This window comes from Alternaria infectoria (assembly GCF_024043175.1).
Source record: "Alternaria infectoria strain BMP 0036 chromosome Unknown scaffold_14, whole genome shotgun sequence".
NCBI classification, from domain to species: Eukaryota; Fungi; Ascomycota; class Dothideomycetes; order Pleosporales; family Pleosporaceae; genus Alternaria; species Alternaria infectoria.
In genome coordinates this window covers 1-247,068 of record NW_026250703.1, presented here as the reverse complement: position 1 = coordinate 247,068, position 247,068 = coordinate 1, and the positions used below count along the sequence as shown (strand labels likewise).

Sequence of the window (247,068 nt, the reverse complement as noted above, 5' to 3'; positions counted from 1 at the left end):
CCTTACGCTATTACCTAAGTAAATTATATACTATTATTAAGCTGCTTAAATATAAACTAAGCTGCCTTTACTCTAAGCTTATAAAGTATTTACTAGCTCTTCTATATATACATAGCTACTACTAATAGCTTCTTAGTAAATAAAGCTCTATAGTAAATTATATTAAGTTTAAGATCTAGAGTAAAGACTAAAAAAGTAAAATAAGCTACCTAGTTATTAGTAAAAATAAGAGAATAGTATTTAAAAGAATTTTAGAAGTTTAGAGCGTTTATAATTATAATAAAAAGATAAAAATAGTAGTAAACGCACTTTTATAAATGCGTTATTAAGCTTTAACTCTAGTTTTATATAAGCTATCTCTACCTTATAAGCTATTATAATAACTTATTACGTATTTATTACAAAGTTATTCTTAGCTACTATAGGTGTATATAAAGACAACTACTTTAGATAAATAGCCTAGCAAACTACTATTACTAAATATCTTCTCTTTTAATGTATATAACTAAAGTACGCGGAAAGACCTCTTAGGCTTAAGCGCGAAAGACAGAGAAGAGGGCTATGCAGCCCGCGTACTCGGGGGTGGAGCAGGCGTCGCGTGTGGGGAATGTCGGAACACGACCAGAGATAACGCTGCGTTCCGGGAGGTCACGGGTGCGTCAATGCGGCTATGCGTAGGGTGAGTGTCGTCGTGGTCCAATTAATCGTGTCGCAGTAACGTGTATAGCAGATGTGCAGTCGTGAAAGAGCAATGCTGGCATTCAGCTTCCAGCGCATGCGAGGTTGGTGTCCGGTTGCACCAAGCCTTCGTGATTGGGCCGAGGTCCATTGCCCTTTCGGGATAGGAAGCCCTGGCCGCTTTCCCCCCAGAATGTTGTCATCACCAAACCGCTTTCAGTAATCCGAGTCCCACACATGCTGCAACAGTTAAGCTGTGCTTCATCATAGGAATTTCCTAATGAATCAATATTTAGCCACTCAGGTCAAGTGTCCAAGAAATAGTTGCATTTCATATTGAATAAATACAGTAGCGATGCATTCCTCTTCTGCCATGGCTCATTGTAGCCTGTGTTTCGTCCACATTCGCAAGCTCCAGCGTCCGCAGCGAATGTATTGACTTGAAAATTCAAAAAAGAAGCAACATGATACATCAAATCGTAAGTCGTGTCGTATAATCGTTATCGTTAAAACGTATGATGTGTTTATCAAGCGAGCGTTGTCGCTGTTGGTGTCGTTACTGTTGTCTCGGGAGTATCAGGAGAAGAAGTCGTGCTCGTGATTGGAGACGATGCCTCTGAGCTGGATGGCGTGGCTGATGCTAGTGTTCTGTAAAGACCGTCAGAAATTGTGCGCAGTATGAGGTGTTGTTTCATTTGCTTGGCCGTGAGAAAGAAGAAGCCGGTCTGGACGTTTGCTAGGTATATCCAGCGACATGACAAAGGAGACCGTGGGCGGACGTGGGGTAACATCCTACCAAAATGAAGACAAGGCGGATTCCACAGCGAGCATGCGACCCGTATACTAGTAGTACTAAGCCTACTAGTCACGACGGCAACACGACGCTGGACCAAAGCCTAAAGGAGAAGCCGGCTGGCCATACATCATTTGAGAGGAGAGATGGTGAACGGAAAGGGAATGGACGGAGATCGACCGATGCAAGCATCTTCGTTGTCGCGTTAGCTGCTTACTTTTAGTGCATGAACGTACCCGTGTGAAACGAGAATACGAAATCCTCTGCATGGCAGCATTTCCCCCTCTCCCCCTCAGTTTTTGGCAACTAAGGCGGGAGTAGTAACCCTTGGTCAGGCTAATACAATCTCCGCTAGCCGCTCCTGTCCCTTCAGGGGAACGATGGAGCTGGATATGCTGGTCGTCGAGATTCTGTCCGTGGGTTGAGAGCCAGGGAGTCGATCTTGCAGTAGATATAACAAACAAAGGAAGCTTCTTGTATGACAAGAAGCATGCGCAAGATGAAAAGCTGTGTAGAGCACATGCTCTATACGAAATCCGGCTCCACGGCTCGGTTAAGTACAGCCCTAGAGTATTTGGATCTTTTGGTGGCCACAAGTTCCCAGGTTATTGGATGAGTTATCGAGAGCCTTTGAGGCGTGGTGATAAGTAGGGTCGATCGTCATCATGGCTTGATGAATGGCAGGAGACTCTAGATACTCGTAGAAGGTCACCTGGGGTTAGCCTCACCAGATAAGTAGTCCATGGATTGGTTCCACGACGGATCAAACATATTCGGTGGATACTGTACCTCTCTTGGAGAGAGGCCTGGAAAGGTTGAGAACGAAGATGGGGCCCCATTCTGATCCAGTGGATTGTTGTAGCCACAATGATTGGCCTGAAATGTCTGTGGCTCAACGAATGAGGTTTGGTTGCTCCATTGATCGTCCTGGCTGGTTTGTGGAGCCTCTGTGTACGGTCCAGTCATGTGGGAAGTTACGTACCCCGACATCCCTGATTGACTGTCCTCCTGCATCCCGTGTACCTCCTGAGTCCATTGCGGGCTGCCGGGTACTGTGTTCGACTGTGTTGTTGGTGTTGTTCGAAGAGGCGTGCGTTGCTGCTGCGAAAGCTCTTGTGTCTGCTGGTGAGTGCGAGCAGGTTCTTCAGCGTTGAAGGCGGTCATCGACTCCGGGAGTGTTGCGTCAAGTCTTGCAACAATGTCTTAGTATCCTGCCCGCGAACGCTGACTCCCATCACAATCTCTTACCTCTGCGAAACGGCCTTTTCCTCCTGCAAGGGTTTTGCCATCGATACTAGCTTTCCGATGACATGGGTACACTACATCTTGTTAAATATGCCCTATTATCGCATCAACTCGTCTCATACCTTGCCCTTTTGTCGCTTGCACTTATCACAAGCACCGACCTTTCTCGTAGTCTTGTAAGCAGATCGTTCGGCAGGCGTCATCTTGCGCTTCTTTTTCGGCTGCGTTGCAAATCCATCCACAATACTGAATACGTGTTGTTGGCCAACTCCGATCTGTGGTATGTGGTCATCTAAGTGTACAGGAGAGCGATACGAGCTGCTCCGTGACAGCGAAGGTGAGACGCTTCTTCGATGCGTAAGCGCCGCCAGTTCTTCGACACCTGGCCTAGAAGCATCAAGTGCTGATAGTGCCTGGGTCTCACATGACGTTCCTGTTGTCGACTCTGTTGGTTCATGTTGCATCGACTGCAGTTCGAGCCTCAGGAAATCTATGGCGGCCATATGTTTGCGCTGCCGCAAAGTCTTGCACTGTGGGTACTGTTCTTTCAGGAGCTCGTGCAGGGCATCTGAGTCAACTGGTTGAGTAAATTGCATGCCTGCCCATGGCGGACTCGCGTCGCTCGTAGGCTGTGATCGCTTGATGGGTCTCATTCTTGTTCTCAGCTACGTTCAGTATTAGCGGCATGTAGGCATAAGGATCTTTGTGTGACCATACTTGGAAAGGGTGATCATGATTTGAAGGTCGGGGTTATGATTATGGTGGGTTTCAAGAGGAAACCGGGTGTGTAAGTAGCAGGCCGGTGTGGCCAGGGTGTGTAGAGTCCAGATCCTCAGGCCACGACAAGGTATATAGAGGAGATTCGAATAGTCGCACGGTGTCTAAACACACTCAATTGGTTGTTGGCCGGCCATGACGGCGTCCTGAATAGGCCAAAAGAGCCTACTTGCCGGTACCCGTCCGGGTGTATGTATCGCACTGCCTACAGCAGGCTTGCTCATAATTCGTGCGGGAATCGGCATCGCAAGACACCCTGACCGTGTAACTCTCGTGGCGCCGAGTAGCGGGCGCAGTAAGATGGAGGACTCTCGCTTCCAGAATGAGGCGCGGTCTATTGGTCACAAGAGCTTCAGCCTGCTGTCATCTTGGGCACTCCAACTTCGATATTGGGCAGCGATGCAGACTCTGTGATCAATAGAGATGATGCCCGCTTCTCAATGGTAGTTGCAGTGCTCGTATACATATAGCGTGATTGATGCGTCGTGATGCGTGCGAATCCCGCGGGAACGCCTTGAAAGTCGGGGACGCGTCATGGCCCCGTGAGCTCTAGTCAGCCTTCCAGAGCAATATGGCAATGTAACGTGAGAGCACTGAAAGGATGCGATTGTCGATATCAAGAGTGAGGCATGTAGCTAGTGGCTGGTAGCTGGTGACACGGAGCATGGAACCATCGGAGGCGCTGCAGCCATGGAAGGGACGAAAGGGAAAGATGCACTAGTTCAAAATCGGCTAGCCTCAAATCGAGCAGCAACACACATGACCCCAGGAAGCCTCTTGCCATTTCTTATCCACCACAAGCGTTTGTGGCTTGTTCTTATTCGAATCTGATCAAGCCTCGCATCCCTCATCCAAAGCAACGGCCTACTGTTTCCTGATCATCAGCTCAGCCCATAAAGGTGCGTTAATTCCCGAATGCTCAGGAACACCGAACCAACTTCCTCCATCTACCTTCACCACTGCACACTTCTCCCTGTACTCGCTCTCCGCCGCTGATCCTCGAACGTACCGCAGAGGCAGAGGTCCCTCTTGCCACTTTCCATTCCATTTCTCTTCAACATTCTCAATGCCAGGAAGAACCAGCATGCCTGCAGGTCCAGCAGGCCCAGCGATCTGTATTGCTGGCTCGAGGATAACAGCCTTAGAGTTGAGATGGATGATGAATGAGTGATCGTTGACGAGATTGAAGCCCTGCGCAACGGTGGAATTAGCGGTGTTGATGAGTGGCTCAAGATCTGTCAGTAGAGTCTTGCAAGCCGGTGTGTATCGTATGTCTTGAATAAAGAGGGTGACATTGTTTCCCTGTATCTGCGCTAGGGTTCGGGTAACATCCATAGCTGCGAGGTGTTGGATGAACCCCCGCTCATACGTCGGTCCAGGAAAGAGAGGACCGAGATCGAAGCAAATGACACGGGTCACTGGCTTGATGTTGTGCGCGTTCTGGCGCAGGGTGTGAAGAAGATCGATACGAACGGCGCTTCCTTCCCACTCGTTAGTCCTGCTTTCAAGAAGGGGGCGCATGAATTTCAGCGCCTTGTCGAGAGGAATGGTTTGGACCGCGCTACCCCAGTGGATGTCGAAAAAGAATGGACAGTTTCGTTGCATCTCTTTCATTGACCGGAACTGCAGTGGGCGGAGATGTGGTAGATCCGCACGTCCCTCTGGCATCGCGACAGGATCTTGACAGGCGAGGTCCATGGCGGTATGGGCATTGATCTGTAGAAGGTCTCCGGATCTGAGCTCGAGCTCTGCTGTCGTGCCATTCTGCTCGAGAGTAAGGATTCCTCTGCCGACGTACGAGACTAATGTGAAAGAGATCTTGATGCCATACAAGTCAGTAAGATGTGCTGAACCGTTTAGGCGAAGAGAAGAGTACTGTTGGCGAGCTTCAATCAGTCGCTGTGGTGTATGGATTGGCCTGCCAGCCCCTCCACTGGTCGCGTAGACCCGCGCGAAGTCGAAAGGTTGGCGGTAGGGAAATTCGGGAGAAGCCATTTCTGTCTTCCAATGTTAGCGATGGAGCGGAAAGAGTAGTTAACAAGCAGCGATGCAGCAAAAGAGCTATTTATATTAGTGGTGATCAACAACCTACTCTTGCGAGGCTCCTTCACGTCGAGTAAGTTGAACATTCGGTATCGCTATTGTGTACAATAGCTTTGCGACAATACCTACAGATCGGGTTGCACGACGTACTCACGGTCACAGCCAGTTGTGCACAGACCAGACCACGCTAGGCGCCTTTGTAGAAGTGCGCGTTGTCGGCGCCAGTTTACGGAAGGCTCCGCTGGGCTCAGGCTTAGGTAACTACAGTTCTCAGCACTTGCGAGGCGTGCTTTCTGCTGCATACAGGAGATCGTGTATGTATAATCGAGGCAACGTTGTTGAATCGGTAGATTAGGAAAGAGACTGGGAGGCAACGCCCGAAGACACGATATAGCCTGTCGTACGATCAGTTTCATATTCGCTTTTCAACGGCCGCAGCATCGCCAACCCTATAGCCAAACTTGAGCAAGTCTTGCTCTTCGATTTGGGCTTTCTTCTCCAGTAACTCGTCAACATCCCACGTCGCACCCAGTAACCGGCCATTCAACCACATCCGCTTCTCACCGCTTAGCCACACGCAAAACACGCCACCAAGACCAACATCATCTGTGAGATCTACAAAGTCAGCAAAAAAAATCACGATCATACAGGGATGCACTTACAAGATCGGAAGCTGTCAGGCGTAGTCTTATCCGCCATCTCAGTTTTCACAGCCCCAGGATGCACAGCAACCGCTAGTATACCATCCGCACCGTACTGTTCCGACAAGAATTCGACAAGACGTGCCTGCGCAAATTTCGAGATGCAATACGCAGTATTCGCAATGTGTCCGTTCGTGATGCATGCTGCAAAGGAATTGATGGCTATGAAAGTCTTCGCGCCATCACTCTCCTTCAGTATCGGAATGAAGTAATGCGCAACCAGGTATGTGCCTTGCACATTTACGTCGAACACATCTTGGAAATCTTGCGGATCTCCTTCCTCGACTTTCAGCACGACCGGACCTGAGTACCCCGAGTTGACGATCACAACGTCCAGCCTTTCCACCTCTTCTTTCACATTCCTCGCAAGTTGCGCAACGCTTTCATTGGATGTTATATCGACTTCCAAGCTCTTGATAGATGTCGCAGGGTTGAGATCTTTAGCTTGCTGTGCGACTGCTGCTAGCTCCTGGGCTGAAGACGACCTCGCTGCTAGGATGAGAGACGCGGCACCTGCTTGTGCATATGCGTATGCGATTCCGGCTCCAATGCCGCGAGATGCACCGATGATGAGGACGTTGAGCGGCTTTGGTAACTTGTTGGAGGCTGGGTCTAAGGCGGCGGTCGGTTTCTTGTGTATCGTCTTCGTGAAACCGCTGGCGAGCGTGGTATCTCTTATTCGTTGCGACATGGTCTGTTGCTGAATGAATCGTGGAAAGGACTTGGGTGAAACGTATCGCGACGCGTTCTACATATAAAGGTACGCCTTATCTGGCCTATAGAGGCTGGCTCGAAATGAGTCATTCTGAGCCGACATAATACGTGCCAACTTCTTCTTCTCGTTTTCGCCCGCTTTCGGATATCACATTATGATATGGCGATGAAGTAGAGAAATGGGATACAGTACAACACAAGATGAGATCTTGGGACGGTCGTAGATCTGGCAGCGACCCCGCAGGCGTCGCATCTTACTCAGCACAGAAAGCTTCCAAGGTTCCCAAAGCTTGACTGTGCCTAAGCAACGCGCACTCTCACCCTAACAACATGATGCTGTCAGCGCTTCAGCCTCCAGGATCACCAATAACGTCGATGAGGCCTTCGAACGCGTAGATGGGCATATGACGCGAGGCGCCAACGTACCTAGCGCGACGGGCATGTGGGTCCAGCCTGACGCGTCTGTCACCATGATGAACATTCCTCTTTCGAGCAGACCAGAACACCAACACTCCTTCCCACCACTCTGCAAGCTCAGGTAATACCATACACCAGCATGCGCTGCAGTAGTAAGCTTCAATTCATAAGTCCGGGTCCGCCCTGTAGACGACATCGGGACAAAAGACATCCATAACCATTATTCGGATGCAGCTAGGCAATCGGTGTAGTAAGATACGCGAGCTAGACCTTTGACGACATCGTGATTGAAAATGTGGGTTGTAGGAGCCGCGAGATATAAAGACGCAGCTGCAAGCTGCATTGGCAAGATCGCTCCTCGCATACCACATCGACGGCATCACACCCTGAGATGACACGCACCCTGATTGTCTTCGGCGCCGGACCGGGAATCGGCAACCACGCTGCTGCTGAGTTTGCGTCCAATGGCATTGAACATGTTATTCTTCTGTCGCGCAACGCAGAACGCCTCGAGAAAGAAGATGCACCTTTCGTCCGCAGAGGCAACTCCTCCGTCAGAGTCGACACCTTGCGCATCGATCTTGCGGATACAAAGTCCATCTCAGGTGTACTCAACCAGCTCGACAGCATGACCAAAGGCGAAGATGTGGAAGTCGTGTTCTTCAACGCCGCCCGTATAAAGCCGAACGATGTCCTAGGTGTCAGCGTGCAGGAAATTGAGGAAGACTTCAAAGTAACAACTCCCTCTTCGACAACATTATGTCGGAATAGACGCTGACAGAGATATGTAGACCACGAACCTCGCCCTCTACGTCATAGCACAGCACTATACAACCAGACTCCAGACCCTGGCCAAGTCAAACTCGTTGCTCAATCCCGCTCTTCTCGTTACGAACAGCCACCTGCCATGGGATCCTGTACCGCAACTCCTCTCGCTGAGTTTGGTCAAGGCTTCGCAGAAGAATATGGTGGAGAGCTTCAGTCGTGCGTTCAGTGATAGTGGTGTGCACATAGGGCTTATCTATGTCGAGGGAGTCGTAGCGCCAGAGAATAAGGTGCTGAACCCAAAGACGATTGCGGAGAGGACTGTGAAGTTCTGGGAAGATGGAGAGGGAGTTGGCGTTCACATCAAGGAAGAGTAATGGTAACATGAAAAGCTAGCATGATTGAAGAAATACTGCCATGCCCACTCAGGCGGCTCGCAAAATCTCCTTCAATCCCTCACTCCACCATCATCACATCCTCATCACGCTTACTTTCCTCCGCCCACCCCTCCAATCCTTCCGGAAACATCCGCACCAACACCACAGTCTCTTCCATGAACCTGTTCTTCCGTCAGTCTCTCCTTGCTCCATCAACTCAAACCACCAAGTTTATCAACTAACCTCCGTCTATTCCCAGAATCCTTGGGAAAAAGCGCACAATCATGCAGACAACTCCTCCTACAGACATCAGCACCAAAGCCTCCAGCACACGCGAACCATCAAGCAAGGAAGCGGGGGGGAAAGAACGCACAAATGGTACAGCATAATCCTCGACTCAAAATCCTCTTCCGGGTAGGTAGCAGGTACATGCCGTAGATACTCGTCCCGCTGTTCCTTGCTGAGAGTCCTGAGATCATCTGTAATTTGAATATCAGCTTCTTCCCCTAGTATACCGCCTTGCAACAAACATCTTACATTCCGCATGCCCCCAAAAACAGCCCGGATCAAAAACCACTACCTCCCCTCCCTCTCCAACGCCTACATTGCCCTCCCACACATCCCCGTGGCAGAGTGACGGACTGATCTTCCTTCCGTCCATCTCCATAGGACGTAAAAGCCTGGGCATGACTTTGTCGAATAAAGCGTCGAGTAAGTATTCTGCTTCGACCGCGCGCTTGCCGCCTTCTTTCTCATCGTAATCCAGCATCCTTCTCATGTTGCGCGTGAAGTATTCTTCCCAGGTAGTCGTCCACGTATTATCCTGTGCGAGTTTGCCGTTGTGCGTCGTGGTGTGGTACCCGAAGAACCTTCCTTGCGGCCGACCGCGGTAATTGAGAACGTCGCATTTCTCCGCGCTTTTGGCGTGGAAGAGGGCGAGTTGGTGGGCTAGGAGTTGCATGTCGGAGGGGGTTGGCGGGCGCATGGCTACGAAGTCTGAGACGTAGTAATGGTGCGCCTTGTCTTTTCTCGTATTCTTATCCCCGTATTTGTAAGAGTCGTCGAGAGCTTCTTCTTCTTTCTCAGAGAAAGGGCCGCAGCTGACCCATCTAGTACAGAACCGCGGTGATACGTTTTGCATGTCGGCGGCGGACATGAATTCTCCTTCCAACATACTCCTCCCGTTCTCGCCCTGCGCTATCTTGACGAAGTAACTCTTTCCTGGTCTTTCTGTGTCTTGTTCATCTTCAAATCTTTTCTCATTCTTCTCATTTGGATTTCTACTACTCTCATGCTGAGCCGTAGCATTGTCATGCCGGGTGCCATGGCTAGAAAGGTATCCTAGTCCTGTCAACCCTCTTACGGTGCGAGGAACGGTACTTGGTCGAAGGGGTGTAGAAACGGTGTCGACGCGGAAACAAGTCGTCCAGTGACTAGTTCCGTGAGGAGTAATTTTCGTTATTATTGTGTTTGGGGGAAGGGCAAGAACTGGGTTGCCGGGTTAGACTGAAGTAACTGTGTTATAACTGCTATTGGAAATGTCTCAAGGCTCGCAAGTTAGGTAATGACTGTGTAATGACCGTGTAATGACCGTGTAACGACTGTGGTAACGAAAACGACTAACGCACAATCTTCATGTCTCGTGGATTCTCTTAGGACATCTAGTAGCTTAGATGGCTTGGATTCCGTTCTGTCAAGGGATGCGGACATCTTGGCGGGAGGGGGAATTACAAGCACAAGGAGACTAGGCGGTCACTAGTAGAAAAAAGTATGTTCATGTAGAGGAAGGAAGGAGCGAGGCGACTGCTGTCAAACCTGAATTCTGAATTATGCCGTTCCGTTGACTCAGGTCCTGTTCTGTTCGCAATGGAGCTTGCTGTTCGCCATGCGAACAAAGCAGAGAGACCGTGTCACGAGGCACAGTAAACACCCCACTCTGTCCAAGTCAGCAAACGGCATCATCATTCCCATACCTATGTCAGCAGCGAATTCGACATGCCATTTACCAAGGAACCAAGTTCCGGGTACAAACTTAACATCCATACTCCCCGCTGCATAATCCACCAGCACAGCCAAGGCCCAAGTACCACATGACTTGTAGCTGCAGATGAGACCAGCGCGCTTTGATCCGAGTATATCTTCCTAGCATACTCCTAATACACTCTCCTTTCCATCATCGTGAGCACACACCTCACTCCTTCTCCTCGGAAGAAACATGATCCCAAACACACAGGCAAAAGTTTCAACCCAGAATAGCAACCCCCGAAACAAGCGGGTACGTCACAAAACTTCCCGGGATGTCGAAGCGGAAAGAGGGGAGGGGGCGCGGGAAGAAGCAAGTAGGTACCAGGTGGATATGAATAGCCGAGTCATGGTTGCAGACGGGAAGAAGCAAATATGCCCCAAGTGGGTTGATGTCAGATGGCTAGTCGAGCGAGTTGAGTTTGGAAGAAGCGGGCAGCGGGGGCCAAGCGTAAAACACCGAAAGAAGCATGGAAAGGTATTTAGGTGTGAGGAAAAAGGAAATATGGTAAACAGATAGACATCATCATCGTTGTTACAGAAACCTCATGAAGCGAGTTGTTACAGAAACCGCATGCGAATATAGCTAGGAGGAGTGAATGACGGTGTTCGTTGCGTAGGAAGAAATCGGATGACATTGTTGTTGTTGTTGTTACATATCCATATCCACATCATCGCTAGATAAGCATTCAAACGGCAAAAAATTGTACATTCAGAAAGAACGCAAAAAAGAAGAAGGAAGCTTAAAATTTGCATTGTTGTTCAATCAATCAGTCGGATGGGTGGGTAGGTGGAAGCGAAATGGAGAAGAAACCGCATCTTGACTTGTCAAGAAACACGAAAGGATGGGGTGGGGGGAAATGCTCATCAATACGCCTTGCCTGCCTGTCTGCCTGCCTTTGCACACACATAAACCACCTTTGAACCGAATCTTCTCTCCAGGCTGTCAGAATGATTAATTTCCCCAATGCTACAACCCCGAATTCCCATCCACACCCGAAATATTTCCTACGCCGTTGCTTACTCCTTGAAAACGTGTATATTGGTAGGTATCCAGCCGTTTCTTTCTGTCTCGCTCGCTCTCTTTCTAAAAAAGTAGTAGATTCATCAATGGTGGGAAGAAGCGTTGTTATTGTGATGGTGATGGTGGTGGTAGAAGGGCAAATGATTACGCCTCGATTCCTATATCTCGACGGTCTTGAGGTCTTCCGCCTCGGTGGCAGTGACGGGGCTCTTCAGCGACGAGCGCGCGGGAGCGGCAGCGGCGGGGGCAGCTGGTTTCGTGTCCTTGTTCTCCTTGTCATCTTTGACCTCCTTGTTCTCCTTGTCGCTGCTGAGGCTATCACGCGGTGTGGGGAGGCGGGCAGCAGGGAACTCGTCGCTTGGTCGCGGGGTATCCATGGAGATGAGGTTCTCCTGGGGAGTCGCGGTCTTGGAGTCGAGGTTGGTGTGCACGCGGATGGGCGCTGGGTTCTCTTCTGCGACCCGGGCTAGCGGGCTGGAGAGCTTGCCTCGTGGGCTGACGCCCTTGGGCGGTTTGGATAGGCGGTGGGGGCTTCGGCCGCGGTCTTCGGGGCCCATTACAGGGCTGTGGTAGGGGCTGCTCGCAGTGCTACTGGGGACGACCATACCCGGCGCATTGGGGTTGACGCGCAGACCGCTGTTCGGGCGTCTCTTGGGTGGCCGGCGGCCGTGCTTCTGGTCACACCGCCAGCGGAGGACTTCTAGGTATGGCGGCTCTACGTTCTGGCGCTTGAAAGCTAGCAGCTTCAGTTCGCCCGTCTCCTCGTCCATGGATACGTCTTTCGAGGCGAAGTCATCTGCGACCATGGCCAACAGAGCGCCCCATGAGCGCGCGACAACGTATTTGGTGTCGTAGTCGCGACCGAAAATGATGATCTGGCCCCATTGCCCGTTAGGACCAGGGGCAAGATCAACAGCGAGGTAGTTGCCTCCCCAGTCGCGAGCGAGAGGGATCCATGCGGGGTGGGCGTATGCCTTTTGTACGGCGCCCTGGGGCTGTGAGTCCTGGCGCGCGAGGAGGTCCTGTCGCCAGAGCGGGTTGCCTGTGCTCTGGACCGTGGCAACGGGGGGAGCGGTCGAGGAGCCAGCAAAGGCTTTTACTGGGATCTGCGGTGTGCGGTAGTCGACCTTTGTGGTGAGGTACTCCTCGGCGACCTTCCGCCAGTTCTTCCACTCCATGACAATCTCCTCGCAGTCGAGCAGCATGAGACCGAAGAGGACACCGGTCGGCAGTCCGCCACGCTCCTGGCCGTCGTGAACCTGCAGCGACTCGCGAATGTCCATGGGCAGCGTCGCGTCGAGCTCGTGCTCCAGCTCGTTGACGTCGTTGGATGTGCAGCCCTCACACATGTTGTCGAAGAGCTCCTGGTAGTGGTCCTCGACCCAGCGGTCGATGCGCCGCCACGAGTGGCTGACAGGCGGCGGCGGGGGCAGGCCCTCGTTGAAGTCCTGCATGGGGATCTGGCCGTTGGCGCCCTGGGGGAACGAGTCCGAGTCCATGGTGGCCTGGCGGCTGAGGGAGCCGCGCATGCCGGGCGAGTAGGGGGAGCTGGGGGACATGGGGCCCTTGGGGGAGCCGATGAAGCCATTGCTCGTCGCAAGCTCGTCGTGCTGGTAGGGCGAGTGCAGGTCGGTGCGGGACTCGGCGCCGCTGGCCGTGATGGAGGTGAGGGCGGCGTGGCGGCTCTGGGGGATGGGGATGTGCCGGCCGGTGCGGTAGGGCGAGTCGTGCGAGGCGTGGCGGTCGTACGACGTCATCGTGTGCCAGAAGTCCTTCAAGGACGCCGTGATTCTGCGCTGCTGTTAGCCATCATGTCCAGGTGCGGCGCGGGGGAGCGGCGCCAGTAAGTCCGGGGGCTCGTACTGTTGTGCCATGGCGGTGGTGGTGGGCGAGGGAGCGCGGAACAGCGAAAAGAGCGTGAGGGTGCGCTCTGCGCTGGCGGGCTGTGAGTGTTCCGGGGCTCAGCGAGTGTCGGGCGGCTTGGAGCGCTGGGGGATTGAAGTAACTTGAGCTGCGTCGGCGTGGCAGGAGCTTGGATTGGAATCGAGAAAACGGATTGCAGGTGACGTTAAGGGGTGCCGACACGCCAAGACAAAGCTCGACCGGGATGGCCCTGGACCGATTGACGAGCGTTGAATGCGCACACTGGCCCACTGCTTCAGGACAGGAGCACGCCAAACCGTAGGGTGAATGATTACAAGTCTACAACAGTAGTGTCGTGGTGCGGTCGTGAGGACGCTGGTTGTGTTGTTGTTATGGTTCGTCGCCTGCATAACAAAGCCCTGCAACCACTCAACGCCGCCGCTCCCTCCTCTCCTCACCCTCTCCACCCTCCCCTCTCCGTAGCCAACTTGAACTACCCCCGGCTTTGCGGTCATTAAGTTATTAATAGCGCTTAACACCCCTAGGTATCGCCGTTGCCACCCAGTATCACCACCACCAGACATCACTTCCTTTTACACAACCAACAGCTTGCCGTGGCCAATTCACTCCCTCCCCTAACCCCCATGCGGCCCATTTTGGCCGCCTCACGTCGGCGCCGTTCGTCCAACCGTGGGCCTGTTTCAGACTTGGGCGGCGTCGTGCGCGCCAACTAGAGGCTTTGCCGGGTGGCTTCGCTTGCTTAGCTTGTTATCGCTCCCTTCCCCGTTAGGAGGTGCAGCTGCATCTCTGGCGTCGTCCAGGCGGTGTAAAACGAAACAGAGCCACTTTTATGCTCTCGCCGTGTCTTGGGAAAAACAATCCCACCTCCGACACTCTGCTCCGACACTATGCTCAAACGCGCCAGCTCGGTCAAACGCTTCGGCCACGTACAACAAGCAATTTCTAGCAAGTTCCATAGCTGTAGATAAGGCTGACCGGCGTGGCTTGATGCGCGCCTTGCTATTGCGTCTTCACTCACCAGCTACCGCATCCTTCGACGCAGATAATGCGCTCCCCCCGCTAAGATCTCCAATTTCCGCCATAATCTCCCAAAGGGTCCAGCTAATGTCGGTCCATGATGCGGTCAGCAGAGTTCATGACGTAGACCGATAGTCGGCAAGCACGTATTGCACATGTAAGATTGACGGCCATGCACTGTGTCGAGCGAATGCGAGTGATCAAGTGTAGCCTTGGATTGCGTTTCAGATTAACATGCCGGCGAATTCCGCTACACTGTGATATGTAGCCCTGATTGCGTCGCAGCCTTAGCATCCGTCATGTACTACCAGAGCCCGTCCTTGAACTTTGTACCCCGCCAAGTACCATCTCCTCCACTAGTAAAGCTTCGTATGACACCCCTTCGAATCACATTCTTGCCGCGCAACCGGGAACATGCGTTTGTGCGAAATTCGCCGTGAGCAGCAGCGGGGTGCGGGGGTCTTGTGAGGCTGTTTGCTCATACTCCTATTTTTAGGCCCCGCCCTCTCTCGCCACATCGCATGGTAATCGATGTGGCTATTGTGGATACACTGTTCTTCCTCCATCGCAACCTCTGACCTCGCTGCTCGACCTGCGACGTTCAGTTTGGCTTCGGGGATTTGCCGCACTAGTTGGCCTGATCTACCCCAGAGTCGTATTGCCCGCCGCGTGGGTCGGATACGAGCTGATGCGCGTTGGGTAAGCGACCTTCGTCCCGACCCGGCATGTAGTTGGGAGGCGCGGCTCCGGCTGCTTCTGGCGCCTTTTCGCATCGCTTTGCTCAATTCTAGAAATGCGTTATGCTGATATTTGGGTGAGTGCCGGCATCATGGATAAGATCCTTGATGTCGATGCTGTGTGGAACCGCTCTGCTCGTATAGTCAGACCGTTGCGCTAACCCAATGTCTTGCCCAAAAACTGATTGAGCTCCTCCTGCAGCGGTAGCACAATATTCTCAACTGCAGCTTGAAGGCAGTCGGCATTCTGTAAGCTAGCCATGGGACTGCTGCAATAAGCGATAGCACTCTGGAATGCAGCAGACATTTCCTCAGCCTCTTTGCGCGACCAAGTGTGCACTAACGTAAGCAGTTTCCACTCTTCTGGCACTGGTGAGTTGACGACTCCGTCATCGATCTCAGATTTCTGGTATTTCTCAGCGGTAATGCCGAAATAAAGCTCGAGCAATGCTACAGCTAAAGCAAGTAGTATGTTGTTCTCGAAAGTCATTGGCTTTGGTTTCTTCTCTCCGTCTTTTGGAGTATCGAACAGGCTTGGGGCGAGATATGGACGGGTGACATCGATAGGGCGAGTAGGATCTGACGTTTGGTGAAAGAAAATGTCTTTGGCCGTCCATTTGCTGGCAAGCCATGGTGTTGAGTTGAGATAGAGTATGCTAGACGCCAAGGTCAAGGCTAAGCTATGCCTCTGCCTCTTGCTCAGCTTAGACTTCCTTCCGTTTACTATTGGCGGGCGCTCCAGGAGGGTCTCGAGCGATATCAGTTCTGTACTGGGAATGTATGCGTCTGCGCTGTCAACTGAGTAGGCGCCTCGTAGTTTGCTCTTGCTGTTCAATGAGAAGCCGATAGTCGAAGACGTCTTGTGTAGTTGCTGGATCGATGCACATAAGTCGCTGACTTCTTCGTAAGAGGGTAAGGAACCTGTTGCGGGATCTAAGACTGCGTATGGAGGAAGCGAGCCGAAGCTGACGCTCTTTGTTACCCTGGGTTTGGGAGAAGGCATCGGTGTGAGACAGCCTTCCTCTTCTTCGTCGTCCACATGGAATTCAGCAGCTTGGAACGACCAGGGCGATCCATGACTATCGGACGAGATGGTCGAGAAAGAAACGTTGAAACTTGTTTTCGCCAAATTGTACATTTTGTGATGTCTTGACGCGAATACGCTCTCGCGGGGCTCAAGCTGCAGGCTCGCCGTATGAGAAGACTTGCAGGCGCAAGACCAGCACAAGTTGAGCGACTCATGTAGGATCTTGGCATATCGTTGTAACTTCTGTAAGCGCGTGGCATACGACGGCTTGGTAGCTTTGTGAAACGTCTCGATCTTTTCGCTCTTTTCCGTGAATCTTTCTAGCTGTCGATTGCACTCGTCAAGCTCATCGAGAAGCCCTTTGACGCTCTTTTTGTTCATGGCGAACTTTACGCGCTTGCCGAATTCGAATGTGTCATCAGCCTTCTTAGGATGTGCGGCAAGAATGGCCTCCAGATCATTCCGGGTAAGCTCAGCCGCTTTGTCCAGATCCAATTTGTTTGCAATCTTAGTCATAATCCTCTCGATCTCCGCCATGGTGTTCTGGTAGGATTTGTACGTGTTTTGGAGCTTCTCCTGAAGCGCCGTTTCCTTGCTCTTCCATAGCTCCAGCGAAGCCCTGGGATCAGCTGTCATCTTCAGCCATTCGGCGTCCGTCGTAATGGATCCGAAGAGGATCTGGATGGTTTGATTGAATTGGTCATGCTGAGCTCCAAGCTTTCTGATGAGTTTGGGCAGTTCCTTATCCCATTTCCAGAAGCCCTTGACAGGATCGAGTCCTTCTTTGTAGGACGTTATCGCTAGCACGCGGTCAGCCCGTTGTTGCTACGCATTACTCGCTTCAAGGACGAAATTCACCCTGTATAATTAACGGCAAAGCGCCAAGTACGAGGCCAGCAACCTCAATGCCGCTCATTGTCGCGATTGCCTATTCTTCGAATCAATGGCGATGTCGCGCGTCATTGGTTGGCGAGGGAAGGAGCGAGGGCCGAGCGGGGTTCGGGGCTGTCAGGCAATCACGCGAAGAACACGGCTCCCAGCTAAAGCATAATGACTGCGTTGCGAGCGATAAGGCAGAGGAGACATGAGTTACTCATTTCGCGAGCAACAGGAGTTTACGACAGCAGAAGGTAACACTGCCCGCGAGGCGCCTGAACTGCGCCCCCACTATCCTGAAAGATCCTAGCATCGCAGCCTTCAGGCTGCACGCTGACAACACGAGTGCTGACTAACCGCCTATCATCCCATTGCAGTCGAGGTTATAGTAACAAGAGCATCTGCCTGCTGTCATTTCGTCGGCATCAACGACTCAGTTGGTTTGGGCTACCAGTAGCTCAGCGCATCAACAACCACTCCAGCGTTGGGGTCGTGCGATCGCCGCCGCACTTCAAGGCTCCCCTCGCTTGCGCCTGCTCCGACATGCCGAGCGCCCATAATGTCGACTCTCAGGCTTGCGACAGCTTCCAATGTACGCGCTTTCCAGATACTGACCGAAGCTCTTGACGCAAGCAACGGGAAGTGGTCACAATGGATTGAAAGCGAAACACTCGACGATGAGGTCGGAAGATTCAGAGTGTGGGCTGGCAATCTGGGAGCGTTGCAGAAAGGCCACAGCTCGCTCGACTACAGGCTGCGCGGCTCCCCGGTCTTATTCAGTAGTGCCCTCAGACTACTGAATGAGCTTGAGCAGAATCTGAATGAAACATATGCTATCGTTTCTGAGGCGCGCCTGCCTTATGAACAGCAAACGCCATCGGAGGGTTCTGACGATGATAGCGACCGTGGCTCGTCCAGCGAGGAAGAGGAACACGACTCTGACAGCGACGAACCTAGAAGCGAGTTGCGGATGAGATATGAAGAAATCGTGGATATCATCGACAACCTCTACAAGCTCAGCGTCCGCATCAGGACACCGACAGTACGCTCAAGATCGCTCAAAGCCTCTGCCTACACGCCAGTGGATCCAGAGACTGGTGTGGATATCCTCGGTGTGTACGCTGAACTGGATCGAAAGCATGTTCGAGAGCTACTCTCGCAGCTACGGAAGACGCATCCTGCACAGAATGAGGAAGATGAGGACTTCTTGACTGAGCGGTTGAGCTCTTCTATTACACTGCGTAGGCGGCATTTCAAGTATTGGAAGCGTCGTAAGTTCGACAAGGAATATTGCTGCATCTTGCACAGTCTGACTATGATAGATCGTGATAAGTTGGGCGCTTCCGCAGATTCCGAAGACATAGCAGATGCTGGCAAACCTACAGCGAATGAAGCGCCAGCTCCGATGCGTCATGACACTCTTGAAGCTCACCCAGTACGTACTGTTCCATTAGCTGTCTCCTAACGCACTATTTCGAACCTGATCTAACTTCGGTCTAAGCCTATGCCAACAATCAATACCCCAAAGCCGACCCCGAGTCAAAAGACTGGGAAAACCTTGCTGTCTGGTACGGAGGCGACGCATCATCATCAATCTCTAGACGATATCGTGGACACCAAATCCGTGACGAGCTACGCAGTCACCGTGAAAGATTTAGATGGAAAAGGGATCGATCTACCACCCCCTCCAAAGGCTGCTACCTGCGACAAGGACTTCGAGTGCCCATACTGTTGGATCGTCTGCCCTGCACGATATGGCAAAGGCCGAGCTTGGAAGACTCATCTGCTACAAGACCTACAGCCGTATATTTGTACACACCGGGACTGCGAGAGTTCCGAACTGCTCTTCCGTAGTCGTCGAGAGTGGGCGGAACACGAAGCGACTCATCGCAAGCTATGGCGCTGCCCAGAACATGTGAACGCCTTATACAACACCCAAGCTGGTCTTGAGAATCACCTTCGGCAGGACCATATCGGCAGCTTCCCCGACGACCAGATAGCTATCATGGCCAAGATCGGAGAGACTATAGCCGTGGACTCGCGGGAGAAGTGCCCGATATGTTTTGTGCCTACGGTCACTGAAGGTTTGGGCGACTTGCAGAGCCACATTGCTAACCATTTGGAGCGCCTTGCTACTTTTGCACTGCCTCATGGTAGAGAAGACGACGAAGACGGTGCAAGCAGTGTGGCAAGCCGTGGGAGCTCCAATTCTCAATCCTTACCCGAGTCGATAAGTACCGGTTCAAGCAACGAGATGGTCGCACTCAGCCGAGATCTGGAAACTGAGCAGTCTGTTGAGACGGAGCTCGATGAGGAAGACCGCCTACTGATGCAGTTCAGGGATGAGAACATGCCATGGAAGGAGATCGCAGCGCGCTTCCAGGAAGCCTTCAGCAGGCAGTACGATATACCAACAATGCAGAGGCGCCGTAAGCAATTGGTGGATCGGGCAAACAAGCAATCTCTTGAGTTTGAGTTCAGTGAGAAAGACCGACTGCTGCTACAACTCAAAGATAAAGAGCACATGCCGTGGAAGGACATCGCAGTGCGCTTCTCAGAAGTCTTTGGCACTGATTACCGAAACCGAATACCCGCACTCCAGATGCGTATAAAGCGAGTAAAGGAACAGATTCTTGAGCAGTATCTTGCGTCTGGAATCAGTGGGGAAGACCGCCTGCTACTGCAACTCAGTGCCAAAGATCGCATGCCTTGGGAGGAGATTCAAGCGCTGTTCCGGAAAGCCTTTGGCAAAGAGTACAAAATCACCGCACTCGAGTCTCGGGTGCAGCAACTTTGTGAAGAGATGTCTAAGCAGTCACTCCAACTAACCGAGACCAGCCGAGGTCTGCTGTCCGCAGAGATGCTGCAGCAACTTCCCGACGAGAGCAACAACCGGATGGCGAGGATCTCGAACCAAGTGGACGACCTAGACAACCTGGACGACCTGGACGACTTGGAAGATGAGCAAACCGACAATGAACAGCCTGATGAAAACATATTGCCCGAGCACCAGAAACATCTGGAAGAACGGGAGGCGTTTAGACAACACGTCTCATCGTTACCAGGAGTTCTATCGGTACGATTTTATCGCGGCTACGGCTCATGGACTGGCCTTGTCACGTTCGCCGATGATGTGGTGGGCGAACAAGCAACTGCGCTGTTTGACGCTCAGCGATTTCCCAACGTTGTGTTCAAGAGTAAAAAGAACAAAAGCAAGTGGACATTCACCAGAACTGCTGGCACGAGCAGTAAGTCAATGTCTAGATGAGATTCACGAAAGCTTGCAATGTAAACGGCATACTGACAAACTTTCGCTGTAGAGAAGGACGGCTCCTTCGTCCGCCAGCCAACAGTGGATACACAGACCACGGAAGAAGCCGAGATTCTTCCATTCGGGTCTGACACGTATGACGAAGAAGTTGAAGAATCAAGCAAACAACCAATCATCACGACTGTCGAAATCCCTACGTTACGCTCGCTTTATCAGTCCAGGCGGCTGTTGCAGCGCGATCAGAGCTTTGCGCCAAACGATGCTTACAATCAGATGATCTCGTTCTGTCATTACGACCTAACGAGATTGAGGGTAGATGCCATCGTCAGCAATGCTTCAGGTAACTTCCAAGCCAATCCTGATCCAGATTCTCTGCATCACGCTATCTACAAAGCCGGCGGTTCAGGTCTCAGAGAAGAGGCGAGATCAAAAGCCAAGGTCAAAGTGGGCCAGGTCGAGCTCACACACGGCCACAATCTTCCAAGCTCATGGGTGATTCATGCAGCTGCACCAGGATATACAGGCCGCAAAGGAGTAGGCCAATTCAACGTTCTTTCCGAGTGCTATCGGAGTGCCATGATAATGGCGGCTAACTACGAGTTCAAAACAATCGCTTTTCCTTGCCTGGGTACTGGGGGTTGCATGTTTCCTGCACGTGTCGCTGCACGTATAGCGCTGCAAGAGATCAGGGAATACTTGGATTCACATCCTACACATCGACCTGAGCGAATCATCTTCTGCGTACGGGCAGCAGTCGATGAGAAGGCGTATACCGACTTCTTACCGGTATTCTTCCCACCCACGCATGGAGATCTGGACAGAGCGAGAAGTTCAGACTGGTCCGCGAATCGTGCTGCGCTGGCAGCTCAGGTACTAGAGGCCCGTACGCAACTTCAAAATGCATTGACTGCAATCACCGTTACCTACGACTTTGGCACGCAAAGTACGGTCTGTGCTCACGACATGCGTAGGATCGACTCTACGCTAAGTTCGATCCGCAAACACCTCTTAGGGCCGAAGGAGCTCAAGCGCAGTCTGGGCGACCTCAACTTACTATGCTCCGTCATTCTTACGGCATGTGCTGACATTATGGATATGGCCGAGCGAGCACGTAAACAGGGCCGCGCTGGGAATACGCAGTCTATCTGGACCGAAGCCAACACCGATATACGAGCCAAGCATGGATTCGAGCTTACGAGTGTCTTTGACTACAGCTGGATCTTCGCCAATAGCTTAGAGGAGGTCCTGATACTTGGCAAAGCAGAACCAGATGCGATGGGACGAGCACGTCAGATCCTGGAGACCTATGGTGTCAAGCAGAAGGGCCAAGATGCCGAAGGTATCCGCGATCATCTGGATGAGGTACTGTACGTGCGTGAGGCTGAACGGCCTACCCCCAAAATTCGCGGACTCATCCAAATCCATCAAATACCCCCCGTAGCGAGGCTCTACATACTGGGCCAACTGGAAGAGAAGCCTACAATGGCGAAACCCTCCACTCTATTCAACCACACTGTGTGCCTACTGAGAGAGGACATCACGAGACTGGAGGTCGATATCGTGGTAAACTCAACCGACCCAAGCTTCTCCGGCATGGGTACTCTAGATCGTAGCATCTTCAAGAAAGGAGGAGATGATTTGCGCTCGGAAGTCTCAACCTTTGGCAAATGTGAAGAAGGCGACGTCAAAGCGACTGCCGGATACCTTCTCCCAGCCAAACACATTCTCCACGTCGTTCCGCCTGGAGTGTTTAGGAGCGATACCAAGAACATCTTGAGGTACATCTACCGGGCAATCCTGCACGATGCTGTGCTCATGAGGGCGACTTCCATTGCGATACCGAGTATTGGAACCGGCATGCGGAACTACCCGCGGCGCGACTGCGCGTCGTTGGCGATGGAGGAAGTGAAACGCTTTCTGGAATCTGCTGAGCCTGGTAATGGGCTTGATAAGATCATATTCGTTGTCTTTTCTTCCAATGACGAGTTCGTCTACAAGAGCCTTTTGCCGGTCTACTTTCCGCCAACGAAGGGCAATACGTCGCCTACTATCTTGGCGGAACAGCCTGCGCAGGTCGAGGGAAGCTCTTCTTCGTTGTTTCCTGATACCACAGATGAGCCTTCTTCATCTATCGCTGGAGAAGATACCTCCCACCGTGTCCGATTTGGCAAGCAACCAGTAAAGTCGCGGGCTTGGAAGGACGACGAGGCCAAAGCTTTGATGGACTTCGAACTACATGTCGAAATTTGCGAAGTGTGCAAAGACGGTGTCTTTGAAGATGTTCACAAACTCTGCGAACCCGGCTTCCATTTCGCCAAAGCAGTTCTACAAAGAATGGAGATGTCTGAAAATGCGCTTGTGTATAGCAAAGCGCACGAGCAGGGTTCAAGAGAACATTTGGAGATGCCGGTCGAAAAATTGCCTAGCTCCTGGCTGTTACTTTCCACCGTTGCGAAAGGCGGACGTTATATGTCGGAGAATGCATCTGCTCCAGCCGAAAAGCCCGACACGGCGGACCCTGTCACACCTGTATGGGAACGCCCTTCGGTACCGAACGACCCAGACAATATTGTGCAGGCTACAGAGCAGCCCGCGGTAGTCCGAGTGGAAATTGTGTCCCCACGCACCGATACTGGAGACTGGTTCTACTCATGGGTTCGAGTCTTCAGGAGCAAGATCGAGATGTACTCTGGGGATTATGATCCTGAGCCATACGGAGAATCTACTGGACATACGCCGTATGCGTCCATAGATCTCACCGATACCATCACAAACGTGGACGGCGGCAAAGGCAACATTGTGTCCTTGTGGACAGTACCGCGAGGACCAGACCAGGGAGAAACATGGCATTTCCGTAGCTCTGACGTTGTTGATTCTAATGCGCTTCTCGAACTTTTCAAACGAGCTATCGATCGCGGTAGCCAGGAGCGGGAGAAGAAGATGACAGCGGAGGTTGAGCAGACAACGGACCCGAAAGCGACGATTGCCTCGAAAAGCGGACGAGATGTCCTTGAAGACCCATCTGCTGACGCCAACAAGCCCAGTGCTGCGAAGCTCGACGACCAAGTTCAGAAAGATGACAAGGCGGCCCCCTTTTCGGAAGCAGAAGATGCGAATGTTGTCGCACCAGATGCGGGGCCGCGTGCTGTCATTCGTGTCAAGGTTCTCGAACCACCCAACACTCCAAACTGGACGGATTCCATCCTATATGTCTACAAGAGCAAACTCATCGTGGAGTTTGAGAAGAATGGTCGTTTAGACCAACCATTCGCCACGATAGATCTCAAACATACTAGTTCGGACTTGACACGTGGCACTGATCGCGGCATATTCGACTACTCGAACACAACATGCTTGCGCGTGTGGCATTATGGAACTAACGAAGAGGAAGGATACGAAGGGAGGGGCCCGTGGTACTTTCACAGCAACGAAAGGTCTGATGCGGATGCAGTTTTTGATATGCTTCAACAGGCTATCGATCGTAATAGCATCTTTGGCGGTTGGGGAAGTACAGATCGTAACAGCCGGTCTGGCGATTGGGGGAGTACAGTGCTCAGAGGCTTGGAGAGACGCTTTCCGACACCGCTCATTGCACCAGTTGCACAACCTGAGGACACTGGAGAAGCTCTCGATGCGTTGTATTATCCTGAATGGAACCAAAGGCTGCGCGACATCAAAGATCAGGTAGATGACAAACACCGCACCGGCGAAGACACAGATCCAAAGCACGTCGCGCACGCAGACCCTACATTCAATTCGGGCAGTGCTTCAACCGATTTGGAGCCAGAGTCAGGGGAGCTTCCTCTAGACACACAGATCCTTGCTTACCTTGATGATGATTTTAAGAACCGACCTGGCTCGTACATAGGCCAGAACATCGAGAAGATCGTTTCTGACCTCTGGTCCTGGCGCCCTAGTTCCATCGTTTCTGCTTTGCGAAGGCTAGCTGCCGAAGGAAAAGTTCACAACACTGCTGATGATGAGACATGGGTTATCTCAGAACCTATATCCTGGGATCTTCGGTCTAGCCCAGAAGAACGACCGAAGAAGCCAAAAGATGATCTAACAGATCGGATTTTGCTATGCATGGATCGTGTGGGCGGCAAACACCAGTTTCTTACCATGATCGGTGAGCTTCTGACTACCGCTGATGAATTGTGGCCTGCGCTCCGTGATCTAGCAGCCAACGGACTCGTCTATAGTGAGGCTAGCGGACAGATCTGGGGTCTCACCGGTATGGGCAGGAGTAGGATGAGAGCACACTATTTACAGCAGCAAGCAGCAAGCGCAGAACAAGACATCGCGCTACTTGCTACTGGATCGACTCCTGGCGAGACGTTCCATTCATCTAGCTATTGGCGTGCCTCCGAGGTAGAGGACTTCGAAATCAATGTTGCACATTTTGGTACGGACTGGGCAGCATTGGCGAGCCACATAGGCACAAAGACACCTACTATGGTTAAGAACCATTACCTACTTCTTGTCAAAAATGGCAACCTAGCCTTGGAGCAGTCAGCAAAAGAGGCAGATGCACGAAACGCTCTCGCTTCTCAACAACTTGCTACGGAGTCCCTCAAGTCCATGGAGCAGCCCACGTCAGATGAGGCCAACGCTATTGCTGAAAATCGTGGTGATTCCAACCGGAATGAGGACACATCAAACAACCTAGCCGACCGTGCTTTATCTTACCTGAGAAGCTTGTCTGGAGTGAGCGAAAACATTTCGGATCTCGCATCCAAGTTCGATACCCCAGTCGCTGAGCTTCAACCAATACTCAAACAGTTGAGATCCGATGGGTTGGTGCATAATACGGGGGATAATTCGACTTGGGCTGCGGCAATCTCAACTCGACATTTTCGTCCACGATCGACTCGCATGGATCCCCCACCCCACTCTCCCATCGCAAAGTCAGATGGCTTGCCGCGTTCTGGTGGTGGTGGCTACAACAAGTATCCATGCCCGAACTGGCAAAAGAAAGGTCATCCTTCAATTTACGACTTTGTCAATAAGAAGGATGAGCTGTGCGCTCATTGCATGGACAGTTGGAGAGACGGCAGAGGCGCAAAAGAGAGGAGACAGACCAAGTCCAACAAAGCACTAGCGGATGACATCAGAGAAGACATGGAATCAGGCACAGCGAATAGGTTGAGACGAATGAAGAGTGCAAGGGAAAGGAGACACAAGGAGCCGAGCAAGGCAAAGAAGAACGACATTGACGACGAACTGGAGGACTACGATGGACAGGAAGAGGACTTTGTGGACGAAGAGGTAGCTCGGACGTGATTGGACGTCAGGGGAAACGATGGAATGGCTACTCCGTTTGATAGAGGCATATCTAGGAAAGAATTGGAATCCTAGAGGATGAAGACCTTCCGCTCGCGTGAACCGTGCGCACGCTATGCTTCCGCCTTTTCGCTTTTCTCACGGGAAGTAAGAGCGATCATCGACGATGTACCGATACGCTGTGCAACCCGATGCGCCCAGGATTTTGTGTCACTGCACCTTGACATAGGCCAAGGCAATGGTGATTTACGCAGCGCAGCTACGCAGTGGCTCAATCGCTGGAGCTTTTCCGGCAACGTAAGCGCGATTGACCACTGTCCGGGCTATGCATCTGCTGGTATACTGAATCAGCTATCGGAGGCCATCAAGATGATGCTGCGCTGACCGGGACGCAGTTGCAGAGGAAGGCTGAGTGTGATCCTGGTGACTTTGGCGTGTCGTGATTTGGTTGAGCAGCAGCCACTTTGCCATAGCCTCCGCCCTCGTGCTACCATGAAAGCTGAAGCTGCCAGCGCATAGGTGATCAACAGCCTGCGCACTATGAGGTCACAGAATAGTTGTACTCTCATGGAAATATACCAAAAGGATCCTTGAACGCCCTCTCGCAATGGTCAACTGCGCTACAAGAACAGTCACCTTACTCTGGTATGGACGATGTCATAGGCTTTCTACGGCCCGACGAAATTAGGCTGCTTCTCAATCGCTGCCGTATTTTGAAAACATCAAGGTGATGCAACATTTTTAAGTTTCGAATGACCGGGGTCTCAAAAGAGCTTATCCGTCATAGCCTTGCTGGCAGGCTGCCTTGACCGCAGCATCAGACGCATCAGCGCGAGCGCAGCAGGTAGCATAGCCACCATGTCAAGGAATTACTTAATAGCCTTGTTGCTTCATGAACGTCATTTGTAAGACATATGTGCCGCTGCGCGTGCAAACGAACGATCATCGAACTTTCATCTCTCTATATACACAAACTTCAGGTTCTCCAAAATCCTTCACGTGCTTCTCAGCCTCGTTGAGCCAACTCCAGAGCCTCTTCGCCCTCATCCAAAGCCTAGAACAAGATGGCTGAGGTCGGTGTCATTGCCAGTGCTCTGACTATTGTTGGAGCTGGTCTTACTATCGCCAAGTGGCTCAACACACTCGCCGATGGTCTTGGCTCAGCGGGACAAGCAGTGCGCATGTACGCAGACGACATTCGTCTCTTCTCGGGATTAGTGGATACAGTTCAAGAGATACTAAAAAGAAATGCCAGCCACTCCTGGACCAAAGCGGAGCATCTGACAATGGATATTCTGGACGTGGCCGAGCGTGTGCTGGACCCTACCAAAAAGCTGATAACGAAGATGAACCCATTGTTAGTATCATACAGCGATAGTCCAGCAAAATTGGTACACATTTCCCATCGGCTCCAATGGTTTTTGTCTGGACAAGGCAAATTAATACGCTATCATGGATCGTTACAAACCCTCATGAGCACGCTCAATGGAGCTCTTACGACAATCAAATTGAAGGACAGACCCAACAATGACCCTTAGTGAGTAATCAAATCCAAGTCCGGTTGGCATACTAATTGAGTATTTAGTATCAAAGAACAAGTTGTCCAGTGTATGCAGGAATTGCTCAGATCACTCCATGATCCGAAGCGACTGGAACTTGGCGGTTCCCCACAACCAAGAGTGCATTCACTCCAAACATCAGATATAAGAGCAGCCATCGTGGACGGTCCTTCAGCGGACTGTATGGATCTTCCACCACAAGATCATGTCCCTCGACAAACTACCATGCAGCCCGAATTCACTCCTCCAATCTCCGATCTCGATGAAGAACCTCATCGGAAACACGATGATCCAATTAGCACCGCACGCGTTACTGGAACATCTCAAGCGCTGATAAAAGTCAACTTGGAAGAAGAGGAGTCAGCCAAAGCTTTTGCACATCAAAATACACACGACACTGTCGATTTGGACCAGAAAATCGATGAGGCAATCAATCAGACGTTGAATCAAGAGTCTTACGACACAGAGCAAGACGTGTTGAGGGAACTGAGAGTCGTAACGTGCAAGGTACTCCAGTATGCAGAAGATGAGCTTCGAATGGCCTCTGATACGACATCGCCCGACCCGTCGCCAAACTCCATCTCACATGTTGAACCACTTCCGAATACTACTGCAGAAGACTCTACTGTGTTTCGTTTGAAGACTCCGCATGGGGAAGTGAGTTTCCCCAGCCATATGACTGCAGCTTTCGTTATCAAATCTACACCAGAATCTTTCGAGATTTCACGTGACACTGAAGCTCGCAAAGCAGCATCGTTTGATCCTGGAGCAGCATCGATTGTTCCTGGCGCCAAAAAACGAGTGACTTTCAAAAACTTCGACGGCAAGACCTACACAGCTTCCTATGATGCGGTTCAAGAATGGAATGTAAGTTTGATCATGATACTGCTCGTAATCTTTGCTCACAAAATCAGGACGCAAGATCGTTTTTGCTATCGTTGAACTCTTCCAAGCTCGTCATATATCGCGCTGACGGCGAGCCCATGTCTCTGCCTGAAGTGTTCAGCGAAGGGGAGTTCCAGCTGAAGGGTTCCGACGGACACTACATCGTACCAAGGTATTGGTCGGAGAATGTGCAGCCTGGTTCGACGGTTCAGCTACTGCTCAGCGATAGCGTTTCATGGAAGCCTCAGGTCGTTAAAGGAACTCTGAGACCACATATGTCTTCGAAGGCGGGAGAATCGTCGAGAACTGGAGCACGACAGAACAGCGAAGCGCTATCAGCAGCACGAACGACACCAGCATCGCGTACGTCACCAACACCACGAACGTCACCAGCAATACGGGCCTCATCAATCGTGCGTGCGTCATCAGTAGTAGGGACGTCACCGGCAATGGAGACGCCGCCCGCAGTTGATACGCGATCAACAGCCGAAGTGCCGTCCATGACCCAACAGCTACCCGCAGTCAAAGAGCCATCGATAGCGAATGAGCCAGCAGTGCCCAAAGGCAGTCCCAAGCCTGGAGAGCCCCCAAACGAACTGCTGCTAGGGGTATCCGCAAGTTCACCAGGGTTATCGCCAGCGGAATCGTTGGAAAAGCCCAAGCAGTCGCGGTCATCGAGAGTGCGCAGCTATGTTAGGCGAAAGCGACTGAGTTTGGGTTTTTGAGCAGTCTGGTAAGGGTGAGGTGGTCACCAAACTGCATTTTCATTGTAAGCACAAATCGGGTTTGTAGGCAGCAATGAAATCTTTCTCCCTTCGAGTATTTCTTATCATGTCTCGCATGCTAGCTCTGCGCATCACTCCCCACAAACAGCAACACCCGCCTCCCCCTCCGCAATAGCCCCCATAAAATCGCCCACATCCTCCCCCCTCTCCCCGAGCACAAACTCCAACGTCGCAACCCACGTCTCCCCATTATTCGTGAACCAATCATATTCGGGACACAAGCTCCTCACGTACCCCTCCACCATGCCCTTCAGCGGCGCATGTTCCTTCAAGTAAAGTATCTGAGCCGGATCAAGCTTCATATAGTCCTCGATAACGTAGTAATGTGGGATATCATCGCCCCAGCCTTCCGCGCCTACTTCGTGGGACGGATGGAGCGAGTATTTGGACGCGGCGTAGCGGGAGGTGTATGTGGGTGTGTTGTTGAAGTGGGTGGAGAGGGGGTTTGGCGTGAAAGGGTTGAAGGCTTGCGGGGCGGTGGGTGGGTAGTTGAGGTGGATGTTGAAGAGGAGGGAGTGCTCGTTGCCCGGGTGTCGCTTTTTGAACTTTCGGGCGATGGTGCCGTTGGAGGGGCAGACGTTGCTTTGGACGACTTCGCGGATGACGGCGTGGACGTCGGCGATCTCGGCGAGTTCCCAGGTGCTCCAGTTGTGGAGGAGGGCTGCGCGCTTGAGTAGGACGAGGCGGGATGCGCGGGCTTCGCGTGGGTGGTCGCTGTTGTGGAAGGCGCGGGAGTAGAGCCATATTCTATAGATGGCTCGTCTCACGAGATACCGCTCATCCGTTGTCAGGAGACGCCGGCTTTCGAAGTTGTGCTTCCACTTCTTGAACGGGTAGATGTCGCACCACTTCTCAGCTGTGCGCCCATGCTGCACAATCTGCTTGAGCAGCGCGAGAGAGAAGGGAACGGAGCGGACGATATGTGCAGGCTGGCTTTTGTTGTGGGTCAGGAGTTGAGTGAGGTCTTCTAGCGGACCGAATTGCGTTTCGGCGGCTTTCTCGAGTATGGGTAGTTTCTGGGAGGAAGAATATATGTTGCGGAATCGACGGCAGGTCGCAGATAGAGCTGTCACGTCGTTGACTGAACGGCATGATAGGAAGACCTGCACAACAAGCTCCGTCGCGAGATCTTCGAACAGCATCTTGAAGGTGGTTGTAGGGTAGGGGAGCGATTTGGTGGCTCAATCTCCAGTCAGCAATGAATCCACGTGATGGAAAACACACAGCACAATGTGTACGAATAGCACTCACCTATGATCTTTCAATTTTACGCGTGTCTTAATCCCGCGTTAGGTGCTGAGTTGTCTCTTGTGATAGTGATGCGGATTTCGAATCAATCTCCTCCTCTCTTCACTATCCGTAGACCTCAGTCTCGTATATCGATCTATCGATCTAATCGGTGCGTAGCTATCTCGCCTCTACACCGACACGTATCGCGTGGTTCAAACAAATCGGACCCCTCCGTTGGGGCTATAGGTAGAAAACGCGACGACATTCTGGAAAGACATGGTGCAAGTCAATGCAAGCTCTGGCGAGCTGTCTCTGGAATGGAAGGTCATCGTTAGTGGTTGAGGAGAGGGAAAGGAGTCATCAGTCGTGACGACGGTGGACGTGATGGATGCCGCCAAGGGGGCTAACCCGGATTGTGGGGCCAATCGGCGTGGAGACGGGAGAGCACCGATGGCGTCAATGAGCAGCGCCAGGCATGCCACGCGAAGATACGCATGGCTACACAACATGTCATTGCAAGTCCAATGCCACAGGATAACGAGCGCAAAATGCAGCACTCCACAGAAACCGCATCCTCCCAGCTATCCCCGCTCCTCCGCCTCCCAATCGAGCTCCGCCGCCTAATCTACAGCCACGTCCTCCCCCACACCACCACCTTCGAAGTGCGTTTCCAGCACCCTCCCGACCCACCCCCAAAGTCCGAATACAATCTGACCTTTGTGCGGCAGAAGAACGGCGACGGGGGCTGGCGCATGCAACGCACACTACCACGCACAGAGCGCGAGACAGGCAACGACACAGTCTGGCGGCGCGGGCACACGAGTCTCCTCGCCGTGTCGCGACACGTCCACGAAGAAGCTGCAGACATGCTATATGGAGACAACACCTTTGTGATTGACGTGACGTTCGACGCGATCAACTTTCGGTATCGATGGCGCACGGCGAATAATCTTACGCCGAACCGGACGTATCCGTTCTTGGATCACTTCTCGCAGAGGAACTTGTTGCGGATTAGGAATTATGTTGTTAATGTTGAGTCTGTGGACGATTACACTGGGATGATAAAGTATAATTGCGGGGGCAGAGGTTTGCCGGCTGGCATAAAGAGCAAAGTACGGGAACTGGTTGATCTGTTGGCTGTGGCGCCACAGTTATATCGGCTGCAGGTGCATCTTATAGATGGCGCGATTAGTAGAGTGAGGTTTCCCAGTGGACGGGTACATCGTGTGCAGGACGAGAGTAACTATGCGCAGACACAGCTAGTGCTTGATCCTTTTAGGGCTTTATATGGAGTCAGACAGGCAGTTGTTAGTGGTGTTGATGATGAGTATAAAGAAGCCCTGGAGAAGAGCATGACTGCCGACAGGACACACTGATATCACCAGAGGATAAGGAGTACTTGGGTTAACGGTCGCTCGCAATGAGCTACCCATTAAACGATAGCTTTTGGGTATATCGCTATACATACATACGGGCCTGTGCCCATCCCAGAATCGACGCCAATCTAAATAAGACGATGCATTCCATAAACGCCATTTTTCCTTCCCTCGAAACATGGCAAACATTTTTACGCGAACAGCACGTTGTCGCTGAGCGGGTCCTTCTCTTTCCTGACACCGCCGTGCGATGTCAATCCCAGGTCCTGGTGCTTGAGCAGAGTATCCCTCTGCGCGTCGGTCCTCTTGTTGAACCTGCCGGCCTTTGATTTCCTCAAGTCGGAACGGATCTGGTTGGGCGAAACGAACTCCTTGTTTTCGTAGATGATTGGACCTCCGAAGCTGGACTCCTGGATAACAATGGGAGTGAGGACGAAACGGGGACCGATTTCGACTAGGTTGACATCGAATTCGCTTCCCTTCTTCTTCTTAGGCGCCTCATCGACGTCCATCTCCTCGCCATCGGCAGGCTTCTTCTTGCTAGTCTCGCTCTCGTTGATTTGGAACACGCGGATCCAGATCTTGCCGTCTGCGACTGTGAAACCCATCACGTGGTCTACGAAAGGCTTGACCTTTCGGCTCGTCTTGGGGACGCCGAAAATCTGGGTGAAGAGCTCCTTGATCACGCGGAGATGAGCCTGCTTGTCGAAGGCGGCGTCGAAAGAGAGAACTGGTCGTGATCCTTTCAAGCAATTGCCAATGAAGTTGAGCTCTTCCATGGTGTGCAAGTTTTGCAGATGCATCTTTACAGTAGGACCGTTTGGTGGCTTGGACATCCAGCAGTAAAGATCCTTGCCCTTACGAGCTTCGAAGAAGAGGACATTGTTGCAGTTGTAGAGTTCTGCTAGTTCGTTGAGTTGGTAAAGCTTGGTCTTGGTGTCAAGTTTGGCTTCTTTCCGGCTATGGGGCCTTTCAAGATATTAGTAAACGAAGTTGTCTGATCGCGCAAACCACTCACATCAACGAGTACAAGTCCTGTAGCAAATGTCGGTGACGGAAAGTAACACCTCTTGAACTCTGACAATCATCAGCATGGGTCTCGGTTTGCGCCGCGCGTGGAATCGTACCAGAATAAGGACACGCTGCTTGTTTCTCTGCACTCCCGTTTCCTTCTCCTCTTTCTCCGCGCCTGACAGGGTCTTGTATACGGAAGCCATGGTGATTGCAGGCGGTTGTTGCTGCGCTCGTCGGGGTGGATGCGCCTCTGCAAAAAAGTTCGAGAATTGATGCCGCCCAGAGTTTTAGCGCGATCTACGCTCGGGCCGCGCTACGACCGAAGGGGCTAGAGCGGATGGAGTCTTCGCGGCATGGTCGCGCCTTCCGTCACCGTCGTGGTGAGGCTTCATCCAATGGGCGTTTGCAGCCCCAACATTCTGCCCTGCTCGCTTTTGTGCCTGCGTGTTGGCATTGTCGCGTGCACGAGAGACTCGATGGAGATGGCAATGTATACAGAGTCAGCCATCGGATGGCGAGGAAATGAGATGCGCACGTCCGCCGTGGTCCAGAGGCTCGTGGTAGATTAGCCGAAGCTGGCAACGCCTCAACCCGGCACGCGGAGCAGCGACGAGTTGTAGGTGCTGAGAAGGGAAATAAGAAATGCTCAGGCGGCGGCAGCGAGTAGCAGCAGAGTGCCGGAATCGAGGACACTCAGGCAGACCGGCACAGACGAGAAGCGGCTGCACGCTGCATGGCGCCGTTTGCATGCACGCAATTATTGGTCGATGCACCCATCTGGGCGTGTATGCTCCTACGAGAGATGGGGTTCAGGTGCTTTGTTAAGAGGCACGCCCAGCAGCGTCGCAGCATCGCAATGAAGGTCCCCACGCGTAATGCGGTCATGCCAGACATTCTCGTCGCAGTCCGCGGCCCGCCGTGTCACATATTGCGTGTCTGTAGGGCGTCGCAGGCTCTCCATCAAACCTCATCGCGGCTCTGCATCACGCCCGGAGCTGCTCCAGGACAGAGTTGCCGCAGCCGCACTAAGCAGAAGCTGACTTGCCAACCGTTCGTGTGTGATCTAGACGGCGCTCAAGCAGCTCCACACCAGCCCCCATCCCATCTTCCCTCTTCCATCTCGTCGTCGTCGCATCCACATCGCCAACTGCCCGACGACCATCGCCGGCAGCCCTCGCCCACGGCGCATTCCCTCTGCTGTCGTCGCCGCGCTCCCTGCGCGCCCCACCGCCAGTGCCTGCTGCGTGCGGCCCATGGAGCAGCCTCTCCGCCGTTAACAAGCCCCTACGCGCTGCCGTCATGTTTCGCGATCCGGTCCTGCGGCGGTCCGTCGATGATGGGGAGGAGCATTCGCGAGGAGAAAGAAAGCCGCCAGGGCACCAAGGGGAACCTACGCCAGTGCCAGCAGCTTACCACAGATCGCCGACACAGGCAGGCCAACCATACCAACACCATTCGCCAAACACTCCAGCGCCCTTGCCTCTCCACCACGCCAGCCTTCACCACCCCCCATCCCATCAACACCCTCGCCCTCCGCCGTCGCCCAGCACCACCGAGCTGCCGCCCATCAGCACGGCCCTCTATTCGCGCGACACGTCCAGATACTACGACCCGACTTCAGACAATGGAGACCGCGGCGTAGCACGGGACCCGGCGCGTTACGACATCAATACCCAGTATCCTCCTGCACAGGTGCGTCTTCCATCATATGTTTCATCTACCTCATGCCTCAGACATCACACTTCTCGCCATCGCCATCCTCAACATTCAGGGACACGCGGCTAACCCACACCCCAGACGCAGACTCGGGCGGCACACAGCCCCTACGACAAGGTCTATCAATCACCCGTCACGACCTCGTACGCGCATCACTCGCCGCTGCAGCGCCCCCATTCGCAGCACCAGCACACCGGCGCCATGGAGGCCATGTCTCACTCGCCCGTGTCGCCATCGGTTTATCAGTCGATGAACCGAGGCGCCGTGCAGCCGCCCATCGACTACCCTAGGAGGCCATCTTACAAGGAAGAGGTAAGTGAACTCGCGACTTCCACCCTCACTCTGCTCACCACTGCAACAGGCGCCGCCACCAACGCGTGCCGATCCCATGTCGCTCTCCAGTATAATGTCCTCCGGAGCCGACAACGAGCCTCCGCCAAAGCCTCAGCCACTGCCGAACCTCGCCGCCGAACCTTACCAAACCTCAAAACCTCTGCACAATTCTCACTTCGTGAAGCAAGAAGCAATGGCGTCTCCGGCGCCCGCTGACCTACCTCACCAGGAAAACGGCTATGCCCCACGCGTGTACGATGCTATGCCGCCGGTCGGCAGCCTCCAGGCCCCTTCACAGTCTGCGACTCGCGAGTTGCCTGCGCCAGACGAAGCAGAGATCGAGGCTGCTCTCGCACACATTGAAACCAAGCAGATGAGCGACATTGACGAGTCGGCCACCCCGCACGATCTTGAAGACTATAAGCAAAGGAGCCAGAAGCGCGTCCTAGAAGTTGGAGCCGCCGAGGCGAACAAGCGCAAGAAGCGGCGGACTGCTTTCCTTACACGTTACCAGGACGTGTCCGCTGCCAACCGCGACTACGCGAAGCACTCATACAACGTTGAGCACGAGGGCGACGCATGGCAGCAGGTTCAGAGCCAGGAGATCGCCGAAGAGAAAGAGCGCAAGAAGGACATGCAGCGCAAGCGAAGGCGTGAAAAGACTATCCAGAACGAGGAGGCTAAACGCGCCGAGGCCCTCGCAAAGGCAGGTCAAGCCGAGAACGAGGAAGAAAAGGAGCGTCATTTGCTGGCTGCACAGAAAGCCGAGCGTAAAGCGAAGACTACTACTCAGCTTCTGCAAGGTAATGCCCCTAGCAAGGACATCCGCGAAGTCACTCCACACGGACCGAACATGGAGGGAGGTACTATGAGCTCCTTCCAGGCCTCCGATGACCTCGCTGGCGGAAAGCGCAAGGGCAACCGCGGCACCGGGCGTCTTAAGAAGAGCAAGGAGCAAAAGCAGGCTGAGAAAGACGCTGCCGCCGCCGGTCAGGCTGCTATCGACCGCGGAGACGATCTCCCCATGATCGCGCCACGCGAGGAGGCACGCCTTGACTCCTTACGCGGCCGTAGCTACACAGAGGATTTGGGCCCCGTTGTCCTGACTTCCTACGACTCGTCCGTATACCGAAACCTATATCAGCAGATTGTCAAGGATCTCGCTCGCAAGGATGTTCCTAAGGTTGTCCGCATCAAGGAGAACTCGCTCTCGACAAAGCAGTCCAACCTTCGCAAGACTGCCCAACTGGCTGCCAAGGAGGCCCGTCGATGGCAGATGCGCACCAACAAGAACCAAAAGGACACACAAGCTAGGGCCAAGCGTGGTATGCGAGAGATGCTTGCATTCTGGAAGAGGAACGAACGCGATGAGCGCGAGTCCCGAAAGAACGCTGAGCGTCAGGAGTTGGAAAATGCGAAGAAAGCTGAAGCTGATCGGGAAGCAAACCGACAGAAGCGCAAGCTCAACTTCCTTATTTCCCAGACTGAGCTCTACTCGCATTTCATCGGCAAGAAGGCTAGGACAGATGAGATCGAGCGTTCCACCGACGACGCCGACGCCGCCGCAGCTGACCCTCAGGCAGCAGCTAAGCCTAGTATCGACGTTGGGGAGATGTCGGCGGAAGGAGGCGCCAAGGTCACCAACTTCGAGGATCTTGACTTCGACAACGAAGACGAAAGTGCGCTCAACGCGGCCGCCATGGCGAACGCCCAGCATGCTATCCAGCAGGCTCAAGACCGTGCCCGTGCCTTCAACAAGTCTGGTGATGACGAAGAGGATGGCGAGATGAACTTCCAGAACCCCTCTGGTCTGCAGAACAAAGAAGACTGGATTCCTCAACCTGGCCTTCTCAACTGTACGCTCAAGGAGTACCAACTGAAGGGTCTCAACTGGTTGGTCAACTTGTACGAGCAGGGTATCAACGGTATTCTTGCTGACGAGATGGGTCTCGGTAAAACGGTCCAATCGATATCGGTCATGGCTTACCTGGCCGAGAGGTACAACATCTGGGGACCTTTCCTTGTCATTGCCCCCGCATCAACACTGCACAACTGGCAACAGGAAATCACCAGGTTCGTCCCGGATCTTAACGTCATTCCATACTGGGGTACGGCCAAGGACCGAAAGATCCTCCGTAAGCTCTGGGATAGGAAGCACGTTACGTACACCCGCGATTCGCCCTTCCACGTTGTGGTCTCTTCGTACCAACTGGTCGTTCAGGATGCCCAATACTTCCAGAAAATGCGTTGGCAGTACATGATTCTCGACGAAGCGCAAGCCATCAAGTCGTCTCAGAGTTCTCGATGGAAGAGTCTTCTCGGCTTCCACTCTCGTAACCGGCTGCTCCTCACGGGTACGCCCATCCAAAACAACATGCAGGAACTTTGGGCTCTGCTTCATTTCATTATGCCTAGCTTGTTCGACTCTCACGACGAGTTCAGCGAATGGTTTTCCAAGGATATTGAGAGTCACGCACAGAGTAACACGAAGCTTAACGAGGATCAACTGCGACGCCTGCATATGATTTTGAAGCCGTTCATGTTGCGTCGTGTGAAGAAGCATGTCCAGAAGGAGCTTGGAGACAAGATCGAGCTGGACGTCTATTGCGACTTGACGTACCGACAACGGGCTTACTACGCCAACCTCCGAGCAAAGATCAACATTATGGATTTGGTCGAAAAGGCTGTTGGTGACGAACAGGACAGCGCAACCCTCATGAACTTGGTAATGCAATTCAGGAAGGTCTGCAACCACCCTGATCTATTCGAGCGAGCCGACACTTGGTCACCATTCTCTTTCGCCTCCTTCGCTGAGACCGCCTCATTCCTACGCGAGGGCCAAAATGTCAGGGTCGGATATTCTACACGCAACTTGATTGAATACCCTCTACCAAGACTTGTCGGTCGTGAGGGTGGTCGACTGGAGCTTGCTGGTCCAGACAACCAGAAGGCTGGCTTCAGGGGACGCTATCTTGACAACCTGATGAATGTGTGGAGCCCAGACAACATTGCGCAGTCGGCCAGAGAGGCTGGAGCATTTTCATGGCTCCGCTTTTCTGATCTGTCGGCCACCGAGGCCTCCAGAATCGCCAAGAGCGGTCTCTTCCAGCGAGCTCTCGCTGCAGAGCAAAAGCCGAACAAGGTTGGCCGTTTCAACGTGTTCTACGACAACGACAACGGCGAATGGGAGCCGAAGCACTCCATATTCAACATTGTTGATCGCCGGGACCGTGCACCTTTGGCCGAGATCACTGCCGATGGACACATGCGCAACCTCTTCAATGTTGCCCGAACAGCTTTCGAAAAGACGGGCTTGAACGTCATCGAGCCCTGTGCAAAGCCAAAAGCATCTGCGCCTCCAGTCGAGCTGTACTGCGCTAGTCAGGGTGTCATTGCAGAGACACAGAGCCTCTTCTTCAACGCTCCTATCCGTTCCGCGCTCTATGGTGTATCAGAGGCTACTGAGCAAGCTCTTCTGGAAACCAAGAAGGAGTCGACTGCTTTGACTGTTAGCAACAGGCTCCCGCCACCCACCAACGAGCGCACACGATTTACTCACATTGAGGCACCGTCAATGTCGCGCTTCGTTACTGATTCTGGCAAGCTGGCTCAGTTGGATGCTCTGCTCAAGGAACTGAAAGCAAACGATCATCGCGTGCTGCTGTACTTCCAGATGACGAGGATGATGGACCTGATGGAAGAATACCTCACTTACAGGAACTACAAGTACTGCCGTCTTGATGGTTCGACCAAGCTCGAAGATCGTCGTGATACAGTCGCCGACTTCCAGAGCGACCGGTCCATCTTCGTCTTCCTCCTGTCAACTCGTGCAGGTGGTCTCGGTATCAACCTTACATCCGCTGACACGGTCATCTTCTACGACTCGGATTGGAATCCCACCATCGATTCGCAAGCTATGGACCGTGCCCATCGTCTCGGACAAACACGACAGGTCACTGTTTACAGGCTTATCACGCGCGGTACTATCGAAGAACGTATCCGCAAGCGTGCGCTTCAGAAGGAAGAAGTGCAGCGTGTCGTCATTTCCGGAGGTGGCGGCGCTGGAGTCGACTTCAACACCCGATCCAGGGAGAACAGGACCAAAGACATGGCCATGTGGCTTGTCGATGATGACCAGGCCGCGGAGATCGAAAAGAAGGAGGCGGAGCTGGCGGAGCAAGAGAAGAATGCTCCACCGGGCAAGAAGCGTGGCAAGAAGAAGCAACGGGCGGAGGCCAACCTCGACGACATGTACCACGAGGGTGAGTGGATCGCTTCATGCTGAACAATGTTTGTACTGACCATTCCCAGGCGAAGGACACTTTGACGAGAGCGCAAAGGCAAGTGGTGCAGCCACACCTATCCCACCTACTGAAGCCCCCGCCGGCGGCAAGCGCAAGAAGGGCGGACTGAGCAAGAAGGCAAAGACAGCCAAGCAGCGTCTTGCTGTGGCTGATGGAGAGGTATAATTTTCTGTAACACCACGACGACATAACACATTACATGTCTATAATTCGATGCGGATGCGGTAGTCAATGGAACTGCCGATGGGATGCTGATCATGTTGATTTTCTTTGTACGGTGTGGGTTCTTGCGAGTGTACATTATCCGTCTTTCTCTATGCGCTAGGGTCGATCACTTGAAGGCTGTTAATTACGCCTTCTGCATAGAACTAGGAGTTAGAAATTCAAGAGAACACGTTACTTCCACGTCGCACAGGATTGGTGGACTGTATCATGATCGTACCTTCCTTATCTGAATTGAGTCTATGAGAAGACCAAACTGACATAAGATTCGGCGCTCGGTGCAACTAAATCTTGGAGTCCGCAACGAAATCTCCGCTGGCAACCGTACAAGCATACCCCCAAAACCTTCACAATGCCAACAAGTTGCAGAGTTGCGACTATGCATCAGGACGCGCAAACATGCAGATTACCGGTACGGGTAGTCGTAGGTGGCACCACCCAGCGGATCCGGAAGGGACACCAAATGCTGCGTCCGCCGTGTTAGGGCACCAAGATTCGTAATCGGAGCAACACAGGTGCTACGAGGGAGATATTCTGCCCGAGATGGGCGGAGCGGAGCCGGATGTGTCGGCACTCCAGAAGCAACGCCCAAACGACCAATGTGTCTTGGGAAGTGGGTAAGGGAGAGTGCCAAGCTGATCACCACTGTATATCACACTGCGAGTTCGAGGAGATTGAAGCTCTTCACGATGCTGCAGCGCCCGTATAGACAGTGGACGGAACCAAAAGCAGTAGCGCTACCGCATCGAGGCCTAAAATTAACCTCGTAGATTTGGCTGGACAGCGTGGCGCTAAGGTGGGATTGATTGGCCGTGGAGATGAGGCTTGTGGCTTACGGGCACGTGCCTGAACAACGAACCCTGCATCGTCTTCGCCCCCTTCAGCAGTCGCCTTGGCGTCTGAGGATCCCTTTCGGATAGCATCTTACTTGGGCCTTTTGTCGTGTACCCCCTTGGCCCTCCCCGCCTCGCCTCGTCTCTTTTCTCCGGCAGCCCTCCCCGAACCGCCTCGTCCTCTTTTGCCTCTCTGTTGTTGTCTCTGGTCGCTGCAACTGCATCGTCCGCGTCTGAAGCCACACCGGACGATCTGCTGCACCGCCGCAACCCTCCCCGGCCCACCCGCTACCGTGCGACAATCAAGTCAGCCCGCGCCTGCCTCGTCCTACGCCTTCCCTCGCATTGCCAGCTCGCGCCTTCCCTCTGGCACTGGCATGAAGGCATAGCCCACACGAGCCCTCCACCGTCGCTCGCTACATTCTCAACTCAATATCACATACCATGGGTACGTCGAACCCCGGACACCGCCTAGACCCTTGACACATGGGCGTTGGCATACCACTTGTCAGAAATAAGACACACCAGGACTAACGGAACACGCAGTTGAGAAGCGCCCTTCAATCGAGGGCCTCGTCGACAATGTTGACCCCCGAGAGTCCCACGAGCTCGAGGAGCTGCCCACTTTCGAGAAGCCCGTAGCCGAGCCTACGCCAGTACCGCTCAAGGAGAAGCTGATAACGTGTTTTTGGATTGCGCTGAATACGCTATCAACACTGGGCTTGATCTTCCTGAGCAAGCGGTATGCAACATGCAGTAGAGCTAGTGGGGGACCCGCTGACAGTCGGATAGAGTGTTCAGCGACAAGCAGCTCAAAGGATGCCAGCTCATGGTCGTCATGTGGCATTTCACAGCCACCGGTCTCGTCCTCTTCATCTCGACCCTCCGACCCTTCCATGCCTTCAAGGCCGTACGGTTGAATGTCTGGAACATGCTGCCCGTCTGCGGCTTCTTCGCCGGATACGTTGTGCTTGGCAACCTTAGCTTGACCTTCAACTCGATCGGCTTCTACCAGCTCTCCAAAGTCATGACTACGCCGACCGTCGTCCTCATCAACTTCGTCCTCTTCCGAAAGCAGGTTACACGATACATGCTGGCTGCTATTCTCGCTACATGCATTGGCGTCTCCTTCACTATCAACGAAGCGGCCAAGACCCAGCTATTCGGTGTCATTGTCGCGACCCTGGCATTCTGCAGTACCGCTCTGTACCAGATCTGGATCGGCAAGAAGATCGAAGACTTCGCCGTCTCGCCACCCCAACTCCTGCTCAACCAAGCGCCAATCTCCGTCTGCCTCCTCATCCCCTTCGTTCCCTTCTTCGACACCATTCCGAACCTATCAACTGTACCCACCGACATCCTCTGGAGCGTATGCGCCTCCGGCATCATGGCCTCGATGTACAACTTGAGTCAGTTCTTGATCATTGGTCGCACCAGCGCCCTCACATTCAACATTGTCAGCCACCTCAAGACCATCATGATCCTGAGTATAGGGTGGTACAGCGAGGGCAAGATATTGAGCGGAAGGGAATGGTTCGGTGTACTTCTCGCGCTTGGCGGTGGATGGGTCTACTCGCATCTTGCGCTCAAGGCGAAGAAGCAGGGCGGAAAGTGAGACGCGAAACGAGATCGTTGGAGTCACACGCGCGTGCTTGGGGCAGACTTGATTACGTCGTACAACGAGCGTCTTGGGCGGATACGAGAGGTTTCCACTTGTTTGGCTACTTCCACGCTTTTTCGCATTTCTGGATCGAGATTTCACGGCAGACGTGTTAGAATGGGGAGTTGCAGCCTCTTCTTTGATCAAGACTTTTTTACGCCTTTTCCTCCCCCGCGAAAAAGAAAAATTTACGACGACTAGATTGGCTGAACGGTTCGGAAACCACGGGCGCTTTCTTGAGACCTTTCTTTCTCGGGGCGGTTCGGCCGGGAGTTTGGAGACCCCATCTTTCTTGTGTGTATGCTTCTAGCATCTTTTTCCCTTCCACCTCCTTTTCCTTCTATATATTCGGGTCTCTGTGAATGTTATCGATCGACACGGCGCTATATACTCCAATGACATAATTTTGAAAGTTCAATATGCGGGTTTTCGTCACATGTGAGATGGGAGGCTGTGAGGTGGTAGTGACGATGGTCGAGTACGGTGAAGACTGAGGTAAATCGGGACGCCTTATCTGATTTCGGCGCAATACACGTATCGCAGGCGAATTGCTATCTCTACCTCCATCGCAGGCAGCATCGCATTGTACATCACTACGCAGGTCCCTTCATTAGGACCCCACAGTATGCGTACTACCTCACAAGTTTACCAAATTCACCCCTCGAACCAGCGATCGATCGGCAAGAATACTCAGCCACAGCTCGCTATCTGACTCTGCCTGACAGCTTTCCAGATGCGCATGCTAACTCCATAATTATGTTCTTCGCTGCTTCCATCAACGATTGATCTAAACCCGATGCAGGACACCGAACCACTGATTTCGGGCCGACGTAGGCTTTGCATCGAAGGTTGCAAGCTCCACGTGATCGGCAGAACGGGGGCACAGCCTCTCTTCTAGCGTCCTTCCCTCCACCTACTCCTACTGTGGACTCAGCCCTGCGAAGCTCATGCGGTAAATGATGTGCACATTTGTGGCATTGCGAGAACCTGTGCGCAGTATGTATGCGCTCGATTACTTCCCGTTCCGCGTTAGTCGTTTTGTTGATCCAGAAGGTGGGTTGCCCCAGGTGGGGGATGCCTTATCCGAGTAAACGAACACGACGAACTAGATTGGGTAGCGGTAGGACGCTGGACGCCTGGTTGCTGATGGGTTGGGGCTGGGGCGGTCACGTTTGTGGGATTAGTGTTGTTCGTTTAAGGATGCGACTGGATGTCTCGCTTGGTTAGAACGGAATGAGGGTAGGTGTTGTGACGGTAGTGGGTGCTGTCGTTGCTGTGTTCGGGGGGCCTGATGACAGTGCTGTGTACGGGTAAGGCAGATTTTGTGGCTGGTAGTGTGGTAGGGTGAGCATGATGAGTACCGTGGGTGAGTATATAGGGTCGAGGGTTCCGTGGGAGGATGAGGGCATATCATCATCACGAACCAACTCTCGACACATCCACGCTATCTTCTCTGACAGAGAACTCATTCGCAACTTCGTACTTCACTCATCTCAAACTCACATACCTTTGGATATCAACATTACCTAAGACCAAACTTGACAAAGTCATACGATCACACATCCACATCTCGCAACCCACAAACCTTCACACCGACAACACAAACCAACACCCGCCAAAATGGGCTGCGGAATGTCCAAATCACCCTCTGAATACCCGCCCCCGATGCGGCAAACAAAGGTCTCGAAGCGCAACAAGCGGCATTACGGCGGTGGTAGCGACACGGGAGGCGCATACGCATACACAGCAGGATACGGAGGCGGAGGTGGCTTCTTTAGTGGAGGAGATGGTGGAGGCTGCAGCGGTGGAGATGGCGGCGGTGGTGGAGGCGGAGGAGGTGATGGAGGAGGCGGTGGTGGTGGTGGAGGTTGCTAGGGGGTGTAGGGGATAGGGATTGGCGTTTTGGGTATACCATTTGAAGGTTTTAGGCGGGTGTATTGTTGGGTTTCGATGGCTTTAGAGGTGATCCCTATGAATCATGAACTTTTTGGATATGTCTTGGTGTGCAATTTACGTATGCGATGTTCATAAGTTTGGATTTGTCTTTGTGAATCGCCTGCATTGTCTGTGAATCTTGAAGCGGATGCATATGGATGCAAGCCCTGGGACTTTGTGTTCTCCATACGGAAGCCTAGAATCGGCTGATCTTTGCGGTAAGTATGTTGAGGTTTCGGCCCTTAGCTGTTCGAACCTGCCTAATTCTGTGCGGCTGAAGCATGCTTTAGGACCTTGGAAGGATTGCCAAGTCAGCTGAGGCATTCGTATACGAATGCGACGTGCCTTAAAACACACAAGAGTTCTATCTTTCCCGACTTCTGTAAAATAGGTCGGTACTACTGCATCGATCAGGTGCTATCGCAGGCGACTCGATTCGTTAGCATCTTGGGCAAGTGACGATGACGTCAGACTGGTCTGAGCTCATAGAGCACATGGTAGAAGCTTTTGCCCGAGGGGTAGAGGAATCTCGGGCTGCATCATCGCCGGCGCGTGCGGGTATGATCTCGGATCATCTCCAAGCTTCTCCTCATGAGCGATACCGCGTCGAATCCGACACAAACGACACAAAACAGCCTCCCACAAACGGAGGAGACCAGGAAACCCCATCATGCATCATATGCCACCATTACGCCAACGGCTTGGAAACCAGCACGCCAACGGCAGACTTCCTTGTTTCTGCTGGTGAATGTCAGGGATGTTCAATCATCTTGCAGGCTCTTGATGCCGTCACCGATATTCGACGGCCGGAATTCACGACTATCGATATTAGGCGCAAAGAGGCGGTCGACCATTGGCACCTTTTCGACCCCCAGAATGTCTTAAATGTGGCCTGCAAGCAGGAGGGTGAATCATATGGTGGTGGGGTGCTGTTTGGCCGGAAGTATGTTGATAACAGGCCGAATGATTACCAGATCTACACTCCGGTTGGTAAGTTCTTTACAGCTAGTCAGGCTTCTTTCTATCAGCCTAAGTCACCTTTAAAGGAATGAGGAACGAGGGAGTGTTTGAAAATGATGCTAACAGCCTAACAGATGCTGGAGAAGACTCTGCTATTCCATGGCTCGGTATACGCAATAGTGAAAACGACAAGTACCGAGAGCTATCAAGCAATCTCGAAGATCGTTTGAGTCAAGCGCGCAGCTGGTTCGAGCAATGCAAGGCTGATCATTCGCTTTGTGCACCAGACAAGGGTGAATGGCCACGTCGTGTCCTCGATCTCGCAACTGATCCTATCCGCCTTGTGGATAGCGCATCGATTGTATCAGAATCACCACAACATCAGGAAGGTTACGCTTGTCTCAGTTACGCATGGGGCACGACCGGCTCCCTCAAGACGCTGAAAAGTAATCTCGAGACCCATATGCAAGGCATCGATATTTCGACACTCCCTCGCACCCTCGCCGATGCCATCCACGTGTGCAAGGCTTTTGGCTTGCGATACCTATGGGTAAAGCAACCAATACATGAACTGTATCTATCCCAGAAGCTGACCTCATACAACAGATTGATGCGCTATGCATAGTACAAGATGATATACAGGACTGGACGGACCAAATTCCACGCATGAAGTCCATCTACCCAGGAGCCGAGCTGGTCATCTCGGCACAGAGTGCATCCAGCGTCCAGGAAGGATTTCTGTCCCTCAGCCCTGCCGCGAATGCACCCCTCAAACGTATTGAGGTACCCTTTCACATGCCAGACGGCACGTCTCGTACAGTTCAACTCTCCATTCGCGAGCGAGAGGAACAATACTGGAGCAACCCAGCACATCATTCGTCGCGCCCCAATATAGAAGATGTCGACATCGACGAACTTCTCACGCCCCTCGCTACCCGCGCATGGGTGTTTCAAGAGAGCTTCCTAGCGCGCAGAATACTATATGCTACACCATCTGAACTAGCCTGGCAGTGTAGCCAGCACGAGAGATGCGAGTGTCGGAAGGAGGCAAATGAAAACGCCGTTCGATATATCGGCGAAGACGACCATTTCTTCAACGTGCGTACTCTTGGTCAACTACTCCGTGTAGAAGACTCCCGCGCGACCGACCAACCTCATTTCAACCATTCGAAACTATGGGCCGAGATTGTAAAGCGGTACTCGGAAAAGAGACTGACCAAATGGACTGATCGCTTAGCCGCAATACAAGGCGTAGTGGGAGCGTTACAGCAAGCCATGCCTGACAAGTTCCCGGAGGAAGATTACCTCTTCGGGCTCTGGAAATTGCAGCTAGAAAAGTGGCTGTTGTGGCTTCGTCCCCATCGGAAGCAGCCTGGCGACTCAGAGGCAGTTGCCACACTGAGGAAGATGGCGCCATCTTGGTCCTGGACGACGACTATAGGAAACATCATGTACTATGAGTTTATCTTTGATCCGGAAGTCGTAACTTACACACGAGTCGTGAACTGGAAGCACAAGGAGCCTGATAGCTCTGAGACAGAGGTATTTGGAGCGGGCAAGTGTGAGTTGACGCTCCTTGGCTTTTGCCTCCCGGTCCGGTCACCGTTATCAGGTCACGAAGATGAAATGGAGTTGGGCTCGTATAACCCTTTCCTCATCCCCGAACGCTATGCATCCTCTGATGCCATCGGCCCCGCAGTCATCGACATGATACCAGACGACCCGACGGACACAACCGTGTTGTCCCGCGTCACACATTTCGCGCCTCTAGTAGGCATCCCGCAAGTGTTCGGCGACAATCCAATGTTGCGTTGCCAGGGCTTGTTTCTGGAAAAAATAGCTGGCCCAGAAGATGAGGGAGGGCCGAGTACTTGGGAAGTTGATGGTGTCACTCTCAAGGTCGAGGGTACGTTCAAGAGAGTGGGATTTGGCTATGATGATTGCAGATATATGCATCTTGGCTGGGATGATATCGAGGACCAACAGAGCGAGCTTCGTGTATTTAAGCTTATTTGACATAGGACAAGGCGTAGGCGGGCGGTGATACTGTGGTGTGGATGTGGTCAATGAAACCAGGAGATGTTTAAGTCTATAGTGTCACTTCTGCACCCGAAATGCAAAGCTTCTCTAGTCAAACTGCGATCTTGTGGACCTTTAATGTCATTGTTCTTACACAAGACGCTGAGGAAACGTCATGGACAATATAGCGACACTAGCAAGGCTCTACTTGAGCCAAACACACAGATGTTGATGTCACGTCATGAAGAAGGAATTGGTATAGACGGGCGGAATGAATACGAAAGTGTCTGGTTGAGTCAATTGCTGCTTCATATGACTATCAGATAGCTACGGCGTACCATGGCATGATACCCTGAAAGCGACACGATGACTCGTCGCGAACTATCCCATCTTACTTGTAGCCTCAAGTTCGAATAAACCCCCGGTATCCAGCAGCCTGTACTTTCTTACTCCTCAAACAGATCATCCAGTTCATCGTCTTCGCCTCCCTTAGCCTATACAACTTCTTCCGCAACGCTCTTCTTCTTCGCCTTCTTAATCAGTCGTGAAGAAGGCAAGACATGAGACGGTGTATCATCCTCTACTTCACTCAACTTCCGCTTCTGAGCTGCGAGCTGCGCCAGTCCAATTGCCTCAATTTCAGCCCGGAATGCTGCTTCTTTCTCTTCAGATGTGGGTAATGGTTCGGATTCGTCCTGGGCGTACCGTTCGCGTTCTTCTTGCTCTGCCTTCGCGATGCCTTTGAGGAGAGCGCGCTCTGGTTTGCTCATATGTTGAGATTTCGATTTTGTGTTCGCGTTGCGCTTCGTGTCAATTTCTCCTTCACTGTGTTCATTCTCAGAGTCGGAGAAAATCGGGGCTGGTGGAAGTGTGGTCTTCTTCGTCACGCGGCGACGAGAGATGGTCTCGACATCTTCATTAGGATTGATGGCGACCGCGGACTTTTTCGACTTTGACGAGGGCTTGGTCACACATGGGCTCTTCTTTGTCTCCGCCGCGCGTTCATGTCGGACCAGCTGAGCAGCACCAGCCAATCGGGCGTTTCGTTCATCTACCGTGGTCGGTTTGAACCGGTCGACAGGCTCAGCGCGAATCCTAGCAATCTCGCTCAAACCCTTGCGCTTCCGGTTCCGAGCTACCTTCTCCTCTGCAATCTGCTTCGGTGTCTTACGCTTCTTTGTAGAAGGAGATGAGGCTGAGACTGAAGCTGAAGATGACTTGGTGCGAGCTTCTGATACATCGTTGTTGAGAAACTTTGCCGCGCCGCTGCTTTGGCCTGACTTCTGAGCTCGCAGCAACGATTCCCCAGCCAGCTCTTTGCGCCACTCGGCCGCAATGAGGCTCTCGCGAAGCGCTTCTTTCTCATCGACAAGCTTGCTCTCCTTGCCACGGTGGATCTGAGAGTACATGTTGCATAGCTCGCGTGTCAAGCGTTGCTTCGCCGGAGGTCGTCGGCACGATATTCCGCGGTCGAAGTCTCGGCTCACTCGCTCATTGTCTAGTCGAGTGAATTTCTTGATTATCCTCATCGCCAAGGCATCAGCCATCTTAGTAACATCTACGCCAGCGCAGTGTTGATGCTCTGCCCAAGGTGAGGGGTCTTCATATTTCTCGATGTTGAGGATCCATGAGCCTTTTCGGTTGTCGGGGTCGTTCATGTTCCAGTCCAGGAATAACTCCAAGTGTTGACACAATGGTACTGAAGAGTATTGGTCCCGTTTGAATTGCAGATGGTTGGTATCCTTGATTGTGGATGTATGGCGCTCGAGGAGAGGGTCCTCCGGGTGGTACTGGTCGTTCTCTCGTGGGGCCTCCTGAGCACGACTCAGCCCGATCGCACCAGACATACTGGCCTGCACCCGTGACCTTGGAGTATCCGCTCGTGCATCTGATCCTTCTGGTTCCTTCTCTTTTCCTGTGTCTGACCTCTTCCTGTCCTCCGTGACCATATTGCGAGAGGTCCTAGCCTGAGCCATGATGTCTTGGAATGAGGTCTTGGGACAGGTCTTCCGAACGATGGGTTTTTCATCCTCATCCTCAGATTCGTACACTAGCTCTTGAAGATTTCTCATGCCTGTGATGTAGAGGTGCTGACCATTAGATGTTTTTGGCATTTTGGCGAGACGACGTGTGCTGTAGCGGGTATGTATCTTGCGATGTGCCAGACAGTTGGCTTGGGTAATGTTGAAAAAGCTGGATGATGTACAGTTTAAGCTAGGTGGTGTACATGGCGCGGCCAAGAACGACTGGATCTGCGGAGCGCACAACAATAAGAAGGTGAAGAGGCGTACAAGTGAACCTGTGCACACAAGCAGGGAGCCCAGCGCATTGAGACAATACCATTGTAGAGTCAAGTTGTATTGACGGGCCTGACTCGGTTTCACCTTCACTTTTGGGGGTCGCGCGTCGCTGTAACAATCGGCAGCAGTCGGTGAAACAATGCTATTGTCATCGATCGGAAAGCTGTCGCGATGATTGGACAGAGACATGGAGGCAGAATCGAAGTGAGAGAGAACTCGCGGGGTTCAATAGACTTGAGAGCGATTTAAATCCTCACGATGGCGTAGCTGAACGATATCGAGGTGAGAGAGACTACCGGGGCCCACGATGGCCTAATTGATCAAAATCGAGATGAGAGAGACCATGGGGGCTCAATAGACTTGAGGTAAAAGTAAGCGCTCACCAGTACATGGCCGAACAGGCTAGAAAAGAAAGTCTAGATATCATTTTGTCAATACCGGAGAATGAAGAGCGGGCTACCAAACGGCTGAAGTCTAAGCTGTAACTCCCTGCTTAGCCTTCAAGTACTCTGTCAGGTACTGCTTCCGGTACTGGTTCTCATCCGTCTCCTTTCCCCTGTTCAGCGGCGTCCACTTCGGGTCCTCCTTGAACAGGCGCATAGCCTTAATGTACTGAAAACGCATGTTAGCACACTCTACTCCCGTAACTTCCACTTTCCTAATTCACTTACGTTCTGCTCATCAGTAGTAAACCGATGGTAAATCCCCGGCGGCAAAATAATCAAATCACCCTTCTCAAGCCAAATCCGCACCCAGTCATCGCCCTCGCTCCTGACATCGAAGTAGCCCGCGCCATCAAGGATGTACCGGATCTCCTCATCTTCGTGTAGGTGCTCGGAGAAGAATGACTTGACCTTTTCTTCGTAGATGTCGCCCATCTTCTCTGGGCTGACGATGATCTCATCCCGGTTCTTGTAGTTGCGCGATGTAGCAATTGGTTCCACGCCCGAGACTTCTGGTACGCTGTGATAGACGACACCGAGCTTTTCTAGGTAGTCTGGGTCGACTGAGCGGCCGGAGTCATGGGGTTGGCGTTGGTCGCCCTGTGGAGGTTAGGTCATGTGGATGTGGAGACTGCGAAGCAAACACTTACCGGGAGGTTGTCGAACCAGTATGCCTTCATTTTTCAGTGCGTGTTATCTTTAGGTTGTAAATATCACGAATAGGGTATCACAGAGACGTGTTGTGGAGGTTGACTTTGCCGTTGGGTATGAAGGAAATAATTTGAGATGCCCAAAAGCACGTGGCGAATGGCGTCATCGGGATTACCCAGCGGGGGTAAGCTAGTCAACCGCCTGAGCGCGACATTCACCACAACCGCTCAAAACATGGAGACTGGAGAGCTAGCTGCTGGCGATGAAATCATACTCGTAGTGCTGTTTTTACATGTAGACTCGTCGTTCAAAACTGCTGCAACTCTTGTCGGAAAGAGAAGAGAGGCATAGTACAGCACGCCTTTTCGCAACAGATCAATAACACATCGCACCAGAAAGCGAACAGATGCTCGTTGCGCTATCGGTCTGATTGGTTGAGCGAATAATGTGTAACAGCGTTTTGGTTCTTGTACTAGCTGGACATGCGCAGTTCTTTTGAACGCAAGCCTTCTCTTCCAAGTAGTTTGTCTTTATGTTGAGCATTCCAAGCAATTGACGACCCGCCTGCTGCACTGCCAGATCATCGTAGCTTTGCAAGCATACATACATTCTTCGTGCTTCCACGCGCCTCGCCGTCGTCTCAGCACAATGCCTCTTCCAGGCATTCGGCGTCGCTTACACTTCAGCCGAGCTGACATGTGGAGATTATCAGTCCCAGTCCAGATCCTCGTCTTCTTGCTGCTGAGCCCTGGCGTTCTGCAATCTCCGCCTCTCATCCTCTTCGTTGACCTTGTTTCTCGCAAGAACGTTTGCACGAATCAAACGCGCCTCCAGATCGCGAGTGGTGAAGCTCTGCTCAGTGTGGCCGAGTCCCTCAAATCCGATGATGCGGTCAGCTCCGATACCATCGATGAAGGCAATGACACAGGGTAGAACTTGGACTCCTAGGCGTGTGACTAGGAAAGGGCAGTTCTCCACATTGATCTTGAGGAAGCGGGCCTCATAATGAGACAACGCGAGTGACTGCATCGTTGTTAGACAATGTCCTTTGTAGGACGGTTCGTTCTTACTTCGAGATGTGTGTCCATGATACGACACCGGTTGAAGTCGGGCTTGAAAAAGTGAACAACACACAATTGCGTGCTTGTGGTGATATCCATCAACGCCTTTTCGTCCTTGATCTCCGTGTATCTGCCATGCTCGTTCTCTTTCAGCCGCCGTGCCTTGTCATACTCGTGATGTAATTGCTGGAGTCGTTGTTCGCGGAAAGCATCTAATTCCTCGTCGTCTTCCAGAGACGCGATAAGCGCATCCTCGTCTGAATCGTCGTCGCGCGCAGCACGATCAACGAGGGAGGCGACTTTGGGATCTAAGGCGGACATTTTTCTGGTTTTGTCTGGGGTCGCTTGTCGAAGGATCAGGGGAAAGAGTACAGGACTCGATAAGGAAAGTCACGTGGCGATAGGCTCCCGCAACGAACAACGCGCGTTTACATACGCTGCTCGGTAGCGTGCGTGAATTGGCCTGACTGTCTAGAGCTTACGCTACGCGCTGTAGTGAGGGCTAGCAGTGAAAAATAGAACACAGCTCGTACAGGCGGCAGGGTGGTGCTGACAGGAAGTTGCTCGTATTCAAAGGCGGCCTAGCGGCGTGTGAAATTACCACTACCAACAGCAGAGCAACTCCAGGCCAGGGGAGAGGCAGCGCTGAGACCCACCCACTTCGCGTCCCTGCGCATCTCTCTTGCGACGCCCGTCTCCTTCCTTCTGGTCCCACACTCCTGTCTTTTCTTCTTCACTCGACCGCCCCTCCTTCCACGTCGCACACCCGCCGCCACACACCTGTCCTCTCCCCGGACATTCCCGTCTCGCTGCTGCATACCACAACTCTCCACACGCGAGCGTATAGACCCCCTCTCCACCACCATGTCCGACGACAAGAAGAGCGACGACTACAGGGTCGATATGCCCTCCGGCAAGGAGTTCCGCGCGGCGTCGCCGCCTACTCGATCAGCGGGCTCAAGCCGCGCGGGAGGTGTAGCCATCACAGAGAACCCAATCGCTGCGGTTCTGGCATACTGTGGATCTTCTATTATGATGACCGTAACGAACAAATACGTCCTTTCGGGCGTCGACTTCAACCTCAACTTTTTCCTACTCTGCGTGCAGGTATGATCGTCCCAGAATGCTACAGACCGCCATTCTAACGCATCGCAGTCTGTCGTCTGTGTAGCAGCCATTTCGATATGTAAAGCCCTTGGTATCATCAACTACCGCGACTTCAACAGCGACGAGGCAAAGAAGTGTAGGTCCAATCTACCATCGGCAATACGAGAAAATGCTAACATCGCCAGGGTTCCCTATCTCCGTCCTCCTCATCGGCATGATCTATACTAGTACCTGGGCGCTCAAGTACCTTTCGATTCCCGTCTACACCATTTTCAAGAACCTGACCATCATCCTGATCGCATACGGAGAGGTGCTCTGGTTCGGTGGTGCTGTTACACCAATGGCGCTCTTCTCCTTCGGGCTGATGGTCCTCAGTTCCGTCATTGCGGCCTGGGCAGACATCCAGCACGCTTTGTCGAGCATGGGTCACGCTGCAGAGAAGACCACTGAGGCCATGTCGACTCTGCACGCCGGATACCTCTGGATGATGTTCAACTGCTTTTGCTCGGCAACCTACGTTCTGTGCATGCGCAAGCGCATCAAGCTCACCAACTTCAAGGACTTTGACAGTAAGCTTATCGAACACCGAAACCAAATGCAGCAATTGCTAATTTCGAACAGCCATGTACTACAACAACCTCCTCACCATCCCGATCCTGCTCGTCGCCTCCATCCTCGTCGAAGACTGGTCCTCCGCCAACGTCGCAAAGAACTTCCCCGTCGAACAGCGCAACACCGTCATCATGGTCATGATCATCTCCGGTCTTTCCACCGTCTTCATCTCCTACACATCCGCCTGGGCCGTTCGTGTCACCTCCTCGACAACCTACTCCATGGTCGGTGCTCTGAACAAGCTCCCCATCGCGCTCAGCGGTCTCGTATTCTTCGATGCGCCCGTCACCTTCGGCAGCTGCTCCGCCATCTTCGTTGGTTTCGTCAGTGGTCTCGTCTACGCCCTCGCCAAGGTCCGCCAAAACAGCAAGCCCAAGACCGTCCTTCCTACAACCAACATCCCGCTCAGCGCTAGCAGCCGCAGCATGCAGGACAGCCTGAAGTCATAGGAGAGTAGTCGTAGGCCAAATTTTTCAACGACAACAACGGGCATGAAGGCAAATGACTCTCGTTCCTGTGTTTCTCATGGCATTGTCGCGTTGTATTGTATACGAACGAATGTCCCTTTTTTTCACTTCGCCTTTGGGTCCCTAGGGAGGTTCTCTTTCTCAAGGTCAACTTTTTGTACCTCTCATGCCTTGGAGCATCTTACCCATACTATTCAGAGTCTTAGAACGAGTTTGGCGTTTTCGGATCGAAGCAGTGCGGATCCTGCGGTCCGGCTGGGGTGGTGGAGTATGTGGAGCGAATGGATGTACTAGCATTTTGTTCAACTACCTTTTATACTTTCGAGTTGTCTTTAATCCTCCGCTGTTGTTTCCTCTCCCTCCAAGATTATTTCAAGCGAAACAGACCCTTGTTTTTACACATCTCGTACTCTTCCTCCACCCCCAATCTCGATCTTAACATCTACCTCCCCCCTCTCATTCAACACAAACCTTCCTTGCTCCACAATATGACTAACAAGAGCGCACCCGGGTTCCAGCCACGCGCCCCTCATCTTGACATACACCATAGTCCCGTCATTCCAATTCGACTGCGGCAAAATCTGCTTGACAACATCGCGAACCGGCATATCTCCCGCTACATTCACCCTTAGGGTTTCATTCCCATCCCTACTTCTCATCTGCACACGCAGACGCGTAAGCATGGGTGGTAAGATGAGTATCTCATCTTTACCCAATTTCTGCGCCGCCCTGGGCGTGACTCTGGCGTGGAAAGGGCGGAATAGGGCATATGTGTTCATCGAGGGGGATGGAGACCGGGGACGAGGTTGGTCTCGAGGAATGATCCGGCGGCCGATCTCGGGTGGGACGCTATCGCGGAGCGTGCCGGACGGGGACACGTAGTATGGGCGTATCTCGTCTGGGGTGTCATGTTCAGAGGGGCTGGGGGAGATGTCGGAGTAGTGTGAGGGGCGCCTGGAAAAACGGCCTTGCCGGGGTTGAGGGGAGCGGTACTGTGGTTGGGGATGTTGACGCGGCGTATGGCGGTGTTGGCGAGGTGCGTCGTATGTATGTTGAGGGTGGTAAGCAGTCTGGTTTGGGGCTGAATAGCTTGGGTAGACGTATGTAGAGGGCATGGGGGTGCGGCGAGAGTAGTCGCGGCTGAAGGGAGATCCAAACATGGCGACGATGGGTAGTTGTGGAGGGATGGTAATGATAGATTGTGATAGTTTGGAGATGAAGAAGATTGAATGTTTAATGGGAGAAATGTTATGCTGACATTGGTATACCCTGTAGTTGCCTTGCAAGCATACAGCTTCCCTTCGCGTCATGTGTGGTTTGAGAGACGGGAGTATACATTCGTGTGACCAAACTCGGAATCGAGATACTCGTGATTGTCGCGCAAGCCGAATCCGCAAACACCACAGAGCGTGTCTGAGCATCATTCAACACACATGCACACGTGCTATGCGCGTTTGAGCATTGCGCTTCGCTTCTGTTGAACCAGAGGAGGTAGCTATGCGATATGCACCAACGCGTCTTGGGTGCACATCGTGTACCGTTCGATCGGAGAATGCGATGGGCTTTTCTTGTCGCTCACTGGCATCAATTGAGTGTTGCTACATACCGCAAAGGACAAATGAAATCCATGACCTCAACACCGATCCTCTCGCGCCTGACTAAAGAGAGTTAACACCGTATCCTAACATCCTGTACTTCAGCAGAAAGATGAGCTGTCCCCGTCAAGAGGACGGCAGAATGTGTAGTAAAGCCAAACAAAGAGCGTGCTTATCCATACATGTGACAGACGTTTGACCGCTTGTTAGGCCATAGTTGGCTTGCGAAATGGTCCGTCTTGCCACGATGATGGCGCGTGCGCGTACTGCCCAGAGAACCAGCCACCTATACCTCGCCGACCTTTGCGGCGCCGCCCTTCTTCTTCTGCTCCACCTTGAGTAGCAATGCGCGGTTGATGTGCGGCAAAACACCTCCGAAAGCAATGGTAGCGCGGATGAGTGTGTCGAGTTCCTCGTCACCTCTGATGGCTAGCTGGAGATGGCGTGGCGTGATGCGCTTGACCTTCAAGTCCTTGGCAGCGTTGCCTGCGAGTTCGAGAACTTCGGCGGTCAAGTATTCGAGAACGGCGGTCAGGTAGATGCTGGCTTTGGCGCCGATGCGCGTCTTCTGTCGCGTGAGGTTTCGGAGATGGCGCTTTATGCGACCGCAAGGGAACTGTAGTGAAGATGGCACGTTAGCGCGTGGTTTCTTTGTGCTGCACGCGAAGCATTGCGCGGGGTGCAATGGTGATGACGCGTATTGGGCAGCTACTCACTTGAAGGCCGGCTTTGGCGGAGTGCGACTTGGGAGTCTTGACTTGCGCATCGCCCTTTCCTCCTGTCTTGCCACCTGTCTTTCCTGCGCATCCTGTTAGCTCTCGAGGCCTTTCGGAGCGCGACGCAAAGTCAGCGCGTACCTTTACCACCGCCAGCCATCTCGGGTGATTTATTTGGGCTAAATGTCGGTGTCGATGGAATCAATAAAGATGCGCGACCGTGATGCCGGGGGTTCGAAGCGGATTCGAGGTGGTGGTGTTTGGCGAGAGGTGGGGTGAATGTGGTCAGGTCTTGCTGGGAAGAGGTTCTACTGTTGTGACAAGGTTACGTTCTTGTACCAATCGGGAAGGCTCCACTTGGCATGTACAAGGTAAGGCACCAGTCAAGTCGCCAACCGTGCGACGGCGTGCATGAAGATCGTCGGTAATACTGTGAGATACTAGTTACCCTGATCTAATGTTTTTGTCGAATTTTGGATGCCTCATGGAATGCTGGACGGTAAGGTGGTGGGGGCGGGTGCACCATACGTAGCTTTGTCGTTGCCACCCAACGAGGGTGCCGAGGAATAGTTGCCGGGTATGATGTCTGAGTGACTGATGCTTGAACCTAAGAGTGAGACATGATGGAAATAGAACATTTCACCGTTCTCGGCCGCCTAGTCAACGGTCGTGCGCTCAGGCAAAGCGGCGGCTTTTCGACTACAAGATCCGGAAGTTCCAGTACATAGGATCATTTCGGACGTGAAGGACTGCCCAGAAAACTTTGAACCTGTGATAACCGTCAGTAAAATGTCCGAAAATCTGAAGTGTGATTAGGGAGCACGGCGCCATGCGGGGCGGCAGTGATTCGTTACGGACCTGAGATAACCATCCAACGGACTGACTAGAGTGTACACGATTCGCTTGAATATTTGAGAAGGATGATCTGGCAGGCGACACGGGCTTGGTCGACTGGCAGCAAGTGGTGTTGCCAACAGGATAGGGAGGTAGTGACGTAGCAAGAGTGAAGACGGAGAAGATGACGGTTGACAAGACAAGACGGAGGAATTACTCACAGTAGAGATATCATAATCCAGGTCAATACCCAGTGGCTGCTCGTCAGTACTGATGGTGAGTTTGATGGGAATATGAGCTCATCGCTTGTACGTATGGCTTCCAAGGTTGGAAGCGATATGAAATTCCAGCCCACACCTGCGCGAAGGCTGTAAGTCTGAGTCCAATCCCAAGCTACTGTGGTCGGTATGGGTAAGCTTGAGATAGTTTCAAGTGTGCACCGCAAAAGTGGTTGGAGTAGCAAAGTGATGAACCGATGCTCACTGCTCCCGCATCCAGTCGTGGTGGTCCGTGCGTCAAGGTCCCGCCCTAGCGCTACGTCTGCATGGCTCCCTCCCCTGTGCGACAACATGTGTAGATGCTGCCGCAGCCGTGACGAGACCAGCTACTGCGCGTGCGCATAATCCCCACTGCCCGTCTTTTTACAGCCTCAATCACTATCCGCGTCTCTGCCTGTGTCCGGTGCCCCAGGGTCCGAGCTCTGGAGCCAGATTCCGACACGTCGACCGCGCTGTTGCCGACCCCCGACGCCGCATGCCAACCCGCACTGCACGCTCTCTACGCACCAACGATCGCCGCGACGACGCTCTAGCATACCTCTGTCATGGCCTGGCAGTCGCCCTCGGCCATGAACGGCGGCGGTGCCAACGGAGGGGGTGACGGCAATGCGCCCGCCGGCACAGAGTACACATTGCAGGGTATGCGCTTCCCCTGGACATGCCGTAGAGCTGGCGGGGAGACTGGCAGGCTGACCCCCTCACAGGTGTGATGCGATTTCTGCAGCTAGAATGGCACAACCACGAGCGTGCACGGAATGCCTGGGACATCGAGCGCGCCGAGATGAAGGCCAAGATTGCAAAACAGGAGGGCGAGGTGCGGAGTGCGAAGAAGCTCAACGACCAGCTGAACAAGCACATTCGCATGCTGGAACAGGCCCTCACCAACGAGAGGAAGAAGAAGAGCGAGGCAGCAGGAGGTGACGCCGAGGCCACAACAGAGGACAAGAATGACCCCAAGGGAAAGAAGAGTGGCAGGAACTCGACGAAGCGTGCGTATACTTTATGCCAGATCACATTTCGGACGCTTACTAACCTGGCGAAGCTCAAAACAAGAAACACAACTCCTTCCTCGACGTGGATTCAGAGTTCCTCGACCGTGCAGAGGCCGACCGCGAGAATCTACGAGAGAAGTCGAAGCTCTACCTCACGAAATGCGTTGAAGAGATAACATATCTTCTTACACCACCCCCGCAAGCCCCGCAACAACAGCAGAACATGCAGCCCCTCGCAAACGGCAACGGCTACATGAACCATGGCGAGGCCTCGATGGAAGACATCTACCTCCAGCAACATCGCCAGAGGCTGCAGTCGCAACTTCCAACCATGCCAGGCACATCTATGCCTACCCACCAGCCTCCCAACGTACCAGTCCCCTCCGAATTACAGAGCTTGGCCAACCAGCATCAAATCCACCATGCACCGCAGATGGCACGAGAACCCTCACAGCAACAACCACTTCCGTCCAACGCTGCCATGGCTCAAGAGCTTCTCGCTGGACACCAACGCCAGGTCCAGAACCAGCAGCACTTTTCCTCAGTGCCCGAAGAGCAGGTTGAAAAGGTCACTCATGCTTTCGACAACGAAGGCCGCCAAATACCGATACGTGGAGATGACGCGTCGGATGCAAGCCAGGCTGCCAACCAAGACAAGGATACAGATGATTGGATCTTCGACCCTGCATCGGAGACAGCTCAGGATGGCCCACCAAGGCGGCCAGACACCGAGGAGTTTCCATCAGCGGATAGCATCCCAGCAAAATCACCACCACGACCAGTCAAGAGGGCCAGCAAAGACCATGTTAGGCGATTGAGCAACGACCAGAAAGCACAGCAAGCCGTAGCTCAGTCAGCAGCAAAGAACGACCCGCAAAGTTTCAAAGTTCGATTCGCACTCCGTGGTCACCTTGATGTCGTGCGGTCAGTTATTTTCACCGGGGGTGGCAGTCCCAGTGAACCCGAGATCTGTACCGCAGGAGACGATGGCATGATCAAGAGATGGATGATTCCCGCAAGTTACGCAAACCAGCACAGCATGAACAATGATCTCGACATCCAGCCGTTCTGGTCACATCGAGGACATGAAGGCACTGTGACATCATTGGCAGCCTGCCCCGCTTCTGCTCATTTCGCTACGGGCGGAAGAGTCTCTGGCGATGGCTGGATATTCTCTGGTGGTCAAGACGCTACGATCCGCGTATGGGAACGAGGCCGAGTCGATCCCAAGGCCACCCTGGAAGGGCACACAGATGCTGTCTGGACTGTATGCGTTCTTCCGACCAACTGTGCTAATCTCTTTGGCGCGGATAGTAGCAAGTATGGAGGACCGGACCGCGTCATACTTGCTTCTGGGTCTGCTGACGGCACTATCAAAATCTGGGCTGTAAGTGCGCCGCCTCAGCTGGTCTCACCGCAGACGGGATCTCGACGTGGTGTTGGTGGTAGCCGAAGACATTCCGTCACATCTGGCTCGCATCACCCATCCTCACCGCAGCCCAGCATTGCTACTACGACACCATTCCATCACACGTTGATACATACTATCGAGCGCGACACGCATCCTTCGCCTACTTGTATCAGCCCGCTATCACCCACTGGAGAGAACTTTGTTGTCTCATTCTCCGACGCATCTATATTGGTGTACGACACGAGGACCGGCGAGGAATTGATTGGTATGGCTAGCAATGAGTCATATGACGGCACTCCAGCGACTGGTATTACATCAGTCGTGACAAGTTCCCAATACCTTGAAGGCTCGTCACAAGAGGCGGGTCGCGGTGGTCCTGACGAGGAAGGTATACACGGCCCGACGGGATCTGCCAATGGCGGTCTCGAAGGTGTTGTAATCAGTGGGCACGAAGACCATCTCATCCGGTTCTTCGATGCCAACTCAGGTACGTTTTGCAATATCAAGAAATACATCCTCGCTAATCAACAATAGGACAATGTACATACAGCATGCTTGCACATCCTGCAGCTATCTCTTCGTTGTCGCTCAGCAAAGACGGCCGGGAAGCCGTCTCCGCTGGCCACGACGCTTCCATTCGTTTTTGGTCCCTTGACAAGCGCATCTGCACACAGGAGATCACCGCGCATCGTATCATGCGTGGCGAAGGTGTGTGCAGCGTAGTTTGGAGTCAGGACGGTCGCCTTGTCGTCTCAGCAGGTGGCGACGGCATAGTGAAGGTATTTGCAAGGTAGTATCCTGCAGAGCCACCAACTACGACTTCTCCTCGCATTTCTGAGCCTCCGTTTCGCATGAACTATTGGCATTTTTAGCTGGACATACCCCTGGATTTTGATCGAAATGGGAAAGGGAAAGCATGATTGATGGGTATTCTGATGGTGGGATGGTAATTTTTCGTTACTTCTCAACGCGCCTTTGGTAGACAGGCATTCGCTGGCGCCGTGTGTTATGTTGACTCCGCTGCCTTGTATTATACAATTGGGATGATCGAGCTCAGCGGGAGACACGCAAGAGCCAGCAAGTCAGTAATCCGACTTTCTCTAATATCTGGCAGCGTGACTATGTGCGCTCTGCCTAGACATATGACCCCGGTTCAATGCCTACCTAGTAGACACTGGAATGTAGCCGTGACGTATTGATGTCCTGGCCGCGGGGGATCTGTGCACAGAGGGCCCCCGTATTTTGGGCAGGCGCGAACATGGATGCCTAAGCTGAGCTCTGAGCTGAAGCATACTTCTTTCGACCCCCACCATTTGTGATCGCTTGGAATGCTGCGTCTTCTCTTTCGCGCGCGTTGATTGCTTACCCTGGTGTCATTAGACACGCGTGGACATGTCTGGTATAATCGGTGCTGTATGTTCCTGCCATTTCTAAGCGCGTCAACAGGCTCCGGGAAACTTCCCAGGTTTATGGTACCAAGCTAATGCACCTACTACCACCATAGCTCGTCGCTCTGCCCCAGAGCATCCAGTCTGCAAAAGAACTTTACGACTTGCGCCTCAAATACAAAGATGCCTCGGTTCTCATTACCGCGATATACTCCGAGTCCATGGTCATTGCAGCGTCATTGTCTCAAGTCCAAAGCCTCCTCCAACATGACGCGCTACGGGAGAAGCCCCAGCTGCTCGAGACCTTCGATCGTGCGCTTACGGGATGTCGAGTCGTATACGGGTGCCTAGAAGAGGAGGTACGCGACTTGAGAGTGAAGGCGGAGAACGACAACCTGAAGTTCAAAGACAAAGCGAAGTTTGTGTTCAAGGAAGAGACCTTCAAAGAGCTGCTCACCCAGATCCGTGGCCAGCAGTCAGCGCTCAGTTTGCTGATACAAGGATTGCAGATGGAGTCAATTGCGGATATCAAGAAGCTGGTTGAGGATAATAGTGTGACACTCGATCAGGTTGTAAAGCGGTCGAGGACTCTACGGCAGTCGCACCCGAAACTGAAGGTACCGGAGTCGTTGTTCGATCGGAAAGGTCTCGGCGACAATGAGGCTGATGTAGAGTCTATCACGAAAGCTACGGAGTTTACGTTCGATGATGAGGTTGTCAACTCGAAAGCGTATCGTAGGGCTATGGCAATAGCCATGTCTACTTCACGCTACGAGATCGATGCGTCTGAGGAGACAGGTACTGCGATACCAGAAGACAATTCGATCGCTCTCGAGACGACGCCTCCCAGTGTACTGAAGTCGGAAACAGAGAGAGAACCATCCCCTCAGGCCACAACGACGAATGAACACGCAGATTTGTTCGACACCCTTGAGCGCGACATACTATCCTTTATGCCGCAAACCTCATCCACGACACTTTGCTTGACCCCCAACCACACAGGGTCTAAGAGTCCTTCTTCGCTACCAAATGATCCTTACGGCTCATTGACTCCGGCGCCGCTGCGATCATTCAGTGGAGACAGCGGAATGGGGATTTCAGAAGCTGCGCCTCCGTTGCCTCCTCGCCGCCCAAGTGAGCAGCATGTCGCAACGCCCCAGATGCGCTCAGTATCTTCTGATGATAGCATGTTTTCCTCCATCGCACCATCGATTTTATCAAAAGCGTCCACAGGATCGTCTTACACCGTGTACGAAACTCCACCGTTAAGCCCTAATTCGACCGGCATACCTTCGCGAAAGCCCCTGCCCTTCATGCATAAGCCATCTTACAACGCTCAAGGTAACACCACGCGTGGTATGGACGAAGTTGCAGCAGCTGGGGCATCGTTACCCTTGTACAATGTCGAAATGCACAGTATCTGGATGTCACTGGCCGAAGCCGAGAGGAAGTTTATTGACCGCATAATGAGACTGAAGCGAATGTTCTACGATAATATCATAAAGCAATGGCCGGTCCTTGAGAAGCATATGGATGCTATCCTTATCGGCGAGCAACTTGCGACACTTCATCAGCAGTATCTGCTCCAGGCGATGGACCGTGATCTCGCTGGCAGTACTAATGCCCTCTGCAATCCATACATGATCGATATCTGGGTAGAGAAGAGTCAACAACTGTATCGAGAATACTGTCGCAAGATGCCGCATGCGGCCTCCTCACTACGAACGACACAGAACTTGGACCCGAAGTTTACACCTTTTGTCAACACACTTGGTCTGAGTATCGCTTATTTTGGTAAGAGCTGGCAAGACTATCTGGAGCTTCCTCAGGTACAGATGCAGAGTTATATCGACAGTCTGCAGAGGCTTGTCAACATCGCGGACTCCCTCAATGACCCGACAGCAAACCAGGAGGCTATGCGTTTACGCCGTGCTCTACAGGCCGTCACTTGGCTGAAAACATCCATCTCGACCTTACTAGATGAAGCTCAGGCTCGTGAAGATGTACAGAATCTCCAGAGGCGTATCCGCACAGATGCGCTAACGTTTGCGCAACTGCGTCTGCACGAACCTGCCCGTCGCGTCATTCACCAAGGCGGCATGGCGATGAAGTTCAAGAGCCAGGGACCTTGGATTCCAGTACACGCCATGTTGCTCGATAATTACTTCATATGGGGCAAAGCTAAGAAGAGCAAAGGCGATGAGGTTCTGATAACGGACCCACCTATCGCGGTCGCCGACATGGATCTGTCCCTTCCCACAGACGCATACCAGTTTCAGAAGGCTACCATGCTCGACCAGATAGCAAGGGGCTCAGTCGTGTAAGTCTGGTGTCTACCCATGACGTTGCTGAGCTGACTGATCACTAGATACATCATCACAATCAACAACAAAGCCCAGCCAGGCAAACCCAGTCTGCTAGGCCTGTACGGCTTCCCGGAAAGGAGAGACTGGTTTGATCATTTCACTGCAGCTGGGACTAAGTTTCAGAGGTGAATTACGTCGTTGTTCTGGGCTCTCAGATACTTGGTCATGGCGCAGGGCCGTTCGCGGCCATTGAGGGGATAGACCTCATGATCGATCCGCTGTCGGTAATGGTCACTGTCGCTGGTGCACGTATAGTGTGGTATAGGATAACAAGTCCGACCTACGCCTGCCTGTTGATCAGCAGGCTTGCTCGAGGGTTGAGTTGTCGTGCCGACCCCGCTCACTTAGGCAATATCCCGCGGACTCTCGACGTGAGTCACTGTCGCTGGTGCATGCACAGAGTGGTATAGTCGAACAAACTTGACGCAGGCTTTATCTGGTGACCAGAAGACTCCCCCGAGGGCGTAGCCGTTCGTACTGACCCCGCACACAGGGGCGATACTGAACGGACTCTCGACGAGCTACAGCACTCAGCTCTGGCGCTTCACTACACCGTACACAACAACCACTGTGCCTTATAAGCCGTGCTCCAACCGTCCCCCGCCACACACACCTGGCGCCCTTTCTGGCTATATACACCAATTGCGAACATGTCAGATATGCAAGAAGACGAGCCTATTGACGCGCGCCATCCTCCTTTCCCGGACGGGCTCTCTCCAGATAGCGTCGTCGGAATTATCACAGTTCACGACCCCAAAGCTTTCCACGCAAACCACAACACAGCCTATAGGAAGTCGCGTTTGAGGTCTCCACGAGCCGGCGGCGAGTGGTCCTTAGACGGCTGCCATGTCTTTCTTCATCTCGTTCAACGTCAACCCTGCTACACCATAGGCCTGTCCAACCTCGAGAGCCTGAAGCCTCCGGCTTGCGATGTGTACCTCCCTGACAATGGGGCCGACCTGCTTCTGTTCGGAATCGTACCGGTTTGGAAGAACAACAGCTGGCGATTGCAGTCCGCTTCTGAGACTATCACGGAGGTTAACGGTGCGCCCATTCAGTTCAGCGATCCGCATGCACAAAACCAGTTTCCACAAGCGATCTATCTGCGGCAGAACTCAGTCAACCACGTTTTCGTCAATGGCTTGCGAGTCGACATCTTCATGTTAAAGGCAGTACGAGAACTCTACGCGATGGAAACAGCATTCTTGCCGTCAGAGCTGCATCCCCACCTACAAGACGTCACTCATCGCCCCGAAGCTTGGGCGCAAACTCGCTACCTGCCGCTATCTGAACAAGTCTCCGCGAACACCTGCCGGGTTCTCGAACGCTTTACAGGCAAGATCGAGACAGCGAAATCCTTCCGCCGTGCGGGAAACCGCCGCGAACTTCGGGATGCTGAGTTTCTCAAGTTTGGCAAGACTAAAGTCGATGTATCCGTAGTTCGTTACTTGCAGTCTCTCGACATTAACCACATCCCCGCTGTCATTACCGAGACGCATGAGGGCTTCATGACATACGCGGCTCTCGAAGAGGACATCAAGAAGCAACATCCGCGCGTGCGCTTCTCAATCGCTTCGAAGCTCTCGCGGCGACTGTTATCAGCCCTCGCCTTCTTGCATTTCCACAAGATCGTTCACGAAAACGTCACCAAAGAGGGTGTCTTGCTTCGCCTAGGGGACTACAAGCCCGAAGCTGTGCTCTTAGTCGACTATACGAGGGCAACGTCGTTCCCTGCTGGCATACCTGAACCTCTGGAGAAGATGATCGAGGACGGTCGCGCCGCGATGGAGATTGTCGAGAGCTGCTGCGATATCTGGCAACTGCGGAAGGCACCACCGAAAGATGCCTTCGGCGAAGCCTTCATGGCGAAGAAGACCGAGGTTGCTCGCCAAGAATCCGCTCTCATGGAGCGCGTCGTCGCCGACTTCTTCGGACCGAAAGGCAAATCGCGAGAGTCTGAAAAGGGCAAGAAGATGCTCAACTTGGTGCAAAAGAAGCGAGACGACTGGCATTCTGCTCGAAACGCTCAGATCCACAATGCGACCCGCCGTGAGGTAGGGCTATGCCGCTCTGATATGATCAAAAAGATGGAGCATGAGTGGTCACTCCTGCATCCATTTCCAAAGATCGGCGAAGAGCAGCATATGATATTGACTCTGGGGCATCCATACCTAGACGGCCTGGCTACGAAACTCTACCACAATCAATGGGACCTGCCCCCGCGGGATGTGTGCACCAAGATCCAACAACTTGCCGGCGAGGTGGAAGAACCCTGGCAGACCTTCGCAGTCAAGCGAACAGTGCCATTGACACAGGTCGAGGGTGGCTTCGAAGAGCGTTGCTTCTTGCACTGGCTAGCGAGCTGTTGCGAAGCCTACCCAGAGTGGCGTCACGCGATTGTTGAGGAGTACGAGCGCCTCGTCGCACCCCAGCACGGAGTGATTGTCTTTGCAGATATCAAGAAGCTTCGAGGTGCTCTTGCGGGTCTAGGTACCATGCCGGAGGTCCTACACGCCACATTCACGCGTTTGTCCAGTGAGATCAAGACCCAGCCTACTACGAACATCGAAGAGGTGCACAAGATCTGGTATCACCTGCCCTCACGAATGTTCAATCTGACCCAACTACATCGCCTGGCAACTCCTGGTCGCCTTGTCGCCTGCATCAATGAGGGCGACACAGATTGTAATGACTGGGTAGAAGTACGCGGAGAGCCCAAGCTAGAGGGTCATTACGCCACCCTGTCCTTGTTGTCGGACTTTGCGAAGCAACTAGGACTGACAGCCGAGGACTATCGTCTTACGCAAGACTTCCCTCCATATGATCCAGCGGACTTCAGCCGGGTTATACAGCGCGTCGTCCTTGCTCACACTGGTCTTCTTCCCTGGGCATCTGTCACTCGCAAGGGCGCCCAGTTCAACTTCCATGCACCCGATATTGCCCGCGACTACGAGAGTGCTGGGGCGTTTTTATCTACTTATTTTGGCGGTATGAAGATGTTGCCCACGATGCCACACGGTAGTGAATTCTATGAGCGCCCTGGTCACTGGTCAAACTTCAAGACTGGAAGGGAAATCGATGAGGCAATGGAAGTGGACAAGCGACCCATTCTGCCTGCGAAGGGTCAGTTGAAGAAGTCGGCATCGCAGTCGATGAAGCCGCTTCAGGTTTTGTCGCCGCATGTTGATCGTGCTCGCCTCTCTCAGACGCTGGAGACTCGCAAGCGTGCTCGTGCTAGGGCTCGACCTCTAGGTAAACGCGATGCAGACAACGAAGTATCGGGCACAGCCATGCAGGCCGCGAAGCGTCCACATCTTCTTCTCAGTGCCCAAGTCTCCCATCAGCCCAATGCACCACCAGCGGAGGAGCCCCGGCCTACTACCTCGTTGACGGACCGTGATCTGGACAAAACCATTGCCAACCTGGAACGCCAGTTCTCATCTGGTGAACCGCTCCCTCAAGTCTCACACGTGCCAGACACGTCGTTCTTCACACGAAACAACGGAGTAAACACCAATGTCCTTAGCAGCCCGCCTGCTATCTCAGCAATTGAACAGGGAACATTCACTATCGTATCCGATGACGAAGTCAACTTAGACGAAGACTACAAGCAAGCAGAAGATTGGCTGAAGCATATGGAGGAAGACGATGCGCCTCGAGATTCCGGTATCTTCGGTCTCAATTTCCACCATACCTTCCGTGAGCAGGGTGATGAACTGGATGCTGAAGGAGACGAGTCAGGTGATGAAGATGGTGGTGGAGCGACGCCGGTTACCAGTGACAAGGCGAAACAGAAGGACCCGCCGGCACCCAAGCTCAAAGACAACAGCGCGTTTGCAGCCGGCTTGAATGCGATGGCGCCAATGCGAGGTATGAGCAATGCACAGGCAGTCTCACAGTCCTTTCCCATGTTCCAATCGGCGCCCAAGCAGAGCAGTCCTCCTTTCGCTCGACCAGCTTTCCTGGCTACCCTCCGTGCCGAGTCTGGAGCTCACCGTCGCAACGATATCTCCATTTCGGATCTCGCCAACGTGAGTTTCAGGATTGATCCTGCGCGCTCAGATCCTCCACCACCGGCAAAGGGTGTGAGGGGATCTGAGCAATCGCCGCCGCCGTCAGCCCAGCCACAGCGTGTGGATGAGTCGTTTGGATCTGACGTTTCTGTTCCGAACTGGAGGATAACAGGAGAATGCAAGGACAGTGAGGAAGAAGAGGAAGAAGATGGAGAACTGAAAGACTGTCAACCAGGCGAGCGGCTTAGTCAGGGTGAGTCACCAGGCACGCAACCGGGAGAGCCTTCTAGTCAGGATGAGCCGCCAGCCACGGGACAAGACGAGGCTCTACCAGCCACGCAACCAGGACGAGACATCTCCGGTCAGTACGACGCTCTACAAGACGCACAGCCAGGAGAATTGGCCCGTCTGCATGGACTACCAGACACCCAACCAGGAGGTCAGTCAAGTAGCGTAGAACAGCATCCCGATCAAGGCGATGATCCATGGAGCCAGCCACCAGTAGGGTGGGATGGTCGGAGTCCCTACTCGTCGTTCTACCCACCACCATGGAAACGATAGATTGACAACCGGACAGCAGAAGGAGGACATGGGTACACAAATTCACGGCAAGAGAATAGCGATTACATGTAGGATATAGAGGTTATAAATTTGAATTTTATTAAATACACGAATATTTCTAGCTTAAACGCTTTCTTCTACAAGTAAATTTACAAAAAAACAGGCCCTCTGCCTACTTGCAGGTTATAAAAAGCTTAACTAATAGTCTTAGGCCTTTTAGCCTAGAGATAAGCTATAAACAAAAAAATTATTAAATTACTAGAAGATACTTCTATAATAAGAACTATAAAACTCTATAAGCTCTTTTAAGCCTAAAGATATAACTAAAGCTATAGAATTTAGTTATAGTAGTAAGAGAAGAGTCTATAAATACACCTTATATTAAAATACTACTATTCTAATCTTTACTTCTTTCTCTCTTATACTATATTGTCTAGAACTCTAAGTTAGTACTCTTTTATATCTTACTACTTTTACTAACTCTAAAGCTTTAAAATAACTATATTTAATAATATTTACTTTATTCTTCTTTTTTTTATTAATGCTTTTAGTAGTTCTAAGACTATATTAATAGAAGGCGTTGTACCTCTAAGTAGATATATTAATAATAAGGTCTTTAAGCTAAGCCTTCTTTATATAGTTAAGCTAACTAAGAATATAAGCGTAGTTATTTTATAGTAGAGTATAACTAACTACCTACTCTATACTAATAGTAAGACGTTTTAAGTTAAGACTAACTACTAAAGAGCTCTTTAAATAATACTACTAAGTTATATAATTCTTTTAGACGTAATTAAGATTAATAATAGTAATTTAGTACTAGTAAGTCTATATATTAGTTAATAAATAGACGTAATTATAAGAATGCTAGTAAGAGTTAGGCTAGATATTTAGATACTAGTAGGTAAAAAGGCGTTTATAAATAAGCTATTTAGTAATAAGAACCTTGCTTAGATATTAAGAGTATTAAGTAAGATTACTCTGTTTTTAAAAGTTAAGCGCGTATAGAGTTAAGTATAGTAGTAGTAGCAGTAAATAATAGATAATAAGGTTAGCTTTAGTAGGCTTACTATCTTGTAATATATATTGCTGCTAAAAAGAAATAAGTTGTTAAATTTAACGAAATTAGAACGAATAATAGACAACATTACCCTAATACTAGAGTATTAATGCAATGCGACTATATAGAGGTCATAGTAGCATCATGTGTTCGAGCGGCGTCTCGCTACATGTCAATTGGCCTTACGAAGTTACGAAGGAATGATGGTAGATACCCAGGGTGTAGTGCAATACGATAAAACCCAAGCCTTGTTCTGGTGCTATCGTGACGTGTCGCGTGCTCATGACATGCTGGACTAGGTGGTGTTAGAGAGCTCGATTATGTAGACCCTGACTAGTCAGGTATCGATAGGCCTTGTACGGTTTTGTAGTATTTGTCATCGTCTGTAGTCATGCGACCAAGGGTGTCGTTGACGAATGGTATAGCGATCGCGCGACGGGTGGGTAGGGCTTGTAGCAGCGTTGCGTAAGATAGTCTACACAGTTAGCAGCACATCGTCGTACGTTGCGAGCTCTCGCAACAACCCCATCTCCACGACATCACGCCAATGCACCCAGTGACTTTGAACATGTATGATTGATCTTGTCAGGAATCTTGATTGAAAAGTGCCATTGTTATGGACTTTCAGGACATCAACATTCACACCGTCGCACCCAGCCCGAACAAGTTGCCGTTGTGTATGGGAAAGACTGTGCATGTGTGTCTCCCCAAAGATAACTGAATTGTTCTCGAATCTGCTTCCGTGCCCGGTATAATATTGCGCCTGAGGTGATCCATCAACTACCATTGCCTTATTTTTCGACCGCTTTCATTCCCGTTCTCGCCAAAAAATGCGTGTGTCGGAGAAGCTTATATCGAAGAAGGGTACAGCATGACGCGGACGGAGGCACCGAAGGACTTGGGAGGCAGGTTGTTCTTGAACTTGGCGCGGACGACGCCGGAGTTGCCGTGGGGGCGGGTGACCTTGCCCTGTTTGTTTGGGTTAGCTTCTTGTCTTTTTGGTGGAATACGGGCGGTGGGATGGGAATTCGTACCCAGATGACACGGATCTTGGAGCCTTGGATCGCCCGTTGTGCGCGGTAGACGTAGGCTACCCTCTTGCCAGCGTCTGTCAGAGGTACGTTAGCTATCAAAATTCGAGCGTCGGGGGGACACGCGGAGCGCGGAGACGTACACCACTGAGCTGCCTTGACATCGTCGACGCCCTCAAGCTTGAGCAGAGAGGTTCCGGGGTTGGTGTTCCTCTGCGGTTATCGTCAGAAGGGGGAGCGTCAATACGCGAATTCGGTGCGCACAAACCTTGCCGCGCTGGTAGCTGATGTGCTTGCCCTTGACGTAAAGGCGGTGGGACTTGTTGTCGGCAGACATGGCGAATTTTTTGGGCGGCCTCGGGGGGGTGAAGGGGACGTCTGGGTCGGGGTTGATGCTGTCGTTAGTACAGAGAAGTCGTCGTTGCCAAAGAGAAAGACGAATTGCTTCATGTCCAGTGGGGCGTTCTCGCTTACTAGCGCCACACCAGCCACTGCTTGTGTGGCGCAACGCTGCCGTTGCCTCGCCGCAGGCAGTCGCGAAGAACACCAACACTGCAATCTTGGAATATGTGTTTTGGGATCAATGAGTCTTCCGGAAGTATCAATTGGATGTCATGGATGCACATTGAGGTTTTGATAGCAAAGACGCTGCGTTGCACGCAGGTCGGAATATGGATGTGTCTGCGCTTCCTCACTGGCATCATCACCGTTCTTTGACAGTAGAAGCAGTCAGACGACTGGCAATACCTTTGGACGAAATGCGCTCGAATTCACGTCTTCAACATGGTCACAGTATGTAGGGTCATGGTGAAGGCACAACTCCTCCCGATGTTCCGCGGCAACGCTTATGCTCGTCCCAGCCCCCTCTTGCTCGTTCGGGCTTTCTCTTGCAGCGGATGTGTAAGCATGGCGGTTCACTATCAGTCTAGCAATACGCCTGGGCATGTTCCATCGTCTGACTGACCAGCCTTCGCGTGTCGCACGTCGCCCTGAGGACCATGCGTCATCGGTCCGGCCAGGCCAGGTGTGGTTCACTCATCATGTCACGGCCTGGGAGAACCCAAATAGCCAACGGCAAAATTCTCACGTCGCCATCACGTCTCCCGCGCTCACACGTCACGTACAGTCCATTGTTGGGAAGCCAGCACGCCAACATGGCTGCAAGTCTTCCATTGCGACGCGCCCCACCAGGCTGCTAGCTTACCAGTGCTGGCCGCTCGGTATACTCAAAGAGGGGCCGGAGGATTTGACAGACCCAAGTACCAGCCCGCGACACTGAGACGGCCAATGCTTGTGTACACTCTAATAGAATTTACACATCGTCCGGACTCGGGCAACCTCGCAGCGGGGTAGCCGTCCACGAGCTGGGCGTGCCTCGCGCGCTGTGACGGTTGTGAGACGTGACCACAGTCTTGGGACACACTTATAGAATGAGAAACAAAGTTTAAGAGCCTCAAAGTCTATCCCTTCCCAGCCGAGCGTGGACGAAGCCGTTCCACGCGCAATGCATGGCGATGGTGGGGTTGTCCGCGAATCCCTAGGTACGGCTTTAGCAAGGTCTCCTCCGGCGGGCTTCAAGGGTTTTGACTGGTGCCGGAGAAGCTTTGCAAGACGTGCGGCCGCTTAGTGATGCTTGGAGAATGACCTAGTTGTTTATCGATGCCTTTTTAAAGACGTCAGTCCGCGCCGTGTGTTTCTGTGAAGCATTCTTGTCTGAGACCCTATCACCGGCGTTCGAGCGGCAAATTAAAGCTAACCAACGTCACCACCACGCGAAACCGCTAGAGCAGCTCCGATAACCCCACTACATAGGACTTTTCCTCACACATCCACGTCCTATCCGTAGCTTCCGCCCTTACTTCGAGATCTCTTGTGTTACCCTATTGCCCTCACCCACTGCAGCCCTTAATTGAGCTGTAACCTTGCGCCCGCTCCTCCCCCAAAGCGTTTACATCACACATCAACACAATGGCGGACACAGTTATCCAGCCCAAGCATGAGGAGGTCAATGCCGGGTAGGTCGCCCTCACCGCCCCTGATCGATCTTATACAGCCTTTTACGAGCCGTCTGAATATGTCATCAATTTATCCGGCCGTTGTTTTCTGCTCAAGCGCCTCGCGCTCCTCGGCGGAGGGGTTGGTCGATGCGCGAAACCGATCAACGCCTTTAGCATTTTGAGCACCACAGCTAACCAGATCTCGCGATAGAAACATGGAGCTCAAGGACAACACCATCATTGTTGTTTTGGGCGCCTCCGGTGACCTCGCGAAGAAGAAGACCGTACGTAAAGAAGCAAGCATGCGAGCAAACATCAGACTAACATCATACCAGTTCCCAGCCCTCTTCGGCCTCGTAGGTTGCACGATACAGATCGACATGCGCATTCTCTGACCACCAGCACAGCACCGAAACAACTTCCTCCCCAAGAACATCCACATCGTCGGATATGCACGCACAAAGATGGACCGCGAGGAGTACCTCAAGCGCGTCAAGTCGTACATCAAGACCCCCACAAAAGAACTGGAGAAGCAGTTGGACGAATTCTGCGAGTTCTGCTCGTACGTCTCTGGCCAATACGACCAGGACGAATCCTTCGTCGGACTTGAGAAGCACATGCAGGAGATCGAGAAGGGCCGCAAGGAGAACAACAGGATATTCTACATGGCTCTCCCTCCCAGCGTCTTCATCACAGTTTCCCAGCACCTGAAGCGCAACTGCTACCCCAAGAACGGCATTTCTCGCGTCATCGTAAGTCGCTCTTGTGCAACCCTCCGGACACACGCAGCTAACCGCTGTCGCACAGGTCGAGAAGCCATTCGGCAAGGACCTCCCAAGTTCAAGAGAGCTGCAGAAGGCATTGGCTCCTGACTGGACTGAAGATGAGCTTTACCGAATTGACCACTACCTGGGTAAGGAGATGGTCAAGAACATCCTCATTCTCCGATTCGGTAACGAGTTTTTCGGCGCAACCTGGAACAGGAACCACATCGACAACGTTCAGATCACCTTCAAGGAGCCTTTCGGAACCGAAGGCCGTGGAGGTTACTTTGACGAGTTTGGCATCATCCGTGATGTTATGCAGAACCGTAAGCGAAGACTGATGGTTGGTATGAGGATTGACTAACGATTGCAGATTTGCTCCAAGTTCTTACCCTCCTCGCTATGGAGCGCCCCATCTCCTTCTCCGCCGAAGACATCCGCGACGAAAAGGTCCGCGTCCTCCGTGGTATGGCCTCGATCGAGCCCAAGAACGTTATAATCGGACAGTACGGAAAGTCACTGGACGGTCAAAAGCCAGGCTACAAGGAGGACGACACAGTCCCCAAGGACTCGCGCTGCCCCACTTTCGCGTCCATGGTCGCCTACATCAAGAACGAGCGATGGGACGGCGTGCCCTTCATCCTGAAGGCAGGAAAGGCCCTGAACGAGCAGAAAACGGAGGTCCGCATCCAGTTCAAGGATGTCACCTCTGGCATCTTCAAGGATATCCCGCGAAACGAGCTCGTTATCCGTGTGCAGCCCAACGAGAGTGTTTACATTAAGATGAACTCCAAGCTGCCCGGTCTCAGCATGCAGACTGTCGTCACAGAACTCGACCTTACCTACAGACGGCGATTCTCCGATCTGAAGATCCCCGAGGCATACGAGTCGCTCATTCTCGATGCGCTGAAGGGCGACCACTCCAACTTCGTTCGTGACGACGAGCTCGACGCTAGCTGGAGGATCTTCACACCTCTTCTCCACTACCTTGACGATAACAAGGAGATCATTCCTATGGAGTACCCATATGGTTCGTAGTAGGCCGAGAACACAAGCGAATACTGGCTAACTATTATCAGGCTCCCGCGGCCCTGCCGTATTGGATGACTTCACTTCTTCTTACGGATACAAGTTCAGCGACGCAGCAGGTAGGACCTCACCTCTGCAGGACATTGAACCCAAAGACTAACTCGATTCTAGGATACCAGTGGCCCATGAACGAGCAGAAGTTGTAGATGATGACTACATTTAGAAAGCGCCTCGGGTGAGGTCTGCTCGGGGTGACGAAGAATACATTTTTGGGAGGGTTGAGCAGCTTAGGTGCACTCAAGCCAATAGATAATGAATACAACGGCATTTGCATGTCGTAAAACTCTTAATTATGCATACGTGATGGTGAATCGGCCGCTGCTGATCACTTTGTTCCGGGCAGCACGTTAGACTTCCGAAAGCGGAGGCTGGTAAGCTAGGTATGCTTGGTGGGGTCCAGGGCCAGAGCGGGATGGCATCATCGGCGTTATGAGAAATTTTTGAGAGGCGTCGCGTCAGACGACATCGATTGAGTCAATTGTAGGTGTCACTGTAGGCAAAATTAGACGCAACCAGTCATCAAGTACTCGCAAAAAGTGGGGAGCATCTCCTGTGCGTGTGTTGTTGCTGTCTATTGCAGCCGCCAGTCATACTTTGCCGCAACATCCTAAAACCTGCCTTGCAATTACCCTGTGATTCGTTGAGCATTTCACAGTTTGGTAGCTATAGTCAAGAGTCACTGCGTATTAATAGTCTAGATTTCCCCAGCATCATCCGGATCATACAGCCTGATTGAGTTGTCGCATCCCTCCTCCGAGCCACCTCCGCAACAACCTCCGCGCACCTACCATGACTCCCGCACAGGACATTGCCGGCAGCGGCATCAGCCAACTCGCACGCCAAGTGTCCAACAGCCTCAACCTCAGCACCAGCCCAAACCTCTCTTTCCACAGCCCGCCCTCCACATTCCGTCAACCGCCGACCGGCAGCTTCAGCAATCAGGCCAACAACAGCGCGCACGCGCAACAACTCGCCAAGCAACTGAAACCGTTCGATACCAAGGACATCAAGGTCCTGCTGCTCGAAAATGTCAACGAAGCCGGTGTCGATATCCTCCGCGGCCAGGGCTACCAGGTCGAGGCGATCAAGGCCAGTCTGGCAGAAGACCAGCTGATTGAGAAGATCCGCGATGTGCACGTCATTGGCATTCGCTCAAAGACGAAGCTCACCAAGAAGGTGCTGGAGGAGGCAAAGAACCTAATCGTCATCGGCTGCTTCTGTATCGGAACGAACCAGGTCGACCTCCAGACTGCTGCCAGCCAGGGTATCGCCGTCTTCAACTCGCCCTTCAGCAACTCGCGCTCCGTCGCCGAACTCGTCATCTCAGAGATCATCGCCCTCGCCCGCCAGCTCGCCGACCGCTCTATGGAACTACACAATGGCACCTGGAACAAGGTCAGCAAGGGCTGCTGGGAGATCCGCGGCAAGACGCTGGGCATAGTCGGATACGGACACATTGGTAGCCAGCTGAGTGTGCTAGCCGAGTCCATGGGCATGAGCGTCATCTACTACGACGTCCTGACCACCATGGGTCTGGGAACCGCGCGACAAGTAGCATCACTAGACGACCTCCTCGCCCAAGCCGACTTCGTCTCCCTCCACGTCCCCGCGACCTCTGAGACCAAGAACCTCATCGGCGCCGAGCAATTCGCAAAGATGAAGGACGGCAGCTACCTCATCAACAACGCGCGCGGCACCGTCGTCGACATCCCCGCCATGATCGAAGCCAGCCGCTCTGGCAAACTCGCCGGCGCCGCCATCGACGTCTTCCCCAACGAACCCGCCGGCAACGGCGACTACTTCAGCTCCGACCTGAACGCGTGGACCAAGGACCTCGTCGGCCTGAAGAACATCATCCTAACCCCGCACATCGGCGGCAGCACAGAGGAAGCGCAATCCGCCATCGGTGTCGAAGTCAGCACAGCACTCGTCCGCTACGTCAACGAGGGCACCACGCTCGGTGCCGTCAACCTGCCCGAAGTCAATCTGCGTAGCTTGACGCTCGATCAGCCCGATTGCATGCGTGTTATTTACATCCACAAGAACGTGCCTGGCGTGCTGAGACAGGTCAACGGTATCTTGCTTCACCACAATATCGAGAAGCAGATGTCGGATTCGAGAGGCGAGGTTGCGTATCTCATGGCGGATATCAGTGAGGTTAAGGAGGGTGAGATTAGGGATTTGTTCACGAGTTTGGAGGAGCTTTCTTGTACGTCTACACTTTCACACCATATCACCCTTTTTGCTTGAGCAGATGGCTAACGTGATGCAGCGTGTATCCGTACCAGGGTCCTGTACTAGGCGGACAGCCCCTTTCACGGTCGCGGAGACGAGCGGGTGGAGGTGGAGAAGCAGACGGAGGAGACTGATCTCGTTGAGCAACACAAGAATGATACGAGGGATGATATGTTGGGTTCGCTGCCGCATATAAGGGACCTTAAAAGTATGGGTAGAAGGCTTTCGCACGGCGTCTGATTTGTGGTTGTGCACACATTGGCTAGAAAAGTAGAGTTCAACACTGGGTTATTATTACTGCCGGAATGAATGAGACAAGAGATGAATTGATGAAAGAAGCATCTTGTGGGGGAAAGTGCTATGACTGTCCTGTGAACCCCGTGAGCTACAGCGCACACGCAGTCTTTCGTTCATGGTATGAAGCCATACCCAAAGCTGACCCAGCCCTTTCCTCGCCTGTTGCGATATTTCTGGGGGACTCCTCAATACTTTCATCGCGCTGAACACCCGTACTTGTCTCAACCATATCTTCAGGTGAGCTTGCTGCAACATTCTCTGCTTGGTGTTCTTCTCTACTCCGGTCGGACTAATCTATCTTACATCTTCTTAGATGAGAACATTGATGAGATTGCGACTCAGTCGATACCGGTACTTGTTGCGCCGTCTGACCGCCATGTGCGCTGGAGTTGTAGTCGTAAAGTCGACCTGCAAAGCCAGTAGGAACTGTTTGATGGGGAAGTTGGTGTGAGGGATGGCGTTGATGAAATCTTCTGCCGTAGGCAATATCGTTATGGCTCTTCTTTGTCGGTTCGTCGGACGTTGCCACGAGAAGAGGCTTTCTTGATCGGAGAATACTGCGAGTGTGCTGCCGTCTTAGTCGCGAACTCAGCGGATAGTATCGCCTCCATCCCACAGCGACGACAGCATGCGACGTGATCCCAGTCGAGTAATCGTGGTGCCTGGTGGGATGAAATTCGGTAGCTCGAAGCCTGTGGGTTGTTGCTGACGGGGCCCAGAGACTACAATACCCTTCAGGGTAAGGTCGCTGTGATGGTACATGAATTGTTTCCCTCGAACCGGCTTCAGCCTAGGGTGATCGTCACCGGTACTATATCACGTATCCAAGCTAAGTGTTTTTCTTCAGGAGCGTTCAATGTACTCAAATTGACAAATGTCTTGTCATGGTGGCCTGTCAGACTCTGCATACTTTTGGTGTTAGAAGTCGACTTCCTGAGCCCTGTTCCTTTCCTGAAGTAGATCCCGGATTTAGTGGTATTAACCATGGCGACCCCGATGCGTTCGTAATGAGTATTGTGATCTTGTAGCACCCTCATTGACAAAAGATCGAGATCAGTGTCGTAAATGACTGCACATAACAACCCGGCGCTGTCGTAGTCATCAGAAGGGGCTGTGTCCCATCGGATCTCTACATAAAATTGCTTGTCTGCGTGTTCTCCTGTAGCTCCGTCGATGGGAAGTACGAGATATGATATGTTATGGTCAGAAGGATCCCCATCTCGGTGCTGATCAAAACGAGAACGCATGTTGACCACACGAAACCGGTGGATTCTGACGGTGATTTGCAGATACCGGGGATTCTCCTCGAGACCCCCATTTCCAAGTCCGTCTCGAAGTTGATTGGAGATGTATCCCGCATCATTTTCCGATAACTCAAATTGTTGATAAACGCCTGCGAAACGAACAGAACCATCCCAACCAAGTGGCGACCAGCTAGGGAATCCCAATCGTCTGGTGGCGATTCTGTTATGCGTCCAGTTTATACAGATGACATGCTGCCCGGCTGGCGCTAATTGGTATGGTATACCCCACAAAGTATTGATAGGGGGGATCATGGCGTGGTGATAGTTCAGAACGCCGGATATGGCGTTTAAGGCATCATGGTCATAGCTGAGTCTGCGAGCAGAGTATTGCTCGATCAATCGCATGATCTCGCCAAGCCCGCTAGACCCGTCGCTTGTGGCCCCGAAGGCTTGCGGACTCAGAGTACCATCGAGTAGATGGGCACTCAAATGGGACACGCAACCCTGGAAGTTTTCATACTCTTGCGACTGGTTGCACACAAACAATACCGCTCTGTCTGTGAAATATAACCGCCTTCGCGCGAGGTAGCCTTCTTGGAACGTCCATCCTCGTGTGAACCACCGAGAATGCTTTATAGCACTGTGAACTGTAGGTGGACAATATGACACGCATATATTACCAACAGTAGCGTCTCGATTCCTCATTTTGCGCTCTCTACTTACACCTGGTAAGCCGAATGAAGGATCATCGCCCGCTGCAGCGATCAGAGTGAGTTCTGCTACGATGTAAATAGAATCCATTTGTTGAATTTGGCGATGCTTGTCTTCTGCGTCGTCTTGTTGTATACACTAATCTCTTGTTAGAGATGTCGACGTATCAATCTGTTACTCACAAAGGCACTATGAGCGACACGTTAGCTTAGTTGCTTTCTAAATGTAGTGCGGAAGAACTCACTCAACCCAGAGGTACTGATATCCGAGAAGCAGTGTAGCTTCAATGCTATCATCGATGGTACGAGGCAGCCCAGGAGGCAGAAATTTGGCATTTGTGTCTATTTTGAGACTCAACCCACCCCATACGTACGACAACGCCACATATCGGCATCCTACTGGCGCCTCGACGACAGCTCTTTGCGTGCAGTCAATGACTTTCAGGTTTCGAGGTTCTTGTTGTGTACTGAACTTACACCGATCATGCGACTTGCTGCATTGCTCAAGCCAGACTCTGACTGCATCGAAATCAATGCGAAGATCCTCTGTTTCCAGGTACTTCCGATCCTCTGTTTTTGGATGCTTCCAATCATCAGCAAGGGAAGGTTCAAGACACAATATCTTTATCTTTCCGGTTGTGCGATGATCTCCCTCCCTGGTGCCATCGGAGTCATAGAAGCCGACTTCACCTGTGTGGCCTAGCCAGCGTTCCCAACGTAACACGGGTTTCGTCATACTTGGCTTCTGCTTCTGATGTATCTGCAGCGCCACTCCGAGTATCTGGCATACCTCACAAGCCGAGTCCAATAGCTCTTTCGCGGTTTCTTCAATCCCAAAGATTTCCGAACCCTGATTCTGGTACGGAACCCCTGGCCATACGGATAAGCATCGATCGCACACATGGCTCTTCTTCGGGTGAAGTGGCTCCGGTACATCGACCAATTCTGCCATGTCGCTCGAAGTAGGTGGGATGGATGCAGATGACAGAAGAAGCTCCCGAGGTCGCTTTTCCTGGGTTGGTCTAACAGACGAAATGTAGCCTGGAGGAACGCAGCATCTCCCGAGCTGGCAAAGTTGTGGTTAGTTTGTAGTGAGTAACAACAAGGTGCCCAGGTGCCGGTACGACTGAGAGAAAGTGTCTTTGGTTGTAGGCAGCCGCGGCTGCCAGCCCAACCTTGGAAGTGGCGTCCCTGGATAAGCGCTATCGCACGTGATCGTTCATGTGACGTCTTGGTCACGGTATACCTAAGTACCTAGGTACAATGTGATATTTCGGGCAAGTACATTCTGAACGCTACAAGTGCGTGTAAGTTGTGGTAAACGGAATATCATTGGACGTGTTTGGCAATATTCATCTAGTCACATGGTGGAAATTTGCCAGCGTGATGGTTACACAAGGTCACTTTGACTTGTAGCGAGTAGCGAGCTCGTGGAGAACGACGACAGCCAGGTGTGGAGATATCCAAGGAGTTACTCACGCTATGGTGGGTATGACCGAGCCATGGCCATGCAGCCCCTTTGCAGTTAGTCGATTCGATGATTACTGAAGCCCCGAATTCCTGGTCTTTGAAGTACAATGAAGTCGTGACGCCCACGTATCATGCTGAGGCGGCATGTTTCAGTTGACCGGGTTCAGCAAGAACGGATGCGCGAAGAAAGAGATCCGAGAGGCGAAACGTCCAGGGAGTTTACCTGCATAAACTCTGGGGAAGGACTGTCGCTTTAGATGACAGGTGGGGAATGGGACAGTGCGAGTAAGAATGCCGGCCTGCATCTGGGTGTGGTACGCAGCACGTTGGAAGGCCAGACAGCGTCACAGGCTGCTCCAGGTGCGCCGAGTGAGGCTGCAGATCGGATGCAAGCTGGTGAGGCTACTTGGGATGCAGAAGTGAGGAGGTGCATATGGTGAGACGCCTGTCTGCGCGGTTCCAGGTGGCAGAGCGGTGGTGGTTGGCTCGGCCCCCTGGAGCTGGTCTGTGCGGGTTGGCGGGATGTTGGCGGTGAGAGGCGATTAGCGTGACCAGAGAAAGTCGACAACACGGCGGGCAGCAGTTCGCATAACTTCGCCCACACGATTGCCCTCCTCTCCTCCAGGGATGCATCGAGCCCTGTGACTGCAGCGACATCCCACGCTGACGACGTCCACGACCGCCCATCGCAGCCAGCGACCGCACCGACTTAGCGAGCTGAGCATATCCCACCACCAGGGAGCCGCCTCTGGACCCTGAACCCGCACCGCCATTTGGAGGGGGACAACCCATACACAACCACCCACCATGGCTCACATCTACGACCTCGGCACCCGGGCATGGCAGCCCGATACCACCGAGGGCTGGGTCGCCTCCGAGGTGACGGACAAGCAGATCGCGGGAGACAAAGTGAAGCTGGTGTTCACGCTGGAGAATGGCGAGGTACGCACACCCACGGGCATGATATTGATGCAGGACACGGCAGCTAACGATGCTTCGCTGCGCAGACCAAATCCGTCGAGACGACGATACTGGCCATCCAGACCGGCAATGACCCCAATCTCCCTCCGCTGATGAACCCGGCCATGCTCGAGGCCAGCGATGACCTTACGAACCTGTCACATCTGAACGAGCCGGCTGGTACAGTCGCCCGACCCCACACAGAAGACATGGCATACTGACGGTCGTGCAGTGCTCCAGGCCATCAAGCTGCGTTACCTGCAGAAGGAGATCTACACATACTCGGGTATCGTCCTGATCGCGACAAATCCCTTTGCGCGAGTCGACTCCCTATACGTACCCGGCATGGTACAGGTCTACGCTGGCAAGCAGAGATCCTATGGCGCTCCGCATTTGTTTGCCATTGCTGAAGAAGCCTTCGCGTGAGTTCCCCGCGCCTCAGACCCACCACCCGTTATGGCAGTGACTAATCTTTACCAGCGACATGTTGCGAGACCAGAAGAACCAGACCATTGTCGTCTCTGGAGAGTCTGGAGCCGGAAAGACGGTCAGCGCCAAATACATCATGCGATACTTTGCCACACGAGAGTCCCCGGACAACCCAGGCAAGCGGAGAGGCAAGTCCGACTCGATGAGCGAGACCGAAGAGCAGATTCTGGCTACCAACCCCATTATGGAAGCCTTCGGTAACGCCAAAACCACCCGTAACGACAACTCCTCGCGTTTCGGTAAATACATCGAGATCATGTTCAACAAGCAGACGGATATTATTGGTGCGAAGATCAGGACATATCTGCTGGAACGGTCGAGACTGGTGTTTCAGCCGCTTAAGGAGCGGAATTACCACGTCTTCTACCAGCTGGTAGCCGGTGCGTCGGATGAGGAGCGCGAAGAGCTCTCCCTGAAGTCGGTCGAGGAGTTCAGCTACCTCAACCAGGGCAGTGCGCCTGTGATTGAGGGTATGGACGACGTGGCTGAGTTCAAGGCCACAAGACAATCCTTGACCAAGATCGGTGTGCCGCCAGAAACCCAAGCTGGCATCTGGCGCCTGCTCGCGGCGCTGTTGCACATGGGAGACATCAAGATCACAGCAACTCGGACAGACTCAAATCTCGACCCAGCTGAGCCTTCTCTCGTCAAGGCTTGTTCGCTGCTAGGAATTGACGCCAACACTTTCGCCAAGTGGATTGTAAAGAAGCAGCTCATTACCAGAGGAGAGAAGATTGTCTCCAACTTGACGCAGCAGCAGGCCATCGTGGTCCGAGACTCCGTTGCCAAGTTTATCTATTCCAGCTTGTTCGACTGGCTGGTCGAACGCACAAACGAGAGTCTGGCCACCGAAGAGGTTATTGCGCAAGCTCACACCTTCATTGGTGTCCTTGATATCTACGGTTTCGAGCACTTCGCAAAGAACTCTTTCGAGCAGTTCTGTATCAACTACGCTAATGAAAAATTGCAACAAGAGTTTAACGCTCACGTCTTCAAGCTGGAGCAGGAGGAGTACATGCGCGAACAAATCGACTGGACATTCATCGACTTCGCCGACAACCAGCCTTGTATCGATCTTATTGAAGGCAAGCTAGGTATCTTGTCTCTACTAGACGAAGAGTCGCGCTTGCCCATGGGTTCGGATGAGCAATTCGTTACTAAGCTACACCACAACTACTCCGGAGACAAGCACAAATTCTACAAGAAGCCCCGGTTCGGCAAGTCGTCCTTCACCGTCTGTCATTACGCCATCGATGTCACGTACGAATCTGATGGCTTCATCGAGAAGAACAGAGATACTGTGCCCGACGAACACATGGAGGTCCTCAAGGCTGCAAGCAATAAGTTCTTGACCCAAGTCTTGGATGTTGCTGCGTCGATCCGAGAGAAGGAGAATGCTACCAGCGCTTCGTCCAAGCCAGGTACTGCCATGTCGGCTGGTCGAAGGATGGCGACCAACCGCAAGCCAACACTCGGTGGTATCTTCAAATCGTCTCTTATCGAACTCATGCAGACCATCAACTCAACCGACGTCCACTATATCCGATGTATCAAGCCCAACGAGGCCAAGGCTGCTTGGCAATTTGATGGACCCATGGTTCTCAGCCAATTGCGCGCTTGTGGTGTTCTCGAAACTGTCAGGATCAGCTGCGCCGGTTACCCCACACGATGGACTTATGAGGAATTCGCCCTGCGTTACTACATGTTGGTCAGATCCGCTGACTGGACGCCCGAAATCCGAAACATGGCCACGGCAATCTTGAAGAAGGCACTAGGTGCCGGCAAGAACGATGGCACCGACAAGTACCAGATGGGTTTGACAAAGATCTTCTTCCGCGCTGGTATGCTTGCGTTCCTCGAGAACTTGCGTACAGCCAGACTCAACGATGCCGCCGTCATGATCCAGAAGAACCTCCGAGCCAAATACTACCGCCGTATCTACCTCGAGATGCGCGAGGCTGTCATCCACGTGCAATCATTGGCTAGGGGCTACATGACCAGGGAACGAGCCGAGGAGGCCAGGCAGGTCAAGGCTGCAACCACCATACAGAGAGTCTGGCGTGGTAGCAAGGACCGCAAGCGCTTCCTTGTTGTCCGAAACTCGCTTATCAAGTTTGAGGCTGCCGCAAAGGGATTCTTGCTCCGTAAGAACATCCTGGATAAGAGACTTGGAGATGCTGCTCGCATGATCCAACGCAACTGGCGCAAACAAAGATACATCCGCGCCTACAAGAAGGAGATCAACGACATCATCACTGTCCAGAAGCTCTGGAGGGGAAGGAAGGCCCGCAGGGAATACAAGGTCCTCCGCGCCGAATCTCGCGATCTCAAGAACATCTCTTACAAGCTCGAAAACAAGGTTGTCGAGCTTACCCAGAACTTGGGTACGATGAGGGAGCAGAACAAGTCGCTCAAGTCTCAAGTGGAGAACTACGAGAGCCAGATCAAATCGTACAAGGAGCGCAGCCGTACACTCGAGAACCGCCAGAAGGAGCTACAAGCCGAAGCCAACCAGGCTGGTATCACCGCTGCCAAGCTCAGCCAGATGGAAGACGAGTACAAGAAGCTCCAGACAAGCTACGAAGAGAGCACCGCAAAGATGCGCCATCTTCAAGAAGAAGAGAAGGAACTCCGTGCGTCGCTTAAGAGGACCACAGACGACCTGGAGCAATCCAAGAGGAGGAGCAATGTCACTGAGACCGAAAAAATGTCGCTCCGCCAGCAACTCGCCGAGCTGCAAGAGCAGGTTGAACTGATGAAGCGATCTGGCCCAATGCCTGGTGAGCTGACAAACGGTCACTCCACGGCCATAGCCCCCAGCAGCTTGATCAAGCTTGTCTCGTCGAAGAAGCCAAAGAGGCGCAGTGCTGGACCAGACACCCGCGACATCAACCGATTCAGCGAACAATACAACCCGCGACCTGTCTCCATGGCTCCTGGTTCCACCATTCACAGGCAAAACCTCTCCGGCTCAACGTTTGCTCAGCTCGATAACGTCGAGCTTGAGCTTGAGAACATCCTTGCTGAGGAGGACATGCTGAACGATGAGGTCACTCTTGGCCTGATCAAGAACCTGAAGATCCCATCGCCCACCACAACACCCCCACCTACCGATAAGGAGGTTCTCTTCCCAGCTTACCTCATCAACCTTGTCACCTCCGAGATGTGGAACAACGGTTTCGTCAAGGAATCAGAGCGCTTCCTCGCAAACGTTATGCAGTCGATCCAACAAGAGGTCATGCAGCACGATGCCGAAGACGCGATCAACCCAGGTGCCTTCTGGTTGTCGAACGTCCACGAGATGCTCTCATTCGTCTTCCTGGCTGAAGACTGGTACGAGCAACAGAAGACCGACAACTACGAGTACGACAGACTGTTGGAGATTGTCAAGCACGATCTTGAGAGTCTCGAGTTCAACATCTACCACACCTGGATGAAGGTGCTCAAGAAGAAGCTGCACAAGATGATCATCCCTGCTATCATCGAGTCGCAATCACTGCCCGGCTTCGTTACCAACGAGAGCAACCGTTTCCTAGGAAAGCTCCTTCAGGGCAGCAACACCCCTGCCTACAGCATGGACAACCTACTCACCCTACTCAACAGCGTCTACAAGGCCATGAAGGCTTACTACTTGGAAGACTCTATCATCACACAGTGTGTCACCGAGTTGCTGAGGTTGGTGGGTGTCACTGCCTTCAACGACTTGCTCATGCGCCGCAACTTCCTTTCATGGAAGCGTGGTCTGCAGATCAATTACAACATCACCCGTATCGAGGAGTGGTGCAAGTCGCATGACATGCCAGAGGGCACACTGCAACTTGAGCATCTGATGCAAGCAACCAAGTTGCTCCAGCTGAAGAAGGCTACTTTGAACGACATTGAGATTATTCAGGACATCTGCTGGATGCTGAGCCCGAACCAGATCCAGAAGCTGCTGAACCAGTACCTGGTAGCCGACTACGAGCAGCCTATCAACGGCGAGATCATGAAGGCCGTCGCGTCGCGTGTGACGGAGAAGAGCGACGTTCTTCTCCTCACCGCAGTCGACATGGAGGATAGTGGCCCGTACGAAATCGCGGAGCCAAGAGTGATAACAGCACTCGAGACATACACGCCTTCCTGTAAGTATTTTCTTTCAACCATCTACCGCACCATCGGCACACGTCTAATACAATCGACAGGGCTGCAAACCCCCCGCCTCAAGCGCCTCGCAGAGATCGTCTCGCAACAAGCCATTGCGCAGCAAGAGAAGCTCGAGTTCGACGACGACATGCCCAACGGCCAGAGCAACGGCGACGCCATGCAGGCTCTCACCGGCGGCATGGGCATGAACGGCAACGGAATGAACGGCCACGGTACAATTGAAGAAGGAATTGAAGCATGAACTTTAGCATCTTTTGTCAGCACAGCGAGCGAAAATTTGGTATTAGACACATGAAACGACACGCGCGCACGAGAAAGACGACAACGGGAGGGAAGTAAGCGCCGCAGATGATGATGATGATGGGGAACTCCCAGTGTTTGTAAAGTTGTTAGGAGCAAAGCTGTGTCTTCTTCTTTCTGTCTTCTGGTCTAGTTGCTGGAACTTCTGGGAGGGATGGAAAGGGGGGGTGTGTTGCTTCGGAATTACTACTTACTTACTATTCGTGGGGAGGATTCAGTGGGCGCGTATGACGCATGATGATGTTGGGTATTTAATGCTGGGGTTCTTTTGCGCGAATGATATATCTTTTTTAACTTTATTGGACGCGTGTGTTATGTGTGGCTTGTGTGTGCGGTGTTGATGCGCTGAGGTGATTGAGAGGACCGACTTCAACACTTTCAGGCATACAGTGATTGAGCTGCTGATGAGTTGCTTTGTTGAACGTGCTGGTGCCACCTCATACAAGGAAAAACCTGAACAGGCCTGAGGACTACATTAAGACAAAACTCTACCAAGTAGGTGATCCAACAGCAACGTAGACTCCAGGGTGTTCAGTTTTTTCCTAGGTTGGCGTGGTGCCGAAATGCAGGCACAACGCAGTTGAGTAACACAGTACATGATCGCAATGCAGGTGTATTTCCTAAACGCCCTTGTTTCACAGTATGCAGCAGTAGAGCTGCTGGACGGTTACTTCTACAATTCGCTGCTAAAACCTCCGTATGACAACGTCCTTCGTGTAGCCTCCTTCGATGCGGGAAATCATGCAAGATACGGAGGAACGTGGGTACGTTTGAGGGATACGTAGACAGATTCGGAGACGGCTTGATAAGCAGGATCTTGGTGAAGACCTCCGCGCTGTTGTCTTGCATCTTTGCGGGAACGTAGGGGGTATTCGAGAATCATCGAGCAGTGAACAGTGAATTTGAGCAAACACCTGAAAATTTTCGCACCGACCAATCTTCCTCAGCTTCAACACCATTCTCTTTACATCTGTCGGTGCTTGAACTTCCAAGATGTCTTCAGCTAAGCCATGGACACCTGACCGGCTAAAGAAGAATCTACCTCGCGCATCGCCATACCCAGAACCAAGAGCATACGCCGAAAAGAACTGGCCGAACTTTGAAATAGATATCAATTCTTCAAAGGAAACAACGATCGTCCGCCACATGAAGACCATCCGAGCGATCGCTGCCATAGCCGATCAGATTCGGTGGACCGCATCACAGATGAAGCCACAATTCTGGCCGAAGAAGCAGACTCCGGTTGCGCTACAGTTCTTGGAGTCGAACCTCCTGCAGTTGGAAATGATTTGTCACGAGCCACTGATGGCGATCCGTGAGAATATCCAAGAGAAATGGTCTGAGGTTCTTGAAGAGGTATGTTGCCAATAAGTTCTGAATCGCTATTATGTAGCACCTGAGCGCAGTCAAAAGCTAATTTCGGTACAGGAGTTCCAAGATGAGAACTGGATGCTGCCTCGAAAGGTCAGAGGAGTCGAATCCCCCATCGCATCCCCCACCGCACCCCACTCTCGCGCGGATCCTTCACCGTCAGCCGAAGATAAAGAGCAGAAGAACAAGGATGCGGAAGAGTCGTTCTTCAAGAGCGAGGCGTACAGTCTAGATCGGCAAGAGGCCATAATGGAAAACCAGGGTGAGCATGTCGACTACTTGAAAGCCACTGGAGACGAACAAGCATTCACCTGGCGTGACGCAATCAGATCTACGCTTCGGATCTATGATGCCGCCTATATGGAGGTCAGCCGCCACCATCGATTCATCGAGAAGATCGAGAAGATCAAGAAGAGCGAGGAGAGCGAGGAGAGCGCCCCTGCAGACTGGGCTTTAGATACTATGAAGGACATGAGCAAGCGGAGAGCTATCCCGACGCGATCGAACCAGGAGCTGCTCATAGAGCTTGCCCTTCCAGTCATCTTCAAGAGCCCCCCAAACACACAAACCGAAAAGCGAATGGCAGCCTGGAAGTCAGAGGCGGACGTAAAGAAAGCTCTCGACATACACCTAGGCCGGTTTGGAGACACCCGTCTCTGGATCAACGAATTCACTCAAAAGCTTGACGCTCCCAGCGCCGCTGAACCCGCTATGTTTTTCATATGTCAACACGCATACGCACCGAAGGCGGGACTGAAGCCGACCACAAAATGGATAGTCGGAGGCACCACGCCGCTAATCGGTTCCAACAAAACAATGAAGTGGCCCTGGGCACATGACGTGTACAAATCCATCAGGGAGCAAGGGCTCGGAAAAGATTGGGTTGCAAAAGTGAAAGCAGCCAACGACGCCCAATTTGACCGCGAGACAGAGCTGCTAAACGACCATCCTGGAGCAGAAATCGTATCTGTTCGACAACAGGTCTTGCTTGAACTGACTAAAGATGACAACCACAAAGCTCACGTCGCTCAAGTCAGCTGCCGCGGCCTGGCAATCAGCAAGACGCTCGAACCGACTTTCTGCTGCTACCGTTGTCAGTGTAACTACCAGTACAGTGTACTGAGCGACCACATGTCAGCGAACAACGAAGCTGCCCTGGAACATCTGGGCGAATACAACTGGGGAAGGAGGTGTTCGTGGTACCACCAGTGCGCTGAGGGACTGACAGCAGTTCAATGCCGTCAGTTTGATCAGCAACAGATGGCCAGCTCTACCCAGCAGAAGGGAAAAGCAAAAGGCTTACCACATAAGCTTTTGAAGAAGAAGAAGAGTACCATGGCATTCTAGTAGAAGATGCATCGGAAGGCGATTCATTGTCACAAGGCGCGGATATTGTAATCTAGCTCATAACTTGCAGCGCGAACTGCAGTTAGTCCGTAATACTCTCATAACTGTCTCTGTGTTACGTTGTGTACTCTACTTCACAGCCCAAGCTTGTATATTATGTAGTGAACGGTGTAAAGAATAACCGAGCACAGAAGTGCAAAGTTCCATCCTACATTCCCTCCTCTAGGCACCGAAAGCACATGACTGTACTTATCTCTGGCTGAGAATCTTAATTTTGCCTGCGAACCATGGTTGCGATACATCGGAGCCAAGGCTTACAATCGGCACGTGATAGTGAATGATATTACGTCATCCATGTATATATTAAGAGCGCACACGAACCCTGTCTACTCACCCACACAACTTTGTTCCCTCACCTTGAATTTCTCGCTTCGGAAGAACTATCAACACAACCGCAGCTGTACCTACTCCTCGAACTGTACCGCTCACCATGGCAACCCCGGATCAAGCTCAGAAGCAGAAGAGCAAGAAGATTGCGAAGAAGATCGCCAAACAGTACCAGAGCAAGGATTTCAAGTACCCAGAGACTTGGGATCCCAGCGACGCGAAGGATTTTCAGGCCATCCGAGAGAGGATGTTCGCGAAGAGAGAGAAGCTCCGATGGAAGGAAATGGACACCACCGCCTCTACCGACCCTAAGAACAATACCGGTGACAAAGGCAAGGCGCCCGTTGATAAGGAACCAGTACATCCTGACGACAAGTTTACCGATGAAGGCGACCTTCTAGAAGACGCCCTGCAGGACGCTGTGAAGCAAGAGCAGTTTTGGTTATGGGTACACAAAGAGGATGAGAAAATTCGGATGGCACCTAAAACGGCTGAGGACTACATCCGCGCTCTCTCCGAAACCAATTACGCGGACGACGCATCATTCAAAAAGCTGCGTCAACGACAGAGCGCATACTCCTACCCGTCTATCCCTATTGGGACTCACGAGGATTACCGTTACGCTGTGAGTCCATGCTTGGCAGTAATGGAACCTGACGATGCGATCGTCTTCTATGACGACCCACGCAAGTTCGCCAGGGAGGGAGTCATTGGAATCAACATACCATCTGGAAACAGAATCAAGTTCACGGATCTAAAAAAGGAGCACCGGTTCAGGCGGCAGGGCTCGGATGGTTCAGATGAGTCTTCCTTCAGTGACTCCAGTATCGAAAGTGTGGTACGAGGCAACGATCTCACTGGATTCGTATGCCTTCAAATTGGGCAGGTGCAAGCAGTCGCCGCGAAGCACCGGTCTGACGATGGCAAACTACCCTGGAAAGAGACGGACTGGGTCATGGTCGTTGTTATAGACGAAGATGGCAAGCCTGGTTCTGTCTGGCTGCTACAGGACTTCGAACCCATGATCGAAGATACGAACGACACCTACATCATCGAGCAGTCAGATACCAGTGGGTGGGGCTACTTCCAGCACGAGCTTGGAATGAGCTCGCAACCGCAGCAACGTGCAGGTGTAAAAATCGCGCACCGCGTTAGTGACCTGTCCGAGAACTTCCAGTGGACCATGGACGAATACTTTGCGACGAAGTACGAAATCGTGCGGGCAGTGATCGCGGTGCGTGATAGGGATAAGTCGCCAGTCATTGTCAGACAGCTCCGAGAGCCTAACGCAAAATACCCAATGGGCTGGAGTATGACCAGTAGTAGTACCGCAGACGGCTCAACGCCAGACATTTCGAGCCTGAACATTTGGGACAACAACTAGGGGATGGAAGATGCAAGATACTCTTCGAAGAGTGAGCAGGCGGGGTTTCCATGTGTGTTTTGGTCTTGAATTGGAGTCTTTAGGAGGCGGTGGTTTTCTTTGTTTCCTTTTGTTCGAGATTTCCTTTAGGTTACGAGTTTGTTTCTTGATTTCTTGCAATGCATGTCATAGAAAAGTCAATCAGTATGTTGCGAAACCTTGAATATTGTTGCGCCGTGAGAGGAGCTAGCTTGGAAGGAGCCTGCTCCCAGTAATCATCATTCTGACGCACATGCCGGATACACTGAATGAAGACACAGTTACAGCGAGCAAACGTACATGAAGATGCCAACATGCGAAGTTCGAGCAACAGCTCCACGACCATCGGTCGGTCCTAACTGCGCCGAACCAGATGTTCGGGGGTGCGCCACACGGCCCGCTCGGTCTAACGGTCTAGCTCCATCCAGCCGCCGTTTGGCCCTTTCCACGATCCCGACATCCGTAATCATCTCGACAAGCGACACGGCCAAGCCATGGAGCTGACGACGTCTCTCCTCCTTTGCACGTCTTGCCCTCCCCTCTTCAGACTAGACTCCTAGACACGAGACAAATACCAACTTCCATTCACTCCCTTGGAACTTCTCTTATTGCTTTTCCCACCTTCTTGTCATCTCATACGTGGATGCATTAAGCGCGTTTCTCTAATCGATACCTGGCCCGACCGAGTCCCTGCATAACGCGAACGTAATACGAAATCCTACCACACAATTCGGCTACCCAATGCGCCCTTCCACGTTTCCCTAACTACGCGAAGACCCCCGAGAGAAGCGCACGCGACTGCGCCCACGTTGCTGCCACGGTGCAAGGACGAGGACAGTCCTAGGGGAAGATGCCGTCTGTTGCGCAATGGCAGGGCACACCCTCAGTCAAGGGCTCGACTGAAAGCATACGCATGGCGTTGCTCACAGCCTCGCTCATCGGCTTGCAGTAAATCTCCGCTTCCCACGAGTTCTTCCTGCGCCCTGTACTAAACACCATGCAGGTTCACGTGGAATGTCGAAATGACATACTGCACACCCTACCTCCTCGAACTCGGGCTTACGAAATCGAAGATATCCCTCGTATGGGTCGCCGGCCCGCTTTCAGGTCTCATAATGCAGCCTATCGTCGGTGTCGTCGCGGATCGGTCTACCTCTCGCTGGGGCCGCCGGAGACCGTTCATGTTCTTTGGTACGATACTAGTAGCCATGTTCTTGCTGCTGCTGGGCTGGACGAAAGAGGTGGTTCGATACTTTATCAAAGACGAGGCTGCGGCTAAGAGCGCAACGATATACGTGGCGGTGTTTAGTATATACGGTATTGATTTCGCTATCAATGCTGTGCAGGGTAGTTGCAGAGGCCTGGTCGTCGATACGTTACCGATTGCGAAACAGCAAATGGGCAGTAGTTGGGCGAGTAGGATGGTGGCGGTCGGGAGTCTGATTGGGTACGGGGCGGGAGCGATTGATCTGAAGAATGTGTTTGGACCTATGTTGGGAGATACACAGTTCAAGCAGTTGACGGGTGTTGCGGCGTTGACGCTCTGCTTGGCGATTGGAACAACGAGTTGGGCTGTCACCGAGAGAGTGCTCATTAATGATGGGGCGGAGGAGGGCAAGGAGCTGGATCTCAAGCAAGTTCTCGGTACTATCGTGCACACTGCTTTGAATCTGCCTAGAAGTATCCAGGCTATCTGCACAGTCCAGTTCTGGGCTTGGATTGGTATGTCATTATTATATTGTTTCTGTGATCAAGAACTGACAGTGGCTAGGCTGGTTTCCTTTCCTCTTCTACAGCACCACGTGGGTTGGTGAAGTATACCTACGATACGACGCCCCAGCAGAAGTCAAAGCTGCGGGTGACCTCACAGGCAAAGTCGGCCGCATTGGTTCCATGGCCCCCATCGCCTTTTCCATCATTACATTTGTAATGTCTGTTCTCCTGCCTTTCTTCGTGCAGAGCCCAGAAGAAGACGAAAAAGGTCCTGGCTTCTCTCGCCCACCTAAGCAGTTGACGGGACTGGCGAAATACAAACCAAGCCTGCTTACCGCGTGGACAACTGCGCATTGTATCTTTGCAGGAAGCATGGTCATGGCACCTTTTGTGAGAAGTTTGAGGCACGCAACCATCATCATTGCTTGCTGTGGCGTGTGAGTAACCACCATCACCACATCACTCATTGAACCCAAGCTGACAACACAGATCATGGTCCGTCGCCTGCTGGGCCCCCTTCGCCTTCCTCGGCGTAGAAATCAACCGCCTCAACACTTCCTCCTCGCACTCCGCCCACCCAAAGCGCACCTCTATCGACCTTCCCGAAGCGCAATCCAACCTCGAAAAGGGCAGCGCGCCTTCCTCCAGCGGCGGAGCAAGCTCAGGGCAATACCTCGGCATCATGAACCTGTATACCACGCTGCCTCAGTTCATGGGCACAGGGATATCGTGGGTAGTGTTTTCCATCCTGGAGCCCGGGAAAAGCCCGGAGTTGAGCGAGGCGCCGCCAGAGGAACACCACAAGACGGATGGCCCGAATGCGATTGCGGTTTGTCTGTTCATTGGGGCTTGTTCGGCGTGTATGGCCGTTGTGGCTACGAGGAGGTTGGGGAGGATACAGGGAAGACTGTAGAAGCATCATTGCCATGTCCATGTCAAAAGGTTCAGTTCTTGCTTCACGATTGCAACTGCCGGAAATAGTGTGCTTGCACAGGCCGCTAGTCGCCAGTAGAGAACATGACTCTTGGTGACATCCACCCCCAACATGCTGCCTTCCGTGGTTGCCCAGGGGCGCTTTCCGCTTTTGAGTTTAGGCAAGCGCGATGGAGCCAGAGAGATTTTGCTAAGGGTTTGCTAAGGATTTTCCAGAGACCCGCTTTGTTCTAGAAGGCAGGTGTGGCTACTAATCGAAGCTGACGCTGATCGGACGTGTGTAGAGATCGTATTCGCTCCAGGGCGGCCGTGGCGGTATACAGCACCTCAGTGTAAGTACGGTGTGCGCAATAGTTCAATCGGGGCATTTTCCGGCCGGCTTTGGGCAAGTCGGAGGAAAAGGCTCGTCAACCAATGCAATGAAAAATATGCGCTCCCCATGTCCCCATGTCCCCATGTCCCCTCTCCCAGTACCGGCGGGCAAGGTCGGCCGTGGCCACGGTGCAGGGCAGTCGACGTGGTAGACTACTGCGCGCACAAGCAAGTGAGGTATCGCCGCCAGATAAACTTGAATCGCCCGTCTACAGTGTCGGAGAGATGCAAGGCAGGGCACACGTGCCACGCCTCTGCCCAAAAGACGGTCAAGGTACAAATAGACACGCCGCCCGCCTCTCCCTCGCGCACTGCATCTCTCCCCGTCCACGGCAGCGTCGATAGTCCTGTGTGGTCGCAGAGGCCTTGTTTGTTGCCGTCTCGCAGTGTCCGGTTGGAATTCGCACTAGGCGTGACTAGTGCCGTAGAGGGGCGACCTTGCCTTGCCCAGCGCCTGTTCTTCTCGCTCAGCCCGCCGAACAATTCTGCGGCTCACCCACAACATCCACCTTTTGCACCCCAACTCGCCACTCGCAGTCCGACATCACTCATTTGCCAAGATGTCTGAGCCGATCCGCAATAAGAAGATGGACTCCATCTCCGCCCCGTAAGTCGCTTCCCTCCCCTCCGCCACACAATTTTGGCCTCGCCCAAACACCACCACCACACACCCCCAACATGGACGTACCCCATTCTAACGTGCGCCCTGCCAGCACCCCCCAGAACACACCCGCCAATGCCGCGCCCATATCGTCGCGCGCCCAGCAGCCCGGCGTCAGCAGCATCAAGGAAGGTACGTCGCACTCTGCCACGCTCCTGCCCCTCCAACCCCGCCTTGTATTCTCGTCAAGGCCTTGACCGCTAACTCGCTTTTCCGCAGAGGAACTAGAGCGCACTGCCGCCGGTCTCTTCGCCGCCAACCCCGCCCTCGTCGCCATGATGCAGAACAAGCTCGGCTCGCTCGTCGGCCGCTCCAGCGGCTACATTGAGTCGCTGCCTGCCTCGGTCCGCCGCCGTGTTGCCGGCCTCAAGGGTGTCCAGAAGGAGCACTCCAAGCTCGAGGCCGAGTTCCAAGAGGAGGTCCTGCAGCTCGAGAAGAAGTACTTCGCCAAGTTCACACCGCTATACCAGACCCGTGCCAAGATCGTCAACGGCGCCGAGGAGCCCTCAGAAGACCGCGTCAAGGTCGGCGAGCAGGTAGACGAGGACGACGAGGATGAGGACCAGCCCGAGGCTGAGCTCAACAAGGACGAGGGCAAGGACGTCAAGGGTATCCCAGAGTTCTGGCTCAGCGCCATGAAGAACCAGATCTCGCTCGCCGAGATGATCACAGACCGCGACGAGGCTGCTCTCAAGCACCTGACCGACATCCGCATGGAGTACCTCGACCGCCCCGGTTTCCGCCTTATCTTCGAATTCGAGGAGAACGAGTTCTTCACCAACAAGACCATCACCAAGACCTACTTCTACCAGGAGGAGAACGGCTACGGCGGCGACTTCATCTACGACCACGCCGAGGGTGACAAGGTCGACTGGAAGGCCGGCAAGGACCTGACCGTCCGCATCGAGAGCAAGAAGCAGAGGAACAAGAGTGAGCATCTTGACATCTGTCGGTATTTGACCACCAACTAACTTTCTCAGACACCAAGCAGACCCGCGTCGTTAAGAAGACCGTGCCTACAGAGTCGTTCTTCAACTTCTTCGACCCACCCAAGCCCCCACAAGACGACGACGACGCCACCTCCGATATCGAGGAGCGTCTCGAACTCGACTACCAGCTCGGTGAGGACATCAAGGAAAAGCTCATCCCCCGCGCCATTGACTGGTTCACCGGCGAGGCCCTTCAGTACGAGAACATTGAGGACTTCGACGAGGGCGAGTTTGAAGACGAGGATGATGAGGATGAGGACGAGCTCAGCGATGACCGCGACGAGGAGGAGGAGTCAGACGACGAGGTAAGCAGTCCAAGTCACTCTACAGAATACAGCCATCTAACGCAGTATCAGAACGACGGCACAAAACCAAAGCAGGAGGCTGCTGAGTGCAAGCAGAGCTAAATGCTGCACCAAAAACTCTCGCATTCCCCAGATCACAATATCCCCAGTCGTTTTGAGCGGCATGTTCGGTCCAGGCTAGCCTCCCAGTCGCCTTCCATCACACTGAGATGTCTTTTAAACGACTCTCTGCGTCCGATATTTCACTTCACGATTTCTTACTCGGCGTAATACTGCATCAAAAGAGTTCAGGGGTGTTCGTTCGGCAATGGTTGGTTGGAGCTCTCTCTGGACTAGATATCTTAAGAACTACTCAGTTCTCCCCCTCCCCCCACCACTTCTTCCCGCCCCTCCAGACATTTGCTCGAATAGGTTACTGGATTCTTGCCACCAACGATCACTAGCATCTAAGGCGTTGTCTAGGTGGGGTTTTGCAGCATGTTTCCTTGGGTCAGGCATGTCATGTTTACGAGGTTTTTTAGACGGCGTAAATAGTCTTGAGCGCATGTCACGGGTCAATGAAAGAAAAGTTTGAAGCCTCACTTTTGGGTAGTAGTCAGCGTGACCTGTATGATTTAGATGTGATGCTCAACCTCGGTAGGATTATGCGATAACGGTCGCCTCACCTCGCTATCTAGCCTACCACGTCTCACTTTCAAGAGCTGGCGTATATGCTTTGCTTGTCTACATATCCTTGCACTCAGCGTCATACCTGAGATGTCGTGCGTGTGCTTGCCTTGGGGGTCCATGTCAAGATGCGTAGTGCGGGGTGGTGGGGGTTATGCCGGGTGAAGTTCGGGCGTCGAAAAATAATTCTGGAATGCGACATCATCGGACGCGCCAGAGGACTTACCACACTATACCTCTCTGACGCCTCAAACACCTCTCCAATTACCGCCTAAATCGTATCCGCTACCTGAAAATCGGATATACTCGGCTATCCTATACATCGCCGCCCACGCAACCCCCGATACCCTACGCGATTCCTCCACGCGACCGACTCTGCGACGAGCCTCCACAACACCATGGCGCGCCAAAACCCCAACATCGTTATTACGGGCACACCTGGAGTAGGAAAGACAACACATGCAGAGCAATTAGCGCAAGCAACAGGATTCCAGCACATCTCGGTGAACCAAATAGTAAAAGACGAAGGATACCACGAGGGCAAAGACGAAGAAACAGGAAGTTGGATTGTAGACGAAGACAAAGTACGCATAGCCACTAGCCACCCCATCCCAGCCAAACCCTCCGAACCACATCACTAACCCCACCCCTTTAGTTGCTCGACCACCTAGAATCCCTCTCCCTCGCCGACAAAGGCGGCTATATCCTCGACTGGCACGCGTGCGACCTCTTCCCCGAGCGCTGGATCGACCTCGTCATCGTGCTGCGCTGCGACTCGACGTTACTATATGACCGTCTTACCGCGCGCGGCTACAAGGGGAAGAAGCTGGAGGAGAACATGGATAGTGAGATTATGCAGGTGTTGCTTGATGAGGCGAGGGAGAGCTATAAAGAGGAGATTGTGGTGGAACTCAAGAGCGAGAGTAATGAGGATGTGGAGGGGAATCTGGAGAGGGTGGAAAGGTGGGTTGAGCAGTGGAGGAGGGATAGGCGGGAGGAGTAGGGATTGGGCGGAAGATGGGTGGGTGGGGACTGAGAATGGACGGATGGGTGGGATATTTGTGATGCGCTATGTGTTATGATACCAATATGGCATTTATGGGATGATGATAGTGGGTGTGGTGGCTTCATGCACCGCCTGATACTCTCCATTGAGAAGTATGAGCGCAATAATGATTATTGAGCTCTACGCCCCAGTCTTCTGACTTGCCAACCATTCCTTCAACTTATCCAGCGCCTTCGCTCGATGGCTAATCTTGTTCTTCTCGCTCTTGTCCATTTCAGCGTATGTCTGACCTTCGTACTCAAAGCATGAGTCCCAACCTACGTACACACTATTAGCCTCTTCCTATCTCGATTACACAACCCTCCAACACACTTGAAGGTAAAGGCGCGATTTGCTGACTTACCGAAGACGGTAGATCCCCGACTTTCCACCAACTTCCCGTCGGTACGGCCTTGGAAGAGAATGGCTTCGTGTCCGGGGCCTTCGCAGTACCCGAATGTGCATACGGCTTGGGCGGATTTGTCGTCGAAGCCTGATAGCATTTTGTGTAGGTTGGGGGCGCCTAGAGAAAGCATGAACCATTTGCTAAGGGAGGGAGGTTAGATGGGTAGGTTTCGAAGGGGAAGAAGCAGATGGGAAAGATTAGGTGACATGAGATAAGGGAGGATATGGGCGTACATATAAGGGCCAGGCAGGTCATTCATGGCTTTGAAGCAGAGACATGTGTCTTCTACTAGGACGGGACCTTGTACCTATAATCAATCACACTGTCAGTACTTGTAGAAGACTTTCTCTTTGGCACCATGACTTACGGCCTCGGCTGCTCTCCGTGCTTTGTCTCTTGTGACTTCCTCAACTGTGCCTTGGATTTCGACCAAATCGACATTTTGGTTGCGGAGCTCGATGACGCCGGAGAGGATGGCTTGGACTTCCGCAAGCTTGTTTTTGTTGCCCGTTATGAAGTTTAGGGTGGTGGGGATGCGGGAGGATGCCATCTTTGTGATTTTGGAAGTGGAGGTTGGGAGGGCTTGGAGTTTGATGAACTCTAGCAGACTTTGTCAGCTTGGACTTATCTCGCAACTATACACAAAGTCTTGTATATACCTATTGAAGTTCAACGCAGGTTTGAACGACTGGAGCAGAATTAGTCATTTTGCAAATGGAAAGGGCGCTGATGGAAAGAGCGGTATCGACTCGGCCGACAAAGGGCGTGCAATGCCACACTTCAGACCAGCTAGAGGGCTGAGCAACGTACATTGTCAGTGCTGATAACTAAGCACTCGTCTTACACCGCGATGTTGCAAAATCTCTGTCTAACGGCATCGTGATAGGGCTGAGGGGTCCTTCAATAAGCGAGCTAAGCAGGGATCAACGGTCTAGTGCCTGCATTGAATGTTACCGTGGCCTACAGAACATCACGTTCAGCCGCATCAAATCACACCCTGCAAGGTTCCCGAGTCCCTCAAAACGGTTATCGCCGTCTTTATCGACTGTTTGCGACTTCAAAGCCCTGAGCTCGCCGAGCAAGAGCCTCATGGGGTGAGGCTGGGGACATCATTCGATTCTTATTCACGACTTCACCGCGCCCGACACTCCCTCTGCAGTTGTCCGCACGACCTCACCGGACTCTGGACATTTTCCGTTTTCGTCATTCGGGGTAGAGTCATCGCCGAGCACGGCCCTGGACTGTTGGTTTCGTCACCGCCAGTATGGGTTCCCTCAGGACTCTGTTCCTGAGCGTGTATGCCTCGAACAGCGTTATAAGGACGTTGTTTCTGCCGTTATGCTACACCACACTATTCAGCCCGTTCATACTCGCTCTAGCCTGGTACTTTGGATTCGGTCAAACTTTGCAAAACTCTATACCTGAAGACTTTTCCTGGTTCGATCTGCTACCTGCATTTGCAATTTCAGCAGTCTTCGTGTTGCTACCGACTAGACTACTTTCAAGTCCAGGAAAAGTTACCAAAAGCCAAGATGGGAAGAGACGGGTACAATCGCTGCCATACTGGATACCCGGGGTACGCCACCTCTCGAGCATCACATTTGGAGGCGAGGAGTGGTTAGCCAGCATTCGGTAGGTGTGCTCATAGCGTACGTGGACTTATCTGACCGAAGACAGTGACTCTGCAACCGCAAGCATAGTGGCGTACAAAGCTGCTGGAACCAAACACAACGTCTTATTATCGGAACCCCTACTTGACCAGCTCTACAACAACTGGAACAACCTGGAGCTGACAGACAACAACCAACCAGCTATCCTCCGAAACGCCTTCAGCCTACCGAAAGCCATGGAAAGTCATTATCTCGAGCTGCAAAATGAGATCAACCAGGTTGTCAAAACGGAACTGTACGACGAAGCAGCCAGAGACAATTTGATTAAAGCATCGCTGCGCATCTTGACCGAATCGCTTCCGGATCTCGTCACATTCAACTCATCGATCGTCGATCAAATGCAATGGGAGCGTGTCTCAAATGTGGAACTTACGGACGGAACCTCGGAAGCCGAATGCGATCTCTTCACACTTCTCAACGAATTCTGCTGCAATGCTATTCTACCCCCAATCGTCGGAGCACAGTTTACAGAGTCCTACCAACTCCTTGCCACCGATCTGGCGAGCTGCAACGAACGATTTTGGGCTCTCGCGCTTGGATTGCCGCGGCTAGCACCTATCCAGGGCTTACCGGGAGCAGCTCTTGCACGAAAGAGATTGCTCAGGAACTTTGCAAAGCAATTTGAAGACTTGTCAAATCCACCAGTGAGGAGGGTGCCAGACGACGACGAGAGCGTGAGCGGGGAAGAAGACACAGACGCCGATGTAGTTACACCGCTCATGAAGCTGAACGAGCTCTTCACCAAGCATGAACTTCCAGCGGAACTACGAGCTTCGATCGGGCTTCACGTAGTGCACGATATCTACTCAGAGGTCATGCCGATCGTATTCTGGACGGCCGTGCACATTTACTCGTCATCCAAGGCGGAAGGTGCGAAGGCTCCACAAGATTCGCCTCTTGAGAGGATCAAAGCAGAATCCAAAGCATGGGCTCAAGCCATACAACCTCCATCGATACACCCATCCTTCCCAGCACCGCCAGAGATACGCTACGGGTCAGTGAAGGAAGTGCTTACACCGACCTCGCTACCTTGTCTTCGCTCATGTATCAACGAAGCTCGGCGACTATACAACTGCTCTATCAGCACATATAAAGTCCAGAAATCACTTCATTTGAAAGATGACACGGAGCAATGGGAGCTAGAAGCAGGCTCGTACGTCGACATGGGCCTCTCTCGATCTCTCATAAACTCATCACCAACACATCACATCTCACCACGAACCTTCAAGCCCGACCGTTTCGTGAATACTCCAGCGTCATCATCCATCGTTTCGGCCACCGATATCTCGCAATTCTACAAAACCAACCTCATCATCTCTATCATGTCCGGCATCACCCAACTCTGGGAAATTTCACCTGCGCCAAAGAAGAGCTTCTTCGACCACATCCAAGAAGCAGGGAACGAAGCGTCATTCGGTGCCGAGGCGCCTACTGCAGAGCAGAAAGCCGCTAAAGAGGAAGCGAGCAGGGAGAAAGAAGATGCCAAGCGGAAGGACGCCAAGTGGGTGCTTCCCAAAGCGGTTGATGGAGCGGGAATAAAGGTTCCCAAGGGAGACATCCGGGTCAGGATACGGAGAAGGGAAGGGTTGCCTGCTAGCAAGGTTGTGCGGAGGATTGGTTAGCGTTGATACTGGGGCTCTCACCGGAGCCAACGTGCGTGCATGACGAGCACCGGTTGTACATACTAGCCGCGTAATACACACATCGGTATCCAGAGAACTCTATGGTATGGAAGGCTTTGCGGAGCCGCGATAGTATATGCCCGTAAGTATTGACGGTGGCACGGGCCGGTCAGACAACAACGACATGTATCGGACCGTGAAGTGCGTACAGTCAGAGCCGACAAGTAAGCAAGCAAGCATCCAGGTAGCAACCACGACCCACGATCACCATCGACGATGAGAACCACTCTATCCCACTCATGCAGCGCCTATGCAATCCACCTAGTCTGACACTCTCACCCCAGCCCAACCCAACATCTCCACCCACTACTCCACATCCCTCCCCAAACTCTCCACCCTCCCTAACCCACCTACCTACGATCGATCCCGATGCCCATACTCCCGTACCTGCACGCGTTCGCTGTCGCGAAACAACGCTGGCTGACGTCTCCCCACCTCTCGTCAAAGTAGCGGTGAAGGCACATTTCTACGATTGAACCAACCTCGGAAACCTGAATCAGCAACCACAAACTTGTCCTCTTACCCGCTTCCGCGCCAACTACGCGAAGTACAAGACTGCGCAAGGCCACATCATCTCATAATGATCAGCGCAGCCTTGGAAGTCGAGACGCTTCGATTTTGCGTCGTATGTAGGTCATTCGTATTGATTGTCGCATTGGCATTGGTGTTTTGCACACCGCAGAATTGAGGTTCGGAAAGGTCCGCTTCGGCGTGACACTGTTTATCAGAGTTTGGGTTGCAGATCGAAGTTTATGGGATGGGGGTTGTGAGATGGTTAGAGGTACATCGGAGGGAGGGTTAGTCGGATGCTGTCGTGGTGGTCGGACGTGCAGGGACGTTCGCCGGCGAATGGTCGTCCGACCTCGCTTATTTCGTGTGACGCGTGAGGCCCCGCCCCACACAGACGCAAGCTTCATTTGAATTGACTGCGGGCCGCTGATCAGTTCTCGCAATCAATGGTCATTATTAATTGTTTAGTTTCTCATCACTTCATCAATCAGCACAAGATGCTCACAGCCTTCCTAGCTCAGTGGTAGAGCGCGTCACTAGTAACGCTAGATCCAACTTGGATCGAGCTAGTCCCGAGAGGGACGTCACGTGATGACGAGGTCGTCAGTTCAATTCTGGCGGAAGGCACTTCCTTCTTTTTGCCAAAATAATTTCTTTTTCTGGGCTAGAATGCATGCAAAGAGCGCGTAGAAGTGGCTGCAGAGGTGCGGAAAAGTGTGTGCGTACACAGCGTGCGGTAGCCGCATCTTTCCAGACCTAGGCTTATGCTCTTCCCACAACACCACCCACTCGCAGTGCGCGTGAACATGCTCACTTAAAGCCACTTGTCTTTTTACTTATCCCGACAGCAGGGTTGCGATCGTGAACTTAAACAAAAGTTAACTGTGTGCAGATCATAGTCGCGCGAAAGCCCCTTCTACGTCGCTCTTTCCAGATACCTCTGCATCCCCACAACACCACTCTCTATTTTGTACACACTTGCATTGCGCATAAACATGCTCACTTGAAGCTACATTCCTTTTTGCTCATCCCAACAGCAGGGTTTCGATCGTGTACGCAAACGAAAGTGTCGGGCACAGGCGGAAGTCACTTCTGGGTCGCTCTTTCTAAACCTTGGAAATCTACACCCCTTTCTAACCTTACAATCGCACTAATCGACCTACTGCTACATGCTTGTACTACTCATAACATATGTTCACTTGGACTCGCTACCTTCACGACGGCCCTTGCCTAGCAATACCTAATTCCAAGAGGGCAACAGCGCACGCACCATCGGCATGAACACGATCGTCACAAATCCCTCTCTCTTCGACAATCTAGTCTTACATCATCGCACCATGTCACAACAATGCCCAGTCACATCATTGCACAGTACTGAATTGGAACTCATCAATGTCATTTCCATGATACTTTTCCCGCATGACCTGTTAACACCAGATGCGGATCGTACCCCATGCACGCCATCACTGCCGCGGGATCGCATCAAGGGCATGTTTATCTTTCATTGTAAACACAAACACCTTTGGAATGCCGATATCATGCCGCGGTAAGTTGAAAAGACCCAAGAACCCCTTGCCTATCCAACAAGACCTTATACCTCTTCAAGGACGGTCTCCTTGAACTCGCGCTCGACCTTCTGGCCAGAGTCGTCCTGGCTTGACTCGCCGTGGAGACCGAGGAGGGCACCAAGGTCGAACTTGGGCGCCTTGAGGAGCTTGACCTTTCGGACGTGGACCTGTGCCATGTTAGCCTGTCATCCTCCATTGTCCGTGCAACCACATACGTTCTGGAGGGGGTAGATGCCCTGGGTGGCCTTCTCGATCTCGCGACCGATGACCTCGGGGATGAGCTTCTGGGTGAGCTGGGCGAGGGTGCACGAGCTGGCGTCGCGGGCCATGATCTCAACCATCTTCTTGCGGATGGCCCTGATCTGGGACGACTGGGCGTATGTGGTCTTCTTGACCTGGTTCGGTCGGCGCTTGGTGAAGGCGATGCAGAAGAGGCGGAGGAGGTAGTCGTCGGTGGTCTTGACAACGACGTTGGCCTCGATGAGGGTTTGCCACTTGCGGACGAGGGAGCGGAGCTTGTCGGAGGTGAAGTCGAGACCGTGGAAGTTGGTCAGGCAGTTCTTGCCCTGGACCTCGTCGACGCGGAGCTTGACCTTGCGGAACGCGTGGTCCTCATCCTTCTGGAGATCGGCGAGCGAGACCTCGAATATCCGGCCCTTCAGAGCGTCGTTGGCGTTCTTGAGACCGGTGGTGCGGTTGACGAGGGTCTTTCCGACACTGCAGAGAGCGAAGAGTAAGCATAGAGTCCCCGTGTGGAGCAGCGGGAATTCTTACTCTCGGACGGCGAAAGTTCCTGGCGCCTTGATGTTGTACCAGTCCTTCTTCGCGAAGGTGTCGGTCTTCTTCTTGAGACCCTTCTTTCCCTTTGAAAGACGCTTGTTCTTGCCGACAGCCATGATTGCGAGTCTTGTTGTCGGTCGTGGAAGGGTGGTTGTCGCTGTCGATGTCGGAGACTGAGAACTCGCAAATTGGTGGTGTTCGAAATCGCTTAAGCGAGGCCAGTAGCGCCGCGCATCACGTGTGCCAAGCCCAAAATCGAGTGCGGCAATCAACTGCAGCAACACTCCAGTGCACATCACGGGAAGATCAGCAGTGAATAGATACAGATGTAGGATATGCTGATCGCGTTCGGATGCATTGCGGGCAACATAGCAGCAGTGACGCTGCACTTTGGGATCTCTCGAGTCGCCAATTGTGGCGCATGCGATACCTGCCTTTGCTGCACCATAATGGCTGTATAACAGCAGGAAGGCGCGGCAACTGCGAGATGCGCATGATATGATACGGTTGTCGCAATAGTTTGGGTAAAAGATGGTGTTGAAGCGACTCCATGGCCACGCAACTCCAGTCTCGCGTCTCTACCTTGGTACGTCTGCGAAACCAACATCACCTGCATCACTTTGTTCACACACTAACAATTTGCGCTGCCAAGTAATGTACATATGTTACATTGCTGCGGTTCTATCTACGCAGTTCATTCAGCTGTGGCGGACAGACTAACTACCCATCGCACACGCTAGCACCCCCATCCAAATTCCAGTTACATCTTCGCGTCTTCTCCAGCCACCGTCAGCAAACGTCATCAATGCGATCATCATCGCAGACGAGTTACTGCGTCCAGCATCACGAAGAACATGGATATACATCCTGTAACAATTTCCTTCCCCCTCTTTACATCTCGACATTTATTGTCGTGACGTAGATCCGTTGGTCCGACCCATACCCATTCCTGTTCCCCGTGACAGAAGAGACGTTGCGACGGCTAGGTGAATGCCTTCCAACAGCGCAGTTTCCAGATTGGAGACTATCAGCTTGCGGCGACTTGATACAGATTGCTGTACAGTTGCTCATAGAAGAGAACGTGAGTCTGGTAGGTGTAGCGGTGGTATGGCTGGTGTTGTTGATAGAGACGTCTTTGTTGCATGACATCAAAGACTGGTGCATGTCCAATCATGGCTTGACGTCAGATCGGTCTTGCTGACCATATGGGTTCTGGTTCTGGCAGAACTTCTCAAAGTCAGGAAAGCTGATGTAGCCATCTGAAAGAATGTTAGTCTCATGCTACTTCAATCTGACATGCTCAGTGCTTACCCTGCTGCCTGTATTGGCGGACATAGCGGTCACTCTCGGTTCTTGACATGGAAGGCCTCTCAGAAGTGTAGGCCGGTTCCGACTGCAATCTTGATCGTGGAGTGAGCATCGGGCTTCCAGGTGGCGTCTCGCCTCGAGGTGTAGTAGGCGATGAAGCAACCTTGGCTAGGAGAATGGAGGCCTTGGTCGGGCTACCGGATGTTGATGTTCCAGAGTCCCGTCGAGAGGTTACAGGCACAAGTGTGGTGAGGCATGGCGAAGAAACAGTTGATGGTGTTAGAGGTGGCCGCCGGCTTGCTGAGCGAGATCGTGCAGGCGCCTCAGTAGGCAGCGAGAAGTAGTATCGTGGATGGCTAGACATGGCGAAGATGTGCGTCGATCGACAGAGAGCGAGTGTTAAAGTCGGAGAATTACTGCGGTATGAAATTGAAGAATGACGGAGGGCGGGAACGGGTAGTATGTATAATGGCGTCCAAATCGCCTAGACGCTATTCACCCCATACTACCGAATGCATGTATGTATAGTGACGCCTCTGCTCGTTCCAGGCACCCTGGTCGACGCCAGGTGCATCAGCAGCCCGGAGCTCCCCACTCGACATCGCTGGCCTTTCGGGCTAGTTATGCATGCCGAAGTGGGTACCGCCAGAAAACGTGGACGTTCTGAATTAGTCTGCTTGCAAGGGAGGTGTGCTGTCACGCTTTGACTCGCCCTGACTCGCCCCTGATGCACACAAGACCACCTCACCTCCATTTCTCTAGTCTGGTAGTCTGCTGCGAGCTGCTGCAGGTGTGAGTTGGCCACCGCCGACGATGCGGATGACAATCATGAAACACTTTGTCGCGATTTAGTCGACAATGGCAGCGTACCTCGAGAGCCAAATCGGAAAGGTCGATTTCGCCTTGGATGCGCTTGCGGTGTGGCAGGTCATTCGCGTCGGCCGTTCCTGATTGGCATCGCGCTCCTCGATCCCAGGCCTCGCCGGAAGAGCGGGTGCACAGCCATAGCGGCGCCGTCGCATCCTCAAACCATGGCATCGGCGGATGCAAGCCGCACTCCCAATGAACATCCGTCATGGCTGCGCGGTGATGACACAGCCAGCGCTGCCCTGTTCTCCGCCCAGTTCCCGGCGAGCCTTCCTTGTTGTGTATCAGGAACGTTCGAGAGGGGCACACGTATGCTTATCCACAGCCTAATCTGTTATCGAGTCCAGACGTCGCTGCAGACCACCGTGCGGTTTGTGCGACGAGACAGGTACCGGACTGCAATGAGCCTCATTCATATCGGCCACTTTGTCGGTGACGACATTGTCTCAGCTGAGGGTTTCTATTTCTGCCGTGTCATGCAATGCGGATGACATCCCTTGTCATCGAAAGTCGAGAACGTCGTACTTGCAAGGGCATCCTTCCCCTCCTTTCGTGCGATCCGGTTGGAGCATAAAGACACGCGAGAAGACCAACACTTTCGACACCGGTCGCTATTACATAGCCTTCCATAACTACCGATCGCGTGTTTCGATTTCGCATGTCACGTCGGTAGTGTCTTTCCGTGGCATGGCGGTTGAGGGGAAGCCACGTACTCGGCATTCTATCGCTCAGAGACTGCTACGATGCAGGTCATCAATCACCGCTTGCGATGACCAAAAGCCGATTGTTCTTTCTGGAATTACTAATAAGACAGTCCAGTAATGCAAGAACTGTTTTTAGAGGCAACAACTACGAGCATCCCGAGATCTTCTGGGGACATTGCGAGATGCCTAGGTTTTGGTGGGATACATCCCTGGATAGGTACACATCCGCCCCTCCATCTCGTAACTCTGCAACCAGACGAATACTATAACCCGTATCTCTAACCGGCGATACTTGGGTCGACTTGTTCTGGAACGATGATTACCTCGCCTCGCTCCACCTCCGCGTCAGCTGCTCTCACATGTTGCCATGCCTTCCGTAAAGAGCGGGCAACGCTCCGATTTGACAGTCCTGCTCTCAACGCCGCATTCTCAGCTGGGCGCCTGATCCTGAAGGTTCAACAAAATGTTGGTTAAGGACCATGTAAACTGTCTTTGGAAACACGATTACGGCCCTTCTTCTATATCTACGGGTCATCCGATAGGCAGGCCAAAGTTTCGCCCGTTCATCTCGAGAGGCTGATGCAAGAGCCGAAAGCTATCTAGCATCATGCCGTGCTGCCCAGTCCGTCATTGTGTACATACAATGTGGTTAGCCAAACCGACGTGCATGCTAGACCCGGGAAGCGGGAACCCCTCCACGCCGTCATAGCCGCGGCCGTTGACCAGCAAGTTTGCGATTCCGCATCCTCATCGACGATACATTCCCATGTACTCTTTTCGGACCGGAGACATCCAGCACTGGGACCCAAAGTTCGCATGCCCCAGCGGCTAGCCATAACACCAAAGGCAGCTTTGATGCGTTGGTGTTTCGTGACGGTGCTGAGGCCCTCCTCAACATACCCCTCACTCAAGACACCCTCAGCTCAGACGCCTCTGCCCCAAGTAAATTCTCCGCAAATCCAGACACGCTCCTACGGCAGATCTCGCCGCCGATCCTGTCCGAAAACTAACATACATACCCGCTCAACACCATACCGAGTCTTATGCTGCGTCTCGTTCTTGAGCAAGCGAGTTGAAAAGCGCCTGTCACTGCGGCAACGCAGAAACGGTCGCCGACAGTATGACGAGTTTACCGCCACTATCGTAACCACACTGCACTCCACTCTGCAACTCTACCGATAATCAGCCAACTAAAGCTTACATCTGACCCTCTACGTGCGAACAAATAAAAACACGTTCTTTTTGATCCACCCCGTACTCTACCTCACCGAACAACGGCGAAAGCGAAAAGAACCACCACACTAGATCACGATGTCCCAAAATCTGAAACACATCTGAGTGGAGTCGTACGCAGTTCCCAACCACCCACAACCACGCACGCACAAAGAAGCGGTAAGCAGAAAAGGCACCAAAACAGCAAGCAAAGAAAAAAAATCAACGTGTACCAACACCAGCGGTCAACCCAATAAGCGGGCCGCTCCCGGCAATCAATCGGTGTCCTTTGCTCCGTTCACACCAACAGCCCGTCCGTCTCATCCCCCCCACTTCCGCTACACACCGAATCCCAACACGTGCACACTTCCACCACAACACCCACATAACAATCCGCATTCTAGACCCTTGATTCCCACATTTCTCGCCTGCCTAACACGTGCAACACACCGGTAGATCGTTATCTCCAAACGAAACGGCGCATCTGCAGCTGTCAGGCCAGGTCATGCGCGGTAGGTGCGGGTAAGGCGACGCGCGGGTGTACCAGGGTGAAAGGAAAACACAGTGACAGGGGAGAGGAGGGGCATAGGGGACCGGGTATGCTGGTATAGGGACAGCGATCATAGTAGATGGGAGGAAGTCAAGCGGGAGGTTTTGTGCTGTTGCGGTTTAGTGGCGGTGCCGATGTATGCATGAAGTGACAGGGCTTGGGGCGTTTTCTTTCACGTGTGTTATGCGAGTATGACTGGAATTATGAGGTGGGTTTGCGTGGTGGGGGATGTGTATGGTAGCCGGTGGGTGTTTTGGCGATGGGAACGCGGTATGCGGAGGGAGGCGTGTGGACTATGGGTACGTGTGTTGAGGGGACTTGATGGTAAGCGATTGGTTGGGGGGTGGTGTTGTTGGATTGGACGGTGGCTTGGCTGTTGCTGTTTGCACGTGAAGATGGTGGTAGAAGTATCAAATCAATCATCATATAGAGATGATACAGCAAATATGCAAGCACGATCAACAATGAAGTAGTTCGAAGTGGCACGATGTGTTGCGTTTTGACAATGCAGTTCTTTGTATGTACTATCATCACATGTCGACATAGGCAACTCGCACTGTACCACTAATGGTGGCTTACTCCTACAACATGTCACCTCTTTCATGTCATCCGAGTTCTTCAATGCTAGATTGAGGTCAGCATGGGTTCATGAGGAGTCACCAGTTGCACTTACGTCGACGTCGTCCCAACCACGACCCTTTACGTTTGCCAACTCGTCCATCGACATAACATGGCCGGTTGTGACTGCGACATCCTGTTAGTAGTCGTCCAGAGCTTTAGAGGGAGTGGAAGCTTACAGTAGCCAGCTTGAATCTTAGCATCAATCTCGACACGACTATCTGCCGGGATCATATCGTCGGGAATGGGTACACGCTCATGGATAGGAATGCCTTGATCGACAATAGCATCGTGCTTCATGTTGGACATGCTGAGCATCCTGTCGATCTTGGTGATACCCAGCCAGTGCAGGATATCTGGCATCAGAGCCTGGAAGCGCATGTCCTTGACACCGGCAATGTTCTCAGTGCGCTTGAAGTACTCGCTGGCACGGTCCTCGCCTCGCTTTCTGGCGTTGTAGACGAGGTATTTCGTGACCTCACCCAAAGCACGGCCTTCCTTGCGGAAGTAAATGACAACACCGCTGCCACCCTTCTGGGCCTCTTTGACTGCTTCTTCGATACCGAAAGTCAGGTAGGGACGGCATGTGCAGATGTCAGATCCGAATACGTCACTTCCGTTGCATTCGTCGTGGATACGGAGAGCGAGCTTCGCGCTAGGGTCGGACATCTTTGCTGGGTCACCGAAGATGTAGACTGTTAGACCGCCAATAGGAGGGAGGAAGAGCTTAATGTCGTGACGGGTGATGAGCTCTGGGTAGGAACCACCAGTCTCTTCGAATAGTGTCCTGCGCAAAGTTCCCTCGTCTTTCGAATACGTTAGTGGATGTAGTCAGAAATGCGTTTCGACCCACTTACCAATGTTGAAACGCTCAGCAACACCAGGCAGGTACCATACAGGCTCTACTGCGACCTTGGTGACCGCAACCTCACCAGTCTCGTTGACGCAAATCTTGCCATCGGGAACGAGCCTGCCTTTCCTTACACTCTCCTCAAGTTCTGGCACTTTCATGTGTGCTCTGGTGATGGCAATGGTAGGTCTGATCTCAACATCGTCCTTATCCATGGTTTCCTTGTACAGCCAGGGTGCGAGATGGCCGTATGGGTCCATGGCCACAATCTTCTTTGGGTCGCTCCATTGCGGGAAAGGACCGATCTTTGCGGCAGGCTCAGTGTTGGTGAAGTCTGGCTTGTGTGTGATGTCGAGGTTCTTGCTGGCGACAGCAAGGGCGTTGTAGATGGAGTATGAGCCACCATGAGCACCGATAGCTACGAGAAGTTAGTAAACAACAAGCTGTATAGTTGTTCGGATGTACGTACCGTTACGTCTTCGGATAGTGTTCGCATGTCTTGACACAACGACAGGGCCACGAACAGCAGGGTCCTTGGCACCCCACTGCATTGGCAACGGGTCGACACCGGCTTGGCCGGGATACGAAGTCAAGATGATCTTTGAAATCTTGGATACACTCGTGCGACGTGGTTGGGCATCAGCATTTGAAGGTGGCTGCTCATACTGCTCGCTAACAGCTTCTACGGACTTCTCTGGCTCAACTTCCTTCGCCTTCTCGCCGTCCAGCTTGCCATTGGCAGCTTCACTTGCTGCCTCGTCCTTGATTTGCTTGATGCCTGCCAGCATGTTCACACGGCCGTTGATCTTGTCGACTGAAGCTGCCAGTACGGAGTTCTCCGAGCGGAGCGCCTTGAGCCCATCGAGAATCTCCTTGAGGACAGCATCGCTGGTGGTGCTTTCAGTAGACATGTTTGGTAATGGTAAATCTCATACAAAGTAGTACAGGATCTCTGATCTTAAAAGACAAATAGCAATCGCGATTGCTGCGTTGGTATCGAGTCGTGAAACAAAGACCGGTGAGCTCCGGTGGTAGGACGAACACGCAAGATGATGTAGAAGTGGGGAGCGGACAGAGTCACAAACACAACTTTGAACAAACGTCAAAGGGGACCAGAAGAATCCAGAGAAGGAGGAGAAGGAAGGAAGAGGAGGATCAACGTGGTCAGATATTAGGAGCTCGCCGGCGGTGGCAGCAGCGAACAGCTGACTACACACGTGCATGATGGTCGCGGCGAGCGCTGATAGGAGCGGGGGCGCTTATCGGCTATCGACGTATGCGGCAGCTGCAAGGGAGCGACAGGGATCTTGGCGGTCGGAACCACGCGAGACTCGAGACGCATTCAAGCCAAACTCGCGATTTCGCGTCACTGCACACGACACCGGCGCGACAAGCACCAAACACGGCTCTGGATATCCACACCACAATCGCTACTTAATAATTACGTGTACACACACCTTCCACATCTGGCGACTCTAGCCAACGCGAAAAATGGTGCGTTCCTCCCGGCTTCACGGTATCGCAGGCGCAAACTAACAGCAATGACAGGGCAAGCGCAAATCCTCCAGCAAGCCTCAAGGGCCCAAGAAGGCAGGCTCTGCCCTATCCTCCTGATGCCCCGCCGACTAACGCCCCTGTAGAAGGAGAAACTCCCGACCACCTTCCAATGTCTCTTCTGCAACCACGAAAAGTCCGTCAGCGTCTCCATCGAGAAGAAGTCGGGTGTGGGCAACCTGCAATGTAAAGTCTGCGGCCAGACCTTCCAGACCAACATCAACTACCTAAGTGCGCCCGTCGACGTGTACGCCGACTGGATCGATGCGTGTGACGCCGTCGCGAAGGAGGCAGCCAAGGGCAGCGTCGAGACGGCGCGGAGTACAAATCGCATGGGCAGGATGCCGACGGCGCACAACCAAGAAGACGACGACGGCGACGGCGGCTTCATCGAACACGACGAGCCTGACGCCGAGGGCGAGTACGCGGACTGAGTTGCCCGGGGGCCATCGCGCGAGGGCGACCAGGCGTGAAGGCTTCAGGCCTTGTATAATACATGGGAACATGGGGAGCGGATCATGGCTTGCATGGCGTTTAGGTTACCAAAAAGGATCCGCAGATTCACGGTGGCGTTTCATTATCGTCGTCAGCGTCAGGCTCAGTGTGTTCACGGTTAGCTGAGCGCAGCCTGTAGAAGTGTACACAGTAATCAAGCGTGTACATCAATGACCCTGGTACGCCTATAATCATGTGGTTTTCTTTGAACGAAACCATGCTACTACATGCCCAACTAAACCTAAGCCGCCCTGCGCCCAGCAAATGCTATCGATGAACCGGAGATGCTGTTGATTTCTTTACATGGTGTAGAAACGGTCGCCAAAGTCACCCAGTCCAGGGACGATGTAGCTACACGTCATATTAGTATGGAGCGGTTAGGAGATGGGAGTAAACATACTTCTTCTCGTCCAGACCCGCATCAACAAAGGCAGTGACTACCCTCACCTTGGGGAACTTATCCGCAAGGTTTTGTGCGCCTTCTGGGCTGGCAATGAGGTTGAGGAAGAGAATGTGCTCCTCTGGCACGCCCCGCGACTTGAGCACATCGATCGCCATGAGTGCCGAACCACCTATCTCCATCAGCAGTGCTTACGCAAATACGCCTTGTGTACTTACCAGTAGCCAGCATAGGATCCAGCAACAGGACCCATCTGTCGGCAATGTCCTCAGGCAACTTGTCGTAGTACAATTTCGGCTTACTAGTCTCCTCGTCCCGCTGAATCAAGATCTTTCCAATGCGTACGCTCCTACAGCAGTCCCTCAAACCCTGCTCCATGGACTCTCCCGCACGCATAATCGAGACACCACAGATCTTGCCCTCGAACTTGACACCGGAGTAGGTGCGACCTACTGGGGTGGTGATCTCCTGGGACTCTGTTGGCAGGTGATTGAGACCTTCTTCGACAAGCAAACGGATTATGCGGTTGCTGTAGAAGATGAAATCTGCGCGGCCGGTATTGCGATCACGTATCATGCTTTGAGGTTGTTAGTTTAGGTAATGGTGCCCGACCATGGTGTTGTGATGGTTCACGGGGCTCTTACGTGAGCAATGCTATCAGCTGAGGGGATTGAGGTAGGATGTGGACATTGGCCTGCTTGAGGGGAGTTGAGACGGTAGCTGTTGGTTTCAGATTTGAGGGACGGTATTCGGGCCCCAGGGATTGGGAAGGTGGATGCGAGTCGGAAGACATGGTTAGGGAGAGGCTGAGGATGGTCAGTCAAGGTCACGTAGCAGGAATCTGGTAGTATGGAGATGTTTCAGAGCCAAGATACAGCATCCTAGCAGGAGCGTTTGGGAATATGTAAACGTAGTCATAGTCTAAAATGAACTTACCGGCGCGTGAATGTGTGAGTAGAGCTTGTGCTGTTGGAAAACAATTTGATATTGTGGGGTGGTAAGGATGAGATCGAGGTGAGAGCAAGACCAAACGATAGAGCAGACTTTTATCAATGGATACGATGTCCAGATAAGAGGCAGGAAAGAGGAGCTGGAGCGTAGGTGGGCTAACAGTCTAGGCTCGTGACCGTCGGCGAAGTCCTTCACTCTGTTTGGGAAGGAGCAACCCATGCCCCGCTGTTTAGCGTGCCTGTCGTTCGGGACCCTGCTTGGATCACCAGCCACCATGCAAACAGCCGCTTTGAGCATTTCACCGTGACTGTCATGAAGTCGCGACAATGAGAGAATAGGTTTGCGGTGAGCGAACGCGTGGACCGACGCTATCAAGCTGAAGGAGAGCGGGTGCCGAGACAAGCCATCCACGGTCCCTGGTGCCACCCGCCTGCTGCGAGATGCGCGTCTGAGCCAACTTTGGGAGCGTCACCACAACACGCCTACGCACCGACATGGCCACGACCATGTTCGCCAATTTCACGTCCGGCGACCGTCGCAAGAAAGTCTACGGCAAATCCGCGCGTCGCTCCACCCTGCCGCCGCCCCTTCCTGATTCCAACGATGATGCGCCGCCATCCCCAGACCGACCGCGGAAACATCCCGCAGCCGTGAACGGCTCGCTGAAGAAGGCCGGAGACACATTGAAGGCCAGCACGGGTCTGGAGAATGCGCGCGCAAGGACCGATGATGTCGACGTCTTCGATGTACCCTCTGATGACGACTTCATGTCGCGCCCGAAGCCCGCGAAGAAGATCGTAGCGAAACGTCGGGCACCTGAAGCAGGCTTGGAAACCTCAAGTTCTTCCAAAGGGGAGGCCGTGGTGGCATCCAAGAAGCCAGCAAAAGCTTCACAGCCATTGCGCAAGCCTGACGACGCGAATACTGCCACCGTAAAGAAGACGCTGCCGACGCCCGCGCAAGTTGCAAAGCCCGTACAGGCACCGCCACCGCCATCCTCGGATACGATCGCACCTCGGACACTACGCGGGAAGACGCCTCAGCCCGTGGAAGCACAGAAACAGGCGGCAAGGGATCCGAAGTCATCACAGAGGCCGGTGGCCAAGGCAAAAGCATCTTCAGAGACGACGGCCGTTGCGCCGACAGCGACTAAGGCTCAGAAGAATGCGAAGATAACCTCGGCACTACCTGCGAAAAAGACGGCAGCAAAAGCTCTTGCCAAACCGACCGATGACCTCGCTGTGTTTGATATACCGATGTCGGACGAAGAGGCTCCGCCAACTGTCAAAAAGATCTCACGTCAAGCTCCGCAGACAGCACATAAAGAGCCTCCCGGGAAGTCCAAGACAACATCGGAAGAGTCTCACAAGGACACTACCGAGTCGGACGAGTCGAATGCATCGAACAAGCGAAAGCGCAAAGGGTCCATGTCGTCGACTGCCACAGTGGCTACGCCAGTGGTACAAAAGACGACTGAACAGACGGCGCATCAGCGGAGCCGGAAGGTTCAGAAGAACGAAGAAAGTGCTTCACCGGGGCATGCATCACTGTTGCAGCCCGTCGCAGGCGCAACACGGAAAACGCAACCGCCAGCGCTGGCACTCAACAAACCGACAAGGACGAGGCAACGTACCGTACCCGTCATGGCACCGCGAAAGATGGTCAAGGGCCAGTCCTCTCCTGCTACTCTGAGCGGCATGATACCGAATCGCCAGGCCCCCAGGCCATCTCCTGTCAAGAAAATCCCAGACGTGCCTGAGACGGAAGACGAGACTATGTATGACATACCAGATCCATTGACCACCCCTGTTCGGAAATCCAGACCTGTCGTACCTGGCTCCGTGACACCGCGACAAAGAGATCTCTTCAGCGGCTTGCTAAGCGATTCATCGTCCTCTGCTACACCAATGCCAAGCCTGGCGAACTTACAGCTCACGGATCGCAAACCGAGATCACTCATCGGTAACCTGGCAAGATCAAAGTCTGATGTCACTCACAGTACCAAGGCTCGTAAGACCAGACTGATTGACACTCTCAAACCAACCGAGACCAGCTCGGACGATGACGAAGAAGACAGCAGCAGCGATGGTGGAGAAGAGTCTGAAGCAAGCTCAAAACATCCCTCGTCTGCAAGAAGATCTGTACGAGAAGTCGGAAAAGAGCAAGCTTCAACGGCGTCCTCTGACGACATGGATGTGGACAAGCAAGCAAACGCGGAGTCACAAACATCGCAGACAACGTCGGGTTTCGGCATGCGACCAAGGCTCACCTACGCAATGGCGCGGTCGTACCTAAAGGAAGACAACCCAGAAGATGATCTACTGATCTCGATGGATCTAGACGATGGCTTTGGGTCTCAGTCCCAGATGGATACCAGATCTGTATCCGAGGGTGACCCCGAGCAGAACAGTCAAGCACAGGCTCAACAAATTCACGAGCTCAAGACACGGGGGCGTAACATGATCATCGGATATGAAATCGAAATGATGATAGGAGACATATCCGTTACCAACAGTAAGAGTATGAGGCGTAGCGCAATGATCGATCTGTGCACCAAGATGGCCGATGAGACGTTCTGTCATCAGCTTGTCGACTCGGCTCTGGCCCATCAGTTCTTCCAGAACATCGCTGGCGGTCGCGAGATTGTCTTCGACTTTGTCGCTGCCGTGGCCACAGTATTTATCCTCCGGACCAACCCTACCCACTCTGTCCTAGACGAGCTACAGGAGACTGGCAGTTTCGCTCACTTGATCGAGCTAGCCAGCAACGATGCAGATATCAAGGAGATCGCCAAAGATCGCAAGTCGAACATGTCTAAGATTGCTAAGGAATCGGTATTCACGTTTCGCACCCTAGTCCAGCAAAGCTCTATCTGGTCATCCAGCGTAGTACAGAAGGTATCTCCCCAGCTTGTCGCGCTGAAAGCTATCGAGTTGCTCATCATTGGTATGCGGAAGGCTGGCAATGCTGATAAGCTACTTGATCAAACGATGATCTCCCAGCTCGTTGAGATGGCTTCGAAATCGAATGATCGGTTGCAATCGGGCAAGGAGGGAAGCGCGGACAAAATATGCCTGGAAACAGTACTTTCCATACTCGAGTCAATTTCTGCCACGAGACAGATCCAAGCCTCCTGGCCGACGGGTGTGCTTCAGCGTATTGCGGGCTTTATGCCTCGGTTCTTCCAGCCTGACAGCGCTGCATCAACTATGCTCGCTGTCAAGCTATGTATGAACTTGACGAACAACAAGCCGAAAGCTTGCCAGCCGTTCTCAGCCATGGCTTTTGTGCAGCCATTGACGCAATCTATCATTGGAAAGTTTGAGTCAATCAGTACGGGGCTCGCGACGGAAAAGCGGACAGAGGTTTTGGATAGTCTCATCTTGAGCTTGGGTGCTTCCATCAATCTTGCGGAGCTGAGCGACGAGATGAGGCTTAACGTCGCTGATCAGATTGACGCTCTGGTCGCCATCTTCCTGGAGGGATCAAAGCGTGCTTCACAGGTACGTACGCGTTCAGAAGTCATGCTTTCAATAATACTAACCCTGCTTTAGGCTGCTTCTGTGGAAGAATCGCATTCTGGTGTAGCCATCGGATATCTTGCCGTGCTCCTTGGGAATCTGAGTCTCAACGACCAGATAAGGGCAAAGGTCCGCACGCTGCTACCGAACAAGCGACTTGACACCCTTGTCGATAGCATCAAGGAATTTGTCCGCGTGCACCAACACGTTGACCAGAAGGCAGGAAATCTTGAGGGAACAGAGGGTCAAGAGGCTTTGCAGTCCTATACGGCACGCCTCATGCTTGTCGTGGAACGGTTACAGAATGCGAGCACTTGATGGTGCAGAGATGCAGAGGCTTGACTCCGGTATCCCGCCTGGGCATTGATTCATTACTGATCAGACGCACTTTGCCTTTACTTGATTATCCCTCGGGTTGTTTACCATTGGGCAGCAAGTCGTTTCCCTCTTGACAGGTAGGTTCTTATTGGTTAGGCCTTTAATGGCTATGGCATGATACCCCGAATTACGCGTATGCGGTCATTGCTGGGAAGGGATCGCTTGTATTGTATATAAAGATTTCGATACCCCAGCATCTTGGACAGAGATGTGAATAGTAACGGTCGTGCAGCGAGGCTCTTCAGGCTAGCAAATGACCCGTAGCAGTTATATGAGAAACCTGCAAGCTTATACTGATTGAGCGACATGTCGTCTATTCGTCGCCGCTATCCGCTCGTATTCCCATCGCGTAGGCAGTAGAGGCTAAATGAAGGCTTGTAACCTCGCACGTACCCGTCCGTAAGGCTGCACCCGACCCAGAAGGCCGGCTCAAGTGACGCAACAGCCGGCATGTGGAGTGGCTCTGCCGTCGGGGCAATTTGCGAGATGCCTTCTACAGAACTTCCATGCAGCGGGCGTGTAATATCCGGGCGAGCAACTTTTTTCACTTTTGCAACGACTTGCATGTGATGGTTTCGCCTTGAGTCAAGAACGCCCGACATCATTTCGGCTAAGTTGTATGCTCGGGGCATCGGGAAGGGCAGCAATAGTTTCTGACATTTCGGAGGTTCTTGTGGCGCTGAGTGGTTGTAAGTGAATGGAGTATCTGCAGGTAGTGTGCTGGACAGGTTTGCGCTAGGCTCGAGACGATTGGCAATACGTAAATGAATGCTTCGAGAAGCTCTGGATTCGTCGGCTACGGGGTGCACTGTTCGGCTTGGATGGCCAGAACTGCGGAACCCAATACCAGCTGCTCGGTGCCAAACCCAAAGCGATATATCATGGTTGCCCAACTTTCATATGCGGCCGCGAGTCGTTGCTGCTATATCGAGATGGGAGCCGGCAGACATGACGGCATCAGCACCCGGTCGGGGACTTTTTTTCGTGAGCAACGCCTGCTCTTCACCTACAACTCTGGCACGACGCTCGCTGAAGTTTGCCTCGAACCATACATCCTCAGGACAGTAGCTACAGCGCTCGGGCCAGTGAACCAGCTTGTTCGTGCCACACGCACCCATCACCTGCAGCTAGACGGCGTCATTCCGGGCTGGAAGCTAGCTCCTACAGGCAATTGGCAGGTCCGAAGCACCAAACGCAACCTAGGCAGCTACATCGCAGCGGTGGACTGAGACAGCCAAACCTCAAACCTGGCGAGTCGTTCAGCTTCCTCACGACCTCTTCCCAAACCCAGCAGCAAGATGGCGCCCCCTCCCAAGCAGAGAAAGGTGGCCATTGTCGGCAGCAGAGCCGTCGGTACGTGGTTGCCCGAAGCTCGCGCAGGCTTCACATGCAAGTACCAACAAACAGCATACTGACGCGAGGGTGCACAGGCAAGTCGAGTCTGACGGTGCAATTCGTCGACGGGCACTTTGTCGACAGCTACTACCCGACCATCGAGAATACTTTCAGCAAGATGATCAAGTACAAGAACCAGGACTATGCGACTGAGATCATCGATACGGCTGGCCAGGTACATGAGGTTTTCTTTTCCCCCGCGTCGCGAAGCTCAGCCCAGGTCGACGCCCCACCTGCGATGCTTCACGCGCGTCTCTGCTGAGCATGCCATGCCGTGCACCTCAAGCTGTTTGTGAGCACCCGCTGACTCGGGTCCCGCCTCCCAGGATGAATACAGCATTCTCAACTCCAAGCACTTTATCGGCATTCATGGCTACATGATTGTCTACTCGGTTGCCAACAAGCAGAGCTTTGAGATGGCGCGCATCATTCGCGATAAGATCCTGAACCACCTTGTGAGTCTGACATGTGACACGCTCCGCGCCACTGCCTAACCACCCCTCACACTAGGCCGTCGAATGGGTTCCTCTCGTCATCGTGGGCAATAAGTCTGACCTGCGCCCCGAACAACGCCAAGTCACGCCTGAAGACGGCAAAGCCCTCGCCGCCGAGTTCAAATGTGCCCACACCGAAGCCAGCGCGCGCTACAACGAGAACGTACAAAAGGCCTTTGAGCTTATGATTGCGGAGGTGGAGCGGTCCCAGAACCCTGGTGAGCCCGCTGGCGGCAGCAAATGTACAGTCATGTAATTCCAAGATTCTTGACTGACATGAGCGCGTGTACCAGTCGGCGTGGACAAATACCCGGCCCTCCAGAAGGAGCGCGAGGACAAGGAGAAGAAGCGGCGGAACAGTGCGCACCTCCTCAAGCACCCGTTTGACCATCTCACGAACGCGCTCAAGAAGAAGTAAGAGGAGGTATACTTTTGTTTGGTTGTTGTAGACGGCATAGACGGCGGCTGACTTGTCGCGATGATTCTTTTACGCGTTCCGGGTTTTCACTATCCTCATGGAAGGCAATAGTGTGTAATGGCGTAATGGTGTGAGCGGCGGTGTAATAGGCGTTATTATCTGGTATTCTGGGGTTCAAGCTGTTTGTCAATGACGATGTTTCACAGCTGTAGTACTACGTATCACTTTACGTTACTTTCAACAATAGACGGTATACGTTCATGTCAGCTTGAAGTTGTGTACATGAATGTTCGCGTGGAGTTCTGAAGGTCACGCCGGGCCCTGCATTTCGACTCGACAGGCTTGCGATGCACCGACCACCACCCACCATTTCTACCCACAGACCTTACAGTATTAGGAAGCTCGAAGCTTTGACGGAAAAGCTACTGCTTTCAACGGCATTTCTGTCCAGCCTACTCGATTCGGCAGTTTGAGCCTTGATGCTCTTTCTGGCGCGTTTTGCCTGCGATGCTTCCCTGTAAACCTGGAGTTGTGAGAGGTAACCCATCTACACCATGCACAAATGTAGCCACAACACCAGTGCATACGTCATTCATTTCTACCTTCCCAATAAGGCAGTTTCGCATCCCGCCCATCGAGTGCAGCACTTTCAATTCGCGTGGTATCCCAGCCAAAGCAGAAAACGCCAAGCGTTCTGAACAGACTCGTCCTGATTCGCTCTAGTGCGGGTCGCTCAATGGAATCCCTGTCGCTGTTTGAGTAAGGTGCGGGACACTGATGAGTCCCGCGTTTTGAACATCTCTCGATACGAGTCTACTCACACCACACACGACGGAATTCTGCTTGTGTTACGCAAGCTGAGAGACGGACAGGATGCTCGATATGTATGTTGCCTCCTTTTTTTGCGCGAGGAGAAAGTGGGGGCTGCTTGGATGCGCACGCGCTGAAGTTGGGCTTGGAGGGGCTGGAATTGGGGGAGTAGACATGGAGAGGGCGAGATTGGAGGTTGCGTTGGGGGTATGAAGAGATATGGGCTGACATTCGCGTCTATACAGAAATGACTTCATCAAGGAGCGCGGCGGCGAGCCCGACGTATGTATTCCCCGACTCGTTCTCGCGCGACATTGAATGTTGTTCTCATGCTAATACTGCGACCAGAAAATCCGCGAGTCCCAGAAGAAGCGATGCGCGCCCGTAGAGATTGTCGACGAGATCATCGCAGACTTTGAAGGCAAGAGCGACTCCAAAAGTCTTGCCGGGAGGGTCACTAGAACTTACACCGGCTACAGACCACCGTCGCACACAGTACGATGCCACCCAATTCGGCTCCAAGATAAACGCGGTCCAAAAGAATATCGGCGCCAAGAAGAAGGCCAAGGAAGACGCCTCCGAGCTGCTCGAGGAGAAGAAGAAGCTGGAGGCCGAGAAGAAGGAGAAGGAGGCTGAAGCTGCGGAGAAACTGGCCAAGCTGCTCACAAAGACGAAGACGGTCGGAAACTACGTGTACAAGGACGTTCCAGTCAGCGATAGCGAGGACAACAACGCGGTTCAGAAGACGTGGGCTCCTGCGGACCGGAAAGCAGAGTTCAAGGCAGATGGTATCCCACATCATGGTGTACTTGCGCGGTTGAACGGTTACGACCCGGAGAGAGGCACCAAGATTGTTGGGCACAGAGGATACTGCCTGACTGGATACGGTGTCTTCCTCAACCAAGCGCTCATCAACTACGGCCTTGAGTTCCTGGTAAGCGCGCAAAGCACCGAGTTCTACAGAACGCTATACTGACATGATGATTCTCCAGTTCAGCAAAGGCTTCACACCCAACCAACCGCCCTTCTTCATGCTACGCGACCAGATGGCCAAGACCGCACAACTCTCCGATTTCGACGAGGAACTCTACAAGGTCACCGAGAGCAAGGACAAGCCAGAGACCGACAAGTACCTCATCGCCACCTCAGAACAACCCATCTCCGCCCTTCACTCCGAGGAGTGGCTACACGACAAGGAACTGCCCATAAAGTACGCCGGATACTCCACAAACTTCCGGAAAGAAGCTGGTTCGCACGGCAAAGACGCATGGGGAATTTTCCGGATACACCAGTTCGAAAAGGTTGAGCAGTTCCTCCTCACAAACCCCGAGAAGTCATGGGAAGCTTTCGATGAGATGTTGGCCAACTCCGAGGAGTTCTACCAGAGCCTAGGTCTGCCTTACCAGGTGGTCGCCATTGTCTCTGGTGCGCTGAACAACGCTGCTTCCATGAAGCGCGATCTTGAGGCCTGGTTCCCTGTCACAGGTGGTGGAGAGTACAAGGAGCTTGTTTCCATTTCCAACTGCACCGACTACCAGACTCGCGAGCTGGAGATTAGACATGGGATTAAGAAGTTGAACGCTACGAGGAAGGAGTATGTTCACGCGCTCAACGGTACTCGTAAGTTACTCCCGGCACCCCATCTTCTCGCTTGAGAAGGGAATCAGGAAACTAATTTGTGTGTTACAGTGTGCGCGACTGAGCGAACTCTTTGCTGTATCCTTGAGAACTACCAGACACCCGAGGGCTTCGTCGTGCCTGAGGTGCTAAGGAAATACATTCCGGGTCAGCCTGACTTCTTGCCTTTTGTTAAGGAGTGGAGGGCGCCCAAGGAACCTATTCCTGACCGGACGAAGTAGGTGGTTGTTGCGCGGGACGGACGGTGCGAGGATGCATTGGCGAACGGCACTACGCTGGGGGTTTCAAAAGGAAGAACTATACGAACGCTGAGTAATAGCCTCGGCGGGTAGTGAAGTAGTTCATGAAAGAAATCATGAGAGAGCAATTCCACATATCTTAGAGTATTAAGATGTGAATGTGATCCGAATGATACTCTACATTTTCAAACCATCGCTTCTTAGACCCACATCCCTCCCCCCGCCACCATCCACCTAACCATCACCACCTCACTCACTCCCCTTCCCCATCCCCCTCATCCACAAGCCTATTCTCCCAACTCCCCAACCACCTCCACCCCCGACACACCTTATCCAGCTCTCCCAGCGCTTTATCCACATCCCCCGTATCAGTATCTGTCTTCCTCCCCTTGAACTCGACAAAGAAAACATAATGCCAATTCCTTACTCCACTCGGCCTCGTATTTATACTCGTCAGATTAATCCCATGACGTGAAAACACCGTCAGACAATTCGCCAGCGCACCAGGATTCGAATGCTCGATGGTGAAGGTGATGAGTGATTTCCAGGTGTTTGCGTTGGAGCTGGTTGATGGCGTCCTAATAGTAGTTCTGGAATTCGGCGCGGTTGTCGTCTCTACACCCCCATCATCGTCTTTTCGGCGTATAACGAAGAACCTTGTGCTGTTACCCTTCTTGTCATTGATCTCCTTGGCCAGCACATCCAGTCCGAAGAGCTCTGCGGCGATTTCACTAGATAGGGCTGCGGACTCGCCGGTCTTGTCTTGACTCGCGATTTCCGCGGCTTTGCTCGTGGAGCTTACGTCGTGCCTCTCAGCCGTCTTGAGGTACCTAGCCAGAAAGTTCTTACACTGGCCCCAGGCCTGTGGGTGGGAGTACAGTTTCTTGATATGAGACAAGTCGTTCCCATCATCCCCCTTTCTTTCATCTCTTCCATCTCTTCCATCTCCATTCTTAGTCGCAGTGGATGCATACCCCAACAAACAGTGCTTAACAGCCACATACGCCTCTCCCGTAACAAGAATATCAGGATACTTGTTGTTTAGGTCGGCGAAGAGGTCGAGGGTAAAGACTACGCTGCCGTTTGAGCTGTTTTCAAAGGGGACGACGCCGCGGTATGCGGTGCGGGATTGGACGGCGGAGAAGACGTCTTCGATTGTTATGGAGGGGGTGAGGGTTACTGGTGGCGTTGATGGTGATGCTGGGGGGAAGGCGGAGAGGGCGGCCTGCGGGGGGTGGTGTTAGGTTGGGGATGTGGGGGTTGGGTGTGAGGGTTGATCTTGATGGGGGAAGGAAAAGAAATATGTGTGTACTCGGATTTCTGTGACGGAAGGAAGGATATACGGAAAAGTGGTTGTGACGAAAGACTGAACCAGTGACATTGTCTGTTCAAGCTGATGGCTAGATTTGAGTGGGGGAACTCAATCACCTCTATTCCGCTTTTTAATTTGACTCACCTGATGTGTGTAGCTGCCCTCAGGGCCTAAGAAAGCCACGATCGGTCTCTTTTCATCTGCCATGTTTGTGTGTGGTTCCTGGGACGTTGCGTATGAACACAGATAAATCACTGAATCTCGGAATGACGTCGGAACCCGGTATCGGCGCTAGTAAAAGCAAAGACTAACTTGTCATCCCCATGGGGCGTGTTGCGCCCTTATGTTTGTCTTGAGATTGATCGAAAGGGTGGGGCCATGTACAAAGCACAGAACGTCACGCGCATCACTACGAACATTCAATCTCATTCTCAAATCAATTTTATATTCAGCTGGAGTAGAGCGAGCGACAAGCTGACGCATATTGGGCGAGCAATCTGCCTGTCCTTCTTCCGTAAAGGACTACTTTTCAAGAGGTTCGCAATCGACAATTGACGGTAGCCACCCTTCTGGATCCCTATGCTTTCTAGTCCTTATTGTAGCTAAGTCAGAGCTTCTCAGACCGAGGTTTGAAGAGGTCGAGCCTGTATGAGGCTGCTGCCTCTCCATGCAAGCGAGAGCGGGTCGTGGTAAGAATGGTGCTGGTCGACCTTGTTAAAATTAGTCAATGGTTGCTGGGGGACGGATACTAGTCGTACATTGCAAACCCTCCATAGGCACTCCCATCTTACAATCTGGAAAGGCGAAGTGTCGTTGCTTCGACTACTCCGGCCTTGATCTCGGACACGTCTTTTTGACTTTTCGCGCAGGTAGCGGACGTTCCGTCACTCGAAGCGAGTGGGGACGCTACCTCGCAGTCAGCGAGGGCGCACAACCGTCAATCATCGTAGAATTCATCTTCATCTTCGTCGAAGTCTTGCAGTTGCTCAAAGTTGAGCGCATAACGGAGGATGGCGCCGATACCACCAAAGCCCTTGACAAACTGGTTGCCCTCGGAAGAACGGTCGGAAACAAACTCCAGGTTGGCACCAAAGTCGCGGTACTTTTCGGCGAGCCACTCAAGCATAGAGCCTTGATCGATGACTTCCATCTCTTGGCCGGTTTCCTTGTCCATGAATATGCTTCGGTCCTCTTCTTGCTGCTTGGTGGTGTGGAGGATAATTTCCGCGCCCGCAGAGCTCTTGAGAACCCAGCGAGTGATCTCCAGGTTCTCAAAGACAATCAGAGTCTCAGCAGCACCAGCCTCCAGAGCCTTCAGGGTGTCGTCGATACCGTAGCAGACCTTGCCGGAGTCCTTGGAGATGTGGTCAAAGTACTCGTTAATGAGCTTCTTCTCCTGAATGAACTTGACGTTGCTGAGGGTCTCGCCAGCCAACTCGATGGCCTGGTTGAAACCGTTCTCGCCTCCGTAGGACACGTCGACGACCTTGATGACCTTGGACTGCAGACGGTTGTCGAACAGATCGGACTGGTTGAGGTCGTTCTTGAAGTCGGCGGAACCAGCGAGAATGATACCGGCTACGTTGACCTTGTCGGCGGTGATGAAGTTCTGTACAGCCAATTCGGCGACCTTGCGGACGTAGTTGTGGCGCTTCTCTTCACGGAGACGGGCGAAACGCAGAGCGGATTGACCACCACGGCCGTGCTTCTTGGGAAGATCGACGGAGAACCTGCACCGATTAGTGAGCTGTATGCTAAAAGGTATTGGTCGCACTCACTTGTGGACAATCTCACGCGTGTTTCCAGACAGAGTGCCAAAGAGCGCACCGTTTCCGTCCATGATGATGAATCCAAACTTCTGATCCGACTCTAGCAGTTCGCTCAGGGCCTCGGTATGGAATTTGTTGTCGCAAAGGTATAGCGACGTGTTGATAGGCTTGAAGGGCTCGAAGTCGATGTTGATCTTGCGCTCCTTGCCTTCCGCGGTGATAATTTCACCGCAGTAGACAACGAGGCCATTGGGCGGGACCTTTGAGTAGAGCTTGAGGCGCTGCTGGGTCGAGGTAATGGCCGACAGGACGGAGAGACGGTTGACGCGCGACTTGATGTTGGAGGCGGTACCCTGGAAAATTAGTGACGGCGCCGGCGCAGGGTGTCCTGGTACTCACGAATTCTTCAGCCAACATCTTCGCGGCACGTGAAACCTGATCCTTGGGCGCTACAACGGTCAGTCTGCGGCATTTTGCTAGGTCGTCAGGTGTCACATACGGATGATGAGGGAAATCATGGATGTGCCATTTCCGCGGGCTGCTTCGAGACGCTTGATTAGCTTCTTGACCTTCCAGATCTCAATGTTCTTCTCGGCCTCATTGGGCTGCTCATTCTTCCCGGACGACATGGTCGCGGCGGTGGTGTCGAGGTGAGGTAGTGGTGTTGGTGGGGTCGAGAGATTTTCTTGTTCGGCGAGGGGCAAGAACAAGCGACGTAGCTGCCGACTGGCGGCGGGAGGAGGGTGGAGAGCGCGGCCTGTGACTACTGCGCGCCTTGGCTACGTGAATGCGAAAGTCTTCAGGAGAGGCAAACGGCAGCCCACTCGGCTTATGTGAATTTATTTGTCCCTGACTGTGCCCGTAAGGCAGCACAGTCACGGTAGGGCAGTCGACTGGGCGCTGACAGAGGCTCGCTTGCACGGCCACTCAGCGGGCGGCGGGCATGGAGAGCAGCAGCAGCGCATGTGCAGTAACCCGTTATCAGCGCGTGCCTTGGGTAGCTCCGGCTGGGGGCAGCTATGACGGCAGACCGGCGGGGCCGCATGAATCCCTCGTGATAGCCATCTTGACTTTCTGCGTCTTTCTATGGCAGAAGTGTCTCGCTCGGCGCTTCTTTATATAATCAGGACGGTCATGGATAGCGGCTATCACCCGCAATCCACCAGGCGCAATTTCATCCCGACGATAGCCAGCTATCGACTCAAGTAGCTCCCGCCTCCCTGCAGGGTTTGAATCAACAGTTTTAGACGATATATCGCCTGGCCTGCCCCATACGTTCTTCTTGGTCGCGCCTGCTCCATCTGTCGTGACGCCCTGACGTACTCACCATGGATAACAGAGGGAAGCAGCCATCCGCCTGGAGCGCCTACGACTCCAACCGCCCATCCATCGACTCGGACACGGAGAGCCATGTGCAGTGGGACGAGCTCTCGAGGCGGCCCAGTGGAGAGAGCAATGCCGGGAGGTGGACGGGCACCGCGGGAGAGCTGCGCAGGCGGAGGTGAGCATATCGCGCCGCTCGCGTGACACCGCAGCTAACAGAAAGCAGGTCTTCCGTAGGACAGCAGATTAGCGCACTGGGCGAAGTTGGAGGCGTTAACAGTATCAACAACTTTGCGCGATCGTGGCAGCGTGCGGCAGGCTTCTTCGAGATCACCCCCGTGCGCCCTTCCTTCCGCGTCGAGACAGACGACGAAGACGGCGACGACACAGAGGAGTCCGACTTCTCACGTAGCGGACTGCCCACGCCAGTACCCGACCAACGATCCGCCCTGCGACAGGCCTTCCAGAACGAGGGCAGACGCGCATCCGACAATGCCATCACAGACGAGGAGAATGGCGCGACCGAGCGGAGCCAGCTGCTGCCCAACGGCGTCGAACAGCGCCTGCGAGGGAGAGGGTCGAGCATCTTCCAGATCGAACCTTCGCTATCGTCACCCTTCGGCGCGAGCTATGGCACGGGATACGGCAGTCTGAGTTCGCGCGTCAACGAGTCGTCCATGCGCCATGCTGGCCGCCTCTTCACAGAGCAACAGATGAAGGGCGTTGGGGAGCCAGAACAAGAACGAGAGCCGCTCCTGGTCAAGCAGGTTGAGGAGGATGGACACATTATCAACGTAGTTGTTGGTCAATCCACCCTACCCCAGACAATCTTCAACTCCGTCAACGTTCTGGTCGGCGTTGGACTGCTCACGTTGCCACTTGCGCTCAAGTACTCTGGATGGCTGATAGGCATGGTTTTCCTCGCATGGTCTGCCATAGTGACTGGCTACACTGCAAAGCTCCTAGCCAAATGTCTCGACGTTGATGGTTCTCTCATTACCTTTGCTGATCTTGCCTACGTCTCTTTTGGAACCAAAGCGCGAGTGGCAACCAGCATTCTGTTCTCGCTAGAGCTACTAGCAGCATGTGTAGCACTGGTCGTGCTTTTCGCTGACAGCATGGACGCTCTTATCCCCGGTTGGGACGTTTTCCAGTGGAAGATTGTCTGTGGGCTGATCTTGATACCATTGAGCTTCTTACCCCTCCGCTTTTTGTCATTCACATCTATCTTGGGTGTAATGTCTTGCTTCGGAAGTGAGTTAACAACTATCTGCATCATATGCGTCAACTAACATATAATAGTCACCCTCGCTATCTGGGTCGATGGACTTGCCAAACCCGACGCTCCCGGCTCCATTCGTCAGCCAATGACCCAATATCTGTTCCCCGACAACTGGATGACCGTGCCACTCTCGATTGGTCTACTCATGTCTCCTTGGGGTGGCCACTCTGTTTTCCCAAACATCTACCGCGACATGCGACACCCATACAAGTACAGGAAGGCCGTCAATGTCACCTACATCTTCACCTACTTGATCGATGTCGGTATGGCTTGCGCTGGTATTCTCATGTTTGGAGACGGTGTCAAAGAAGAAGTGACGAGCAACATCTTCCTCACCAAAGGCTTCCCTCAAGGCATCTCCGTTTTCATCGCCATCTGCATCGCCATCATTCCGTTGACCAAGATCCCGCTCAACGCACGCCCTATCGTCAGCACGTTGGAAGTTCTCTTCGGTCTGGACACGCGCTCTCTGGCCATGTCCTCGTCCATCGACGGCATGAGCGGACTCACTCGAGGAGCGCTCAAGATCACCCTTCGCATCGTTACCATCGTCATTTTCGTTATCATCGCAATCGTATTTCCTTCATTCGACCGCATCATGACACTCCTCGGCAGTGTCGCCTGCTTTAGCATTTGCATCATCCTACCCTTGGCGTTTCACTTGAAATTGTTTGGAAAAGAGATATCCAGTGGGGAGAAGACGATGAACTGGGTGTTGATTGTCGTCAGCACTATTATGGCTATCATCAGCACTGTTTTTGCATGCCTGCCCAAAGAGATGATTGGGGCTTAGGAACGAAAGTATGGAGATCATGACGATGTCGGAATGAAAATAGTTGTCTGGTAATGTGTTTGTTTAGTAAAAGTTTGATATCCGGGCGGTAATGGGCATGGCGTTCTTGTGCATTTGGAGGGTTGTTCTCAATATGAAATATTATTCTGCATAGCATCAAGTGAGTTTGAGGTCTGCATTCTCTCAATGTGCTTCTTGAGTGGTGGCCCAAATCGAGGCTAGATTGCACTCCACTTTGCTCTTTCTCCTTTCACTGATGGTCTTTGCCGCTTAGACTAACTTGACTTTATCGCCTAGTTCTGTCTCTCAACATACACTCTTGATTAGCCGAGGGCATTCGTTCATCGCAAGTTCCGCTCCATGAGGTTTCCACTGTTGTCGGCGGCTTCTACCCTGGCCATTGTTATCACAATCGCCCATTGCGATACTACCTTCACCTCCAAGACCAACGTCACCTTTACCAACGAAAATCACTTCGATGCCCGAGCCGACGACGACCCATGGACACTCTCTGTCGCTCGCGGTGCCAAACTCCTCCAAGGCATGAAGGCCAGCGACGCCGAAGCTGCCACTCTCTACAATCTAGGCACCACTGCCGAAAGCCCATTCGACGGCGATCTAATCGACAAACTACGCGAATGGGGCTACAACGATGCGACCGACGCTCTCGCCAAACAAGCAGACCCTGAATGCAATTTCGACAGCCAGAACGGGCATATGCTGAAGAAAGCCTTTGGCGATCTAGGCATTGGGACAAAGAGCAAGAGCCAAGGCGGCCCAAACCAATGTTTCCTCATCGAGCATTTCGACAGTCCGGCTGTGAAGAAGGGTGACGATGGCAAGATGCCCGCCAAAGCCGACCAACGGTACGACGTCTGCGAAAAAGAATACCGCGTCACGAATGCGGAGCACACCCTTGGCGTCAACGCAGAAGCCGGTGCTGTATACGCCATCCAACTTTCTTCCGCCGCAAAAGCTGCACGCCGTCTATGGAAACGCGCTCCCCTTGCCGAGGAACTCCCAGCTATACGCAGCGTCTCCGACATCGCATGGGCGTTCTGGAATCGCGTGCATACTGATGCGGAGAGTTTGCAGAATATCAAGTACCTGTTTGTCACAATGATCATCAACAAAGAAACAAACCAGCATGTCAAGCGTGCGCTGGGCACCCTGTCACCGCCGAAAGAGGATGCGGAAGGCTGGCCAGGACATGACTTCAGCCTGGAAACGGACGCGGGAAAAGCGCTGCTTGGAAGTCCTGTTGGAAGGTGGGCTGGTTACTTCCTTATGCAGCATAAGAGACAGTTGGGTGGTAACAAATACATCTCAAAGGTAAGAGTGTTCAAGTCGGAGAAAGAGGGTAGTTGGCCGTACTTTTTATTCTATGTCGATGGCGCCACAGCGTCTGCTGCGAGCGACGAGGGGATTATGGATCTGGCTGGGAAGCCCAGCGAGCCTCGAGTAGTACGAAAGAGTGAGGATGGAAGACGTATTGTTCGCGAGCATGTTGTGAGAATGAAGCTGTGAAAGCCATGAAGGTGAGCGTCAAGCGTTGCTTTCAGCCATATTCATCGAACTTTTTGTCAGTACAGCACTCGTAAATACACACCAACTCAAATCAACGCATGAACAAACGTGAAGAATCCAATGTCGTCTTCAAAGGAAACTCAGTGTAACAACTGCGACGGTGGAATACCCCAAGGCTGACTAACCCCCGTCGGCCCCATCCGTGGCGGAACCTCCGATGCGCAAAGCTTCAAGTACGTCAATCCACACAAAAACTACCTACAGCCCGCACTTGCAACCAGCCACACCGTCTCCGTCCTCCACCCGAATAACCTCCCGATACATACCGGCGCAGTCTCGCGACCACACATACACAAAGAAGAAAAGATGGATTCCCTAGGTGGTGGCGGTTTCGGCAATGCCGACTTGAGCAAGCTGTCCGACCGCGACAAGCAGGAACTGCAGCAATTCGCTATGAATGAGGGACAGAAGGCTAGGATTCAATCTTGTACGTCTTTTTATCCCTCTAGAAGCTCTCTTGCGACGAATTGAGTCTATGCACTATGCCTCTACCACCTTCCTCTGTGGATACAACCGCCCTCGACCATCACACCCTCTACCCAAAGCCCTTCCTTCCCGCCTTCCCATGTCCTACTCCCATAAGTACCCATTCGCTAACTCAACTCCTCCAAATAGCGATACACTCCCTCACCGACACATGTTTCCGCAAATGCATCCCCGCGGGTACCGTCAAGGCGGGCAAATTGGACAAGTACGAGGAGCCGTGCATGAGGCAGTGTGTGGATCGGTTCTTGGATGCGAATATGGTTGTGCTGAGGGAGTTGGAGAGGTTGAGGGGATAGATGGGGTACAAGAGAAGAGAGAGCAGGGGTGAGACGGGAGTGTATGATAATGAGACTTGATGATCTGTACAACACTGCATGGCGGGAAGCGTTGGGTGCATGTCATTGGAAATGGAGATGTGAGACACATGATAGATATTGCGCTGCGTCCAGCATTGCATTGATCTCTCCTACTGAGCAAACTTTCATGGCTATTCGAATGTTTCTGTGGCTGAAATATCGGGCTATGTCGCATGTCCAGGAATCACAATTCAGGAAAGAACGATGTCACAGCACGGTAATGTAAAGGTTGTTGAGGACCAAGTCCAACTTGGCGTCATGTGGAAATCTGATTCATTCGAGTCACCGTGACTACGTTTATCCCATGAACGCCCGCCATGCATATCACATCGCTTTTTCCATTGCCGGGTATAACCAGACCCTATCATGACCATGCCTTCCCTTATGCAGAGACCACCTCTTTAAACGATGGCGAGCTTGGTGGCCGCAATGTCGAGAGCGTCGACATCGGCGGTGAGGCGGCAGAAAGCCTTCTTTGAGCCGTCGGGACGGATCAGGGTGTTGATCTTGACGCAGCTGACGTCGTACTGCTTCTTGAGGGCGGCGGCGATTTGGCGCTTGTTGGCCTTGACGTTGCAGATGAAGACGAGGGTGTTGTTCTCCTCAATCTTCTTCATGGCCGACTCGGTGTTGAGAGGGTGGATGAGAACCTTCTCGGCGTCCATGCGGGGGGCATGGGGGACCGACTTGCGAGGGTACTTGCCGGCGCGGGACAGCTCGAGGGTCTTGGGGCTGCGACATATTAGCAGGCAAAATCTCGCAGCGTTGGAGTCGGGCATACCGGTGGAAGCTGGTGTTCTTCCTGATCGCGCGCTTCTTGTTCGCATACGACTGTCATCTCGTTAATTGTGCCCATCACACGAGAAGTACAGCCCGTCAGAGGTATGTTTCTGACACGACTCAAGAGGATCAAGGGAGGCTTACGCCGCGGAGGGCCGCTTTGGCAGCAGCATTGGCCTGCTTGCCAGTCTTGGTAGGGGCTGTGAAGGATGTTAGCGATGAGCGCAATGGGAGGGTCGCTGATCGAGGCGCATTCGCAAAGTTCCCTTTTCCACAGACTGCTGCCGTGGTCCGGTGCCACTTTGCGACATTTATGCTCCTCCTCGATTTCGCGGTTGCGGTGTCTGCGTTGACGTACTCTTAGATACGGCCTTGGGTCCCATTTTGGCGGTTGTGGTGGTCCTGGAGTTAGTGTCGAGAGTCGCAATCGAAAAGTTGTGGTTTTTGCTCCGGCTACAAGTCGAGTGTGGGAAGAAAGCACGCTAACGCACTAGCGCCAAATCCTTGCATCTGAGCTCTCGGCGTCGCTCAACCATCACCTTACCTCAGCCATGTGACTGCAACATCAAAATCGTCATGGCCGTCAAAAAGCGCCAAAAGACTCTGTCGCATGGCCGACCACCCGTCAGCAAGCCGAAAGAGCGGATGACCTCGGAGCGCTCCAGGACTATCATTCGCACCCATCACCGACTACAGAAGGAGCATGCAGCAGCTCTGAAGAAAGGGGATGTGAGCTCGGCAGAAGAGATCGCGCGAGCTATTGAGAAAAATGGAGGCATCAAGATGTACCAGGCTGCAAGCAAGCAAGGTCAGGCGAAAGACAGGGGTGGTGATTCTAGCAAGCTGTTAGTCGACTGGCTCCAGCAATCCAAGGTTTTGGACCCCAAAGCACGGGATCGCCGCAGCGCTGGCAACGCGGAACTCAGATGTCTCGAAGTTGGAGCTTTGTCAACTGAGAACGAGATCTCCAAGTACGCAAGCGTCATCGACATGACGAGGATCGATCTGAACAGTCAGGGGCCGGGCATCGAGAAGCAGGATTTCATGGAGCGGCCACTTCCTACATGCGACGATGAGCGCTTCGATATTATCTCCCTATCTCTCGTACTCAACTATGTTCCGGATGCAGTTGGTCGAGGCGAGATGCTGAAACGCATCACCAAGTTCTTGAGAAAGGGCGTTGCATGGACGGAGACGGCCGATTCGGTGTTGCCAGCTCTATTCTTTGTTCTACCTCTACCGTGCGTCGACAACTCACGCTATCTCGACGAAGATTTGTTTTTGGGAATCATGGGCGATCTAGGTTTTACGATGAGATTCAGCAAAAATACCTCAAAGCTGTGTTACTACTTGTTCACCTTGACGAATGAGCCTAAGGCTACGACGGCTGAGAAAAGGAAGATCAGAGACGGACCGGGAATGAACAACTTCTGCATCGTTGTGGAATGAACGTACAGAGGACGGCAGCTTGTCATTAGTTGCTAGATTACGCCGTCCACAACTTTACTCGGCGACCAAGCAAGGCGAGAACGCGCTCAAGCGCAATTGGTTAATCATACAGGTCACAGATGACCAGGAAGATACTACTCTCGTATTATTTGGGAAGACCAAGATGTCGCGACATCGCAGCGGTTCTGGTTGGCATGGCCCTGGTCCAAGCAGAGACTTCGACGTGTGTGCTGTCACCGCGACTACGACAATTCTGGCTACACCCGAATGCAAGCGACTTCTCAGCGAACAATCTCTCTGGAAGGAGCCGATATTTTAGATTGATGGTAGGAGTATCACCGACGCCATCGCGGGGCTGTTGTTGTATGCTCTAGCCTGTTGTACTTGTATGGGGAAGACTTCGGATCCACATCTACGCATCCTTACATCCGTTTATGGACACACAGTTCTGATATGGTCAACAGTCTACAGATCGGGTTCCATCTAGGCGCAACGTGGAGGATGCGGGATCATGTAGCAGGTTCGTCGACGATGTTGCGGGCGTCTACCGAGTCAACAATATCCACCGGACCATCACCGGACTACGCTCGGTATTTCGTGTAATATATACACTGGTTCTAGACTCACTAGTAGTTACCACGCGACTGTACTACACGGCCGATAAAGTCCCGAAGTGCCACAAATCGGTTTCCTTGAAACGCTTTGGTTCCCGAATTAGTATCGCATAGCCACACAACACACTCGCGGCGTTACTGCTAAACAACGCATCATGCTATGGCTGCGCAACAAGCAGTTGTAGAACGTCGCTTGCGGTGTTCTACTTTTCAAAATCCGGTTCTCGGCAGCGAATTTCAAAAATACTGCGTGTTCCCGTCTTCTCATCTCACGCATGTTTGATCGCCTTTTAGCGCATCCTACGCCTTAGCGCCACACGACTCACAATGCCCCCAACTCATCATACCAAGCATTGACACAAGCATTTTCTGAAACGGACTCTGGCTTGCTCAACCCCAAACGCCCGTCAATCAACGGATGCATATCACTGGGGCTGGACTAGAAAAAGGCGAGAAGCGCGTGGGTACCTGGCCGGCATTTTCCCGCTACGTTCGGTGGGTCGAGACAACGGAATTGGTGATCAAGAGATGAGCTTATTCGCATTCCTCCCGAGCGCAAATTTCCACATGTTAGTTTACTGCGTGGCGCTGCGTTGGGTTAGTCAAGTAAAATGAGATGTAAGCGTTGTTCGAGGCCTTTATGTAGGGCGGGGACGCCCTTTCGTAGAGCTTCAAGCTTCTGGTAACTCTCTCAACACGAAGTCGAACTTCCGTCTTTTTTTGCAAGCCGCTGAGCTGCTGCCATTCATTACTTGGACTCGTTGATACGATCCTATTCAGTCTTTTCCAACAAGTCGTCGTTCGAACCTCATCTTCCGTCACTCCATCAAACAGTCATCAGACACCATGAAGTCCACCTTCTTCTCTCTTCTCCCCATCGCGGGCCTCGCTGTTGCTGAGTCCGTCTGCTCCCAGCAGACTGTCACCACGACTGCAACTGAAACGGTGTACGAGACTGCAAAGCCCGTGGATGTTGCCGACGCCACCACTAGCAAGTCTGGCGCTTGCTCCTCCAGGAGCACTGTCTACACCACCACCTACGAGAAGGTCTACGTCACTGTCACCCCCGGTGCTGGCTCTGCTACTCCCGATGCTGTCGAGGATATCACATCCACCAGCACCAAGGAGATCCTCACCACCGTCACCGTTCGCCCAACCGGTGCTCCGTATGGCAACGCCACTACCTCTGCTCTCTTCAAGCCTGCAGGATCTTCCGACTCGCCCTCCTACCCTACCATGAGCGTCCTCCCGACTACCAAACTAGACTACAGCTCGCTTGCCTACACTCCCATTCCCCAGAGTGAAGCATCAAAGTCCTACGCTGCCGCCCAGTCATCCAGCGCTGCCGCAGTGCCTGCCTCCGAGTCCAAGGCTCCAGCTCCTGCCGCATCCCAGGCCGCGGCTCCCGCTGACAAAGCTGCCGTATCATCTGCCGCCTCCAAGCGCGGCGAAGCCACTTTCTACGGCGGAAACACTGAGGGCGGCATGTGCTCTTTCGTTGGCTACACCATCCCCGCCGGCCTCTACGGCACCGCGCTCTCCGACTCCAACTGGGACAACGGCAACGCCTGCGGTGTGTGCGTCAGCGTAACCGGCCCCAACGGTAACAAAATCACCGCCATGGTCACCGACCAATGCCCAGGGTAAGCAATCCCACCGTACAAATCTCACATGAAACAATCACTAACCCCACCCCACAGCTGCGGCCCCAACCACCTCGACCTCTACCCCGACGGCTTCGCCAAACTCGCAGAACCCTCCAAGGGCGTCATCAACGTCGACTGGACCCCCGTCCCCTGCGGCATCACCACCCCCATCGTCCTCAAGAACAAATCCGGCACCTCCAAATTCTGGTTCAGCATGCAAGTCATGAACTCCAACGTCGCCGTCTCCAAACTCGAAGTCTCCGTCGACTCAGGCAAGACCTGGCAGCCGACTACCCGCAAGCCGTACAACTTCTTTGAGAACCCGGCTGGCTTTGGCGCGGATAGCGTCGATGTTAAGATTACGAGTGAGGGCGGTAAGGAGATTGTGGTCAAGGGCGTTAGTATTGCGGCGGATAGTAAGAAGACTGCTGGGGGCAACTTTGCTTAGAGTACTGTGAGACTGAGAGAAAGGGAGGAAGGAGAGGGGTTTGGTTGATGGGCTTGGGGTTTTTTGATGATGGATGATTCTTTTTGGTTTAAGCGATACCCTTCTTGATGCCTTGTTGATTCGCTTCTAAATATCTTTCGTGGTATATATCTTTTTGTCTGCAGCGTGGACTGCAGTTGCCATTTGAATGAACAAATTGGTGTCACCCTTTGGCTTTCGAAGTGTTTATGTGCTACATTGTGCTTAAGTCTTGTCCAAGTTCCCGTCTGTCTAAGCTAGAGAACGACATTATATAGCCGCGTCTTTGCAGTTGGAGGCTGGCATACCTTACTATAAGTTCGCACTGACGCGACGCCAACGGGATCGCTGTTCATGAATATCAAGAGGCACACCCGATGTAGCTCGATCTACGGCAGTCCTTCACGCATACCTCGATTGCCATTAGTCGGGCACGTATTGATGAAGAAAGATAGTCATCGACACACTCACATCGTCGCACAGATCAACAGCAATACCATCATGAAGAAGATTCTAGGTTCCGTATTGAGAGTAGAAAAGATCTATCATAGGAAAAGACCAACCGGACTCCACCCATGCTTGACATTCATTCGTGCGTAACATCCCTTTCGCAATCCCTTCCTTCCAAAGTAAGTTCCCCGTGCTTTCGTTACCATTACCAATCATCAGGTCGTAAGGAGGGTATCGAAATGCGCTAGACATATCCCGTGCAGAGAGGTTCATGTTTGCTCGCTTGCCCAAAGTACTCCAATGTTTCAAGGTGTACGAGGGTTCTTCGCGAGTTTGCTCAGGGCGCCGAGAAGACCTGCAGGGTATGTTAGTGAAGTCTTGTTAAAAAAAATCAAGAATGCGAACTTACCGGTTGCGCCGTTGGGCAATGTCGACATGGCGATGGAGTTGCGATCACCGACGGTAACGGTCTGGACGTTGGGAACCTTCCATTCCTCCTTCAGCTGCTCTGCCCATCGGAAAACACCCTCGTCACTCCGGTCGTTTCCAGCCGCGAACACAAAGTCAGGTCGGCCCTTCTCAGGGTACTTGCTGAAGATGTATTGCGAAGCAGAGGCCTTGTCGAAGTCGATGGGCTCGATGACAACTGAGTCCTTGGTGGGAACCGCCTTTATGCGCTGCTGCTCGCATGCATCGTTAATGTGGTTGGCACAGTCACCAGCATGTCGGCTTGCGGAATCATCCTTGTCGTTGGGCGCTCTGTAGTGGAAGATCATGGAGCAATGGCGCTCTTCAACCCAACTACCCTCGACACGCTCGAGATAGTACTGCAAGATGGGCTTGACGGAGTCTTTCCACTTCACAGTCTTCTCTTCGTCGGGGAATTGTATCCACTCTTTCGCGCTGGGCTCGCGCAAGAAGCAACCGTTCTCCGCGATGAGACCGAGACCTCGCACGCGGTTAAAGATGAGCTCAGTCTCTCGAACAGTACGTCCAGTCATGACGTAAACATCGTTCTTGTCATCAGCAACAAGGTCGTTCAGCACGACAATGACACGCTCGGTGTTCGCCAGGACGGTGTTGTTAACAGATCCGTAGGATGCGAGGGTGCCTTCGTAGTCGAGTACAAAGAGTCGTCGCTGAGATGCCTGGTAGGTACGCGCAAGATTGCTGGACGAAAGACGGGGAATGGACATGGTGTCGCGCTTGAACTGCTCCTCGTGGACCTTTGAGAGATGGCAGCTGAGGTTGTTAACCCAGAAGTCGCCAGTCTGGTGCATAACCGTATCGCGCAACTTGGTATATCTGCGTTCCTTTTCGGAATCAGTCATCTCCAAGGCGACCTTGAACGCTTGTGCGATGCTGTTGTAGTCCCAGGGGTTCACAGCGAGGTCGGCACCTTGGAAGACTGAAGCACTTCCGGTGAACTCACTGAGGATAACAGGACCGTGCTTCTTTGGACTCGCGCGACCATCCTGGCAGATGACGAATTCGTGGCAAGTAAGGTTCATGCCTTCACGAAGACTAGTAATCGCGAGGGCATCGGCAATGGAAAGGAGCGCGAGATATTGCGAAAAGGCGATATCCTGCCTCAGGAAGACGAGAGGGTTATGCGTCAAGGTTGAGTGAACCGCGTCGATACGAGTGACGATCTCGGAGACGGTCGCAGCGAGTTCAGTATCTTCGGTGGTGGATGTGGCGACTTGGATCATAACAACCTTGTCTTTCCACTCGGGGTTCTTGTTGAGGAACAACTCGAACGCTAACAGCTTCTGCCTGACACCACGGATGTTGTCGAGCTTGTCGCGAGCAACGATGACCTTCTTGCCCTCGTACCGCTTCTGCATGGTCTGAATCCACTCTAGCACCTCGGGTTCCTCGCGGGCCAGGGCGAGAGCGCGAGGATCAATGCCGATAGGCGATGAGTGTACGTTGACGAAGCGGTTCTCAAGTTGGACACCGTCTTCAGTAGCCTCGACAGAGAGAATTCGACTGCACGTCTGCAGGAAGTGGTGGGAATACTCTGGTGTCTGGAAGGCGACTAGGTTCGCCCCGAGCATGCCGTTGAGCAGCTCCTTCCGCGCGGCCAAGCAGCGGAAGACCTCGGAGGAGGGGAACGCAGTGTGGAGGAAGAAGCCGATCTGTGCATCTGGAAGCTTCTCGCGGATCATCTGTGGGACCAGACACAGGTGGTAGTCGTGGATCCAGATGACATCTCCGCGCTTGTAGTTCTTGACGACCTTGTCGGCAAAGGCCTGGTTGACCTTGACGTAGAAGACCCATGAGTGGTCGAGGAAAGCCTTGCTCTTGGGGTGGTCGGGGATGATGTAGTGGAAGACTGGCCACAGGATGGTCTTGCAGTAGTGCGCATAGTGGCCATCGAAGTCCTTATCGCTGACGAAGACGGTGAGCGCGTCCTGCTCCTCCTCGAGCTTCTCGTAGATCTCCGTCTTCTTCTCCTCGTTCAAGCTGTCTGTGGGGAATCCGATCAAGCCGACGGTGATGGTGTCACTAATACATTTGTTATCCACGGCACAGCGCAGCGCGTTGGTCAGGCCGCCGTTGCCCTGGACAGCTGGCACGACGGAGTACTCGGTGGCCCATCGCGGGTCCGTTGTAGGCTTGCCGGCGTGAGAGCCCTTCATGCGCTCCTTCTGGGCCTGCGCCCGCTCCTGCGCCTTTGCGTATTCGAGGATGGTGTCGGGAGGCGCTGGCTCGGCCCTGGACATGGGCTGGTTGAAGAAGAGACCGGTAGTACCCCATTCGGGGACATGGGCATCGCTACGTACCAGGCCCCGGGGGTCTGCTGGCTTGGGGAAGTGCGTGGCCGCGCTGGGCTGGCCGGGGGTGAAGAAGTCCTCATGCTCCGTCATACGCATGGGCGTCTTGGGCAGCTGGATGTGTGTCGGCGGCGCCCGCTTAAGGAGGCTCGGGGTCTGCTCCTCAGCTGCATTCTTGCTGACGGGCCGCGATTTGGCTATGCTAGTAGCGGAGGACTCGCGGGCGGTCTCGCTCAGCTTCGGGGGCGCGGCGTCTGGCGGGCTTGGGGGGTTGGACTTGGACTCGTGGAAGTCGACGGTATACGGGAGGAAACTAGCGCTGTTAAAGGGCGAACGCGGTGCAGATTGGAATCATAGTGCGCTATCTACAGGGTGATTCAGGCTGACAAGTGAAAAGCGGTACCTACAGGGAGACGACGTGGGTGGTCATGTTGGGCAGCAGTCTGGCGTGGGCGCCCGCTGGTCAGAGATTGAGGTTGTAGAAATGGTGGAGAAATGGCAATCAGATATAGGCGGGAGAAGCGGGTCCTGCGCAATGGCTTGGGGCAGACGAGGTGAAGTTATAGAGGCGGTGGGCGCGCGCAGTGAAATTTCCGGCAGCTTCGATCGATCGTGATGAAGCAGGTAGTAGGGAAGCCGCGCCTTTAGTTACGCGTGTCAGTCGGGGCCCAAGCAAGAAAGTGCTGCCGGCGTGCTGGGCTGGGGGTTGGGCAAATTCAGGATATCTGGCTGCTGTTCCTGGATGAGGCGTGCGGCTTACGGCAAGGGGCGTACTTGATACTTTCGTGTCCATGGCCGCAAATTGCAAGATTTCAGCCCCGCGGTATGACGTACGGCCACACCGGCACGCACAGCGCGTTTGGTGGGCCTCTCCACCGTCGCACTGCAATCAGCGAAGCCCTTGACTCGACGACGGTCATCTTTACGCAAGTTGCACGGAAGACCGCCGTCAGACTGTGCCGGCGCCTGCTCTGCTAACCTGACAGCTGCGGGAGCTTCCCCATTTAGTCGCGCATCACTGTGCCCCGCCCGCCAATTAGACACACGCCGGCTCTTGCAACCGTTGGGGCCATGAACCATAGCCTGCCTCCGTCCTGCGCGCTGAATCTCCCGAAGCCAGTCGCCGTCTGTGCAGCCCGCGCACTTTGCAACCTTCACGTGAAGACTTCCACCTCGATGGGGGTTGGTGGGAAAGTGTTGAGAGCGACTCCAAGGCTAGTGCGCCGTCATGGCATTTCAAAGAATCCGATAGTGCGCGCAGAATTCGATATTGACCTGCAGCGTGGCCCTCCCGCGGCTCACTCCCCCCACATGCTGCTATATTTTCCATGCATGCCGTCTGCAGAGACTTGACGAATCAGCCGTGCTGAACGCGCGCGTGGAATAGACGAGAAGATTGGAGAAATTGCGTGTATGCTGCAGGCCTTGAAACTCTGACCGCGTAGAGCGTCTCACGTATAAATCGAGATATCATGCTATCTGGGACCGACACAAACTTCGCCTCACCCTGCCACGGCCTGTCTCGGCCGCGGTATATGCGCCAACATGATATTTCCTTGACAAACCGAACTTGTCGACTACACAAACACAGAAGACCGTATCGCTAGCTCTTGGTTCATAGAGATGAACGCACATGCATCATGTGAGGAACGTAATCAAGCAAGAATCTTGACTCCAGCATGTAGGCTGCGTTGGGCTGACCGTGACATACTGCATACTACCAGATCAAACCGCAATATGTATATTTATCTCAACAGTAGAATCACATCTCAGATCAAGCCTTCCTCGAAGCCTTCTTCGGAGCCTTCCTACCCTCAATCTCCTTCCTACTCTCCGCCCCCTCCCCAGGCACACCAAGCCCCACCAAATACGCCGCCCTCACAAGCACCGGCAGCACATTCAGCGAATTAGTAACAACATCCTTCTGACTCCAGCTCCCCAAATCCAACACCCCCCTCGTCCCCATCTCACACCAAGCCGCATAACAATGCCCCAAATCACACAGTATCAGCCCCAGCACAATCCACCACCACGTCTTCCGATCTTTCACAACGCGCATCAACACGCCCTCTGTGAAGGCGAAGAAGAGGTATGCGGATGCGAGCTGGTCGTATGCGATCTGCGAGTCGGGGTGGTACGCGGATGTGGACGGCATGAAGGTGAAGTACTCGGCGGGCGCCCAGTGGAGGTGGTATGTGCCGCCGAGGGCGAAGATGGGCTCGAGGTAGAGGTGCCAGAGGAGGTAGACGAAAGGCGTGTTTGGGGGCGCCATGGCGGGCTGTGTGGCTGCGGCGTGGGTAGGAGGTTATGCGTGGCGTGGCTCCTGCGAGGCAGGGTTCGTGCAAGGGATGGTCGCTCGTTCCGTTGTGCTGGGTACAGTGAGGGTCTGGGATCGGATCTACGTGATGCGACGCGGTATTATGAAGCGCGCGATTTCCGTTTCTTCGCAGGATATGAATCAACTTATGCGACACCAGCGCGCTCTGGTGAACAGTGTTGATGACGTAGCTTAACAGCCCGCAATGCGAGGGTTCCGGTCACAGGGACAAGGGCATGCCAAGTTGCGGAGCGCCTGACCCTGCTACCACGGCAAGTAGCGGGCGGACGAGCAAAACGAGTCCGGAACATGCCAACACTGCAATCTACACTTGTTGGTAAACTGCCTTGTTGGGAAGTGTGGGCATGAAACGGACTTCCGGTGAAGATATGGTGATCGTCTCCCTTCGTTTCACGTCTGGCGGCGTGGGTGCGAGTAACTTTTGGGTAACGAGGGGTTAGAGGTCGAGAATAGGTACTGGTAGACATGTCACACGCGCGACTTACAGGCGGCACTGACAAGTCTACATGACAGCTCGGACAGGTGTAATAAGAAGACGTCAAAGCGGAGAAGCGCGGTATAGACCGTGGACAGTGTTGTAAGGTAATTACAAAATTAATTGACTCGCTCTATGGTCCAGCAATGATGCGCATGGATCGTCGAAATAGATTATAATAATACATATCCGCCCAAAAACACGAAACGCTCCAAGAATGTAAAACTCCTTTCCTCCAAGCTGATTTCGCCCTGTGCATGTAGTACCCCAGCATGCGCCGATGAGAGGATGCTACCTGTCTGACTCCTGTTGCCCGACACGTCTTGTGACTGACCGGTGCGTGTTGGCCCATCTCATCTCACTACTTCGCGTTTTGTCGTATTTCTGGTTGACCAGGAACGTCGCTGAGCTCTGTAATCGCCCGCGAGTCGTCGATCGGCTTGTGGTGGCGATGCACATCCCGGAAGCGACTGTCCGACATGTTTGATGGACATGACATACCGCCTGACGGGTTGAAAGCACGGGTATGATGCAGGACGGCAGCGGACCCTGCAGGTGACAAAGGGTACCGTGGAACCTGGGGACCAGACCATTGCCCCGGGTCCACGACATCTTGTATTCCCAAATGCGTCCATCATTCCATCCTACCCTCTTGCACATACACGTTGTGAGGTCCCGCACCGCAGTGCAACGCGCCGCTCGCCAGCTGTGTGAACTTCGGGTCAATAACATCGACAAGACAATGTTCGACAAAGTACCGCGCCGCGAGTTCGTTCGCTGCCAGCATGCTTGGGCAAGTCCCTACGACCTTTGTATCCTCGCCCAGATCGCGGTTCTTGCTGCTGACGACCACATGATACGCTGACCGGCCGTCATGCGCCCGCGGAATCAGCTTCTGCGAATACAAGGCATCGCGCAGGGCGAGCGGGTATGTGCTGATGTCGCCGGGGACGATGGCGGGTTCGGGGCGGCGATGGACGAGCTGCGGTGCGGCGGCCTGGAGGGGAGGGGGCTGCGACGCCTGGGAATAGGGATGAGGCTGTGGGTATGCCTGAGGAGTTGGGGGCGCTGGGCCGCTGACTACCGACGAGGTAGGAGCCAGCCGCGGTTGCTGCTGCTGATGCCGGAGCAGGAAGTCGCGATGCTCGTCGAGTTGTTTCCGCAGGGCGTCGCTCGTGGTCTGGAAGATGCGCTCCTGGACGCCTGGCCCGAGGTTGCGCGAATAGTGTCGCAGGTCGGCGCTGCAGTCGAGCTGCAAAAGGCTGTGTTGGCGATCTAAGCCATGCGAACGTGCTGGTGCTGTTGCGGTCATTTTCAGAGGGGCGGTTTGCGCGACTGGACACGGTTATAGTAGATGGTGATGAAAATCTGATATGATGTGCATGACGCGGATATTCGCAAATCTTGGAAAGGCCCGGAGCCATTCCCTCCCGTATTCGCGTCTCCACGTGATCTGGCGTGGCAGTATCACGACGCGAGGTGTGTGTTATTGCTTTTGTGCTATTGTATCGAAACTTATTTTTGTTATACGTGTTGGTGCGTAGCTGTGCTACAGTACATCTGGGCTTCTGCGCCAGAGCTATTCCTTGTACATGGGTCGTTACATGACGTCGTGAGATCGGTGGGCGTGAACATGAATAGAAACTGACGATGCTGCCGGGATACTCCTCCAACAAGATCGCGCCGAAACTCCATCAGTGCCCACCGTGAAACGCCATGATAACAAAAAGGAATCAACCCACTATTAGTTCTCGTTAGAGAAACACCATACAAACATACCCCTGATCGTCATGTAAACATCGCCTAGGCGAAACCATCAACAGACCTTACGCGACTGTTATTGTCGTTACTAGGCGGCCGGAACTCCGAGTGTGGGACGATAATCCCACTCCGTGAAGCTAAAGTCGACGCAGTTGACAAGTCTCAGAATCCGCCGCCGAATGCCTCGTTGGCCTCTTGCTGGAGGACGTCGTAGTACTCGCAGAGGTCAGGGAAGGCCACTATGGTCTGCTTGACCGGGAAAGGGATGTCGCAGACGATCTTCTCCCAGTCCTTGGGACGGTTGCGCACGACGCGGATGAGCTCTTCCATGCAGTTCAAAGACATGCTGCACATCTTATGAGCCCATCCCATGTCCACGGAACCGTTGAGATGCTCTAGATCCTGTGTAGCGGGGTTGATCAGGATAGACCAAACGAAGTTCTCGTGAGTAGGAGACGGCTCTACGGGCGATGTGGCAGGCGTTCCTCCGTAGGCTGCACCCATTTGGAAGAACCGCTCCCAGACCTGGTCGAAGAGGCTTGCGAAGGGACTTGCTGGGACCCTGCTGCGAGAGTTTCCTGAGTCATACTGACCTTGACGGAAAGCCATCTCCTGTACAGCCAGATACTCGGGGATGTCGGTCATCGTGCGTGGAAATGCTGGCGCAGGGTTGACCATGGTGGATGGATGACGCTTGGACTTGCTGAACGATGCGTGACCAGATGAACGCCAGTTATCGGACCTCTGGCCTGTGTGAGAGATGCCACGTTGAGAACCAATGTCTTTGAGGTGGTTGGTCTTAGCCGGCGCCATCTTCTGCGTGTAGTCACCGTACTGCTGAGTGCCCTGGGGTAAAGTGAACGATGGAGACGCAAGAGAAGGCGGTATATTTCCGTTGACTGTCATAGGATGAGCTCGCTGAGGAGTTGTTGGCTTCGTGTATGTTAGCCACAGTCCCTCGACATGCTAGGATAAAGCGAAACCCACAAGCTTCTGCTTTGCGTGTGGCATCTGGCTGTTGACTGGTCCTCGAGAAGCATCCATAGGGTGGCGCATGGCATTGGTGTAGCTGAGCTGCGACGATGATCCTCCAGAAACGGAGTGTGAATCAGTGGACGCGCTTCCATTGGATCCGTCTTCTGCCACAGTAGGCAAGGACTGCTCGTCCCTCTCGAAGCGCGGACGGAGTGGACTGCCATAGCCACCAGTCGGGCTACCGCCTATGAACCTACCCTTGGTGGGCGTATGTGCCTCGAGTACTGTCAACAACAAGATTCCACAGCAGATGCAAGAGCAGACGAAACAGACGACGACTTACCTGAGGTGATGAGAGAGACATGACTTCCACAATCTTAGCAACAATGATGCGTTAACAGCGCTATAGCGGGTGCGGATGGTGCGGATCTTGGGGCGACGCGACCGTGTGAGCGTGGTGCAGTGGCGGAGGGAAGAGGGTGGACGCGGCGACGAAAGGCCTCGCCAAGCTGGCAGCTTGAGCAAACACGCTTCTAAGAGATTCCGTCGCGATAAGGTGAAAGTGAGAGCTCAAAGTGGGGCCCCGGACCCCAGATTCTCGTCGTGCCTTCTGCTTTGGTGGTCCGCGTGGTGAAGGTGAGTCCACGTCCGGAAGAGGACAGAGCGAAGACATGACACTGGCTTGCCCTCAAACCAGAGATTCGTTCCAAAGTTCAATTGAAAGCTGGTATAGCACGAAATTCTTCTGGGGAATATCGAGAACTGTAGTTTTTATTATAGAAAACCACGACGTAGTGTGGAGCCATAAGGACGAGAGCACCTCATACAAGAAAAAAAAACCGAACAGGACTGCAGGCTACGTTAAGCCAAAACCTTGCAAAGGCGGTAACCCAGCGCTAATGTAGGCTCCAGGCCGTTCAGTTTGTTCCTAGGTTGGCGTGAGAGTGCACACATGCGACCTGCACATTGGAAACATGAAGAGAAATTGCAATGCGTTTCATACTGAAATTGTGGAAGTAGAGCTTGGAACAGTGGGATTTCGACCTTAGAAGGCAGAGTGATCCCGGAGATTTGCGCGGTGATTGAGACAGAGCGACCGATGGAGACTGGACTGCTGAAGAGTTTTGGCAGAACGAGAGAGGAGCATTCGTGAGATTTAAGTGAAAGCACAGTACGTGCAAAGAGAGTCAAGTCCCCAAGGACGTGGAACATCGGCTATTCCTGAGTGAGTCGGCATTGCAAGAAAATTCCACCTCATCAAGGCCGATCGGCTATATGGCTTATACCACTAACGTCCGCGTGATGTGAGTACGACAAGCCACTATGATATTACCGACCTCACAGTTACTATGAATACCAACACTGGCTATGCGCAATTGATCACACGAGCACAAAGAAATTGCTTGTAGCCGAAATCTTTGTGTGCTGGGACCTTGCTGAGCTTTGCGATCTATCGCAATATGACTTCTTCAAAGACCTGCGTTCTGGAAAGAACCACACTGGGCGAACGATCTTTATGTGCGAGATGTGTATCACAAGTCTTGACGTTTTCGACGATGATGTAGTGGCGTCGAAGGGCCGAAGAAGCCGGAATCGTCCGACGAACATGCGCGACCAATCACGGGTTGGCAGTTGTCATAACCGAGGAAGCTTGAGTGGCGCCCTGACGCTACAACTTCGATGATAGCAACACTTTGATCTTTAAGCCCCAGCCCGCACTCTCCACTCCACACCACACACAATGGCCTCCACACGCGCTTTCACCCGCCTGGCTACCCGGAGAATTGGTACGTATACCGTCCAGTGTCACCGCGACAGCTGAGCAATGCTAACGCTCTTCGACAGCCGTACGGCCGGCAGTTTTCTCCCGCGGCTTCGCCTCCGTAAACGACGTTCACGCCCGCGAGCCCATCTCCAAGACCGCCGAAAAGATCGTACCCGATGCGTCGCGATCGCCCATCCCAGAGAGCAAGACATCGACAATTGAGGACCCCGAGGCCAGCGCAGATGCGAAGACCAAGACCTTCCACATCTACCGATGGAACCCAGATGAGCCGACCTCCAAGCCCAAGATGCAGTCGTACACGCTCGACCTGAACAAGACCGGACCCATGATGCTGGATGCGCTCATCAGGATCAAGAACGAGGTGGACCCCACCCTGACGTTCAGGCGGAGTTGTCGCGAGGGTATTTGCGGAAGTTGTGCCATGAACATTGATGGAGTCAACACCCTGGCATGTCTCTGTATGTGGAATCGCACCGTATGAAGGAATTGGAAGGCTAACGATGTTGACAGGCCGTATCCCCACCGACACAACCAAGGAATCTCGCATCTACCCGCTCCCCCACATGTACGTTGTCAAGGACCTCGTGCCGGACATGACGCTCTTTTACAAGCAATACCGATCGGTCAAGCCATACCTGCAGCGCGACACTGCCGCACCAGACGTACGTACACACTTGGAACCCGATTAAGAGACCGCTACTAACAATATGTCAGGGCCGTGAATTCCGCCAGTCCAAGGAAGACCGCAAGAAGCTCGACGGACTCTACGAATGCATTCTCTGCGCCTGCTGCTCGACCTCGTGCCCATCCTACTGGTGGAACCAGGAGGAGTACCTCGGCCCCGCTGTCCTTCTCCAGTCCTACCGATGGATCGCAGACTCGCGAGACGAGAAGAAGGCCGAGCGCCAGGACGCCCTCAACAACAGCATGAGCTTGTACCGATGCCACACCATTCTCAACTGCTCAAGGACATGCCCCAAGGGACTTAACCCTGCGCTGGCCATTGCCGAGATCAAGAAGAGCATGGCCTTCACCTAGAGTGTCTTTTGGATAGTTGTGGAAGGGGGAGAACCATCGCATCTTGTTTGCTGGATGAACCTGCGATTTTGCGCAGAAGTTGATACTTTTTGAGCCTGATTTGTACTTTTTGAGATGTATATGCAAACAAATTCAAGCAATTACTTCAATTATGTCTATGCGGTTTATACGAAGAGAGCTGTTTCTCTGAGCTTGCTCTTCATGCAATTTAAATATCTCCTGACTATGCTAACGCATGTGTAGATTGTTAGAGAATATATATTTCAAATCACGTTTTGTACGGTACCATAAGGAAAACTCGGTAACCTTATCCTTCGCAAACTAGTCCGTCATACTTTTCACATCATGCTCGATGTCATTACCCTCATCCAACACCCTCATATACTGGTTATTCAGAATCATTCCCTTCCGAGTCATGTTCCCAGGGGTTCTTCTTGGGAGTAGGATCGATCTCATACATCATCCACCCACTGAGCGACTGCAGCGAATCCAGCTTCTTCTCCTCCGCCCCAGCACCGGAGTCATTGCTGCTAGTAATCTCGATACCCAGCGATCCAGCGACCATCTTCGTCTTGTACTCCGTACCATTGTCGTTCACCAACACAGGCACAGAAGCAAAGCCACTCGGAATATCATCGGTATCCACCCGATGATACGAAACTCCGTCCAATTCCAACAGCTGTTTATCGGATTCGTCGACGTTCCAACTCTGCGTTCCTGTCTTCAGATTATACATGCACTTGCCCTTGTCGTCCCAGAAGCAGAATGCCGTTAGCCAGCCTCCCAGATATGACGGCCCGCTGCCGCCTCCGGAGCGATGGGCGATCTTCTGCCAGAAGTCGCGGGAGGCAACGGCCTGCTCCGGATCGAAAGTTGCGATGAAATTGCGCAGAACAGGGCGAAGCAGATCAGCGAATGTACTCGCTTCGGGACCCAATTCGACGAGTTTCTCCAGCCTGGCGAGGATGTCTTCGTAGTCTTCGCGTTCACCCAGTAGAGTAACAGAGGGAATACCACACATGATACTCATTTTGTACGAGAAATACGCTTGCATCGTACCCATCATGAGTACCGCAGCTGTTGTGCGGTCACTAACCGTAGTCGTGCTGAACGCAGGCATGATCCAATCGCGCAGATCGGGGTCCTTGACATTCTCCTGTATGAGTCCTGTCATGCGTCGAGCTAACGCCCCAATATCCACAGAGTGAATGCTGCCCACATCTTTGACCTCGAGCTCTTTCTGTCCTTGGTGCGAGACGAAATGATCGCGAAGGGCTTCCGCATTGGCGTTGATGTAGAAGTTCAACTGTGAGAGAATTGCGAACCAGACGTCTTCCGGGCGGATGGTGAGATGATGATGGTAGCTGTATGCATCGAAAGCGGCATGGACGAACCCGTTGTTCGAGCCCACAATGCATGACTTCTGGAGTTCATCAGCGGAGACCGAACTCCGGATTAGCCATTTGCAGGCCTGCGAGTCTCGTGAACTGGTGTGTGCGAGGAGCTTTTCCGGTGTGTCGACGTTGTAGGTTCGGCTGCGTGAGCTTTTGGAGTCGTGGTCTGCGACTGTGAGGGTGGTTGGCATGGTTGCAGGAGTACGTGATGGATGATTTTGACTTTGACTTTGAACTTTTGAGTTTGTTTGAGGATGAGAAAGATGTGCGGTCTTTCATGTAGCTACGTTCGACTTTAATATGCATGCCGTGTGAGCTTCAGGCTGCTGCTGCCTAGGTATGCCTAGATCACCCGATGTTTGTGGATTGGTGCCTTCCAACATCTCGATGCGCAGACGCGCAGTTGCTTAACGCTTCGCGGGGTAGTGACGTCTCTGTACTCCAACACCTCACTTTACAGCCACAAAGACCAATTTCATGCAATGGATTTCAACAAGACCGGCATATAAGATTGCGATACATTTATTGATTCACCACTAGGACCATCGAGAGCGTGTTGGCTCGCTCACAGAACTGACCAGACGATGCCGTCCTGCAGGTGGCTACCAGTGGCCAATGATCTCGACTGAGAAGCAGCGACTGCGCATCTGCGCTTTCCCCGCCACAATACGACTGACAGCGTGGGAAAAGCAGGACATCAGGCTGCACTCTGACCAGCATAGCCAAGCATGTGGCGTCACAGCAGAGGAACCTCAACGACACGGCCGATCCAACGTCTACTGCTACAGCATACCTCATACAGCGAGTATCGAGAATGTCTAGCTCTAGTTCCTTAGCTCTTCCAGGAGCAACCGGAGGAGATAGACCATTGCCTGGAATTTCGGCGGAGATCGCACCAGATTGCTTGTACCACACGCTTCCTACCCCACTCTCTTTTCGCCTGATGAAGATCGTTGCTGTCTTTCCGTATCTCAAATGCGAGATGAAAACGGTTTCGCCGGATGAACACATTCCGTCGTATCAAGCTCTCAGTTACTGTTGGGGTTCTCCAAATCAAAGCGTCACTTTGCGATGCAACGGGTTCAAGCTGAAAATATCATCGAACCTGGCAGAAGGGCTGAGGAAGCTACATGCGTACTCGGTGGAAACAGGATGGAAAACATCTGGGTGGTTCTGGGTCGATCAAATTTGTATTGATCAAGAAGACAACGCCGAGCGTACCCAGCAAGTTCGCATTATGCGATCTATCTATAAACGAAGTACGCACACCATAGTCTGGCTTCCGGTCAAGAACGGTGAGTGTTCTCTGCCAGGGTCTCGGAACATATCAAGTGGTATTTGATTGCCCCGTCTCTGCGACATCATGATAGTACCAAAATCTTGCCAACAGTTACTGACAGCTTAAAGAGATTGCTAAGGCCGCAAACAGCATTATTGATGCTACGCTTTCCTACATCTACGATGTCGACGCTCAACTACCGTCACTGGATGATAAAAGATGGAGTGCTTTAGCTCAGCTACTGGAGTCACCATGGTTCGAGCGCTGCTGGATCCTACAAGAGATGGCAGTGTCCCGAGGATGCCCCGATATGCTTTGCGGTAATCAACGATTATCGTGGTCGGATCTTCAGAGAGCTATAGAGTGGCTAAACGATTCTGGCGGTAAGTATCGTACAGAACGCATGGAATTTGTCAAAAGTATCCAGGAAGTCATCTGCAGACACCAACCACATCCCATCTTATTCGGCAGACACCACTGGATCTCAGGACAGGAAGACAATCTCTCTCACCTATACGTCCTGCTACGCTTGACGAGCTCATTCCGATCTACCGATCCAAGAGATAAAGTTTTTGCGCTTCTCGGGCTTAGCAGCGCAAGTCGAGATCCGGAGAACTGGCCGGAAGAAGTAGCACCTGACTATACAAGGTCGATGTTCGAAGTATACGCGGGTGCCGCGAAGTACTGTATCCGGCAAACCGGCAGCTTAAGTATCCTTTCGCAGTTCGTCCACAACAAGCTGGCAGAATCTACTTCACCGTATATACAACTCCCTTCCTGGGTACCGAGATGGAACCTTGCGGATTCTACACGCCGCATCAGTACATTTTCTCTGCATCAGGACCCTGATGGGACTCGCATTCTCAAAGAAATGCCCCACACAGCATCCATGGATACTGGGGTTGAGATGGATCAAAATACGCCATTGGGCGTTCTTCGCTTATTGGGTATGCGGATCGACACAGTGAACATGTGTTTCCCTACGGTAATGCTAGATAATACCAAGTTCCAGGCAGCAGTACCAGAGCGTCATGGAGATTATCTGTCGAACCTTCTCCCGCAGTTGTACAGGATGTGTAAGAAGCACGTTAAAGACTTCACGCATTCATTCGACTTCACGTTCTTCATGGTAACCACTGCAGGTCTGGCGCCTTGTTACGGGGATTTTCGATCGTCAGCTCGATCTAACGCGCAGCGTGATTTCAGGTCCATTGTCAATTCTCCGCAAGAAGAATCGGCAAAAGGACAAACACCCTTATCAAATACAAAGGACCGGTCTCCCAGGCATTCGACTGAGGTATGCCCTCCATCACCCAACAGCTCCAGGGAACGCCAAATAAACAGCTACATCGCATTACTCCAACGACTGATGAACAGACGCCTTTTCATCACTTCATCGGATACTCTTGGTCTAGGACCAGCAGGCATGATGTCTGGAGATACAGTTGCGATCTTGTTCGGCGGAAACGTACCGTACGTACTAAGACCTTCGGAGGATGGCCGATGGAATTTCGTTGGTGAGTGCTATTTGGATGGATACATGAATGGCCGAGCAATGGCGGGTAGAAGCTATGCGAGAGATGAGTGGTTTGAGCTGGTGTGAACGACAACCAGGCTTCCGCGTTGGATATAATGCATGGTTCGGGACGAGAGCGAATGGAAAGAAGGATGTTGCAAGAAGCAATAAGGAAAGAAAGACGCAAGCGATCGGGTCAGGCTTGTGCTAGCCTATTCCGCCGTAAAGCATGCAGCAAGACTGAACTTGGGTTCGCAGATGCTTTAGCGAGGCGAGCTAGAAGAAGGATGATGGGGACGAGGCAATTGTCAACGGCCTGCATCCTCGAAGCAAGATGATGGAATGAAGCTTTCTCCGCATAGGCAATGAGACGCGAACGTGCAATGAAACGCGTAGTGTAATATCATCGATGCTCTTTCGATGGTTAACGCGTCATCCGCTCTCTTAATGAAGCTTCACTGAGCCATCTTCAATGTTAGCAGATGTATCCAGTTCTCGTACTCAACGCGACGACTGCTCAATGGGTATTTGACTTGTTCATTATTACCACGAAGCCCTCTCATAGAGGCATTCGCACCACAGTGCCTCCCCAGCAGGGTCAGCCCATGTTATCCTATACGCGAATATTCAAACACATTATACACAAGCTCTTTGCCCGGTCCACATAACAGCTCTTATGACTTTCGTATCGGGGGTCATGTCTTGTCCGCCTTGAAATCGTACTGCTCGGCTTCGCTCCAACTTCGAATCAAAGGGGGGTATCTTATGCCATGCCTTTGCCAGCTTGCCTCTGTGGTGGGTGTTAGGAGGCTGTATGGGGGAAAAAGTTGGGTGGTTGGGGTGGTTGGGAGAACGTACCTTCTTGTTGATGAACATGGCAATGACGAGGATGGCGACGAGGAAAACAATGACGAAGACGACAATGACACCGGGCTCACGCTGGGCCCAGTTCTTGTCGCGCTTGGCGAGCTGGTGGAGAGCGTACTCGGCGCGAGCGGCGATGGGCATGCTGATGGCGGCCATTGTGTTTGTTTGTGGGTTTCTGGGGTGGAGATGTTAGAAAGGTTGTTCGTACGAGCAGCTGTGAAGACCTGGAAGGATTCCCGGAGCTGGAGAAGCACAGGCCAGGCGCATTGGGCGCGTGCGATTCACTCCCAAGAGAGGTCTCGAGCGTAACGATCTTCGGCCAAGGCTTGTCGCGAGACTGGTCCCGATGGCGGTGATGCAATGCGATGCGACACGACGCGACGGGATGCGACAACGTGACGCGAACTCTCCCCGGCAGCTCCAGAAAAAGGCGGCATTGGGCTTACATTTACGAATTGAATCGGTCCACTGTTTGAATATCGAGCTGAGGGAAGCTTTGTTTTGGCTGTTGATGGCAACGGAAGCTGGTCAGCGCGATCGGATCAAACCCACGGAAACGGTCGCTAGGCAGAGGGACTCGGCGATGTTTAATTGAAAGGCGCAGGTCGACAGCGATGCAGCATCAAAGAGTGAGAACGAAAAAGCTCTTAATAGCAAGAGGGTGAATGTCCGCTTTTAAATGCGCCGGCTCGCCGAAAATTTCTGCACAGTTGATGAGGCATTTTGTTTGGCCCCGGGTCCTAGCGGGTTGTCCGGGAGGCTCCAAGCTTGCAAGGGTGGGTGCAGCGTCGCTTCGGCCGGGGAATGGGCGCGGGCCTGGAGGGAGGGAGTAGGGAGCGGTACTTACGTCTGAGGCTCGTCCGAGTGGGTAATGGATAGTGGGCGCTGGGGGATGTTGGAGACTCGGGGCGAGGAGCAGCGTGAAGAGTAGATGAAGGTTGGGTCGGGCCTAGCAACCACCCGCGAGGGTTGAGGGAGCTAGGAGGGAGCTACCCAGTGCAGCCAATGGCGCGACATGCCATCATTTCGTCGTAGATGAGCCGACGATCGCAGCCTCACGTCGGAGATACTCACGTTCGGATGTGTAGTCACTATCTGCTAGTTGCCTGTCACCAGAAGAGCCGCTTTAGAGCTTCACCGGTCGTTGATACCAAGCCATCCACCGTAGCACTCCCAGCACTCCCAGCACTCCCAGCACTCCCCATGAACCTCTCGCTCGCGCCTCCACACAGTTGCCCAGGTGCGTCTGGCGCTGCAAGCCGCTGACGCTACTCGTCGGCTCCACTCAGCCAGCACCCCTGCCACCTCTAAACCGTTCTTGTGCGGCAGAAGCAGCAGCGATGTCATCGCCCATTGCTTATCGTCCATGACTGATGAAGGCGGCGCGAACCCACCTTCACCCTCGGATATCTCGCCAGGGCCGTTTGACACCAGCCGAACCGTGGGCAGCATCAACCGGGCAACAGCAGGCCTAGCGCACCGGAGCCAAAAACAACGCACGTCAATAATGCCTCATTTCCAGACGCTGGCTTCGCGTCGACAGGGCGACGCGCTACGCCGATAGCGCCCAGGCAGACTGGAGACGCGTGGGGTGGCCTTGGTAGCTCAGTGCCGGGATCCTCACTAAGCTTCTGCTGTGCCTGTGCCCCCGCATCTTGGCGAAGCATGGCACACGAGCCCTACACGGCCTTTGAAACGCTGCAGAGCATCACCGTGTCACAGGCACTATCAGCAGAAGCAAGTCTCGCGAGCTGCACGCGCGCCTTGGAACGTCTGAGTTGTGCTGCCGCGTCCGCTATCGCGACGCTGCCCGTACTGCCAATATTGCTGCTATCCGGGATCGTGGAATAGCGTCGCCACATGACTCGGCTCCCATGTGACCGCCGTCGCTGTTGGCATAAATCCTTATTCAGCCCATCATAACCACCGCAATGTGCAGCCAGCCATCGAGATATGCCGTCGCGCGCACCAGCTCCTCCACACTCGCGCTCAGCGGCAGCACCGCTCCGTGCAACACGGCCTGCGCCAGCAGCGGACTGCGTCTGCTCGGAAATAGTGTCGGCAATATCGCGTTCAGTGCTGTCCCGATGGTCTGTGGTTGCCCTGTCTGCCGTCAGCGCCTTCCACACCTACACCGCAATTACACCTACTAGACGACAGGTTCGGCGTCACCAGCCTCTGCACTACTCTCAAACTCCCGGGTGCCGTCTCCTCTTGCACCCCTTCCGACGACGCGTGTGGGAGATAGAGCCGCACTGGTAGATGTCTCAGGTTGACTCCTTGCGGGTTCAGCAGCTTCTGGTTGATGGGGTTGTACACCGCAAAGTCGTGGTTCTTCACTCCGCTCCAGAGCTGCGTGCTGTCTTCTTTGCTTAGAAACATGACCGTCTTTCCTGTTCCTGTCCTGAGGTAGTCGGCCTCCTTCACGCTGTGGATGAACAGATCATGCATATGCTTATCGTCATTGTCGAGCTGAACAAGCTGCTCGGACGGGAAGTCGGAGAAGTGTACTGTGAGTCGCCATGGTAAATGTTGACGCTCTTCCTCTGTGCTCTCGATCTTATGCGCTTGCTCAGCGTCCGTATCCGTATCTGAGGGATACGCCGGCTCAGCGCCAGAGTATAGGTCGTAGAGAAGACCCAGTGGATAATGCCATTTCAGCGGCACGTCTTCGTAGGATAACCACGCGTCTTTGGGCGTGACATCCGGGTAGATGAGGCTGCGTGCGAAAAAGGCATGTAGTTTGTGTATGAGCAGCCCGAGATACGATATTCGTGGAAATTGTATCTACCTCTCGTCAGCCATAGCTCATCCGATGTATCATCACCGGACTATGTCGACACTGCACGTACTAAGTAAGGATCCGACTCGTCGTACGTCCTACAGTCGCCCTTGTGCAGGCGTATCTCGAGCGGAATACTCCCATTCCAAGTGCTCTGGCGCAGTCTACTCGCAACGTTCTCAGCCATGGGCGCGAAGCATCCGAAGTGCAGGTTCGCCAGCCGCCGTTCTGGTAGCCTAGGCGCAGCTGAGCTGATGGATAGTGGGGTAGGTCGCTGCGCAGGCAAGGCGGAAGGCGCGTTGATGGCGGGGTATGCAGGGGGAGCTTGGGCCTGACGTGCAGGAAACCCTGGGTCTTTTCGCTCGTGCGTGCGTCTCTGCCACAACCCCAGACCGACTGTCGTAGGAAGATGTGCGCTGGTCGTGTCTTGTTCTCCACCCACAACGCATGTATGACGTGACGCCGTAGATGGGTGACTTACTTACGCACGACAGCTGGACCATGGATGTGGCACTTAGCCGCAAACGCTCGCGCCTGACTATTGACGAGGACGAGGACGAGGTCCAGCGGAGGAGGGAGCCGTCGCCTGCTCTGCCGCCATTGGGCGATGCGCTGAAGAGGTCGAAGACGCAGTGTGAATTGGAAGAGCTAGATGTTATAAGTACGGAGGAAGCATGGAGCGTGGATGTGGATGCGATATTGGCTAGCAGTACGCTCGCGACTCCTGTAGGCAGTATGCTGGAAGCGCATAATAATTGGGCAAGGTATAAGAGGCAGGCGTCAATAATTGTTTTGTGTGTGCAGGGGAATGTTCAAGTCCATTACGACCTGCTTTGGTAAGATCATCCTGAACCATTTCAAACCACTACTAACAACCCACAGCTCCGCTCTACCAGACCTCTACACGCTCTCCCCATCTCTACAGCCCTTCGTCCTCTGCCACGACCCCTCGACACATAGACTCCCCTCCTCCGCGCCCTTCTCGTTACCTCTGATACAAGCCGCGACTCCCTCGAACAACCACTTCGTCCGCCTAGGCCTTCTACATCCACTCGGTGGAGGCAAGTTCCCATTGGACGCACTCGTCGTGCTGGATAAGAAGGGTAGAAGGAGGTTAGTGCTGCCGTTTGGCTGGGGTGCTGGTAAACATGCGGATACGCCTGCGGGACGGAGCATACAGCTACGGTTGATGGCGTTGCTGAGGAGTTGTGTTGCGATGCTAGAACAGGAATAATGAAAGCTCTTTTGCAGCTTACTTCGACGTTTGGAACAAAGAACGTGAGGTTCATGTGTGAGCAGGGAGTGGCTCAAGGCGTCTGCAAGTAAGATGGGTGACGACATGGGTGTGCCGGTAGCATACAGACACTGTCTGTTGATGTAGATGAACCAATAAACGCGAGGTACACGTGTGAAATTGGGCTCCTTCAGGCTTTCCACAAGTAACGTGAACACGACATGGGCATGTTGATAATATGCATATACCGGAAAGGGAATCTGGGAATCGCAGTGAGCAGCGTGATGGTTTTCAATAGGTTTCATTCCGTGTGTAGTACTACATGAACGCCATACTCCTGCTATCCTTCCTGGTATCATCGCGATACAGACTAAATGTGGACGCCTATGCCTAGAGAGGCTCCACTCGAAGCAGAGTGATGTAAAAGGAGAGGATAACAAGGATCGCCGAAGACGCCACCACCACCTGCGTTATGCAACAAGGTCTCCCAGCGCGCACGGAACCACATAGACTCGTGAGCTGACGCACTAAGGCTTGACCGACTCGTTGTCATTGCCGGCATCCATGTTTTTGTCCTCCCTCTTGAGTTGCTCCACGACAGATCTAACTTTACTATGGATGATATTGAGGTAAGTCGGCAGATATCCCTCGGTGGTAACCATCAGAGTTCCGTACACAGGATTGCCATCGAAGTCTTCTCGATGCGCAACGATATGAGTAGCGAAGGCGCACATGACCTTCTGATACTGTGGTACCGACAGCGCCTTCTTGCAGAAATCCGGAGTAAAGATCTTGTGATTCTCGATCAAGTTCTTGAGCTGTTGCACTGTGAGTCCTTCTCTCGCAAGGGCTCCTCTTATGAACTTGAAAGCAAAGCTTTGCAGAACGTCCATGCCCATTTCTGTCGCACAGAGATAGACTTGCAGGTAGGTCTCAGTTGCCGTTGCGCCGTCAGGGTTGTCCTGCGGGGCGTAGTTGATTGGGTCGGTGACAGACTCAGCAATGATCTTAACAACCGCAGAGCTGTAGTTCTTGGTCGGAAGCTTCGCGAGATTGATTTCGAGCTTGAGGTTGATTAGCCAAACGGGCTATAGAAGTAAACGGCGACCAACTTGCATTGTTCTGGAGCCAGGAAGACACTGCGATCATCATCTCCGTGGGTACGGCGAAGGTGGTCATACCGTCGGAGCAAGGGAGAGGCAACATGTGCTTCACCGCACTGAGTCGCTGGTTGCGGAGCCTGTGGAAGGGTAAGCAACAGACATCATAGGTGGCCAGGAAGCACGATCTCACTTCTTGTGTAGCTCACAGCTGTGTATGTCCATCTCGGCGACGGACAGATCACCGAATGCATAATGCAGATATTCCACATCGACTTCAATGTGTCCTGTAGCAAGCCCTTCGTCTCGGGCGGTCATGGACTGCGAGTTCTGCGTTCCAGACATTCTGTTCGGTAGAGCGCCTACTTCCTGTGGCTGTGAAGATTTGTCGGTAAGGATTGTCAGGGAAGGAAGCAAGCATTCGCGTTAGATATCACTGTGTGGTGGCTGCCTGGCTAGCGCCAAAACGCCGTTTGCTTGAAGGTCATAGACTGCGATGACGTAGCCGACATGTCTCGCGAAGATGTTAGTCGAGGAGTTTGATTTCATGCATACGTTTGCTTGTTATCCAAAGTACCGCCCATGGACGCCTACGCCTGAAATGTCTCAAGTAGCAGCACAGTCACAAAACAAGAGACATGATAGGCTTTGAGGTATACATCCTCGTTGTATTCATTATTTTCTTAAGCACGTACGTACTACAAAAGACTACATAGACCCGTGAGCTGAGACTCCATCGCCTACAAACGTCCTTGTCGCTGCCACGCCCCCTATTCCTCCATGCGATCCTCGGCCTTGACGCCATCGTCGACCTTGACGCCATCGTCCCCATCCCCAGACACGTCAGTCATGCTGGTATCTTCCTTCTTCTTCTGACCACCAGTCTCATCTGATGTGCTACGGGCAGCGACAGTGGGTGCGAGGGCGGGAACCTGGGGAACCTGGACGATGGTGTTGCCCTCGTCGAAGCTATATTCGACACGGGGTACCTCGGTGTTGTCGTCCATGCCGTGATCGGATGAACTGATGAGGGCAATGAAGGTAGACTCGTCGGCATTCTCATCGGCGGAGATATTGTTCTCGGGGAGAGCGTGCTCACTAGCACCTTGACGGTCGAAATTGGTCTGGTCCGTAGTCGGCTGATCACCTAATCGGTTGAGCGCAGTTCGCGGAGCAACGGGACTAGGACCTTGTGGACTATTAGAGGCGAACGGAGGATTGAAGTCTTCATCGGCATCGAAATCCGGTCCATCGACATCTTCAGAGCCATCGGTCTCACCGCGGACTGTCTGGCTCCGTCGTAGGCTCGAGCCTGGACGAGGGGTACGCAGGAGACCTGATGTCGGCTTCATGGGAAACGGGGCTGCCTTTTCACCTTGAGACGCCTTGGATCCGCCCATAGATTGCCACGACCTGTCCAGCTCGGATGGTGTGGGTGTAGGCGGCAGTGCTTTGTTGGTGCGATTGGCCGAGCTTCCATGGTTATGACGACGGGGGGTAGGCGAATCGCTGTGGTCCTCGACAGTAGGTTGGTAGGTATTGCCCGGACCAGGAGACTGGAGAAGGCGACCGCCAATGTTTCCACGCTGTCCTTGTCCTGTACCGACAGTGCGCATCTTAGGGGTTCGCGTGTCAAGCAAAGGGTCCATGAGGCGTTTCTTGCTCGGTCGGTTTTGATCTGCGGGGGTGTAGGTAATGGCGTCCTCTTTGGGGTTATGTTGGAGGTTGTATACGGTCCAGTCTCGCTCGGCCGCAGCCTCGTACTTCGCATATCGAGAGGTTCCGAGATTTCCAAGGAACTCAAGATACTTTGTACCACCTTCTTGGAGCCAGCGAGGACGATGCAGTGCTCCACAAGCCGCGACCACGTTCAGGAGCTTCTCTTCGATGTGCTCTGACGGTTCGTACAACTTATGCTTCTCCAGAATGTTGAAGAACTGTTCGGCAGTAAGAGAGTCCGTGAGGAGAGAGTTCCGAATGTTCCTTCTAGCAATGTTGAGGAGTTCCGGCATCTCCATCTCTTTCGCGCAGAGATATACCTTGACGTGGAGCTCTGCTAGCGGTCCTTTAACACGTACGGTGATACTCTTGTCTTCGATACCAGGTTGAGCTTTCTTCAGGTGAGTCAGTTGGTAGTTGGCGAGCTCTTGGGTGTCGTCTAGCTGGTACTCATCGTCAAGTATGTGTTGTACCATCATCTCGACGACGATGTAGTCATATCCGTGGATAGTCACCACACAAGGGGCGTTTCCTGCATCGTCGACCTGTCGAGTAGTTAGTTTAGGCTATGGACACGGCGCGAAGTTGTCGTGCGTAACATTGCGGAAGAACGGCTGTCCGCGGAGTTAGAACTAACCTGCTTTCCGATCTTGTCTGAACCGCCTGTGGCAAGATCTTGTGGTAGAGTGCAAGTCGCGCTCTCAGTCCCCAATTTTGCGACAAGTGTCACGCCAGAGCGTGAGTTCTTCACGATGCGACCACGCCACCTGCCTTTGTCAGTGATACATTCGTTCAGTCGACATATGTTTGATAGTACCTTGGGCCGCACTCATGAGCCATCGGGGATGACTTCGAAATCGCCTGCTGGTTTGAGTGGATAGCCATAAACTCCATGTCCGCGCCGGGCCCGCTGTTTCCCAACGCCATTGCTTTAGTCTCATCGCGCGTAGACTTTGCGACATGCTCACTGTCGCTCTGACTGGTTTGTTGGCTAGTCATGTCGACTCTTGGACCTGTCGAGGATGTGTAGAGGCTGGGTCGTTTGGACATGTAGACAACAGGAAGTGAAGGGGCAGGGTGGAAAGACAATGGGCGTCAGAACTAGCGTCAGAACTAGCGCCGGTGCAGGAGCAGTCACCTATATAGGCTTCCGTTGTGCGGGGGTGTGGAGTTGTTTGTGGTGTGTGGGGTTGTAAGCGATATGGGTCTTTCACTTTCTGTGCGTTTGCAGTGAGCGGCCCTATCTAAAGCTGATATTTAATTAGCATGTACATATAGCTCTCAATTTCCACAGTACTCTGACTCCCCGCTCTGAAGTAGCTTCTAACATGCAATGTACCCCTGGGTGGTAGAAGTATACGTATGTCCTTGACTACACTATGCCATAGTGGTGCTCTATGGGTCAATGTAAGTATTTTTTGCGTCCACACCAAGGCCGAGCGTTCGGTTCTGTGCTCGATCATTCTTTTTTTGCTTTTGTGTTGCCTTCCGGTGAGAGTGAAAGGACAAACGTGAGTCCTTTGCGGCCTGCTAAAGTGGGGCTTGCCCACCCGTTGCCAACACTGTTTTGATGTCTTTCTGCTAGCGCTCTCCCAAGACCTTTATACTATTCCTCAGGACAGCGCTGAACCGTGGCTATGGCGAATCAATCTCCGAAACCAGACAGCAAAGGCGAGAGCTCGGAGACAGAGCCGCGCGCTCAAGAAGCGCACCCACGTACGACAAACCCAGCACCGTCCGCCAGAGATCTGGCTCGTGTTGCGACATCTAACCCGGACCAACGCGACGGTGAAGAGGCCCTACGAGCAGGTCCGTCATTCAACACCCTTCATGGAGCATGGAAGCTGACTTAACAGACAACGGAGCTCGCACCCGTACAGACGCTGTTACGATATCGCTGGCGACTCTGAAGACCCTCCTGGGCCACATCTTCGAGGGCAAAAGTGCCAGACTACCACAGCCACAACTAGTTTGTGCTCAGTGAGTATTGATTGTATTGCACTCCTACGTGCGCTGATAAATCGCAGTCGTGGCCAAATGGCCCTCAGCAAGCGACTCGGATGTGACTTCACACTCGTCGTAGATGAAGTTGCGTTCGGCGTGAACTCGGGCTTCCTTATTGCAGGCTCGGAAGTGCTAGAAGGATACGCTTTTCCTAGCGGTGTAAGTACAAGGCTAGTGCAAATGGACAGAACTAGTACTCACGGCTTTTAGGGTACACTTGATACTCTTACTAGGGAGTGTGAGTTCAACGCACAAGTACACAGTCCCACGATGGTCGACCGCCTCGTCGAATTCATATACACTGGAACCTACAAACTGGACAAGGGCGGACGAGCGACGATGCTACACCATGCGACCAAGTTACCCATCGGAAAGACCAAGGCAAGCTATCCCATGAAACTGGAGGCTGCGGCGGAGTTTCATCTGGAGATGTACAAAATGGGCAGAGACCTCCGATATCATTCTTTGGTAGCCGTCGCGCATAGCAAGCTGGCAGAGGATATGTTGTGGAAGAGCACCGTCGGCGTGGGCATTGCGAAAAGCCTCGTAAACTGGATATACGGCTCAGCTCAGAGGCTACATGATACAGCTGAAGAAACGAACGATACGCTCGGGGACGACAACCTGAAGGAACTGGTCGTAGCGTGCATCCTGCGGCACGTTCATCAGAAGCTCTGGGATGGGGAGGAGATAGAAGGGTTCAAGCAACATGTCCAGGCATACCCGGCTTTGGAAGTAGATTGGGAGCTTGCCGAAGAGGAGTACAAAGAGCTGCTGAGGAAGCGACCCGAAGCTAAGAGAGGGGCGAAGAGGGCGAGACGCGAACAGCAACATCAGCAGGAGGTTGCGAGTATGCTCCAGCTCTTAGAAGGTCCTACTCTTTTGTAGACGAGCTACTGTCGAAAGCTGCGATCTCCCGCATCTTGTCCTACATTTCCGATACTTCCGGCTGAGGAAGTCACGAGATGACGATCCGTAGAGAGTGGCATGGCGGCAACCGGGAGACAGGTTGCAGGGCTACTTGCAGGGTGTTGGAGCGTGTAATCGATCTGAACCGTAGCATAGCCGATGAAGATCTGCTCGATGGCCGTATTGCTGAGATGAAGCTTGTGATGCGTGGTTGCAGGAGGTGTGAAGGTACGTCACTGTGAGGGTGGTTGGCGACTAGCGTGCTTCCCCACCCTGTCGCGATGGCATTCGTGGGCGCGTCTCTGAACGGTTGATCATCTCTCCAACGAACATGTGAATCTCCACGTCGACCATCTACTGAAATGAGGACTGACAATAACAGCTTCCTTTTGTGATACGGAGGCCCGAAAGTTGCGCGTGGAGATGCTATGCTTTCCGCTGCAACGCGTCCCAGCAGCCTCGACGCGTCAATTCTGCGTGTATTCGCGATCTCATTTCGCGATAATCCGATTACAAGTACTTTGAACCCACCTGGGACGGCTACTTATGCGATGGCGCCGATGTGCTGGCGACGTCTGAAGTGGTAATATCCTTATGGACAAGACGCCCCTGTTTGGTACAATCCCGGCCCGTGCATCTTGTTTGCACAGGATCTCATTTCCTACCAAACCTCCTTCCTCACCTCCCGTCGTTACACACAAAATCCCGCCATGCCACCAATCCGTACAGAGAAGAAGAACAGTGTTGTGCAAGCTGCTTCTTCGCGCGGTCTCGCTGCCTTTGGCTTTAAACCTGCCCCGAAAGAGGAGGTCGTAGCCGCAGCGGCCCGAGCAAAGCCTCCAGTCGTATTACGACCCGCTGCAGTCCAAGTAGAGCAAGTAGCACAAGTAGTGCAAGACGCGCCGAAGCCAAAACCTCGTCTTCCAAAGCCCCTTGTCAAAGGAGTAAAACAAGCCGCCTTCGGAGATTCCAGATACCACTGGGACGGCAAGTACCACAAAATCGTTGGAACATCGACAAGAAAGATCATCTTTGGAAGAGGCTTCAAACTGGCAGAGTACGTCACATCCCTTCCTGGTATCTACAGTGTATACAATGCAATACTGATTTGCGTTTCCCAGTAATCATATAGACGACATCCTCTTCTTGGGTCCCAAAGTTTGCGACGTGCTTACGGAAATTCATTTCCAATACGTGGATACTGATTACGACGCTCATAATGGTACGGCTCGATAGCTATGCAAGACTTCATAGAAATATCTCTGACTGCGATGACAGACTGCCTCGTTACAGACGAGGGTATCAAACGCCTCGCTAGAGGTTGCAGAAACCTGAAGAAAATATCCCTACCTGGTGGCGGTCGCAGCATGGGTGACGAAGGTCTAATCCACCTTCTTACCTTCTGTCATGACATTACCCATCTAGAATTCTCCGGTGGTGGTGTTACGGAAGCCGCTTTCCAGCAAATGGCCGCTAACTCAGATCTGGCGCCAAACTTGAAGAAACTACGCCTGGATGACCAGTCTTCGGACAAAAACTTCATGCGTGGCATGCGAGAGTTTGGAAGGTCGCGACCGACGCTACCGATCGAGCTGGTTCATCGTTCGCATTACAAGAAGTATGATTCGTGGTACATGTCGACTAGTCATACGACATACACCAATGGTAGAAAGGTGTCTACTAGTCTCCCTGTTGACACATGAGCTATACCTAAGCGGGCCAGGCCATAGGTACTTTCTTGATCGGCATACATCTTTCTTTGGCTGAACAGTATCTTGGGCTTATTGGAGCACAACTAGCAGGATGTCACGGATTGTCAAATTTATAGCGCCGCGCTAGCCAACGACAGAACTACAGGAAGGATTGGTGGCTTACAAGCATCACGAGAGGGCGTTCGCCATGTGCCTGCCACATAGCTTAAACCTGTTTATATACATTGAAGTAACCAATCGCAACTGGTGTCGAGATATCGGGGGGTGGGTACAGCTGGGTTGAGTTTCAGCCGTAGAAAAAAGTAATGCCCCAATGTGAGATACGGCAGAGACCCACTTACAGGTACCCGCTATAAAATCTGGAATACCCGAACATGGTCCTTTCGTTCTCGAGTTATCAATATCTCTCTTTTCCACTCGCAGTTTTCACAACTCAGCAGGGATGCTACCAACTCTTGCGCAAGGTACAAACATCACACCAGAAGGTACCTTTGCCAGCCTGGGCTTCAGCGTGGTTTCACGAGATGAAGCGTTAGCAGCCGCAGCAAAAGTCGTGACAGCTACACGACCAAGACCATCACCACGGAAAAAGCAGATTCGCCGTGCGAAGACACCACTGCGGTCGATACAGAACTGTCGTCCACAACCCACTCCTCCTGCGACCCCGCCAACGCCATCCACTGTGATAGAAGAAAATCATGGTGTCGCACTCAGCTCTGATCGCGATAGCGATGATTCAGAAGGCGAGGAAGACTCCAGCGAATGTTCATGTAGACGCCAATGCGTTGTCGAATGTTCAATGGATTCGTCCAGAATCCGCAAGCCAGCTCATCTTCCCATTATAGATGCTACAGCCATGGGACTGAACTGCCAGTTGTCCTGGAGTGGGGTGGAATATGTTCAATGCCCCATGACAGAATGCCTGTTGGATGTAACGGAGTACGCTTTTGAACACACACTTTTCTCTGTACAGCTCGCTGATGCGCAACAGTATGGACGACCAATCTTTACTCTCTATCGACATGAGCCCAAAAGTTAAACACCTTCAATCGATCAGTATGTACACTTTATTCAATCTTGCACGAAGGTTCACTATCTTGCTAGTTCAGTCAAAAATGTCTCTAATCAAATAGCTAACGATGACAGGATTGGGCGAGTCGGGAATGTACAGAGAGGAAAGCATGATCCATGTTGTTCATCGTTGTCCGGGCCTACAGACTGTCCAGCTGGGGAGTTTCCGTAGTCGCAACATTCTTCTCGCATTATTGTGTTCCTGCCCGTTACTCGAACACGTCCAAATATTCGGAAGTCATATAGATAATGACCCGCTCCCACTGTGGGCCCTCGCCGAACATCCAGACTGGGCACCGAACCTTGTTGAGCTGATCATTTCGTGGAATGGAAACCGACCCTTTCACGAGACACCGATGGAGATGGAAGGATTGGGTATTGCTCTTGACACACTTGCAAATGCGAGACCAGGTCTTCTCATTATGATTCTCGAGTACGGCCTTAGATCAAATGTCGTTGTTTGGGCTAGAGTGCCGAGCTGGATTGGGCTAGAGCAATTCAAACGATGTGCGAATACGACCAGCACGACGGTGTTTGACGACCGACGTATCGAAGAGGCGACACCTTTCGTTTCGAATTGGGTCTGAGCAATGAAGGCGATAGGAGCTTTTCTTCCTACAACGAGTTCATTATTTGATCGTATAAACCACCACCACAGATTAATAGTATATCGCAAGAGCAAGACCATCCGACAGATCACTTGCTACAAAGCCGTCCGCTCTTCTCCATTTTCTCAACCTACGCATTCTCTCGATGAACCTTCTGCTCCTTCTCCCCCAGCGGCCCCTCTACACCTGGATGAACACTCTTCCTCCTCTTCTCATCTCTCTGTTGCCGGCTTTGATCGAGGCTTTGCGCAAACTTCGAATTGGCTCTGATCTGAGGACCTTTCCAGTACACGATATAGATGGGCAGGGTGACCAGGAAAGCAAGGCAGGCTAGAATAGTGGAAGCGTATTGCAACGGTCGACCAGGGATATTCGAGTAAAGCGGTGTTGAGTATAGAGAAGCGATACCGGCTAAGGCATCACGAGCGAGATCGTTGCCGCCGGTTGCGGAGGAAGCGTAGGGGCCGTATGCGGCGGTCTGGTAGTCGATTGAAGACTGGTAGATTGCATACTGGGAACCGTTAGCCAACGAATATTGCGTATTCAGCTCGAGAACTCACATTCGCCATGCCAACCATTGCCGAGAAAATCATCGGCGCGATCCAAGGAATGCCATAGTCTGGGCCAAGTGACGTCCAAGCAAACCCAAACAAGCCGATAGTCTCCAGCGGAGCGAGGAACAGCAACCACCAAAGTCGGGCTTCCGGTTCGACAGACCCCGGATTCTGTCGTCGTTTCTTCCGGAAACTGATGATCGACGGCATGTACGAAGCGTAAGCCAGGAAGTAACTGATCAAGATGGGCAGGAAGGCTAGACCTGCGCCAACGACGCCAAAGCCCCATTGTTCGTAGACGGGACCGAAAGACTCCAAGAATGTGAAGATCAGGGCGTCGCTGAAACCACTGAGGAGTGAGAGCCATAGAACGATTGGTTCGGTAAAGAACATGTAGAAAGGTCTATCTTATCATTAGCATCGAAGCCATCAAGTCTTGAAGACGTTACATACCTCCAGAAGATAGTGCCGACCTCTTTGAAGCTCATTTTATGGCCACCTCGGATCTCATTCGGGCCATAGATGTTGGGATCTTCACCTGTTTTACGTCGTCTCTTCGCCTCGCGGTCCAATAGGATTGTCGAGCGAGTCTCGGGGTTGCAGACAAAGTGAACGAGCTGGACGAAGCCTCCGATGATGAGCTGAACCCAGAAGATCCACTCGACCGACTTGTATCTAGGGATCTAAGTAAATAATTGCTAGCGAAATTTGCCAATGATGTTCTTACCTCTCTACGAACGCTCCGATGATCGCACCAACGACGGACCCGCCCACGGATGAAAGGACTAGGAATGCGACAGCAAACTCTTGTTCATCCGGCTCCCACATGTCGGCGAGTACACCAAGCGTGACCGAGCCGCCAGCCGTTGATAAGCCTCCAAGCGTCCGGACCACCACATATGTCGCATAGTTCTTCGACAAAGCGGCTGGTATTTGCCAGAGGTTGACAAGGAACAGACTGAGTTGCTGGATGGGCCATCGCCCATACTCTTCTGACCAGGGAGCCCAAAGTTCGCAGCCGATACCGTAGGCGATCAAGAAAGCAGCCTGGGGGACGCGAGCTGCTTGTTCGCTAACACCATGGTGTTCGGATACTGCGCTGACGGCATGCGAGTACATGGACGCATTTGTGTTGATGCTGATTTGGATGAAGAAGACGACGATGAGGATCTGCCTATCGTGGAATCATTGTCAGCGCCGTATGTTGAACATCGCAACATGGAGAGAGCGATCGAGAGGAGATTGTGAGCCCATGGTAGGCTTTCGAGATGCGCCGCCACAATGGTCGGGTCTCACGGCAAAGCGGCATCCAGACAAGAGACACAAGCTCAACTCACCATTTGCGCCAAGTCGGGAACGAGTAACCAAGCTTGTCCCAAGCATCACTGTCTTGTAGCTCGACTTTGTCGCCTGTGATGATTCGGTCCGTCTTCTCTTGCTCAAGTTCTGTGCCTTCGCCATAGTTGGGGTCGCGCTCTGTGTCAGGCACAGCTGTCGGCTTGCCATCGTCTACGGTAGCCATATTGGAGTCCGCACGCACGTAGGAGGATGAATGAGAGGAAGGGGTGTGAAAGGCGGAGAACGAAGAAGTGTATGAGATATACTTCACACCATCTCGTACGCAGTGCATACGCCTCTTCGCCTGTCGCTCACCCTCTACGCGACATCAGGCTGCCCGTTACTCCGTGCCTCTGATGTCAAGGGGCGGCTGGTTACATCTTCGGTAAGCTTACTCCGCCAATGTGAGGCTTGTCATTCTGAGCCAAGGCATACACAGCCGTGGCAGCCAAGAGTAATCAACTGATCGCGGGGTAAATAAGGGTGCATCGACCGATGATGGGGAATGCGATGTGCGTGATGTTTCCCATGTTTGGTCGATGCAGGTGTTGGGCCAAGAGAAGGAATGAGGCATGGCGTCATAGGCGTTCTATACGCTGCGGTTACGCGGCGTCGACCAGGAAGTCGGATCCTACTCATACAGTCGATATACGCAGAGTACCTGGCGCGGAGTTTGACGCCGGGTATTGTGATGTCATGCACCCAAGCAGTTGTTCAGGAGATGGGTGTGAAAGGACGTCGACACGTGGTGGACGGGCCCATGGGTGGACGGCAGGCGTGCTAGGCGGGGGCACACGCGACCTGACAACGCGACGTAACAGTTTTAACCCGCGGCATAGACTGGGTGAACCCCAACATGTGCCTGATGGGGATTCAATTAACATTAGAAGCTTTTGCGCGACCGACAATCGTCCACCAGCTGTGCCATATTTACCGTTGCCATGTGTTACTACCTCCCCTGCGGGCTCAGTAACAGCGCCGTTATCGCATCAACACACGCATAGAACCTCTGTCCAACCTCTGGCTGAGCGAGGTATGCCGAAGTCTTCTCCTTGATCAGATCCTCATGACTCCACTCCTCGAGTGGCACATCCTCCAACCCCGTCACATCAAACCGAAAGTACTTCATCCAATTGCGCTCCATCAACGCAGCGTGTTCGGCTTCGAATCTATCACCCCACGATCTAGCTTCAGCCTTCCTATCCTCGACGCTATTCGCCATCTCGGGAATCTCGTTTTTGCGATTCAGGCCGACGCCCGTACCGACTGAGACAATGATCATCATGTCGTTCGCATATCGGAACAGCTTCCTGCATTCATACAGGATGTCGCGGACTGGATTGTTCTTTGTAGTCCCATGGTCGACGAGACCCTTCTCAATCACGAAGCGTTGCGGTACGCCTGGCTCGGATTGCACGTATCGTGGGGCCGCTGAGGTCGCCTTCATCGCTTGCCATATGGGCATGTTGGGTTCCAAGTCCGGTCCAGTTATGCGCCGTGTTTGGTATGATCGGATAAGGGCAGCTTTGTTCGTGCCTTCACTTCGTTAGTGAATCTCACCACGCTTCTCACTTCAGTACGTACCGATATCCATTTGTGTCGTAATTGCGAAACTTTATCGAGTCAGTATGTACGTCGCGGATGAATAGGCTTCACTCACACGTCGCCCGAGTCGGGCCGTCCATCTAGGAGTACTTCGTCCGGGCTGCCTAGCTCCTGCTGAACCACGCTCTTGATTTCGTTCTCTAACGCGCTGTCGTCAGGCTTCTGTATCTGTGCATGAGGGTCGAGATATCTGAAGTAGGCCCTTTTATTGTCGAACACTTGTTTGGCAATCTGCTTGTAAGCTTCTCTTGCTCTATGGGCTTGCATGCGCAATCGACATAGCATGATGGCTATTATACCGCCAAGAGAACTGCCACCTGTCAAGTCGAAAATCTGGTGGCTGTCTAAGCGCTGCCCAACTTTGACGCAAATCGCATTGACCAGCGATTCAACTAAGAGGAGAGCAGACAAACCCCTGATACCGTCACCGTCAATTGAAAGCAGAATCTTCGTCTCTCTCGTTCTCGAAAGGATGGCTGGTAGAGGTGCTGCTTGGTTTGGTGTCGGATCATGTAAGGCGGGATCGATGTACTGCGAAGATGGGCGCATATCGTTTTCAGGAGCTGCTTGAACAGTGGGAGTCGATTCTGGCGGTATTTGGGTGGCGCCAGTTGGCGCCGCAGCTTGAAATGCGTACGGGGAAGCATACACGGTTGCTGTCGTTGCTGACGAAGGCGTACTATGATCGCGTGGCGAGCCGGGGAGAGCATTCTCAACCACCGTTGACGGTGAAGGTGTCATGAGACCTGCTACCGTAGTATGGGTGACAATCGGTTGTGATGGAGCCTGGCCGTATATGGGAGCTAGTGGTGGAGGCCCTGTAGCAGAGGGAGGTGGAGACGGCCATGGAATGTATCCAGAGTAAGGATCCCGGATAAGTCGCAACTCTGCTTCTTCTGCAACGCGTCGGACATCCGGATCTTGAGCTTTGCTTCGATACGTTAGTCTCACTACGGGTGATATCTGGAGAAGACGCGCGACGTACTACTTCACGTAGCTGACGTCCCAAGGCTCCCAGCGACCGGACAGCAAGAACTGTATCGAGGAAGGAAAGGCGGAGTCATGAAAGTAGTGTGTGCCCTCTACCGCCGAGTAGCGGACACAGCTGAAGTCCACCGGAGTCCACGACATGCTGTTGTATAGTGGTTATAGCGCGTACCAGTGGCCAAACCGGTAGACGGAGAGCTGGAATTGAGGCAGCACTCAGCCTTGTACTGGCAATCTAGTGAGAGCAGCGGTGGATCAGACGGCAGTCCTAAGAAACATGCGGTAAGCCACTAGCTGCCGCTGGGAGCTAGACCGTTAATCAGGATGAAGTCGCTTCTGAGAAGGGCTATTGTATAGCCAATCGCTACGCGACAAACGGCCCGCCTGCAAGGTATGCTCTGCGCCAGCTCGTTCAAATATGCTGCTATGCGTAGCGCTTCAGCGAGAATGCGGCCGCGTTTGACCGGCCAGGCGAGGCCCTGTACGGGCAACGTGTATGGACGAGGCCGCTCGGCAATTGGGCAGTTTGATGGATCTGTGAGACAAGGGCTTTGTGATACCCGGCCCATCCCTGCGTGTGCGTTCGTCACGAAAAACTCCCATCGCAGAGGCGATCGGATCGATCGCCAGGCTCAAAGTATACTGATAAGGGAAGATCTCGGGTCAAGGGTGCATGCAACTGCTGAACATCGCGACTGCCTAGGTGAAGACGGGCGATTCGCTAGCGGCTAGTGCATGACCATCGCTGGATTGGTCCACGCCCGCGGCCCGCAGCGTTCCGCTTGCTCGGCTCTCCCCCTCAACAGCTTTTCACCCTTCAGCCACACAGAACCCTTTCGCGACACGAGTAGATTTGGACGGCATCTTGCGGCGTTGAGCTTAAACTTGAACTTTCCCGAAAGAGTTGGTGTGAACGACTGCACGGTGACGGCGTAATCGAACAAAGAACCTGGTCCCACCTGAGCAACGTTGAGGAAACCTCTACGAACACCATTCGTCCAGAATAGACATGGAATCAGGACAGAATCCACTCGGAACACTTTCGATTCTAGCAGTGGAACTGCGCGAGGCCATCTGGTCATATGCACTCACCGACACCACGATCGTGTACCATGCAATTACCGAAACGGTGCCAATCCCACTACTCGGCTGTTCCAAAGCGATTCGTGAGGAAGCCATATCCACAATACTCCGAGAGCGAAGCGTCACGTTCCAGACGCATGCTGCACTATCGGGCTTGCTCACGAATCACAAGAGCCAGCAAACAACAGACACGGTCAAGGATGCGATAGCCCCACAGAGTCCAGCTAGATTGCCGAAGAAGATCAGGTTGAAACTGTTCTCCGAGAACCAGAAACTGTTCAAGTGTACCGAGAGCAATTGGCTCGAGTATACAGAGGAGGAGCCGAAACTTGCAAGGGAACTTGATGGTTGGCGGGAAGCGCTGCTTCAATATCCCATTACACATCTCACAACAATAGTCATGGACTGCAATTCCAGTCCCACATACCATGGCGGACCGGGGTATGCACTTCCGTGCATGAGTACGTTCGTAAAGCGTGTAGCTACGCGCATTCGCATGGTGTCAAAGGGAAGATGCCAGATTTTACTAGTCGCACCGCCAGGCACCGTGAAACAGCTCATCTGGCACGCTGGTTCAGCCTCCTTTCTGAGGAGCTGGACGCCAACCGATGATGGGTGGTCTGCAAGGAAGATTCAAGAAGCGCTCGACAAATCGGTCGTTGCTAATCCGTCATCACCCACACAGAGGAGCAGAAAGCGACGACGGCCCACGGCAGCGATGGAGTAGAGTAGACCTTTGTACATATTGTGAAAATCTTCACGTTCCTTCTTATGACTTATTACTCACATGCGAAGTTACTGGCATTATTGCAGGCTTATGAAGTTTGGTATTGTGCATTACTCGGGGCAAAAAACATCGTCACGAGTTTCCCCCCGAATTGACTTTCATGGCCGTGATGCAGAAGCCCACCCGAAGCAAAAAAGAATGCATGAGATGCTCTCCAGCGGGGAATTGAACCCCGGTCTCCCGCGAGTTGTCTGTGAAGATGACAAGCGGAAATACTGACCACTATACTACTGAAGATTGAGCAACCGAAACGGCTGAGTAGGTGATTCAATGGAAAAACGGAAGAAAATGATTTATCTATTAGCAATACGACTCACTGCGCGGAAAGGGCTGTCGCTTCGACCTCTTACTGCGTTATCACCTGGGTAGGCAAAAGCTGTGCGTGCTGCAAACCCAGGTGTGGGCGGCTAGCCAGCCCTGGAGGGGCTATTTTAGCTACGGCGAATGGCATGCGATTAGACCAATGCTGCTTACATAAGCTGCTGCAATCATGTAGAACCTATTCCCACTGTTCGAATTGATATACTTAAGGACAAAGTCACGGTTCGAGGACATGGCATATATTAGCTGGCACTATACACAGACGTAAAGACCCGCTCCAATCGAAACTTGATTATTCGATGTGTACTCGTCGACTAGAAGCTTATTATGTTCTATCACACCCAGCTGTCACTTTTGTCTTTGATTGAATCCCTTCGCCGATACTCATCCTAGAAAGGCCATGCTCGCACAAGCTACGTTCCGTATACTGACTCACTGGAAATATGTCGTGCTTACGCATCTGTACAATAAGTCAGTTAGTCTCTACAGGCATAGAGATGCGACTGTATGTTGTGTTGAAGGTACATTCAGCGGGCTTTGTGCGTTTGAGCGATCTGGCGTCACGGACATGCAACATCTTGATGACACTTGGAAAACATCCACAACGCCACACCCATCACGAGGATATTGTGCACACCAGCATTTGGTTTTCGAAGCATATTCATTTCTCGCCGAGTCGATTCGTCGTGAAGACTCTAGCTTTATTCGTTCATGCAACCCATGCTCATTTTCTTTCATGAGCTCCGAATCCCACAGAAGATGATGAACCGAATGAAGTAAAACTCCGAACCAATTCACATGCACCACGCTCTTCAGTATCTCATGATCTATGCCTCGGTGGCAGCGGCCTGAGCCTTGGCACCCCTGGCCTTGGTGGGCTTGGACTCCTTGACGGGCTTCTGGCTCTTGTGGATGGCGGAGGCCTTAGCGACGGCGTCCTGGCGGAGGTCGGGGCGGTAGTTGCGCTTGGTGGTGGAGTTGACGATGGCGGAGTATGTCCTACGTTGGTCAGCGAACAGCCCTTTGATATGCGGTATCGGTACGATCGAGCGAAGAAAGTCGCGGCTTGGAGAAGACGTACTTGCGGGTGGACCTGCTGGGGCCGAAGGTGGTGGTCTGGATGGCAGATGCGGGCTGGTGGTGCTTGTCGGCCTTCTTGATGAGAAGAGTGACACCACCCTCGGGGCCGGGGATAACACCGATAGCCTATTCCAACGTTGTCAATACCGTATCCTGTGTTGGTTCGCATGTGCGCGCGGCGCATTCGTGGTTCGTGGTAGTCGTACCTTGTTGGCAATGGAGCCCTCGTTCTGAGCAGAATTAGTCAACTGTCCCCAAGAATACAACATCCACACATACCTTGCGGCTGTACACGTTCCTCAGGTTAAGAGGATCGCGCGAGAACTGGATACCGTTCGCCCTCTTGACGAGCGTGGAGCTGCGTCCCTCTGCCATATGTCAACCCCAGTCCCTCCCCAATGCGCGTCCCAGTCTTTCACTCACTGGTAACCTCCCAGGCAAGATCGTGCGAGATAGTGGTGGCCATTGTGTCTGTATGGAATGTGGATACGGACGATGTCGATTGCTTGACGTTGGGAAAGTTCGCCAATATTGAATCGAGGGCCCTCGTCTGCATTACCGCATGCGCTTAGTGCGTGTTTCGGGGATGGATCAACGTGCGTGCCGACGCCAAGAGCGGAGCGGAAGTGACGATGCATGAACGCGACGTGAGGCGGTGCAGCCGAGCGTTCTTGTCCGCGACTCCGTGGTTACAAACCATCGTTGTCTTGCATCAACCTCCCCTAATGCCGTGGCTTCAGAGGCGCTCATCTACACACTACCGCTGAATTCACTTCACATCCGTTTCTTTTGTATTCATCACCAACTCCTTTGTCGCGCCTAGCAGCTCCCTCCCGCACTCCCGAAGACCTCCGCTCTGTCGCATACGCTATAGACCTCTCGTGCAGCCTCGGAAGCAACCTCCATCATGGCCTACATCCTCTACTCCGTCTCGCTCTTCGTTCTGGTGATTGCGACAGGTATGTCGCCTTAGTGAACACCTCCTGCGCCACACTAACACTGCGCAGCTGCCTATTTCACCCGGCACCGCTGGATACACCTTCTGCCTATCCCCGGACCCATCTACACGCGCCTCCCATCCTCGTTCCGCGACGACATCGAAGCCGGCCTTTCGTCCTCAGCGTTTGACCTGAGTGGGAACGTGGAAGCCGGCGACTCGCGCCAAGGCTTGGACGACGCGGGGAAGAAGGAGGTTATGCGCATTATGAAGAGACGCGGCTGCGACTTCGACGAGGCACGCAGAATATACATGCAGGAGAGGTTCAAGAAGAACAACATTGGAGCAGATGGGATACCCCGCGACCCCAAGTTTGTCAGCTTCTCATAATTGCAACGACTGGGTTCAATGGCGGTTTTCATTTTCAGGGCTCTTTCGTAATTCTTTCTTTTGTATGGGGTTTGGACACATTACTACATTTCTTTTGTTGCCTTCAGTGGCCTATCTCTGTCTGACATGCTCTTGGCGGGTATCTTTCTGCGAGTACGGATTTGGACGCCAGATATCCTGTGTCCTCTATTCTTCCGAGTTCTGCGTCTTTCTTTCGCTGACCTTTCAGCGCCTTTTCGAATACACTTTTGATGTTTTCCCTTAATCGACTCGAAGCCTGGTGAACATCATGTCTCCCAATCGTGAAGCCATCGTCTCATGCTGCTTCATGTCGATCAAAGACCATGACTTCCGCGATTTCTGCGGACGGCTATTATACCGACAAGCCTGGTCCCCTGGCTCGCTGAAGTACTGGTTCTAGCATCTTGGAGACTGCTCAAGCTACAACGCCCATATTCAACGTGATTGTCATTGATCCCTTCGCGTCTCTTCTCTCTACCTCGGTGCCTGAGCGTAGCCGGGAGGCCCTCCGAAACCTGGGGGACCGCCGAAGGCTGGCGGTGGGCCGTTGAAGCCGGGCGGGGGAGGGAAGAAGTTCGTCGGAGCGCCGCTTGGTGGGCGAGCAGGCAAGCCAGATGGGGGTGGTGGAAGACCTGGATGGCCAACCGGAGCTGCGGAAGGAGGTCGACCATAGCCTCCAGGACCGTTGGGAGCGTAACCAGGAGGTCCGCCGGGAGGTCCGCCAGGGGGTCCATATCCTGCTCCGGGTCCGCTTGGTGCGCCGGGCATGCCACGTCCATCCATGCCCATGGCTGGTCCACTCGGTGCAGCACCTGGTGGAAGTTGGAAAAGATGTGCGGGCAGAGGTTGCACAGCAGGCGCAACTCCGTGGGCCTTGGCCTGTTTCGCGAGCATACGTTCCGCTTCGTCTCCGTGCCGCTCACCCTTTCCGTCTTTCTTGTATGCGTATTGAACCGTGATCTGCTTGCTCATGATGTACTGGTTGTGCATGCTCGCGATTGCCGCATCCGAGGATTCGAAGTCGCCGTACGAGATGAAACCGTATCCTTTAGATGCTTGCGTGATGTCGTCGCGCGCGACCTTTGGCGCATTCACCAACGGTCCGAAGCGGCCAAATGTATCGTACAGTGTCTTTTCATCCACTCCAGGATCAAGGTTACCAATGAACAGCTCTGCGCCAATCTCAACATTCTTCTGCTTATCTGCGGACGCCTTGTTAACACGTATCCGACTTCCGTATAGCGCAACGTTGTTCATGATCTTGGGCGCGTAATCTGCCTCTGCTTCCGTGTGGAACTCGACGAAACCGAACCCTTGATGTTGGCCGTTGACGCGATCGACGGGCATGTTGACATTTCGTACTCGGCCGGCGTTGAGCATCAGCTCGTGAAGGATGCGGGGCGTGATGCGCTCATGGAGGTTTCCGACGTAGACTGTGGCTTCTTTATTCTGTTCCCTGCGCATTTGTGAGTTCATGTTCGCTACTTGTCCGCTACTCGGAATGCTGCAACTTACCAGTGACGCGCACTCGGGGCCGACATGTTGAAGGGCTGCTGTCTATGGGCTCGAAACTCTGAATCCTGGGTCGCAACAGAAATTCGGGCGATTCAGCTGGGGTCGTGAGGCGTCGTGAATGGGGATTGGTGTTCAGGAACGAAGTGAAGGCATCTCGAAGATATTGGAGCTCCAGTCCGAGCTTGCGCTAACACGCATGCGGCTAATCCCAAAACTTTGAGCTTTACGCATCATCGCAACTTCGTTCGCTGGGCCCGCCTTCACCCATTACCGCATACAACTCGACCACCTCAACCCCAGGCCGACTACATACTCAATATGTACCAGCTGTCAGAAGAGTCCAAGGTCCGTCAATACGCCAAGTACATGTAGATCGGGCTTCCGTTGACTCCACACAGGAGCGCATCGCGCGCATCATCGATGTCTCCCGCGTCGCTATCCATTACGGCTACCTGCCTTTGATCCTATACCTCGGATACTCCCGAAGCGAGCCTAAGCCTTCTCTCATCCGGTGAGTACACCGCATATCCCCGCCTTTCCTATACAAGCATGAGGTCGCTCTTCACAATGGGAAAGAACTTCGCCGGCTGTGGAAACCAGCCCGGTGACTGCCGAAGACTGGAAGCAGACTATGACAAGGATATAATGATCTTGATTCTCCAAGATTACGCAAAAGCTATAATGGGCCAGCCTAGCAGTGTCAGTGGAAGACCAAGGCATCTATGGGAATTATGGTCTTTCTGCTCTTCCAGTCGCTTGCTTCTGTTCTGAACCTCCTCCCGAAAATACCGCTTCATCGTGGCTGATGTACGTTTGGGAACTTCGCTGACCTCTCTAGTCTTTTCTCTCCCCTCGCATAAGCACCAGACGACGATATGACAACAACGATTTGCGATTCATTGTACAATACTACACACTCTAGGCGCATGGATTCTCGAGTATGATTTGGACCGTGTTGGTCGGGAAGACGGGCTATACAAGTACCATGGGTTCGAAAATTCCTCTACTCTATCAGGTCGCACGGAAGTCGGCAAAACGTATCCCACAGGAGGCGGGATTTGTACATGTATACCAAAGTCTTAATACGAATTGACGGTACCCTGCAGGACGGCCGGTGCCATGGCTGCCCGGTCCGAGTGGTAGCCCGCTTTTTGCACCAAACACATTCGTCTTGCGCATGCGTGTCACAATTGCTGGAACTGGCGGAGTCTAAGCTTGCGCGCGCGTCGGTCCTCATTGAGCCCAGCGCCGGTTGGCAGGTATTGACAGCTACGCGGGGCAAATGCCGGTTGTGCGGTTGACGCCAATGGCGAGACGCTACCTGACCCACGTGGTATCCCGGTCGAGCATCGCGACCCATGCTCCTCCATTCTCAAACTCTGCGAACTGGAACACCCGGCCACCGGTCCCCACAGTACAGGCGGGCAGTCGTTATGGAGTCTTATATCCCAGGCGCACGGCGCTGGGCCTGCTCTAGTTTGTGCTGCGAATCCTCATCGCATAGCCCCCACGCCTCCCGTGTCCACAGTATATCGAGAGCTCCCCCGGATGTTCTCTGCCTATTCTCTAGACCTTATGGACACTTCGAATTGCTATCAACATCCCCATCCGTGCGCTGTCTTACTACCTGGCTGATTGCTCAACTTTGTGCATGACCCGTCATCGTCCGCCACCATGACCGTCCCCAACATTGGGGACATCTTGGTGCTGTCGCAAAAGGCTTGGAAGATTGGACGCACCTTTTCTGCTTGCCAAAAGAATGCACCAGTGGAGCTTCAATATGTTGAGACGGAAATTGGCAGCCTCGCAAAATCACTGGCATCGTTGGCAGAGACGCTGCACGCGGAGTCCGTGCGGCAGTTGTTACAGGACGCTGACCAGGAAATAAAAGACGGCGTTGGCACCATCCTAAGGTCTTGTCAACGGACTGTAGATGATCTTGACTCGCTGATCGACCAATACCAAGTCATCAAGAAGCACCGCACAGTTGGAGGGTTCGCAATCGAGCGCTCGTGGAGCGATCTGGTATTATCCTCATACAGGACGATGATCTGGACTCCCGAGGGCGGAAACCTCGCAGATCTGAAAGAGATGTTACAGACACATACGAACTCTATCGATGAGTTGACGGAAGCATTGCAAAGGCTAGTGCTGCCAAGTCCATGTCACACACCTACTGACCATGGTGCAGCAAGTCTATGGCTCGTATGGACAGCACCGTCATACCAATTGCAGAGCGAATCGATAACATGCACCACTCGGCTGGAAGCATCGATCAGCAGCTTGATGAAGTACATCGTATGGCAGAGGACCTAATGATTGCACCACACACTTCACATGTGCCACCCGTACCCGCAAAGAACCCTGCGCGTTCACCGACCACCGAAAGCGCCGACCCATTGAGCCAAACATACCATGCTTTTTCTCCCCCAGAATCTCCACCCAGGTCACAAAATGTCAAAATATCTCTACCACGGATCCCGCAGCGCTCAGAGTTCCACGAACAGTCCTCTATAGTCAGATTCAACGATGATGCTCCTGTTCCGACATCTCCGGCGGATGTCGTGTCCGCCTCAAGAACATCCTCACCTGCTCAAAAACGTGTGTCGGAATTTAGCTTTGGTGGCTCATCTTTGCGATACTCCAGCAGTAGCTATGCATCGTCTGACGCTTGTTCAAGCTCAGTCGGTTGGCAAAGTCCATCTTCGTTACTACCTGAGTCTCGACTGAGCGGACAGTTTTCGACATCGACCAAGAAAACATCACCTCTACCAAGGACACCGGAAGTATGCAAGCCGGGCCGAAAGGCTGACAATCGGTATCACACGCTACTCCCACCTCCGGCTATGAAGCTCGGCTCACTCTATGAACTCGAAAGAACACCTACTCAAACATCGCATGCCATGTTAAGCCCTTATCCTTCGTTGCAACCAGAGATCATGAAACTTCACAGAAGTTCAACCACTACCAGTCAAAAAGCCGCCTTCGAAAAGGAAGCCTTTCGAAACTCCGCCATTCTATGTGATGTGTAAGCCGACTTTGCTCTTAGTCCGTTCCTCTCAGTGTACGTGTTTAGCCATGCTGACCACAGATAGTCGCGGTTCGCTCGTCGAATACTCGCACCGGATAAACCAGGACGACCCCAGAGACGTCGAAATGATCCAGGCTTCCGAAGAATGCAGGATCGCCGTAGTACGGAAACGCATAACCGACCCTGAGACGAAGGCAGTGCGCGTCGTGACATCCGTATGGGCGTTTAGCGACGACAACACCACCCGCGTGGAGCTACGTATGGAAGACGACCAGATGTACATACCGTACTCTAGCTACTTCAACCCAGCCAAAGCCTCCATCACAGTCCTCTGCGAGCTGATATTTCACGACGTCAAGCACGGCAACCGGCCAGTGCGTGTAGAAAAGACTAGCTGGGTCAACTACGTCTTTGACTCACCACAAGGTAGACTACTGAAACAGCATCTAAGGAAGAAGACGATGACTAACTGCATACCCAGCGGCCGCACTCTTCCAAAACGAACTAATGGGCCGCACCCTCCTTGCGACATTCCGCACAGAGAAAACAATGCGCATCCACGAAGGCCTCTCCAAATCCTTCTCCTACGCCGAGCAAATGTGCGGACTGGAGAACCTCCGCGTCTGGGAAGATAACGACACAGGCGCCATCATCGCCCTAATCCATTTCTCCGCCGACTTCCGAAACGGCTACTTAGCCTTCTACCTCAACTCCTCCGTCAACCCTATCAAAGTGAAAGACGGCGGGGACAGAGAGGTCAAGATCAAAGGGCTGAGGGTGCCGATTGATCGCGGCGATCGCGCGATGAGGAAAGACAGTTTTGCGGAAGCTGCCACTGCTTCTGTTACAGGGAAAGGCAAGGAGAAAGTGGGGGCTGGGAAGAGTGTGGACAAGGGGAAGGTTATCAGCGGGGCGAAGATTGAGTTTGCGACGGAGATGGAGAAGAGGGAGTTTTTGGAGATGTGTAGCGAGATGCAGAGGGAGTTGATTGAGTTGCCGGATTTGCTGGGGGTTAATTGAGATGATGACTGGGTGGGAGGGGAATGGTTGGATGTAGGCATTGTTTGATTGTGCTACACTTTTATGAAACGCAAGAGCTTTTCTTTTGACATGAAATCCTTTTGACGTGTGAAATATCCTTCATGAGCACGCGCATCAATTACCGTAATATCCGGATAATCTCTCAGAGTTTCCACTCGCCTTCGGCCCAGAATCTGTTGTAGTCCTCCTCACACCACTCATCCCAGCGTAAACGGCCTTCCGCGAGAACGGTCCTATGTTTACGGCGACTGCGAAACTCAGCCTCGACACTTGTTTCACCTACGCGGACCGATACACTGGTATCTGTTCCTGCGGAGGTCAGGGTGTGGATCCTTACACGAATGTCCCATGGGGGATCATATGGACCCAAAGCTCTACCAAAATCCCTCACCGCTTCAGCTGTCTTCCCAACGCCTGCGGTTTCAGTTCCCTTCGTAACGGAAACGTGAAAAATGCGAGACGGGTAGGCTCGAAAAAACTCTCCGAACTTGCCCCAGAATTCGTAGCCAGGTAACGACGCGCTGCTGCGGCGGAGGTGAAGCATGTACCCAGCCTTGCGAATGAAGTAGAGTAGACGAAAGACTCCCTCTTCGAACGTGCCATCCTCCATGAAATATCCATAGTCTTTGAGAAGAGAGGACATGTCGAAGCCTCGGTAAGCCAAGAAGGTATCGCAGTCGGCGGACCAGGGTGTGTCATAGCAAAAGCACCAGTCCACTGCTGCCTTGATGATTCCCTTCGGCGCACCAAGAACAGGCAGAGCGAGGATTTCTGTTTCGATCTTGGGCGCGGTGCCAGCGACAAAAGGAGGCTGCTCGACCACTCCTCCAGGTAGAAGCTGCTGTGCGGTCTTGCGGACGACAGCTACGGCTTCGTTGTGGACAGTCTTACATGTAGTAAGAATGGCAGTCGGCGGTTCATGATTAATGAGGGTGAAGCTGCTCTCAGTTGTTCCGTCGCTGCTGCGCTTCACATATCGAGTACGAGTGGTACGGTTCGGCAGGAGCTCATACACCATCAGTCGCAATTCTGTAGGCAAGTCGAGGAACCCCAGGGGTCGGGATTGCGCGTTCGTCATGATTGATCGTGGAGCTTCAAAGTCCTGGATTAGCTTCATAGTATTGTGAATTTTCTGTAGACTTTACCTTGTTGCTTCGTTGCAGTGCAATGAAGTGAGTCTTATTGGGGCGCAAGGTGCTTGTATCCACCACGGGTAGTAGTGGTTTTGGCCACCGGGCTGGCGCTTAACAATCTGGGCTCGATCGCGGGGCCAGTGAGTCGTAGTGGGGGAGTAGGTAGGATGGAGAGTACCTAGGTATCTGGTAGGGGAAGAGCAACTGCTCGTAGCCAGATTGGGAAGCACAGACTGACGCTAACCCATTCGCGGAAGGCTAGGCAGCGACGCGCAAGGAACTCGAGGTCAAGGTAAGTGTGGACATCAAACCACAAGTTGTGCGCGGCAGTAGGACAAGAAAGATATTAAGAGATTAAGCGCTAATTTGATAGAGCGATGAAGATACTACTATTATTACACATGTTCTACTTTTCCAGAATAAATCAAAGCTGGACGCTCTTGCCGTCTTATCTTCGCCTTTACCTTCACTCTGCCTCTAACTCCGCCCACACCTACACACCGACGCGAAAAGAGACCAAAACAACACCACCCCAGCATTCTATCCCAGCCTCGAACCAACACCTCTACTCAGATCTCAATTCAATCAATGTCTTTGGATTCAGTCTCTTCCTTTTCTTACTTCTTGGAATTTCACTTTCCGGATCGTTTACACAGCCCTCAGACATAATAAGTTATGAGTCTGCGACTCTGCTCTACTGTAACCACACCGCAATGCCATCGAGCAGAAACACTAGATCGAAAGGCGGACACCTCACTTCTTTCTCGGTTCGTGCTTGGTGAAGACATTGCTTCTCTTATCCATGTCATCTTTCTAGTCATAACATCTTGTCAGCGTATCCTAGACTAGTATACCGCATCGCATTCTCTAACTAAACAAACACAAGCCTTAGCTGCGCAAATATAGTAATGCAATTATAGCACAGAATAGATGCCTTTAAAACGCAGCTGTAGTATTAGAATACAGTTTAGCTTGCCTTGTCTTGCTGCAATGTAAAGAAACACATGTTCAAAAAAGAGCATTAGTACACAGGATCGAACAGGCGCGAAAGTTGGGAAGCAAAAATACATGGAGCTCGATGTGTTGCGTACGACTCAGCCATCCTTCCGGTGGAACATTGTCAAAGCCTGCAAACTGACGATGGAGTCTTACAGAATTTCAACCTACATGTATTGCCATCCGCTACATACATGGCTTTGCTGTCCACGTTCACCTGGCAACGCTTTACGATAGGCGCACCCGAGCGTTTGCTCTCACTCACTCCCGCACCTCCACACCGAGCCCCACTATGTTTATATATCTTGGCGCCTGTCTTGACAATTCTGACTTTCTCGCTTTTGCCCTGCCTCTTCACTGACCCTGCGAAGGAACTACGCGCACTGCCGATACTAACAATGGCGACTTCACTGCCCACCGAAGCCCGCGGGACCAAGCGCAAAGGCGAAGACGTCGACAACGAGGATATTATCAGTCCAGAGGCGCAGAAGATCAAGACGTTTATTCGTGGCGGATTCCACAAGGTCCTAGCCAAACTTGGATACCACAGAGAGATCAGCAAGTCAGACTTGCGTTCGGATCACGAAATCACCAACTCGTATGTGTTTCTCATTCTGTTCACGATCGCAAACTAACTTGCACAGCTGCCTGGCCGACTTGGCCAAGTCTTTGCCACAGAAATTTCCCATCGCTGGTCCTGGCAGAAGCCTATGGAAGTGCCATGCGCAGGTCGCCGCCACCTACTCACCCGTCATGCGGGGTCTGATTGAGAAGCATGTAAGTGTTTGAGTTCATCTGGTTTAGGGGTCCACTCACGACTTCAAGTGTATTGATTCTAACGTGTGAAAATAGAAGCAGATCTTTGTTATGGAAGACTGGCCTGCGTACGCCATCGACGCCATGGTGGACTTCTTTCGTCACCACAAGGCTTACCGCATCATCACTCCTCTCGACCGCCACAAGCTCATGTACTTGGACCCTAAATCCGACGCTTCCGTTGAAGCTATTCCTTCCGATGTGTGCCTCGCTCACGTTCACCTCGATATCTTCAAGCTAGCATATGACTGGAATATCAACCATCTCCAGGAATTCGCTCACAATGCATTGGTCAAGGCATTGGCGGGTCAGCCTACGCTGGCTCAGTTCAAGCACATGCTTGTTAGCACTGGCATATTTACAGAAAAGTATTGCACGCCTCCTGCTTCCGAGGATCATCTTCTGAACCTGGTGTTGATGGCTTTGGGTACTTATGGTGCTATGGTTCACGATGCCTGGATGAGGGAAGAGAATCGTCAAGAATATGTCAACCTCTACATTGTCGCACCTTATTTCGCCGTCTATCGCGATCTGGCGACACCAGGACATAGCGTCCATTTTGCTGAGTGGTCAAAGGAGGTAAACGCGAAGCGGCAGAAGATCGAGGGCTCCGGTTCCATGCAATTGTCATAGCATACAACAGCTCCACCCATCATCTCAACACCTCAAACATCCCCAGCAGCCAACTTCATAATTACGACTAACTTCAATGATTCTTCAGCTATCTGCGTGGTATCCAACGTGGTCAAACATGCAACAAGTCGCGCGCCTTACTCCAAAGAGCCTAACCAATCCATTCGAATTCCAATTCATCCATATCCTCCATCCTAGCCGTGTATACCACCTCAATAACCAACTTAACAGCGGGACTCATGACTCCAAAACCAGCCACTGACTATGCAAAAGAACCCTAAGAAAAAGAATCCACCAAACGATACACCGCTGAGCGATCTCAATATCCAATCCATGCTATTATCCTATCCAAACTCTTGTGTTGGTTCCCAGACGGCTGGCTATACAAACGCCGGGGTAAGAAGAACCCTATGCTCGAGATCGGTCGTGTTCTACTCGCCGTTGACCTCCGGCTCGGGAGCGGTGCCGTTGGCGCGGTCGGCGCCCATGTACCGCTGCATGTATGTGATGTAGTCGAATTTGGGTATGTCGCGGTCTTCTGCCATATCTGGGCCTTTGTGCTCAGGCATGGTGGAGAGGAGGTCGTCGATGACTTCGTCGGGGACGAGGGAGTGGCGGAGGTCGAGTTCGGTCACGTATGGCTGGTGGAATGTTAGTAGCTGGTGATACATGGAGAAATGAGGGAAAGAGGTGGGTATAGACTGACCTTGCCGTCGGCGACCTCTTTGAAAGACTCAAAGACTTGCTCCGCGGTATTTTGATCCTCGGTTTCGTCCACCATGAATCGGATAAACTGCTCGAATGTAACATAGTCTTTGCCACCACTAGTTTCGCGGAATCTCTCGTGCATTTCTTCTTCATCGTATACCAAGCCCAAACTAGCCAATGCAGCAGAGAACTCCAATTCTGCTAACGAATTCGATACGTCGCGGTCAAAATGCCTGAATACTGATTCAAACTCTTCAAGCTGTATTGGGGTGAGATTGGTCATGTTACGTGCCACCATCTGGTTTTCCAAGAAGGCAAGCTTCTTCGATACCGAACTGCGGACCAAGCCCAGCTCGTATTCTAGCTCGTCGTATGTGTATGTTGTGAAGTCGTTCTCCTCGATGTTCGCTTCGGCGCATTGCTCGTCGATGGACGCTATGAGGTTCAGGTATTCGTCCAGGGGTGCAAGCGACTTGCTGATTTCCTTTGTGTGCTCTAGCTGGTCCTCAACATCGCCTTCCAACGCTGATATCGATGTAGAGAGTGTGTTGAGGGCCAGGGCGAAGTCGTTTGCTTTGTCGGCGAAGGATTTCCGCAGAGCGTTCTTGATGTCTCTGATTGTCTCGTTGATGACCTGGGAGCGTTGCCTCTCGGCCTTCATCAACCCCGTCCAGGCGGTGTCCAGTGCTTCGAGGCTGAGCTCCGCGGGCGGATCGTACGGTCGCAACCGGTATGTGGCCAACTTCGTCCTTATATTCCCTAGTAGTCCCACCAGGTCTGACTTCTCGGCTACCCATGTTCGCTTGCTCTTGCGCTTCCAGGCGGTGAACTCGGTCGACTGGTTCCTAGCGTCTGCGTATGTCCCGTCGAACTTGGCCTCCTCCCATTGTGTGCGCTGCTTGGCGATCTGGTCCAGCAGCTCGCGCATGCGTCGCTCGAAGTCGTTCTGCATCTGCCAGGCTCCCTGCATATTTGCGACGAACTTCTCGACTCGCCGCCCAGCATTCTCCACGCGCTCCATCTGCGAGAAGGCGTGGAACCAGTAGGCAATGTATGTCATGAGTGAACGCTCGTCGGGCTTCGCGACGTCGCACACGTCCTCCACATCCAGCAGGTCGGGGATACCAATCTCTTTGGAGGCGATATCGAATGCAAGCTGCATGTTGCCGCGGTGGTCACTCTTGTCTAGGCTGTCGTAATCGATGAGATCGGGACGGTGGATGTCGAGCAGGGCGCAGCTGTCTGTTGTTAGCCCAGTCTTCCACCAAAGAGTGCTCCACCTACAATGCCAGTCCGTCGTTCCAGCTCGTAGAGAAGTCACGGACTTCAACCTCATCGTAGCAGGCCGTCTTCCGCTGACACCACAGCAGCAGACCCTCCTTGGCACTGAGACCCTCTTCGTTGATGTCGCTGATGGTGAAGCGCAGAATGAGGGTCCATATCAGGCCCAGGATGATCTTGCTGTTGCCGTCGACGACATCTTCGGCACCGGTATTGGTAAGCTGGATCCTCCGACTCCGGATGAAGTCGAGCGACTTGTTGACGTTCTCAAACTTCTGCACGCGCAGCTTGGGTCGGGAGGCATAGCGGCCGAGGGATTCGTTGCTGAGGATCTCGAGGAGGTGTATGAGTATGATCTAGGGGGCGTTAGGACGTGATGCGGGGAGAGGCCATGTTGGGGGCCAAGCGGGGCACGTACACCGTCCGAGAGGTCGATGATGAGGTCCTTGATCTCGACTTCGCGGATCTTGAGCTTGCTGTTCAGCCTGCAGCGGTGTGAGTAGTAGTGTCGGGGCCGGGGCGGCGGCGGGGGTTGCAGCGTACCACTTGGTGAATGTCTTCTGCTGGACCTTGACCCATTGCTGTTCAAGCGGCGCCATGATCAGTGTGCATCAGGCCTCTCACTCGGACTGGGCGCATGCAGGTAGGAATATATTTGGGTGGATACGGGATGCTAGCTGGCGACTACTCGGGCGTGTTTTCCAGAGTCCTGGCCCAAAACAATGAATGGCTGACTGCGGGCGCGGCTTCGGCTGTCGCTGCACCCCTGTCCCAGTAGCGGGGCCCCTGGATCCACACGGCCTTGGGCGCCCGAGTCGCCTCTGGTTGGCTGGCTGCGACGACACGCGATATCTGGTTGACAGTCTCTTCGTCCAATACTTGCTGAGACCGAGAGACAATGCTCAAGATACTCTTGGAGTAGCGCGTGTATTCAGCCTGTCTATTCACTTGCCTCGTGGCTGCACCACGCCGGGTACAGCAGGCGCCACACGCCACATTGGTCCTTCATCGCTCTTGCCTGCATCATGGCTGTAGACGCGTCTCAAGATGCCGCGTCGCTGCCATATCACGAGCCGGGCATCGTTGTCATTCTCGTGCTCACGTCTTTCCTCCTCCTCCTCAACGTCGTCAATGCTGCTCTCGACAGGGTGCTGTACTGCGGTCTGCTGGGCCAGGTTTTGGTTGGCATTGCATGGGGCACGCCAGGTGCGAAGTGGCTATCCGAGAGCTTAGAAGAGACGGTCGTGCAGCTAGGCTATCTGGGATTGATACTGCTTGTCTATGAAGGTCCGCATGCACTGCATCAGCCAACCCATCCCATGTCTGTAGCATTGACTAACGCTCACCAGGCGGGCTCTCTACTTCGTTCCAATCTCTCAAGGCGAATCTGCTTCTATCTTCTGGCGTCGCACTCACAGGAATTCTGGTTCCTATCGGGCTCTCGTACACTCTGCAAGGCTTACTGGATGCTAGCCCAGTGCAAGCTTTCACCGCTGGCGCTGCTCTATGCTCCACCAGCCTGGGCACAACCTTCACGGTTCTCGGGTCGAGCGGCTTGGCCACCACCCGCCTAGGCGTTGTTCTCACAAGTGCCGCTATGATGGACGACGTCGTGGGGCTAGTCATGGTGCAAGTCATCTCCAACTTAGGTGGCGACAACTTCAGCTGGGTAACAGTCGTTCGCCCAGTCTTCGTTTCGCTTGCTTTTGCGGTTATCGCACCTCTTGTCTGTCTCTTCGTCGCGAAGCCTTCGACCGCATGGCTGAACGCGTACCGCGAAGCTCACCCGGGCGAACATCTGAGTGCCTTGCTACAGCGAACACAGACAGCCTTCGTGATCCACACACTGGTTCTCATTGCTCTTGTCGCGGGAGCTACATACGCGGGCACATCGAATTTGTTCGCTGCGTATATCGCGGGAGCTAGCATTAGTTGGTGGGACTCTGACGTGCCCCATCCTACAAGCACTTCAGCTACGAATGCTGTAGATGAGAAAAGACAGGCAACTGTCGGTCCAATGCTTGAGAGCTCAGAAGGCTCGTCTCCCCATGCGTCAAAGACCACAGCAGACCAAAATCAAGGAGCAATTCCGTCTCGACCCACCAACATGGAGAGTGAAGAGCATGTGGTTGCGACCGGTGGTGCAGCCATCTACGAGCAGTACTACCATCCCGCAGTGTCGAAGATCCTACAACCGTTCTTCTTCGCATCAATCGGCTTCTCGATACCCATCACACGAATGTTCAGAGGCGCGATAGTCTGGCGAGGCATCGTCTACGCTGTTCTCATGACCTTCGCAAAGCTTGTGTGTGGTCTCTGGCTCGTCCGGGTTTCCATATTTCCAGGCAAGAAAGCACCCGGCAGGTTTTTGTTCAAGGTGCGCCTGCCGTCGGTGCCTCACCTGTGGGGAAAGAGCGGCGGCGCACCTCCCACGCAAGAAGGAGTCACTCCAACGCAGGCAAGAGCTACCCCATCGCGAACCCGCCCGACAACTTCACCAAGTAGTACTGAAAGCGAGGCCCGATCTTCGCCCAATCCACCAAAGCCCTTTTCGCTGCACCCGCCACTGATCCTCGCCTTTGCAATGTGCGCTCGTGGAGAGATTGGCTTCCTAATTTCCGGTGTCGCCGAGTCCCAGGGCGTCTTTGGAGAGACTTCAGGCGAGCCAACCGACATATTTCTTGTCGTGACTTGGGCCATCGTTCTGTGCACTATCCTGGGTCCTCTGGCTGTTGGACTATCCGTTCGCAGGGTAAAAGCACTCCAAGCGCGCAAGAACAAGGAACAGGAGGGCGCGGGCAGGGACGTTTTGGGCGTTTGGGGTGTAGAATAGACCAATCTCCGGAGCGAACCAAAACTATCGAAATGCGGTCGCAACATGCCCGGGCAGGTTCAGTGCGCTCGACTTTTGCTGCAAACTGTTCACTTTGTGCACATGCGCCCCTGTTGTCATGACGTGCATCGCCGGGTGTCGCGACAGGGATAGCGGCTGTAATGGTGGGGTCGGAGGCGGGCATCATCCAACAGACGTTGAAACATGCTGATTTGTACTCGGTGTATCGAGCGCCGTGGGACGTGAAACAATAGGACATGATATATAGTGGTTGCCGTCGCGATACCTTCCCATATATACATGGCGACCATGTGCGCAGCTGCAGTGGATGCATAGTGCGAACTGTAAAAATGTAGACGAACATCAATGACATTTGACACAACGTGAAATCCCGTAGTTTGGTAGAGAACCCTTCTTTTGCACAAGCAGGCAAGCAGCCACCGACGTCGCGAGCGGCACGGTTTCTAAATATGCACCGGTGGAGGCTGTGGAAGGTTTTGGCGGCCAGCCAGAAGGGTTTCAGACGTCAATTTGCCTTCTTCTGAAACGCTGAACAAGATGGTGTACTTGCAACCGCCGGGCGATCAAGCCGGACCCTCTGCCGTTGTCGCGCCTGTCTGCTGATGAAACGTCTGTAGTAGACTCATGCCGCTGGTAGTCCTCCGCTGCTCGAGTGGCAACAGCCAATGAGTGCACATCGCGTTCCTTTCAGGCTCGACGTCCGAAGAGGAGTCGAGCGCACGTGAGAGAAAGTTCCGTGCCGGATGCTAGCGCGCCAGTGCCCAAAGCCAATGGTGCCAGGAGAAAGGGTTCCACTCCAGGCCCTACCACGACTGCGTGCACCAGACACGACTGCGCTCTCGCCCGCAGCCTGCCAGCTTCTCCTATTTACCCTGCGTGTGCAGTTTTCGAATGTGGCATCCTCGCTGAAGACGACTCGGCGCGACGCTTTGCGATTTGGATTGGCAGCAGCGCCCGCTCGCTTTCAGGATCAGGACTGGTATCCCGCTCTGCTGCAGCCCGACCCTCGCATTGCTGCTTACTCGACGCGACCCCCATCTCCGGACGCTGCGTCCTCGACACCTCCCCAGCGCCCTCTGTCTCAGTGAGAGTTGACCCAAACCTCGCTCAACATCGCCCCGCCACTTACTTGCTCACTCCATTGAGCACGGGTCCCCCGCTATTCACCACACTCACCCTCGACTGCCTGGCCGCACCAGAGGCAGTGAACGACTCACGAAGCTATTGTAGCTATTGTAGCTATTGTATAATTCGACTGTTGTTGCTACAACGATAGTCTGCCCATGTGAGTCCCCTGGCGCTCCTTCCTCAGCTGTCGTCTGGCTGCTCCAAACACCGCTTTTCAACCCCAAACGGCAGCAGCGTCACCTGCCCCGTTTCAATCAGACTGCCACTCGCGAGACCGGCCGCTGACCACATTGCTCCAGCATGTATCCCAATGGACATTTCGAGAACACCCGTGCAGCACCAAAACCACCCCCACCCAAACCCACCACCGAGCGCAACCTTTCCTTAACTCCCAACGCCAATCCCAACATGCCGGGCAACATGGCCGGCCGGAGTATGCAGTCGCCTGCTTTCAGCAACGGCTCGCAAATGTCGCTTATACGCACACAGTCCGAAAGAAGCGTTTCGACAACGGCCACAGTCAAAGAGGGCATGGTCAAGGTCAAGGATGCATCCTGGGTCAAAGCTTTGATCTGGACCGACCGGTGGCTGGTACTGCGCGAATTTGAGCTGAACTTTTTCAAGAGCCCTAATGCCTCCAAAGCATCAACCACGATTCAACTGCGAGACATCCTCGGCGTGGAGCGATCAGACACGCAGCCTTTGTCCTTTGAAATCACCAAGGCTGCCAACACCAGCAAGGGCTCGTCCCCGCCCCGCGATGGCCCCACAAAGATTATTACATGCAAGGTCGAGACTGACGATGACGTTTACTCGTGGATCGACAGCATCTACCAGCGCTGTCCCAGCATGGGCGGTGTCAGCAACCCCACCAACTTCACCCACAGAGTGCACGTAGGCTTCGACCCTAACAGCGGAGCGTTCGTCGGTCTGCCGGTAGAATGGGAGAAGCTTCTCACCGCATCCGCCCTAACTAAAGACGACTACGCGAAGAACCCCAAGGCTGTTCTGGAAGTTTTGGAGTTCTACACTGAAAAGCTTGTCAAGCGCTCCGAGGACCCTCAGCAATACCCGAGTCTCACTCCGACCCCGCCAACAAATGCTGGAATGGAGAAGCAGCTTGGATACGGTGGCAGCGGCAATTCTGTTGCGCCCCCGCGCCCTGCACCACCTGGCAATTATCAACGAAAAGACAGCTACAGTCAAGGCTATGGCGGTCAACAAAACTCGGCTTCGCAGCAACAAAACCGCTACGAACAAAACCGCTACGAACAGGATCGCTACGAACAAGATCGCTACGAACAGGATAGGAGGAGGCAAGAGGACCAGGTCAGGGCACAGCGCGAACGCGAACTCCAGAAGCAGAGGCAGGAGGAGTACGAGCACCAAAAAAGGCTGCAGGATGAAGCTGATGCTGCGTGGAAGGCGGAGTTTCCAACAACGGTTCCTCGAGGAGCACAACAAGAAATTGGCGGAGGCGGCTATTCGCGAGATCAGAGCCCGTCAGGCCAGAGGTACAATCCCAGCCGCCCTGCGCCATCGACTCCTGGTGCAAGAGGCCCACAGCAGCAGCCCCCGCGGCAGCCAGTCGCACAGCGTCAAGCACCTCCAGCACCTCAACAACAGAATGGTGGCTACAGCACATCTCCTTCCAAAGCGCAGTCAACTCAGCAGCGACCGCCCATGGCCTCGAAGAATTCGAGTGGCCAGGTTCCCAGGGTTGCCAATGGTCAAAACCAACAGCAAAAGCAATACCAGCCAGGTGCTGCACCCAAGCCGTTGAATGTTGCTAAGCCCCAGAATGCTCCTGTCAGTGATGCAGTGAAGAAGGCCGAGCAGGCCCTTACTGCTAAGCCCAAGGAGGAGCCAGCGCGGAAGGATGTGCGCATGTCCAGCATGTCCGAAGGCGAGGTCATGGCGAAGCTCCGGGAGGTCGTATCCAAAGAACGGCCACTGGACTCGTACAACAAGCAAAAGAAGATTGGTCAAGGTGCTAGTGGTTCCGTGTATGTTGCTCGCATCCGTGAAGGTGCCACTTCGCCCATGGCCCGAAGGGTTATGCAAGAAAATGGCCCACGTGCACAGGTCGCTATCAAGCAAATGGATCTCCGCAACCAGCCACGCAAAGAACTCATCGTAAACGAGATTATCGTCATGAAGGACAGCAAACACCCCAACATCGTCAACTTCTTGGACGCGTTCTTGCAAGAGGAGCAGTCCGAGCTTTGGGTCGTCATGGAGTTCATGGAGGGAGGTGCTTTGACCGACATCATTGACAACAACCCTTCCATTAGCGAAGACCAGATCGCGACTATTTGCTTCGAGGTAAGCTACGTAGCATGGACTTTCGGGAATCTACACTGACAATCATCAGACCTGCAAGGGACTTGAGTATCTTCACAACTTGAACATCATCCACCGAGACATCAAGAGTGACAATGTCTTGCTCGATGGCCGTGGCAATGTCAAGATTAGTATGTATCCGCCACGTATCCTCTGACGATAGCTTGCTAACCTTTGACAGCCGACTTCGGTTTTAGTGCGAAGCTTACCGAGCAGCGCAGCAAGCGTGCGACTATGGTCGGAACTCCATACTGGATGGCCCCTGAAGTCGTTAAGCAAAAAGAGTACGGCAACAAGGTCGATATCTGGTCTTTGGGTATTATGGCCATTGAGATGATCGAGTCTGAACCACCTTACCTGAATGAGGAGCCGCTCAAGGCTTTGTATCTCATTGCCACCAATGGCACTCCTCGTCTCAAGAAGCCAGACAAGCTCTCGAAGGAGCTCAAGGCCTTCTTGTCGGTCTGCCTTTGCGTCGACGTAAAGTCACGTGCAAGTGCCGGAGAGTTGATTAGCCACGACTTCCTCAAGAGCGGATGCAGCCTGGCGAGCTTATCTCAGTTGCTCAACTTCAGGAAGAACGGCGGCCACTAAACCCCTACTGGGCACGCCACTACACTATGAAGACTTCTTCCAGTCGGGGCCACAAGAGTAATGGCGAGCTGTTTCATGCTTCTGGACTTCGATACCCTTTCCATGTACATTTTCCCAGCTATACCCAGGCTTTTCGGCTTCCGTCCTTACCGAACGATCAACGACATACCACGAAACCTAGGAAGGCGTCATTCGCTTGGGTAATATCAGTTTGGTCATCTGTACCCTCTTTGGTCGCTACGGAATTTGCCTTTATACAACCCATGTAACTACTCCATCCGCTATTCGCCTTCTTGTCCGTTCTCTCAGAGCGCCAAATCAAGCGCCCTACGAGCGGTAGATTTCCCTCTAGTCTACAAACCGTGCTCGAAGATCATCGAATTTGGAGGGGTGAGGTCCATTGCTCAACTTCGGTGCTAATCTTTCCCTTCGAGCCCGATTTGCGTGCGCGCCAGGTAACTTGTCATGCTTGTCCTTTTCAACGTTCCACAGCGTAGCGATATCACGGTCTGGCAATCTTAAGCATCCAGGCGCAATGTTTAGGGTTCTTCGTAATTAAATCTTTTGGGAGTACATGTGGATACCGATAGATTCAATGGCAATGTCACAAAAGTCCAATGCGAGCTGTTCCTCTTTTGTGCTTGACTGGCCACCAATGTTGCAACATGGCTGACCATTCGTCACATGCCTCAGACACCTAGTCCGAGTCGGCTAACTATTTATCTGCTAAATGAGCTCGCCTTTATCCTGTAGGCTCAGCAGCCAGCGCGGCACCCTTTCGAAAGCAGTAGATGCTGTGGAGATGGTGGAATAGCGAAGTGAAGAGACAGGATAAGATCCGAGGAGTAAGGAGATCTCGTGAAGCTGCAACCGGCGTGTTGATCTCGTTGGAGGGCTGGCTCGTCCTGATCCTTGCACGACGAGCAGGCTTGCGAAGATCGCAAAGACCACCCCCGACTTCTATCTGCGTCGATAGCACCAATGAAGGAGTGATGTTTGTTGTGCGAAGGATCGCTGCGCCTGGGAGGCCTAAGGTTGAGGACGGAGACAAGGCGAAGTGGGGAGGTTGGACTGTGCGTCATTGGCCAGCTCCCCCAACAATGGCGTTCGCCGTTGTAGATCTCTTCGCTTCAGCCTGCACCCTTTTGGTTCGTTGCTATTCTGATACTTCAGTTCAACCAGTCAAGCCGATGGAAAGTTCCTGACGTTTGACCAATCAGGTTATTTCCGCAGGTTTAGAGGCTTGTAAACGGCAGCCTCCCGCTGCGCCTGCGCCAGTTCTGTTCGTTTGGACTACGGTGGCTATGTATCAGCCGCAGGCACACGCCAAAGCTCACAGAAGTGATGCGCAAACCACTTGCGAGATCGGCGGTCGCTAATACGGTGCATCGAACGGATAGAATGAGATCACGGTGTCGCTGAGGGCTTAGTCGTGTTCGAGCACAACCTTGAAGACATGTCTTCAGTTGGCAAATGTTCAGAGTCCTGGCAAGTCATCGAATATCGACCAACATGGGGGGAAACATCACCTACATGCTCGGTTGCTTGGCACTGTTCGGTGGACGGCTGTGGTATGGTGTCCGGAACAAGACCTGATCGTTCACGGGTAACATGTGCGCTGACGTCCTCGGAGAGGCAGTGGGGTATGTTAGCCGCATAATGCTCAACGTGGACCCTTTCAGCATAAACTTCCTCCTTATGTAAGTTACCCCGTCCGTGTATTACGTCCATGTCTAGCAGGAGAGAGTAATTGCATTACGCTTACCATATCACCTGCTCTCCTGACCGCCGGCATCTATCTCTCGTTAGGACGCATCATCGTGATCTTCAGGGCCGATTTTCCGAAGTCAAAACACAAGATTTACACGTACGTGTTTGTCGGCTGCGATCTGCTCGCTCTTGTCCTACAGGTTATTGGTGGTGGCATGGCCGCAACTGCAGGAGACACGGACAGCTCAAGAACGACAATCAATATCGAAATTGCTGGTCTGATGTCCCAGGTCATCACCATGACTCTTTTCCTGGCTCTTTGGGGCGAATCTCTTCTCCGTGTGCGGCATGCGAAGTTCTCGAGCAGCTTGTCATGCACCCAGCCACCATTGTACATCCATCTTCGTTCGACAAAGAAATCGATCTGTTTCCAGTGGAGTCTTCTTGTTGCAACTGTGTCCAGCTATGTGCGCTGCATATATCGTGTCGCTGAGCTTTGGACCGGTTTCGGCGGAGCTCTGATTGATCACGAAGCCACATGTATGGTATCCGAAGGGCCAATGATAGTCCTTGCAGTTGCTGCATTGACAGTGTTTCATCCCGGTCGAGTATTTTCAGACCTCTGGATACCTGCTGGTAAGGGCGTTAGGTCAATGGGAGAGCTTACTGATGATAATGCCAGTACAGACCACCTTGCTGAGTAAAAGTGGAATAGTGCGGCGTACCAGCGTGTCTAACAACCTGAAGACATCGCTTGAAGCGGACCAAATGCTAAATAGACTATGAGGATGTCATTTTGCGTCGAGCAGCTGAAGATGGAATGATGGCCATGTCCTGTGGCAGCCCTTGTGGCGTTGTAGTAGGACTATGCGAGTCATCAGTGTCCGTCAAATTCCATACTTCTCTCAACAAATGCACTGTTCATCGAAGTCACTTTTCCTTATACCGTTCCGGTTTAGCGTTTCGCAATCGACTCGGCCCCTGCGCAGATATACCTATGAGATGTATAAGAGCTGCCTGGACCTTGAGATCCCTGGAGCCGCAGCTGGAAATGCCTGGAACCAAATCGTGGCTGTGTTGTCTTGATCCTGTGATAAGTGCATCTAGCGGTCAACCTAGTGAAAGGACTTTGATGTCGGTCGTCGTCTCGAGAGCCAGCAGAGGCATTCATGAACCTTAAGCGGATCACACCTGCCTCATAATGATCAACAAGTTCGCGATCGTTGTAAAGGCAGGAAGCGGACAGCCGGATTGGTATCAAGCCAGCTACGTAGGAACGAGAGGTCGATGCTTGCCGCTCAGACCCATGAGGAGCGGATGCCCCCGACAGGCCATTCTTCGGCATCCGAGGCTTTGCGCGCATGTACTTTACGTCGGAGAGCGATTGCCTCGCTCGGGCCCTGATGAGGTCGTCGGTGGTGCGGAGAGCAGTGTGCACCGACGTTGCAGAAGCGGCGCGCCGATGGCATGGTCTTTGGGTGAAATCCCGATTGAAGGGAAACTCAAGCTGGGGATGTGGCTGAGTGATCCTCACCGTCGTCGCTAAAGTATGCACCTTTCCTCTTTCGGCTGGCTCGCCGGCTTTCACCCTTTCTTTCGAGCTCGCCCTTCCTGTACCTCGCCAACAACAATGACCGAGACTCGCTAACCGCAGCCGTTCCCGGCGAGACACGACTCAAGTCCCTAAACGTTCTTCTTGCTATCGCGAACAATTCCTTGTCGACATGCGCCGTGCCATGTGCTCCATGCGTCCCAAACGCTGTGCCGCATGTCTGCGTTGAATAGCCCCATCCTTCCAGCCTTACGGGTACTACGCCCAGGTGGTGGCGCGCCGTCTCCTGTCAGCGTTTGGTAAACTGGAAGTCGACATGTTGTTTCATGACCACATCCGTTCCATCTCGCCAAATCCGCGCTAGCTAGCGTTGTGGTGACCTAAATCGGGGACTTACACGGCCTCATCTGCAGCCCAGCCTGCATGAAGTCAGCCTCTTGATGTGCATTTTCATCATGGCGAGCAAGGCGGAGCCTCACCTGCGTGCACCGTATGCTTGCAGAGTTTCAGACGCGATGCTGGACAAGGTACCGTGCCACTGGCGCTTCTGTCTCTTGTTTATGCTTCACCTCCCCTTGTTCATTTACTTCAGTGCAGGCCCATTGTTCAGTACATATTTTCTCTCTGGGCCAAAAGCGATATAACAATACTCGGTGGAGCCCAGCCCGCAAAACCCGTCCGGTACGGTTGTAATTATCTCTCCAGTGTCCCGGCACATATTGTTCAACACATACTACGTACTGTTACCGACGCGATCGACCGTGCAGCGCATCACTATGGACGCAGACAGACGACTCGCCAAAGCTCTCGAGGCCGCCAACGACGCTCTCCAACATCTTTCGATAACCGCAGACTTCGGAAGTCTAGACTGCACACATATCGACCGACTTCTTGGGCGAGTAGTCGATCTACCAACCGAGGGAAACCAAAGGAACAGCAGACGAAATTTGCTTGTCATCCGGCAGTGGATGATTAGTGAAGGCCCCGGCGTCGTGCTTCTCGAAGTCCTGGGCCAGTTATATTGGCGGTTGGGCGAGCTCAATAGCAACCAGTTCGAAAAGTTCAAAGCGGCACTTCATCAACGACAGCCGTACGTAAATTTGGTGAAAGATGCGAACGCAGTAGCGCTAGTGATTCAGCGCATTCGATACATCCAGAGATCAAAGGCGGACGCTTGTCAAGACTTTCTGTCCGAGTTGTCGGATCTTATCGGCGCTAAAGGTATGCGTTTCACCATACGAGTATCAAACGTAGCTTGCTAATCTGAGCAGTCGATTCACCAATGCTGACTGTAGAAGCTTTACAGATATGCTCACGTAGTCCGACGCGATCTGTCCGTTCTCGTGACAGCATATCTTCACAGGAGACGGGACCCGCAAGTCTGATCAAGTATTTCCCACCAAGTATGGTCCCCGCTGCTGGAGATATGGAAAACTTCCTCATCGACTTCTATGTCAGGGGCATCTGCCCGGGTCGCACCGTTGCATCGCAGACGAATGTGTATACGTCGTTATTACAGGTTGCGGATACTTGCTTGAGCACACGCTACGCTATCCTCAGTCTCTCAGCATCATACCTATGCGAACAGATGCCGAAAGACAAGGATACCTATCACCAAGCGGAACTGTATTACTCGACGCAAGCACTTCAAGCTCTAGCATCACAAATCAGCGATGGTCATCACTATACCGGTGCCCTGGCCACAAGCATGCTACTGATGCATCACGGCCTGATCAATCAGGACGACTCTCTAATGTGCTGGTCATGTCACGCTAATGTGCTCGATGCGATTCCCCCGGAAGCCATCACCCACAACTCTGACCCCGTCATGTTCCTGCACGCTCAGCTCATCCTGGCACGTACCGCACGAACTTCTCACCAGTTAAGCAACACTCGGCAGCATGCATTCGAGACGACGAACTGGTTGGACAGTATGTCGCCAAGCGATTCTTCCAGGATTTCGACTACTCTGGGAGTCTCACCTCAGTTGCTCTTCCTCATATCATCCATAACATCACTTCCGACGGGTCCATACAGACTAAACAAACTCATGTACGCCCAAGCACAAGAGAAACAGCTTCAAGATCTAAAGCAATGGAGTTCAGAGCCAGATGGGCCGGAGAAAGAAATTCTCCTCGCTACAGCAGAGGCTTTCCGCCTCGCCGCGCTCATCTACCTGCGCTGTCGCGTCTACGGGTAAGCATCTTATATAGTCCAAAGCGTTCACATCTTAACATGTCTCCAGGTTCACAAGATTCCACTCCTCCATCCTCGAGCTCTCCGACGCACTCCATACTCTCCTCCTTTCGCTACAGGTGAAAGGCCCACTATACACCGCCATCTACCCCGTCTGGCCCTTCTTCGTTGCTGCAGTCACTGCAAACTCAGACAAACGCGACCGCCTATACCAGCGCGTCGTACCAATACGAGAGGGCGACAAGAACACACTACCACCCGTGCTCAGGCGTATTAGCGGTATGCGTACCTGGCTTGCAAATCAGGACGCGGCATGCCAGCGCGACGACGGATGGTGGGACGAAATGCTTAGTCCCAAATCCAGCACCATCGCATTGAGCTCGCATCTGTTGTGCTTGGGTTGAGCAGCTGCCAAACCCGCCGCGACCAGTCCGTCGCACTTTCCCAAGTCCCTCAAGCTACCCTTTCTTCCATTCTAGAAGTCGTTGTCAAGATCCCATCTCTTTCTGATCTCTTACGTCATATATCCTAATTAGATGCATCTTAGCGAGTCATCATCCTCCTGTCATTTCGGCACATCTCAGGCATTTCTTTAAGCAAAGCATTATCGATCACTCAACGTCGAGCCACCGTACAGCGTCTAGATCTCAATTCAATCAGTCTTCGCCGAGGCAGTCTCTTCTCTTTCCTATCACCTGGTTTCACCATCCAAATCATTCACACAACGTCCCGACGCCATCTAGACAAGAGTTCGCTTATCTCAGTCTTTGAACCCTCACTCTTTCACCCGTTCCCCTCAGTTTTATGACCGAATCATAAAAGGTTCATATGGGTGATTTCGCATCTTCCTTCACATATAACTAGAGGCAAAAACCTGATGGAATCTCATCCCCTCCAACAATCACGCCTAGCCTACACCTTCTCCTCCCACCACTTCACACGCCCCACGGGCACCATCACAAGTCACAACAGCTGTCACGCTTCATACCAAGCACAGCCAACGCAGACAACGCAGACAACGCAGACATACGGCAAGCCACAGCATCAGCCGTCCTCGCAAAATGAGCCTGATCGTTTCCAAAACCTAGTGTCATGGTAGCAACACGGCAGAAAGAATCGCAGGCGGCAGTGTCGTGCTTTTTGCAACCTAGAAGATGCGTTCCAGTAGGCGTGATTCGTGTAATAGCTATGCCCGGTATTCGTCACAACAGCGCAGAACGGTGTAGGTTCCTGAACTGAACCTTATCTGTCTCTGTGTTGCCTGATGATCTCTAGAATCCTTCTTACGATTGCTGCTTAAACTCTTTTCAAGTTTCAATCACACTATCTTATCAGTGTATGCCAGCCCCATATCTCGCATCGCATCCTTCGACCAAACCAATACCATGGATTCAGCTGCGCTAATGGAGCAATATAAGCATAGCAACGAAATTAACATTGTCAAAACGCAGTCGAAGTCCCGAACTGCATTCCAGCTTGCCTTCTCTTGAATAGCGGACACGCACCTAACTATGATAGATACACATATCCGGTTGTTGAATCTCTGAAAGCTTGCGGCAGCCTGTAAGAGCAATTACTTTCGCTACTACGGGGCACAAAGCGGAGGCGACGTTGAGCGGAATAGGGTGGATCCCGTTGTTGGTTCACCGGAGAAAGCTTTTAGATGGCAACATACCGCAGGGTGGAAGGGGAAGGCGTATGTCCAGGAGGATTGGTACTGTTATCGCTAACACCGATGACGTTAGTGTGTCGCTCAAGACGTGCATTGGTTGTAGCGGTCAGGCGAGCGTTTGTGCATCTCAAATTTCTACAAGCTGGTAGAATGGGGTCTTCTATTTCACACTAGATGGATGTCTTGTTCTTCGACGCCCCAATCTTCCCACTCCTTGCTGCGCTCACCACCTAGGTGAGAATAAAAAACGACGTCGTCGTCATCACCCTCATTCGTATGTGAGCCCAATATCCATGACGCCCCGAGATACTCGTAGTGCTGCTCTCGATCAGTCTGTCGCAAAATGCAGGGCATTTCGCAACCAAAGATGATTGCGCATGAGTCGTCTTCCTTGGTAACATCAGGAGCCAGGCCCCAGTATCCGCGCCTGGTAAAGATGAATCGCCTGTCCGTAATGTTGCCCTTGATGTGATCCCAAATTTCCTCTGCATCAAATCCTAGATCATCGTCGTGTACGGGGTCGCCGGATGCCGATCCGCCGTACAGAGGCAGCAGGGTCTTGCGATAGGTAATGTATGTAGCCCTAGTCCGACGCCAATCTGACCATCTTCCGTAGTATGAAGTGCAGGTTAGACAATCGAAGAAGGCATCGAAACCGTGAGAAGTTCCGTAAGGCGAAGTGTTGAGCGTCTGAGAAATACTGTCCCAGACCTCATTCAAGGTGTCCGACATATCCCATTCTTCTCCTTTGAAGATGTCTGAAACCCACAGAACGCTATCGAGAACGACACCTCTTACGGAAAGGATGTCATGATCATCATAGATCATGGCATCCCAATATGATCCGTCACTAGGAGTGGTAGCAATCCCGCGTGAAGTTCCTCTTCTCGGAATTGACCATCTACGATTATCCCAGCGCGGTACCCATGACGGTATGCCAAGAAAATTTGCATGAGGGTGGTGACAAACATATTCCAGCATCTGTACATCCTTTGTTTGTTGAATATATGTTACTGCGAATTGATGGTACACGTCTAGAGCGTGTTCGTGATAGTTGGGGGTTATGGTAACCACACCCTCGGGGCCGCCAGAGAATTCCATGAAAGCGTATATTCTATCGCGAGAGTCTGATAGCTTCAACGCTTTTCCAGCGCTGAGCTGTGTTAACAACGACGGCGACCGCCATTGGTGCGCCTTACATAAAGTTGCAATAAAGGCCTCGTCCTTCTGTTTGAAAGCCTCCGAATGGGACCACACGGTCCGTGCTTTGATTTCAAATTTTGTCTTTATTCGTTCCCCGCGCATTACCAGCCATATGTTTACTCGCATCAGCTTTTTCCAGTTGAATTCGCTATTATGCCAAATGACTAGACCGTACCGCGCAGATGCCGCTTCTCTGACAACCCAACCGCGCTCGAACCATTTATGACGGAATAAGTTGTTCAGAGAATTCCACCGAGAGTCGGACAGGAGGGCATCATCATCCTTGGGCCAAGGAAAAGCATTCCGCGCCATATTGATGTCTTTGCAGGTCTCGTCGAACATCCGATTGACGTCATCTAGTAAAGAGCACACCAATGGTCCATCGCCATAGTCCTCGGGTCCAATGTAGATCAAGACACACTTCGCCGACCGGTATATATCCCCCATAATGGCTACCTGGTGCCCCTTCTCTTCCAAATCATCTTGATTGATGCAAATGCCATCAGCCCACAGCTTACGCCGTTTATGAGGGAGTCGGAGTCGCCGCAGCACATTGGAAAGACTCTTGGTGATTCTGATCACGCGGCCGTCGCAGATGATCTTCTTGTTCTTCTTGCTTTTGCCCCAGACATAGGATATAGCCTCGAATGTTGTCTTGGCCAAGGGCGCTGTCTGTAGACTGCATTTGAGAGGGTCGTTTCCAGTGCCTCGGTGTAGAACGATGTAGCGGAAAGACCCATCACGAGGCAGCTCGTTGTATTGGTATGGCTGAGCTGGCGGGGTTTTGTGGGGTTTGCGTGTCATTGTGAATGCTTCGCTCGCGTGGCCGGGGGGTTCTTGGAGATGCGATACTTCTCTCTTTCGTAGAGTATCTCCTCGCGTATGAGTCGTATGAAATGCGGGAGGTAAAGAGCGTTGAAGTGATCTTTGGTATCGGAGCGAGACGTCGATTGGGAAAATGAAGAGCGAGCGAAGGGTGTGAACGGTGAGACTGGGGAGTGAGAAGAGATTGAGAATGAACAGGCTGAAAGCGGGGGAGATGACTTCCGATCTCGTGCATGATGTTTGCAACCATGCATTGCTACCCATGATGGCAGGGGCTGTGCCGCATTGCTGCATACACAACACTATGTCTCGATAAGAAAAACATGTCCAAAAATGACACCAGCATCTCCATCAATCCCAACCATCTTGCATGTGATGATAGTCAGATCTACGATAACATAAAAATTCTGTTTTTCTTCGGTCTCGCGAACACCTGATGTGCCCCTGTACATATACCCCATGCTGTGAGATGCTTCGTGAAACCCACCAATAAGAGTCGCTACTTCCTCGCCATATCCTGCGCCACAATCGCCCGAACATACCCCGCCACCTTCTCCGCCACCGGCACCCCGTGACGAATACAAAACCCATGCGGCCACCCCTCCCTCTCATCAATCTCCATGACGGGTTTCCAATTCTCGCCTTGCCCTTCCACCTCTTCGACCCCATCCCCACGACTAAACCTCCCGCGAGTGTGGATCAGCGCATCCCTCGTCGCATCAGCAACCCAATGATCTTTGCGCGCGAACAAGAAGCGCAGGATGGGCCGCGGATGCGGATGCTTTGTTGCGGGCTCTGAAGCGGCGGCGCCCCAGATCTCCTCGTCCCAGATGTCAGTATCGATTTGGAACATTTCGTCGCGGGCCATGTGGAGCGCTTCGTGGATGCCGTGGGGGGATTTGACGAAGGCGGCGGTGGTTTGCGCGGCGTCAGTGGGGAAGTCCATGAATTTTGCGATTAGGGTTGTCAGAATGGAAATGGGTAGGAACATGGTAAGAAAATTGACGAAGAGGGCTGCAAAGGTCGCGAAGTTTGAGTTCTTCAGGAAGGGCTACACGTGACTGTTAGCATCACCCCCGAGAATGTCAGTATGGGGATACCATCACTTACAGAAGCCTTCATCCCACTCTCACTCCTCGCAATATCCACCACCGTCGGAAAAAGCCCCACCGCCCCAACAACCCTCGTCTCAAAATCCTCCCCCACCATCCCATGCGCCCTCAACCTCCTAATAATCTCCAAACAAATATAACTCCCCACACTATGCCCCACCAAGATCACCCTAACATCCCTCGCACCACCACTCTCCTTAACCTCCTCCACCAATTCCGCAAGCTCATCTTCCGAATGCCTAATCTGGTCCTGCAACCCATACGGTGGCTGTTTCCGCCATTTCATCGTCTTGATCTCAGCGTCGTTCATTTCGAACCCGCTGAGACTGCGGCCGTAGACTTGGAATTCTATGGATAGGTCTGAGGCCGTGTTGTGGGTTAGTAGCCCGTAGAGGTGGGTGAGGAAGGTGCGGTAGTATTCTACGAGGCCAGGGTTTCCAGTCACGAAGTAGATCAGATAGGTGCGGGACGCGGGTTTCTTTCCGGGCTCCGGGGGTGTGCGGAGGTGGATCTGTGAGGCGGGGGCTGTGGAAGACATTTTTGGTGGTGCATATATTATCGAACTGGTGATCGAGGGCTGCAGAGGGGGCTGAAGAGCGGTTTAAAGAAGCGCGACTTTTGATATCTCGGATGCGCTAATGTTCTAACCGGGGATCGTGCATGGTGGCGCTATGCTTTGTGTGGTATAGCGTGCGTCGACGGCTTCTAGAACCACGGACTGTCCTGACCGACAGAGATCGACCACCGAACTTCGAAAATATGTCAAGCGTTGACATTATACAAGATAATATCGAGCGCATTACAGGAAAATTCGTTTGATATTACCAGGTACTGATCGGGTATCACTACATCTTCCAATGACTAGTCCTGCTTCAGAAACAACTCGAGCACTCCAACCATCTTCTCTTTCCTAGCTGCCCTTTCCTTCTCTCTACCACCATCCTTCCACTTGACCAGACAATCTGCAAAGACAACAGCGTAGTTCCTCACGATAAGCTGGCGGATAGCCTGTTCAGGCACTCGACTCAACGTCTTCCTTCTGACCTTGGCTTGCGGACTAGACGGAAGGCTCATATCCATGCTGGCTCTCTTGTTGCTATCTTCCGGGCGCGGTTTCGACACCTCAGTAATCTGGTTCGCGATGTTTTGGAGGAAGGAGAGGATGAGGAGGAAAGTAGCGTTGTGGTTGGGCGCTGTTGCTAGTACCTCCAAGATGGTCATCTTCTCATCGTCAGATGTGAAGAACGGGGAAGAAGCACTCTTTGATGCCTTCTCCTGACGGGCTAACGCTTCTTCTAACTTTTCCCACAGACTCTTGGTGATCACACCGTCTGTGAGGCTGGACAGAAAAGTGATGAGGGCTTCAGCCAACATCTCGACTCGCTCGGTGCTGCGCGTCTCGGGGTAGAACGCGTCGACGAATGGGGTATCACAGTCCAGCGCCTCATAAATCCCCGCAAGCTCATCCTCTCGGTCATGTCCACCATTACTTCGACCCTCAACAAAAGGCCACCCTGCGTTGTCCTGCCAAGGCGCCCTCTCCCCTTCGCTCTTGGTCATGTCCCATTCGGCCAGGGTTCGCTCCGTCAGGTCTTCTATCGCCTCGGTCAGCCGAAATACTTCCCTAGGCACGCTCCATTTTACCTCGCCACGGGCTGGTATCTGGTTTTGCAGCTTTCTGATACCGCCTTCGGGAATCTTGATCAGCTTGTCAATGGACCGTGCAAGTGCCGACGGTTGCCAGTGGGCGCGTATTGGGAGGAAGTGGTCACGTCCGTTTTCAACGCGGAGGACGAGGATTTCGTCAAGCACGGCATCTCCTTCGTTGAGATCGCGAACTGAACTTGGACTCTCAATCTTGAGTTTCAGTTCGACATTGAGTACTTCGGCAGGCGCGAGCGTGAAGTATTGATGGATGTCGTCTGGACTTGGTTTATCAAGCTTGTCTTGGGCCTTGTCAAATGTAACAGAAAGCCATGGCGGGAACGGGCCGGCAGGTTGGTCTTTGTCCACCGGACGATCAGCAAATCCGAAGGTGGCTGGTACACGGCCAGTGTTTGCAATGGTGATGTTACGTCTTGTAGACTTTGCGAACTTGACGTCACCGAAGTCGACACCTTCGAAGGTGCTGTCTGTTTTGTCTCGCCCGTCGGACGGGGAGCCGGTCGCGCGTTCTACCACTACTGCAATCGATGGTCGGCCCTCGTTCTCCTGGCGGTCTATCTCACGAGCGACTTCGGCATGAATGGCAGTCTTCAGCTCAGGGATCACGGCGTCGTATTGCAGTTTGAAGACAGCGTCCAAGGGTTTGTGGTCGGAACTGAGAACGCGCATGTGGGTGGTGTAGTACTCGAGCAGTATCTCAGCCTCAAGATCGTCTTTGGTCTTGATCGGCTCAGGCTCTGGGTCTTCGTTCTCATCATAGTCGTCGTCACCATCGTTGTCTTCGTCATAGGCGTACAAGACATTCTTGACACTGTTGACATCGTAGTCGCCTGGCAAATCGATCCCCTCCATCTCTTCAGCATGTTTACGTGCCGCCTCTTGTTCTCTAACCCGGGTTTCATACTCCTGTTTAGATGCTCGCGTACGGTAAAGGATGCGATCGCACCAACTAGGACAGCGGCGCTTCTCGCTTGAGTCGAACACACCAACTTTCCCGACATCGTACTTGTAGGACGGCAAGAACCGAATAGGGCCTTCTTCCCACCCATCATGAAAAGCCTTGTCGCTCTTCATCATTTGGTGCAACTCATCGTGCGGTAATAGGGATGAGATGGTGGTTTGTAGTGAGGCTGGATCGAGCTCTGGCGGCATAGGAACGGCGTCGCGCGCTTCTTCAGATGATTGCTTCGAGGCATACCCGGAATCGTCAGATGTCGAAGTACGACCAATATTTTCTTCTTTGTCCAGGTCTTTCGTATGTATGGTGAGTAGGCGGCGCACGTCGTCGCCTGGCATGCCATGGAGACGATAGTTCAGGTCGCCAAACCAAAAGGCAAAGTCCTCGTCACCTAAACCTTCACCGGTGTTCTGCGAAGAGCCTAGGGAATCTATTACAGGATCGAAGCGTGTTCGGGAGTTGATCTGAGCCGCGTCCCAGTTTCTTCTCTCTAATGATGACTTGTCTGCCCCAGCCGCCAGATGGGAATTTATAAAGACGAGTCGGGTTGTCTCTCCCAGAACGATGCGTGTAGTGACACCGCCCTTGTTGCCCATGTATCCCATCAAGCCGGTGCCGACGCTTGTGGTACTAACATTCTTGATCTGCGGTAGGACAGCTGGGGAGGCATAGATGACAAGCCACAGGCCAATCAGCTGCTGCTCCGATACCAGCTGATAGCCCTTGGGCAGCACAGCTTCCAGCGAGGCTTTCCATTTGTTCGCTGTGGAGGGGTCGGTAAAGGGCCTCAAAGCCTCTGCGGCAGAAGTGATGTCGACAATCTCTTGGAGGCCTAGCACGTAGATATCGACCTCTTCTCTGCCGGGGACCTCCCCTGATTCGCGGTGGGGAACAGTAGGCTCTGACGTGCTATGCCGCGCTTCCTGGGCGGGGATGCTCTCTCTGCTGCCTTTGCCGTGCTCGCCTGGGTCGGACACGCCGAGTCCAGCGAGCGACTCCTCAATGCCCTTGCCCTGGACGAACCACTTGCCGACATCCTGCTCGGTGCCTTTTTGAGCGCCCGTGTTCCAGGTGCCGACTTTGATGCGCACGTTGCGCGGTCGCGTGTACTCGGCGCGGCGCTCGTATAGCGCCTGCGAGAGGGATGTCTGGTGGGTGGTGATGGAAGCTATGCTCGGCGTGCGCGGATCGAATGCGCCGGGGATGGTGGCATCGAGGCGCTCAGTGGAGCGCACGGAAGAGGCGTCGGGCGCCATGGCGGGGTGAAGGAGGAGGCCGGAGGGCGAGGGTGGGCGGCGAAGGTTTGCAGGGAGGCGATGCAGGGTCTGCGTGTATGTCGGGCAGTCATCCCATGGCGATTACTGTGTGTGATTAAGCGGGCAGTTGAGCCACAGTCCGCTGCTAGCAATGACGATGGTGAAGAGCCGGGCTGGCATGGCTGTGCTTAGCTCCCCGCGACATCCCACGCTGCAGGGCAGGAGCTTCCAGGGCTCGGTGCCTGACTACACCAATCCCGTCCACACTCGCTCTCCTTCACCTCCACCACAACAAACATCCATATCAGTCATGGCGCCACACCGCAAAGGCCGCGCAAACCAGAGCCAGGCGCCTCCCCAGCCGTCAGACTACGAGACGGACGCGCCGCCTGCTGTCGACGTGCCCCTCCCACCACAGCGATCAAACGAAGAGCTCAACTTCTCCGTCCTGCGTCGCGAGTACGCCGACCTCGTCGCCATAGAGCATGTAACGCCATACGCCGCGCTGTATACTTTCAACCTCGAGACGCAGTCATGGGAGAAGATGGGCATTGAGGGTACTCTCTTCATCTGCCAACTGACTCCCTCGCCCATTGGGGCCGAGCGATACTGCGCCATTATCCTCAACCGTCGCGGCCTGGACAACTTCTACCAGGAGCTCACTAGCAGTGAAGAGATGGAGATATCCGATCCCTATGTCATCATCCAGGGTGAGCAGGTCTACGGCATCTGGATCTTCGCCGACCCACCACCAGCTTCCACCGCCAACTGCCGTGTCGAGACTGCTGCCAAGATGATGGACATCGCCGACAGGGCAAGAGCGAGCCGCGAAGCCCTCGAGCCTGCCGCACAAGCGACCGAGCCTGCCGAGGCCGCCTCCTCTGCCCCGATGGGCCGCCAACTGTCTCTACGAGAGCTCTTCGGCCAACAACGCGAACAAGACGCCGGCTTCAGCATCCACAACCACAACACCCAACATATGCCGAGCATGCATCAGCAACAACCATACATGCAGAACCATGGCATAGCACAGCCTGACGTGCTAGGTCAGCTCTTCATGAAGGCTAAGCAAAACCACAATGGCCTAGGCTGATGTGACTTTACTCCAGGTGCTGTGCAACGGGAATTATTCGGCAAACGAGAATGCTCCCCCGCAGAACCGCAGTCAGACGACACGCTTGTGCCCTCTTCGGAGCTCGACGCTCAAGTCAAATCAACTCCGGAGCCACCCATGAGCGCTTCAAGTCATTCCGTCAGAGAACACGAGCGCAGTATTGAGCGCGAGAATGATGGATAGTCATTTATCATTGGCCACCTCCTCTACGACATCACATGGATGTTGATGAGATCCGTTTCCATCTTCATCCTCTATTGGCTTGCTACGCACGAAGAACGCAAAGACCGGCAGATCATCTATATTCTTGTGTCCATTCAGATACTGCAGCTTGATGCAAGCTTGAAGGACTACTGGTATGGATCTCTCAAGAAAGGTTGCAGGTGCAACTGCAGGTGTCGGCAGTCTTGTGGACGACGATATGAGGGCAGGTCCATCGTCGTATGAACTGGGGGTCAGCCTCCTTTTCGGTGCACGTTCCACCGTATGTACACTATTACTACATCGATACCCTACTCCAAGTTTCCATCCGTAATACAATGGTGTAGACCATTCGACTGACTGCCAGCTTTATCTGACCATTGGTCATAACCTTTCCCCGCTGAACCTATATGAAGACTCTGATTCTTTAGCACTTAGACCATGCGACAGTAAAATGTGAACTGGGGTGTCTACTGTGTCTTTACTGTGAGTGTATATACAGTGTCATGAGTGGAAGACACGAGACAGCTCAGGGACCTGGTAGGGCTGAGTGACCTCACTCCCGCAGATCCCTGCATGCTACCCCACGGCGGGGCATGCGCTCCCAAAAATTTCCAGGCGCAAACACTCCCACGACGCAACAAGCCATTGTACACACATCACACACCATGTCTGAATCTCTCCGCGTTCTCCTAGTCGGCAACGGCGGCCGCGAACACGCCATCGCCTGGAAACTCCTGCAATCGCCCTCGATCGAGCACATCTACGTCTGCCCCGGTAACGGCGGCACCGCAACCCTCTCCGACAAAGTCACCAACGTAACCACCGTAAAAGACAGCGACTTCGCCGGCCTCGTCGCCTTCTCCAAAGAAAAGAACATCAATCTCTTAATCCCCGGTCCCGAAGCCCCCCTCGTCGCCGGCATCGTCGACTACTTCCGCGACAATGGCCTCAGCAGCATCAAAGCCTTTGGCCCCAGCGCAGCCGCCGCGCGCATGGAAGGCAGCAAGACCTTCAGCAAAGACTTCATGAAACGCCACAACATCCCCACCGCCGCCTACGAGAACTTCAGCAAATACGACGACGCAAAAGCGTACCTCGACTCCATCTCCCACAACGTCGTAATCAAAGCCTCGGGTCTCGCAGCAGGCAAAGGCGTCATCATCCCACAAACCAAAGAAGAAGCCCACGCCGCCCTCAAAGACATAATGCTCACCCGCGAATTCGGCACCGCAGGCGACGAAGTCGTAATCGAAGAGTTCCTCGAAGGCGACGAGTTATCCATCCTAACCTTCAGCGACGGCCGCACGATCAAATCACTGCCTCCGGCACAGGACCACAAGCGTATCTACGATAACGACCAAGGCCCCAACACCGGTGGCATGGGAACATACGCGCCCACACTTATCGCACCGAAAGACGTGCTCTCGCAAGTCGACAGAGAGATCCTGCAACCCACCGTCGACGGCATGCGCGCCGAAGGCTTCGAGTTCAAAGGCGTGCTCTTCACGGGGCTGATGATGACGAAGAACGGGGCGAAGGTGCTGGAATACAACGTCCGGTTTGGAGACCCAGAGACGCAGAGTCTGTTGGCGCTTATGGAGGGGGATCTTGCGGAGGTTATGGCGGCGTGTGCGGAGGGACGGTTGGAGGGTGTTGATGTTAAGGTTTCGAGTAGGAGTGCGGCGACGGTTGTTGTGGCTGCGGGTGGGTATCCGGGGGGTTATGAGAAGGGCACGGTTATGAGGTTGGATGCTGTTCCTGAGGGTGAGTCTCGTTTTTGTCTGTCTATGGGGGTTGTGATGATGCTGATGTGACACAGATGTCGTCCTCTTCCATGCTGGAACCTCCTTCTCGGATAACACGCTCAAGACCGCCGGTGGTCGTGTCATCGCTTCGACGGCTACGGCGCCTACACTGGAAGAAGCTGTTGCGAAGGCTTACAAGGGCGTCGAGTGCATACACTTTGAGGGCATGCAGTATCGCAAGGATATCGCTGGACGGGCGCTGAAGAAGTAGAGGAGAGCATTCGGAACATACGGCGTTTAGGGCAGGCATACCAAAGACTTCGTGGGAAGTAAAAGCTGGAGGCGCGAAGTGCGTTACGTCAGAATTGAATATCGTGAGTGATGGGAATTAGATCATTGCATTCGATGTATGCTATCGGATATCCGAATCTCCTCGTCTAAGTATGCATAGTCCAGATTTGTTGTAGAGGCAATCAGGCATACATTGCGCTGATGTGCTGTGTTCTTGCGTATAGATGATTGTGACGGGACGGGAGTTTAGCAGGTCAAATTACTTATTTGCGTCGAGTTTTCAACCATTGTGATGGAGGACAGGCCTGGGATGCCCGAGACTACAATGAGAGCATCGAGCGAAGAGAATACGTCTTGATGGCTACCTACCTACCTACCTACCTAGCCATCGACTGCATGATAAGATCGTGTATTAGCTACGAGAATTGGTGGCCCTCATTAAGTCACACTCAGAGAGCAAGGGGTGTTGACAGTCGTCGTGACACGACGCGGTCAGCAGCTGCCATTGTCAGCCGTAGCCTTGTGTTTCTTCTCTTTCTTGTGCTTCTTCTTCTCATGTGATGCATCTTCGTCTTCCTTTTTCCGCTTCTTCTGCGTAGCGTCCTGATCGTCTGACACTTTACCATTTGACGCTTCAGTGCTGAGGGTGTTCTGCGGTTCAGTACCTCCTACAGTCTTCTCTTCTTGTTCCTTCAAGCGCGCGGCTCGCAGCTCATCTTTCTGCCGTATAGCGTCTTGCAGTACTGGGCTATTCCGCTTCAGGGCGTCTGCGGCCGCGGCGACACCAGCCTGCACCTTGTTCTGTCCATCGCCGCTGCCGAGCCATTCGTTGTCGTAGCCCCAGCCGGTGAGATACATGCCGATGTGGTAGCACTGTACGCTGTTCGAGTCGTAGGTCATGGGTTTCTCCTCTTTGGCGATGAGCTTGACGCCTTTGCCGAGAACAAGCTTGTTGAGCTGGTCTCTGGCTTGAGGGTTCTCGATGATCTTCTCCTTGAAGCCAAGAAGTTGTGGTGCCCAGAGCTCAGTCAGCCATGTCTCTGCCGTCTCGAATCCGTTCTCTGGGTCGGATAGCACGATTGCTGCGACGTAGGCTTCGACGATGTCGGCGACGACTTTCTGGTATTGCTTGGAGTTCTTGTCCCACTGAGAGCGATGCTTCAGACGGTCTGGGAACCCATAGGCGTTGGAGAACTTGCTCAAAGCGGAATTCTCGACTAGTCGTTCGCGCCAGGTGCAGAGGTCTGGGACGTCGACGTGTGGGAAGCGGTTATAGAGGGCGCGGGAGGCAATGAGTTCGATGTAGGCGTCGCCGAGGAGTTCGAGTCGCTCGTAGTCTAGACTGAGGTCACCGCCGAGCGTGGAGCCAGGGATACTAGGGTCGAAGATGGCGGATCGATGCGTAAAGACGGCTTCGTGGAGGTGGGGTTCTTTGATAGGCGGCAGGGGAGGTAGATCTTGGGCGGCGCGTACTTTGCGCTCGACGTAATCGGGTATGGCGACTTTGACTGCTTTGTCAGGCCGTTTCTCGTCGAGCTCGCGCTTCGCTCTAGCAGAGATTGGGTTGTTCCGGGCACAAAGTAGGCGACGGAGCTCGTGCGCATGATGGATGATATCCTTGTCTGCCCCGACAGTCGCCTCTTCTGCGACAAATCTGTCCAGCAGAGCCGTTAGTCCAGTCTGCATGTCCTTGGAGGAGAGCTCAGGCTGCGGTGGATGTGAATTGTGATTCGCGCCGTTGCGATGCTGAGGCTGAGGCTGGTGCCTCTTGTGCTGTTGGTCGCGGCCATAGTGATTGAAGCCTCCGCCACTTTTTTGCGACGCCATAGCCAGGAATGGTGGTTAGTCTTTGGGCGTGTGGTTGGTGACGACTTGGTGCCTCGAAAGTTGGTGAGAGGCTCAGTCGCGCTAGTCGGGAGCGCCAAGGGCACCTCCGCGACATTTCAGATATCGCCGCAACGCCGCAGGCCCGCATCGCAGGCACAATGGCGGTCCCACGGCAGAGGGTCTTGGACCTGATGAGGGTGTGTATGATTACTGACAAAGTCTTCGTTCATCTCACTGACACGTGCAGGTCCAATGCAAAGTCTTCAACACCACGTACAACCCCGAACGCATCCGTCTCGGATCGCGCATCCTGCACCAGCGCCTCAAGGGTCCCGCTGTCGCTTCTTACTACCCGCCGCGGATAGGAACAATTAGTCAATTGCGAAGCCTCTACCCCGAACACCAGATCATCGATGAAGAAGAGGAAGACTGGCTGGAGCACCTGAATGTTGCAAAGTCAAGAGGAAAGGGCGCGCCCAAGAAGAAGAGGACTGCTGCTGGTAAGCACCATGCATCTAAGACGGGGTGTATGGACGATACTGACCCATTACAGAATCCAAGAAGTTCAACAAGAGGAAATAGACGGAGGTCATATGATACCAGTTTTGCCGACATTCACGATGGAGCAAAGACTCTTAATGATGTCACAGCATGCTACGAAGCAAGTGTACAAAATTCATGTCTCGGCGTTTGGCCTGAGCTTTTTCATCATATTTTACTCTTCACGTCGTCTAGTCCCTTCGCTTTCCATTCTCTGGCAAACTCCTCATCCCATGCCGTCTTTACGTCTAGATGCTCTTTGATCACGGGCGCGTTCACTTTGTGGTGCTCCACGGTACAATATGTGATCTTTCCGTCCAGACTGGTCATGTCGCCTCGGATCATGGCCATCTGCTTTCCGATACTCACTACCTTGCTGTTGAGCCGCACTCTGGTGTTGATTGGCACAGCTTTGAGATAGGAGATGTTGAGGGTTCGTGTAACACCGCCCATGAATTCCCAGAAGCCAGGCCGAGCTAGGGGACAAAGTGCTGTCGTTGTTGACATGTCGAATATGACTCCAGCAGCACCTCCATGCATAACGTCTACCACAGTTTAGCTCCAAGTAGTGAACAGATCGGACAACACCCCGTTACATACTGTTCAAGTTGGACAGGTTGGGCGCGATGAAGAACTCGTAGGTAACGGTGCCATCGAGAGTAGCATCCACAAGCTCCAGATTCAGCATGACCTCGCGGTCAAAGTCCTGGTTATGATTAATAGCAGCTTCGTGAATGGTATCGATGTCTCCATACCACGTGGTTCTTTGGCCTACGAGCTGCAAGTAGCTTGTACTTCTCGAACATGGCCTGTACGGCTGCCATTGCCTTTAGCCGATCTGCCTCCGGGTTGCCCATCGTGAGCCTGGAACAATGTAGAAGATCACGAGTATCTTTGGTAGACCATTTGGAATGTCGGAAGGCTCGCCGTCTACACGTACGCTATCGGCTTAGTCGGGTGATGCTGGGGATGGATGATCGACGTGAAGCTCCACATTGCCTCGGCTTCTCTACTCGAGCGTCGCATCCGCGCCTGCGATACTTGCTCAAGCCATGGCGCGATCACAGATGCCACATCTCCTTTTCGCAGCATGCCAGTACAATGACTCTGCCCATGTGGGCGTCGGTGCCGTGGCTGCCTCAGATACTTTCTTGTGGTGTTTCAAGTACGTGGTTCGTGCCCACCTGTTCCACCTGTTTCACGAACAGAGCCACCCGCGTACGGCCAAACTTCGTCATGACCCGAATACACTTCGGCGCTTGCCACCAATGACCACAATTCGCGACTTGTTCTATTTCTAGTGTATCATTAGATGAGGGTCTGCCGTCCAAGCTGAACTAGACCCTTCCCCTCTATTCGTTCGCTGCGCTGCTTTTAACCAGACAGCTGCCGCCGATTACTTGTGTCCACATCTCCATTCGCTGCTTCGGGGTTCTTGCGACTGGGCTGGATAACCATCGCACATCTTCGACATGGGCTCAGACACGACTCCGGTACCGCCAGCACTGCGGAAGAGGGTGTTGAAGGTGCTGTTCATCTCGCTGCTGCTGGACTTGGTACGTCATCCCCGTCGCGTGTAACCGCTCGCGTGGGCTGACCCTGACAGATCTCCTTTACATTCATCCTCCCGCTATTCCCCAAACTCATCGAATTCTACCGTAACCATGAAACCGGAGACCCGAACACGGTTCTCTCCAAGATCCTCGCCGGCCTCAATGCGTACAAGAACTCGTTCGCGAAACCCATCAACTCCCGCTACGACATAGTCCTGCTCGGCGGCGCACTCGGATCGCTCTTCTCGCTGTGTCAGGCAGTCGCGTCTCCTTTTATCGGAACACTTTCGGACAAATATGGCAGGCGCACAGCTCTCCTGTGGTCCATGGTGGGCAATATCTTCAGCGTTGCGCTCTGGGTTGCTGCGACCGACTTCCGCACCTTCCTTGCCAGCCGCGTGGTGGGAGGACTGAGCGAGGGCAACGTGCAGCTTGCCATGGCCATCGCGACCGACATCAGCGACGACAGCCAGAGAGGCTCGACCATGGCGCTTGTGGGCGTGTGCTTCAGCATCGCTTTCACCTTCGGGCCGGCGCTGGGCGCATACCTGTCTACACTGCAAGTCATGGACAAGAACCCGTTCGCCATGGCAGCGGGCTTCTCCCTGTTCTTGATCGTCTCAGAGACCATCTACCTCTACGTCAGCCTCCCAGAGACGCTACCATCGGCCAGCAGGGCTGAGAACAGCACCACGAACGGGCATGCGAAAGGCAGCGAAGCACCAAAACCTCGCGGCCGAACGAACTCGCACTTCCTACTCAACGCTACGCACTTCACTTTCATCCTATTCTTCAGCGGCATGGAGTTCTCGCTACCCTTCATGACATACGACCTCTTCTCCTACCAGGCCAAGGACTCTGGCCGGTTGCTTGGTTTCATTGGACTAGTCGCGTCTCTCCTCCAAGGATCCGTAGTGCGGCGGATGCACCCTCTCAAGGTGGTCCAAATGGGAGTGGTAAGCTGCACCATCGCCTTCCTCATGCTCGGAAGGGTCCAGACGCAGGGCGCACTCTACGGGGCCGCTGCGCTTCTTGCCGTAACAAGCGCGACCGTCGTTACCGGCCTCAACAGTCTTTCGTCATTCGAGGCGAGCGCAGACGAGCGAGGCAACAAGCTGGGCAACCATCGGAGCTTCGGTAAGCCAAGACTCCCATCTCCATCGGAACATCTACTAATGAATGTCAGGTCAAATCGGACGTTCCCTCGGACCTCTCATCTTCTGCACCCTCTACTGGTGGGCGGGCCGCGAGACGGCATATGCGACCGGAGCTGCCGGCATGGTCGGAGTCGGCGCATTGGTGTTTGGAGGACTCAAGGTGCCACCGGGCACGGAGAACATTGGCAAGAAGGAGAAAAAGGCAGTCAAATAGGACAATGGCCGTGTTGTGCCAAGTTCATGTTGATAACATTGGGAAGACGCGTTTTACGATCGAGAGATTTCGAGCCGTTGTATAGCTGCGTCGAATGACACCCAGAGGTCAGCATATACATTTCGCAGATAAGAAAGGAAATATAGCTGTCATCCGTATGCAAGGGTAGCCTCATTCTGATACCATCGTGGTTATCGTTGGTACATTGACCGTGATCTTTAGCCGTCTCAGCCACAAGCCTCTGCCACAGCAAACACCACCGTCATAAGTCAAACTTCGCTCCACGCCTCGCAAAGCTTTCCCCGAGAGACAAGCAATCGCTGTACAAATGTCCGACGCGCTAGGTCACCCCCGCACTCACTACGCGTCTCGCAAGACCCACTAAACTGACTCGACCTCGGTATCTTATTAGCTCCGGACTCAGCTAGCAGTAGGACCGACAAACGGCAACTGTGGAAGACGATCACACCGGGCCATTGCGTTTCCTCCTTGAACTGAAGCTTTTCACTCCCAGTGCCTCTCTCACACCCACGTCTAACATCTACCCGAAAGAGGAATCCGAGACCGAGATCAGTCAAGATGGATGCAACAGCGGCTGCTGCATCTGTAGCAGCTATTTCCGGGCTAGCAGCCTACGTCAACGCGAAATACCACATTGCACAAGACCTGAGAGGACTGAGGTTCAAGAAGAACGCAGCTAGCTACTATGAGCAACTCGGTATGTAGCCCCAGCGATACCTTTACTTACGTTCAGACGCAGTTCGGAGCTAAGTCAACATAGAGAAAACTAAGAGGCTATCCCCTTGGTACGCTTTCGCAACTCACGTTCCACTTTACAGCAACAACCAAGCCATTTGGTCGCGGGAGAAAACGTACACATGGCAACAAGTTCACGATGGCGCCGTCCAATGGGGACACTTCTTTCTCGCTCAAGGCGTAAAACCGGGTGATATGGTCGCGACTTACATGATGAACAGCGCAGACTTCATGGTTATCTGGTTGGGTCTATTTTCCATCGGTGCCGCGCCTGCCCACCTTAACTACAACCTCAAAGGAGAAGGACTGGTGCATTGTCTCAAAGTCGCGGATGTGAAAGTCGTGCTTGTAGACGAGGAAGAGGGATGTCAAGAACGGTTCGAGGGTGTGAGGACGACAGTGGAAGAGATGGGTGTCACAGCGTTCAGGGTCGATCGAGACCTGACTAGCAAGATTCAGCAGCACAGCACTCAAGTACCCGGCGATCAGTACAGAGAGAACGTCAAGGGTTCCGATCCGACGTGTCTCTTGTACACATCAGGAACGACGGGTCTACCAAAAGGAGGGAAGTTCATGGTAAACCGTTTCCACGAACGAGGGAATCCGCAAACCCTTGCCTTTGACCAGAAAGCCGGGCCAAACGGAGACCGATGGTATTGCTGCATGCCGCTATTCCACGGTACAGGTGGCCTATCTGTGCTATCAGCACTTTCAGGTGGTGTTAGCGTGGCGATAGGACGAAAGTTCTCCGTCAGCACATTTTGGGACGACATCCACGACTCCCAGTCTACCCTTTTCGTTTACGTTGGCGAAGCAGCGCGCTATCTGCTTATGGCGCCACCACATCCCCGGGAGAGAGACCACCGATTACGCGCCATGTACGGCAACGGTATGCGACCTGATGTATGGAACCGGTTCAAAGAGCGCTTCAACGTCCCTGAAGTAATAGAATTCTTCAACTCGACAGAAGGCGTTCTGGGTATGGTGGTTCACAGCAAAGGGCCCTTCACTGCGACGACAGTAGCGCAGCACGGTGCTATTATCAGACGACTTCTTCACGACGTATACATACCTGTTCCCATCGACCCGGAAACTGGAGAGCTACTCCGAGACCCCAAGACCGGGCTCGTGAAGCGCAATTCGTATAACGAGGGTGGCGAGATCTTGGTCGCTGTACCAGGTGAAGAAGCATTCGCTGGGTATCACAACAATCCAAAGGCCACGGCGAAGAAGTTCGAAAGGAACGTGTTCAAGAAGGCCGATCTGTTCTACCGATCTGGTGATGCGCTAAGGCGGGATGACGATGGACGCTGGTTCTTCCTTGACCGACTGGGCGATACATTTCGATGGAAGAGCGAGAACGTATCTACAGCTGAGGTAGCAGAAGTTCTCGGACAGTACCCCGGTGTAGGTGAGGCCATTGTATACGGTACACTTGTCCCTGGGCATGATGGTCGCGCTGGCTGCGTCGCTCTCCGACTTGCCGATGGCGTCAGTCCCGAGACGTTCGACTGGAAGGCGTTGTTGGAGTACTCGAGGAGTAAACTACCGAGATACGCAGTACCGGTCTTCTTGCGCTTGGTCAAGGAAGCTAGTAACACGGATAACCAGAAGCAAAATAAGGCGCCGCTGCGGACGGAGGGTATGGAGATTGATAAGTTTGGCACTAAGGTTGTGGGTGGTGGTGATGATGTGGTTATGTGGATGAAGCCTGGTGAGGATCGGTATGTGAGGTTTACTATGGGTGATTTGGAGGCTTTGAGGAGTGGGAAGACTTTGCTGTAGACATGTTCTCTGGATGTGTGGAGGGGAGACGCAGGACGATGAATACGATGGAGGGCAAGGGTTAGGTTACAGGAGTGTGATCTCCATTCCGATGTCCATTCAAGCCATATATGGGAACGAAACAACATTTACAATGAAGTCATCCCTTAGCTGTGCACCCCCCAGCGGGAGACATCTAACACTTGCCTCCTAGAAGTCTACACCGCTCTACCAATCTCTGCTCTTCGGTTTCTCCTCTGTTTTCTTTTCCTCTTTAACAGGTATAGGGATTGGCGAAGCCCTCATAACCGCCCGAATAAACTCCACCAACCCATCCATACCCCCAGGTTCATTAAGCCAATGCCCACCCTCCTCAAAGCACTTCCAATCCACGACCCCACCCCACTCTTCAAGTTTCTTCCTAAGCTTCTCCCCATTCCTAACAGGCACAACCTCGTCGTCCTTGCAATGCTGCAAAAGCAACGGCATCTCAAACACACCCCGCTCTCGTCCAGGCACCACCATCAGAGTAGACAGCTCCTCCGCCAACGGCAACCACCCACACAGCCCCATGAACCCTCCAACACGGATACCAGAAGTCACCAGCGTAAAAATACCAGTAGCGCACCCCTGACTCATCCCCGCTATAATCACGTTGCGCAATCCCACGGGCTTCATCTCTTCCTCAAGGACTTCGAGAATCTGCGCGACGCTCTGCCATAGTTCTTCTTTCTGTGACTCGGCGTCTTGATCGGGCCGTTGCACGGATGTCATGTCGAACCATTGCGGTATTACTTCTCGCTCGGTAACTGCGCAGGATGATGGGGCGTTGGGGAAGACCCATTTTATTCCGGGGAAGATGTCGGTGAATGTCTTGATGGAAGAGTCCTCGCTTTCGAAGAGCTCCGAGCAGAAGGTCTTGGCGGAGCTGCCGCGGCCGTGGAGGAAGATGATGGTGTGGGTGTGGGGGGCTGTGGGGGCGACGATGTGTGGAGTGGTGACCATATTGAAGGTGGTCGTGCTGAAGGTGGTCATGTTGAAGGTGGTATTGCGATGTGGCTACCTGAGTGGTTGGTGTAGAGCAAAAGCGCTTGGTAAACCTTAGAGACGGGGTCGTGGTCAACGAAAAGAATGCGCCTTTGATTCAGACCGGGGCTTGGGTTTGGCTTGGGCTAGTGATGCGAAGAGTTGATGTAGATCTTGGTTCCTCAGTGAGATCTGGTGAGTGCGACTCTCCCATAGCCTCATATCGGGCCGTGGAGTCTGTGCGCATTGTCGTGGTTGTGGTGCCTAAGAATCGCGCACGTGAAGGTAGCCGTCGCCAGACTCCGCCCCGTAGTTTCGCCACAACAAGGCTAAGGACCCTGTGTCTATTCCAGGCAAACGTGGTCGACGGGTCACGATATTCGCCCCCGAAATCTTGCGACTTGGCTGCGGCAGGACCCTCTCTTACGATAACGGAAACTTGCTCATGCTTAGCAAAACCGGCGACATGATTGGCTCGTTTGTGGCCAGCAAGGTACCGTCACCATGACCTCCACATCGCGCTGTCCCTGCATGAGTTCAGATGAATGCAATAGCTATGCTTCGCTCTCACCATGATCGGTCTGGTTACACACGCTTAGACAAGATGGTAGATCTCGAAAGGCGACTGGTTCGCAAGCTCGGTACGTCGGAACCACCCGTCAGATCCCCACGTTGCGCATCTAACCAACCGCAGATTGCTTTATACTGGTGGGGAGAAGATATCAATTGACATAATGGCAGCTGATGGTACTCCAGGTGTATTGCTGCGCTGCATACTTTTTCAACTACCTTGATCGCAGCGCTTTCGCCAATGCCTACGTGTCTGGATTGAAGGAGTCTCTCGGACTCGAGGGCGACCAATACAGCATTCTGCTTGCCATGTTTACTGCGGGCAGCTGTGTTGGTCAAATACCCCATGCCCTCATCCTTCAGAAAGTCGCGCCCCGGTTCTGGCTGCCCTTCACACTGCTAGTGTGGTCCGGCCTAACGATGTGCTCTGCGGCATGCAAGACCTACGCCCAGCTATGCGTAGTTCGGTTCTTCCAGGGCTTCTTCGAATCAAGTCTCTATAGCGGCACTATCTATATCCTTGGTAGCTGGTATAAGCCCTTGGAAATTGCCAAACGTACAGCCATCTTTACGGCTATTGGGCAGATTGGCAGCATGTTCGCTGGTGTGATGATGACTGCGATGAACGAGAGTCTGCATGGACAGACTTCGCTTCAAGGATGGCAATGGGTGTTTATTATCAGTACGTCCACCTCTTGAGGTAGACCATCGCCACTAATCGCTTTCAGACGGTGCAATGGGAATCCCCTTCGGCATCTTCGGACTCATGTTCTTCCCCAACTTGCCGGAGTCTACAGATGCCCCCTATCTCAGCAAAGAGGAAATTCAGCTAGCAATAGGTCGCCTGCCACCGAAGAAAGATTGGAGCCATGACATCAGTCTCAAATCCCTTGTTAAGAGACTGTTAGCCAAACCGGACATTTACATCTTTACTCTCTACTCAGTAGTAGCCTGCGCATTGGAAGCCATCGTTCTGCAAGGTCTATTCTTGCTCTGGATGAAAGCAAACAGCGAGAAGTTCTCTTCGTATGCGACTACAACCTACCCGTTAGGTATACAGGCTGTGTCAATCGTGTCGAACGTCGGAGCGGGCTACGTTATCGACATGACCAATCGTCGCATACCGATGGTTGTACTAGCTGGCGCTCTGCAGCTTCTAGTCTCAATCCTGTTGTTGATACCCAATCTTCCGACCGCTGGAACTTTCTTCGCATTCTACTTGGCCGGTACCTCGTACATCGTTAACCCCATTCTCTACGGATGGGCTAGCGTGATCTCTCAACGCAGTGGTGATGACGCTTCTCGATCGGTCACGCTGTACGTCATGAGTATGGTGCAGTCGGTATTGTACACCTTCTGGGGTATTGCACTCTATCCAGCAAGCGATGCACCGTATTGGAAGAAGGGGTATATCGCGATGATAGTTGTTGTCTTTGCGTTCTTTGGCGTGACTGCGGCTGTTCATTGGGTGAGTGTTCTGATAACTTTATCGCAGTCCGTTGCTGACGCATTTATAGTTGGATCAAAGATCGCAGAAGATTGAGAGCAACGCGGCTGAAGAGATCACACATATGAGTGAAAGAATGAGCGAGAGGAAAAGCAAGGACCCAAGACTGGAAGATTGAGATAAGACATATCACGAGAGCACCGAACTACATACGAAGTGCCACGGAGTATGATCTGAAAAGTTGCTTGAGTAGCCATCGAACACCTGGCACGTCAATCCTCCATCGCTCATGCTTCCATGCGGATACCTCACCACGACAGATTCCAAGTATCAAGGCGTCATCTCACTTAGTCTCAGCTGGAGAGACTACACCTCTCGGTAGTAACGACCCAGACTCAAACAATACAACCCCCCCGTCTGTTCAGAGGCGACACCTTTTCGACATGACCTTCCATTGCTGCACTATGCGACGTAGCTACTCGCACAGCTGATTGCACAGGCAAAGAAGGCGACGTTGCAAGGTAGTCTCAGTCGCCTTCCTCGCTTTCCTCATCAAACGGTACAATTGTCGCCGCGGTACTCAAAGTCAAATGGCGTATAGTCGGGAAACAAGTAACCAATCCCGTCATAGACATCAGTCATGTTGGCCAAGTCACCGTGAACAGGGACTAGACTGCGTACCGAGAATTAGTGACCACGTTTCGAAAGCGTAGCTCGAGAACTTACACCGCTGACTTCGCTACCCGGTGCTTCACCATAGCCTTAACCAGTTGAGCAATCTCGTTGTGGTCGTTGTGTGTTGCCATCAACTGCGCTTGGGTGACATGATCGGCATCAAACACAACGACTGTGCTGTCCTCAGTAGGACAAGCAGGCATGATGACGGCGACACTATGGTCTTGGGCATGAATGCTGCCTTCAATGTGAATGAACGTGGCCCTGAAACCGTTGGTCTCCATGATGTGTGGCGCTCCGCGTCTAGAGCAAATTAGCGCTTGGCCCGGTGGTGGGCATAGACGATAACGTACTCAAAGGTTTCGAACTTGGCGCCGGGGATATCGGCGTAGTACGACTCAGCCATCTTAGGACAGACGATTTCCGCTCCGTTCTGGACGTAGCCCTTGACACCGAAAGCGTGGTCGTGATGATGATGCGTAGGCTATGCAATGTTAGCAAAGCTCATCAGAGTAGTAATTAGGCGGATTAAGATCGCTGACTTACCCACACCTGCGACACTGGCTTTCCAATGTTGATCCTGACCCATTCGAGCAAGACCGCCACGATCTCAGCAGGAGCATCCAGAACAGCAACATAGGTGTCAGTTTCAAGCAGGATCTGGCGGTACGCGGATACACCAGGTGGTCGGACGACCCAAACGCCGGGTAGATCTGCGTACGGTTGCGATCCACTGAGCGACTCGACTGTGAAGTTGTTCCGACCGAACCAGATGTAATTCGTGTACTTCTCACCGATCTCAGCAGTCAGGGCGGGGTCAACAACGGGAATGCTCAGTTCGCCGCGTTCGGCTGGGACATCGAAGAGCGATGGCTCGACTTCAGTGTTGACCGATATGTCGTCTGCAAGGAAGTCGATGCATAAGCGCTGGTTGTTGTATATGGTCTTGTAATGACGGGGTATCATGAGGCCGTTAACCGAGATAAAGTCGTATACTCGGAGATCGTTCGTCGAAGGACCGAAAAAGGGATGGTCTTCGTATGTGCGGATAGCGAAGGGTAGGTAAGTGTCGGGGTTGAAGATGATTGACATGTTCAGTGCTTGGTCAAACACTAACGGCCGAGTTAGAAAGGTTGTGAAAAGCAAAGTAGGTGATGACCAACCTGCTGGAAGTAGTAAGTCTCCTTCCACCGGCTCGGAACGGAGGGTGGAATCATTTGCAGATATCTTGCTGAGCAGCAACGGATCCCACTTTTGACCATCGGAGATCATATACGCCGCGAGATATCCTGTTGATCGTCAGACTTTGATACAAATATCTCAGTGGACGTAGTACCATCCAAGTAGCCTTCTGGAGCAGCCGTCGGGTCAAAAAGCGCATAGCTTCCCCTGACCACAGCAGCAAACGCGTCATCACCACCCTGTACCACTACAGAGTAGTCCATAGGCTCGAGTTCCGGTCGAGCAAACATCCAAAGAGCTAGGATTTCGAAGTCAGTTTCCCATTAAACGGTATCAAGAGAGAAGACCTACTCCCTAAGCCAGAAACCTTGTCAATGCGCTGCTTCAGACTGCCTGTCTCGTACGAATACGTGATAGTCTGGCTACCATATGGGACGACTGTTTGGTCCATGCCATCCAGGGCTATCGTTGTGACGATAGACTTGGTGCGGAATTGAGAGCCACCGATCCTCACATTGCGCACATCGGACGTGTTGGAGTTGATGCCAATGGCTGCGAGACCACGCTGTACAAGGTCTGTAGGTACCTCGGACTGACGTGTTCGCAAAGCCAACGAGCTGGATGACAGGAAGCCCACCACCAGAGCTGAAAATGCTCGGGTTGCTAGCATTGTGTTTGAGGTGTTTGAACGAGAAAGCTGATTGAGATTGGTGGCACAAGCAGGAGATTGAGAAGAGATGTGATGGACACAAAGGATGTCATTGCAACGATCTATATACTGAGCTATCGCTCTGTACGCGTAGCCACTTTCTCCAACAGACTTTCATGCTACTCTTCGTCTCGCGTCTTGCGTCGATGAGGCGGACGAACTTTCTCCTCGTTCGCGCAGGCCTTGACTAATGCCCAGCAAACGCAGTGGATCGCGATTACTTATGATACGAGCGTGGCTCATTCGATGAACCGCGCGTGATGTAGTATTTCGTACTCTGGTGGTAAATCCGGGGTCTCTGGTCGTGGAGTAGAGTTTGAAAGTCAACAAGTCGACTTTGGGACAGTCTGCTTACGAAGTCGGGGACGGCAACACCCGTAGTCGAGAATCGAGTGTTACCAAATGTGTCGACCGACTCCAAAAGCGGTAATGCAGCGTACCCGATTAGCAGTACGGAACGGAAGCACGTTCGTCTTAGCGGTGCCGGCAAAAGGGCCGATTAGATATGAACATGGCCTTGAAAGATGGTTAAGTCCGCAGCGAACACCGATGGCAGCCAAGGTGACCTCTTGTAGCTTCGGACGAGTTCTGCAGCAGCGGACGAATGTAGTCGAATGGTGTTGACATGTCAGCTTGGCATCACGCGTCGTGCCACAGGTCATGGACTGAGTAAAGTACGTGTCTACGTTGAGAAGACCTAGATTGCATTCCCACCCCATACATCTCCACACGGACAAGCTACTTCACAGCTTTTGCAACCATCACCTTGCAGCCATGTCGCAGCTATCTCTCGAAAACGACCTGTCGCACGCTAAACTGGATGAGATCTCAGCCTTTTGGTTTCGTCATCTCCAAGACCACGACCACATCATCAGCCCTAGCATCGAGGACTCGGCGCCATGGTTCTCACAGAATGATGCTTACGACCAGGAATGCATGTAAGTACTCAGCTTATCCTAGATACTTTCCCGCGAACAAAAGCTTACTTAACCACAGGGATAGATTTGGCGCATTGCTCGAACTCATTCAGGTCGTAGAACCAAACGGAGCGGACATCATAGCAGCAGCAAAGCCACGCAAGCCTATGCAGTGGATCAGTCTGATCATATTGCTTGACCAACTGCCAAGAAACTGCTTCCGAGGTGCTCAAGCTCGTGTAGCCTTCACCTTTTTCGACAGTCTGGCTTTGGTAGTGGCTTCTAAAGCAGTTGACTCCGGTGTTCCTAAGGATCCAGAAGTTCGCTTCCGACTGGCATACAGATTCTGGTTTTACATGCCGATGGAACATTGCGAGAGTCTGGAAGTAGCACAATCGTTACACAAAGTACACTTTGACATGTTCCACGACTATGAGAGGCTGCTAGAGAGGGATGTTGAGGGATGGGACGGTGAATTTGCCCAGCACCGCGCCGTGCTTCTCAGACGAAGGAGCGATTTCGAGAAGCTGAAGGGTGTTATCACAAGCATCTGTGATAGTAAGCTCGACGCGCTTCGTCGGTTTGGGCGCTTCCCGCAGCGCAATGGGGTGTTGGGCCGCACTTCCACGGCCGAGGAGCTGCAGTTCTTGGATGGGAAGTGATTGTCAAAGATGGATGACGGTGTCGGAGTCAATGCCTGTAAAGAAAGCCTACTGGAATGCTACACTGTGTTATTAAGTTTTGCCATCAATTAGTCACCAAGTCTCGTGTCGTGATTATGAACGTCATAGAGGGATAGATGCATTTTTTACATGCATCCCAAGTGACTGAGGACTGGACTTTGATGTTGACAGCGCCACGCCATGGATTCATCGACTAAAGGTACAGTGAAAGCATCAGCATTCTACTGATCGGTTCCGGCAAGGTACTATCTATGTAGAATGACAGCTTTGCTCACTGCTTGACGCTGACAGTCGACAGAAACATGAGGACTTGATGGAAACATCAGCGGAGGCCACGGCAATGTCACGCTGGAGGCGTATGCTCTTAGCCTTTTCTTGCTTCCCATTCCGCATGAAACATTCATAAAGACCATGCAGTCCCCACACGTTGTTGATGCGCGCTTTCCGACGAGGCTGGCTATCACTGTATCCCAAGTCTTCCAGATAAAGCAGTTCGGCTTCCTCAGACTGGCCTTGCTCAAGAAGGAGTGCGCTCAGGGCGTGCCGAACAGGCTGCATCCAAAGCGGCGGATCAGCGTAGGCAAGATTATCCTCCAACTTGATGCCGTGTCGCAAGACAGAGAATGCCTGAGAGTGATTGCCCTTGCGATACTCCAACTCGCCCTCCAGCATGGCCGATGCTACAGCTAGGATGGGTTCTGCTGGCGAGGAGGGACTGTACATACGGTCCTCCGGTACAGACTGACGTGTCTTTTCGAAAGCGTCTCTTGCCTGGTGTGCCTCTTCGATCCTCCCAAGTACTGCGAGAGCAATCCCTTTAGCATAATGAACTGTCGCTTTGTAGACGCAGAGTAGAATCGGATCTACTGGCTCCGGGAGCTCAAGAATCTCCTCCCAGCGACCAAATCTAATCAAAACGTGAGGTAGCGTTACGAGTTGCCACTCGGTCCAGTCCACCATTCGTGGCGTTTTGATCGACATGAACTCCAGAGTCAATACTTCAGACATCCGTGTCGCAGCATAGAGAGCGTCCCGAGACCGACCAGACATCATGGCAGAGTAGGCCATGGCGTGGATGTTATGCGATCGATACGCGTTGTAGATGAGAGCTGCTTTGGCCCCACTCCCGAAGTATTTGTCATCCGCACGTATGGCGTCAAAGTTCGAGTTGATAGATCGACGGTAGTCGCCACAGGCTGTGTCGATGTGTGTGGCCATGTGTTGCATGTGAGAGCCATCGGGTACAAGTCGTCGCAGACTGTCAGCCGCGGGCAAGGCCACTTCGGGAAAAGGCGACATCTCCATCATGTGGATGTACAGATGACACAGACCTGGGTGTTTGAGACCATCGGAACGTGCCAAGCCCCTCTCCAGGGCGGCTCTTGCCTCGTCCACATCTGTGCCTGTAGTCTTTCCGGTGTTGAGGTCCCAGAGCTGACGCGGACGGGTGCACATGACGGCATCGGCGAATAGTGCGATCACGTCGAGATCTTCCCCGTATTCTTCGTAGACCGAGCGCATAGCTTTTGCATAGGCATAATTGAACGCCGATAGGTCGTCTGGAACATCTGTGATACTCCCTGGGAAGCGAGCGTTGAGGGCCGTGATGAGTGCTTTCTCAACAGGCGAGGCAGTGGCCGCGACGTTGTTGGCTTGCGACAAGGCGCGCAGTATCTTCTCGATGGACCTTGTGCGATCTTCCGGTGTGAACATGCGCCATGATTTGTTGTAGTTCGGGCCAACAGCGTAAGCAATACCCCAGTAGGCTAATGCGCAACTCGCATCATGTACAGTCGCCGCCTCAAAACACTGCATGGCTGCTTCATGGTTGAATGAGTAGCACCATACAAGACCACGGGCGAACCACGCTTGCGCTTCGTGAGATGTCGTTTGAGCATCTCGTCTGTATTCCCCTAGGTCGTAATATGGGGCTTCACCGTTCGAGGCATGGCTATTCCTGTTCTGGTTAGCAATGGCAGCTGAATCTGGAAGTTTAGGCTCACTCCATTGCTTGATGTAGTAGTAGTAGAGTAATATCCGGAATCCTGGGAATGAAGTCGCTTTTAATGAGTTGCCGGTTCACACCCAGGTAGCTATCACGTTCCTGGTACGAGTGAGCTCTGGTAAGCGTTTCGTGTCTGTCGCGCGAAAGAAAAACCACACCTTGATATAAACTGTATGATCGTTGTCCTTCGCCGACGTTGGCGCTTGTGCCGAGGTCTAGCTTGCTTTAGTCGGCGTTTACCTAACAGACATCTCCAGGGCTCGGGGACTCTCTAGAACCCCGCCCTACTGCGCTAGGTCTTCTGCCCGAGATAGCACCTTGATTTAGCGGCTGAGATTTTATGACGTAGGCAATTTCCAGGTGCCATCAGATGGGGTCGCGAGAGATGTCACGGAACGGAAGCATGGCACCTGCCGTCCCGTCGCACGACTAGCGTACCGGACTTATTCTGGTACTCTTAACTTGAGGCTGACTGAGTTATGGCCGAAAACGCGAACCTGTTGATGCCATGCTTTGCAATCCGGACGAATCTAGGATGACTGGGTACCTGCGCACGTCTGGTTGACTTCACCTAGTCTTCGATGTCGAGATGATGTATATAGTTACCGCCACAGCCTGCGTCTCAGAACCAGAAAAGACCTCATCAAGCCGCCAGAACAACAAAATCGCCCACCCCACAACCACACTATCGAACCGTACCCTCCATAAGATCGACACCAAGCACACCAATCATGTCCAGCAAAATCACGAATGTCGCAATTGCAGGTGTAAGTTCATAGCCACGAGTGGCAGGAGAAGACGGTCTACTGACATGGTACAGGCGACCGGCAGTCTTGGAGCTGAAGTCTTGAAGGGTCTTCTTGAAGCCAAGTTCACTGTTACCGTTATTGCTCGGAAGGAGGGGCAAAAGTTCCCCGCTGGCGTCTTAGTCAAGGTCGTTGACACTAGCTCAGTCGCGGCAATCGCTGAAGCACTTCGTGGTCACGATGCCATCGTGGATACGACATCTGGTCCCGATCCGACTCTGCAGGGACGAATCATCGAAGCTGCTGTCTCCGCGGGAGTGTATCGTATAGTGATGGGCGAGTTCAGTATCGACCCTGAGGACCCCGTAGCGAGATCGCCGCTCTTTCACCACGGGAAGAACCAGGCTTATCAGCACATCAAGGACCTGGCCGCGAAAGGCAAGATCACATACACTACCATATCCAATGGAGCTTTCCTTGATTGGAACTTGCGGACTGGGTTCATCAACATCGACATTCGCAGCAAAAAGGTTCAATACATGAACGATGGGATGATTCCGATGGCTTGGACGATGCTTTCTTCGATCAGTACTGCCGTCGCCAACGTGCTAAAGAAGGCTGAACAGACCGAGAACCGCTCCTTCTACATCTCGAGCGTGATCAAGAGTCAGAAGCAGATGGTGGCACTGGCGAAGGAGACTCTGGGCAGCGATGGCTGGGAGGAGTCGAGCCAAGACATGGATCAAAAGCTCAAGGCCGCGACTGAGGCCATGATGGCGGGAAAGATCGACATGGAGGTCATCGGTGATATGATTCGATGGTCTGCAGGAACAGTCCCTGCGCTACGCTGGGAGCAATTGGATGACAACAAGCTGTTGGGAGTGGAACAAATGAACGACGACGAAGTACGCAGGCTCATTCGAGACATTGCCTCGGAAAGTAAGTAGTCGTCTAAGCTGATGCCGGTGAATATGGAGATTAGTGATCGACCTGTAGACTTGTAAAATGCATGATCACGAGCGAACGCTTCATACGTACATTTCTGATGAAGTTCGCGCTACAGTATGTGTGCAGAACGTTAATAAGTAACATTCATTCCAGCGCCGAGCGCAGATGCCATGACCAAGGTATCGCCAATGACCATCATCCCTTTGAAGACGAGCTTGAACAGGATCGATTCGCACGCCTAAGACGACCATTCTCTGTTCCGACAGCGAATGCATAATCACAATCTCGCAAAGTCAAGAACCGTCCGATATCGGGTGATTCTTCAGAGTCACTGATACGTGAAACTGCCCTTCATTAGCCTGGATGAGCGGGTTGACGGCGATTACCGCGTTTCCTGACAGGACTCTTCGTGCATGCGGGTTGCTCAAGCGCTGGAAAGAGCGCAAAAGTCTTCATGATTCGAAAATCGGACGATGTGCCCTGATGAAGTCGTTGTATGAACATCGGTGTCTTAACAAGTAGTGATCTGTAGAAGCTTGACGGTCCTGCATGTAATGTGTTTTGATTTGACCATGGCAATCATGGCCCATATCAACGCTTTGCATGAACGGGGAGGCTGGGGTACTGACTTGCGAGCTCATCGAGTGACCCTTTAAGATGTACAAGTGCCTTTGTGTATGATGAGTCGCTATAATGTTTGCCATATTTGCGCCGGAGGCTATCATTCTTGGACGTGTACCAGGGCCCCAGACCCGACGGGTGTTTTGTCGATGCGTATGGTCGTGCGATGCGTGCTGATTTGGCTCGATATGCGAAAGCCTTCCCGAGCTTATCCGGACAGTGGCTGGGGGGTTGGTCGACCGTTTCCAATACTGAACGGGACATTAAGAAACTATGCGATGGATAGGGGCCACTCGCCCGATGCACATTCCCAATCCGCAGCGGACATGGATGAGTATGCAGCCCAGACGATGGTGAGTCCCTCTGCAGCTTGCCCTGGCATCGGGCGCGAATTGTAGCGATGTGTCAAGGGAGAAGACGCGACTTTGAAGGCAAACTCGACGAGGCGAGGTGCATGGTCGTGACGCGCATGTGGGGCGGGACGGAAGGCCTCAGGCCTCGAAAACAACGGGGGCTTGGCGTGACAGGCGCTAGCTCAACTCGCCATGGGCGGCTTCCAAGTTTCCTTCATCCTGCACGATCTTAACAGTACCTGCAGCAGAGGAGCGCGGGCGAGCTCTTTTACGCGACTAGCTTCATAGTAGGCTTCGGCAATTCCAGTATATCTCATCTCTATATGTGGTCGGTACATCTCGGCTACCTCTTCAGCCGCCCATCGCCATGGGTCTTGTCAATGCCCAAGGCATGAAACATTGCACGTCGCTTGTGCGTTCTGGACAGCCTCATCCCCACCCACTGAGGCATCAAACGCTTGCCTGCACACGGTCGCGTTCGCGCATCGTCTCCACTTCGCGATGAGTTCCCAGCCATGTCGATCTGCCGAATCTGGTACGTCAGGTTTCAGGTTTTCGTTCTGCATTGACGCTCGAACGTTCTGAGTCTCGGATGAAGCCTCAGGCCCTTCCCGCTCCTTTACAGCTGCACGCATTTGAGTAATGTACCTTGATCTCGACCACGCGACGGAGCCTTATCAACGGCAATTATCAATTGATCATGATACCCTAGTAGCGCCATTAGAAATGTTTGTGGGTAGAATTTACATCGAGCGAATGGGATCAAGGTAAACGATCAGGCCTCACGTCGCCTCCAAAGATTAAGGACATACGGTCACATCACATCTGTGCCCGGCCCGTTTTCGTAACGGCTTTTGAATCTGCTAGCCATGGGTCTGTCTGTACATGGGAAGAAGACAGGGTAAGAGGTGTGATCGCCATCTAATGTGGGTTAAGAATGGAGTTATCGTCTTCTCCAGCTTCGTTGATGATCACGTCGATCGTTCACCATTGAGAGCTGGACTCTGACTCTGTCGTTACCTTCATATCTAGTGGCGCAGGCTTTCGTCCACTCGTCGTTGTTCTTCTTGTCCTTCTCTAGTCATCACCATTATCGTCACTCATTCCGCAATTTACAGCCCCCCAACGACAACAGGCAGGAGGCTTTTACAATTATGGCGCAGGTTACGCCCCGTTCGATACTGGCACTTCAGCTTCCAGACCCTCGATTCAGCGTTGACTTTGCGAACTACGCACTCGACCCCAAAGCATATGCTACAACCAAAAAGTACATGCAGGACTTGTTCCCCGGTCAGAACAAGCCGTTACCACCACCAAAGGCTGCATCATCGCGTCATGGCAATGTGAACGCAAAGCCTCGACGCGTCATGGCAAAAGAGCCGACACCTTCCTCAGCGGCATCGCAAAGTCTTGACGACAAGTGGGATGCGCACACCATAGAGTGTATGATAATGCTTGACGAATCACTCGTCGACGAATCGGATCGATCTTCAGCCTCGTCGAACTCGACAGCAGAGTCTTACGCCACCAACGTTACTTCCATCAGCGCTTTGAGTAACACAGCGCCTACGACAAAAGCTACCAATGGTCCCACAGAGTCGACGCGTTCCTTTCTTCAACTTCCCCAGGCAATAGTCAATCACGTATTGTCATACGTTTTCGCTGAAGAACGCGCGGTCTCCATCACACCATACCAGTCGCGTATCACACCCCAGCCACGACGCCGGCACCGCCATGGCCCGAGCACCATCGACATCCGATCTTTCATGATGCATCCGGCACTGATGGTGTCTAAGCAAGCCCGCGAGCTCGGACTAGACATCCTCTATCGCGACAGCCTCTTTCTCATTGATCTGTCTGACATCGGTGGTGCCAGCGTCGGTGCCGAGAAGGACATTGGCAAGTACTGGGGATGCTGGACGAGCAGTACGCCACCTCACATGGTCAAGTCGGCACTCTCCCGTGCTGCGAACATCCGTATCCAGCTCCCAGTTCCTAGCGCAGAAGCTACAGTTGTACGCAACGCAACTAAGAGGAAGAAGGATGCACAGGACGACACTTCCATCGTGATCGATTCTCTACGCACAGTGACCACCCTCATTACTGGTCAGGACAGTACCCCAACTCAACCAACAGAACGCAGTCGCTCGGCAAGTCCAGCGGGGCCGAAGATCCTCCGTCGCAAGCTCAGCTTCCGATCTGCGAAGCGTCCTGACTCATTGGAGTTTGTTTGCCGCGGAGACTCACCTCCACCCCAACCGAGAGAACCCTTAAGCACGCTAGAGGTTGTACTCGTGAAGGCTAATGCAGACGCCGAAGTGCACAGCCAAACGCTGGACATGGTAGCAATATGCAGTAGCATTCCAGTCTCCGGCGCTCTAGAGTATCATCTTGAGCTTGACGCGATGAGGAGGCTGTGGGCTAAGCGTGACAATGGACAATGGCGAGGAAGTGAGCCAGATGGTCACAAACTCCTGCATGGTATGTCGCAGTCTACTCCCATCACCTCGACCCAACACTGACTCGTAACAGATTTGAGGGCTCTAGGACATTCAGCGGCGAAAGCAGAAGTCTCGCAACCTCGTGAACAGCCCAAACGGACGCACGACCAGCCTACTGCACGTGCAGATGTACTCCATAGAGATAGGGCACGCCCTGCCCAGCAACCAACCAGCGGCAGACCCAGCTTAGAGGGTCACCTTCAGCAACGAGGTATTCCGAAAGCACAGCCTGCTAAAAATGGCCTCGTCGCAAGGAAGATCAAAGAGATGGAGAGCCTTTCCAAGATCAAACTGTTGAAAGGCAACAAGCAGCCACCAACGGTTGAGGAGCTTCAACAGATCGCCTCAGATATCAGGAGAGGCGTCTACTGAAAAATTCATCGCGGCCTGGGGCCGACAGAGCCCGGCGCTCAATCATGTCATGTACTTACTTTTCTTCTGTCATATCTAAGTTTAATGTCTATAGTCTATCCACACTCCAACATACCCATAACTTCAAGTGTTCTTGGTCGACTAGGCTTTTCCGTCCGAGAATTGGACAACAGCCCACTTGCCACTCCAAGCCCACTTTCTCGCCCCACTGTCTCCGCCGCCCCCCTCTGATGCTTTTATGCGCTCGTCTTCTCCGTCCTTTAATCCGACGACGACGTCGGCTTTGCACGTGCGGAGCGCGAGGACTCGTAGACCTGAGCCAGGGCCCATTGGTCCAATGGCTTCGGTGAATGGTGTGGTAGGAGACCAAGCAGCCTAGTGATAGTCAGTAATGCGAGAAACAGATGTAGAAGGGGGTACTCACATCTGCGGTTAGCTTGCGATAGTTGAGATCGCCCTTGAAGATGACGAGTTCGCTCTCCTTGAGATCCTCGTACAAGTCCGGCTCGCTCTTGGGAAGTCGCCAGTAGCTGCCGCCTGCAGTCCAGAAGTCGTTTGGTCGCATCATCAATTGGCCTTCTGCGTGGAGACCACTCCAATGCTGGAAGAGGAATTGCAGATTCGCGCTCTCCGTCTCAGAGAGCGGTACGGACTGCTTGCCAGCGTGCTTCTCGTCTTCCGATAGCGCGCTGTAGAAGCTCTGTGGGTCGGCTAGTGCCATGAGAAGTGCGCCGAAATCGGCTGGCAGAACGTCTGAAACGAACCATGGGATGTTCTTGGGGTGGAACACGACGTTCGTCGCCAGGCCAGAAGCGATCAGATATCCAGCGAGGATGAGATCGACGAAGAGCTCGAAGCCAGCGTTGTCAAGCACTATGTCGACACGACGCTCCTTCTTGCCCTCCTTCTGAGCCCGCGTGAGAACCTCGAACGCCTTGTCGAGGTCGTTGACCAGAATGTTCTTCTCAGAGTTCTTGCGCGCCTCAGAGCCCTGCAGTTTCTGGATATCCTCGTATGACAGGTTGGTCAACAGGGACAGATCCGTCGCATTGCCCCAGAGACAGATCTCGCACATCTCGGTGAACAGGACCTTCTCGGCGGCCTCGAGCTGCTCCTGCGACTCTGCGCCCTTGATCGTCTTCTTCTGCTCCAGCTCGGTGACGATGTCTTTGTAGCGCGCGGCGAGTTCGACGACGGCGGGGCGGGAGGATTTGAAGGTTTCCATCTTCTGGCGAGCGAAGATGTCGTACGAGCGCCATTTGGTGGTCTGCTTAAAGATGCTTGCGATGCGTCTGCCTATGGCCATTAGCACGCGCCATTGAGCGACTCAGGTCTACATACCTGTACAGATAGCACTCGGCGTAAAGCCAAGACACGTTGTGCCACTTGGGGTTGCCTCTTGCTGCCAGCTCCTTGTTGTATGCTTCGATATCGCGCTCGCCATCATCGGGGATCGGAGTCAGCTCGCGGTCGTGCTGGAGCTCGTACTTCAGCTTGGCGAGTTCTGCGACAACCTGTTTGCCTTCTGTGATGGCCGTCTCGTCTTTGGTGTCGTGCAGGGAGCGGTGCACGTCGTCAATGCCTTGGGTGATGATGATGGGCCATCGCGAGCGCGCCGAAGTGTGGGCAAACGACGTCGCGTCGTTGGTGCTGTACTGCGCTGGTGCTGATTAGTCATGGATCCGCTGGTATAGGCGCGCGTATACTCACGTGCTGTGAAAGTGTCGTACTCCATGTTGCTGCTCAGTTGTGGTGTGGGGGTAAGATACTCTCAGTTACAACTTTCACCATGACGACGTTTGCAGGGGTCCGGGAGCGAAAACGTCGCCAAGCATTCTGGCTGCCCCTCCACGTGCTTGACCGCTGTCCCCGCTACAGCACTTTCCACCAAGTGCAAGCACGACAATACCAGATGCCTCATGTTCTATAATGCTGATCTTTAGCTTCATCATAACCCCCATGAATTGCTTCGTAATCCGCATCTACTGACACCGAGTGCCTCCAATACTACGAGTTCTAACGACCAAGCGGTGCGCATGAACGGCTGATGGGAGCAGGCACAGCGGACATGAGCCACGACTTGGCTGCGATACATATCTTACCCCTAACTATGCGGTTTAGATAAATTTTGGAAGCCATCGCACCCCAATTGAGGCTCTGGGGCTGGGACGCAGGGTCCGCGAGTTTCCGACGAATCGGACGTGTGGAGTGACATGCTTGTTAACCATGACGTGTTTTGCCAGGCACTTTCGTGTCGACGCTACCTGCGCGCCTATACACGGGATTCCGAATTTACCTTTCCAGGAAGACAATGCCAGGTCGCTAGCAGCTCGACGCGATTTCCGTTTGACACCTCGACGAACAACATACGCATCCACACGCACTAGCCCATGAAAATCTACTGCTCAATCCTCAGTATCGGTGTTCGTAGCACCATCACCCCCAGACCCCTACGCGCCTCCTATAAACTCGCACGTACAATGGCGACCGTACCGAATGGAGATCTGAACAATACCTCGGCCGAACGTGTACGAGCTGAACTCGCAATTGATCCCGCGTATCAAGGTCGCTCATTAGCGATACCGCCCTCTGAAGACGATGTGGAAGTTCGGAAGGCTTACCGGCCATTCATACTTGAGGGCAAAGATGCTGAGGACGATTGGGTGGCTCAACTAGAACTCAGCACCGCACTGAAGATGGTCGATACACAACTGCTCCAACGCGGAGACGAGAGGCTTAAGGTGGTAGTCCTGCACGGAAGCATGCGATCAAGGTACAAATCTTTCAGCCACATGCGCCCATAGGTGCTCTCGGGGGAATGTACTGACACAGGGCAGATCTTACTCGCGCTTGCTATCGTACGAGGCGAGCCGAATACTTTTCCGCCTTGGCTGCGACGTTCGCATGTACGACCCCACTGGCCTACCAGTCAAGGACGATGTACAACACACACACCCCAAAGTGCAAGAGTTACGCGAACTGAGTAAATGGAGCGATGGGCATATATGGATATGTCCTGAGCAGCACGGGACTCTCGTAAGTTGGCGCCCTAAAACTCAGTATGCTTTCTGAACGCCATACTAATGGCTGTCCTCCTATAGACGGCCGTGTTCAAGAACCAGATCGACTGGATACCACTGTCCACTGGCTCTGTTCGTCCGACCCAGGGTCGCACTCTCGGAATCGCACAAGTGAACGGCGGATCACAGTCCTTCAATACAGTCAATGCCCTGCGAATACTCGGTCGATGGATGCGCATGTTTGTCATACCGAACCAAAGCTCCATACCCATGGCATATAAGCAGTTCACCGAGGAGGACGCTGGCAGCAGGCTAATGCCCAGCGGGAACAGAGATCGACTTGTCGATTGCATGGAAGAGTTTGTTAAATACACGATTGTCATGCGTCCCCATTTCGATCTATTCGGCGACAGATTCAGTGAGAGGGAAGAGAAGCGAGCGAAACAGGCAAAGGAAGCTAATAAGCCTGCCCCAGACACGCAGCATGCGGCTTTGTCAACCAACGCGGGGCCTTCGAATTGATCCGAACCTCATTTGAATGCAAGAACAGCATTGCCTCAAAAGGATAGGAGTCTGGTATACAGTGTGGTAGTATAGCGCAGGTTCTGAATGTATCAACAGCCCTCGACCGGTTCTGGACTAGTGCTGTCGATCATCCGTGAGTGGTGACACCCCGCAAATGCAAGTGACATATCTGCTACGTGCGTATATAGTGGCGTCGGCTGGAGCAGAAGATACAGTGCTCCTGACTGCATGCCGCAAAGATGATGAAACAAAACAGCAACCCCCGACTGCACAGCGAGGTGTTACCGCCACTGACGCTCGATGAGGTAATCGAAGGAGAGAATACTACCATTGCAGAGCATACGCCCCCCGATGGCGGCTACGGCTGGGTTTGTGTAGCAGCGTGCTTTACGATAAACTGCTTCACATGGGGTACCGTATCTGTGAGTCAAGGTCGCTTATCCAGAAGATACTTTCTCTCCACCGTGCATCATGTTAACAACGTCCAGGCCTATGGCATCTATCTATCGCATTACCTAGCCGACGACATCTTCCCCGAAGCCTCTACCTGGGACTATGCGTTCATCGGTGGCTTCAACTTTGCCATTGCTATGCTCGTGGCACCCTTTGTGACAGTCTTCTGTCGCAGGTTTGGAACGCATGTTGCCATGTGCTGCGGCCTGGTCTTGCAGCTCGGCGGCTTCATCGCTGCCTCATTCGCGACTCAAATCTGGCAGCTCCACCTCTCGCAGGGAGTCTTGATCGGCTGTGGGATTGGCTTCTTATATATTCCCTGTCTTCCAGTCCTCTCGCAATGGTTTGATCGGAAACGAAGCCTGGCCAACGGTATTAGTGCAGCAGGATCTGGTGTCGGCGGCGCAGCCTTCACTTGGGGTACCGAGGCCATCATTCAGAGATTCAGCATTAGTTGGGCCTTGCGCATCACGGGCATCATCGCTTTCGTGGCCAATCTTACTGCGACGGTCTTCATACGCGACAGGAACAAGGCCATTCGGCCATCCCAACTAGGCTTCGATACCAAACTTCTGCGCCGCTACGAAGTAATATTGCTGCTTGCATGGGTCTTCATCAGCATGCTGGGATACATCGTCCTACTCTTTTCACTCTCCGATTTTGCACTGTCAATAGGCCTCTCGCGATCCCAAGCTACAGATATCATCGGGCTTTTGAACGTCGGAACTGCGGTAGGGCGTCCAATCATCGGTATACTGAGTGATCGGTGGAGCAGGATAGATACAGCAGGAGCGTTGACCTTGCTGTGCGGTATTTCATGCTTTGCGTTCTGGCTACCTGCGACATCCTACGCACTAACGGTGTTCTTTGCGATTCTCTGCGGCGCGATCGTTGGTGTATTCTGGATGGTATGTGAAGCTCGCAACCGAGATGGACTCCAGACAGCTCCACTAACCATTTACCTCGAACAGACCATTGGCCCGCTGTGCGTCGAAGTCGCGGGCATCAAGAACTTGCAGTCGTTGCTCTCGCTGTCCTGGGCGGCAGTCATTATACCAGCAACAAGTAAGCGCCTCGTTGTTAAGGTCGAGGGACGCCTTGACTAACCCAAGCAGTCTCCGAGGGAATCGCACTCAAACTCAGACGGTCTTCATCTTCGCGTGAGTATCTTTATACTCAGATCTTTGCAGGTCTTTCATATGTAGTGGCTAGTGGATTCATGTTTCAGCTACGGAGGGTGAAACGTCGCCAAAATGCCCTCGACCGATAGCATGTTGGCTTATATCAACACTCATGCAATCTCTGCAAGAACCTCCAACAATACATGATTCTGAATACGACAACCTTCCAACAGAGACGTGCTGAGCAGGTAGCCCACTCTTAGTTTCTTATCCAGATATTCTGAGCTGTGGCCGTCGGGGTTTTGTGCAAGCACGAGGGAGAAAGCGGTTGTACAAAGCGTCGTCGAACCTGAAAGTTGCGCTGGTAGTCCGTTCGATGCTGGCGAAAAGTCAGTCGAGTTTTCCTGAATCGGGCTCAATAAACTTAGACCTCCATTGGTGTGTGCTAGAGGAGTCATGATAGCAGGCATATCATGCGATTCCCATGGTGGCGACGCGCCGATCGCATACGAATCTACTAGGTTGAGTTGCATATTCGCATTCTGTATGTCTATCTCCGCGCCGAATGGTGAATAAAGCTCATGTGCTTGCTTGTGGCAGGGGACAATAGAGCTTGTGTCCAACTAGCCTCGTCAAATTGTGGTGACATTTGCGATGTATGAGCCTACCTCGCTGATCGATAAAGGTTTAATATGCCGAGAAGATGTTTCAGGCGTACTGCCGATGTGTGTGATGCTCTCTAGGTTGCTTGAGAACTGTGCTGCCAGAGGTTGGGCTCTCGAGAAAGCCTCAAGAAATGCTTCGTTAAGCCCTAACGTAGACATAAGCTTTTTGAGCAATTGGATGTCCTGTGTAGCTCTTGCAAGCTCTGCTGTCCTAGGGTCTTGACTACATCTGTTTTCAGATTCGCGGAGCTTCGTTTCAAGTTCGGCAATGTATGCTTTGCGCCGGGCGCGACTGCGACGCTGATTATTGCGGACCCGCTCGGCGTTTGCAGACTTAGGAGACTGTCAGCACCCAATGACGCGAAGGGATTGGGGTATAGCACTTTCGCCATGGCATTCTTGTGCGCCATCGTCCAGAATTCCAGTGAGTGGAGGCTGTAGAGACTGCGAGTGTTGAAAAATGATGGGGTAACGGGGCCGAGACGGGCTGCCACGCGGCGTGACGTCATTTGTCAGCCTCAAAGGAAGTTGCTTGCGCGTGTGAGCAGACGTTGCACAAGGGGAGGACCAAGACTTCGATGTTTTGTATCAATTCAAGCTACCTCTCATCCATGAGCTCCAGAACAAGCGTATTCTTGACACTACATTCTTGGTCTCCCTGACAACCCAGACTGGCCCGTATCCGATGTCTATCACCGTCGCCACGCATCTCTGATATGATGGTGGCAGCGGTCTCGCATGATATCAGCAAACCATTGTCGAGCGACTTCGCTTGAGGCGCAGATGTGGGTGGACAAAAACAACTCGTAGTGTTAGGACAATCATCGTCTTCGGCGACGCTGCGAGATGAGGACACGCTTTGATCGGTCATTGTGCTTTCTGTCAACCGGTTGTCGAAGGCTCTTTGTGTCTCGGGTGGTTTACAGCAAGATGACTTCTCCTGGTTTACCACGGCAACAGGCTCATGCGCAGCAGTAGACGGCGAGTTAGTCGTGTCGTTCGCTCTCTCGGGCAGACAAGCTGCGTCTTGAATGGCTCCTACCACAGACTGACGAACACGGTGGGTGTCTGGCAAAGACTGTGCATGATGTTGAATTGGTGGGTGCGGCCGCTGCTGGATTGGGGTTTGTGCAGGGGCTGGCTCAGGAACTTGCGCTGGAGACCGTGCAACAGGCTGAGAGACAGGATACATCGCGTATCCGACAGGGCTTTGTACCGGAGTGAGTGAGACTGAGGGTCGCATCGCTGGTTGAGCATACAGCGCGGCAGCAGAGGGACTTGGAGCGCTTGGCGCATCAAAGGATCGTAGATACGCGTCCACTTCCTCGTGCGATATACCACGGCTGGCCAGCAAGCTCTTCAGACGTGCATTCTCCTCTGCGACCTTGCGGGCTGCGCGTTGCATCTCTTGGGTAGCGGCAATGCCTTTGGCTTCATATTCCTGCACGCGTCGCTGCAGGTCCTGGATGAGCTCTTTGCGCTGATTACGCGAGCGCCGCTGATTCTCCCGGATACGAATGGAAGAAGGCGTATCACTTCCCTGCGCATGGCTTAGTGTGCATCTCAGCGACAGCGCATTTAGTTTGCAGCTTACCTTTTTCGACATGATCGAATTGCTATGAGATAGGTATCGCGATATGCAGGAACATAGGAAAGGACCAGCAGAGTGGGGTTCCGTGGCGTCTGCAATTAGCGTCTGGTCTGGGCCAACGCCGAACGAACTCCACTCGTGGCTCCCACGTGCGCGACATCCTACATCTGCTTACTATGCTACATTACTTATTACTAGTCTTCTTAGAAAAGTATACTTTCTTAAATAGAAGTTTTAATTAAGTTAAAGCTTTATTCTAAATTAGTAATACTTTATTACTCTACTTATAGAGCTCTTAAGATTAAAATTATACTATAGCTCTATATATAAAGCTAAAATTCTTTATAAAACTTAGATTAAGTATAGACTTTAGAGGTCTATACTACTAGCTAGCTAGTATAGACTCTTATTAGCTATATACTTACTTATATAAGTAATTATATTATATTTTATATTATATATATATATTATTTTACTTCTATTTATATATTTTACTTTTATTTAGAGTATTATACGTATTATACTTTATAGTATATATAATTATCTAAAGGTTTTATATTTCTTACTAAGACTTAGATTTACTTATAGTAGTAATCTAATATAATATATTAAATTAACTTACTATATATAAGAACCTAGTCTTAAACTACTAGACTAATATAATCTAAAAAAGTAAGAATAACTAAAATAGTATTCTTAGTCTAAGATAATATATATATAGATAGTAAGATCTAAGCTATACGTAAAAGTAAGCTTAGTCTTTTTAACTAAGCTATTATTATTAGTAATACTTATAGAAAATAAAAATTAGTTTTTTAGAATATAAAAACTATAACTAGTATACTATAGAAAAATATAGTTTTAGATTTAACTTGCTTTAAATAGTATAGTATTAAGTAATTAAAAGCTTAAGATTTAAAGAACTAATACTTCTATTTCTAGAAACTTTTAAAAATTAATAAATATTATTAAATAGCTACTTAAATATTAAATACTTTAGCTTCTTATACTAATAGTAATAATTATATAAAGAAACTTATAAATAAAAGTGTTTTATAAGTTTATATATATATTTTAGAAAATAAATTATTCTATTTTAATTATTTAAACTCTTAGTTTATAATTATATATAAAGGTTATTAGATATTTCTTAGATACTTTAGTATATTTATAAAAATTGTTATAGTTTTATAAAAATTTCTTTTCTTAGCCTAAGTATATATTTATATATAGTAAGTTAAGTTAAAAAATATAAATACTCTAGACTAAGAATTAAATCTATAAAAAAATATATATACTCTAATATTTTAAGATCTTTTAAAAGTCTAGAAAGTAAGAATCTAGTTTATTCTACTTCTACTTCTTAGCTTATAAGAACTTTTATATTCTTTTATAATATTAATTATCTTTTTTTTTAAGATTTATTATTATTACTTAATTATTTAAAAGAGATTATAACTTATATTATATCTAAGAGAAAAATTATTTAAGTTATATTCTTCTAGAATTCTTAAGATAAATCTAGAACTAAATAAGTATTATTAATTAGATCTTTAAATTTAATATTTTTATAGCAATACACTAGTATTAAGAAGTAAGAATAGTAAAAAAATTATAATTTAATTTTAATAGTATATAAAAGCTTAAACTAAGTTCTATATCTTAGTGCTTAAAAATCTTTTAGTAAAGTTACTATTCTTATAGTAATTAGATTATTATTATTTTTAATATAATACTATAGAACTTATTATAAAAGTAGCTAAGTTACTATTATAATAAAGAAACTAGGCAGCTTTATTATAGAATAAACTACTCTAGAAGTCTTTTTAGTAGCTCTATAATAGAAAACTTTCTATAATTCTAAATTTATTATAATAAATAGTCTAAGATATACACTAAACTAATCTAGTAAATACGTTTTACTATAAAGTTAAGCTTCTATTTTAGCTTTTATTATTAAATATCTTATAGTAGCTTTCTAGAGAGTAAGATTAATAATATCTTTTTCTATTTATTCTTAAATATTTAAATTATAATTAAAGTAAAGTTATTCTTTTTTCTATAGATTTAATTATTAATAATAATTTAAATTACTCTATAGTAAAAATAATTATACTAGAAATATACGCTTTTACTATAATTATTAATACTATTAATATTTAAAAGTACTTTTAGTTAGTTAATAATATATGTAAAATTAGTTAGCTTTTAGAATTTTAACTAAAGATTTAATACTAGCGTTATATAAAGTAATTAATTAAAATATAATTAAATAATACTAATTTTATATTATTTCTCTAGGTATACTAGTTCTAAGTCTAGTAGCTAAAATACATAAGTAATTCTACTCTATCTAGGCCTAAGAGATAGAGTCTATAGCGTATCTCTCTTTAAATTAAGAATTTATAAAATTCTAAAATTATATATTAATATATTACTATATTAGATTTAATAGTAAATGTAAAAATCTCTAATAGAAGCCTAAATATATAGCTTATTACACTTATACTTAAACTACTAATACTACTATTACTACTAATATAATAGTTACTACGTATATAATTATAATAAGCTTACCTCTTTATATTTATTTTATAGAACTAATAGCTATCTTAACTATTAACTAGTAATACTAGTACTAGCTTAAGTAATTATATAATACTAAAAGAATACTTAATAAGTCTACTACTAGTATAAAGCTCTATATAATACTTATAAGATTACTAATAACTTATATATTTTATATATTACTATCTATAAGCTTAACTATATTAGCTATATTACGTAAGTACTACTTACTATGTATATTTACTATTATCTATTTACCTATTCTCTATCTATACTTATAAGTTCTAGCTATTATAACTACTTTTCTTACTTTTTAATAATATTTAGATTATTTTAAAGTACTTAAAACTAATATTTTATAGCTTACTAGCTTTATTACTACTATACTTATACTTATAGCTTATTTCTTATTTTTTTAATAATTTTAAGTACTTCTAACTTCTAGAGTAAAGTTTAGAGAAAAAGTCTAATTATTTACATCTACCTATTTACTAGTAATTATAATAGTACTATTATTATATTTTATTTTACGTTTATTCTTTTTTATTTCTATATTCTTAGTAAATAAGAACTATATCTTTTTTTTTTATAGTAAAGTATATAACTACTATACTTATTTAGAATAGATTAATAATAAGAAGTATAAAGTAATATATTCTTTAAGTTAAATTCTTTTAGTAGAATAATCTTTATAAATAAGAAAGTAATATTTCTAAAATTATTTTTTTATATTTATACTTAGAAGTATAAAGTATTATAAGTTATATCTATATTTATAATACTAACTTTATAAAAAACTTAGTTTATTAGTAGTACTAAATAACTATTACTTAAGCTAAAAACTAAAAAGTAAGAAGTACTTACTTAGTTAGTAAATATAAGAGAGAAAGTACTTAATATCTTAAAAGTAATATTTGTATTAGTGTTAAGCTAAAAAGTTAAACTTAGAAATTTAGCTAAGTATTTAGCTTAGGTAATTAAATTTTCTAGAAATATAATATATTCTTTAAGATAGAAAGTAATTAGATAAATAAAAAATATAATAGAAAAAGAATATTTTTTATATAAAGCTTTTTAAACTTTCTTCTTAACTACTATTCTCTATACTATAGTTTATCTACGTAAGTATTGTTTATATTTTATAGTAGTATAGTACTATTATTAAATATTACTTTAGATCTAAAGTTTATCTATACTATTTAAATTATAACCTTTTTACTTTTATAGTAAAAGAAGAACTATATTATACTATACTTTAACTTATTTATTTTCTACTAAGATTTTTACTATAAGCTTTTTTTTAAAAAGCTTAAATATTAGCTTTTAAAATTTTTTAATATTCTTATAGCTTAATAGCTTTATAGCTTACTTAATACTACTTTTTAGTTTACTTTTAAGTATACTAAAAAAGCTCTAAGTACTATTACTTTTAATAAGTATATTATAATTATTATTAAAGTACTATATTTATAGTAATCTAAATTATAAAAGTTTTATTTAGTATTATACTTATACATAGTAAGTATAAAGTATTAAAAAAATATACTTATATTAAGATTACTTTTAAGAGTTACTAACTACGTTTTATTACTTTACTCTATATTAATATTTTAATACATCTATTATATTTTAGATAGTTCTAAAGTAGTATATATTACTTAAGACTATTCTTAGTTAGTCTAACCTATAATAAACGCTACTATTTCTTTTTAGAGAAATTATTTCTCTATAATATAGTAGAGTAACAAAAAGAAAAAGATATTTAAGAAGTTACGTTTTATTAAGCTAGATATCTAGATAAATAAAGTAGCTAGACTAAACCTTTTTTAATAATTTTAAAAAGAAGATAGTTAACTAATCTTTAAGATTTTATTATCTTAGCTTAGTAAGCTTTAAGACTTAAATATACTTACTTAAAAATAAGCTTTAAATTCTTACTCTTTAAACTAGCGTACAACTTTTTATATAGTAGAAAAAAGTATAGTTTTTAAATTCTAGTAAAATATACTTAATTTAAGTAGTATAATATAAATATTTAAGTAGTAGCTATTTTTGTAAATTTAAAGATAATAATTTTAAGTTTTAAACTTTAAACTATTATAACTTACTTAGACTTATTATAAAAAAGATACTTTTATTATAAAAGATTTATAGTTTTAGCTTAAAATTCTAGCTTTATTTTTAAAATAGTAATATTCTATTTTAAATATTTTTATAAACTTTAATAAAGTTAAAGTACCTATAAAAAGCTAATAATATATAATATAAAGTAAAGTATACTAATAAAAGTAGTTTTTTTAAGTATAATACTACTAGTTTGTAGAAGATTATTTCTAAAGAAAAAAATCTAATAGTTTAAGAGACCTAGACTAATAGTAGTATAACTAAGCTAAAACTAAAAATAAAAAGCTAAAATCTAAAGTCTAAGCTATAAAAAATATTAGTATTTATATTAAAAAGAAATTACGTAATCTAAATAAAATTTTATTCTTATCTTTCTTTTAAATTCTTAAATAACTTTTAAGGTATATTTTCTAAAATTTTAAAAAAAAACTCTTAAATATAAATAGAATAGAAAGAATATTAAAAAAAATTTAATTAGTAGTTTTAAGCTTAGTTAATAAGATATAGCTAGTTAAAGTAAAGTTAAAAAAATTTTTATTTATTAACGTTAATTTACTAGCGCTAAAAGGCTTACTAAGTGTATATCTAAGAAAGCTTTTTAAAAAAAGAAGTTCTAAGCTTACTAAATTACTAAACATCTTAAATTTTACTAAATTAGTAACTTAGATATTAAGCTTAAAAAAAGATAACTTATTTAAAATCTTTTTTCTTTTATTACTCTACTATAGTAAGATTAATTACTAAGAGTTTTGTTTATCTTCTATCTATTCTACTACTTCTTTCTATTAAAAATTAAAATCTATACTTTTAGTAACGTCTAAATTACTATCTAAAATTATACTATATATAATAAAATATTAGAGTTCTCTAATAAAAATTCTTTTCTCTAATCTAAGATAATGTAGACTATTATAACCTTTAATAGTATAGAGTTACTACTAAGAAAAAAACTTGTTTTATATAAACTATAGATTTTTAAGATTACTAAATTTACTAGACTTAGGTATAATAGCTCAAGCTATATCTAACTATAGAAACATTCTTACTAAGAAGATTTATACTACTAATACTTAGAATTAAAATATATTAGAGCTAAAGAGATTATTAATTATTAAAGATAATTAAGTATATTATTATTTATATACTACTAGAAAAGGTTAGAATTAAATCTCTAGCTATATACTAGAAGTTAAGTAATTATATATCTATAATTATATAATTATAACTACTTTTTAACTTTAATATAGTTTTTAAAGTAGTAAAAGTTTTAATTTACTTTACTTAAACTATTTCTATAAAACCTTCTATAATTAGTATACTTTAGTAGAGTTTTATCTTAAGAATCTTATCTATTGTAAAGATTATAATAACTTAGTTATTATTATCTTTTTATTATTATTAAGCTTTGTTAAGATTGCACTTATTATTATTTCTTAACAAATTAGAAAAATTCCTAGTAAATCTAATTGCTTACGTAATTAAGATTTTAGTAGCTAGTTTTAATCTGCTACACTAGGAGATTTTAAAACACCTCTATTTGTCTTAGCCTAGTTAATATTAGAGTTATTACGTAATTTAATAACTCTTATCTTCTTATCTCTCTTTCTGTAATTGCTAAAAGATCTAGTAATAAACTAATTATTAGTTTATGCAATACAACGCATAGACTAATATAATTAGTACTAGTCTAGATTATAAATCTAGAAGATAAGAAGGATTTAGCAGACTTAGATTATAAATCTAGAAATTAATAGGAATTAAGTAGATTTAATTATAAATTCTTATCTCTAGGCAGAAATAGATAGATATTTACGTAATTATTCTAGTAGCTATTTACTATAAAAGAAATAGCAATTCTCTATAGTTATTCTTTACCTAGCAATAATATTATTACTTTTTACCTATTATTACTCTATAATTACTTTATTGCAAATCTTTATTAGTTATACTATTTATTATAGTATTTAACTACTTTGTTCTAATAAAGCTATATTCTATTATTAGAGAATAGTTCTTGTTATCTATCTATTCTTTATAAGTTATAAGCCTAGCTAGGCGCTTATAGCTTTATTAGAACATATTTTATTTATATTATTACTTATTCTAAGTAATTAATATATTTAAAAGAAAAAGATTTTTATTTATTTTAAAAGAGTTATTCTTTAGAATTAATAAAATATCTATTTTAGAACTATATAGTTTAACTTATACTTTTTATCTATTGTTATAATAGTATCTTTTTAGCTTTAAGCTATTTAAAGATTTATAATCTTTATTTAGTAGTTAATTAGCCTCTATTATAATTAATAATAAAAAGGAAAGTACTTATTATTATTTTATAATAATAAGAAAAAAAGCTTTTAGTTATTATTATTAATAATTAATAAGAAAGAAACTAGAGTACTTCTTATTAATATTAATAAAATAATAGTACTAGCTAAGACTTTTACTAGTATTAGTCTTTACTTACTTTACTTATAAGAATATAAGATAATAAAGTTTTATATACGTTTTCTCTATTTAGAGAGTAGTTAGTTACCTACGTATATTATTTTAAAAGTAAACTAGCTAGAGGCTTTAATAAGCTTATAAAATCTATTTTACTAGAATTATATATATAAAAAGATACCTTAAAAACGCGTTCTACTTTATATATACTAGTATTTATAATCTCTCTTAGAGAAAAAGAGAGAATTCTTTAAGTTATTAATTATCTAAAAAATAAAAGTCTATAATCTTAGTTATTATTACTATAATAACTTTATCTTTATTATTAAAGATCTATAGTAATAAAGTTTTACTTTAGTTACTATTAGAAAT

General features: G+C 51.9%; 85 protein-coding genes and 2 non-coding genes across 87 annotated transcripts; 46 read left to right on the top strand and 41 right to left on the bottom strand.

Moving 5' to 3' along the window:
* Positions 1-4,357: 4,357 nt before the first annotated feature.
* J4E92_007864 (uncharacterized protein) lies at positions 4,358-5,622 on the bottom strand (the record flags this gene model as incomplete). Its single annotated transcript, XM_051499225.1, has 2 exons — positions 4,358-5,490; positions 5,586-5,622. The coding sequence occupies 2 exons, from the start codon at positions 5,620-5,622 to the stop codon at positions 4,358-4,360; spliced, it is 1,170 nt and encodes a 389-aa protein (XP_051350474.1).
* A 326-nt stretch (positions 5,623-5,948) lies between these two features.
* J4E92_007863 (uncharacterized protein) lies at positions 5,949-6,928 on the bottom strand (the record flags this gene model as incomplete). Its single annotated transcript, XM_051499224.1, has 2 exons — positions 5,949-6,151; positions 6,199-6,928. The coding sequence occupies 2 exons, from the start codon at positions 6,926-6,928 to the stop codon at positions 5,949-5,951; spliced, it is 933 nt and encodes a 310-aa protein (XP_051350473.1).
* Positions 6,929-7,759: 831 nt separating this feature from the next.
* On the top strand, positions 7,760-8,510 carry J4E92_007862 (uncharacterized protein; the record flags this gene model as incomplete). The annotated part of the gene is made up of 2 exons (XM_051499223.1): positions 7,760-8,101; positions 8,160-8,510. The coding sequence occupies 2 exons, from the start codon at positions 7,760-7,762 to the stop codon at positions 8,508-8,510; spliced, it is 693 nt and encodes a 230-aa protein (XP_051350472.1).
* A 3,204-nt stretch (positions 8,511-11,714) lies between these two features.
* On the bottom strand, positions 11,715-13,430 carry J4E92_007861 (uncharacterized protein; the record flags this gene model as incomplete). Its single annotated transcript, XM_051499222.1, has 2 exons — positions 11,715-13,347; positions 13,420-13,430. The coding sequence occupies 2 exons, from the start codon at positions 13,428-13,430 to the stop codon at positions 11,715-11,717; spliced, it is 1,644 nt and encodes a 547-aa protein (XP_051350471.1).
* Positions 13,431-15,351: 1,921 nt separating this feature from the next.
* On the bottom strand, positions 15,352-17,137 carry J4E92_007860 (uncharacterized protein; the record flags this gene model as incomplete). The annotated part of the gene is made up of 2 exons (XM_051499221.1): positions 15,352-17,046; positions 17,111-17,137. 2 exons carry the CDS (start codon positions 17,135-17,137, stop codon positions 15,352-15,354), a joined length of 1,722 nt encoding a protein of 573 aa, XP_051350470.1.
* Positions 17,138-17,656: 519 nt separating this feature from the next.
* J4E92_007859 (uncharacterized protein) lies at positions 17,657-25,651 on the top strand (the record flags this gene model as incomplete). The annotated part of the gene is made up of 3 exons (XM_051499220.1): positions 17,657-18,532; positions 18,599-20,345; positions 20,418-25,651. The coding sequence occupies 3 exons, from the start codon at positions 17,657-17,659 to the stop codon at positions 25,649-25,651; spliced, it is 7,857 nt and encodes a 2,618-aa protein (XP_051350469.1).
* A 3,300-nt stretch (positions 25,652-28,951) lies between these two features.
* Positions 28,952-30,022, bottom strand: J4E92_007858 (uncharacterized protein; the record flags this gene model as incomplete). Its single annotated transcript, XM_051499219.1, has 1 exon — positions 28,952-30,022. One exon carries the CDS (start codon positions 30,020-30,022, stop codon positions 28,952-28,954), a length of 1,071 nt encoding a protein of 356 aa, XP_051350468.1.
* A 1,655-nt stretch (positions 30,023-31,677) lies between these two features.
* Positions 31,678-32,703, bottom strand: J4E92_007857 (uncharacterized protein; the record flags this gene model as incomplete). Its single annotated transcript, XM_051499218.1, has 3 exons — positions 31,678-32,455; positions 32,505-32,563; positions 32,614-32,703. 3 exons carry the CDS (start codon positions 32,701-32,703, stop codon positions 31,678-31,680), a joined length of 927 nt encoding a protein of 308 aa, XP_051350467.1.
* Positions 32,704-34,417: 1,714 nt separating this feature from the next.
* On the top strand, positions 34,418-39,018 carry INO80 (putative DNA helicase ino80; the record flags this gene model as incomplete). Its single annotated transcript, XM_051499217.1, has 3 exons — positions 34,418-34,528; positions 34,578-38,811; positions 38,861-39,018. The coding sequence occupies 3 exons, from the start codon at positions 34,418-34,420 to the stop codon at positions 39,016-39,018; spliced, it is 4,503 nt and encodes a 1,500-aa protein (XP_051350466.1).
* A 1,334-nt stretch (positions 39,019-40,352) lies between these two features.
* J4E92_007855 (uncharacterized protein) lies at positions 40,353-41,523 on the top strand (the record flags this gene model as incomplete). Its single annotated transcript, XM_051499216.1, has 3 exons — positions 40,353-40,356; positions 40,455-40,650; positions 40,701-41,523. The coding sequence occupies 3 exons, from the start codon at positions 40,353-40,355 to the stop codon at positions 41,521-41,523; spliced, it is 1,023 nt and encodes a 340-aa protein (XP_051350465.1).
* A 1,665-nt stretch (positions 41,524-43,188) lies between these two features.
* J4E92_007854 (uncharacterized protein) lies at positions 43,189-46,496 on the top strand (the record flags this gene model as incomplete). Its single annotated transcript, XM_051499215.1, has 4 exons — positions 43,189-43,435; positions 44,598-45,013; positions 45,070-46,233; positions 46,485-46,496. 4 exons carry the CDS (start codon positions 43,189-43,191, stop codon positions 46,494-46,496), a joined length of 1,839 nt encoding a protein of 612 aa, XP_051350464.1.
* A 480-nt stretch (positions 46,497-46,976) lies between these two features.
* Positions 46,977-48,596, bottom strand: J4E92_007853 (uncharacterized protein; the record flags this gene model as incomplete). The annotated part of the gene is made up of 1 exon (XM_051499214.1): positions 46,977-48,596. The coding sequence occupies one exon, from the start codon at positions 48,594-48,596 to the stop codon at positions 46,977-46,979; it is 1,620 nt and encodes a 539-aa protein (XP_051350463.1).
* Positions 48,597-49,256: 660 nt separating this feature from the next.
* On the bottom strand, positions 49,257-49,905 carry ADI1 (1,2-dihydroxy-3-keto-5-methylthiopentene dioxygenase; the record flags this gene model as incomplete). Its single annotated transcript, XM_051499213.1, has 3 exons — positions 49,257-49,394; positions 49,454-49,825; positions 49,876-49,905. 3 exons carry the CDS (start codon positions 49,903-49,905, stop codon positions 49,257-49,259), a joined length of 540 nt encoding a protein of 179 aa, XP_051350462.1.
* A 679-nt stretch (positions 49,906-50,584) lies between these two features.
* Positions 50,585-51,258, bottom strand: J4E92_007851 (uncharacterized protein; the record flags this gene model as incomplete). The annotated part of the gene is made up of 2 exons (XM_051499212.1): positions 50,585-50,899; positions 50,947-51,258. 2 exons carry the CDS (start codon positions 51,256-51,258, stop codon positions 50,585-50,587), a joined length of 627 nt encoding a protein of 208 aa, XP_051350461.1.
* Positions 51,259-51,801: 543 nt separating this feature from the next.
* On the top strand, positions 51,802-53,105 carry VRG4 (GDP-mannose transporter into the lumen of the Golgi; the record flags this gene model as incomplete). Its single annotated transcript, XM_051499211.1, has 4 exons — positions 51,802-52,044; positions 52,093-52,180; positions 52,230-52,613; positions 52,666-53,105. 4 exons carry the CDS (start codon positions 51,802-51,804, stop codon positions 53,103-53,105), a joined length of 1,155 nt encoding a protein of 384 aa, XP_051350460.1.
* Positions 53,106-55,004: 1,899 nt separating this feature from the next.
* Positions 55,005-55,594, bottom strand: HTZ1 (histone H2A.Z; the record flags this gene model as incomplete). The annotated part of the gene is made up of 3 exons (XM_051499210.1): positions 55,005-55,334; positions 55,435-55,517; positions 55,576-55,594. The coding sequence occupies 3 exons, from the start codon at positions 55,592-55,594 to the stop codon at positions 55,005-55,007; spliced, it is 432 nt and encodes a 143-aa protein (XP_051350459.1).
* A 1,497-nt stretch (positions 55,595-57,091) lies between these two features.
* J4E92_007848 (uncharacterized protein) lies at positions 57,092-67,277 on the top strand (the record flags this gene model as incomplete). The annotated part of the gene is made up of 8 exons (XM_051499209.1): positions 57,092-57,185; positions 57,251-57,535; positions 57,589-59,436; positions 59,484-59,728; positions 60,454-62,657; positions 62,706-62,762; positions 63,197-63,273; positions 63,595-67,277. The coding sequence occupies 8 exons, from the start codon at positions 57,092-57,094 to the stop codon at positions 67,275-67,277; spliced, it is 8,493 nt and encodes a 2,830-aa protein (XP_051350458.1).
* A 1,909-nt stretch (positions 67,278-69,186) lies between these two features.
* Positions 69,187-69,705, bottom strand: RPL33B (60S ribosomal protein L33B; the record flags this gene model as incomplete). Its single annotated transcript, XM_051499208.1, has 4 exons — positions 69,187-69,306; positions 69,372-69,445; positions 69,512-69,581; positions 69,637-69,705. The coding sequence occupies 4 exons, from the start codon at positions 69,703-69,705 to the stop codon at positions 69,187-69,189; spliced, it is 333 nt and encodes a 110-aa protein (XP_051350457.1).
* A 4,302-nt stretch (positions 69,706-74,007) lies between these two features.
* Positions 74,008-75,519, top strand: SER33 (D-3-phosphoglycerate dehydrogenase 2; the record flags this gene model as incomplete). Its single annotated transcript, XM_051499207.1, has 2 exons — positions 74,008-75,427; positions 75,491-75,519. The coding sequence occupies 2 exons, from the start codon at positions 74,008-74,010 to the stop codon at positions 75,517-75,519; spliced, it is 1,449 nt and encodes a 482-aa protein (XP_051350456.1).
* Positions 75,520-79,981: 4,462 nt separating this feature from the next.
* J4E92_007845 (uncharacterized protein) lies at positions 79,982-85,007 on the top strand (the record flags this gene model as incomplete). The annotated part of the gene is made up of 5 exons (XM_051499206.1): positions 79,982-80,116; positions 80,182-80,314; positions 80,367-80,556; positions 80,615-84,744; positions 84,805-85,007. The coding sequence occupies 5 exons, from the start codon at positions 79,982-79,984 to the stop codon at positions 85,005-85,007; spliced, it is 4,791 nt and encodes a 1,596-aa protein (XP_051350455.1).
* A 1,205-nt stretch (positions 85,008-86,212) lies between these two features.
* Positions 86,213-87,784, top strand: J4E92_007844 (uncharacterized protein; the record flags this gene model as incomplete). Its single annotated transcript, XM_051499205.1, has 2 exons — positions 86,213-86,422; positions 86,495-87,784. The coding sequence occupies 2 exons, from the start codon at positions 86,213-86,215 to the stop codon at positions 87,782-87,784; spliced, it is 1,500 nt and encodes a 499-aa protein (XP_051350454.1).
* Positions 87,785-88,274: 490 nt separating this feature from the next.
* J4E92_007843 (uncharacterized protein) lies at positions 88,275-89,555 on the top strand (the record flags this gene model as incomplete). The annotated part of the gene is made up of 1 exon (XM_051499204.1): positions 88,275-89,555. The coding sequence occupies one exon, from the start codon at positions 88,275-88,277 to the stop codon at positions 89,553-89,555; it is 1,281 nt and encodes a 426-aa protein (XP_051350453.1).
* An 868-nt stretch (positions 89,556-90,423) lies between these two features.
* On the top strand, positions 90,424-92,199 carry J4E92_007842 (uncharacterized protein; the record flags this gene model as incomplete). The annotated part of the gene is made up of 4 exons (XM_051499203.1): positions 90,424-90,521; positions 90,577-91,295; positions 91,345-91,723; positions 91,776-92,199. 4 exons carry the CDS (start codon positions 90,424-90,426, stop codon positions 92,197-92,199), a joined length of 1,620 nt encoding a protein of 539 aa, XP_051350452.1.
* A 1,070-nt stretch (positions 92,200-93,269) lies between these two features.
* J4E92_007841 (uncharacterized protein) lies at positions 93,270-94,648 on the top strand (the record flags this gene model as incomplete). Its single annotated transcript, XM_051499202.1, has 4 exons — positions 93,270-93,384; positions 93,472-94,182; positions 94,233-94,546; positions 94,598-94,648. 4 exons carry the CDS (start codon positions 93,270-93,272, stop codon positions 94,646-94,648), a joined length of 1,191 nt encoding a protein of 396 aa, XP_051350451.1.
* Positions 94,649-95,610: 962 nt separating this feature from the next.
* Positions 95,611-96,215, top strand: J4E92_007840 (uncharacterized protein; the record flags this gene model as incomplete). The annotated part of the gene is made up of 2 exons (XM_051499201.1): positions 95,611-95,796; positions 95,868-96,215. The coding sequence occupies 2 exons, from the start codon at positions 95,611-95,613 to the stop codon at positions 96,213-96,215; spliced, it is 534 nt and encodes a 177-aa protein (XP_051350450.1).
* A 183-nt stretch (positions 96,216-96,398) lies between these two features.
* J4E92_007839 (uncharacterized protein) lies at positions 96,399-97,213 on the bottom strand (the record flags this gene model as incomplete). Its single annotated transcript, XM_051499200.1, has 4 exons — positions 96,399-96,535; positions 96,622-96,803; positions 96,897-96,970; positions 97,031-97,213. 4 exons carry the CDS (start codon positions 97,211-97,213, stop codon positions 96,399-96,401), a joined length of 576 nt encoding a protein of 191 aa, XP_051350449.1.
* A 714-nt stretch (positions 97,214-97,927) lies between these two features.
* Positions 97,928-99,955, top strand: J4E92_007838 (uncharacterized protein; the record flags this gene model as incomplete). Its single annotated transcript, XM_051499199.1, has 2 exons — positions 97,928-98,295; positions 98,341-99,955. 2 exons carry the CDS (start codon positions 97,928-97,930, stop codon positions 99,953-99,955), a joined length of 1,983 nt encoding a protein of 660 aa, XP_051350448.1.
* A 1,076-nt stretch (positions 99,956-101,031) lies between these two features.
* Positions 101,032-101,152, top strand: J4E92_007837. Its single transcript has one exon. It is a non-coding gene; the product is annotated as a tRNA-Thr (tRNA).
* Positions 101,153-102,116: 964 nt separating this feature from the next.
* On the bottom strand, positions 102,117-102,989 carry RPS1 (ribosomal 40S subunit protein S1B; the record flags this gene model as incomplete). Its single annotated transcript, XM_051499198.1, has 3 exons — positions 102,117-102,260; positions 102,309-102,810; positions 102,868-102,989. The coding sequence occupies 3 exons, from the start codon at positions 102,987-102,989 to the stop codon at positions 102,117-102,119; spliced, it is 768 nt and encodes a 255-aa protein (XP_051350447.1).
* Positions 102,990-108,160: 5,171 nt separating this feature from the next.
* On the bottom strand, positions 108,161-109,893 carry URC1 (putative GTP cyclohydrolase; the record flags this gene model as incomplete). The annotated part of the gene is made up of 4 exons (XM_051499197.1): positions 108,161-108,258; positions 108,312-108,938; positions 108,990-109,400; positions 109,452-109,893. The coding sequence occupies 4 exons, from the start codon at positions 109,891-109,893 to the stop codon at positions 108,161-108,163; spliced, it is 1,578 nt and encodes a 525-aa protein (XP_051350446.1).
* Positions 109,894-110,473: 580 nt separating this feature from the next.
* Positions 110,474-110,970, top strand: J4E92_007834 (uncharacterized protein; the record flags this gene model as incomplete). The annotated part of the gene is made up of 3 exons (XM_051499196.1): positions 110,474-110,476; positions 110,531-110,572; positions 110,623-110,970. 3 exons carry the CDS (start codon positions 110,474-110,476, stop codon positions 110,968-110,970), a joined length of 393 nt encoding a protein of 130 aa, XP_051350445.1.
* A 360-nt stretch (positions 110,971-111,330) lies between these two features.
* Positions 111,331-112,007, bottom strand: FUR1 (Uracil phosphoribosyltransferase, synthesizes UMP from uracil; the record flags this gene model as incomplete). The annotated part of the gene is made up of 3 exons (XM_051499195.1): positions 111,331-111,382; positions 111,432-111,603; positions 111,650-112,007. 3 exons carry the CDS (start codon positions 112,005-112,007, stop codon positions 111,331-111,333), a joined length of 582 nt encoding a protein of 193 aa, XP_051350444.1.
* An 869-nt stretch (positions 112,008-112,876) lies between these two features.
* J4E92_007832 (uncharacterized protein) lies at positions 112,877-116,221 on the top strand (the record flags this gene model as incomplete). Its single annotated transcript, XM_051499194.1, has 2 exons — positions 112,877-115,885; positions 115,937-116,221. The coding sequence occupies 2 exons, from the start codon at positions 112,877-112,879 to the stop codon at positions 116,219-116,221; spliced, it is 3,294 nt and encodes a 1,097-aa protein (XP_051350443.1).
* A 1,358-nt stretch (positions 116,222-117,579) lies between these two features.
* On the top strand, positions 117,580-118,588 carry RHB1 (GTP-binding protein; the record flags this gene model as incomplete). Its single annotated transcript, XM_051499193.1, has 5 exons — positions 117,580-117,634; positions 117,712-117,851; positions 118,003-118,131; positions 118,187-118,412; positions 118,464-118,588. 5 exons carry the CDS (start codon positions 117,580-117,582, stop codon positions 118,586-118,588), a joined length of 675 nt encoding a protein of 224 aa, XP_051350442.1.
* Positions 118,589-119,461: 873 nt separating this feature from the next.
* Positions 119,462-121,257, top strand: J4E92_007830 (uncharacterized protein; the record flags this gene model as incomplete). The annotated part of the gene is made up of 6 exons (XM_051499192.1): positions 119,462-119,472; positions 119,644-119,680; positions 119,747-119,819; positions 119,878-120,332; positions 120,391-121,018; positions 121,088-121,257. 6 exons carry the CDS (start codon positions 119,462-119,464, stop codon positions 121,255-121,257), a joined length of 1,374 nt encoding a protein of 457 aa, XP_051350441.1.
* Positions 121,258-121,528: 271 nt separating this feature from the next.
* Positions 121,529-122,794, bottom strand: J4E92_007829 (uncharacterized protein; the record flags this gene model as incomplete). The annotated part of the gene is made up of 2 exons (XM_051499191.1): positions 121,529-122,500; positions 122,732-122,794. The coding sequence occupies 2 exons, from the start codon at positions 122,792-122,794 to the stop codon at positions 121,529-121,531; spliced, it is 1,035 nt and encodes a 344-aa protein (XP_051350440.1).
* A 730-nt stretch (positions 122,795-123,524) lies between these two features.
* On the bottom strand, positions 123,525-124,985 carry SU2 (Eukaryotic peptide chain release factor subunit 1; the record flags this gene model as incomplete). Its single annotated transcript, XM_051499190.1, has 4 exons — positions 123,525-124,317; positions 124,366-124,709; positions 124,756-124,805; positions 124,856-124,985. 4 exons carry the CDS (start codon positions 124,983-124,985, stop codon positions 123,525-123,527), a joined length of 1,317 nt encoding a protein of 438 aa, XP_051350439.1.
* A 699-nt stretch (positions 124,986-125,684) lies between these two features.
* On the top strand, positions 125,685-127,754 carry J4E92_007827 (uncharacterized protein; the record flags this gene model as incomplete). The annotated part of the gene is made up of 3 exons (XM_051499189.1): positions 125,685-125,857; positions 125,906-126,933; positions 126,982-127,754. The coding sequence occupies 3 exons, from the start codon at positions 125,685-125,687 to the stop codon at positions 127,752-127,754; spliced, it is 1,974 nt and encodes a 657-aa protein (XP_051350438.1).
* A 360-nt stretch (positions 127,755-128,114) lies between these two features.
* On the top strand, positions 128,115-129,281 carry J4E92_007826 (uncharacterized protein; the record flags this gene model as incomplete). Its single annotated transcript, XM_051499188.1, has 1 exon — positions 128,115-129,281. One exon carries the CDS (start codon positions 128,115-128,117, stop codon positions 129,279-129,281), a length of 1,167 nt encoding a protein of 388 aa, XP_051350437.1.
* A 5-nt stretch (positions 129,282-129,286) lies between these two features.
* On the top strand, positions 129,287-130,123 carry J4E92_007825 (uncharacterized protein; the record flags this gene model as incomplete). Its single annotated transcript, XM_051499187.1, has 3 exons — positions 129,287-129,292; positions 129,546-129,768; positions 129,957-130,123. 3 exons carry the CDS (start codon positions 129,287-129,289, stop codon positions 130,121-130,123), a joined length of 396 nt encoding a protein of 131 aa, XP_051350436.1.
* A 461-nt stretch (positions 130,124-130,584) lies between these two features.
* Positions 130,585-131,346, bottom strand: 60S (60s acidic ribosomal protein P2; the record flags this gene model as incomplete). The annotated part of the gene is made up of 4 exons (XM_051499186.1): positions 130,585-130,915; positions 130,965-131,014; positions 131,108-131,163; positions 131,322-131,346. The coding sequence occupies 4 exons, from the start codon at positions 131,344-131,346 to the stop codon at positions 130,585-130,587; spliced, it is 462 nt and encodes a 153-aa protein (XP_051350435.1).
* Positions 131,347-131,539: 193 nt separating this feature from the next.
* On the top strand, positions 131,540-132,412 carry J4E92_007823 (uncharacterized protein; the record flags this gene model as incomplete). Its single annotated transcript, XM_051499185.1, has 1 exon — positions 131,540-132,412. The coding sequence occupies one exon, from the start codon at positions 131,540-131,542 to the stop codon at positions 132,410-132,412; it is 873 nt and encodes a 290-aa protein (XP_051350434.1).
* Positions 132,413-133,872: 1,460 nt separating this feature from the next.
* J4E92_007822 (uncharacterized protein) lies at positions 133,873-135,120 on the top strand (the record flags this gene model as incomplete). Its single annotated transcript, XM_051499184.1, has 2 exons — positions 133,873-134,669; positions 134,727-135,120. The coding sequence occupies 2 exons, from the start codon at positions 133,873-133,875 to the stop codon at positions 135,118-135,120; spliced, it is 1,191 nt and encodes a 396-aa protein (XP_051350433.1).
* Positions 135,121-135,893: 773 nt separating this feature from the next.
* On the bottom strand, positions 135,894-138,798 carry J4E92_007821 (uncharacterized protein; the record flags this gene model as incomplete). Its single annotated transcript, XM_051499183.1, has 3 exons — positions 135,894-135,943; positions 135,998-138,681; positions 138,776-138,798. 3 exons carry the CDS (start codon positions 138,796-138,798, stop codon positions 135,894-135,896), a joined length of 2,757 nt encoding a protein of 918 aa, XP_051350432.1.
* Positions 138,799-140,142: 1,344 nt separating this feature from the next.
* On the bottom strand, positions 140,143-140,640 carry J4E92_007820 (uncharacterized protein; the record flags this gene model as incomplete). Its single annotated transcript, XM_051499182.1, has 2 exons — positions 140,143-140,289; positions 140,419-140,640. 2 exons carry the CDS (start codon positions 140,638-140,640, stop codon positions 140,143-140,145), a joined length of 369 nt encoding a protein of 122 aa, XP_051350431.1.
* A 1,175-nt stretch (positions 140,641-141,815) lies between these two features.
* J4E92_007819 (uncharacterized protein) lies at positions 141,816-142,493 on the bottom strand (the record flags this gene model as incomplete). The annotated part of the gene is made up of 1 exon (XM_051499181.1): positions 141,816-142,493. One exon carries the CDS (start codon positions 142,491-142,493, stop codon positions 141,816-141,818), a length of 678 nt encoding a protein of 225 aa, XP_051350430.1.
* A 611-nt stretch (positions 142,494-143,104) lies between these two features.
* On the bottom strand, positions 143,105-143,848 carry J4E92_007818 (uncharacterized protein; the record flags this gene model as incomplete). The annotated part of the gene is made up of 1 exon (XM_051499180.1): positions 143,105-143,848. The coding sequence occupies one exon, from the start codon at positions 143,846-143,848 to the stop codon at positions 143,105-143,107; it is 744 nt and encodes a 247-aa protein (XP_051350429.1).
* Positions 143,849-145,658: 1,810 nt separating this feature from the next.
* On the top strand, positions 145,659-146,741 carry SDH2 (succinate dehydrogenase complex, subunit B; the record flags this gene model as incomplete). The annotated part of the gene is made up of 4 exons (XM_051499179.1): positions 145,659-145,704; positions 145,763-146,161; positions 146,214-146,365; positions 146,418-146,741. 4 exons carry the CDS (start codon positions 145,659-145,661, stop codon positions 146,739-146,741), a joined length of 921 nt encoding a protein of 306 aa, XP_051350428.1.
* A 388-nt stretch (positions 146,742-147,129) lies between these two features.
* J4E92_007816 (uncharacterized protein) lies at positions 147,130-148,326 on the bottom strand (the record flags this gene model as incomplete). The annotated part of the gene is made up of 1 exon (XM_051499178.1): positions 147,130-148,326. One exon carries the CDS (start codon positions 148,324-148,326, stop codon positions 147,130-147,132), a length of 1,197 nt encoding a protein of 398 aa, XP_051350427.1.
* A 3,367-nt stretch (positions 148,327-151,693) lies between these two features.
* Positions 151,694-151,953, bottom strand: J4E92_007815 (uncharacterized protein; the record flags this gene model as incomplete). The annotated part of the gene is made up of 2 exons (XM_051499177.1): positions 151,694-151,720; positions 151,789-151,953. The coding sequence occupies 2 exons, from the start codon at positions 151,951-151,953 to the stop codon at positions 151,694-151,696; spliced, it is 192 nt and encodes a 63-aa protein (XP_051350426.1).
* A 1,753-nt stretch (positions 151,954-153,706) lies between these two features.
* On the bottom strand, positions 153,707-154,766 carry ATG5 (autophagy protein 5; the record flags this gene model as incomplete). The annotated part of the gene is made up of 3 exons (XM_051499176.1): positions 153,707-153,900; positions 153,948-154,584; positions 154,650-154,766. 3 exons carry the CDS (start codon positions 154,764-154,766, stop codon positions 153,707-153,709), a joined length of 948 nt encoding a protein of 315 aa, XP_051350425.1.
* Positions 154,767-155,080: 314 nt separating this feature from the next.
* Positions 155,081-155,813, top strand: J4E92_007813 (uncharacterized protein; the record flags this gene model as incomplete). The annotated part of the gene is made up of 2 exons (XM_051499175.1): positions 155,081-155,415; positions 155,462-155,813. The coding sequence occupies 2 exons, from the start codon at positions 155,081-155,083 to the stop codon at positions 155,811-155,813; spliced, it is 687 nt and encodes a 228-aa protein (XP_051350424.1).
* Positions 155,814-156,340: 527 nt separating this feature from the next.
* J4E92_007812 (uncharacterized protein) lies at positions 156,341-156,931 on the bottom strand (the record flags this gene model as incomplete). Its single annotated transcript, XM_051499174.1, has 2 exons — positions 156,341-156,877; positions 156,926-156,931. 2 exons carry the CDS (start codon positions 156,929-156,931, stop codon positions 156,341-156,343), a joined length of 543 nt encoding a protein of 180 aa, XP_051350423.1.
* Positions 156,932-157,683: 752 nt separating this feature from the next.
* On the bottom strand, positions 157,684-159,472 carry J4E92_007811 (uncharacterized protein; the record flags this gene model as incomplete). The annotated part of the gene is made up of 3 exons (XM_051499173.1): positions 157,684-159,177; positions 159,270-159,399; positions 159,450-159,472. The coding sequence occupies 3 exons, from the start codon at positions 159,470-159,472 to the stop codon at positions 157,684-157,686; spliced, it is 1,647 nt and encodes a 548-aa protein (XP_051350422.1).
* Positions 159,473-160,715: 1,243 nt separating this feature from the next.
* J4E92_007810 (uncharacterized protein) lies at positions 160,716-161,524 on the top strand (the record flags this gene model as incomplete). The annotated part of the gene is made up of 2 exons (XM_051499172.1): positions 160,716-160,720; positions 160,900-161,524. 2 exons carry the CDS (start codon positions 160,716-160,718, stop codon positions 161,522-161,524), a joined length of 630 nt encoding a protein of 209 aa, XP_051350421.1.
* Positions 161,525-162,255: 731 nt separating this feature from the next.
* J4E92_007809 (uncharacterized protein) lies at positions 162,256-163,248 on the top strand (the record flags this gene model as incomplete). The annotated part of the gene is made up of 3 exons (XM_051499171.1): positions 162,256-162,602; positions 162,667-162,767; positions 162,824-163,248. 3 exons carry the CDS (start codon positions 162,256-162,258, stop codon positions 163,246-163,248), a joined length of 873 nt encoding a protein of 290 aa, XP_051350420.1.
* Positions 163,249-165,066: 1,818 nt separating this feature from the next.
* On the bottom strand, positions 165,067-167,012 carry J4E92_007808 (uncharacterized protein; the record flags this gene model as incomplete). Its single annotated transcript, XM_051499170.1, has 5 exons — positions 165,067-165,447; positions 165,497-165,893; positions 165,944-166,165; positions 166,218-166,664; positions 166,828-167,012. The coding sequence occupies 5 exons, from the start codon at positions 167,010-167,012 to the stop codon at positions 165,067-165,069; spliced, it is 1,632 nt and encodes a 543-aa protein (XP_051350419.1).
* A 765-nt stretch (positions 167,013-167,777) lies between these two features.
* On the bottom strand, positions 167,778-168,293 carry J4E92_007807 (uncharacterized protein; the record flags this gene model as incomplete). Its single annotated transcript, XM_051499169.1, has 1 exon — positions 167,778-168,293. The coding sequence occupies one exon, from the start codon at positions 168,291-168,293 to the stop codon at positions 167,778-167,780; it is 516 nt and encodes a 171-aa protein (XP_051350418.1).
* A 191-nt stretch (positions 168,294-168,484) lies between these two features.
* J4E92_007806 (uncharacterized protein) lies at positions 168,485-169,174 on the bottom strand (the record flags this gene model as incomplete). The annotated part of the gene is made up of 1 exon (XM_051499168.1): positions 168,485-169,174. One exon carries the CDS (start codon positions 169,172-169,174, stop codon positions 168,485-168,487), a length of 690 nt encoding a protein of 229 aa, XP_051350417.1.
* Positions 169,175-171,440: 2,266 nt separating this feature from the next.
* J4E92_007805 lies at positions 171,441-171,527 on the bottom strand. Its single transcript has one exon. It is a non-coding gene; the product is annotated as a tRNA-Asp (tRNA).
* Positions 171,528-172,438: 911 nt separating this feature from the next.
* J4E92_007804 (uncharacterized protein) lies at positions 172,439-173,157 on the bottom strand (the record flags this gene model as incomplete). The annotated part of the gene is made up of 5 exons (XM_051499167.1): positions 172,439-172,610; positions 172,693-172,817; positions 172,898-172,921; positions 172,971-173,059; positions 173,115-173,157. The coding sequence occupies 5 exons, from the start codon at positions 173,155-173,157 to the stop codon at positions 172,439-172,441; spliced, it is 453 nt and encodes a 150-aa protein (XP_051350416.1).
* A 441-nt stretch (positions 173,158-173,598) lies between these two features.
* Positions 173,599-174,018, top strand: J4E92_007803 (uncharacterized protein; the record flags this gene model as incomplete). Its single annotated transcript, XM_051499166.1, has 2 exons — positions 173,599-173,650; positions 173,699-174,018. 2 exons carry the CDS (start codon positions 173,599-173,601, stop codon positions 174,016-174,018), a joined length of 372 nt encoding a protein of 123 aa, XP_051350415.1.
* Positions 174,019-174,513: 495 nt separating this feature from the next.
* Positions 174,514-175,580, bottom strand: J4E92_007802 (uncharacterized protein; the record flags this gene model as incomplete). Its single annotated transcript, XM_051499165.1, has 2 exons — positions 174,514-175,495; positions 175,555-175,580. 2 exons carry the CDS (start codon positions 175,578-175,580, stop codon positions 174,514-174,516), a joined length of 1,008 nt encoding a protein of 335 aa, XP_051350414.1.
* Positions 175,581-177,228: 1,648 nt separating this feature from the next.
* J4E92_007801 (uncharacterized protein) lies at positions 177,229-179,605 on the top strand (the record flags this gene model as incomplete). The annotated part of the gene is made up of 3 exons (XM_051499164.1): positions 177,229-177,677; positions 178,650-179,011; positions 179,067-179,605. The coding sequence occupies 3 exons, from the start codon at positions 177,229-177,231 to the stop codon at positions 179,603-179,605; spliced, it is 1,350 nt and encodes a 449-aa protein (XP_051350413.1).
* A 2,548-nt stretch (positions 179,606-182,153) lies between these two features.
* Positions 182,154-183,204, top strand: J4E92_007800 (uncharacterized protein; the record flags this gene model as incomplete). The annotated part of the gene is made up of 3 exons (XM_051499163.1): positions 182,154-182,353; positions 182,400-182,532; positions 182,608-183,204. 3 exons carry the CDS (start codon positions 182,154-182,156, stop codon positions 183,202-183,204), a joined length of 930 nt encoding a protein of 309 aa, XP_051350412.1.
* A 431-nt stretch (positions 183,205-183,635) lies between these two features.
* On the bottom strand, positions 183,636-185,792 carry J4E92_007799 (uncharacterized protein; the record flags this gene model as incomplete). Its single annotated transcript, XM_051499162.1, has 5 exons — positions 183,636-183,845; positions 183,911-185,150; positions 185,197-185,549; positions 185,612-185,678; positions 185,737-185,792. The coding sequence occupies 5 exons, from the start codon at positions 185,790-185,792 to the stop codon at positions 183,636-183,638; spliced, it is 1,926 nt and encodes a 641-aa protein (XP_051350411.1).
* A 426-nt stretch (positions 185,793-186,218) lies between these two features.
* J4E92_007798 (uncharacterized protein) lies at positions 186,219-188,026 on the top strand (the record flags this gene model as incomplete). The annotated part of the gene is made up of 2 exons (XM_051499161.1): positions 186,219-186,480; positions 186,543-188,026. The coding sequence occupies 2 exons, from the start codon at positions 186,219-186,221 to the stop codon at positions 188,024-188,026; spliced, it is 1,746 nt and encodes a 581-aa protein (XP_051350410.1).
* A 1,557-nt stretch (positions 188,027-189,583) lies between these two features.
* Positions 189,584-192,112, top strand: J4E92_007797 (uncharacterized protein; the record flags this gene model as incomplete). Its single annotated transcript, XM_051499160.1, has 3 exons — positions 189,584-191,500; positions 191,550-191,649; positions 191,700-192,112. 3 exons carry the CDS (start codon positions 189,584-189,586, stop codon positions 192,110-192,112), a joined length of 2,430 nt encoding a protein of 809 aa, XP_051350409.1.
* Positions 192,113-196,150: 4,038 nt separating this feature from the next.
* On the top strand, positions 196,151-197,974 carry J4E92_007796 (uncharacterized protein; the record flags this gene model as incomplete). Its single annotated transcript, XM_051499159.1, has 3 exons — positions 196,151-196,595; positions 196,673-197,570; positions 197,620-197,974. 3 exons carry the CDS (start codon positions 196,151-196,153, stop codon positions 197,972-197,974), a joined length of 1,698 nt encoding a protein of 565 aa, XP_051350408.1.
* Positions 197,975-201,769: 3,795 nt separating this feature from the next.
* On the bottom strand, positions 201,770-202,920 carry J4E92_007795 (uncharacterized protein; the record flags this gene model as incomplete). The annotated part of the gene is made up of 3 exons (XM_051499158.1): positions 201,770-202,321; positions 202,381-202,386; positions 202,552-202,920. 3 exons carry the CDS (start codon positions 202,918-202,920, stop codon positions 201,770-201,772), a joined length of 927 nt encoding a protein of 308 aa, XP_051350407.1.
* A 323-nt stretch (positions 202,921-203,243) lies between these two features.
* Positions 203,244-206,261, bottom strand: J4E92_007794 (uncharacterized protein; the record flags this gene model as incomplete). Its single annotated transcript, XM_051499157.1, has 1 exon — positions 203,244-206,261. One exon carries the CDS (start codon positions 206,259-206,261, stop codon positions 203,244-203,246), a length of 3,018 nt encoding a protein of 1,005 aa, XP_051350406.1.
* A 310-nt stretch (positions 206,262-206,571) lies between these two features.
* On the top strand, positions 206,572-207,354 carry J4E92_007793 (uncharacterized protein; the record flags this gene model as incomplete). Its single annotated transcript, XM_051499156.1, has 1 exon — positions 206,572-207,354. One exon carries the CDS (start codon positions 206,572-206,574, stop codon positions 207,352-207,354), a length of 783 nt encoding a protein of 260 aa, XP_051350405.1.
* Positions 207,355-208,244: 890 nt separating this feature from the next.
* Positions 208,245-209,595, top strand: J4E92_007792 (uncharacterized protein; the record flags this gene model as incomplete). Its single annotated transcript, XM_051499155.1, has 2 exons — positions 208,245-209,343; positions 209,399-209,595. The coding sequence occupies 2 exons, from the start codon at positions 208,245-208,247 to the stop codon at positions 209,593-209,595; spliced, it is 1,296 nt and encodes a 431-aa protein (XP_051350404.1).
* Positions 209,596-210,107: 512 nt separating this feature from the next.
* On the bottom strand, positions 210,108-211,442 carry J4E92_007791 (uncharacterized protein; the record flags this gene model as incomplete). Its single annotated transcript, XM_051499154.1, has 1 exon — positions 210,108-211,442. The coding sequence occupies one exon, from the start codon at positions 211,440-211,442 to the stop codon at positions 210,108-210,110; it is 1,335 nt and encodes a 444-aa protein (XP_051350403.1).
* A 158-nt stretch (positions 211,443-211,600) lies between these two features.
* Positions 211,601-212,024, top strand: J4E92_007790 (uncharacterized protein; the record flags this gene model as incomplete). The annotated part of the gene is made up of 3 exons (XM_051499153.1): positions 211,601-211,639; positions 211,690-211,942; positions 211,996-212,024. The coding sequence occupies 3 exons, from the start codon at positions 211,601-211,603 to the stop codon at positions 212,022-212,024; spliced, it is 321 nt and encodes a 106-aa protein (XP_051350402.1).
* A 126-nt stretch (positions 212,025-212,150) lies between these two features.
* Positions 212,151-212,839, bottom strand: J4E92_007789 (uncharacterized protein; the record flags this gene model as incomplete). Its single annotated transcript, XM_051499152.1, has 3 exons — positions 212,151-212,527; positions 212,583-212,688; positions 212,738-212,839. 3 exons carry the CDS (start codon positions 212,837-212,839, stop codon positions 212,151-212,153), a joined length of 585 nt encoding a protein of 194 aa, XP_051350401.1.
* Positions 212,840-213,454: 615 nt separating this feature from the next.
* On the top strand, positions 213,455-214,906 carry J4E92_007788 (uncharacterized protein; the record flags this gene model as incomplete). The annotated part of the gene is made up of 3 exons (XM_051499151.1): positions 213,455-213,538; positions 213,589-214,672; positions 214,722-214,906. 3 exons carry the CDS (start codon positions 213,455-213,457, stop codon positions 214,904-214,906), a joined length of 1,353 nt encoding a protein of 450 aa, XP_051350400.1.
* A 579-nt stretch (positions 214,907-215,485) lies between these two features.
* Positions 215,486-217,447, top strand: J4E92_007787 (uncharacterized protein; the record flags this gene model as incomplete). The annotated part of the gene is made up of 2 exons (XM_051499150.1): positions 215,486-215,624; positions 215,688-217,447. The coding sequence occupies 2 exons, from the start codon at positions 215,486-215,488 to the stop codon at positions 217,445-217,447; spliced, it is 1,899 nt and encodes a 632-aa protein (XP_051350399.1).
* A 1,609-nt stretch (positions 217,448-219,056) lies between these two features.
* Positions 219,057-220,647, top strand: J4E92_007786 (uncharacterized protein; the record flags this gene model as incomplete). The annotated part of the gene is made up of 5 exons (XM_051499149.1): positions 219,057-219,093; positions 219,147-219,160; positions 219,209-219,704; positions 219,751-220,490; positions 220,540-220,647. The coding sequence occupies 5 exons, from the start codon at positions 219,057-219,059 to the stop codon at positions 220,645-220,647; spliced, it is 1,395 nt and encodes a 464-aa protein (XP_051350398.1).
* Positions 220,648-221,191: 544 nt separating this feature from the next.
* On the bottom strand, positions 221,192-222,996 carry J4E92_007785 (uncharacterized protein; the record flags this gene model as incomplete). The annotated part of the gene is made up of 5 exons (XM_051499148.1): positions 221,192-221,447; positions 221,498-221,628; positions 221,691-222,433; positions 222,481-222,624; positions 222,678-222,996. 5 exons carry the CDS (start codon positions 222,994-222,996, stop codon positions 221,192-221,194), a joined length of 1,593 nt encoding a protein of 530 aa, XP_051350397.1.
* Positions 222,997-223,809: 813 nt separating this feature from the next.
* On the top strand, positions 223,810-224,614 carry J4E92_007784 (uncharacterized protein; the record flags this gene model as incomplete). The annotated part of the gene is made up of 2 exons (XM_051499147.1): positions 223,810-223,973; positions 224,032-224,614. The coding sequence occupies 2 exons, from the start codon at positions 223,810-223,812 to the stop codon at positions 224,612-224,614; spliced, it is 747 nt and encodes a 248-aa protein (XP_051350396.1).
* Positions 224,615-224,884: 270 nt separating this feature from the next.
* J4E92_007783 (uncharacterized protein) lies at positions 224,885-226,643 on the bottom strand (the record flags this gene model as incomplete). The annotated part of the gene is made up of 2 exons (XM_051499146.1): positions 224,885-226,586; positions 226,639-226,643. 2 exons carry the CDS (start codon positions 226,641-226,643, stop codon positions 224,885-224,887), a joined length of 1,707 nt encoding a protein of 568 aa, XP_051350395.1.
* A 728-nt stretch (positions 226,644-227,371) lies between these two features.
* J4E92_007782 (uncharacterized protein) lies at positions 227,372-228,333 on the top strand (the record flags this gene model as incomplete). Its single annotated transcript, XM_051499145.1, has 2 exons — positions 227,372-227,407; positions 227,461-228,333. 2 exons carry the CDS (start codon positions 227,372-227,374, stop codon positions 228,331-228,333), a joined length of 909 nt encoding a protein of 302 aa, XP_051350394.1.
* A 1,844-nt stretch (positions 228,334-230,177) lies between these two features.
* Positions 230,178-232,181, top strand: J4E92_007781 (uncharacterized protein; the record flags this gene model as incomplete). The annotated part of the gene is made up of 4 exons (XM_051499144.1): positions 230,178-230,181; positions 230,202-230,209; positions 230,427-231,789; positions 231,841-232,181. The coding sequence occupies 4 exons, from the start codon at positions 230,178-230,180 to the stop codon at positions 232,179-232,181; spliced, it is 1,716 nt and encodes a 571-aa protein (XP_051350393.1).
* Positions 232,182-232,322: 141 nt separating this feature from the next.
* On the bottom strand, positions 232,323-233,916 carry J4E92_007780 (uncharacterized protein; the record flags this gene model as incomplete). The annotated part of the gene is made up of 4 exons (XM_051499143.1): positions 232,323-232,556; positions 232,606-233,473; positions 233,523-233,841; positions 233,892-233,916. 4 exons carry the CDS (start codon positions 233,914-233,916, stop codon positions 232,323-232,325), a joined length of 1,446 nt encoding a protein of 481 aa, XP_051350392.1.
* Positions 233,917-234,571: 655 nt separating this feature from the next.
* J4E92_007779 (uncharacterized protein) lies at positions 234,572-235,723 on the top strand (the record flags this gene model as incomplete). The annotated part of the gene is made up of 3 exons (XM_051499142.1): positions 234,572-234,954; positions 235,019-235,217; positions 235,283-235,723. The coding sequence occupies 3 exons, from the start codon at positions 234,572-234,574 to the stop codon at positions 235,721-235,723; spliced, it is 1,023 nt and encodes a 340-aa protein (XP_051350391.1).
* Positions 235,724-236,214: 491 nt separating this feature from the next.
* On the top strand, positions 236,215-237,244 carry J4E92_007778 (uncharacterized protein; the record flags this gene model as incomplete). Its single annotated transcript, XM_051499141.1, has 2 exons — positions 236,215-237,087; positions 237,151-237,244. Coding segments are annotated over 2 exons (967 nt in total), but the record flags the coding sequence as incomplete, so codon positions are not given.
* Between the last annotated feature and the right edge of the window lie 9,824 nt (positions 237,245-247,068).